The 239,077-nt window shown below is 42.1% G+C and overlaps 10 protein-coding genes across 12 annotated transcripts in view; 5 read left to right on the top strand and 5 right to left on the bottom strand.

Moving 5' to 3' along the window:
• The window catches only part of LOC139336939 (cGMP-inhibited 3',5'-cyclic phosphodiesterase 3A-like), a 44,086-nt gene extending 36,831 nt beyond the window's left edge, over positions 1-7,255 (bottom strand). The window contains exon 1 of the mRNA XM_070971258.1: positions 6,594-7,255. Within this exon, the coding sequence (XP_070827359.1) occupies positions 6,594-6,665 (72 nt within the window). The 5' untranslated portion in view covers positions 6,666-7,255. The remainder of the gene's footprint in view (positions 1-6,593) is intronic.
• A 32,712-nt stretch (positions 7,256-39,967) lies between these two features.
• On the top strand, positions 39,968-128,281 carry aipl1 (aryl hydrocarbon receptor interacting protein-like 1). Its single transcript, XM_070970610.1, has 7 exons — positions 39,968-39,983; positions 123,346-123,534; positions 124,891-125,070; positions 126,275-126,463; positions 126,624-126,800; positions 126,879-127,020; positions 127,439-128,281. The coding sequence occupies exons 2-7, from the start codon at positions 123,430-123,432 to the stop codon at positions 127,636-127,638; spliced, it is 993 nt and encodes a 330-aa protein (XP_070826711.1). The 5' UTR covers positions 39,968-39,983; positions 123,346-123,429; the 3' UTR covers positions 127,639-128,281.
• On the top strand, positions 48,172-58,925 carry abhd15a (abhydrolase domain containing 15a). Its single transcript, XM_070969608.1, has 3 exons — positions 48,172-49,093; positions 55,869-56,221; positions 57,037-58,925. Exons 1-3 carry the CDS (start codon positions 48,560-48,562, stop codon positions 57,692-57,694), a joined length of 1,545 nt encoding a protein of 514 aa, XP_070825709.1. The 5' UTR covers positions 48,172-48,559; the 3' UTR covers positions 57,695-58,925.
• A 1,706-nt stretch (positions 128,282-129,987) lies between the features above and the next one.
• LOC139336279 (trafficking regulator of GLUT4 1) lies at positions 129,988-144,349 on the top strand. The gene is made up of 3 exons (XM_070970325.1): positions 129,988-131,008; positions 141,792-141,918; positions 142,422-144,349. The coding sequence occupies exons 1-3, from the start codon at positions 130,601-130,603 to the stop codon at positions 142,430-142,432; spliced, it is 546 nt and encodes a 181-aa protein (XP_070826426.1). The 5' UTR covers positions 129,988-130,600; the 3' UTR covers positions 142,433-144,349.
• gosr1 (golgi SNAP receptor complex member 1) lies at positions 143,977-167,428 on the bottom strand. Its single transcript, XM_070970324.1, has 9 exons — positions 167,360-167,428; positions 166,801-166,912; positions 165,522-165,609; positions 164,998-165,105; positions 164,735-164,826; positions 160,933-161,007; positions 152,223-152,252; positions 149,269-149,351; positions 143,977-148,588 (listed from the first exon to the last, which is right to left on the bottom strand). Exons 1-9 carry the CDS (start codon positions 167,391-167,393, stop codon positions 148,464-148,466), a joined length of 747 nt encoding a protein of 248 aa, XP_070826425.1. The 5' UTR covers positions 167,394-167,428; the 3' UTR covers positions 143,977-148,463.
• Positions 167,429-168,282: 854 nt separating this feature from the next.
• cpda (carboxypeptidase D, a) lies at positions 168,283-187,236 on the bottom strand. 2 transcript variants are annotated; one of them, XM_070970082.1, is made up of 21 exons: positions 186,420-187,236; positions 184,709-184,956; positions 180,060-180,202; positions 179,757-179,926; positions 178,926-179,335; positions 178,627-178,818; positions 177,390-177,557; positions 176,980-177,089; positions 176,742-176,844; positions 176,285-176,427; positions 176,015-176,184; positions 175,620-175,922; positions 175,299-175,494; positions 174,976-175,111; positions 174,626-174,772; positions 174,191-174,289; positions 174,028-174,092; positions 173,648-173,779; positions 173,277-173,462; positions 171,289-171,391; positions 168,283-171,121 (listed from the first exon to the last, which is right to left on the bottom strand). In XM_070970082.1, exons 1-21 carry the CDS (start codon positions 187,067-187,069, stop codon positions 170,895-170,897), a joined length of 4,101 nt encoding a protein of 1,366 aa, XP_070826183.1. In that variant the 5' UTR covers positions 187,070-187,236; the 3' UTR covers positions 168,283-170,894. The 2 variants fall into 2 exon arrangements, with proteins under 2 accessions (XP_070826183.1, XP_070826184.1); XM_070970083.1 differs by having other exon boundaries at positions 174,028-174,089; positions 186,420-187,179.
• Positions 187,237-188,383: 1,147 nt separating this feature from the next.
• On the bottom strand, positions 188,384-190,687 carry cryba1a (crystallin, beta A1a). Its single transcript, XM_070970660.1, has 5 exons — positions 190,634-190,687; positions 190,353-190,471; positions 189,948-190,089; positions 189,317-189,459; positions 188,384-188,980 (listed from the first exon to the last, which is right to left on the bottom strand). Exons 1-5 carry the CDS (start codon positions 190,670-190,672, stop codon positions 188,833-188,835), a joined length of 591 nt encoding a protein of 196 aa, XP_070826761.1. The 5' UTR covers positions 190,673-190,687; the 3' UTR covers positions 188,384-188,832.
• A 5,107-nt stretch (positions 190,688-195,794) lies between these two features.
• On the top strand, positions 195,795-197,525 carry crybb1l3 (crystallin, beta B1, like 3). The gene is made up of 5 exons (XM_070970654.1): positions 195,795-195,860; positions 195,976-196,094; positions 196,189-196,321; positions 197,018-197,160; positions 197,357-197,525. Exons 1-5 carry the CDS (start codon positions 195,795-195,797, stop codon positions 197,523-197,525), a joined length of 630 nt encoding a protein of 209 aa, XP_070826755.1.
• A 1,548-nt stretch (positions 197,526-199,073) lies between these two features.
• unc119a1 (unc-119 lipid binding chaperone a1) lies at positions 199,074-217,099 on the top strand. 2 transcript variants are annotated; one of them, XM_070971075.1, is made up of 5 exons: positions 199,074-199,725; positions 214,270-214,383; positions 214,653-214,746; positions 215,752-215,924; positions 216,057-217,099. In XM_070971075.1, the coding sequence occupies exons 1-5, from the start codon at positions 199,602-199,604 to the stop codon at positions 216,167-216,169; spliced, it is 618 nt and encodes a 205-aa protein (XP_070827176.1). In that variant the 5' UTR covers positions 199,074-199,601; the 3' UTR covers positions 216,170-217,099. The 2 variants fall into 2 exon arrangements, with proteins under 2 accessions (XP_070827176.1, XP_070827175.1); XM_070971074.1 differs by having other exon boundaries at positions 199,458-199,725; positions 214,656-214,746.
• Positions 217,100-220,281: 3,182 nt separating this feature from the next.
• Positions 220,282-227,247, bottom strand: foxn1 (forkhead box N1). The gene is made up of 9 exons (XM_070970695.1): positions 227,128-227,247; positions 225,455-225,640; positions 224,096-224,191; positions 223,706-223,827; positions 223,400-223,496; positions 222,035-222,242; positions 221,420-221,860; positions 220,444-220,577; positions 220,282-220,332 (listed from the first exon to the last, which is right to left on the bottom strand). Exons 1-9 carry the CDS (start codon positions 227,245-227,247, stop codon positions 220,282-220,284), a joined length of 1,455 nt encoding a protein of 484 aa, XP_070826796.1.
• Between the last annotated feature and the right edge of the window lie 11,830 nt (positions 227,248-239,077).

The raw sequence follows: 239,077 nt of genomic DNA on the forward strand, positions 1-239,077 counted from the left end.
AATGGTGCCACCTGCAGCTCAGATATATTCTGGGCTAAACAGTGACAGGATTTACAGCCTTACAAATCATGCACAGGTGTGGTTGGTTATTATTAGGGCTGTCAGTTTAACGCGTTAATTAGATTAATTAATTACGCTGCAAATTAACGCGCTATAAAAATTAACGCAATTAATCATGAGTGGCAAGTCAATGCGCAAGCATTTTAAATTTGGCCCTTTGAGTGACCCGTAGGCTGCATCCTACCTGCGCCACTAGTCAAAAGCAGGGTGACAACAGACGTGGATGCGACACCGGAGAGCGTAAAAAAGAATTTTCCTATCACCGTAGCCGCTCCAGCCTGAATTATCATTTAAACGCTAAACATGTAGTTGCTGCTAGTGCCGCTAGTGCTACCGTGAGCTCACTCCGCCAACCCACACTTGCTGAGTTAGGAAAACGAATGAGCAAAGCCACGACAGAAAAACTGACAAACTCAATCGCAAAGTGGGTTGCTGCTGATTGCAGGCCAATTTCAATCGTGGAAGACGAGGGCCTAAAAGAGGCGTTTCAGATAGCGTCATCTGACTCTAATTTCCAGCTACCATCGAGAACTACAGTGGTGAAAGGAATTCACCAGCTGTAATGTGAATGTCAGTGAATTGTAATGTCCTAGAATTCAAATTCTTTATTTGGGGACCTTTAGCAGATATGAGATTAAAATGCGATTAATTAGATTAATTAATTACAAATCCTGTAATTAATTAGATTAATTTTTTTAATCGCCTGACAGCACTAGTTATTATCCATTTATACAGCGCAGCTTATGCTAGATACTGCTGTTAGTGTATCAGAGTGAAAGGGAAATGGAAAAATATTAGACCACACATCAAGTAAGCAAATTCTAATGAGACATAATACAACCTTTTAGATCTGCTCATGGTTGGTTTCTAGGGGGCATCTCTGCAGACAGCAAAAAATCAACCACTTGTTATGCAGGTGCCTACAATGCTTCCACAAGCGGTGCGGTACTGACTCTGATGCATATACCATATATGATAATTAGACGATGAAGATATTGGGCTCTGCCGGCACGGCGCAGGCTGCGCACCCCGCGCAGTGGTATTTTTGTGCAGTGCAGGCAGGCGCACGGCGCACTTGGTATTTTGGTAGACCGAGGCGTACAGAGGTGCGCCAGGACGGGCATTGCGGCACAGTAGGGGGTGGTGTCGGCATAATCAGCCGGCGGATTTGGATTTTCGTTCATTTCGGTTTGCGCCACCTTTTTAAAGGTGAGGCGAGGAGCTGGTGTGATTGGTGAAGATTTGACTCCGCTGTGTCAAACCCACTCCACGCCTTCTCCCTCTTTCCGAGTTGCGCTGCTGTGTGGGACTGAGATGAGAAGAGGGAGTAGATGCGCCAGCGGCACAGTGCACGAAAATACCAAAGTCTGCGCCGCCACGCACCATCGGTGAAGCGGACCTGACTTTGCGCCGCGCCTGCGCTGCGCTGGCAGCAGAATTGAAAATAGAGCCCGTTATGTGACACATTATAGCCTTCAAGGTCAGCCCTTATTTTTAAATAACCAAAGGTTTCAGAAGTACAAGAAAGCTAATTTGTCTCACCATGCTAAGCCTAAGCTTGTACTTACAGTGTAGTGCAACTTAGCATTGCTTCTCATGACACTTCTGTAACAACCTATTGTGCAATAGAGAGGGAGAGAAAACTGCAAGATGAAACATAAAAAAACAAAACAATGCTTTTTTTAGACAGTCTATTTATGGCTGTCGTTATCTTGTATAGACCGAATGCTTTTCAATTGCATGTGACTCAAAAACCACTTCCAGAGGCCTTTCCCCCCAAAATCCCCTGTCCCAATGAGACCATGGCTAAAACACAAACAACTGGGCTGAGTGCAGAAAGTTCATCAATCCCCTAATATTAAGACTTAAGACTGCTTCATGTTGACAGTGTAGAAACCTCTCATTACTTTAATATGAGCTAATTTGCTCTACAAAGCAGTACAACACCAAAACAATAAATCCCATTCACCTTGAAAAAAAAAAAAGAAAGAAAAATGACAGAAATAAAGTCACGGAGCCGAGCCGATGCTATTTTCCAGCTTCCAGTTCAGCAGAGTGCCTGTCTTGCCTCTGGCTTGGCAGGCTGCACCAGCCTGCTTCATAAATACTGCACAACCAACGCTTGATGAAAACCCCCACTTCTCTCAGGTACAACTGCACTCTGGAGAGCTTCATTATCTAGCGTATGGATAAACTGTACCTACAAACTGTGTGTGTTTGTGTCACAGAGAAACTTTAAGAGAGAAAGAAGGAGCGGGTAAGAGAAAGAAAAGTCAAATAACTGGTCTGACTCATTTGTTAAATGTCTTTAAAAGTCTCTTCTATAACACTTCAAGTGAAAGGACACATGGCAGCTTCCAAAAGGGGGCATGGCTGACGAGACGTGTGTTCATACAGAGGTTCATTTCAGTTTGACAACATGCAGTAGTGGTAAGAGGCATCTGGAAAGGTATTATCGAATTATTAAATATTGAATGATTGTGGTAGCGTGTCTCACTTTCTCAGCCTCGGGGTCATGATCCCATATGGGGCGGTTTGATGTGCAGACTGGGGCTGTGTCTAAAATCACTCCCATGTTCACGTGTTCATCTTAGTATTAATCACTCAGTGGCTTACTCTAAAGTAAGCGTTGCACTTTTGACTCATGAATCATCATTTTGCAGCATACTCACTAAGGGGTATAGGATTGCACAGCTTTAATTTGCACACCAAGTAAAGGCCTCGAATGTCATTACGGCAAATACTATACATTCTGTAAACTACTGAGGTAGCACCTTATATTAAGGTACACATATCCACCATTAACTAGCTGCTCATTAGTATGCATGTTAGTAGCATATTGGATCTTTATTAGTCATTATAAAGCACTATTAATGCCTTATTCTGCATGACCATATTCTACAATACTTCGGCCACATCTGGTTGGATGGCAGGTGTTCATTAAAATATTTTTAAACAGGGATACCACAAACACAGTTTAACCAGGTGTATCGTACTGCAGGCTACAATAACAACAGTCCAATCTCATGAACTCGATTCGTCAAATGGTTGGACACTGGACTCCATTATTTTTGGACACCTGCACACCTTGTTCTGTATTATACTGATCACAGACTTCAGTAAACTCTTTATATTTACAACTCCAAGTAAAACAAATCAAAAGTCTAGAGAATGGTATTAGTCTGGTGGTAACCCAAAGTGCGATCTGTTTGTTTGTGTGTCTCTTGCTCTCCCTGTGCCCTTCATTTTTTTTTTAAGTTTCAAAGTTCAATTTGTCACGAGCCCTGTTCCAGACATGGTGGGTTGAACGGGTAATGGAGCTGGTCTAATAGTACAGATAGTCCACTAACTCACCGTTCCCTGGATACCAATTAGCAATGAACAACCAAGCATCAAGAGTTGGACAGCTGATGTGGGATCAGCTCCAGTTTCCAAATGAAAGACTGAAAAATGGGCGATGGGACAATATGTGTAATTCTAGATCAGGGCAGTCTGAAAGGTGTGTTTGATGTGTTGTGGTAGGGCCATTGTTAACTCACCCTCACACACTATGTGCAGACCAGCACAGTCTTAAACTGCACTGTTTTAGACTTCTTTCATAAAGGCTGAAGAAAACCAAAAAATAATAATACAAAAATTTAGATGGAACAAATCTGATCTGATGAAATTTCCTTTTTAAATATCCAGGACAATAACAAGGCTTTAAAGGTGCTTTCACACATGGCACCCACTTCTAACAATGAGCAGAGTCACCCATCATCCCACTGTGAGGTGTACATACCCCTCAGCATTTATTCTTTCAATCACAGTTGCACCACAAATCAGAAGGAAGGAACTGATGAGCCAGTTAATTACTGCTGCTAAGCTTTTTTCTCTGTCACATTTTCAGTCCCTCTCAAACCTCAAAATCTACAAATGAGATCTGGGCAAAGTTGCAAACACGGGAAAAAGACCAGCGTAATCAGCGAGGATTACGCTGCTTCTTTCACTAAGCCATACATGGGTGAGTACGACACGAGCTCACCCACTCAGGATGATCACTGTGAATCCCCACGGTAGCGCATGTGTGGATCGCCATCTCCATCTCCCACGCTGGTCGTTTATTCCCCTCAAATCCCTTGATGTTTATCTCATGCCTGGTACACACTGGAGGATTTTCAAATCTTAACTGATTTTAAAAAAAGTGGGAGACCTCAGACAGTAATGACAGATTAGGGTGGGCGATATGTCCTGAAATAATATCAGGATATATCAGAATACTTCTGTGATAACGATATTCTTGACGACATGAGAAAATATGTACAAAGATTTGGTGATGATGCACTGAGTCGATGTGGCTTGTCTGCTCGTCTCAGACTCACAGTTGAGCTCTCTGTTCCTGCTTGAAGTGGTGAAACGAGTTTGTTGTACTGCCCCAAAAACAATTTCAGAGTGGCGATATGAAAAAGATAAACATGAGGCGGACTGTCGTGTGTTGTGGTGCGTCGTGCACGAGACATTTAACAAACACTCACTGTTGCCAAAGTTCCACAGTGCTCTCCTCCTCTTTTACTGTCAAAAAGGCAAAAGTCCCATTTGTGCTGTTGGCAGCCATGTTTCTGTTCTACACCAACATCCAGTTGGTGATGCTTCCCAAGCAGCTCGCTCTCATTGGCTGTTCCTTTCAAACTATAGGATTTACTTTTTAAGATTTTTATTTTAACAGTGCATTTACAGTCTTGTGTTTCCCTCCACACATTTGTGCTATCAAATAGATTGATAATGGTAAAATGTCTTTGCTCATGCCAGTGGTTCTAAATATCATTCAAAGCACAAAATGAAGATTTGATGCGGATATGAGTCTAATCCTGCAGCGTGTGCCATGTCTCAAAAGTGCTTTAAAGTGGATCTCACTTTTTTAGTGAAACACTCAACTTTCTGTAAGGTTAAGCTTAAGATTGTAGATTGAGCAAAGAACCTCAGTTCATACAGGAGGAGATGTGGAATAGGCTGCTTTTTGTTTTGTAAATCAAAGTAATATTGTGGGGAAAAAAGTCAATATACAAAAGGTTTTATGAAGGACTTCCAAAGGATAAACTCTGAACAAATAATATATACAATTCAGTTTTAAAAAGGCATTATATGCAAAACTATAAAATTATTGTTATTATTCTTATTCTTAATCTTATTCTTATTCTTATTATTGTATACTAGTCCACAACCAGGCGTCAGTCACAGTCAAAAGCATCTGATGAGATCTTGCTGTCACCTCCACATCTCTGCACCTGCACATTCAAACCAGAGCATGAAGCACATGTTGACATGCTGAATCATAGAAAATGATCCCAAACAGCGTCACACTCACGCGCCAAAAATAAGTGTTTTTCAATCACAAATAAACCAACACAAATTAAGGAAGTGTGTTCAGAAGCTGAAATCGGCGCTATTTTGGGACGTGAGCAGCTCGAGTTGGATGAACAAACGGGGACATGCTTCAAGCTCCAAGTTTGCTCATTGAACCAGTATTCAGGGCAGCGCGCGTCCACCTCATTCATGGATTTTTGGTCACATCGAGCTAATTACCCTGGAACACGCTGTTAACATCTCCCTGTATCACTACATCTCCATCAAGCCATTCTCTGGCCTCAGAGTAAAAAAAAAAAAAAAAAAAACAACTTAAATCAAATTAAATACAAAGTTCAGGCGGCTCCAGGATCAATAACTTAAACAACACCAATGCTTAAATTTCCCTTTAATCAACGCATCAGAATAAGCACAGAGTGGTAAAGCCCACACTCTAACTAACTATTCACGGTGCTCTCTGCTGTTATTTCCACTGACACTCCTGCAGTAATCGCGCAGGCAACACAAGAGGAGGTTCTTGTGAGGACACCGTTGTATCAAATTTGGCTCCATCGTGTGTAAAGTCTGGGAACACGTGCACCGCACAACTGGCCAGCACCCACGATAAACAGAGGCTCTCAAAATACTTGGACGTGACCTCACACCTATGCACACACACACACACACACACACACACACACACACACACACACACACACACACGCACGCACGCACGCACGCACGCAGGCACACAGTAACTCGGCACGCTAAGTGCACCATCCATTTGCTTATCAGCAGGACGAACAGCGCGCACAGCACAATGATGATGACCAAATTAACAGCAGTGTCAGAGAGACGGTAAACAGCAGTGTTTGCCGTGTAGGAGATGAGGCGATTGAAAACACCAAATGAGGCGTAAATCACACACATACTGTACGACTGATAGCTCCCATGAAGTGTAGATGAAGGTCTACGGAGCAAACAAATCATTCGTATTGTAATAATAAAGCGTCTTAATAACAATCTATGCTGTCGCGGTTTGTTGGCATGAAGCGGACGCGCGTAAAGCTGTCACACATGCCATCAGCGACAGAGAGGAGATACCACAAAGCGTTAGGCCATAGATCCAGTAGTTCAAAGGTCATGAGCGAAGCAATAGCCAAATAGTCAAAATGCTCTAGTTCAGCCGTCCAAAGTTGATCAGGACTTACCTGGTCCCGCGGAATGCAGGGCAGCGAAGTCCTGCGGTGGGACTTGCTGTTGCTCTGACTGTGAGCCATCATTTCCGAGGCCGCTATGGAGCTGGACCTCCGTCTCCTTTTGAAGACAGGGATGTCCTCCTCCTTCGCCCCGGTCACAGAGCCACAGCACCCCGTCCCGCTGGTCCCTGAGGCCGGCAGGAGCCGGTCAGCATACCTCGCAAGCAAAACCCCCAGCAGCCCCAGCAGGTAGGCCAGGTAGGGTCTCCAGCTGGCCCGGACTCTGCTCAGAGAGACGAGGGAGACGGCCCTGATGACGCTAATGAAGACGAGGATGGACACTCCCAGACGCAGCCGGACGACCAGCAAAGCCCCGCTGCCCAGGCAGCCGAGGACTACCAGGGTTGCGGGGAGGGACAGCAGCTGCTCCTCGGCGCCGCGCAGGAGGGACTGCGCCGCGACTTCGCCCAAGTGGCACACCGCTAACAAAAAAATCGCGGTACGGATGAGCACCCCGCAGCGAATAAGATACAGCCCGACCAAGAAGAAGGCACATACGAGTGTAAACACGGGGGAGACGCAGTAACACGCAGTGAAAATCAGCTCCACAGCGCAGCCCGCCGCGAAATGAAGACGAGAGCCGGAGCCGCTGCTATTTCCGCTGCTGCTGCTGCTGCAGCCTGCATCCCAGTCGACCAATCTGAGCAGCAGAGCGAGAATAACGGAGACGGAGGCGACGTAGACCGCAGACGACACTCCTCGGCAAGTCCATGTCACGGCGAGTCTCAGCCACGACTGGCTCCCTGCGTCCTGGTACAGCGGGGTGACACATGTCTTCACGTAGCCGTTGCGCTCCAACGCCGCCCGGGGATATTTTTCATGAGCCCTTCTTGATGAACCTCTGTCGCTGTCTGCCTCCAAGGCCATCGCTCTCAGTCTGCTGCGCTGACCGCCCGGGATGATAATAATAGATTAGGCTTCTCTGTGATCGTCTCAGCCTACATGGTCCACCTGTAATCCCCTCGATCATGCATGTTCTCTGTGCGCAGCTGACACCAAAATATTGCTCAGTGACGCCAGCCTCCAAATGAAAGTTCACTAAGTGTGCGAATGTGAGGTTCACAACTTTTCTTTTACTTTTGTGATTCAGACCTTCCCCATCACATTTGGTCTACTGTTGAGTTGTCCTCTGGTAGTCATCCAGTGAACCAAAAACGCGACCCCCGGCGTTTCACACATCCAGGCCACTACGTCCACTCCTCCACATAGTCTCTCTCTCTCCCCTCCCACTACACACTGTCCCTTTTTTCTGTGCCGCTCCGGTGATTCCTCCGTCACGTTTTCAGCTCTCTCCCCGTGTTTCTGCTCACTCTGCTGGCTCCAGTGTGCCCTGGATGTGACTCAGTTCGCAGTGGATGGATGCCATGTTTACATGAAGATTTCCTGGCTTGTTCTAAAAGATGGAGCAGCCCATTATGTGAATTAACTATAGTAATCCAGCAATGCATTTTATATGACAGGGGACCTGAAAAGGATATCATACTGGTATCACAGTGTCATTTATCAGTCTAGGGTCGCTGAAAACTCACATGTCAAAGATGCTACATAGAAACCTGCCAGAGAAAGCTTCTCTCTTCTTGCACCCAGTGTTTTTTTTTTTTTTTCATGGATGTGCTCCAAAAAAACAGACGCACCATAAAATGAAAAAGCACAATCCCACAAACAACACAGAGCAGAATTTAGCTCTCACAATAATCATCTTGCTACCCATGATTTTTTTTTTTCTGGATTAAAATCCTAAACCACATCATCCTCTGCCTCCTGTGTGGCAGACTATCCGAGCTAAGTTAGAAGCCTTCACCTGTTTGCCCTACATTTTATGAGAGGATTTAAAGGGATCCACTGCCATCACACAAAGCTACTTCAAGTCTGTCATCTCTTTCTGTTGCATCATTAATTCAAACTGGTTCTGTGAGAGCAAATGTGTGAAGTTTTACATGCTAAAAGCCTTCAGATGCTTCACTGTCTCTCTATCCATGTCAGACAGGTCACATTGTTTGGTTTCTTCAGGCCTTGTACCTGTGACCACTATCCCTCCGGCATCCTTCGGTCTCAGTGAATATATTAATCCTACACTTAAAGTCCATGTGTCTGTGAAGAGAATGCTTGAAAACCACTGCATCTATCTAACCATCTGTTTGTTTGTTTTTTGTCCCATAAGAACAGCTGGGAGCCTCTCTCTCCTCTCTGTCTCTCTCATCTCTCTAGTTTCTCCTCCATGTCCCTCTCTTTTCACTCAGACTTCTCTCTGCTGGACCATCAGCCCCTCCTTCTCTCCCCCAGCTGTGGGTGCCTCATTCCAGATGTTTTGGATCTGGATCTTTCTCTCATCTCCCTGTCCCTTGTGTGCATGTTGTCCTTGTCCCTCTTTCTCTCCCATATGTGGGTTTCCTTTCTCCCACCTGTGTGAATACTATAGCTCTGCCTCTTGTGTGTTCATGTTGTCTGTCCTCTTTGTGGGTCTCCACGCACTCAGGTGCGTTTGATGACTCCTGAAGTCACTTGATGTCCTCGTGGGTCCACATTCTTCATATATGTTTAAAATCTATCTGGAATTTTCTCATCCTGATGGTCTTTACTGTCATTTTATGCTGTTGCACATCTGTCTGTCCCAGTCAAAGAGTTTTTGTGTTTTCCTAATCCCACTCAAGGGTCTAAGGATACAGATTGTCATAAATTTGTGATTTGGGATATTTGGCTACATAAATTAAACTGACTTTACCTGTTGAATGCTGTATTATGTCTAAAATGCTCACAAAGGAGTTAAAACATCAGTTTAATAACTCAGGTACTGTTTGTTTTATATGTATGCCTCAGAAATTTATGAGGTCTCTACTTTCCTCCACATTAGTAGTTGGAGTTATGATCTAACATAGGAACAGAGTTTTATTACAGCGATGTTACACAACATGGGTCAGTACAATCAGTTAAATGCAATCAGAGCATAAATCTCATGTTTTAGTCATCTCATCACAGTGGACATTTGCCAGAACGAGCTGCTCGTTCCTATTCAAGCTCCGTAGGAACTTGGTTTGGACGTAAGAGGGGTTGAGAGAGGTAAAGTGAATGCAAGTGACAGAATAGTTAAGTTTTAGCTTTCTTTTACTTTTGACAGTGTTGGCAGCCCTGTCTTTGCTGTACATCAGCACAAACATATTGTAATCACATTTTGGCAAAGATAGTCATTATAATAGCATTCTCTGACCTTTGCCCCCAGAGATACTGTCCAGACACTCTTTTCTAGTTGTGCTGAGGAAGTGTTGTAACAGTGTCATCTATCACTGTGAAGTGCTTGAAGAGAGCTGTGTGTTTAATTTTTGGCTTTCATCAGGGCATCTGTTTGTGGCTGCTTACACAGCCACACTTACACATCCTGCTCGTATATGTCATCATATGTAAACGTCCCGCTCTGTGTTCTGATCTGTCAGAATGGACGACAGGACTTTTCACAAAATGTTCCTGTTAGCGGATATCATGTCTGCAGTATAGAACAGGGAATACTGTCTGCTGTAGCTGCGGATTTAAAGACACATATCACTACAAGCTTCACAGAAACAGAAATAAAATGCTTGTATGAGTGCAGGAGGTTTGATTTTGACCAAAGTTGTCTTGATTTTTCAAATATTAATTGATACATTCTTATGAATAAATATTAATCTAAACCAAAGACTGATCATCAGCCTGATGTGAAGTTCCTCTTTAACAGCACCTGAAAAAGATCCACCCTCTGCATTATAATGCAGCAATAATAAGAGAAAGTGTCGTGTTTTCCTCATGTGCAGGATGTGGGACGTGACTCCCAGCGGCAAGTGATGGAGTACCAAAACCAGTTCAGCTATGATCCAAACAGAAACCATTTTCACCTTATTAACCCAGACATAATATGCTTTGTTCCCAAACAAGACCCCCCAAAAATAGAACTCTAGGCATTTTCTGGACACATGGCTCCCATTTGTTGTAACACAGTGAACACTCATGAGCATGAATAGTACTATAAAACAGCCAGAATTTTCTAAACACCCCGAATTTCCAAAGTATGTGCTGACTCATGATGATAACAGTTTTTTAATTTTCTTATGGTTGACTAATTAGCTTTGTCATGCTTAACTTAGAGCTCTGGGCTCTGAAGATTTGGCCACGCATAGGCTCCAGAATGCAGCGTTACACATTTTAAGAAGCTAAAAATACCCTCCGCACCACACGGAAGGACACCGAGAGCCAATTCAGATCAAGAGCAGCTTGATTTCTCTTCTGTTCTGACATTTACGTCGGCCTTATGTTTAAATAGCTTTAAATTCTGTGGAATAGAAAACAATTGTTAGGCGCAAAACAGTTCAAGCGATCGTGTAACTGAAGAATTTATGACCGTCTCTCACGCACACCCATTCAAACATTCACCAGCACAATTCTTTGCTGTTTATTTTGTGGCTTTGAAAATATAAAGCAAAACCGAGCATGTCACTGCTTTTGGTTTATCTCCAAGTTATATACACACAGGCAGAGTTAACAGCCGTGTCCCACTGCCTGCGCTCCTGAATAAACTTCTGCTTTTCAGGCATTATAGCATGTGTTGTCGTAACCTTTTTGGATAATGGCTCATAAAGCTCTTCGTCATTTCCTGACATACTGTGACAGAGAGACGTCATTGGCCAGTTGCTTGGCTGCCAGAGACAACACGCTGCCTGTGCTTGTGCCTGCTGCCCCTGCATGTGTAAATGTGTGTATATATGCTGCATGCGTTTGAGTGTGTGTACATGTGTGAATGCGAGGAGAGAGAAGGGACTGTGTCACTGGGGGCTGTGCAGCAGTGAGATGACTGTTCTCTCTCACTTCTTCCCTCTGCCTCTCCATGTTTTGCTAAACACCAGAAATGTTATTTGAAGGTGCTGACCCTTTCCTGCTGCGGGGGGGGGGGACTCTCTATGTGAGCCTGCGGCACTCCACACTTTTGGGTGCAGTGGCACCCTCCAACTGTGACTGAGGAGAGCCTGTTTTCCAAGGACACACGACTCGCTCTAAACAAAGCACACCAAATTAGTGATCCCCCGCGGAAGCCGCAGAAAAGGCTGAGTCTGATCATTTCAAAGGTTCAGAGAGAAGCAGCTCTTACACATGGCTTGTAATACCTTGGAGGGGAAAACACAGTGCAGTTAAAATGATTTTCTATGTTTGTTTTGTATGGAAGTGGGAGAAATACATATATGTGCACTATATACAGCGTATCTCTGTAAATGCTGCTTTAAAATCTTAAAGAAGTGCATCTTCCTGATGCTTATGCAAACACGCAAAAAAGGGAAGCTGAAAAGTCCCGTAAAAGGATGCATCCCTTAAACATACATCGCCAATAAGGTGAGCTACGTGGTGTGTTTGGGAACATAATTCACGTGAAGGCAATTTTTTTTTCTCTGCACTCTCAAGAGGAATTATTTATTGCTTCCATTCTTCATCTTTAACCAAGGAATATCAAAAAGAAAATGGAAGGTACTTGTTTAGTTGCTATTAACATGATAGGGATATAAAAGTCGTGTTTTCAGCGCAGAGTGACTAACTGATCCATCCAGGCAAGACGTGCAGTAATATATCACGTCATCTTCCTTTTGGCTTGACACCAAAATGTGTTGTGATGCTGGTCACTTGCTTGTAGCACCATCTGCCATCTCTGAGCAGCTGAAAATGCACGGGATGCAAAAGTGACAGCATGAAGAAAGTCCGGAGTGCCAGAACTCCGTTGAAACTCCTTTTTTTATTACTTAAACACAGATTTCTTTTCAGTGGATGTATTTACTTTGAAGCAGGGACACTGAATCTTCACTAAATCTTTCACCACAACAAAAAAAACTTGTGAAGTCTAGTGGGAGGCTTGATAATAAAGCCTGACCAAAACCTTATCTGAACTGAGAACTTTCAAAGATCTTCATAACGGCTTTGATTAATGTTACATGAAACTAGTGTTTTATGCATTAGTATGAAACATTGACTGAATTGCAAATGATAGAGGAAGCTATGGAACGCCTCAGAGTTAGTCAATCAATATTCCCTGATCTGTTACAGAAAAGCAAAAGGCATACAAGAAGAGTACATGGCATCACGGATTCTGCGAACAGCCAGCAACATGAACAGGATGCCTGGTGGAAATTTCATTTTCATTATTCAACTATTAGGGCATCGCATGCACTGGTACATTAAGGAGAAAGCCATAGGGAATGCATGGACAGCTGTTTCGTATGTTTAAGATGAAGCTTTGTTACTGTCATGTCCTCCATACACTGTAATCTAAGACATCAGCTAAATTTAGCTGAGACATGCAATTTTTGCTTGTCTCTTGAATGAAATATCATGCAAAATGATCACTACCAAACTATGGAACTTCATTTTGTGGAGCTGATTTGCTGAACAGGAAAACATCAAAATCACACTGATATGCATACATGCAATTCCCTGACCCTGACCCCACACATACAAACACCTTGTTGAGTCTAGCTCTGTCTCTCTGTAATTGTTACCATGTGATGGATTAGGAGTTGTTTATGAGTGTATGTACCATATCCTGTTTGTTACTCTCCACCAGGGATAAATCTTCAACTAGTGGCCTGTTCACACCAGTAATGACTTGGAACATGTAGCTCAAATATCCTTGTCTTTATAGGCGTGTGTGTGTGTGTGTGTGTGTGTGTGTGTGTGTGTGTGTTTGTGTGGTAGCAGAGGAGCGAAATTTATATCGTGGTTGTGAAATGTGCATTTTAATGTTCTTGTGTCTTATTTACAAGTCGTATCTACAGTTTACAAGAAGGAAAAACTTGCAAAAAATCTATGACTCCAGCAGAAAAGCCACAATATATTTTGCTCAACCATTTTCTTTCGAACTGAAACAGACACCCAGCCTGATAGAAACTCCTGCTGCTGCTTGATGTCATCAGACCACAGCAGGAAACACAACCAAACCAGTCATTCCCTGTTGGTCAAACTAGAAAGAGTCCCTTTACTGGGCAGCAGGATGGCATTGCGTCAGCAGCTTGATAAGCTGTCTTGGCTAACCCTTCAGGAATCCACGGATAAAAACCTGCTTATCAGGGCGGTGATAGCAGCCTCAGTGTGTGTGTGTGTGTGTGTGTGTGTGTGTGTGTGTGTGTGTGTGTGTGTGTGTGTGTGTGTGTGTGTGTGTGTGTGTGTGTGTGTGTGTGTGTGTGTGTGTGTGTGTGTGTGTGTGTGTGTGTGTGTGTGTGTACACGTGTCTCACTTCAACTCAGATCGAAAGACATTTAGAGCAGTTCCATGCCTGCAACTCTACACATACTGTGTGTTTGCTTATATGTAGGTATGTATTATATATGCGGTGTATGAAAAGGAGATGTGGTTGAATTTGAGTATTCACCTGCTCCTTTATTGTAGCATGACACTGTGCGACCTCACTGTTTGAAGAGACGGAGAAAAGGACAGATGTGTTATCAGGAGTTGTGGTCATGCTTCACCGCTGGTCTCAGTCCAATTTATTTGCACACAGTCCCTCTATATTTGTGTGTCTCCCTTTCACATCTGCCACCTCAGGCTGACCCCCTCTCTCTCCCTCTCTGTGTTTGTCCAGCTATCTACAAACCACTATTAGCCGCTGGGATAACACGCACTCACACACACCCAAAGAAGGGCCACTCATCCCATGGTGCTTCACAAATTCCACTTAAACAGAGCAAACATAAGGTCTAACCTGGTGTGACTGTATTAGTTTTTTGAGATGAACAGACGTGATTTGTGGCTGTCTATAGAAAAGCTAATGAATTATGTATGAAGGCCAGTTGACTTATATGTGACCTGCAGGATCAGACTGCTGATACTGTACGAGGCCTTGGCACAACAGAAGCTGGTGCCATCCAGACGTGCTGATGTTTAAAGCAAATTTACAACAAACAAAAAGTGTGTTTTTGGAAATCTGCAGCAGATGTTCCACTTTTATTTGGTAACCTGGTGTCCTGGCTGCTGAACAGCAAGCAGTGAGACATGATGGTGTTTCAAAGAAAACCATATGGGGACTGTTTAAGACCAACTTCACTTTCAAAAATGCAGTCAAAGTGTTGAATTACAATTCATATTAATTTGACGCAGGAACTACTTTGCGCTGTCTTAAACATTACACATTTTTGGCTACTAGTAGCAGCAGAAATCAGCTGTGAGCACCAGTTTATAGGTCAGTTTTTATTTGGAGCCATGTGATGAACTCAAATGATCACACTCATTGTGGCTTATATTTAGTCTCTACCAGCTCCTGAGCTGTTAAATGCTTGCTATGTTCACCAGCTAGTTGCTAACTTTGTCTGTCTGCTATTTGGTGCTGTGGAGGTAGTGTACAGTGGACTTAAAGAGGTGTTTTTCACTTAAAAACTGCTGCCTTGACTGCCATAACTAATAATGTAGAAGCGTTATACAAAATTCATGTTTTGGGTTGCCTTGGAATTATGTTGGCTTGTTACACCAGAAGCTTGTCATCATGAAAGGACAGAGCTTCTGGTGGAAACATCTGTAAGGGTTTAGTGTGCGCATGTACTGTGCATTCGTGTGTGTGCACACATGCAGACAGCTGTTTATGAGTTCACCTCACAGTAAGCAGAATGATAAAAGAGAAACTGACTGTATCCTATTCTTCCATCTGATTGGACAGAGCAGTGCAGCGTCAGAGCGCGCTTGTTAGAAACTCTTCTGGATTCTTTTCAAGCTACAAAACGCACACACGTTCATGTCCACATTTAAACAAACATATGGCCGCACATGCACACACACACACACACACACACAGCCCATCTCTTAGTTTTTTCTACACAAAGGCGATTCCAGGTTGAGTGACTGACACACAGCTCATTATGTCAACGAGCCCCCCAAATGGACGTCACAATCCAGCAAAGAGAGGAAGCAGCCGCACACAGCAAAGCAAACATGAACAATATTCTGTAGCCACTCTCCCATTACAGTCTGTAAATATATTACAAATTTTGCATTTGCGTGGAACATGTGTCTATGTGGCCTTACAAAAAATCTCAAATTTGCTTAATTTGGGCTCTAAGAGAGGAGGAAGGAGGTCGGGGATGGACCTGCAAGTGCATCAAAACTGCCATTCACAGGCCATGTGTGTGTCCAAGGGCCTCTTGTCATCCTCCAGACAAGTATCCCATCCCATTTGCTTTTCATCCTCATGCTAATAGTTTTTCATACCTGTTTACTATTCAGAATGATGTTTTGTTTGTCCCACTGCCGCACATGTCGTGTATGTGGGCAGCCGACTGAATGATTGCCAGTACTTAACGAGTGATGCGGTTTCATCCGGAGCATCACATTATGATAATTGTAAAGCTTCTCTTTTCTTCCTGACGTTCAATTAGATAAATAGAAACATGCAACAGTGCCTTAAAAAGACAAAACAAAACACACACATTAAGAAAATGAGTCAGCTAAAAATTGTGGGTCCTGATTGTGTTTTCACTGAATACGTCAAACCAAACCCTGCGCTTCTTTTTTGCTGATTACATTTGAGACAGTGTAAGACTTGGCAGAATTTCAGCTCATGCTGCATGAAAGCCTAAAGAGAAACCTTTGACCATCAGTACAGAGTAGACTGACAGAGATGGAGGAAGGAAGAAGGTGCAAGAGAGTCAATGAAGGAGAGGGAGCCTGTGGGTCCAGTGAAGTTAATGTAACTGTGCCAAACTTGATTAACATCAAACCAGCTCAGTTTCCCTGACCACCTCCTTTACATACAACCCACCCACTCACACACATATACACACAAGCACGCACTGGATAAACATGACTACGACCACTTTTGGTTGTCACTGATCAGCTTTTGTAATATCCAGTACTCAGCGGGCGCTTTCATTAGCATCACATCAGTTCCTATTCCCCACAGCAGAACTGGGGCAAGTGGATGGTAATATATTCTAACTATCAATGGGTGATTTGTCCAGTTATGGAAAGGAACATATTAGCCATCTATTTTTTCCCTTATATTTCCCCTTAAAACTCGATTTTCAAGGAAGGAATGCCTTCAACAGTCTTCCCAAATCCCTCTTTAAAATGTCCTCTGACAATAATCCTCATAACGTGATGACATCATAGTATGCAATCACAGTTTGGAAGCATTTCTGACAAAGACAAAATGCTAAGCTGAAGATGTATTCAGGCATACATAGACAGACACTTGTTCATGTTTGTGCACAGCTGCACATGCTTGAACTGTATCATTAGGGCACACTACTACAAGACCAAAAGCGCTTAGATACGGAGAGAGAGAAAACACACACATTGTATGTGCTGGTGTGTGTGAGTGTGTGTGAATTCATGCAACATTCATTCTTACTGAGAAGGCCCAGACCTCACATCCCTGCTGATCTTACTGTAAGTGACAGAACCAGTCCATTTAGCGCAATCCTGCCTTCTTCATCTTAACATCGTACCCTCCCCTCTTGCTGTCCCAGGTTGAACTCTGGTCAGCGCAGATCAGCAGTCCAAGCCTTCTCATTGGTCTTTATGATGCTGGCCCTCCTCTATCCTCATCTGTCTCATCTCACTGACTCTGATCCTGCGTTACCCTCTGTTTCTCGCCCACCCACGCTCCCCCCCTTCCCTTTGCGGCACCATGGCACTTAGAGCATGTTACTGCACATTGCTCTTACTTTACTGACACTGCTAACACACACATGCACACACACGAACACGCTCATTCATATGCTTGTCACTTCACAAGCATAAGATAGAAAAATCCTGAAATACAAAGGTATTATTACTAATTCCCATAACCCACCCCACCGTAAGCTTTTATTGCAACTGCTAACATGAAATGAGGGTCCCAGAACTGAAATCCTGAGTGGCAGGCAAGATACAAAAAAAGCAATCCCGGCTGTACACCAGGGCTGCCTTGATCCCTCTGTAAATACAGAGGTTGAAGCCTCTGAGTGAAATCTATTTGCCACTGCATCAACTAGTGTTTTCTATGGATTGCATCAGTTCTGGTACTTATGGGTCACAGTGCAACCTCCACAGAGAAAAGTGTCACCGCTGTACGCTAGATCTGAAGATCAGGCAAAGTAGGAATTCGATTTTCTGTACAGTTGTTGCTTTGCAAATGACTCCAAACACAGTTGGATACATGTTGGACAGTAGAGAGGTGATTAGTTAATTTGTGCCCCAATTAGATGTCGTAAGTGATGCAAGGACGTCAGGATCAGTGTGCAACTGCAAGAAGTTACATCATGAAGTCAGATTAGAGGGACTCTGGCTGCAGTGGAGCAGGACTTGGTGGGATGTTGCCTCACAATATAACATGAAAGAGAACACAGTATAATATATATATATACATAAAAGTGTTTTTCTTGTTGGGGCTTTTAATATTTCATCTCTCCTTTACTGTACTGGACCAAATACAATATTACATGCATTCAGTTCAGCTCTAAGGATTCCAGTCAACAACACAGGGGACGATTAAAGCTTAGCAGCCAGAAAGACTTGCCAAGCAGGTTCACTCCGGGATAAAATATTCCCGTCTGTCTCCTCTACAACCTTCCTCCAATCACCTCATCCATATCCATTGGCAGACAGTGCACTTACACTGAAATAGAAACCATTCCTGAGGGACACTGTAGTGGTTAAGCTTCTGCAGCACTTTCTACTCTGGACAGCTACCAAAAACACTGCTCACTGTGTGACTGGGCTATGGATGATTTAAATTGGTTGATTTCCAGACAAAAGCGTGAAATGCTGCCATAGTGGATCAGACTTCTAGCTGTTAGTTAATGATAGATGATGTCAACAGCAGTAAAAAAAAAAAAGAAGAAGAAGAAGAAGCCAACTCTTTGGAAGCAAGTAGGGCTTTGAAGGTCAATACTGGCCAAATCTGTGGAGTGAAAGTACTTCTAAGGAGTGACTGTTTGGCTGTTGCAGGAAACACTAGTCTGTTTGGGATTTATTCATCTCTTCTGCTCTACCGAGTTCATTCAACATGTCCTTATATCTAAACAACTGAAGAGGTTGATTGCAGATGACTCCCAGAACGACTTATATGGCGTTCTGAAAACAACATATGACTGCTGGAGAGTACCAGTGACAGGTGTAGCGGACCTTTGTTGTACTGGACCGTCATCGCCACATGGTTAACATTGTGACACAGTTACGGTTTCCTTAGGTTTAGGCCAAAAAAACGCACTACAGTTGTTGCAGTACTGCGAAGTAGTGACCATGAGAATGAGCTGCCCAAATTGCAGAGCTGCAGGTCTGTTTATCTTGTTCAGAAAGTGACAAAGAGGGATTGGTTTGGATGGGAGACAGAGAAAGAAAGTAAGTGGAGGTGAGACGTAAGGGAAATACTGGTCGATTTAGTCAACATACTCATGGGCTTATTGCCCAGCAAGAGAGCCACTATTGGTGCACTGTACCAGCATCACTGTGTCTCACAGCGAGCAAGTGTACCAGAATGCACATGTAATTGGCTTTATTTGTAAAACCATAAACCCAGCGGTGGCCATAAAGAGAGGTGAGGTGATGGGTTGTTACATCTTCTAATAAGATGTAATGGAAGCCAAGCGGAAGCACACACACACACAGCACAATAACAGACAAAAGTGGACTTGTCAATGAGTTGTCTTCGCCGTAGCCGCGTAAATAAAAACATCTGGACTCTCTGGATTCTCTCAGGACATTCAGAGGCAAAACAAAAACACAGAAAAGTCATATTTGGGACAGTTCTCTAACAGTATGTCAAAGCTGACTTAATAGATTTTTCCACTATGAGCCAGCAGAAGAAGCTGTAAACATTAATATGTCATCACTTTATTAAGGTGTGATCAAGTTTGTGTTAGTAAGCAATTTACTATTTGTACATTCAGCACAAACAGAGCAACATTACCATTAGTTTGGAGATTTGTCTGTGGACACCTGGTAAATATAGTCAGTCACTCTCCTTTAAGCTCTGTTTTGGTTTCCACCATTGTTTCGTGCTGGTTAGGTGGTGTGCAGTGGTGCAGTGTGCTCCAAACAAGGTTGATGAAAAAAGATAAACCAACAACAACAACAACAACAAAAACTGTGGGATTGTCATCATAAGCAACCTCTTTCACATTACACATTGTCTTTATCTGCTGTTCACGTGCATTTCTTGATTAGTGCAGCTTTTAATTATGTGAGACAAGGAGAACGTAAGAGAAGAGAACATCCACAGCGACAGAGCTAAAAGTTTACAAGCACGTCTTGTTTTTTCATTGTTCACTTCCTGATGGTTTGTATTATTCCATTTTGTGTCTGCAGTCTGTTCAACAATCTGCAGCTGAGCCAGGCCTTTTTAAAAGTCTGAGAATGATAAATGAGAATATTGCAACACCCCACGCACACACACGCACGCACACACGAGGACAGGAGATGGACAGAAGGTTACAGCAGTGGGCTCATGCCCAGAACATCGCTGGTTTGACTTAACAGCAACGAAACCAACAGACAGTAAATGAGCAACACTCCCCGCTGCCTCACAGCTACCATCACATTGGCACTGACTAACAGCGAAAGAATGAGGCTGCGCTGGGCAGCTTCCAGGTAACTGCATGCTTTTTAACCTGGATAAATAAAGATATTACAAAGCCACTGGTGATGCCATTACCTCATATGCTTCCCCCTGTTTCTCTTTAATGCCTGTCTCTCTCTTTCATTCCTTCTGCCACTTTTCTTAGCAAAGTAGTCCCTGAACAGCACCACCTCAAAGTTATGCAACAAAATGCACCACCTGGTGATCTTAAAAGGCAATATGCTAAATGCTTAATACACTCCTATTTATACTGGTTTGCTGGCATGTGTTTGTGTACGCATATATACCTCCACTAAACCGGGATTTGCCTAAAAAACATCTGGGAATCATAAATAGAAAGAGAATAAAGCACTAGACACAGCTGTCCAGGCCCCAACTACTCCACCCCCCGCTCCCTTCCTGCCTCTCCCCGCTTTCCAGACTGTCTGTTTCTTATCGTCCTAACACCTTCCCATAGGGGCTGCGGGCTTACAGCAACAGAGGGCGGGAGGGAGGGTGAGAAAGCAAGAAAGAAAGAAGATGGAAATGCAGATTAATGTACAGTGAAATCCCAGGGGATTATAACAATCACATCAGATAGTACAAAAATGTGCCCATGGAAAATTCACATCATTATTCTGTATATTGAAGTTGGTCTGGACTTAATGTAATTGTTTTTACCAGTGTGAGTGCAGCCAGATGGTCAGTGTGCATTTTGTTGCCAATACTTAAAATTCATTGTGTATTGGAAAACAATGTTTCTATGAAAAGGTCTGTAGGATTCACAGTGTATACGAAAAGTCACCCTTGGCCTAAATGGTTTCAAATTAATCTTTTTCTAAACAATGAGTAATGCAAGTACTGCATTTATATTTAATGCTGTCATGTGTTATACAATTTTTGGCTGTGTCATAGGAATGCATAGGAATGTACAACCAAAAAAATGCCCAAAAGTTGGGAAACATAAAACAGAAGGAAATCATTTGCAAGTGAACTGTGATTACTAACAACAGTTTTACAAAGTGTTCTTGAGCCCATGTAGTAATATCCTTCATATAATCATGTGTTCACAAAGTGGTGAACCTCACTCCATCCTTGCTTGGGAAAGACTGAGCCTTTCCAGGACGCCCCTTTCATGCCCAATCATGATGCTATCACCTGTTACCAATGAACCTGTTTACCTGTGGAATGATCCAAACAGGTGTTTTTGGAGCATTCCACATCTTTCCCAGTCTTTAGCTGCTCCTGTCCCAACTTGTTTGAAACGTGTTGCTGCATCAAATTCAGAATAAGCAGATATTTACAAAGCTGAGTGAAGGTAACAAGCTAAAACATTTCATATATTGTCTTTTCACTATTTTCAATTGAGTATATGTCAAAACTGTCCCAATTTTATTGGAATCAAGACTGTAAGAACAACGAAATGTCCACTCATTTGTGCAGCACATCAACAATGTGGGAACACAACTGGACAAGTTGACAGGCTCCTTTGATTCGCCACATCCCGGCCTCGCTCTCTTTCTGCACGTCCCCTCCTGAGAAGAACGACTGGTTCACAGTCTGTCATGACGTCATTCATTTCCCACAATCCCCAGAGGTATTTCTATACTAAGATTGTGAGTTTCTCTCATTGCTGTTTCCTGAGTCACACTGAGCTGAGCAGTATCTTGATCCCTTCCTATGAGACCTTGCCTTGACCACACTCTTCGAGCTGATAAGGTTGTTATGAAAAGATAATAATAATGATGAAGCATAATATTATCACAGCATTATTAATTTGGCTAAATTTGATATTTGATATGAGCACATTCAGGCCTCTCAATCCAGCAGTTTTACGTCACATCTGCCAGGTTGCTTTCTGTTGATTTGCTGGTGAAGTTTGTTGCTTGCAGACTGAGCCTGAAGAAATGAGTGCATCAGCAGACTTTAATGGGCGGTTTTTGCATGACTCAAATAACAGTCACAGCCAGCATCCGCAAGTTGGGCTTTGTGCTGGGTTTTTGATCAAATGCATTAAGTTTGGAGAACTTTTTAAAAAAAGATAAGTCTTTGGTGCTTGTTGGCCTAGTGTGGTTGGACAGACCAATTTTTTAAGAATGTCAGCATTAAAGTTGATTTGGTCCTGAAAGGTCATCTACCTCAGACAACCAGTGTTTAATCTTTCCTGTGGGGCTCAGTAAGGCCAGAAAAGTGTTAACGGGTGCTTGTGTATGTGTTTGCATGCATGTGTTGTGTCTGTACACATTGATATACAGTTCTGCATTTATGAGTGTCACTATCAGTACTCCAGGGAGTAACACATTACGAGTCTCTGCATAATATGTAAGATTTAAACATCATTACAAGTTGTCAGTGATTTGCATCTCTTCAAATGTGAAGGTCTCTGATCAATCAGAGCTCCTTCTCAAGGTGTGTGTGTGCTTGTGAATGGCAACACGTCCCCCTCTGTATCTCCTGTGTGGGATCGATATAGTTTTACCATCCTCAGTGCTGGAGCTATTGAATTACAGAGTAGAAAATATACACACAGTGTGTGTGCACGCAACCATCAATATTCATGAATGATGCATGTGCACACGTCCACGCCTGCAGATTTGCATTGCATGCAGACTTGCATATAAACCTGGGGCTCAGGGGTCATTAAGGGGGGCTGCCAAGAAAAAAAAGTCTTGCCTCACGACTAAAATGTTACATGAAATGATGTGTTGTCAGTTTATATTCGGAAATCTAACTGCATTTTCTCATGTTAGCAACTTACCAAAAATGTAATTCCTGTAAAACAATAGGTTTATTATAGACTGGACAAACAATAATCAGTTTTAGATGGTTGCTGCTCCAGAGGGTATTTTCACCACACAGCACACTCACCACCTACATGCTGTTTTATGGCACTGAATGTGTGTGAGTGTGTGTGAGAGAGTTCTTTGTTGAGGAAAGATGATTTGATTACCTGGATTTGTTCACGGGTCTTCCTGTGCATGAGCGTATGATTGTGTCTGTCTCACAAACATGCATATCTGTGCGTCTTCCATCAGCCTTTGTGTGCTCGTGCACAAAAACAGCACAACGTTTTGTATTGTGCCCAACAAATCATCAAGCAGCACTGAAGGCTTCCAAGGTGAATCTGGATAACATCTGTGCTTTAGTTTTTGTTTTGGTTTTTTTTTCTGTTAGCATGTCCGACAAGGTCAGACCTCTGGTTTGCTTTGTTGATTAAACTTACAATAAAGTTGACGACGCAGTCTTGAATATGCTCTTCAGCAGGAGGACTGACTGTTGAAATGCAAAATTCTGCATAGAAAATTAGAATAGCTAGTAATAATAATTAATAGTTATTTATGAATAAATGAATAAGAAATCAAATAATTATTACATCTATTTCAGTCCAGTGCTGCGATGGTGGACTCCACCACAAACAATGAAACTACAGTGAGGTAAGTACAGGATGTAAACACACTGAATGGTAGAACTTTAAGGACATAATTTAGATATGATCATTCATTAACTATTTAACAATGACTACAATTTTTCCACAACCTTAACTAAGTGGTTTTTAGCACCTTAACTATCACCATTCCTTAACCATACATTCCCATTATTTGGATGTTGTAGAAATAGTTAATAGAGAAACATTTTGTATATGTAAGATATGAATGTTCTGCCTATTGCAATTCTGCTTAACCCTACATGCATTCATAAGGAAAATGAACATATTTTGTATGGGATATGGTTTAGATTTTCATATGAGGCATTTTACCAAGAGCGAGCTTCTCTTTGCCAGTGTGGTGAAATTAAATTTTCAGGCAGCATCAGCGCATTTGCAGAGCAGACATGTTACACCCACAGTGTCTAATGTTTTGCAGGAATCACCATCTGTGGGTGTTTTTCAAGCCTCGTGTGTCTGTGCTCTGTATGTCCACGTAAGTGTGAATGAAAAAAGAAAATGTTTGGGCTCCTGCAAAGTGAGCCAAACATGGATTATCAAGCGGAAAGCGTGTGGGTTGTGTTATTGTATTGGAGTATCACTGTATGCTCACTCCGTCTGTCTACTCATTGGAAAGCTCCCTCATGCAGGCAACTCTCATCCCATGCCAGCATTGATGTCATAAGTGGCCCCATTTCTCTGCCTCCTATTGGTCCATCCAGTGTGACACTGCTCTCCTGTTTGACGTACAGTTAACAAACTCACGTCACTGTAGTAAGTAGTCTGATCTCTCCCGCCCTCTCTCTCACACACACACCTTTCAGCTTTCTTTTTTTTTACCCTTTTCAGTCATTTGCTTCTGCCCTGCTCCTCTTAACTCGTACTGCAGTAAAAGGAAACACCCAGTGAGCCATTTGCTGATTGGCTCAGACAAAACCAGCCAGTGATGCGTGTAGCCGTCAGAAACAGGACTCGACCTCAATATGGCCGGACCTCATGTGTTTGTGCGTGTGCCTATATTGAGTATTTGTTCATATCGCAGTTCTCATCATGAAGGAGGGCCCTCCATGAGCACGGCTCCTGATGAGTGGATACGTCATACCTCTGTGTGTGTACATCTGTGTGTGTGTGCGTGTGCATGATACGTTCTCTGCTATTTCTCATTCTACATCCACCTGATCCACATCTGATTTGATATTTGGTTTACTGAAAAGGTTAAGTGGATATTTATATTCTTCTGTGGTTCATTCCTTGTAGTGTTTTTACTGTTTGATGGTCCAGAGGATACTGTTAAATAACCTGTTCTGAGGGACTTCCTTATGTAATTTTACTAAAAGCCCTGACAAGCATGGATGGAGAGTATCTGTACACTGGATCAGTTTAATAACAGAAAGGCCCTCGAGGAAAAATAAGGGCCTTTCTGTGTGGAGTTTGCATGTTCTCCCCGTGTTCACCTGGGGTGTCCTTCATAAAAACACCCCCACTAAAAACATGCAAGAAGATCACCACCTGACCGATGGTGACAAACGAGAACTGGGTCCCCGGGTGCTGGTCAACTGACAGCCCACCGCTCCTGGTCTGCCGCGGAGGAAGGACTGACCATGGATGGGTCAAAAAGCGGGAAAGAATTTCACAAATGCATGCCGTGTGCAGTTTCACCCTCAACTCTGCATGTTGTGTGTAAAAGAAATTGTGACGAATAAAGGAATTCTTCTTCTTCTTCTTCTTCTTCTTCTTCTTCTTCTTCTTTAGTGGTAGCGGCTAGTTGTTTGAGTTTGACTTCAGGAGCTTCAGTTCAGTTTACCCTTGTGCCTCAAGAATGGCCAATCGTCCAGCTGACAACAAGCTAACAGCAGGCCTGCAGGCAAACACGTATCGATCACTTCGCCCAGACTGTTTGTGACAGTGCGAGCTCTGTTTTCAATAAACACCGGGCCCCTTGATAAAAGGGGAGTCACGCTTGAATGCCACAGGACATCTTAACATTACTGCCAATCAAATGTATTGCTTTGTTGTTGCTCACAGTGAATGTATCTGTATGTTTTAATCAGTGCGGCTAAATGGTGTCAATGCTTCAGAAAGGATTTATTTTGAGAGTTGCATCCGATGTTTGTACCAAGGTTCTGAATTCAATGGGTTTCATATTACCCTGTGATTCACATTCATATCATATGGTCTGACTCAGTGTCCTATTTTTTTCAAATGGTGATGAGGAAGACGACATTATTTTGCTTCAGTGGAGTTTCACATGGCTTACCGCTGATATTGAGCGGGTGTGTTTGCGTGTGTGGATGTTTCAGATCGCACGAGAGGTGCTTTGCATGTGTGTCTATTTTAGCATTCATGCATATGTGAGTAAATGTTTGCATGGCACAAGATGAGGACATGCATGAGGGAGCAGAACTAGCCTGCAAACCTTAGCCTACATGCAAATCAGGGACAACAACTTTCTTTATCTTTTTTTGTGTGTGTTTTCATTTGTTTTTTTACAGATCAGGCCATCTCATAATGTCTTCGGTTTCAGATTAATTACTCACATGGGGAAGATGCTGTAATTATTTATCAGAACGCTGTGTTCCCCTGTGGCACCACTGTTTGTATATAAGTTATCTGCATGTAACTCCAATGTTATTAGTATGTAAATATTATTTCAGCAGACTCGGACTGGCAGTCCTGCTGCTTCACTCCTTTTGAACTCACTGAACTCAGAACAAGTGGGGAGTCACAGTTTGGTCACTGATGTCAGTATTTTATATGTCCTCCACCTTTAATGGTCTTTGGTGTTGGTCAAAGGTGAAAGGCTGTTTTTCTCTGAAGCTGCACTAATCACATTATATGTCACAAAGATAGAAGTCATATCAATTATGGGTACAACTGCACAAAGGTAGTGCTGGATGCTCCCAGTGGACTCTCGCAGGATTTTAAAGTGCTTCATCACTGGCCACATGATGGCACTACTGCTACTGATATAAATATATCTGTGAGCCATAAATAGCTTTAGCACCCTAGAGTGCATACTTTTTTTTATTCTTTGAAATGCCCATATCAAATCTTTGATTAAAACACTTAAACACTTTTAAAAACCACAGCACATATGAAAAGCTGATGAAATGTGAGCATAGTTTTTAGCTGAAAGCATGTTTAAGTCATAGAGAGAGAGCAGAGAGGAGAGCACAGTGTGCGACAGTAATGTCATGCAGAGGTAAACATTCTCATGTCTGTTTGTTCTTTGTTACTTTAATTTGTTTGTTTTTGAGTGAACGTAGCGGCCTGAGCCACAGTGACAGTAATGAGCTGCCCCAAGGCTACTGTTGGAGAGCAAAAGGATGACGCTTCCCCCTGATGGAAAGCTGAAAGAAGAAGCAAATATTTTCAGTCTAATATAAACAATACGACCAGTGTATCAGTCATTGGTGCTATTAGTGTATTCCTTTATTCCTATTTAAATGAACTGTTTGTACCCACAGTGCAAGATAATTACTCTTCATAGACAAATAGATCCAAATTGTCAAACTATGTCACTTTATAAGACTCATATGTTTTGTTGAAGCTCGAAGCTTTGAGCTGCTATGACAATATTTGACCACTAGATGGTACTACAAGACAAAACACACTCAAAGGTGTCAGAGAGCCATCCCAACAAAACATAAATATGTGTTTACATTTTTTTTTGTGGCTCCAAAATATGTCATACAAATTATACCGAAGTCCTCCAGAGCTGAAATAGGACCTACAGTGTTTTCTACAGGGAATCCATAAGACTTTAAAGCTCCTGAGTTTCCTTCATGGAATCAGGTGTAAAACAGAGCATCTGCAAGAGCTTCTCTGTACGTGTGAACTCTTCATAATGACGCTCAACAAAAACAGGCCTGCGACCCAATTTTGTGGCTCCAGCCAACAGTTTCAAAGCAGACCTTTAGAGCGCCCTATCAGCAGCCCTATACAACCCCTCTCCTGCTTTCATTTTGGATTTCAAAAGCGAATCTGCGCTGACGACAAAAATAGACCAGATACAAAATAGTCCTCTGAACAGTTCAAGGAGTGTTCGTGGTTCTTCAGCTTAAAAAAAATAACATGTATGAAACAGCATCTCTGTGATCACCACGAAAACAATTATTTCATAAACTGTAGCCACACTCCTTTAACATTTCTTAAACTCAAAGCCCTTGAAGAGATCTCTCTGATCTGTGAGGACTTTCTGTGGTATTTAACTTCACTCTGGTTTGTACGGTTTGTCATATGCTGCTTGTCTAAATTGCGTTGACATTATCACAACTGTTACAATTAAGGAAAATAAAGTGAATATTTGCTGGCTTGAATGCACAAGGAGAAAATTGTATTTTTGATCATCCTCGTTTAGCAGCAAAGGCCTTAATCAAACCATTGTTATGGTTTGATTACAGGCAATCCTTCCATTTCACACAATTAACTTCCTCCCTCTGTGTGTGTGTGTGTGTGTGTGTGTGTGTGTGTGTGTGTGTGTGTGTGTGTGTGTGTGTGTGCGTGGGTGTGTGTGTGTATACACAGTGTCCAGATCAATGTGTGCCCTCATTGCTCTGACTCTTGTTATTGCAGCGAGTAGTTTGATGTGTTACTCTAATACACACATATATATTCAATAATCCCTGTGACACACACACATTAGTTTTTCAACACTTTTGGGGACATTACACAGACTTCCATTAATTTCCTGGAGTCTTCATCTAAAATGTGCTGATTTACATTATGGGGACCTGCATTCTGTCTCCACAATGCGACTGTGCAAACAGACTTATGTCCCCACAGTAACACATGTCCACACACACACACACCCAAGCACAACACAGTTGCACGGCACACACCTCGATAAATGGCTTAGATAGCCATCATAATTACACAGCAATCTTCATCCACCTTTTATTCGTCACAGCTGAGGCAGGTGGCAGAGACACCGTGTGTCTAATTGTTTGTTTGGCTGCAGATGGGATCGGCCCTCCTCCCTCGAGTCCCTCAGTGCTCCCACCTGCTCTCACTGCCGCCCAGGGTCACTAATGAAGTTATACCAGCCCTCATTCAGGCTTTTAAAAGCTCCAGCAGCCACCCTGATGGCAGGCCAAAGTGCTCCCCATTGCTTTCCCTTTGCCCTCTCTTGCCTCAGTAAACAGCCTGTCATTTCACATCAGCCAGCAGACTCGCTGCTACTGCGCCTCAACTGTGTCGACTGCTCGTGGACTGAAATCTCTCTTTCTGTATTTAGTTTTTTCATACTTCTGTCACTGGTTCTGTCCCTCTCGCCCCGTTTTAACAGTTCTATTCTCTTCTACTGTGTTGGTTTGTTTCTGGGCAGGGTCTGCTTGATTTCCCCACCTTTGTCAGTGTGAACTGGTTTGTGTTAATTGTAAAGTTGCTTTTGCTCTTTTTGGCTCTGTGTGTTGCATTAGAAGTCAGCAGTGTTGCTTCAGCATTTGTCGGTTCTGTGTTTATGAGCAACAGTGTGGGTATGGGAAAAGAAATTTGGGTTTTTATTCGTCAGCCCAATTCTGTTGTTTCATATCACATCTTTTGTTTTCATTCGGGTGTTTTCTGTGCTCTCTCTCAGGAGACAGTTCTGATGGACTTGAATTAAAGCTGTCATACACACTACTGTCCTAGGATGTTGTTCATGCACTGCAGGCACCTCAAACTTGAATATATTTGATATGGAAATGAGTTTCGAAAGAAGCAGTTGGCTGAAAGAAACATGATAAAACACTAATTTATACTGCGGTAGCTTCCATCTGCTGGATATTTATTCTTTGAAAAGAACAAGAATATCTGTTCTTCAACGCACACACATGCGTGATAGACATATGTGTACATGTTTGGCACTCTCAATCAAGGTTTTTAACTGTGTTTCTTCAGCATCTGCATGATTCATTTGTCACCTTATAAAGATTAAACCGGCAATAGATGAGTGTTTTACTCTAACGCATCATTATGAAGTAAATGTTGATTGCACAGTGTAATGGTGAACATAATGACACCATCAGCATTCAGATTGGTTCCCTATAAGCCTCGCTGTCGCTGTGCAATTCTGTCTGCCACTGGGTGCAATCTCCCAGGAAAATGAAGGCTGGCACTGTTTCAATCTGCTTTCATGTCTCCATTATAGACTCAATGAATGAATGAACTTAAACCTTTTCTTCTAATCTTTTCTTCTGCTGCCCCTCCACCCCAACAACCCTGCTGTTGTTACTTGTTTGTGCGAAGCAATACTCAAACTATGTTACTATTTCATAGAAAATTTGAATTTCACTTCACCTCTTCACTCGCTTCTTTCTTCTCTTTCATTTCAAAAGTGGTGTCGGTCATTTCTTGACAGCAATTTGGAAACAAACGTTTAATATGGGTAGGTGCTCGGCTTTGAGGCAAATGGACAGTGGTGTCAACAATAACACCACCCTGAAAGGCTTGAGGTGCTGAAAAGCTGTTTGTTTCCACTTTAATTACTGAGTTCAAGAAAAAGTAATTTGACTCTTTTATCCCTGAAGGTTCCAGGTATTTCTCTACTGCATGCAGATTCAGCCATATGAACACCTCCACACACCAAAGCACACCTTTTATTACATAATAAGCACACAGTGCACAGCTCTGACATATTCAATCCACTGAGGAAACAGTCAGCATGCTATTACTGCGCATATCACTTCTTTACAGTAATAAAACTGTTCTATACTTTCATAAATCATTGGTTACAGGAAATTTCAAAATTTCTTTCTATTATTCCAAAAAATAACACTTATTAAATTCAGGATCCATGTTGCTCCTCTCACTCGCTTAACACAATGGAGTATAAGGAGGAGAGTATGTTTTCGCCATTCTACATCACTGACAGCAGTCCTCAGAGAGCCTGTTAATGATGTCAGTTTAGTGAAACCATTAGTTTTTACAATGTATGGTGCACACTCTACCTATCTACCCTCCTAATTATCATTATTCCTTATCATGCTGGCCAGAGATGCTGCAGGAGAGAGGATGTCCGGGCCATTGCCCATGGCGAATAGAGCTCTTAGCGAACTATAGCCCTTTTCCAGTACATTACCTTGACCTCTGTACATGGTTTGATTAAGCATCAGACCGGAGAGGAAGGTTTGCCTTTGTGACAGAACCTTTAATGAAGGAGATGGAAACAAACAGGGAACGGAACAATAAGCCTGGATCATTGTGCAGTCACCGTTAGGACAGTCAGACCTGTTCTAATCATTGTACAAAGATCAAACTCACCCCGTGTTGTATTTTATCCTTGATTACATCTTTTTCCGCCCCACTGAGTGAGTAACAGAGCATAGCAGTAAAGATGTTATGCTGCTGCATGTACGCAGGTTTCCAAGATAACCTGATTCAAAACCATTTTTACAGGAACTGAATCTTACATTTTCTTTGAGAGATGAAGATGTATTAGTTTATATAGATTTAACATGCACTCTATGGTGTGTGTGAGATTTTCCATAAAGTCTTGATGTGTATGTTTTTTGCTGCTGTCATGCCAAGAGCCACTGTGTCCACAGAGGAGCTTTGGGTTGTTGCTGAAAGAGTAAGTGTGTGTATGAATGTGTGTTTAGACTCTGCACTGTGCTTTTACTCAATCAAGGCAAAGACACATAGGCTGCACAGGCACACTATACGAGCAGTACGCACTGGCCAAACTGGAGCTTGTGGTATGCAGCATGCAAACAAAACCTGCAGTGAGCCGAGAATACACAGATGTCGTACCAATTCAGAAAAATCTGACCAGTCTACCTCGATTACTGTGTCCCACAATGCAAAGCGCTGGAACTGTTTTTTTTTTCGTTTGCTATTTCATTGCATCGAAATCAACTGTGTAGACTTTATATTGGCTGTTTTACAAAAGTTGATGAGAAAAATCAAAGACACCCTCTACCATTTTCGGAGTTGAGAAGCTCCATAAGCACCTGCAGGGGTAGCCAGCCAGCCAGCCAGCCAGCCAGCCAGCCAGCCAGCCAGCCAGTCACACTCACAGACTCCTCTGAGAGATCCTGCAGCCAGCACAGCAGACTTTCGTATCAATGGCAGATGGCTGCAAGATATTACTTTACATTTTTTTAGTTAATTTATTGAAATTATGCAGCTACTTCCAGGAGGGAAATGTTTGCAATATGACCAAAGCAGTATCGACATTAAGACTCCAAAATACCACCAATCAACAAGTTTTATGAGAAGCCAACCAGTTTGTAGCAGGATAGCAAGGATGACGTTATGCTTCCAAAGCAGCAGAAACACTGGCAGGACTAACGTTAGCTGCAACATTTGCAGTGAAGTAATGTGACAACGCAGTTAGCAATGACTAACAGTTAGTTAGTTACACATTCTGAGGAGAAGTTGCTCATTCATTTTCATATGCTGCTCAATAGGACCTCTAATGGCAATAGTAGTGTGTGTGTCCCTTCAGGTGCATTACATCTGAAAGACGTTTTTTGGCAGCCACCAGAAACACTTAGTTTCTCTGTCTTTTGGCGCTGGAATACAAGAGTCTTGAATGTTTTTGGCAAAGCTCAGACTCTTCCTTTTAAACCTTTTACAGCTTGAGTGGATTTCTGTATATACATTAAGTACTTGTCCATTACACAGACATTCAACATTAAGGTCATACATTGTTATTACTCACATGTCGGTGACCTTTAGATGTGACATTTTGGCTCTGCAGAAAAAGCTCATTTGTCGAAACTCATTAGCTCAGTTTATACCACTCAAATGTGTGTGCACATACAATATATTAATGAACAGCTGTTTCTGTATTGTATCTATTTGTTGGGAACATAAGTCCATGAATATGAGTTTTTAGCAGGTGTCACTGTGGTGGTGATATGTATGAGGTTTCTGGTGTCCATGTCTTTTAATTTAGATGAATGTTCTCTCTGTCTGTCATAAGCTCAGCGTTCCTCCTCTACACTCTCTCACACGCACACACTGCAGCTGACTTCATTTTCTATTTTGGGAAAGTTAATCTCGTCAGGCAGCACTCACTCTCTCAGAGATATTAAAAAGTGCATCAGTTTGATGCAGAACTCCTTTAATGACATTCATTAAGGACTGTAGAGGTATTTCAAAAGAAAACCGTGAAGAAAAAGAGAGAGCTTCTAAATTAAAGCGAGGCAGTAACCAGGTTTGTGTCCAAATGTAGCACAAATTTTAATTGAATTTGAAGAAAATCTTATGGACAAAGCAGATAATGCATGATTCCATCCATTACATTTATACCAAGATTGGAACAGACATTTTCTGGTTGGGTGCCACTAAACAACTGCAGATGAAAAGAGCACAATGAGGTAATGAAGTTAAGTCAAACCTCAAAAAACAGCGTAGGAAATAAGACTTTTTTCATGTATTATTTTCATGTATCATTCCACTGAATGATACGGCTCAGTACAACTTGACTCTACCTGCTCTTTTTTGGTTTTCCATTATCTAAAGTTGTGAATCGTACCCGGTGCTTTTCTTGGTTTCACCTCAGTCGAGGTTCTGAGCGAGCTCAACTGATACATGGGCATCCATCGGCTTGGATGACTTTAAATTGTGACCACAATTTTTTCATCTTTAATGGCAGCCTGCAAAACCACACTGCAGTAAGCCCAGAAGTTTCTCTGTTTGGTTGCCAGTGAACAGATCTCAAAAGGAAAGGTCAAGCCATTTCACCTGATATCACTATGATGATCAGTTAAGAATCCGGCCTGCATTGAGGACGAATCAGCTGCAGTGAAAACCAAATAAAAAAATACCCTGCAGTGAAAACACGGCATTAATGCATTGACTTTATAAGTCCGCTTGTTGCAATGTTCCACAAAAGTTGCAAAGGCTCATTTTAAAGTGAATTGTCATTGATTATTTTAAGAATAATAATAATAATCATCATCCCAGGGAGTTCCTCTGTTAGACCTCGTTCTCCTGTCTTTCTATATTATATATTTCAAATGGTTCCTTGAATTGAAAGCTAATCTCACTCTGCGTGTGGGTGGTAATGTGTTTACTTTTCTCCAAAACGATAAGAAAATGACAAGAAATGCTGAGCTCCCACTAACATGGACCAGGACCCTCAGTTCGACTGCCTTATCTTTGCCTCAAGCTTATGTTGTTTTAATGCTGAACACTGACTAAACTGTTTTTCTGACAGTCAATCAAAGCAAGAGTGTGAATTGGCCGCTTGCTACATGACTGCTTTTTAGCTCAAAAATATTGACCACATGATTCCATCATGTTCCTTTGACTCGCTTTCCTTTAACCAAACAAGATCAGACTCTTATTTATGCTACTGCTGTCTCCTGGAGTTGAGTGGAGGTTGAAGTCCAAAAAAGGCTGCATTGTAATTCTCTGTCTCTCCGTTTCCTCCTTCAGATCAGAGGAGTTAACCTTGTAAATGTGTGCAAAGCAAGACACTGACCTGGATATGTATCCTCAACACACTTTTCTTCTTGTCAGTCTGAGCATCTCTGTCGCACACAATATCTGACCCCATTTTGACAAAACCATGATTTTTCCATTTCAGCATTTCCCAAATTACATCAAAGCAGGCGGTGGGCTAATGCTGTAAACACCCACTTTGCATGACTGGTATTTGTTTGGCTAAATGCAGTGGAGGAAGCAGCAACATACACTTTGAGTTACTGATTTTTCAAGATTGTATAAGGAACCACAAGCACAAAACATCACCTCATATCATGCACACGTGGAAGGATTATCTTCTCATGTATTTGGGTATGAATGTGCATGTGGTCTGTTTATATATGAGGCCTCCAGTGCATGGTGTTCATATCTCTACTTCTCAGAAACCCCACAGCATTTATCCCTCTGGAGTCAAATAAACCATCTCATTATCACAACAAGCACTTAATTCCCGCTCTGACCCTCACTGACTTGTGTGATCTGTGTGTGTTTATGCACAGCTTGCATCAGTCTAATGTTTTAATAGGTGTTAAGTGAGAGAAACAGGACATTCACGACCTGTGTGCGTGTGTGTATAAAAGAGAGGGAGAGACAGAATTTGCATTGCAGAGATCCAGAGAAATATTGTTTACAAAGGCTCGATGCCAATGAGAGCAGCATCAACCCTCATGACCGTTTTTGTGCTCGTCTGTTTCTGTCCACAACCACACAGTGATTTTCAGACCTTTGAGTGTATGTTAATGCATGTGGGAACAAAAAGACCTTCATGACAGAAATGCAGGAAAATGAAGGCTGGTTGGCTCAGTGGGAATATTTATTAAATGGGTTCGATAAAAAAAAAAGAAATTTGAAAGTCCACTATTGCAAATACAGGAATACAGTTCAAATCTGCAAAATGTATTAAATAACATGTGGATGTACAAGGTGAAGAATATGGAGTATGCAGTGATGAAAAGTACAGTAACAAAGTATATTTACTCAAGATAGATATGTAAAGTCCCTGAGCTCAAGAAGCCTCCACCCGAAAACGCTCTGCTGTCATGTTAGTAGGTCATGAATGAAAGTGTCATGTCCTTTATGTTGAGCAGTTTGTGTAACATCCTTCTCTCAACAACCAACTCTAGGGGCTCCAAAGCAGCACAGAGTCAGCCTTCTTTATCAGTTTATTAGTGTCACTGGCTCTGATGCTGCTGCCCCAACACACAGCTGCAAAGAAAACTGTACTTGTAACAAAAGACTGTTAATCTGAAACATCTTGCTGCACACATTAAAGGAGGAAAAGCTGCTTATTAATGCATCAGTAACAATAATCCAATGATATGATATGACACTCTAAAGATGGTAATAAGTAAAAGACCTAAATGCTGTTTCCACTGCTGAGAATATGATGATCAGCCGCAAATAGGAAAAAAAAAAATTATTCCCATGCCAGTTATGAAGTAACCCTAACCCTAACCCTAACCCTAACCCTAACCCTAACCCTAACCCTGACCCATGGCCAAAGGGTTAGAGGTTTCATTTTATCTTGAAAACATCATGGGGACAGTCAGTAACCTTATGATGAGCTGTTACTTCACTATGTTCTCACACTCTAAAAGGGCATAACACCATTTATCCATCAGGATGATTACGTAACATCTCAAAGGATTGTTTTTGTTTCGTATAAATGAGCCCTGTGCAGTGAGACCTGTCACTGCAGATAAACTGAGACCACCAAGTGAACATAAAAGTCCTTTTAGAAGTTTCCTGCAACACAGAAAAGCATTTTTTTTTTTCTTCTTCAAGACTCTGCTGTGAATCAGGTTAACGCTGGAGGTTTTTCTGTTTGCTCCTCCAATGGCAACAAAGTGGCTGTGGGCTTTTATTGTTACTTTTCTTTATCACATCATTGTTGGGATGGGATGGGGCGGCGAGGCTCTATTGTTGTCTGAGACTCTGTTAAAGGCCATTCTCTATGTGCATTTATCCCTTCATCTTAGGACTTCCTTCCTGCCATTCACTGTCGATGGCATTGGTGCTATTTCAAGAGCACATCACAAACTGTCATCATTGTGTAAGTGATTGAAAGTGGAAAACTGAAACAAGTGTTTAGTGTTAGGGAGGGGTTTAAACTCTTCTGGGGCCTCCACTCATTTTCCTGACATGGCGGGTGTGTGAAGATGTTATAAAACATAAGGATACAAGAGTAAATTAATGGAAAATGAGGATCATGTAGGATACAGTAGTCTAACAATGGGAAATAAATAACATCTATCTATCTTTAACATCTCTTTGTTCACAGCTTGATGTAATGGATAAATGCTGGATTATGTAAAATCCCATGTCAAGTTGCTGGAGAGCTGCACATGCTCTTATCGTGTCCTTTATTCACCTTCAGCCAAAATGCTGCGATCTGGGCGCCGTGTTTGCGCAGGTAGCTTTCTACGACCAAATCTTAAAGTGACTTTAAATCAGTTGCACAGCTTTCATGGCGGGGTGACAGTTACAGGGAGTAACCATGGTCCAGTTACAGTTTAAGGAGGTCAAGGATTTCTATAGAAGGTTTGAGGGCCATTAGCAGGAAGTAAAAGTCTGAACTAGTCAGGACTATAAAATGTATGCAAGTAGGGAAAGCAAGTGAAATGAAACTCCGAATGCACACAAGAAAACGTGTTCAAAGAGTATTTTCTTGTTCCATCTCTGATTCCTTTCTTGGTGTCAAGAGGGAGTAAAAACAGAGAGCAACCGTTCTACCTTCAGCAAGAGAAATAATGATCTCTGTAAATCTGCGTGTCAGAGAGTGTCATTTTCACTTGTGGATTCCTCTGAAACATAAAAGAGGCTCGGAGATTCCTAGAGTATCCAAGCAGTGTGCACAAACACGTAATACCCTGATCATTAGGGAAGAGACAAGAGCAAATAAGCCCCAGTGTGACGTAAAATGCTTAACATAGTGTCATATAAAGCTTGATTTCAAAGAGATGGTCTATAAATGTCCCTTATATAAATGTGGTGGATTTTATGTGGTAAAGTATAAAGCTGCACGACTCCAGCTGCTTGTGACATTTGAGCTACTCTTCATCTGACTGAGATAATAAGTCTGTGACTTCAATTAATGACAATGTGCACAAGACTCCCCATCAGAGGAAGATTGACCACCAACCCCAGTGACTGACAGATCCTTAAAGAGAGTGATGTGACGTGTGTGTGTGTGTGTGTGTGTGTGTGTGTGTGTGTGTGTGTGTGTGTGTGTGTGTGTGTGAGTGAGTGAGTGAGTGAGTGAGTGAGTGAGTGAGTGAGTGAGTGAGTGAGTGAGTGAGTGAGTGAGTGAGTGAGTGAGTGAGAGAGAGAGCAATAGAGAAAGTAAGAGGCTGTGGAACTGAGCAATATGCAAGATACTGTATAAGGAACAACAAGTACAAAACTTCATATCATGCGCACGTGGAAGGATTATCTTCTCAGTATATTTGGTTATGAATGTGCATGTGGTCTGTTTATATATGAGGCCTCCAGTGCATGGTGTTCATATCTCTACTTCTCAGAAACCCTACAGTATTTATCCCTCTAGAGTAAAATAAACCATCTCATTATCACAACAAGCACTTAATTCCCGCTCTGACCCACATTGACTTGTGTGATGTGTGTGTGTTTATGCAAAGCTTACATCAACCTTATGTTTTAATGGGTGCTAAGTGATAGAAACTGTGTGTGTGTGTGTGTGTGTGTGTGTGTGTGTGTGTGTGTGTGTGTGTGTGTGTAGGGTGGGTGTGAGACTATGTAACTGAGGGGTATGCACTCTACTGTAAACCTGTGCTGTACCATGGATAGATAGAATGATTACAAGAATGGCAAATTAATTAGATAATTATTAGAATACACTAACTTACAAAAGCTTTAACATTGCCTCCATCTTTACATGTTTTTGGCGCATTTTATGTCTGACAATAGAGACATGGCAGAATGTAGGGAGGAGAAAGATGGGAAAAAAAGTAAAAAATGTCCTTTTTTTCAGGAGCACCTCACCCATCAACATAGTTGACAGGTTGACCTTTAGTAATCATTGTGAACTCAAAATTTGCCTCCAGCAGAAACAAAACCTCGTGACAGGCAAACCATTCAGTTGAGAAGCAGCTGATGAAGGCTAAAACAATATGAGGAAAGTCAATCTCTGTAACTCAATAAAGGGTTGTCATGTCAGTGATAGAAATTGTTGTCATGGAAAATAAAACAAAAATCAGCTTTTGTTTGTTTTTCAGACCCTACAGGCGCATGGACAGTTGGAATCAATCAGTAAATCTCAGTGGAGACTCAGTGTGGAAGTCACTAAAGTAAATTATGTCCTGCAGTGTTTTATGGTACTCAGGCTTTAAGAAATGGCCCAACGCCCTGATGCTGCTGATTTGTGCTGCTCTGAGAGCAATAGTTTCTGGTTATGGAATGATTTTTAATATCAGCTTCACTTGAAACTCAAATCCTTCTTTTCCCAGCATAGTATCCACAAATCCTCCGTTTCTGTGATTTATATTGTCTGCAGAATATATCAGCAGATTCAGGCGACCTTTAACCCAGTCACCGATCCTGCATGGCCTCACTCATTGTCAGGCTTCTTCAGCCAGCACACTGTGGCTGAGGGCTCATGTTCTGTTTACTGTACATTCAGTGCTGGCACAAAGAGCACACACACACACACACACACACACACATACACACACACACCATATACAAATACATGTAAACAGCACACTGCACCCTCATAGGGATGCTGCTCAGCTATGTCACTCAACGAGAGTGACCATCCGTGAAAAGATCAACAAAGGGTCTTGGTTTTACCACAGTGCCTCAGCTGAAATTGGATGAGATCCAGCGTAAACATATGGGATTGGCTTTCATCTTGTTAACTGCAGAATGCTGCAGTAACAAAACCTATGGGAGATTTAATGAGCGTTGTGCTCCCTATGTTTATTATTGCAGGCGTCATCTGTAGCCATCCATAACCAAGTTAAAGATCAGCTTTGATCAACCGTGTCACTCTCTTTAGTCCTGAAGTGGTAAATTATTATTAAGGCAATCTGTGAAACACCTGACAGGTGTACTTCAATTGTTCACTGTAGGATGTCTCTCTGGTGTCAGGAACTTGTATGTTGAGTTGAGCATGTCAGATCCATATGACCCCTGAACAATCGCCATTCCCAGAGGATCACATGGGCTTGATTAAAGTAACCTTCAATGGAAAGTACATCATGAAGACACCAGACAGAAAGGGAAATAAAACATCTCTGAACATTAATTTAAAAAAAAAAAAAACATCTATAATTACTAAGAATTTCATTAGACAGCTTCTCACTTATGTTGGCCCATTAACTGACATGTTAGTCTTTCCTTTTTAACCTCACTGGCTGATTAAAACAGTGTTATCATTGCACTCATGCCCTGCGTCCAAGCCCCTCCTCCCTGCAGCATCTGTGCAGCTGCCGTGACAACCAGTAACGTTAGCCTTAGCATCAGAAACAAGCTAACTGTCCAGCCGCTACATCACAGTTGCTAACATACCGCATGCTGCGGAGTTTTACTGTAACAATCACCATATTAGCTTTATAGTTATTTGTTGTCTTAGCCGTATATGCTGTTGTTGGCAACGGCGGTATGGCCAGTTTCTCCTTTACGGGTGGCTGTTGCTCCGCCATAGCTTTCACTAGCCTGTGACGCCGCTCACAGAGCTGTTTGACTGAGCAGCAGCCCGGAGCATGAGCAGAGGGAGGGGGCGGTTCGCATGAGTAGTGATTGACAGATGTCAGACACTCCCTCAGACACTCCTCTGGCTCTGATTGGTTGTTTTGTGTCGGGCGTGGTGGAGTCTTGCAAATCGCAGTAGGAGCAGTAGGTGGGACCGATGGAGCCGATTTTCTTTTTCACATATTACATGTTTCATGTACTGCTGTCTGGGCATAGCGAGAGTTTTAGCAAATATGACAAAAATCACTTTTATACACGTTACCTACTGCAGCTTTAAAGAGGCTACAATATAAAAAAAATAACATTAAAAGCTCTGTAAAGCCACTGTATACTACCTGCTCAGCAGCAGACAGCGGGACAGACACGGTTAATGACTAGCTAGTGAACATATTGGAACATTTAGCAGCTAAAGAGCCACATGTTTCCCTCAGGAGTTGGTGGAGACCAAAAACAGAGCTGAGATGAGAGTGAATGTTAGACTTGCATTTGCCAGTTTTCTCACACATCCTCTTGGAACAGCAACTCTTGGCTGTGATTCAACTGACTCATCTTCTATGGAAATCTGTGCTTAGTTGCACTGTGGGTGACTGAGGCAACTGCAGCTAAAGAGGCTCTCCTCACAAGAAGGAACCTCAGAGACTGACGAAGAACTGAGGAAGCACCAAAAACTTGATCCATCAAAATCGATTACACTAGCAGCAGTATTATAGTTATAATACAGTACTACTCTGCAATTTGCTCTCAGTTGAAAAGCACTGTCATGATGGCATCTCCAATTTAATATGCAGTTCTGAGCAAAATAATGTGGAAAGTCAATCAATACAAAGCCTGAATTAATCCCATGCTTATTGCATTTTATTCAATGAAGATTTGATGCGTTTATTTGACAGGTAATTCAAATATCTGTTGACATAAGCAGTCACAATCATCTGGCTGGCTGCCTGCCTCGCCACATCATACCCACCCCGACATGGGATTTTAAATCATCTGCTTGACTGACAGCTCTTGTGCAGGTGATCAAACAGTCTTTTCTGCACTTAGTATGCTGTACCGAATGCACCCGAGGTCACAGCGAAAACACAACATCCTCGCCGGCGCGTTTCTAAACCTGCAGTAGAAACACTGAGCAGGGAAAAGAAATATCCTCTGCAGTTCAGTCCAGTGGGTGACGGCATGCCGGGCATACTTATCAGTGTGGTTCGTTACCTTAATTTCCTGAAAGTCACATGTGCAAATGCAGATACTAAACAGATTGTTGAACTAAAACTTAAATAAAGCAATGGATTATGTGGCTTTTACAGTACAGCTGAATAGAAGTCTTTTTTTCTTTTTTTTTTACTGCTCTCGTTATCGGAAGAACTAACGAGTCTCTGAAATTCTCTCCCCTCCAAATATTGACATAACACATGCTTGCAGTTTAGAATCATCTAATCAATTTAGGAGGCTGGCGAAAAAGTTTGGCCATGTTTTCTTTTTTCAATAAAAACACAAGTGACTTCCTCTATGGGTCCAGTGGTGTGAAATGATACTGTACATCCTCATCAGCCTACTCCCACTCCCCGATGTATCTGTCAAAACACCCAATTCTGCTGCCAAGTTGGAACCCACCATATTTTGACTTGTTCTCTTCTTACTAAAAGCTGAGCCAAAGACCCTGCATACTTTATGAGATCCGCAACATGTTGCAACTTGTGTTTTGACTATAATCTCAACCAGGCAATTAAGATAATATCAAAAAACTGGAAAGGCTTTAAAATAGAAACTGAAGATAACTTTTGACCTGATGCTGAAAGACGATTTTCAAATGTTTCATGAATGTTGTCAGCATTTCTTCTCTCTTGTTAACATGAAATATTTAAAGTTTGAGGGAGAAAAGGCATTCTTAATCGTTAAGGTTTAACTCATCATTACAGCTCTCTGACTGAGGGCTTACACTATGGGACATAATGTGCAACAATGGGAAATTATGTGTACTATCATTGACATAATCAAAAACATTTTGAATTAACCACATACACTTACCTGTATTTAAGACTGATATTGGACATATGTAGTAATACCTATGACCCTCACTGTCAACCTGTTTACATTCCTGCCACTGTATTGATCATTTTTATATTGTATATTTGCACTCTTCATACTTTCATAATTTCCCATAAGAGCAAACAACCCAGCAGTGTCATCACATTTTGATTCAAACATTGCCAAACTGTAACTGGTGCACAGTAATTCTGTCCGCTTCAAACAATGAGAAGAACACATGATGACCTTTAATTGGGATTGATTCCTAAAAGACAGCAGCATCAATTTGTGTAACTACATTCATCGCTGATAATGTCAGTGCACACTCACATGTGGCCTGACTTGCCTTCCTGATGGTTTACTTGAGAGGAGGAGACCACAGAAAAGCAAGAGAAAAGACTGACATCTAACACTTGCTAATCTCCATCTAATCTATTTTCCAAGAGGTAACTCACTCGTCTCTACAGAGAGGAAGGTCAAGAGGTCAACAAAACGGTCGGGGCACATCTGCATATTCTGCATCATTTTTCATCCTTTTCATTTGTGCCACCTCAGCCTTCTGTGATATCTCTTTCTGTACATGTATATCACTTTATGACATCTCTCATAATCTCTCCGCCACAGAATTTCTCTGTTACTCACTCAACAGTTTTTCTCGTCTTTTGTTTAATTTCTGAGAATAAGTGTCAGATTAGATTCTTGTTGAGCTTCAAAATGAGAACAGGGCTCAAGGGTTTTGGCACGGTGCATTTGTTGGGTATTTGCTTCTGCTGATCAAGCACTGCCAATATTGCAGATAGGGCTGCATGTCAAGTTATGCCATTGCAGACTGTTTACGATAAACTGGGCCAAACCTCATTTGTAAATGATCAAAACGTAAAGTTCAAAGTTCAAAGCTGGCTTTAGGTCTGACGTGCTGTTCAATCTTTACCCTGGTGGCTCAGCAATCTGCATCCCTACATACAATCAGCTTCTCAGGTTCAAAGATAAAAGTTTCACACATGGGTTTTATGTGTCAGCTTGATTTCAGTGTCACAGGAACTTAAAATGGGGCAGGAAGCCCGCTGCTGAGGATGTGGTCATGTATTGACATATGCAAAAGCGCTGTAATGCAACATTGTGGCTGGATGGACTGCTTGTGACTTCAGAAAACATCTACAGCTAACTTGTAGTTTTTCTTTGTGGCACTTGTTGAGGACAGTGTTTATGCTCTCAATTCAAGTGCAATTTACTGATGTTATCAAAGCAAAAGAGTAAAAAAGGAGACATTTGTTTGGATTTTTTTCTGTGCGTGCAGCATTTCTCAGTGTTCACCCAGAGAAGGAGTGCACACATCTGTTTGATCATGGAGTCAGTCAACAGTAGACCTACGTCATAGCCAGGGTTCAAGGGAAGGACATGTACTGCAACACCACATAAGTAGATCTTGATGTTAAAAAAGTTAAAGCCAACCTAAACATGAGTCATATGCATATGGTTGTGGCTACAGATGTTGGGTGAGAGGTGACCTGCTGTCATATTTGCTCATAGGTGGGTAGGAGGAGTAATTATTATGACTGCATTTACCCCTAAAACAATCAAACATAAGCTACGGCAGAAGCAAATTCTTATTTGAGCCAAAATGTTGCTCCACTTCCCCTGAATTACAGTAATCTGTCTGAAGCTGTGGCACAGCCTGTGTTTGTTTTGATGTTAAAGGTTGAGGCTGTGCCATGGTGACAGGGCACGAGGAGCCGAGCCTGAGGAGGAGGGCAGGGAGAGAAGTGAGGTCAAGGGCACACTAACAGAACAGCAGAGCTGTCTTCATGAGACAGACGTCAGGCTTCAGAATGTCAATATTAAATCAACTGGCAAATGACCACAGCTGGTTTGCATCCCCACCGAGGAGGCAGAAGAAATAAGATTTCAAATGTGGAGGAGGGATATTTGGTTGGGCCCACAAATTAGATCTAAACACATAAACCATGAGTCATGAGGCTATCTGCATTGGATTCAGTGTCATCTTATCTCCGGCTTGTTCCTGTTCGCTTTGAGTAACTTGAGCAAAGTCTTCTGTCTCAGTGTGTCACTGTTAATTGTAATAATGGATGCATTAAAATGTTGCTGATGTTTTCCAGTTGAGCTCAGTGAGTTAGAGGTTATCATGTTAGAGATTGAATTCCTGCTGTAGCCAGCCGTGCTGAAAAACAAATCCACTCGTAGCACTTTGGGAGACTTCAGGCCATACAAATGTGGGAATTGTGCTTTAATGGAAGTACTTCAAGTTTCATTTGTACAAGGATGAGGACCCTCTTTTCCTTGGACTAATACAATCTCAGAGAAACTTCCAACAGAACTAGTCTGCTGTCTTCAACAAGTCTTTTTCTAAGATCAGGCTCTGGAGAAGGGATCATCGTGCATTAGCTGTAGAGTTTCCCTTCAGCTATAGTGTGACAACAGTTTAGCCTCTGCGGGCTCGGGCTGATGTTACGGGGCTTCTGGTGTCGCTGGCAGATATCTAGATAACAGATGATGGATATCCAAGACTTCCTCTTCTGTGCACAGGTCATTATTTTGTCATTGTTGATTAGCAAGTTTATTCTCAAACTCGACAAGAACTTGATACTTCAGCTAATCTTCTATAAATAGATAACCGCATATGAATGCAGATCCATGAAAACAGAGGTAATTAAAAGCTAAATCGTTGTAAGTCATAGATGATGGGTTCTAAGATTGCATTTCAGCCAATGCACTCCACCTCTTTTGCTCTCCACACAGACCGTTTACCTGCATGCAACCAAAGCCCACTCAAACGTGGTCATGATCGATACTGCTCTGAGAAACCAGAAACCAGAACCGATACCAAAATTCTGTCCCTTACCCACAGATTCTGTATTTATATGCAGATATCTTTTTATGGAGATTACTGGTAGGTGGACTTTGTTTCCTTTGGATAGAGCTAGGCCAGCTGTTTTCCTTGTTTCGAGCCTTTATGCTAAGTTACGCTAACTGTTTGCTGGCTGCAGCTTCACATTTATCATATAGACATGAGTGCTACCATCTCATCTAACTCTTGGCAAGAAAGTGAACAAGCATATTTTCCAAAATGTCTACTTGGATCTTCCTGTGAGAGTAAAATACTTGCTCTTCGTATTGATGCTGCTCTGCCACAGCGATCATGTGTAAATTTCAGCAGCTTGGAGATTTCATTCATTAACTATTTTGTGAGAGAAAGTGCAACCACGGCTTCGTCTTCACTTGGGCCCAGTACTTTTCCTATTCCGTCAGCACTCCTGGGGAAAGACTCCAGATTCTGCACATCAAAGCCCAGTGTTTCATTGTGGATTAGGTGTGTCTGTTTGTTTGTGTCTGTGCGTGTGTGTGTGTATCCAAGTTTGTGCATTTGTCATCTGCGGTCACTGACTGGGAAAGTTACTGGGTGAGGCTCTTCTGTCTATCTTGCACTGAGGGGATAGTCTTGCATAAATATGAACACAAAACGAGTTCAAAGAATCATCATCACCTCTGGCATATTATACACGTGTCATCTGTTTGTTTTCACCCACATTTGATCCCACATCTTATATGGCAAACATAAAGTTAACATCTTAAGAAATACTGAGGACTTGTGTTTCCACAAAACCTCCCCCTATAGATTTCACTTGAGAGTTGTTAGCTTTACTATGAATTAAACTTCCTTGTTGTCTCCACCATCTGTTTCTCCTGCCAGCTAATTCTTTGTGTGCCTTTTTCAGCTGTCAACAAACCTAAAGATGAAGATCAGGGTCTTCAAACACAGGACAGCAGTGGTTGTTTGTTTTGAGACAACCTTGATGGCATTTTCCAGAGTGCTTTCACATCAGCAGGTGGTCCCCAGACATACCATCCAACCAGCCTGCACCACCTGGTCACTCCAAACCTTTTCTAATCTCGTTGGTCCAGTTTATCTGGTCCCAAAGTTCAAGATGATTTGTTGACCTTTTTCCTCCTCATCTCCTCTCATTAAAGCAAAGTGTGTTTTTTTTTTATTCTACGTTTCTTTATCTCCTGTGACCTTTTTGAAATCGACTGTGTTTCAACGCAGACTGTATCTGCATGATTCCAACAGTTTTCTGGCATCAGTGCCTCCTTTTAATATTCCTCAGGAGAATGCAGACATTGAAAAAAAAAAGGCCATAAAATAAATTAAAAATCTCTAAGCGATTACATCTATTTTCATCCCATTTCAAATTAGATCAGTAAGACGGGGTATTATACTGCCATAGATGTGGGCGAGAAACATGTTGTACTTAAAGTGAAAATAAGTACAAAATAATAAAGGAAGTGCTTGAGAGAAATGTAGTGCAACCTCTCATTCCCATTAACATGTTAAAGAATGAGATATACAAGCATCAGGGACCATATTCTGCTCTAACACTCAGTGATCTCCTATTTGAAAAACTGCAAATCTAGTGTTTATTGATATAATAGGCTCCCTGTCAGCCTCTTTCAACCCCTGATAGACAGCATGCACATCAGAGAAGAGGCCTTAATCAAAACATGATTATTTGTGATGTGTTTTAATTCAACGTGTTCCTCGTGATTTTCCAAAATAAAATTTAGAGTCCAAAAAATATAACCCTAAATCAGGTTTGCGTGATTTTTCCAAACATTTCAAACAGGCTGTGCTGCCCTCAGTGACTTTAATTAATTTATCTCCAGCTTTGGCTAAAATTTGATCATGTCAAGGTCAATATGGGAGTCAATAAAAAACAAGATTGAGCTCCACCTGGAGCTGAGACGAACTTCAGCGTCTGAAAACATCCATCATGCAAAAATAACAGGAATTATCATCAAACTTCTTCAACCTGAGACCATCATTGCTTATCTTTCCCTCCCTTTGGCTTATGATGTGTCAGCCAGGCTGGTAACATATTTTTCCATACTTGCAGAACACTGAATCAATGTGACGCAAATAACATTTCTAGGCATTAAGTGTACAGACGTCTAATTAAAGTTAATGAGCACACGGTTTTAGAGACCACCACAGAGCTTCTAAGATTACGTAGGGAGAGAGTTTCTTTCCATTGGGCTGCAACAACAGAGATGGTTATCACGTGCAAAAGGGAAGTGTCTTATGACCAGTGTCTGGAACTGCACTCTGAGTAAATTAAGACAGCACAGCTTCCCCCACCTGGCTCACTGTGGTCCAGCTGGAAGCTGTTGTGCTCTGGCATTCATAGTGTCTCTGAGGTGATACCGAGATCCTTCCATCCACTCGTTTGTCTTTATTCTCTGCACGTTGGCTCGGCATCTCTCATTTTGCCATTTGTTTTCATTTTCCATTGGCTAATCCACAGGAATGGTGTGGCATTGAAAATTGGAACAAATACACAGTGATCTACTGTCTTGTCGCTTTCGCTTGGGTTTGTTTTCTCTCACTTGCACACGCCACTGGTCCATGCACTGCCATCAATTTATGTACAGCAGGCCCCGGTGCTTTGTTGTGCTGCCATTGGTTAAATGAGTGTCCAAAACAACATGCTCTTCAGAAACAGATGGCTACAGCTTTCCATTAAGCCTATCAGCTTTTCGTAGTAGCTGAACTGAAGTGTGTTTGTTACCGATTAATACTTGAATATTCCACGAATATATGAAAAATTTGCAATAATGACTATGGCTTCAAGTAGTTGTGGTGCCTCATGTGAAATTTACAATAATGTGATTAAAGCAGTGGAAACGTGTTCTTTTAGCCTGTTGCTCCATTGCGCTGTCCTTTACACGGAGGCTTTGTAGATGATAAGATGTATTTTTTATTGTTTGAGATTCATAGACAGTATAACCAAAGGGGATGAGGAAAATAGCAGCAAGGAGGTTATCACATTACATAAATGTGATAAGCTTGAGTCAAACTGTCTGCAGCGCTCACTGTGCATCACAATCTGCAACCAAAAGAGCACTGGCCTACTTTCAGCCCTTCCTTCAACTTACGCTTACAAAACTGAGCAAAACCTGAAGGTGTTTCCTTACATAACAAAAACCTGCTTAACAGGTTACATAGCTTTACATTTGAAGCCTCATAGGTTATCGTATGCGGGTCTCATGCTTTATTCGTTTTAGTCATCTGATTACACAGTGTGCACAAGCTGCCCAATCAGAACAAATTCAGTCAAACCTGCTGATGACCATGCCCACTGCACTTCTAGTTACAGGTCCGTGTGTGGCGAGAGAGAAAGAGATGGGGGCTTTGGCAGGAATGCATGAAGATGGTCCACGTGTAGCGTCAAAAACGCTCGAGATGTGCCTCCTTGTTCTGGGTGCACTGGAAGTGATTTAAGCAGAAAACTAATAACACCACAGATTACCACGAGCACAGACTACCTGCTCACTGTGGGGGGTTGGACATGATGGGGGCGTTTCCAGCATTAACAGCGGGTCACTCACACTTATTTCCTGCGCTCCCGGCTCTTGGGTAGAGGCACTGGTTGAGCGCAGTCCTGCGCAGGGTCGCTTCCTGAAAGCCTGAAACACGGAGTGGATCTCCTCGTTTATAGCATGTGCCTACAGAAATGGAAACGTGAAGTCGGGTTTGGAATGAGCTGGAACGGTAGAATCGCTGCGTAACTGAGACAGTACGCCTTCACCGACGAGGAACTGGTGCGCCTTGGCACCGGAGAGGAGCACCAAACTTCACTGACGAGCTGAGCATCAGTTAGGACAAGGGGTTTGGCACAGTCACTGGGCATGTGAACTGTGGACGATTTTCGATGATGTAAATTTGTAATTATCAACTCAAGATCCAGAAAACGGGTGGAAAGCGTCGGTCTTGTCCTCGTTATCCTCTCTCCAACCGTGCCAATGCTGGAATGGCTTGTGGCTCTCTGCATTGTGATCCTGGTGGTCTTAATATGGCCAGGCTCCAAGAGCCAGCCGGATGCTTTGCTTCAAGGACTGGGGATTTCACAGCAGGCAACGAAGGATAAGACCGGGAGATTCGTCTCCGACCGAGGCGGGAGCGACGGTGTCCAGGCGGCCTGTGCGGGTGCCGGGACCGGTGAGAGAGCACGCACCGTGGCACTGATCTGCAAACCGTCCGCACTGGCTAACTATCTCCTGAAACACTGCAGGACTTTCAGCAATTACTCGCCGTGTGTCGGCTGGACGTGGCGAGCCAGCGGCTTCTTGCAGAGCGTGTACGAGGCGTGCTGGCCGTGCGACAGCCCGGTCCAGTTTGTGCGGGACAACCTGCAGCTGAGCGATGATGGGCTGGTGGCCTTGGACTGGGCAGTGCCACCCTACCAGAAACGACGCAGGACGTCCAGCCACTCCACCAGTCCGGTTCTGCTCATCATCCCAAACTCTTTTGGGAAGATCACCAGAAATGTGTTAAAGGTAATCTGTGCGTTCTTCCTCAATTGATCTTATAGAGATGATAGTACTTGAATAGCTATAAATTAGATATATTCATGATGAAACTGAGCAGCAAATCATATGATGCAGCCTGATGATAATAAAATACAAAAGAAAATTACATAAAAAAAACAAACTTTAAACTTTCTACAGTCTCAAGACACTAACAACATCACAATGCTGTTTCTGAATATTGTCATACTCACTTTCAAAGAAACCCATTTGTATCGATTTCACTGACAATGATCATTGTATCATGAAAAATACAGCTGCTCTGTCTCCAGTGTCACAGCATGAGTCAACATGATGCAAATTACAGCAGCTACATGAGAGTGTGTTGTGTACTCTCTATTGTCTAAACTAACAGCAGCAGAGGGTAGAAGCCAGACACATGCAAGACACATATTTAATGCATGCACAGACAAATCCTGTACTGCAAGTATTTCACCTAAAAGAGAAGTTAAACATTCAATCGTTTGATGCCATGTGCAAATAAATAATGGCCATTTGGCAAAAGCAATGTGTGAGCTCAAGTCATGGCAAGCTCAGTTAAAAAAAAAAAAAAGAGCAGATGCAGAGGCAGCACCAGTCTTTCAACTACTCTTTCAATACACTGACTGAGGTAATTGAGTGAGGGATTACAAAGCATCGCTTGACTTGAGGGGCCTGGGGAAGTGCAGCGCTGCTCCACATGAATGCCTGTTGGCTCTCGCACCACTCTGGGCACCTGGCATCGTGCTCACTCGTTTCATTTCATACTATGAGCTCTGTGTGCAAATCCATCACAGGCTTACTGTCAGGCCCATGTCAGAAATAGCAGCTCCACAAGAAATCCAACAAAACCAAATGGGTTTGACACTAAGCTAGAGTGAATAAGTTGTTACGAGGATATATTAAAAAAAACAACAACAAAGGAGAGAGGATGCAAGAAGAGGGGAGAAGAAACAATGGCGAGACGAAAATAGAGGGAAAACAAGGTGTTAAAACATTATAAATGTGTGCCGACTTTGAGCTTCACCATGGGAAAAAGAAAAATGCTGGAGAGATGAAATGTAATTGTCACAATGAGACCGATCCGCGCCTCATGCATCATCAGAGTAGAGAGTATTTGTGATGCTGTCAGCCGGTTACGCTTGGGAGGGTTGGAAGCTGAGGCACCACAAGGGATGTACACCAATTAAGATGGCTCCTGTCACTGCTGAGATTCACCGTGTATAGCCCAGTGTGTGTGTGTGTGTGTGTGTGTGTGTGTGTGTGTGTGAAAGAAAGATAAAAAGAGCACATTTGCGTGGCCATACACACACATACACGTGGGTGTGTATTTGTGACACATTGTGGGGGATGTAGTCTCGTTTGGAAGTGTACACAGCACATTTCAGGAGCTCATGAAATTATGAATGAGCCATCTCCTCTTAAATTATGCACATCTTCACCCTCAATTTGTCCTTTGCTCCTTTGTTTTATCCAGTCTGGCATGATTCATAGGCATTTACATAATGGTTGATACAGTAGCTAATCAGCTGTCATATACTGTACAGTCTTTCCAAGTATACAAAATATACTTCATTCATTCATTCATTCATTCATTCATTCATTCATTCATTCATTCAGTCAGTCAGTCAGTCAGTCAATCAGTTAGCTGGTGAGTTAATTAAATCACTGTGCATTGAATTATGTTACATATTGTTATGTGACACGTGGCAGGATTAAGTGCCAGATTATTTCTTTGCCCGCCATCTCCTGGAAAATCATGTAAAATCATGTCAGTTATGCTAAGCTAAGCTAACCGGCTGCTGCAGTAGCATCATATGTGAGTGAGATGGTGAGAGCAGTTTCTTCTCATGACTTTTGTGAATAAAGTGAAGAAGCACACATCCCAAAGTGTCAAACTGTGCCTTTAAACTATTGTTGCGTTTATCTAAACTCTCAAGTCCAAGCAAGTCTACATTGACAGCTGCCTCTCCAGAAACAAATTATATCTCCAATCTCAACCAATATTTTATGACCAACATCAGGAAGAGGTCACGCAAAGAGGCCAGTTTAATATCGTGGAGGTGTGTAAAGACATGTAGGAATGAGCCCAATATTCAGTGGCCTGTGATCGCTGTTTAGAGAAACGTGTTGAAAGGCCATAAATGTTGCTGGAAGCAGACTTCCAGCTGTTGCAGCCGTCTTGCCTCACATGATTTACACGCGTCACACTTTCCTGACAGAGCAGATAGATTTGCAAGCAGTTTTACCATAATTTTGTGACCTAGTTGCAGTCACAAGTGTTTTATTCAGCATGTTTCTGGCACTCATTTCTCACATCAAGCACTATTCCACATTCCTTATGGATGTGAGGTATGATATAATCTGGTCATTGTGTGTAATTTACCTTTCAGCACTTAAGTGATTGTTTTTCAGACCGTTCATTTCACTTTCTGATTACGGAGAGAGCCGCTTTGGAATTTTCCAAAGTCCTTGGGGGATAGGATAATAGCTTAGCTACGTGGAAAAGATTTACCATTAACAGTGACGATTAGACCAGTGAGAGAGGTAATAGTAGCACTCATGCTCCATCAGTCCTCGACCCGGAAATTTCTCAATCACAGAAACATTACCAGCACTACAAAGCACCATACAGACACATTACAGGGCATAAACACACCGATTTATAACTACTAAGGAGACTGTTGCTCAAAATCTTCCATTCATTTCCCAGTTTTCACAGAGAAGCAATTACAATCAGTGGACACAGAAGCAAACGAGGCATCAGATCTGCGTTTTCCATCCTCACATTTTACAGTTAAGTGCGACGCAGCAGTGTGCAGACTGTAGTATTGACTCTTGGTTTCAAAATGGAACAATGTTTATGTGTGTAAAGAGCCGATCTTCAGTTTACTGGAACACTTAAAAATGGATAGAAGTGCGAGGAATGGACAGAAGGGGATAGAGAGGAAATTTTCCCCAAAATGCTAATTTGTCCACTGACTTTTCCCTTTATCAGTGCTTTGCATAACCTGAAATATGCAAACTGCACATCAGGATTTGGCAACACTTCTGTCTATGGCTCATGTGCCACACTTTTGCCAACCAGTGCAGTGTACAAGATATTAATTCACCGTATAGACAGAAAACCCCAGTGTTGTTTCAACTTCCAACTTAGACCAATACAGCAAACCTCTATGACAAAATCCATTTTTATGGAGGCTCGCTTGAACAACAGTCAGCACTCCAGTTCTTGGTATTTTTACTGTGGCGTTGTCTTCAATAATTGATAGCTACTCTCCCCTTTGAATGTATGCCTGTGATGCTTATCACTTTGAAACTGAGACAGGAAAAAAAACTGCCTTGCAACTGCAGAATATACTTTAAAGTCAATCATTTTTTTCTTCACAGCACAATATCATGACTTTTTAACTTAGCGGTCTTCTCCAGCGGTGCTGCCACGCAGGATTGAAGAAGAAAAAAAATGATTCTGCTGAAATGCAAGAGATTAAAGAACAGCCTCTTTTTTGGGCAAGCTATATTTAGGTTGCATACAATTAGTTTGAAAGTTGCCAAGCAATTAACTATAAAGATTGCTGTCGTGGCATTTATTATAGAACAAATAGACTTTTAATGTAGATTTTCATTATATATTTGAACTGCCAAAAATTTGTCTTGCATGATTCATCAGCAGGGCAATGAAATTATTAGAAGAGATCCTCATGTAGTGCTGTAGGGGCCTGTCTGGTAGTACATAGCGTCATGTTACAGGATGCATTTGAACATTGAATTTTTCGACAAAATTGTCACAAAAAAAACAAATCGTTGGCTGCGCTCCTACATATATTTAACCCACAAGAGCAAATCTATTCCTGGGACACGTATCACAGGCCTGTTGGAGAGTATTTAGGCAATCTATCAGCCTGAATAGAGGGCAGAGCTTTGTAGCAACATGCTTTGTTGCCTCTAAAAGGCCTTTAATCAAATAACATCCTTAATTTAACTTGATTTGTGGCTGCATGCCCCGACGAAGCTGCTGAAGTTTGTTTCACACGAGAGGTGGTCTCACAGAAGGAGATGACATTATTCAATATGCTTTGGAGGGAATATTGTTGGACGCCATTTACGCTCCTCGCGCAGAGGGCGAGGAGTGTAAATGCTGCTTCTCGCATGTGTCTATTAGAGCCTGCATGTTGTCTAGTGTCTGGAGTCCTGGCTGAAGGAATTTGTCACTGAGCTGACAGTTTATCAGCTCCGACAGGAAACTGCTGGAGTAGCTGCTGTTAGTTTTTTACTGTTTCTGAAACGAAGCTGGGATGTTTAAAAAAAACAGATTCACACTGCCAATATAACATGTGAAGAAAAGTATTGCCTGAAAGTTAAAATATTATATTAACTATAAAAAAGGTGAAGTGACTATATTTCTTTGTAATCGATATAAAAACTAATGAATCACAGTGGACTCCTCTTGACCAGGTAACGCTGTTAACAGAACGTTTCCCATCCTGAAGGTCAGTTTAGTATCTGTCTCTGCTCAGCTGTTCCTCATCACTCCTTGTGCCTGTTATAGTGGGTGATTCACACAGTGCATCACCACTTTGTCTTGATGTTATTTTACACCACGTCACTGTATTGATACCTGAGCAGCCGAGCATAAGCAAGACGAAATCATTTCAAACTCAGTTCGCCTAATTTAATCTCAGCCGCAGCATTCATCACTCAGCCCCGGCTCGCGTCTGTCTGCAGTTTAAATTGTGAAATATCTAATAGTGTATCCTAATATCTATGGGAGTTAAACTGAACTCAAGTGATTCATATTCATTTGAAATTGCTCTCTTCCCCCTACTCTCACGAACTCTTGAATCACAAAGGTTGAAAACGGAATCTGTGGAATGAGTCAGGGAGGAGGCTAATGAATGAGTGAACGAACGATGCTGCGGTGTGTTAGCTCTGCTCTGACTGCCTCGTCATGTATCTGGCCGAGTAAATCCTCCTTTCATAGAGACAACCGGAAAGTGTCTGAAGTGCTTCTGCAGTCTCTCTCAGCTTGTAAATATTTAATGCAGCGGTTCTGCAGCTCTTGCTCACTGGCGTCTCAGATTTAAAGCAGAACGTAACTCTTTTTAAAACGGACTGTTTATTTGCACAGGCTACCAAAAGCTCCACCAGCGGTTCTGACCGCAAACCTTCAGCCACTGCGCTGAGATGAAGCAGAGTGACACTGCAAATACAGAGGGAAGACGAACCCCTCCTTGTGTTTCCACACACTGTAATGGATTCGGATAATTTATTCTAAAGGTAATATGCAGAGCCTTGACTGGAACAATCTGTCATTTTCATTCCTTCTCTGCATGGGGAGCTTTTCAGTGTAATTTGTATAATTATCATTTCTGCTCTGCTCCAGATCAAAACTTTCCAGAGTTATTTTTCCCATTTTATGTAGTTATAAGCTCGGGCTTAGGCTTCCTAAGGTCCAATGATGGATAATGAGTATTTTTGTTTTACTGTTCAACCTCTTGGATATGACAGAAATAAATGCCATATGAGAATCTGTGTTAATTATATTACCAACACTCACCCGGATTTAGGGAATGAGCTGATGTTTACAATAAACTAATCTGCAGGCAGGGATACAAGAAGTTATATATTTACTCTGATTTCTGTCCTTAACACCAGCAGGCACAAGGACAGTAAACAGTTTACTGTAAACATGCAGAGGGGAAAAAAGAAAAATACCAGCAGCCATTCGATTTGGAGAGCCTGATCCTTGAGAGCCTTCAAAGCAATGACCAACATTTGTGCCTGAAAGGTGAAAAAGCTTTTGGCCGAGAAGAAGAGCATTTTACAGATTTGACTTTCGACTTTGATTTAAAATATTTACACATTTCTGTTAAAGAGACATGAAAGTCATTACTTCTCTTTCAGTTGTATCACATTTTCCTACATTCGTTCAGTGTCAGTGACCAGAGCCCAAATATCTCACATTGTCACACGCGTCTCAAAATGAGCATAATAATAAAAATAGCTCACTATTGAAGAAACAATGAGGGGTGATATTTCTCTCCACGGTGCAGCTGACTGAAAGGGAAGACTTCCTGCCAGAGACATGAGATCACAGGTTTCCATAGTCAAACCCTCTCTGCTCTCATGTGCCAGCTTTGCTTCCAGAAAAGTTCAGGGAGAGCTGCGTGTTGCAGGTTGAGGCAGAGCTAAACAGCTTCCTGTGGCTTTCATGGACATCACCGCAGCTAATGAGATGTGCATAATGTTGGTCTTCACCACGGCCTCAGCGGTGTCCAAGAACTGCCTCAAATGCACAGACATTCTCCACTTGAAGGCGACTGTCGCTGGAGATGAACTTCTCATGTATCAGTAGCTTACCTGGTTATGGCCCCATCAGGTGTTTCTGCATGTTCTTTTTCAATGCAGTGATGACAGTTGAACCGATTCTGTAGTACTGCAGTGTACACTTAAGTGTGGTTAAGCAGTACAATAAAAGGGAGCAACACTTAATCTTGTAGCTTTCACTGCATTCTCACTTCCCCCAGCAACTGGCTATTTCTTTTTCCATCCAATAAAAAAGCAGCACTATACATTTTCAGGTGTTACAAAGGCAAAAACATGTAATGGAACAAAATGAAAACTCATTTCTGAAAGGAGGCATTGTGAGACCAGGTCACATGTGGCCTATTCAGAGGGGGAAAAAAGAGGATTTCTTTATGTAGGCGTAGCATATGTAAAATACTTTGTAACACCTTTCGACGATTTTTTTTCTCTTTCTCTACAGTTGTGTGAAACGGCGCTGTCCCATGGCTACCTTCCGGCTGTTTTCAACCGCCGCAGCCATAACCGCACCCCGCTCACCACCCTGAAGCTGCAGCAGTTCGGTGACCCTGCAGATCTGCGCGAGGCTGTGCGCTACATTCGCTACCGACAACCTGCAGGAAGACTGTTTGCAGTGAGCGAGAGCACCGGGTCGGGCCTTCTCCTGTCATACCTGGGGGAGTGTGGATCATCGAGCTATGTGACAGCGGCCGTCTGCCTGTCACCCGTGTTCCGCTGTCAGAGCTGGTTTGAGAATGGGCTGAGCTGGCCCCTGCAGTGGGCGTTCGTGCTCTACCAGAAGATATGTCTCAGCAGGTATGGAGGAAGGGGTTTTTTTTCCATAGTTTTGGGCAAACAAATCAACAGTCTAGCCAGATTTTGTGCCTCTTGTGCTGTTTGAATTATTTTAGTAACTCTGCTGCATTTCCAGATATTAGCAGTTAAGGTGAATATTTAGCAAAAGGAACAACGGCCAGAACTACAACAACACAGTGAGATAGTGGAATTTTCCTTTAATGACAACTGGTATCCTGTGAAATAATAATAATACAGTACATTTCATGGTACATATATGCTGTACATACAAATCTTGGCCTTTTGGAACATGGTGTATTAGCTTAAGTGAACACATTATGAGTTTTGGAAGACATAAAGAGATTAACGGCTAAAAACACAACTTCATAAAGCTGCTGCATATGAAGATCTTTACATACTACCCTGAAACATGGAAAATTATTTATTTTCAGTCAGCAAAAACAGAAACGGTCGAAAGGGCAATGTAAGAACAACACATGCAAGTACACTAACCATTTACTGGAGAGGCACAGACAATTCAATCATGTCACTGTAGCAACAGATGGCCTGCTCAGTGTCAAGTCATTGATTCTGAGAGACATCGTGACCCTGGTAAAGTTTCCCAAATCAATGCCAAGAAGCAAATACGAAACCTATGCAGCTCTTCAAAATTGATTCACTGGTTTTCTCTTGCCTCTGTTTATTTGTGTGTGTGTGTGTGTGTGTGTGTGTGTGTGTGTGTGTGTGTGTGTGTGTGTGTGTGTGTGTGTGTGTGTGTGTGTGTGTGTGTGTGTGTGTGTGTGTGTGTGTGTGTGTACTCGGACTATTATGCATAGGTACAAGACTGTCCTGGGTGCAACCATAGAAACAGACACCGTGTTTTCTAGCTGTTCCTTGCGTGGCCTGGAGGAGGCGTTGTTCTGTCAGACTGTGGGCTCTGCACCAGCAGCATCAACAGGGCCCGGCAGCAGCAGCAGCAGCGCTGCAGGTGCATGGGATGCTTACTGGGAACGCAACGAACCCTTAAGAGATGTGGACGAAGTGGCTATTCCTGTTCTGAGCGTGTGCGCTCAGGATGACCCTGTCCGCGGTGACACCCAGTCCACAGTACCTTTGGAACTCTTTGAGACAAACCCACATTTTTTTCTCCTCCTGACCGACCGTGGAGGTCACTGCGGTTTCTCCACCCGGTCCGAGGAGAGTGCCACTGGTGCGTTTGGTGCAGTCAGTTCTGTGGCTGCACCAAACAGCGGACTGGAGAGCCGTGGGACCAACTGGAGCCACAAAGCTCTGCTGGAATTCTTCAGGGCGACCACAGACTTCTTTGCTGCAGAGGAGAGAGCGAAGCAGCTCGCTGCAAGGAGGAGGGGGCTGGGGGCAGGCGCAGGCGGGAGGGTTTTCCGCCACCGCAGCGTCAGTACATGTAAACGAATGCCAGCATGTTCCCATAATATCCATGCCATTTACAACTGGCAGAGGTCCTATACACGATGAGGGAGCTTAATGGAAGTTAATGGACCCACTGATGCCTTCTGATAGTGTTTAGATTTGGGATGTGAAGGACTGGGATGTGTTTTCTGCCGAGTGACACTCAGCTACAAAGTGTTAAGACAGACAGAACTAGAAAAGTGCAGAGACTGTGAAGAACTGAGGTCATAGAGCACTTTTAAGTGTTGTTCTCACACACTTGATGGGAGCAATAAAACACAGGAATAGAAAAAAGATCATGACAGGCCACAAGCTCGCACTCAGTTGTTATGTTTAACTGCTCAACAGTTGACACTAAACTCTCCAGATGAGTGACTTTATGCTGTATTTTTCAACAGAAGACACAAATTTCTTCTCTGCCAGCTGTTAAACACTGAAGGATTCTGTCACAGTTTTATGAACACTCACATACGTCTGCCTTCACATTTTACACATTTGCTACATTTTCAACCACAACTGCATTGTTATTTGGGATATCTGAAACCTTGACATTTAACTGTTGTATCTTACAGTTATTCTTTTTATCAATGCAAGGACATTTATTTGGGAGCGAAAGTCTTGAAAGTCTTGTGCCTAGAGTAGAAAATCCTGTAAAAAATTCTAATTAATTGGAGCTAAATGTCAAATGAATTTAACGAACTCATCCGGTGTTTTTGTGCGCATTAAAGAGAGTTTACTGTAATGTATTGAATTCTGTATTGGGAAGCTATCTGTGATGCCCAGAACAGAGGAACTCCTGTGTGATTGCCACCCAGATAGCTTTCAGAGGAAAGTCTGCGTGAGAAGGTTATATTTTAATGAGCTGGGTGGCCGAAAGCACTTTGTGAGTTTTCCTCTCTCATCATTTAAATCCTGGCTGCTCAGGATCTGAAGGTGGTGAAGATGTGAGAGTGGCAGGTTTTCGTACTGACGTGGAGCCTTTGAGACTCAGCAGCTCGATGTTGTTTGAAACATTTCTCGAGCTCCCGGAAATGTGTTCGTCATTCGTGTGCATTATGATACGAAATTGTACAAATTAAAATGATACAAAGTAATAAATATAGTGTTGAGAGCGTTCGGAAGAGGAAAAACTTCAAAGGGCAGCTCAAATGTTTAATAAGCAGAAAAAGGCCTGAAGCTCAGATTTTTGTCTTTTGTTGTTCTATAAAAATGCTATACACCTGTTTAATGTGTTTTGTTATGTGATGAATTAAACAATTGAAATGATAATAAATTAAACACAATGGAAAAACTTGGGAAAAGCATTTTTTGAGGCAATATTGTTGTGATCTGTGGTCTTGTCAAACCCCTGCAGAGTCGATGCTCACAGACACTCCCTATTATAGCTCAGACCCCACAGCCATTCCATGCTCTGTGTGTGTGTGTGTGTGTGTGTGTGTGTGTGTGTGTGTGTGTGTGTGTGTGTGTGTGTGTGTGTGTGTGTGTGTGAGACGTTCTCTGCAGTGTTCATCTGCCCACTGAGTCTTATCCACTCAGACAGCTGGGACACAGCAGTGTACACACAGACGCACACAAAATGTGAACTGCGTGCCGGCAGAGACGCTGTCAACACACATCCTCGCCAGCACACGCACAAACAGAGAGGCTCACACAGTAATGCTCACACAAACACACACAGACATGCAAAGGAGCTGTCACATACATGCAGGATATTGTTATGCACACTCATTACCTACAGGAAGATTCACAGTCTCGTACAAAACAAAAACTGCCTGTGACACACACACACAGGCACTATCCAATGTAAATGACAGGGTTATTAATGCAAATAATCATAAAAGTAACCTGAAGTGGCGCCAAGGCAGAATGTGGCTCATTATAAACTCAACAGAAATACAGAAATTATTTTTAAAATGTGATTGGGGACATATTTTCAAAAGTTTTCATTTCCCTTTCCCTCATTCTGTAAAAGCTGTACTGACAGACAGACTTTGGTGCCATTCTCAAATACTGATAACAAAATAATGACCCTGTTTGTAACAGCCAATCACTGCGAAGGGAAGAGCAGCTGAGTCTTGTTTTGTTCCCAGTCCAAATTTTCAGTGTTGGCACGAATGCAACATATCTTTGGTCTTAAATCCATTTAATTTTCAGGTTTTGTCTCATAGAAATGTCAGACTTAGAATCAGAGGACTGTTACTTCATGCGTAGTATCCTGAGGCTTGAATTTGACCCATTTTAATGGCGCATAAACTAAAAAAGACTGACTGACACATTTTAAAACATTGTAGAAAAGCACGTACGCCTCTACACATTTATGACAGTCGCCTAATATACTGTAAGTAGACTGCAAGCATGCATCAGAGCAAAAGATGAAGGAAAGATAGATTAAAGATGGAGGGATTTCTGTCTTATTGATATGTAAGTGATCATGCACAAGCCACAGCAGTATTTTCATGTGTTTTAAAAGGACTTTATAATCAAATGTTAACGTCTGATAGGATTAAATATATACTGTGCTGTTGGCAAGTAAAGCCTGTTCTTGTCATAGCAGATAGATCATGCACACTAACACGTCGATCCGATACACAGTAAATACCAAATGCACACAGGTAGTGCATTTTGTACAAAAACGTATTTATGATTCAAAGAAATTAAGCAGGAAGGAAGCAGGAAAATGTATTTTTGACTAGATGTTGGTTCTCTCCAATTTTGAAATGACCAAAACTGACAGTTAACCTCCAGGAGCTTTAAGAAAGGTAAGTCTGTGCCATTATTATCTGAAATCACCCCATGTGAAAAAAAGCATGCGTGACAGCAGGGGTACCATGCAAAACAGGGCTTTATACAAGCCATCCTGTTTTATTGTTGACATTAAGCATCATAATGTGGGCCTGTAAGCAAAAGTAGACCCGTTTCCTCACAATAAACGTTGGCTTTCATTGGCCTCCAGCAAATTAGGCCATTAAGACTGAATTGCCCTTTCCGATTTTGCTTATTCAAGTTAGACCCAATAACCTGCATCAATGATCAGGGACTGATTTAATTAAAATGACTGATATTTAATTAACAAAGAACCTGACATTTACATCACTTTGATTGTACCACATCACAGGTTTTCTGAATAGGCACACATGATGCTTGCAATAAGTTGAAGTGGGACAGCTAGAAGAAAGTATGTTTGTGTCATCTTATTAAAAACATAAACTGAATGTCCAAGATGGCGCCGCACGAGTGGCAGCTTGTTACAGCAGTTTTTCTTTTGTATTTGTGTGTTTTGTGTCTTTCTCTTGTTACTGAACTTCCCCAATGTGGGTTCAACAGTCTTATCTTATCTCATTAAGACCCAATGTTTACAGCAAACAAATGGGCAGTGAGAGACTGGCAAATACAAACAGTTATATAGCAAATATACAACAGAAAAATTCTTTGCGTTCAGTTTTGAGTTCGACTAATAAGATTTAAGTTGACATATTAAATTAACTTTACAATAGAAAATATTTGTTTTGGTTTTTTTTCTGTTGCTGTTAAAAGAAGGAATAACACATTCTTAATCTTATGCGTAAATGAAAAGCTGCATTCAAAAGTAATAAAAGGCACCATTTCTTAATTCAACACATTCTGTAACCTTGTTAGTCTTGTATGACCTTTAGCTTTTCGTGGCTAATGTTAGCTTACGTTAGACACTGCTGTGTAACTGACATTACAGAGTCAGTTTGTTGACTTTATGCTTGTGTTACTGTTACACATGACATGTTCACATTTAGTATTTACCATTATGCCACAGTTGCTACTTAGTTGCACTGCTTGGCAAACGTTTCATAGGTTCATTTAAAATGAAGAGTTCAACCTTTTGGGAAATATGTCCATTTGTTATGAGCTTTAGAAATGCTGGTAGGCAAATTTTATTAGCTTTGGAAGGGGTAACTGTTTCCCCACGTTTCCTGGCTGCAGCTTACTATCTAGCATACATATATTGGAGAGGTATCCACAGGTAACTCTCTGCAAAAAAAAACAAAGAAATGCACTGTATTTCCTAAAATATATTATTCCAATTTTCTGTTAAACACTCTTTCTCTGAAGACTGACGTCTCCACTGATTGTTTTTATACAGTCTATAATGGGAACTGACTCACTGTCCCCAAAATCAACGTGAAATCAGTTTCGTTTCAAAACACTGAGATCATGAGAACGTCCCCTGTGCATAAGAAGAGCCACCTCTCCGAAATAGTTAATGGACTCTTAATGTTAACATGGTTCATTCACTGCTAAGGAAGATCTTCTGGCTAGTATGGTCAAAGCTTTTACTGGTCTGGTTCACAGAAAATAGCAGGGATGCCTGAGATTTTGTGCAGTCACTTGAGAGATATTTGTAGCAAAAGCATTACGTTATCAGAGTCTCTTGAGCCAAGACGGCTAAATATGATCAGAGAGGACCTAGCAACCAGCAGGCTAACAAAAATACAAAACAGATGTTTAGGTTCGGGTCACTGACACTCTAATTGCACTCAGTTTAGACGGTAATCAGTGAGTGAGGAATCAGTGTGTTTTGGTGCTTTTTTGTTGGCTCTGCTTCTCTGTAAGTATCCAAAAAAATCATACTGTACACGGACTGTGATTATAGTAGAGGACGTCGTGTCTCCCTGGTGTTAACATGTGTGGAAAACTTCAATAAAACAGCAGAGATAGTGTTGTGGAGAGATAAAACAGAGGAAAAACATTAAGTCTTTCCCCCATTTTGTTACTGAAAGTGTTATATGACTCTCAGCTTTCTGTTTATCGTATCTCTGGTTCTGATGTTATCCTGCCAAGAGGTAATACAGGAAAGCAGTTTGATCTCCTGTGGTGTATACATTATACTTGCTGCTAAATCTTGGCAGTTGAGTTCAGCACAGAAACTTACCGATGACCTTTGACCTTCAGGAGCGAGCTACCCTCGACTATTTACACATGAAAAAACTGGACCAACTTGATCACAAATAGTGCTGCATTTTATAAGCTACTCACTGTCTTTTCTTATTCAGGCCATATTTACTCTTTGACTCCTCAACAAGTCATTTGAGTGATCAATCTTTTATGAAACGTGAGTATGTAAAATATTTATAATGCACCTGGAGTACTTCTAATACAGTATTTACCACAACACAGTTCAGCGGTGTTATCAAGCCAACATGTCCCATCATGTTTCACTGAATTAGGCTTCACATGCAGACCCAGAGCTCACAAGCTGTTCAGAAATCCATTTATAATACAAGTAAAAGTGCAGGTAATTTCCATTTAATGTAATATCACATGTATATAATGTCTTCCTGTTGGGATTCATAATTGCCTTGTGGTCAGCCATTAATTTTGGATGGGCAAGGGATCTATGAACTCATTCATATTTTCCATTTTGCTCTCTTGTAAAATTTTGAAATGCAGCTATGCAAAAACACAGCCCTCACCATTAAATACATCCCACAGAAATTTTTTTTGATCAGGGGCACCATCTTGTGGATGTTGTGGGGAAAAAGGATGGATGTCAGGGGTCGTAATTGCAGGAGAGTGGGTGTTCAATTGACAATTAAATGGCAATCCTTCTAAAAAGAAAATCTATGGCGAGCAAAATTATTTTTCGGTGTCATCAATTTAATACATTTTACAGTTATTTTAGTTGAGGGTATGTACAATAGAAGAAGAATAAGGTTATGGCATGATAGGGTCCAAGAGAAACTATTACATTTATTAGGATAATAGGAACAGAATTAAAAAAAAAAAAAAAAAAAGAGTATAAATGATTAGTATATGTAGCCAATTTTACGATAGCAAATTTTCATAAAAGAAAGAGTTTGGATGCAAGACATTTTGCATCCGAAGTAATAAAGTGGTCTTGGTAGTAAAAGGTAAAGCAAACTAAGAGAAGCAAACAGTCTGTGGGCAATAACAGGAAGTAAAACCACGGCAGTGTTCTGTTCACATCATTATTTATTGCAGCTTTACAGCCACAACTCTTTAAATATTGTAGGTCTGTCTGCTTCCGTGACCTGGTTTTACAATGATGCCTTTATCAAGATCACTCGACCTACTTGCCCATCCAAATTATCCAACCATGTCATCTGACGTCGCCATGGAGACCTCCTCCTATCCTGCCGCAGCAGCCAGCAGATGGTAGCATCAACTCGGTTTCTGCCTGGAATGTTCCACACGCCGACTCCTCCAGAGGTTGACTCTGACAGACACAATGACGCAGCTATCTCTGCTTTTGGCTTGGAAACTGTCTGTATATTTAGCACCCTGTTTAAAATTAGAGCTCAGCACATGGGGAATAAATTAAGCTGGCAGTTTAAATACATATCTGCTGAGTCACACAAATTGGACTCAGCGCACATATGTCCATAAATATTGGGCGGATGCAAAGGAGGAGTTCAACTTTCTGAGAAGCTGAACATAAAAGCTTTTGACCAAGTTTTTAATTTGTGGCATATACATTATTGGTCCTCATTTACACTTCTGAGGAATCAGTGGATCATCATCCGTGGAAATTCCACATTCATGAAGTGTGTTACAAAGGTTGCTTTATATCGCATGACTCTACATTGAAAAGATGTTGACAAACTGAGCATTCATGGTTTAGTTTAGATTAGTTATTAGCTTGCAGTGACACAAACTGGTTGTAGACAGACACACCTTATCAGGGACCGACTGGGACAAGAAATCGGCCCTGGCATATTGGACCAGACCGGCCCACCACATTTGATAACGCGCACCATTTCGGTCTTTTCAGTCTCTTGAATGTGTATGCCAACTGTGCAACTCTTTAAAACCACGTACCTCAAGCCATGCAATGAGTTATGGAATCAATGAGAGTGGACACATTAAATACTTCCAAAAAGTGTAATTTATTAACACTACAAAAAAGTACACTCCACCACTCCATCACAGTAATGGATCTTTAAGCAGAATTCATCCTATTGGGTGTACCTATGTGTTTCAGGGACGAAGAAAAAAGAAAGAATAGAGATGAGAAATGATGGATCAGATGCTAACTCTTCCAAGAGTAGTACTCAATAAATTGTGAAGTGACCCAATCCAAAAGGATGAATGTAGCTGAACTCCTGAATGAACTTTGAACTCATGCATGTATGTTTGAGAGAGGAGAGAGAGAGAGAGAGAGAGAGAGAGAGAGAGAGAGAGAGAGAGAGAGAGAGAGAGAGAGAGATTTAATTATTGGTCAATCTTCAAGATAAAAATAGCAGCTATTATAAACTAACTAGAATACAAACTAACCTGGCCATAGAACATTAGCCAGAAATATGTTATTATTTATTTATTATTATCAGATTTACCAAGGGGTTGGGTTGCTTTCCTCATGACAAGTGTTCTGAAAGCAGTCCAGCTTACCGCAGGTTTTACTGCATGTCCCTGTTCAATGTCGCCAACAGCACCACTGTCATCGGCCACGGGAGCTGATGAAGGCCCTGCCGTGGCAAACGTAGCAGACGTAGCACCTCCTTTTCGTTTTCTCTCCATTCTCGCTCCTAACACAGATCCTAACACATTACGTTACCGACGTGAAAGATATGATTGGGCGAGATGAGCCCCGTCTCGTGTCAGAGAAGAAAATAACCTATCGGCCGCAGAACTGTGTGTGTCGAGGGGCGGTCGGTGTTTACAAACAAACTCTTTTTTCGCCGAATGCATTACGCCGCAGGGCCAAAGCGAAAGGGTGTTTAACGACGTGATTGGGCCAACCGAGGGGGTGAGACAGGGGTGAGACACTGTGTTTAAGGACACCTTATTCACCTTATCAATACATATCATACCCATATAGTCATCATCACCCCTGACAAATGTTTTTAAAACTATAACATAACAACAACAACCTGATGATAATAATAATGATGATAACTTTCCCGGGTCGGTCCCGGGTAAGTTCCGGGTCGGTCCCGGCAATGTCCCGGGAAATTTCCGGGTCGGTCCCGGGTAAGTTCCGGGTCGGTCCCGGTAAAGTCCCGGGAAATTTCCGGGTCGGTCCCGGATAAGTTCCGGGTTAAATTCCCGGGTCCGACCCGGGACCAGACCCGGATCCGACCCAGACACGCACACACTAATATTAATAATAACGACAATCCGGGCCGGGATCCCCGGGGCACACACACACACACACGCGCACACACACACACACACACACACACACACACACAAATAATATTACTACTAATAATAATAAGAAGAAGAAGAACCCGGGAAGGGATCCGACCCGGGACACACACACACCAATATTATTATTATTATTATTATTATTATTATTATTATTATTATTATTATTATTATTATTATTATTATTAATAATAACAATAATAATAACAACAACAACAACAACAACAACCTGAGAAAGAAAGGAGTAAAGGAGTCGCAGGTTTTACTGCATGTCGCACGGGAGCTGGTGAAGGCCCTGACGTGGCAAACAGCAGAAATTTTGCGCATCTGGCAGCGTTGGCTTCTTCTTGTCTCGCAGTTTCTCTGCACCTCCTTTTCGTTTTCTCTCCATTTTCGAAGATCCTAACAGATTGCGTTACAGACGTAAAAGAGGGGAAGTGTTTCATGATATGATTGGGCGAGATGAGTCCCGTCAAATGTCCGTGAAGAAAATAACCTATAGGCCAGACCAGCGTGTCGGTGGTTATGAACAAACTCTTGCTATGACTATCTTTTTTTTATTTATTTATTTATTTTATTTTTATTTTATTTTTTTTTGTGGCGAATGCATTATGCCGGCTAGACCAAAGCGAAAGCGGTTGGTGTTTAACGATGTGAATGGGCCAGCCCAATGTCAATCGGGCCGCTGATCGACTGTCTGGTATTATGGGATAGTCAGACCAATATTTTAAATAAAAAAGTGGCCGACTATCGGCCCAAATAGCACGTCGGCCCACCGGAAAAATGTCCGCTATGCCAGATGGTCAGTCCGTCCCTGCACCTTATTTACCCACTGCTGATACACAAGTCCATTGTAATTCTTTCCACTCTACAGAGGGACAAGGAACAATCTTTCCACAGCAAAAATAAGACAAAAAAAAAAAAAGGACAGCAGCACCGATGTATCTAAATCTACATGAGAGTGCAATCAGATGAACTAGTTGATAAACTCTTCAGTATTTTTTTAGTATTTCTTCTATTTTCATTTTCAGAACTGAGGTGCTGGTGAATGACCACTGGAAGAGAAGCCATTCTTTTCTTTGAATGCTGGCTTGGTATTAGAACATGTGTTGGCCATGTGTTAAGCATCAGCTCACATGAACTGTGTACTTTGGTGTCCACTGGTATGTTAGTGTACCATGTTGTTGAACTCTGATCCTCTGCGTGGGTGCTGCTCGCTTGGATTGTGGCCTGTCTGTTAGTGGCATTACACCCTGCTTAACCTGCTTTCTTTAATGCTGTAACTTATAAAATCACACTTAATATCCCTAAAATAGCATCTTGTGTTTCATGATGATTGTGCAGTAAATGATTACACAGCTATCCTCACTAAATATTATCTAAAAGACCACAAAAACTCTTTGACATGAAATACTTATTTTTGCATCTGCTTTTGAGCCACAATCAATAGATAATTGATCATCGCTGACAATGAGCCACATGTGGCATGCCAGCGCATGCAGGACTGACATTCTGCAGTATCTGAAAATGCAAACGCAAGGTTAGGTGAATAAGAACCAGCTCCATGAAACAAAAACAAAAAACATGTTGAGTTACCATGATTTGGCAATTGTGGGAGATATAATATGAGAAAGGGAGCCACAGAACAAGTAATGTAACCAACTCTGCAACTATACTTAATCAAAGAATTGTGCTGCACTAGCATTGTTAAATTATATTTAAACAATGATAAATACATGTAGTTTTATGATAAGTGCATTCAAAAATGCTCTTTCTGCTCTATGTGTGCCAGGCTTCAGCAGGGACAGGATGGTAAACTGGGAAACAGATGAAGCAAATTAAATGTCCTGTGCTCATCAACTGGTTATTTCCAACCTCATCAGAAAGTATGAGGAAATCACCAGTGTTGAGATAAGACAAAGCAAATGCCCCAGTTATTTTGGTAACCTTGGGAATTTGAACCAAGACTAAACTGGATACAGCATGGCATGGTTTCATACTGAATGTTTTTGAAAAGGTAATATCATCTGCATTCTTGTTGCTGGCTTCTCTTGACTTGTGGCACAGTGTGTGTCAGCACACTGGACTGAAAAGCTCAGGTTTCCAAATTTGAGCCTAAAAGGAGGAAGTGCAGTAATAATGTATAATAGAACCATGTACTGGAGACCAGCTGAAAATGCATAAGGTCTATATTTTCCAAGCTTTTGAACCTGTGCAGCATATTTGTATTTTGTGATGTCCATAGACTTAACTGGTCATGTGATTCAGTGTGTGTTGTGTCGTGTATTTCTTAAGTGGAGCAGGCAAGAAATCAAAGCAACTTAAGATACTGTATCCTATTTTGTTTGCTTACAGAAATGGTGTCTGCACTACAAGGGGCAACAGAAACTCAGATGATTCCTGATATGTATAATAACATATTAAAATGAACTACTTCATATTAATTTCTTCCTTTTTTGAATGAGCTGCAAAGGTTGCAGATCTCCTGCAATGTAGTGCAGTAAGTTACACATCTGTTGACTCATTGGGAAACAAAGGTAACTGATCCCTTACAAAATACTGTGAGTTTGACCCTTTGTTATACCCTTACCCTTTGTTAATGATTTGTTATGGCCACCATTCACTCACAGATATTTTGCAAGACTGGTTGGATGCTTCAACTCAATGTGTTGTTTCAAATTCATTGGTGATGTGGGTGATGTTTTTACAGACCCAGTGGGCACAATGTGCATAAAAAATTTCGATTTTTTCCATTGGAATCTGTACTGATTTTTTCAAAAAACCCCTTGAAATACAGTTGCATCTGAATCGCCAGTTGCACTAATCTTACTGATATGCCTTGGTTATTTGTTTGTTTGTTTGTTTGTTTTTCACAGGATGGTGAGGTCATGACCCACCCTGCTATGCCTCTGATTGGCTAGTACTCATATCCTTTGCTGGTTGAGTTGGTCATTAGTTGCAAACAGATTTCTTGAGTTTACTACTGACCAAAAATATGAGCACATTCAATGAATGCACTTTTTGCATGTTTGTGCAAAACAATGGAAACCAATCCTAACCCAGATATCGCCATCTACTGTATATTGCAAAAGAAAATTCAGAGGGTTTGGTAAAGAATCTCACAGTATAATTATGTAAATACCCTGATTCTCACATGGTTTGCTTGTTCTACTTTTTTTTTTACTATTTGAGTCATGAAGCCAGAGAAAACTGACATACTTTCGATGATACGCAGCAGGTAATTCACTACCTAGGTACCAACAGCAATAGGCCATATAAGATTTGTAACATCTTGCCTTTCTGAATAACAAACATTCTTGTTGGGTTTAAGAACCAAACCATACACATCACCCCATTACTGGATATAAGCATTACACTACACTCTCAGATATTATTATGCAGTTGTCAGTATACATTCAGCAATCTTGTTCCCCTTTTTTTCTTCAACAATACTAGTAAAACAGTCCCATATAGAGAAGCATAGAGTATCCCAGCTTCAAATTAAGCTTAACAGATGCCTGGGACAGCTGTCCAGGGCGCAACTGTGTAAAGACTGTTGCTGAGATATATGCAGTAGAACGGGCAGACCAATCGTCAGAAAAACTGAGTGTGGCCAGTGTAGTGCATGCTCTTTGAGACCACTCAGCTCTGTCCCCAGTGCCTCATGGCTGGTATGGCATGCAGGGGGTCAGGCCATTGGCATACTTTCCAGATGAGTTCCTGGGTTACACGACAGTGCTGGCTCTTCCTGGTTCAGCACTATAATGATCCCTCCACTTGTGAAAGGTCGGACCTATGTTAGGTCCCCTCCAGATGTGTAGTCAGTCTCCTGGTAGTTGCTTCATCCAGACTGCTTCGCCTACTGTAAGTTCAGATAGGTCCCTTACTGATTTCTCATAGATCACTTTGGAGACTTCTGGCACAGCTGGTCTAGTATCATGGTCACCACACATGGCTCCATAAATCCATAAGCCTCTAGGATAGGGGTAGCACAGTCTTCAGATACCTCAACATCAGGCACTGGGTCAGACCACTGTCTATGCCCTCTGTTGGCGTGTTGCAACACTGCAGGATCATTGCTCTCATAGAGAGCCTTTTTGCATAAGTCCTTGGCTATTTTCACAGCAGCTTCAGGATGAGTCCATGGAAGCAGGCACCATGGATTGGGGCTTTTTGAAGGCCAAGTCGCAGCTTACCCAGCCTACATTGGTCCATAAGGGCCAGTATCTTGGTGTCATAGTCATGGTCTGCCTTCTCATCTCTTTTGCCACAGCCCCCTATGACAATGTTGTCAACTATTAGATTAACTCCACTGAGCCCAAAAAGCAGCTCATGCCACTTCCTATGGTACACGTATGGGACCACAGACACACCATAGGGAAGCTTCAACAAACTACTGAGCTCATCAAGGTTGCACTGAAGGAAGGCATCCTGGCCATCCAAGAGTAAAGGCCCTCACCTTTGGGAGCTTGTAGAGTACATCCCAAACGGTGGGCATGGTGTAGATCGACTCACAGCTTGGTTGAGGTGCTTTGGATCAATGCATATCCAAAGCTTGTCAGGTTTCTTTACAATCGTCATTTTGCTAATCCAACTTGTTGGCCATTTAATTGGACCAACATGGCCCCCTGCTTCGTATTTGCAACATATGACATAGCAACTTGAACACTGCAAGGTGCATACTGGACTTGCTGAATCGCTGGAATCGATTCCACTGGAGCAGAGAAAACATCTTGTTCCTGAAGAAGAAAAATTCCTTTATAAATCCCCCAAATGTATCTTTACATTCTGATTAGAACCAATTTAAACACACAAGCAGGTAGACCGAGAAACCTATACATGCATGTGGAAAGATGTCCGAGTGCTGCAGAGCCTTGAGCAGTTACAGTTAGCCGCTGCTACTGCCCTAAAATATTTGTCGCCATACCGGGAGTCGAGACCAAGTCACCTGGGTGAAAACCAGGAATCCTAATCGCTAGACCACATGGGACAGGTACAAACCACGTTGTCCTTAGTCTGGGGTCCAGCTTGAACATTGTCGATAGCACTAAGTTTGCATTTGGTGCTACTTGGCATGAGATTGTCTCTGGATGACATTGCATGTGGTTAATGACTCGATTTGGCTTTGCTGCTTCTTGTTGTTCAGTTGAAGACTGACAAATCACTTTTTCCTTTTCCTCTCAAAGCTACAATACATTTGTTTGATTAAACTTCATTTTCAGCACTACTATCAACCTGACCTGGAACTGAATTGTCCACGGAAAGAACTTGTGCCCTTGTTCCCTATTTGATGCACACTATCACAAAATGGTTTGCTCTTAGCACACCTTGCCATAAACTGGACATTGCTCTTTTCCCTGTCCATGTGAAGTATTGGACGTTCTACATGTTGAAAGGCTATCTGTAGCCGTATCATATCACATCATATTTTCATGTCCTTCAGCTCTGCAGCACAGCATGCCTCCTCTGCAGCTGTCAGTGTTAAATCTTTCTCCGTCATCAAACGTCTGGGTGTGCTCTCATTTGCAATGCTAAGTACAACTTTCTAGATGAGTTGATCAGTACCCCATATTCACATGTAGCAACTTTCTCCCTCAGCCAAGTAACAAAACAGTCAATGAACTCACCATCCTCCTGGCTGCAACAGCCAAAAATGTAAATCACATTCTTAGAGCGTTTGAAGTATCCCTCCAACGCATACAGAATTCTCTTTACTTCCATCTGCTCTGCCTCTGGTTAATTCCAGATTGTGCCTGTATACATGCCTGTATTTAGTGCCCATTATACTCCACAGAGTAGCTGCTCAGACTTCCACCGATTTATCATAAAGTGCTGTTGCCAAACTGTAATCTTCAAATTGTGCTCTGAAAATGTCCCAATTAGCACTCCAATCTTCGCTGAGCTTCACTGGAGTGGGAGGGGAAATGTTCACCACTGCCATGATTTAGCGCATGCTAGCTAGCTTTACCTGGTAAAGTGGTAAGCTAACATTCACATTACCTTTGACAAAAGGGATGAGCGTCACAGTCATTCACTCACATCTGGCAAATTCATGACAAAAATGCAGGTGACGGCATCATCCTTCCCTCTCCTGATGCCATGTGTCAATATTAAGAAACAATAGGAGTCATGATTGCTGGCGTGTTCTTTATCAAGGTCAAAAACAACTGCCATCAGGGGCACAACCCATTTAGTCATATATGGCAGATAATGCAGTACTACCTAGATTCCAACAAATGGCAGTAACGCACCATGCCATCTAAGACCCGTAATACCAACATGCTGAAAACTGTTTTTCAGCAAGCCTGACTCACGCTCAACAATTTTCCTGTCATTTACACCACAAGTGACGTACAAGTATTTCTGACTAAGACTGAAAGTATTTGTGGCTAGCCTGCAGCAAATTCCTTAACTGTCACATTACATGGGATACACAGGGTGTGGACATTCTCTGCTGAGGAGTAGTTTAGCTTCGTATACCCACCAGCCAATGTGTGCTAGTTTCATTCTTGTAGGCCTGAAAGAAACAAGAGAAGGGACAATAGGACACAAGACAGGTAAATGAGCATGATAAAGAGGGGGGCAACGGCTGTCATTTTGTTTGTCAGTGTGTACTGCTGTGAGTGTACATCTCAGTCTGCACATGTGGCATGTGTGTGCATGTTCTTTTCTCTGTACGATGAGATTGCTGGTAGGTAACCACCTCTCCTTCAGGCTAAATTGGAGCCAGCTAACACTGGAAGAGCTAATGCAACATGACAGTTAGCCTGGCCTGCCCAACTGTCTCTGCACACAGTCCAAACAACCCTGGCAACTAAAACCAAAGCATTTCTCAAGACAAGAGCATAGGACAAGAGTCACCTGCAAGCTGGGTCAGTCCTGGTTTATTTTGTCTCAGTTTCAGGGAAATAAAACACAGTGGCTTTTGTGAGATATTTTGGTACTGAAATGACTGTCATGTGCAATCACTGATACTGTAGCAAATTCTTCATGACCAGAATGACCCAGTTACAGATCACCCCCAGCCCAATTAGAGTGACTTTTAAATGCAATTTATGCAGTTTTATTGTGTAAGTAAAAAACATGGCTCATGATAGCACAAAACACCTCAGCAGGAATAAGATTGGGATTGCAGTTTCCCAGGCCTCAGCTGCAGTTGGACCAGAGTTTAAAGGGCTCAGTTGTAAGATCTATGTCAAACTTCTCTCTTGTTTCCTCTCATTTGTATTCTCACTCTCATTCCTTCTGCCTGTAATGCTATCTTGTTATTGCCTTTTCTTGCTCCTTTTGCAACCCATGGAGTCTTGTGCAAGGCAGTGTGCTGCATGACAGAGCAGCAACATATGAGGGCCAGAGAGCAGCAGGTGGCCTATCGGGGCACAGCAGGGCTCATCTTTTCTCTCATCTGCAGTACACCAGTCCTGTACAGCGTGACCTTACAGTACCTTAATAGTCAGACTCAGTCTCGTTTTCTTTCTGTCTCTCTTTTGTGTGGCATTTTGTGTCTCTATCATCTTGTGTCTCCCAGATTCAGAGAGACAGAAAAACATGTACGTCTGACAGTGCAGCAGGGAGGGCAGGGCCTTTGTCCCAGGCAGTTTGTTCTTGTTTTGCTGGGTTTTACAGTTACAGGCTTACATAAGCAAACAGCCCATGAGCAGCTGCTTTAAAAATTGACTCCAGGATGCAGTCTCTTCCACTCACAAACACACGTACATGTTGGCATGAAGATACTGCATCTTTGTCAGTATGCTCATACATGCATAAAACCATCTCTTCCTTAGATATGTTTGAAGCTAACACTGTCATATTAGTGTGTGATAGCAAGACGTTACCCGCGGATGTTTCCTTGCCCTTGGTGCCTGTCTGGGCTATACGGCTCTGACGAGGGCCGCAGATGGTGAATGAAGAGGAGGTGGGGAGGAGAAACAGAGATGGGTGCTGAGGAAAGAGAAAGAGGGAGTGGGAGAGAAAGGGAGAGGGGGATGTAGAAGACGAGGGAAATGAAAGTGGAAAGAGTGAGGAGGCGAGGCAGGGAGGAACAAGGAGGGACTGAGATGAAAAGGGAGTGGAGAGAAGCACAGGCAAGGAAGACAGCGTAGGGAATAAGAGGATGGAAAGAGGGTAAATAAGACCAAGAGGGTGGATACGAGAGGTGAGAGGAGCGTGTGTGTGTGTGTGTGTTTTATCCGCGTTCATGTGTGCATGCACGTGCAGAGAAAGCCTCCCTGGAAAAATACCAGCCTTCTTTCTCACTTCCTTCACTGATGTGTCTCAGCACAGTCCGCTTGGCTGTCCTGCTGCACACCAATCCACCACCGTCACCTTCTTAGTGGTATCCTGCCCTTCTCCTCTGCCCCTACTCTTTTATTCCTGTCATTATTCTTCTCTCACCGGGTTCCTCTTTTTTTTATGTCGCACGACAGCCATTGAGGTGCAAGAAAGTAGCATGGCCTCAAGATGTCACTGTTTTTAATTTGTGCTCATGTGAATTCTGGATTTGAATGTCATCTGTTAGCCGGGAATTGAGCAGTCTGTATCTGACACTTGCAGAATGTGAAATTTGATAACTTTTGAGAGCTTTCAATATATTAATTTTGATGTCTGTCTGCAAAGACAAAGCAGTGACACTCACAGACACTGACTCAAGAGTGCTTGAGCTGGAAAGACAAGAGAGAGCTTGAATTGAATTGTTGTACTGTAGGTTTAAAAATGACTCAACTTTGACCTATAGAAGGCATCAAAATAAAAAACAAGTTCATGAATTTCCCTAATCAGACCTCATATTGCTTATAATGTCCATATAACCTTTTCAACTTTAACTTAGGTGTTAAAAATATCTCAATTCAAACTTTGGATTTGAGAAGTACAAGCCAATCTTTTCTGTTGGAAAGAAAGAAGCCATGGACTGATATTTAGATTTATAATAAAACAAGAATAAAAGAGATGGTTCTGTAGTCTGATTGGTACCTCATGTTCAAGCTAGTGAATAACTGGCTATTTATAGAAGCAGGAAGCGAGCTGCTGATGAGTCACTGCTACTTCCTAAAGAACCAACTGCAGGCCCAGTGCAACTCGCAGTCTTCTAATTACTGTACTCACATACTGTACCCAAGCAGACAACTGAGGGACAACATAAATACACAAAAAATTAATCATGCAGAGAAGTAGAGCTACGATAATGCTTTCATACATCAAGTTATGGAGAACACTCAAGCCAATTTTTCCACTAAGATGAGTCATGATTAGTGCGGGGAGCTTTGAGTGTTATGTTGCCTGGACGTCATAATGTCTCAAGTTGTTGATTATTGAATGTTGCACACCTTTCAGGCCACAATATGCCAGTATCGATTGGAAGGGTAGCAGTATGCTTCATTATGTTTATTATCTACCAACTTATCTGTATGTTGCATCATGACAATAGCAGAAATAAGACGTCGCTGACAGACAGTAAAAATATGGAAAGTGAAAAGCCATCATTAACTGCAACAGGCTCTAAAAGTTATCTTAATATCAACTAAGTCCACAGGCAGCCAATAATAGTATCCATAGGCTAACAGGCTAACCAGCACAGTCTACTGTCTGACTGGTACATGTACAACTCTGGCGAGACTTGGAGCCTTCAGACGTTTCCTTCAGTATTTGATGATAAAGTTTGTCAGGCCCACGGAGAAAACATATATCAGTCAATCATGGCCGCACGTACTTAAAGCAAGCCAAAATTTGTAATAAAATACTATTTGAAACTGCAATGCTACCATTCATATGGATGGCACTTTGGTCACATCTAAAAGCTGAGTTGGTGGGAGACTGCGGGAGCTTTTTCTACATCAGACTTTAGTGCGGGCAATGGCTATTTCCTGGATGCAATACATGGCAGTGTAGACCTGTTGTGCATCAAACTCACAAAAGCATCTGCCGAAAGGAATTGTTCATTCATCTGCTCAGAATGATCGAAGCTGCAGGAAAGACATTTCTCAGCACAGAGGCCACTCGTCACTCAGCAGCCGAGGGTAAACTGACTCACACGATTCAGAGGCACTTGTGTGGAAGAAGTTTTAGTGAAACAAACACTTAAATAGGACACCTGTGGTGGCTTAATCAGCTTACTGTAATGCGAAGTCAGACAGGTTAATGTGGCAGGAAACCAGGATGGGGTTCACCTCACTAAACCTCTCATACTGTAATACTGTCTGATTGTTCGCTTTAAGAAAATCAAAGAACATTGCAGAGACAATGCACTGTGCAAGCTGCTGCTTCTATTATATGTGTGTGTTGTGTTTATGTTGCCCAAACACACACACACACACACACACACACACAGAATGATCTCCCTTCTTTATTGAAGGCACAACAAGGTTATGTTGTGTGTGGAAACACCAGTTTGACACCAGTCAACCAACACCTTGAACACCCTCAAAAAACAGCCACAAGCATCACATTCATCAATATGTATATTTATCATTGTAGGGAAAGTTACTTCAAAATGTGTCAAAGTAGTAATTACATATCACTCAGTGAAAAAATTACATCACTTCTTTTATTAATTGTTCAAAAAACAGCAAAAATAATTAATTACAGTACTATTACTATTTATTTTCATTTCCCAGGCCAGCAGTCAAAAGTGCCTTTAAACAATCACATCCACACCTCTTATATTATATAACACGTGTAGATATAAGCTAATTTAAGTTATTTAAATGGTGTGACTACAAGGCTAGCAGTCAGGGAAGCCCTCCTACAAAATGCATGGGTGCTCCTGAGTCTGAATATTCATCTAACTGTGTAAACGCAGTATAACTGCTACCAAATGCAACCCACAGCAGTCTGTCCTCTGAACACACAGAGAAGAAATTGATCAGTCCTCCCTCAAACTCCAAATGATCAAAATAATTAAGCATTACTGGGATAAGCAACTGTGATGTAACAACCAAATTTCCAATCTCCACAAACGGCCAGTACACATTCATAAAAAAGGCAATCCCATTACTGCCACACATTGCCCAGCACTGATTATTAGCTTGAAGTCAAAGGAGAAACACATAAAAATTTCTGCCAAAGCATCAAGTTCTAACGCTGTGTCTATCTGGAATACCATTCAAAGTCAAACATTTTCCATGACCACCCCTGTACACATTATGCCATCTGTCCAAGTAAAAACTCCTGCTCAGCCACCAGCTATTCCCCGTGTGTCATTCCTTCTGTCTGGCTGCATGTCTGGGCACGTCACAGAAAGGCCTGACCCACCCAGGTCTGGATCTGACTGCTTACTGCCTACATGACTGCTTTCCTGAAGGGCGTGAAGGGTTAGAGAGGGGTTTGGGCTAATGGAGGGACTTGGTGGGAAGAGGAGACGGACAGCAGGAGGGGTGGGGGGGGAGGGATCTCGGGAGGAGGGGGAAATGTGGGTCAACACAGTCAAAGCCCTGTCACATGTTCCAGTCAGCTGGAATCTCGCCTCTAGTCCAAACTAGAATGTTATGTAAGAGGTTATTGATCCGTGAGAGTGCATGTCGGAAAACGGAGTGCCAGTTGGGTCTGAGGCATCTCGCTGGCTGGTCTACCGCAATGCTGTCACATGGTGTCACAGCATGGAAAGCAGACATGCTCGAGTATTGCTGGAGGTGCTGACGGACTGTTGCAAACTGATCCAATGAGTATCAGATTTTGAGTTCAGATGAAACAAAGGATTTGGATGATGTTAATATTTAACCTGCTGGTGTGAAAAAGCAAGCCCTGACACTCTGGTACCGAGAAAAAGAAAGTGCCTGAGAGTGGCCTGTCAGCTCTAATAGCTACCGCTTGTCACTAACACGTCTTCTCTCAAACTCTCCCTATTGGAGTGATGTCATCACTTTCAGCGGCCACGGTTCTGCCTGCCTGTCTCCATCTATTAGCTTCAACAGTACTTGCAGTGTTTTTTTGTTTTTTTCTTTTTAGGAAGAGAGAGGTGCCTTTCAGACACTATCATCATTAGTAGTTCCAAGCATCAGACAACTAAGGGTGTTTGGAAAGAATGGAGGTGGGATCAGACTGTCTGAGGATAATGTGTTCCTTTTCCACAAGCAAGGCTAATCATATCAGTAAGTAGGCCTTGGCCCTGCATGTGGCAACCAAGATAAACCTTATAGAAATGCTGTTCTCCAGGAATTTTGGTGCGCCTGAGCATAGCTGTGGCCTCCTCGTCCTCAAAGGGATCAGAGCTCCCTGTCTGCTGCGGGGAATAGTGGGTAATGAGTAGGAGAGTGATATAACAGAGACACACAGACCAAAGTAACCCTTTACAGCTAAAAAAAAATCTGCTACACCTGCAGTTCAAAGGTTAGCATCAGCCATGACTATGCATAAAAACAACCTCTCTCTGCAGTTAATCCTGGCAACAGTTATATGAATGAGCGCACAACAATCTTATGAAACAGCTGGATGTGGATCACGTTGGTCAATGAGGAAACAGCTGATTCCCTTTTCTCTTGAGCTGTAAAGAAAGAAGGTGATTTCTTAAAGGGTTCAGGGTTCAACTGAAAACATTTCCTGGAACAAACAAACTCAATGTGGAGAAGTGACGGAGGCCAAGGGCATTGGTTACAGTTTACTGACTGCAGAAGAGGACAAGGAGGACAGCAAGGAGGACATGAGGTAGACGACACTTTGGACCAATGTCTAATCTACCGGGAGCAGAATTATTCTTTTATCTGCAATTGTTGTGATTGTTATGCAGACGGCCTGTACGTTCACCTTACAGCATGAATAGAAAAGAAATAGTGGTATGTAAATATTCATTTTAACATTCATAAACCCCTTCAGCATTCCTTTAGTGCTTATCAAACTGGCACGCCTGTACAACTCAACTGAGACTCAGACTTGTTTGTGATTATGAACAGAATGCATGGGTTCAAGTACTGTCCACAAAGTTAGAAATCATGACTTGCCTTCGCTGAGCGGCACTTGGATTCCAGCATCTTTTTCAATTTGAGTAGTCAGCATGAATAAGAAATATTACAGGGTCTGAAACACCTGCATCTACAGATCATTTTGTTTAGAGAAGGATCGTTATCAGGATACCAGGATTGTGTCATAGACAGCCTGGTTGACAAAAACACTAACAGCAGTTTCTTTATTTGCCCAAATGTTTTATTTTAGGAACTTCCATACCAATCATTATACAGCTATCCTGACTCTGTCCAAAGGTGTTCATTTTTGTGCTTTGGAGGTGCTGGTGGGACAAAGCCAGGCTAGCTGTTTCCTTATTTCCAGTCTTTAAGCTAAGCTAAGCTAAGCTAACTGTCTCCTGGCTCCAGCTTCATATTAGACAAGCAGATAATGGCAATGACATGGCATTATGATTATGTCTTTGAGACGTCCCTTCTCCTTTTGCAGTGGTAGCTGTGGTGCTGAAGATGGCTGCAGTTGCTGAATTACTGCTAGCTACAGTATATATATATAGCCCCTGTTTTGTCACTGAGGTGTGCTGTGCTATGCTGACTGTTGCAGGCCTGACCAGAACAATACTCAGGAGTGCGCTCCTCCTGTGGCCTAATGGAAGTTTCCACTCCTGCTCAGAGACCTGACTTCTTCACAATACTGCTCAGTGTTACAGTACAGAGAGGAAGAAGGAACAGTGCCCGAGCAGATTATAATGTGGGTCATTCAATCTATAACAGAGCTGAAAGGGCCAACTCATTATCAACTGCAAATCTGTGTACCAGCGTGAGGATGACTCGGCCAGTTGTATTTGAGGAAACAGATTATAGGAAGGGGAGGAGGGAATGGATTCTTATTGTGAGAAATGAAAACCATCTTTAGAGTGATGTTCTCCAGAGAGTGACTTAAAATACAAATCAGGTCAAAACTAAACTTTCATGACATAGAGTCCATTCATATATCATTACTAAAAGTGTATCAGACTGAAGTTGGCTGAAGACTCAGCCTGTCAGCTCAAGCCTCATCCGCTGTTCCCAACATACAGTAAAAAAAAAAGATTGACTGATGGCACTATTGCACCATTACTGATGGGTGTAGTGTCACATAATGGTAATTTACACAGTACATCTAGCAACGGTGAATCATTGCATTGTTGGTTTTGAGCAAACAGTCGTGGGATCTAAACAATCCTGGATGGGTTATTTGAATGAGGGTGTCTGATGATGAAAGACCCAAAATACCCAGTGAGCCAGCCAATGATAATGTGTCCCAGTGTGCCATGAGGTGGAACATTATTCTTTCTGTTGTGCTTTTAATGTTCCTATTTCTTGCATCTGTCTTTTTCTGTGGGTTTATTTTTATTTCATGCTTTGTGAAGCATGTTTTTTTGCATGATTTTGTACGAAATGTGTTATACAGCCTCAATAGTTTCATTGTTACCTATCTACATAAACTGCATGCTAAGAACGCTACATTTTTTGTTCCAGCGCATAGTTTTGTTGTTTTTTTTGTTTTTTTTTTGGCACAATATAGTGCATATATTTTACTGTTAGAATTCAGAGCTGCAAATGAAATGATGACAGGTAAATATAGTGCTGTAGGTAAAGATAAAGCGATTTTTCATTCTATATTAATGGTTGTCTTACAGTGACCTCTGACTCAAAGTGCAGTTCAGTGTTGTTGGAGGTACAGTTGATGACCCTGGAAAGACATTTTTAAGAGTTTCTTGCAGAACACCCTTGTCTTACACAACATGGCTTGCATCAGCTATGAGGGAGCTGTGGATGATATTTAGTTTTAAACCTGTATGTAGTAGCCTCTACTTGCCAATTAAATTGAGGACTTATTAAGAGATACAATGACCTCGCAGTCGACAACTCCCTCACCCAAAATTACACAATTTGCATAATTTTTATCTCCACTTTTCAGACAAGATGTTAGTTTACCCATCTTCAAAGGGTTTACTGCTCAGTTCACTGCCCAGAGTTCATTTGTTGACAAAGTTAGATATAATGTTACTTAAAGAAATTGAGCTTAATGCACTTAGGTGTTACCTAATCTTGCGCTGGGTAATTCTACCACAAACATTCATATATCCCGATGGTCAAGCCTCAGTCAGACAGTGTCTCCTGAGTGAAAAAGATGGGTGTAGCTCTCTCATGGACTCTGCACGGCCTTTACCAACAACCCTGCAGAACAACCTGGGCCACATACTTTCGTGATCTGTGCAAGAGGGAGGGAGTGAACACTTGGCCTGATTTTGAAAGTGCATTTTTCAGCTTCCTTCAGAGGCCCGCAACGCTGGCCCTTTAAATCGCTGCAAAGTGTCATCTCACACGCACCCAACTTTGCTGAGTCATTGGGTTCAGGCTGCTTTTGTAACCTCCACCCAGCAGGGCTTCTCATTGGCTTCGGTCTCCCCACAGCACTCCACGTGGTTGGCTGCCAGCACTACTAATCAGTTTCTTTTCGCCAGAGGTATTTCTTAAAGTGACAGAGGTGCCCCCCTCACTCCCCTGTGACTGATGTCTAACTGACAGTCTGAGAGGACCGGACCTAAGAAGCTCATTGTAGTTTAGCTGTGGGGATTTTGGAAGGAGAGAAGTTGTGTGGGAGACAACTGTAAAGGAAAAGACAGGATGGGTGGTGGGGCAGATGGACACTTGTGGTGGTAAAATCAGAGACTGAGGAAGAGTCAGCATTCTGGACTCTAGACAGTGACAGAAGAATGGGTGTATGTGAGACCTCAGGCCAAGAAGGAGGTCATAGGATGTCAGCAATTCTGAGTTGTTTTACTGAGTCAGGATATAAACCTGAAAAAGGAAAATAACAGCGTGTTCAAAGGTGCACCTGATAGTCCAGCTCTGAGGACAATAATTCATAGAAAAGGCTTGACACTTTTATTCAAAGAACAACAACAAAGTCTCATTTTCAGTACATTTAAGTAGCTGTAAAAAGATTTGCTTCAGGTATTTGCTGCTTTAACACTGACACTTCTAGATGCTGGTTTTTAGCCACACTAGCAGTGTAGTTTTAATCTGTCAGACACTGTCAGTCTTATAATATGCTACTACTGGATGGATAGCAATGCATTTTGCTACATATACCCATGGTGCACCAGAGGATGAATTTACTGATTTTGGTGATCCTCTGCCTTTTTATCTAGCTATCATCAGGTCAAAATGTCTTTTTGTACAACACTTGATCAATTAGCTGCAAAACTACAGAGATTCCCATCAGCCTCAACTGTACTCAGCTGTGTGTTTAGTCCTAATTAGCAAATGCTAACACAAAAGTAAGATGAAAATATGGCAAACATACCTGCTTACCATCCGCCTTTGAGCTTTGCCATTGTATTCATGTTAGCATTTAGCTCAAAGCAACACTGGACCTGGGTACAGCCTCACAGAGCGGCTAGCATGGCCGTAAAATATGCCTAACGACTCTTACCTGCTCAAAGAATTTCAACATTGTTCATATTATTTAGACAGCAATAATTGTGTAACAATCCACCAAATTCAAGAATTAAGATCAATAAATAAATCAGTCAAATAAAATCAAATATTTCTATGTTGTAGTTTCCTGCTGCATCTCAGTTTACTTCACTAGCAAAATGTTAATGGGAAGTCACACAACCAAAGTTCTTGTCTAAAACCTCTTGATGATTGGGCTGCTCTTTTCATGGACAGTAATACCTTGATCCTGACTGACCATGATGGTTGTGGTAATATCCTCTGCAGCCTGTCAATATTGAACCCTCTGACTTAGGGCTTCAGGCTCTCAATTTCATCTGTGAGAATGGGTCTCGCTCACTCGAAGCATAAAGTCCCCCACCTGTTGTAGTGTGTGACTATGCAATGTGTTTTTTTCTGTTCGGCTTAGAAAAGCCATTACCTGGTTTGAATAGTTTCCAGATTGCTCCTTGCCTGGCAGAGGTACCAATTGCTTCTTGGAATCTATTTTAGAGAGGGATTTATGTACTGAACGAGCAACTGAGGGAGGTGGAGAAATGAAGGAAGAGGAGAGACTGGACATAGTGAAGAGACAGAAAAGCGTGTACTGAAGTGAGACATATGGATGGAAAATATGTGGCTCTAACTAACAGGTTGTACTGTTGCTCTTAAATCTCAGCATTGTTCTCATGTTTGTGCTGTGTGGCTACAAGAGGCACAGGAAGTAGCAGTATAATGTTTCCTCTGATGTGCTTAAACACGTCACAAAGCATAAAGGCTCGCTTACTCAGTGATGCAAGTATTTTCTAAAGGAAGGACAGCAACACGTGAAGCGTTTCTTCTTTGTTGTCAGGGATGCTGATTCACTCAGGCTATATTTGTAAAACAACAGTGAAGGTATGCTACCTCAGCCTCTTCAGAAGTGACAATAGCCATTCAATTAAGTTTACTGTACATGCAACAGAGGTTCTCAGGAAGTACCAACAGTGTTGATTATTTCTACTGATGCACGCATTATTTAACCCAATCACAGATGTCAGGATGATGATACAAATAAGTTACAGAATGTTTAGGGGCACTAATGTTTCCTGGAATTACAAATGTTCCCCTAATAATAAAAAATCTTATATTATGAGTAAAAGGTTTTGCAATTGCTGTTTGATAATATAAGCGGGTGACGAAGTTGAGCCACAACTTGTTCACACAGGCAAAATGCGTCATGTAACAATACAATTCTGAAGAGGCCTTTAGTCACACGGAGATAGAGTAAGCACACTGAGTACTGTAAGTGTGTGATGTGATTATTAGTATTGGATCATTACTAAACTGTTATTCTACCTTTAATCGTCGAAACCTAAACCAGTCACAGTATACATAGTGACTAACTGTCGAAGTAAAAGGAAGAGCAGCTACAGAACGTGTTGCAGATGTGATGTGACTCAAAGGCTGTTGATTAGCAATTCAGATTTTTAAGCAAAGCAATCTAGTCTTCAATTAAGTTTTGACTGATGTTGCAAAAGTACATGTTGTGCACTGTCCTTCTGATTCCTTAATTAACAAAGTCTCCCACAGGCAGCTGAAATGGAAAAAAGTAAAAGTAAAACTTCACATCTTCCCATTGCAAAGAGCTTTCAGATGTTGAAAAGGACTTTTTACAGACATTTGTCATCAACTAAACAATTCCATAGTGCATCCAAGACACCATCATGCACTCAAAGCAACACAGAGCATCTGTATAGACACAGGTTTCAGTGGATTCAGGTTGCAACTTCATCAAAACGTCCACTTCTATGAAGGAACAAACCAGCTTTCAATATAATGCAATCCAATACAACAAAATGCAAGCTTGGGTCTCAAATATTACCATGGAGTTATGAAGAATCCACTGTGACATGGCGTCTAAGAAAGAATAGAAAAAACATGATATGTACTGCAGAACTTTGCGTTTACATGATTACATTATACAGAAGTTTCAGTTCGTGATGGCCTTAAAGCACCAGCCTGTTTGGCAAGTGGTAATTTAAAAAGTAAATTAAAAACGAATTCTCAAACCATTTACTTACATTTACCATTGAGAAAACAATGCCATCATAACTGAGGTTTAAAGATGTCTCATTTAACCTGAGTGTCCTCTATCCTTAACCTTCGTGTATTTCAGAAACCTTTACAGAAGTAGTTCTGTCCCTGTGCAGGTGAACACAAAGAGAAGATAAACGGCTTGTATTTTCTTTCTGCTAAAAAATAACTACTGCCAACCGATACATTTCTCCCACCACATGTAGAAAAAGACACAATTTAACAGGAGTCGGGCTCTGAAACACAAAGGATACTGCCAAACAATTCAGACATTCAGACAAGATTTCTCCTTTTCTTCCATACATGAAAATATGAAGATTGTTACCTTAAAAGTTTCACAAGCCATATAGAAATTATTACAATTATGATACATTTCAATCATACATACATACACTGTTAAATGTTCTCACAGCATTTATAATAAAAGCATTAATGAGTGAATCTGATAGTGTAAAAAATTAAATACCCCAAAATCAAACTATTCCCTCATTTTCAGATGATAACACATTCACCACTCTAAAGTGGGATCAGCTCTGATATACATATATAAACACTCATGACAGCACACCACCTGTGATATGGCTAGTATTTGGACATGAGGGTCATCCACGGCAAACTAGCTTGCGGTTCCCTCGATGTGTGTTTACTCCCAGGAACAGTTTTATTAGTTCTGTAGCAAAGATGTGTGTGTGAGAAGGTACCATCTCTGAGATATGAACTGAATGGTCTCCCCTGCCCTGATGGGCTTGAGTCAACAGAGACAAAGAAAAAAAAGGGGGGGGGGGATTAATTGCAGCCACCTCAGAGAGAGTTAAAACCATGAGAGAACACTAAGGGGAAGACGGACTGGTTTCTTGAACGATGTAGCCTGTGGCTCATTCCTGCCCAGCTTTGTGAATGCATCAACATAAATTGAGGCGAGGAATAAAAGCTGTGTCACTGTGCTGAGGCGGCATTGTGTTACAGCCTGTTTAAAATACGGTACAACAAAAGGGTTGACAGGTTGTTGCCTTTGATCTTTGTAACTTCTCTGTTCTGTCCCTCAGCCAAAACAGGCTGATATGGTGCCATGTAACCTGCCTTCGTTTGATGGACATGCACATGGTCACACGACTAAACACGCATGCAGTGTCTGTGTGATCATGCTGTATGATCAGGCAAGTAGAACCATCCAATGATGTTCGCTCTCAAAATCCATGCTAACATGCTAACAGTGTGCATGTGCAACACGCACTCACATTTCCACTACATTAAAAAGTCATGAGAAAATTCAGCCATGATTTGGTTCGTCTCATGCATGCACTGCAGTCGTTTGAGAATATTTCAGGTAGCTTCAATTATGCAGCACTGGGCACTGCTTGTCGGTATCAAAGACTCCATACTCTCCACTGTATTTCAGGAATAAACCTGCAGTCTTCATGTCACATTTAATCCTCAAACTCTGTTGCTACCTTTGTTGAAAAACAGCACGCTTAATCTTCCCAACAAAGATCGTATCATGTAATTTACATCATGTCCATTTTAATTTCACCTTGCGCCCTCAATAGAGTTACCTCCACACCTGACACATATATGTTTCATGTTTTTTTTCCTCTGGTTCAAAGGGATAACATAGTATACCCCATTCTCTTTTCCAAATGTGGAATTGTAGTGACTTCAGCGAGCAAGCCACCAATTGAGGTTTCTGTCCACAAGAAGTGCAATCACTTATTTGGTAGTAGAACCCGATTCTCACTCCACTCCAAACCACAGGAATGCTGCGTTTGCTTAAAAAAGATGCAACACTGAAAAGCAGTTTAAAATGCGAAGGAGTTTGGGTTGTTTAAGCTTCAGTGTTGCACGTTTTGGGTTCAAAATGGAGACTTCTTTGGAGACCACAGATCGGGAATATATATACTGAAGAGGAGGTTGACACAGCGTCCAGCCTTCTGCGTCACTTTGATGTAGGTGATCATTAAAGACCATAAAAAGCACTCTACCTCAGCTTTAAAATTAATTTATTTGAGGAGGAAAGCACTTTTTCAATACCTCATTTATTCAAGAGGTATTAGTGCCACAATAACTGTCAAGAGTAAAGACCAGTAAGTTCAAGTGATAGTCCTGGTGCCTTTTGGGAATTAATAAAGTACCATACTGTAAAATAAGACCCTACATCTAGTGGCATTTTTTATCACATAATGGAAAGCATTTGCATTTACCTCCAGATGAATACAGTAGTACAAGTGCACAGCGACTCGGTGATGCACCCCTAAATATTTTTTAACTTATAGTAACAATAAAATGGTTTATTTATAGTGCTTTCCAGAGTTATTAAAAATAAAAGCAGGATGTATATGTCATTAAAGCAGATGCATGGTGTATAAATTGGGATTTAAAAGCTGAGACTGTGTTTGCTAACATGATGCTAATGGAAGGCTGTTTGGAGGAGCCATGAATCAGAAAAAATGAATCACTCTTTGTTTTCTAACCTGGACTTGAGAACAATTAAAAGACCCAAACTGGCAAAACTGAGGGCCCTCTGATGCCAATACAGGGTTAGAAGTTATATACTGCAGTGCCAGAGGCACAGCCTCATATCTGAACTTGACACATAACAGTTAGAGGGTTATTAAACAAACCAGGCTTGAATAGAAGGAAGTTTTTCTTTATCCGAATTCAGTTTCAGCCTAAAGATGGATAGTGTCGTATACGTACGTGTGTGTATTGCAAATTTAATCTGCAATACACACACACACACACACACACACACACACACACACACACACACACACACACACACACACACAAAAGATAAGATAAGATAAGATAAGATAAGATAAGATAAGATAAGATAAGATAAGATATACCTTTATTAGTCCCACAGTGGGGAAATTTCAGGTAAATATCAAACCAAACAATATAAACAATATAAACAAGGAATAATGAAATATGAACAAACAATACTGATATTGCACATTGATATGAATATGACATACATATACATACATACATAAACACATCTATATATATTCATACACACACACACACACACACACACACATGTATAGATATATATAGAGAAAATGTGTCAAATTGACTTAAGTAGAATTTGACTTTGACATTTGGTGTGACACACAAGCTTATGCCATGAAACTGGCTGATGATCTGTCATAAACAACAGTCACACTCAGTCGGGACCTTTCATTACCTCAACCATCTATAAATATTCAATTTCATTATATTCAATTTCATCTGTAGCGAGGTGGTGTAGAAAAGTTCCTCACGCTTTACACTTAATACCTCCCTACACGTAATAGGTCAGAGGATAAAACGCCTCCCATGGGCGGATGTAGTCCCATTGGGTACTACTTCTAGTGCCCGCCTTATTTCTCACAGACATCTGCACTGTCACTGGGCGATACGCCTGATCGTCATCGTGCGTATATAATGTGGGCGTCAGCAGGGATTTTTCCGGTTCGCGTCTGATTGGCTGGTTGTGGGTGCTGACGTCACGGCCCTGCCAGCTGATCGGAGTGAGAAGCCGGTTTGAAGAGAGGAGTTGGACCGGAGAGAGACCGGGGAGGGAGCCCCGAGGAGCAGCGAGCGGCACGGGGTGGGACCGGCCAACCGGATACTCAGATTGGACCGTTTTTACATTTCTTTTTTAGAGGTTTAAACGGTAACACCGGAGTGCACGAGACACGCAGATCGGCGGTGTGGTCAGGGTGAACTTACGGGCTTCGCGTCTCGTCGAAACCTCTGGAGCTGTCAGAAAAAAAAAAATTGATTGAGAGTTAAGGTGTGGCTGAGGGTTTCTGTGAGGCTTCTGCACTGAAAAAATGTTAGAAAACCGACTGTTTCCAGCCGAGAGGGGCCAGTCAGAGCTCAGACTCTTCTATCTACCAAAGGCTTTCAAGATTCTGTTCAGTCATTTTCATCAAGGAACATATTACATAACAAATGTATTGCCATCTTGATGTGCGCACCTTTTGGCTTAAATCCCCGCAGTAGCCTAGATTAATTGGACTATTACGCAGTTAAGAAGTAAATCGAGTATTTTCTTCACAGCTTGGCAGGTCGTTTTGGTGTCATAAGTCTGTGAAATGTAACGGACGTGGCAACTTTACAGTAGACAGCCCCGCTTGAATGCCACAGGCAAACTGGGCGTGGGGGAAACAGTCCGAATAGCGCCTAATAATCCTCAAACCTCATCCAGGCACGGCACAAATTGCGCATATTTGAAAGAGTGTAAGCGCAGTGACGAGCGCCTCGGCGGAGCCAGTGAATTTACCTGAAGCCAAAGTAAGTGCGACTGTCAAATACATTTTGCAAACTTTTTAGCGGAGGTGACATTTAAAGGCCACGGGAGAGGGCGTGCTGCGGTGCTATCCCAAAGGCGTTTAATCATTTTACTAAGATGGAGTGTCAGTCCAAACTGGAGAAAGGGAGTGATTTGGCGTTGGAGTTGGTTTGTCGGTCGGCTGAGGCCTGTATAAATCTCTGTATTGGTCTATGATACAGTGCGAGGATATCACTACAGTGGGATGGTGCGGGTGTGTCTTCACCAAAGCAGACGTTTGGGGCGTTGAATGAATGTAAATCCAGTCGGGAAGGAGCGGAAAAGAAGAGTTGGATCTGTATTACAGTAGTGTGCTCGACTTGTCAAAGAATATGGAGGAGTCATTGCTCACTCTTGCGACGCATTTAACGCACAGCAACTCACTCATAATTGGGTGCATAGGCTGACTGACCCTGTATGGTCTAATTAAGATAAGCTTTAAGTCGAGAGGAAAGCAGATAGAGTGAATTCCTCAAGGCCCCACCCTTTGTAGCGCAACATGGATGTGGAGAGTTGCCCCCACCTCCTCCTCCTCCTCCTCCTCTTTCTCTCTCTCTCTCTCTCTCTCTCTCTCTCTCTCTCTCTCTCTCTCTCCCTCCGCGTCATTCATTTCCCCTTTCAAGCTTGTCTTATGCTGTTTTTCCCCCTCAGTATCTCCAGGTGCCTTCAGTAGGTGTTGTCTTTTAACCAACTTTCGTTCATGGCATCAGGACCTACTTCCAGGAGTATAGGTGTTAATTGCTGGAGGTAAGTTGTTTGAGTCAACCTGTGGAATGCTTACAGCTGTGTCGTAACAGTACAGAGCTAAAGGTTATTTGTCTACTTCACCAATGACAATCAAGTAGTGTATCCATGTGACATATTGTAGTTTTTATACTTCAAAGCTTTTTTTGATGTGTCTGTCTTGTTTTTCCATTGCTTGTTTTTTTTTGTTTTTTGTTTTTTTTTTTACTGGGACCCTTGTAATTGCGCTGTGCTCATCAACCTGTTGCAAGTTCGGACAGTCAATGTACTCCACCTCCCATTTTCTATGAATTCTAGTGGCAGGGATTATGTAATTTTATAGGCAGCATGCAGGGCCCTTTTGCTTATGCAATCTCAGTTTAAAGATTTCAACATTAAGGAAATGGGTTGAAATATGACAACTTGTCAGAGTTCAAGTTCCAAAGCTCAAATTCTTCAGTACAAAACCGTATCGAGTCGGGTTATAATTCAATAAGGACTGGCTCCTGAGCTGAAACTCCCCGTCTTTGCGTTCTGTTCAGCAACCCCTGGCTTTTTCCACCTGCATCCCATCTATGTCAGCCAAATGGCAGCTCAGACTTTGTCGTCTCTGATCTTTGCAAGGCATAAAACCTCTTGATGGATAACTTGACCTTGTGCAAATCACGGCCATTTCTGTGGCCCACTGGCTTGCCTTTATTCTCCCAGATTGTCTGTTCGGAGGGATTCATAAGAGCTTCCCATTGCTGCTTATTTTCCGAGGGCCTGCCCAATTCTGACAAGCTTTTCTGGTTAAATTGCAAAAGTAATAATGTCGTTTTTTCCTCTCTGTTCCTCCTCCGATTCTACATGATGTCACGAACAAATGCACTTCTCAGGCTGAAGATGCTCTGAATATGCTTGTTAGCTGCAAAGGGCTCACTTCGGCTTCCCCTGCTGCCTTCCCTTTTCCTCAAGAGTACCCAGCCCGCTGTAATTATCCCCTCTTTTGGTATGACTAGTGAATTATACATGATGCTGCAGACCAGTCAGAGTCCGGGCCACTGGACACACCTGGATTATCAGGATGCCACCATTTGAATGCCCAGGCCCTGGGCTGTTATTAAGAGAATTAACCCTGCTGATAATAATGTCCCACCCACCACCCATGCAGGAAGTACAGTGCCGGGTCTGGCTTCACATATGGGAGTGTGATAATGTATTTACAAGGCCTCGGTGACTTCGGTTAGAATGACACACTGTGAGTGTTGCAAGACTGGTATGCAGAAAGGATTTGAAGTCATTATTATTGTTAGAAGAGTCATTGTGAACTTAACTGTGTGATTAGAAGTGCACATCAATGTCACGTTTTTGAAGTGAAAAGGGAGCTGAATGTGCAGCCTCTGTCGCTGCATTCCTGTGACTCAAGAGTAATTGCTGTTGATTTGTGAAGAACTGAATTACTTTAGAAACCCCCAGTTGAATTACTCCTCAGATAACATCCTTATTCACCACTTCAAACGTTCTGCTGTTACGTACCGTACAGCGTAGTGTATCTGAGAAGTTACACCCTTATGGGCTCTTTTCCGCCCTCTTTCTGTCCTTCTCCTCTTTGCCATCTTGTTTGAGTGTTTGCTTTGTCTGGGCTCTGATTGTTTAGCCACACTGCATTGACTTATGTACATAGCGTATGTGTGTGTTAGCGGCCGTTATCTCTGCGTGGCTAGATGTGATTAATAAAGGCGTCCGGCACTGACGTCCACTGTGCCACTCCCCAGACACAGACACACACAGAAAGGGCATGTAAGAGGGGAGAAAGACTGGAATCTGATGTTTGTTTCAGCAATTTTGTGTCCCTGTGTCCTATAATATAGAGTCAAATGTGAAGTCATCATCAAAGTCGTAATTTAGAGTGCATGTGCATTTATCTTTGTGTGCGTGTGTGTGTGTGCTTGAGTATTGGCCATATTTCATGCAAATGTGTGTATATTTGTGGGTCAGCAAATTGGGAAGGGTTTAGCCCAACTAACAGGCCTTCTACTTAACTTTCCAAAATAACCACAGAAAGATCTGGAACCATTTTGCCCCGTCAGAGTTATTGACATTGATCAGAACCAAAGAATATAAAAATGTGTCATTTGATGACTCACTCCTCTGCTGGTGATGAATGACCAACCCATCAAGTGACTTGGTGTGACCGAGCGGGACTGAACATTGACTGTTATTGATGGCCAATCAAAGAGGGGAGGATCTGCGGCGGGAATGCGGTAGCTGCAGTGAGGTTGCACATTTTTATGGCCACACCCAGACAGCCTCAGAGAGCTAACTTTAACTAGCTTTCGGCTAAATTTTAACACGCTTTCGGATGAATACCGCATTGTTCGATGGATACTTAAATTATCCTTCTAACATCCTTATACAGTCATAAGAGGTTAACAAGGATAGAAATTTGAGGTGGGTGGGAAGGGTGTGTTTGTGCGCCTGGTTAAGTCGGCCAAAGCTCCTTGGCAGGTGTTGTCACGCTGTACACTCACTAGGTGTGTGTATGGTATCGTCCGATGGAGAGACAGATGAACCCTCTGTCTGCGTTTCCATGTGCACACACGCACACGACAGGGTTGTGTGGGTGTGTGCAGCATGGCGGAGTCTGAAATATAGTAGTTGGTGATGCATTAGCATTAACAGTATTCCACCGGCGTCCCTGACTTTACTGTATCTTCCTCATATGGAGAGACATTGCCGCCACTCCTCAGCAGGGCTGTGTGTGGTTTACCAGACCAGCCACATCCTCATATGCACAACACATGTTGCGTTATGTGTGCCTGCCCACTGGAAAAATTCTCTCTGGCAACAAAAATGTGAAACTAACAACAAATGAATAATTTTTCCTGCTAAATACAGCCGTAACGAGTTAACCTGTCTAAGGCTTGGCCTCAAATTTGTGCCTTTACCTAGGGCATATAGTTTTCCACACAGAGCCAGACTGAGCAGAAAGTATTCGAGCCATGAGATGAATTCCTGGGATATTTGTCCCTGATGTGTGTCTGTAGGTTATCTAGTTAAAGAACAGAGTCTATTGTGCCTTGTAGAAGTTGCGCACACATGCACAGATAGAGCCAGAGCAAGTAGCCTGAGGGAACAGATAAACAGAGTAAGAAACTACAGCAGCCTGTGTGCAAGGAAAGAGAGCTAAATGAAACCTCACTTAAGGCTGGGGTTGGACCTCTTAGTCCTGAGTTTTGATTTGTGAGACTGCAGGCACAGGCTGAGCTAAGCTAAAGCTGTGTTAAGATTATTTTAGGCTGAAGCAATGCCGTAGCACGCTCAGCTTTGGCCTGGTCTCCGCAGGGCCAGCGGTGGGCCTCTCGGCAGACCGGCTGGAATGTGGACCATATGTAGCAGGCATCCCAGGAATGTAACTCGGCCTTGCTGAACTGACCAACCTAAAGACACAGGGAGAGCAGAGGAGGATGAGGAGGAGAGATAGGGATAAAGTGAAGGTAGAGCAAGCAGGATGATATTAAAAGAGAAAGTAGATCACAGAGGGGGGAAAGGGAGACGGTGGAAAAGGAAAGCTCAGAAGGCAGAAGCCTGAGAGATGACCGTAGGAAAGGTAGGAGGGCGGAGGATGAGAGACAAGTGAAAGAAAAGGAAAATGGACAGACTTACTTGTTGTACTTCCTGTGACGTCTTTCGACATGCAGCGCACTGAAGAAGAGTGAGCTCCAGTTGATTGCAAGAAAATTAATATTTAACAGTTCTGATCATTGTTGGTTTAAATTATTGAATCAAGCTAAAAGGTGAAATATTTCCAGGTTTCAGCTTCTTTAATTAAGGGGTTTTCTGCTATTCTGTTTTATGTCATTTTCAATTTAATATCTTTGAGTTTAAACATTTAAAGATGTCACCTTGAGTGTCATAGAACTTATGATGGGTATTTCTGACTTTTTTCAGCATTTCATAGACTAAGAAGTCTGTAGAACCGAAAAGATTATTGATATATTTATAAATCAACATAAAAAAAAAACAGCTGATGGAGTTATTTTGTGACAACCTTATATTTGAAGCAGCAGGTGGGTGACGTCTCATCTAGAGTGACTAAAGAGAGAAACACATGAGGATAAGAACATGTGAAGTAACTGGTGTGTTTCTTGGTTTAATTTTTTTGTTAAATTTTAATTTTAGCCTCTTTGCATGCATTGCTCTTTATGACTTTATGACATATAGAGAGCCTTAAAATGTTAAGACAAATTTGTTTATTAAATGCCTTTAAGTGCCAGGACATGATAAAGACCATTTCCACTCAATCTGGCTGGTTTTACTTGAGCAAGCGCTTCCGTAATTAGCTCAATCTAGTCGTGTGGTAACCAACTCCACTATCACAGGCTTTTTTTTCAATATCTGAGGCTGCTGGATACTGAGGTCATGTCATATCTAATGTATTCAGTAAACACCTGTGAAAGGTAATAGAGGAGGATATTTAATAGGGCATGACTTGTGTGGATGAAATGTGGATCTGTATCATCACATGTGTCAGGCCACAACGTTCTTCCAGCTCAGTAACTCAGGGTGAATGTCTCTGTCTCGTCTCTGTTAGCTTAGCACACTGTGCTCTCAGGCCATCTGGGTACAGCTGGGGCCAGAACGGCAGGAAACACACTCACTCACAGATACACACACTTACACAAACATTTTTTTTTTAGTCTAACATACCCCGGCCATGCCCCCTACACACACACACATACACACCCTGTTCAGTGGAGTGTGATGGCAGTTGACCTCCACTCGCCTGGGTTTTTCATTGACCGACCAAACTGTCATCAGCTTATCATTTCATCTTCTGCCAGTGTCACAGGCGAGAGCTTCTTAATCTCTTTCAATCTAATTAGAAATGTAGCTCGTAAAACCAGGAACCAATAAACCAAATTATGATGTGTACGCTGCGCGGAGACCCACCCACATCAGCATGGGTGCCGATCTGCAGCTGACAGTTGGGTTTGGACTGCCTGAAGTAAATGTTTGTCTCCACCCAAATGAAGGAGTAGGAGAGACCGAGGTCAAAGGTCAAATTAATTTAGCATGATTGGCTGAGTAAATCAAAAGGTGACGTCTGGTGCAGAGACATTACTCCACAAAGGCAGATTTTTATTGATAGATGCAGAAAGGGCTTAAAATAGAGTCACCTTCTTTTCCTTAAACCCAGGTGAGTGTTTGGCTTTGGTCTGTCACTGCTCTTTGACCCTCCCCCCTATTGAGTCACCCTAAATTTTGAGTGCGTCTTAAAAAGAGAGCAGTGGGGGGTAGCAGAACAGAAAATATTAATGCCTGCTAGGGTTGGGCATCAAGAACCGGTTTCAATTTAGAATTTACCCAAAGGCTTTTAGGCGTGTGTGCTAACATGACTTGTTAAAAAAACTTCGATACACAGACAGCAGCAGCGGTGGAAGACGTATTCAGATAACTTGGTTCATCCAACTAGTAGAAAAAATATAAAAGAAAAGTAAAAACATTCAGTCAGGTCACTTTAGCGTTGATTCCTTCTACTGTGTTTTTGTTCAGCAGTTGTGTAGCATAGATGGTTCAAGTGCAGTGGTGTAAAATTTTCATTTGGAGACAGAAAATTCAACTTGACACTATGGCATGTAGTGTGCTGGTGGTTTGCATCTTAAAATGTTGATCTTTTGTGAAGAAGATGACATTAGTCTGTAAGGAGATGGTCCATAGCATGTTTCAGCCCTCTGTGTCTTTTTATCCTTCTCTGAAGAGAGGATGGGGTGAAGGCATGATACCGAGGAGATTCTCTGGATTCGCACCACGCATGGGCAGCTGCCACTTCTTATTCATCTGCCCTACAGGCATTTCCTGTCTTTCAGCACCCTAACTAAACTGCTAGTTAGAGGAGAAGGGTGACAAAAGATATATATGCACATATATATGCACAAGGAGAGCAAGAGAGGGAGGATGGATTCGTGAGGAATACAGGGGCATTTAGCCAGAGTAAGGGATGGACACAAACAGATACATAGAGCGAAACAATGTACTCTTTGACACGCTTCTTCCCAGTGGTAGGAAGGGAGATGACAGCCGGAGGAAGCACACAAATCTTTTCTTTATGTTGGGCCCCTTTACCCAGTGTTCACACCCCTACTTCCACCCCTCTGTTTCTGTATCTCACTGTCTCAGGAGGTTTCTCTCTCCCTCCTGTTCAGTTATATTTTCCAAAGGATTATTTGATCTATGTGTGTGTTTGTGCATGTGTGTAGAAAATTTGACGCTTGCTGTGTCCTTCACAGGGAGCTTGCATCAGACACACACACACACACACACACACACACACACATTCGTCCGCAGTCTCAGAGTCATGCTGCGTCATTGTCTCATCTGTGCATGGTGGGAACACCAGGACCAGGTTGTGTGCTTCGCACGTCATGACGTCACTGAGGCAGATACCACCTCCCTCTCTTCCTCACACACAAACACACACTCTCCATACTGTTCCCATGCATTCCTGGCTCCAGATGCTCAGTATAAAATCCTGTTAGACGCTCTGCAGGACTTTACTGGAAGGACCATTTCCTCTTCCTCTTTCCCACCTGCTGGCTTCCTGCCCATTGACATCACCTCTTCCTTAAGCGAATACCATTCTACACATGAAGGAAACCAGTGCATTAACAAGCTGTGCTGTCTGGATCAAAGGGGGCTGCAAAATTTCACACATGTGTGTGGATAATGACTATGGCATAATTGCTGTCAGGTTGTGTTTGAATGTATTTTTGGAGCAAAAATGCCTTGTTGAGATACAATGGTGTGTATGTGTGCGTGTGTGGCTGAGTCATTTGTTTATGCCATTTTTCATGGGCTCCACCCTCACTGCTGTCTTCCTCTGCATCCTTCTCCTTCACCCCCAGCCCTCCAGCTTCGGCCCCCAAATTAAAAGAAAACCTCTCATTACTGAAGTTTGGGACATTACTGGATGTTTCCTACAAGGAGAACAGCTGTACTAGACAAAACCTCTTATGAGGAACACATTAGCCTTTTACAGGGCTTTGGTTCGCATTTAAGGAACGCCTTGTGCACGTTCCTTTTTTTTCTACCACTGGAAGTTGTTCTCCCTCTTCCAACTGTAACTGGCTTCATTTTGAATCATTGATATCCAAATAAACAGCAGCCCAGGGCACAAGTAGAGATTATGCCCTATAGATGCATGGGGCTCGTGGGCGTGCGTGTGCACAAACACATGCACACACTCCTTCGTTTTCTGTCGGCAGTGTCACATTTCATAATTCACATGGCGCGAGTGTGTGCGTTGCGAGAGAATGAGCTGCTCTATAAAACAGGGTGTGGACTCTCCCCGTGCATGCATACATTTTCTCGCTCACATACTATTTCATGCATACACATTATTCCTCTCTCTCACACACACGCACATACGCACACACACGACGATCAGTTCCAGTAACTTCCAGCTTGTCCCCCGTATCTCGGTCATTTTGAGAAGCAAGCAGTGCGAATGATGAACGCGCTCTGACAGAGTGCTAGTGTTAGCAAGCCTCTCCGCTGGAATTACTCCTCAGCAATGTTTGCTTGTGTGTGTGTGTGTGTGTGTGTGTGTGTGTGTGTGTGTGTGTGTGTGTGTGTGTGTGTGTGTGTGTGTGTGTGTGTGTCCCTTGAAATTCATTCTCTTTCTTCTCACTAATCCCATTCAGGGCTGTAGGAGGAAAGCACTGGCAAATATATTGATCTACTCGTGACTTGAAAGCAATTTGTCATGGCCTTGGGTAAAATATTATGGGGGTTGGGTGTGCACGTATGATCTAGTGCAGACCAGCTGAAATTGAGACAATGATAGTGTCTGTGTATACTGATGAGCACACTGGAGGCTGGAAAAGTTGAAGAACCATAACTTAAACGTTTAACATGGCCATTAATAGAAATTCAAAAATCTCAGGGCAGGATTAAAGGAAGTATTGATCCTTGATTACGTCTGTGAGAGTGAATGCAAATGACACAGTTGATTGAAGAAAGTGCTATAAAGTTTCCAGTGTGTTCAGATTGATATTTATCTGCAAATGAGCTGCTTCAGAACATACACACACACACACACACACACACACACACACACACACACACACACACACACACACACACACACACACACTGCTGCCATGTCTTAATACAACAAATTGCTATGAGCTGAATATTATTTGTGGGAGAACCTAATGCCAGATGAATTAATTTGATGTATCAGTAGTTTTTCTGTTATAACGGAGGTCAGTTTGACATGGGACAAACTTGGGTATGTGTGATTGTTATGCAGTCTTTGAACTTCTCACAGTTGGGTGTGCCTTAAGGTTGCTGTAATAACGCTCACATTAGCTGTTCTGCCAGGGCTGCGGCTTTCAAGGGAAAATATTTTAGATTACAGCGATACCAAAAGGGACAAGGGCTGGGTGACGCTGCTTGTGAAATGGATATTGTTGATGCCCGATAAGAAGCTTGCCAGAATCTGTTGCAAAGCTGCTCTCATCCTCATGACACAGCAAGCACATATGTAAGATTATCCTGCCCGTATAGAAAACAACATGGCATCCTCATCTGGTATTAGCCCTACATTTACATACAGCAGTAATCCAGTTTAAGTATTTGTGTGGTGGTTTAGAGTATCCACGTTAGCTTTTTGTCTCATGCTGCAGGAGAAGCATTTAGCTTATATTAGCACCTATTCCCATGACACTGAAACTGTAAAAATGTCATAACACAGACTGGATGCATTTTTTGCAATTGATTTTGGATGAGAAAAGGCATTCTTGGAATGATTCACGGGGCTCCCCATTCTTTTGTGTTGGCCGAGTCATTCCCTACGCGGCCCTTTAAGATATGTTGTTGTTGGCAAGCGTCATAGATTTAATCCATCCTCTATCCTCTGTGTGTGTTTTTTAATCATACTTCAGCAATTAGATATCAGTCCAGTTTGCTGAGAAACAGCATTTCAGTACAAACCAAGCCCACAGCGACCCCCAAACAACTTCTGTTGCACTGGAAACAAATGAGGGTGTATCCTGTCCCCCAGAGAGAGCCTCTCTATGTGAAGTCAAATCGCTTTCTGTGGATACTCTGCTGCTTTGCAAAGTGTCACTGGGTTGTAAATTTAAGTCTCACAGTGACTTTGCTTTTTTTTTTTTGTTAAAGTGTTACTTTCAAACCTCATTTCACTTTAGCTTTTGCCCTCGTCCTAACCGACCAACCAAGGTAACCACCACCTCATCCCCACCACCACTAAACACACCTTTTGGCCTGTTTTTGTTTGTGTTTGCTTTTGGAGCTTAAGAGATAGTTAGTCCATCTGTGTCTTAAGCAGTCACTGTGCTGCCTCAGGAAAAGCTGAAAACACCAGAAATACACACATATTTGGGATGTTTCTCTGCATGTGTAACCTAAGAATAATGGATTAATTTGGGGACTGTAGACAGTTCTCCATGACTTAGGTTATCACTTGCACACAGCTTGGATCTGTGCTTGAATCACTCATGCACACATGCACTGTGCATCTTGTGTGTTTCCGTGCTTGTACGAACACACTCCGAGAAGCCATTTTCAGCCTGTTGCTTAGGCTGGCTGTAATTGTCCTGGGAATCGTCAGCTCTGTGTAATAAATCACTCCTCTGGTACACTGTGTTCTCCACTCTGGGATGGCCTGGGTGTGTGTGTAGTGTGCATGCTTAACATATCGTGAGCAGAGAAAGGAAAACAACAGAAGAAAAGCTGAGGAATAATATGGGGTGAAAATGACATTAAGAGGGAAAAATCTGCAGTTTTCTGTCACAACAGGCTTTAATTTGCCTGAGGCGCAACTTCATGTTTTATGCTACAGTATGTGAAAAACCAACCAATGGATGTAATTGGTGTTTATAATGAGGATGTAAATTAATTTCATATAGTCCCTTTTTGTTTTGCACCTATTGGTGCTCATTCTTGCATTTAATTGAATTTCCCCTTCAGCTTTCTGTGTTCAGATAGTATAGAAAACAGCTTTTACTGTTTGATCCCCACTTTAATGCACGAGCATGTGATGTTGATGTTGCAGAGGAAGCTGCAACAGCAACACCCCCACCCCCCATCGTTTGTTTTGTGTGTGGATCGCAGCTGAAAATGGACTCTCATCATCTTGTGCTCCTGAGTGTCACATTTTTAATGGTACAACTTTGCTCATATTCTTTAGTGTGCAGCAGATATTTTAGCTCACATGGGTTTGTGGGCAATTTGATTCTAAATGCAAAGTGCTTCTTTGATTGCACGTTTTCAGCTGAAGTTGCCAGATTGTGCTATTTGGCCAGCTTATTGTGTGGTGGGGGTGTTACATAATTGTTTTAATGTAGTAGTGCTGATCTCTGACCTTGTTAGTGTTGGCCGTTTTATCTGTTCACCTCTCACTCCATTTCTCCATAAAAATGTAATATTCTTCCACGTTGAAATACAGTCTGTCAAACACCAGGAGGAACTTTGCTCCTCACTGGTAACAAAGGCCAGCGGAGCTATCAGGTGCCTCTTTACAAATTTACTCACAAAGGAGAAGCCTTTGACCTGGATCTCATCTCCAATATTACACACACACACACACACACACACACACACACACACACACACACACACACACACACACACACACACACACACACACACAATGGATCCCACTGGATTGAGTACAAGATCGAAGCCCACAAGCCCATTCAGAATTCTTGTCTCAGTGGAAGAGAACCATTCGGTCACATTGAGAGGGTGTGTGTGTGTGTGTGTGTGTGTGTGTGTGTGTGTGTGTGTGTGTGTGTGTGTGTGTGTGTGTGTGTTTGTGTTTGTGTGTGTGTGTGTGTGTGTGTGTGTGTGTGTGTGTCTCTGCAGTCCAGAGCTTTCCACTGTTGCTCAGAGCAGCATGGGGTTCGTTGAGTTTCCAGGGGTTGCTGGGTTCACAGTGCTGCTGAGAGCTAGTTTGCCCAAAGTCCTGTCCTTGAACTGTGAAAGAATATGCTGCTAGGGAAAGGCTTTTCAGACTGACTGACTGCAATAGTTGAAGTCAGGCCAGCTGAATGGAAGCCAGGCAAGACAAATCCTGGGCTACTCGTAAGTATTACACAGTGGCCAGCTGAGAGCAAATGTTTAAGTGCTACATCACATGAAGGGTTTTCTTGTCACTTATAATTTCTAGCATTTGACTTGGCCATGGTTAAGGTTTCAAAACCATTTCATAGTAAAGGAGATGATGGACCCAACTGGCCCCGTGTAGTTTCTCTTAAGGGCCTCATCTTTCAACCAGAATTTCTGAAATTGACATGAACTGGGATGGAAATTTGTGGGGTTTTCTCAAGATAAAATGACAAAATCCTGGACATGTTGGTGAAGCAGTCACGCACCCGAGGGAGTGGAAGTGTCTAAACTGCAAGGAAAATTCCTTCATTCAGCCCTGTATGGCTGCTGTAAACTGAACTGCCCCATAGGACAAAAGCTGTTTTCTATCAGGAGTTCCAGGCTGTAACCAGAGGCCAAGCTATCTCGCTAGCAAAGACTTCTGTATTCAATTATAGCAAAAGCAGAGAGAATGCTAAAACAGTAGGCTGGCATGTCTGATGCAGGCCCGCTCTGTGCCAATACGCACACGCAGCTTGTTTGTTTATGCGTGCGCGCACATTTAAACGCGCTGTAAACCGCAGTATTCACAAATAAGGACAAAAGAATGTTATAAAGTTTTCCTCTCTGGTATCTTTCTCTCTACCTCCTCACCTCTCTCCCACAACAAGTTCCCTTTAAAACCAGCCCAGAAAGAAGGAGTGCGTGTGCTCGTGTGCCAAGCGGCAACCACCATGGCCAAAAGCTGAAGCCAATGTGGAAGCGCCTTAAGATGGAGCACAAGTAATGGTTGCTAGATGCTGGCTCCAGAAAATCTCCAACTGCATAGAATTCCATAGAAACGCTCCCAAATTTTCTCCCATGAATTGTTTTGTCAGAGAAAGTTATGGCCTCAACAACTTATTTAACTTGCTAATTTGTGCTGTGGTTCTGATCTTGAGAACGACTGTTTCATTAAGGAGATAATAGGACTCTAATAGTATGTTTAGGGGTTTGTTTACTTCAGATGTTCCATCCTTTTAGCCTCAGTTAGCATCACAGATGGCAGCAAGCAGCAAATTGAAAGCTTCAAAATGTCACTTTAAGGTTGGCTTCACTCCTGTCATCTACATGCTTTTCTGCAGGTTATGTACTGTTTCAGGGCATGTTGGGTACAGGGTGCTCATTGGCTGACCTACAGCAGTTCTTCACTGGCAAGCTTTATGTCCTCATGTACCAGCTAAAGCTGCCAGCTGAAGAACTGTTGTGGTCGACCCTTTCCTGCACCGAAGACCCGTCCGTCCCCCGGAGTGACATGAGGATAATGACCAGATCGCATCCAGCGTCTAACCATCATGCATAATAACAAGCACAGTCCATCACTGTGTGAAAACCCTGTTACTTATACGGCACGTTCATGTGTTGAGATTCATACCATGACACCTGCTGTATCATGTAACACAAGCATTGCATCATGGCACTTCAGACTCTGTCATTTTGGGTACGTTTTCATGATAGCCATGCAGTTTAGCGTTTGTTTTTAATGACATGTTATTATAATGTTGTTGTACAGTGTCTGCACAATTGTAAGTTTCACCTGGTTTGCATCATCCCAAAATCCCATTTTAGTCAAGCATCAGCAGTCACATTGAAGTCTCTTTTCTCATTTCAGGCTTGAAATCTGAATCCTTGTTAAAATTTACAGGAAAAACTAACATCTGAAATGAATTGTATTTATTCAGAAATTTCCAGTGTAATTTAACCTCTGAAATTGTTTAAAAGCTTCTCATTAATGTTGGACAGGTGCTAGTAGTCATGCTCTTTTATAACATTTGTATTTGTGTGTTTAATGAATAGTGTGAAATACCCCAAACTAAGGACACTTAAATAAGAAATAAATAAACAGGCAAGCAGCTGAAGTCTGCTGTCATTTCTGCTTTTATTCCTCTGTGTCATAAAAGACACAGACCATTTCTCCTCTGTAACAACCCTGAGTGTCAGGAGGGTGCACATATAAAGAGACAGACAGACATCTTGCCTGTGACCCTCAGCTGTTGTAAATCGAACTTAAAAAGATAGGGCAATGCCCAGAGCAGGATATGAGAGTGAACGTGTCCCTTTAAAAGCTGCCAGCGAACAGAGGGAAGGAATGTTCTGAGGCCTTAACAAAACCAGATGCCCCGGCTTACTCTCCCCTGCACACATGCTCTCTGTTGCCGTCTCTCACTCCTCCAGCTCTTACTTAACACTGCAGATGGAAGCAAGAACTGGGCAGCCTCCTTCCTCAGCCTGTCTGAAGTACATCGTCTTCTTTTTCGACTGCCTTTAACATAGTCTGGCTCCTAGCTCCCTGTCTGTGTCCCAATCTCCTTATCTTCTTGTCTCGTCCTCTTTACAGCTCTGTCCTTCATGCTTGGCAGACCTTTTCCTCATCCCCCTCCACCCCCACAATCCTCCATCACTCCAGTGACACACACAGTCGGAAAACACCAACACGGGATTATTCCACTCTCTCTCTTACATCCTCTTCAGGTAGCACTGCCAGTACCTGCATTAATGCGCCACACCAGCGCATATAAGGGTCACGTTTTGACCTTGTGTGTTGTGTAGGTTAGTTTCAGGTCAGCGGCTGGCTCCCAGGGAATCGGCTTTTGAGTACATTAAGAGATTGTGGAAGGAGGGATGCATGACAAGCACCTGCAGTAAGATAAATTCACCTGGCCCAAAACGATAGAACCATTTTGCTTTCTGGTAGTGTATATTTGAATTCATGTGTGTGCACCTCCCTTCCTCCCTTTTTCCCATCCAGATGTGCCACACCCGTGCCACTAGACCTGGGTGGCCTGTACCTGTGCCTGTGCCAGCTGCTGTGCCAGCTGTGCAGGGTGAGGAGGCAGAACAGCATCACAGAAAGAGATGAACAGACAGCTGCTGCAAACAGACAGATGGAGGAGCATCATCAAAGGAGGACTGAGTCAACCAACACGCCATCAATCATAATATATTCATTATTAGCTCACAGTTATTTTACAGCAGAGAACTTAAGTAGAAAGCATTTAAATCTGGAATAAAGGCTGTCTAATCTGTGCAACGCTGCAGTCGTACACTGGTAGAAAAATGAGCTTTAGCTATATCCATTTTCAACTCACGAAAGCCTAACTTTTGATCAATAAAACAAGTAGTTGCAATCCACTAATGCAATATTACTATCCTGGACTTTATCACAAAGACTGTCAACATTAAATTGGTGCAACAGCGGAAGTGCTTTGTTCTTGACATTTATCAATCATCTTGCATTTAACTCAACAGCTAACTACAGCACATTGGTGTTCCAGGCTCCAGGCTTATGGACTTAGCAAACACACTTCCTTTTTGGACACATACATTACACTGCCAGAGGGAACATAAACAATAATCTTCTTAAGGTGTGAGCTGCTCTGCGAGCAGTAATGGCAAGCCCTTGCTCCAGTAATTTACTGTATGTGAAGATGAGATAGTACTAGTACTGTACTGTAATGTGATATTGTAGTGTGGTTATCTGCTCAGTTTGGCATGCAGCATACACTAAAATTATCATGTTGTTTGTCTTATTCTCATTTCTGTTTAAACCTACAGACACTAACACTGTGTTCTCAGTTCACTTTAAGAGCAGAAAATAGCCTCTTTACAGTTGACCTAGAATATAGGAAAGCACATTTGAGGCTGATAGCATGAAGAAATATAAACATTACTTTCGCTAAGCAAACTTTTCACTATTGCAGTCTTTTAATCAACATCAGGCAGGCATCTGCAGAGGGTTAGTTAGCTCACGAACACCTCAGCAAGCTGTAATCTTTCTTCGCTGTTGAGGAGCTGCTTGAACTCAGTGAGAGATAAGAAAGCCCAAGAGAGGCTGAGGGAAAAGTAGATACTATTATTTTTTTTTCACATCTTTAAATGCCAGGCAGAACAGAGGATCTTGTATTTAAGTCCCTAGTTTTTGTTGATCACTGCTTGGTTTTAATTCTGCTTGGTGCCACTGCATAAACGGCCTGTAAATTGACTGCATTTTATAGCACTTTTTGAGTCTTACAGACCACTCAAACAAAAGCCAGCATTCACTCATTTGCACACACATTCATACACTCGTGGCAGAAGCTAATATGCATGGTGCCGCCTGCTCATCAGGAGCGATAACTAACTCACAGAGAAATGACACAGGCTATCAAGAGAAATTCAGTATCTTGCCCATGGATACTTTGATGTGTAGACTGTATACCGTTTTAGAGACTTTAAAAGCATGTCAACCCACACCTGCAGTCTCTCCTTGAAACTCTCTCTCCAGCAGCTTCATGCTCCTTTTGCATGTGGTGCTGCGGCCAATCCTCACTTTCGCAAACCTCAGATTCCACCTCCCCAGTAGTGTGACAGCAATCCATGACTGTGTAGAGGCTTTTTGACTCTGTGTTCTTTCATTTTTCAACTGCAGCCATTATCCTTTTCGAACTGAAGCCTGGGTAGCGTATGTTATTTCCCTGCTGTCTGGTATAGTTCTGGCTTGGGTGACTGCTCGATGGGAACAGCAGATAGTGGACTCTACCAGTTTTTTGCTTTTTCTGAGGAGATGAAGAGTGTTTTTGACCATCCTATTGCTAGACCATCTACAGCTAGGCAGCTTTTTGTTCTCTCTCATGGGAATCATACAGCTGCCGAATATGCTCTAGAGTTTCACACCCTGGCTATGGAGAGCCAGTGGAGAAGTGAAGCCATGATTGCATAGTTTCACCAATGCCTGGCTATCCAAATTGACAACAGGATTCAAGACTTGGCACCAGCACCACTGCCCATACCCCAACCCCAAGAGGTCCCTTTCCTGAATCACCACCTCTGAGTGAATGCAACAGGGAAGATGCCTCTATTGTTAAGAGAAAGGGACACTTTCACTCTTGATGTCCTTGCAGTTGGGAAACTCCAGCAGTCACCAGAATCCCTTCCTTTCCATGTCAACACACCTGTCTGCAGCTTGGAAGGGGAGTTCTCATTGGCTGGAAGCGCTGCTGAGCTCTCAAGCAGAAGGTAACTTTGAGGACTTATTTCTTGTCAACCAGCTGTCTATTGCCCTAACCAAGTGTTCCACAAAGTTGAGAACTCAGGCTGTAGATGGCAAAACCATTGGCTCGGGTGTAGTCCAGTTTCAAGCTATCCCCTTACTGTTAAACATGCAAGACAATTGTCAAGAATACATTGCCCTTTATATTCTTGAGTCTTTGAGAAGCAGACAACTTCCGTTCTGCCACCACATGGGCTGTCAGACTGTGCCATCAACCTCGTGCCTGGAGCCCTGCCACCAAGACATAAATTTTGTTCTCCGTCTCTAGCCTAGTCCGCAGCCATGGAGGTTTACATCGAAGAGGGTCTCCAGTTTCATCCACCCTTTCACCTGCAGAAGCTGAGTTTTTCTTTGTGGAGTAAAAAGACAGAACTGTGTTCTGTCTTTTCATTGATTGATGATTGATCATTCATCATCATTGATTTTCATGGCCTGGTAATAAGGTCAAAGTGAAAGTGAAGAAACCAAAGTGTTCACTCAGCTGGTTTTGCAATATGCATATTGCTTGATTAGGATGAGATGGGGAGATGAATGGAATATGGCCTTCAACACCCTGTGTGGCCATTATGAATATCTGGTTGTGCCTTTTGGATTGGCAAATTCTCCATCTGTCTTTCAAGGCTTTGATAATGATAATTTATGCTTTACAGTTTTGTGTTTGTCTACCTGGATGACATCTTTTCAAGGAATCTTTAGGAACATGTGCATGTTTCTAGAACCACGAAGTCTGGTTCCCTTTGGAAGCACTTAGAAGTACCATGACCTAGATGAATGAGAATCTTCACAGATCAGGTCCAGATGATGTACCACAGGTTGAGGCAGAATCATCTTGCAATAATGCTTAAGAAATGTGGCTTCCACACCACCAATGTGTCTTTCCTGGGTTGTATCATCTCCTCTTCAGGTATTCTTTCAGGGTTTGCCAGTTTCTATCGCAAATTCATGCAAAATTTCAGTTTTGTTGCAGCACTCATCACAGTTTTGACTCCAGGTTCTCTCAGGCATTTACAATGGACTCCATGGGTCCACAAAGCATTTGAGCATCTGAAAACTAAATTATCCTCAACACCAAACCCTACAGCCACTTCCTACCCCATCTCAACCATGGTCTCATCTATCCATGGATTTAATTTCAGCCTGCCACAATCCCAGTCATGGTTGACTCAAACTACCCACATGATTTAAAGAAGTGGCTCACACGGGCTTAGTTTCCTTTGAAGAACTCTTCCACCAGCATATCACCTCCTCAGTGTCATTTTTGTTTTCAGCACCCCTCTTACTGCTTTCAACAAGAGATCTTCACCTTAGAGTACAGTCATGGAAGCTTGAGCCCCTACTTCACTGGTCCTTCCAGGATTGCCAAATGTATCGGTCCTGTAACCTACAGGCTTGTGCTGCCAAGGGCAATGTGGGTTTGTCCAAGTTTCTATGCTGAAAGCATACAGGGTTCAGCAGCTCCTGGACAATTGCAGATTTAGATGTGGGCTCCAATACTTGACTGATCGGAGGGAGAATGTACCAGAGGAGCGTCCCTGGGCACAAACTCAAGACATCCTGGATCCAAGCCTCATCAAAGACTTTCACAGAGACCCTGATTAGCCGACTGGGGCATCTCAGCCAGACTAGGGGGTGGCAGCGGGGAGTGGAGCTAACCAGCTGCACAAAGGACTGAGAAGTTCTCGCAACACCTGAACCTGATCTTGTTAAATCTTGTATTTAAAGTTCTAGTTTTTGTCGGTCAGTGCCTGTTTTTGATTCTGCATGGTGACACTGCATCACTCTATTCCTTAAGTACACAGAGCCTTTTATTTTTTAGAGCCCTGCCTGTGTTTATTTTGCTCCCAAGAAGTTTACTTAATTTGTATGTCTGACTCCGACCTTTTCAAGTAAAGACCTTGTGGTTTTGACCGCAGTCCTCTGTCTCCTGCATATGGGTCCAACTTCTTTTGAGTGAAAAAAAAAAAAGACAATTTTAGGAATAAGAGACTAACTGAAGGACCATTAATCTCTAGTTCTGGTAGTTTTATGGTTTCATCTCTTCAAAACGTCCTCAGTTTTTCGTTAGATAATCTAATGGAAAAACTGATCTAATTTAGATTGCTGTTTATTTTAAATCGTTAACATTATCTCTACTGTATACTAGATTTTTTTAGTCTGTATTTTTTTCTGTTTTATTTCCAACCTGATTTATTTATTTATTTATTTATTTTGACTTATCAATTCATCAGTCTAACAAAACTGCCAGGAACCCAGGATAACAACAAAAGTGACACAGGCAGTCATGAAGATAAACAAATCCTGAGTGATAATCACTCAAAATATTATTACAATTAAATGTTGTAAATATATATATATATATATTGCTTCACTGTTTCTACACACAAATATGGCAGAAAGATTAGACTATAATACAGCCCACTGACATGTAAAGTGATGTTCATTGAAAGTCTTTGTATGCTGTTGTAAATCACTGAAAACATTAGTGATTCTCTGTTGTAAAAGTTTCTTTTAAAATAAAATATATTGTGGTCTATAGACATACAAAAGATACTATGTGAAAGCCCCACATCAGCTCTGGTCCCAGACAGATTTCTCTATGAGGATAGGGTTGCAAGTGCCCTTTGGCATATGTAATACCGCTCACATCTTTGTCCAGCATGTATAGACATCAGACTGTTGACTTTGACCGCTAGCCGTAGTAGATTAACTTCATCTGTTAAAGTTCCTCTGACCCTCATAGAGACGGTCACAAAAAAACTCTATAGTTTTTCATGGAGATAAATTCTGCTCTTTATCTGCAGTTGAAGTATCCTCCCGTGGTCCATCTGTTTAAGATGTGTAGGAATGAATCAATTTGGTTTTTTGATATTTTTTGTGTTTTAGACTGAAGAATTTTCTGGTGTAGTGTCTGCTGTCCAGCCCTTGTTCACCTCTTAAGTCAAAGCAGGAAGAAGCTCCAAGGCCAGGTCATTTACAAACCTCTCCTAAATTCTTCCCTGTGGGTAAAATCATGTGAAAGCTGCTTAGGCAGATTATCCCTGCCTCGACGGCAGCTGGCAGTGAGATCCTTGGGAGTGCACCTGACTCAATACTGGTGGTGACGCAACCGCAGCCTGTGGCGCTGCGTGCTCCAACAATCCTCCACGACCTTTAGCCCCAGAGGCAAAAGTGCATCTTGTGGTTTAAAGCAAGCAAGAACTAAAGCAGGAGATCATCCACACATATGCCGTGCAATACACACATCACACTAATGCCTTAATCAATACATGATCTGACTACACAAAATTCAGAAATGTTTCATCTGTGATAGATGAGGCATAATAATCAGTTCATTGCCTTGTTCAGGAGTGTGTTTTAACCCATTTAGATTGTGTAATTATGCGGTGAATTATTCAATGACAATGAGGGGTGTCTAATTTTACTAAACACATAATTTGAATATTTTGAGTTTCTTGTATTATTAGAGGATCAGTGTGTAAGATTTAGGGTGATCTATTTGCAAAATATGGCAGAAATTGAATGTAATACTCATAGCAACGTTTCCATGCATGTATAATCCTCAAAAACTAAGAATAGTTGTGTTTTCATTACCTTAGAATGAGCATCTTATATCTACAGAGGGAGCAGGTCCTCCAAGTCCACCATGTTCTACCGCCATGTTTCTACAGTAGCCCAGAACAGACAAACCAAACTCTGTTTTTGTTGCGCCTTTTGCAGCTACCATCATTTCTCCAGCACAATTGGAAATGGAGGGATGAGGTGAGGAGTATTCAGTTAATTGCAATCAGCAACCTCACCGCTAGATGCCACTGAATTGCACAAACTGGACCGTTAAATTACAAAATTGGAGCGGAAACTGACTATCATGCTATCTTAGGTTTACTGAAGAATAGACACTACTTAGACACCATAAACTCAAAAAGGATTTTCTTTTCTCTACATTCACTCAGATCGTTGTTAAGCGTGACAGACAAAATCAAATGAGACTATATGACTATATAAATGTGGAATTTAATTGTCTCCAGCTGACTGTCACCTTCTCTCACTTTTGATAGTGACAGGTATGAGATTATTATGTTATGGTGAATCAAATATACTACATACTTGTCCTTCATGTAGTCTGTTATGAAATATGAAAAGTCTAAATTTATCTGTGGCAGCTGCTTAAGGACATTTCAAATCTGTGGATGTGAATTTTGTCCATGCGTGTTCTGATTTGTCAGAAACTGGCAAATTAGATTTTGCTAAATTAGATTTAATCATAAGTAGAAGAATGGTCTCCCTCCAGTATTTTAATGAGGTCCCAGGTGCGCTGTCACCTCATGAAAACACAATGCTCTAATAAAATCCATGTCCTATCACTGTCAGCCGCTGAGGCAAGTTTTATTAAAAATGAAGGGACTCCAGTTTCAGTGCTTAACTCAGGAGCGTTTGCAATGCAGCAAAGTATCAGTGGCAGGGCAATGGTCTACTGAAGTGAGAAATACTTTCTTCTTTTCAGCTGATGCAGAGGTAAACTATGCTGCTTGAAGCTGTTGGAATACTCTTCATTCTTGAAAAACTACAATTTCAGGGGCCATTACACAACCCACGAAGCTAAATATACCAAACGCGCCGTCTAGACGACAGCTGTAGTCTTTGGTTTGAAAACTAAAAAATGTATGTTTTCTGCTGTGAATGACGTGAATTAAACACAGAGCAATGCAAAGAGGGATCACTGTCTCATTCCTGAAGGGCAAGCTGAGCAAGCGACACAAGAGATTTAACTGGGTGCCCGCTAAAATGCTTACATTTATGGAAACTGTCCTCACCCTACATGCAGGGTATCTTTTTTTTTTTTTCGTCTGACTTTGCATTTTGTCAATTTAACAAAGTTGCCAGGAACCCAAAATGCAAGAAAAGTGACTCATAAAACTTATTAACTTTATTATTGTTATTAAATGGGTTTTATGCATTCTCTTCATTTTATTTTCTTCCTTAATCTATCTTATTTTTACTATTATTATCAAGTGCATCTCATTTTAATTAAATACAATTTTTTTATTCCTGTTTTTCTATTCATTCTTTGTCTTTTCTTATGTGAAGTACTTGCGTGGCTGCACAACACTTGCACAGTTGCACACATAAAACAAACTTTGATTTAAGATGAAAACAAAGAACAACCAAAGAATCGCAGTCTGAAAGTAATTAGAAATTCACTTTAAAATGTTCTTTTTATGCATAATTTGTTATGGTCTACAGACATACATGAGATACTGTGTAAAGCCCCACATCAGCACTCTACATGTCATATAAATAAAGCTGTATCATCATAAATAAAGCATGTGTCGTGTGTTCACTGATGAATAGACAGACTCCAGAGGGTTTTCTCTGGTTTTTGTACAACAAAGCAAAAAAAAACAAATACTTTTGAAATAAACACGTTGATTTAATAGGAGTAATCATTTGCCTGATGTAGTAAAATTTGTGAAATGCACAAAAAATATCAGCAACTGGCTCATAAGAATTGAAGCGTAATTGTAGACATGTCAGCAGCTGAAATGTGGTGAGGTCTGGCTTTTCTCATGCTGTGTTTCCTTAGGGCTGTACAGCCTTATTTTAAATTTATCACCACGGTCCTCTGTTTTGTCTCGTGCAGCTGTGTTATGGAGGCTGCCCAACTTTGAGACGTGAACAATAAATAAGGCAATTTATTGAAACAGTCAATACTGAGCTTTTCCTCATATTTAACTGTGTAATGGACATGACCATACATCACGAGGGCCGACAGGATAATAAGCACATGACAGGCTCTCATATCTGCATAAATTGCTTGGCCTGCGTATAAACCTAAGGCAAAATAAATTTGCTTGATTTTTTTCATGAATCTTTTGAAAGCGGTAACCCAAGTGAAAATCCAATCAGAGAGGAGTCCAGAAAAGAAGAATAAATTGAGCAGAGGTTGGATTTATACCGAAAATCTGATTTTCAACCTTAATAGTTCTCTAATGCCGGATCAAAGATGAAAATGTTATTAAATGCTTCACAAAAAGGTTTAAAATTTGAGTTGAAAAACCAATGTACAGCCATGATTGAGAGATTATACCGAGTAGCCTACACCCACTTACCACTGTGCTGAAGCCAGAACGCATCCTGTCTCAAAGGGGCCCCTACCCATGATGTGTTTTACACATTGCAGCGGATACTTGGCCAGCACAGAGCTCCCAAAATAGATGGTAGTTCCAGATAGGTGGGCTGTGAGGTGAAAGAGAGAGAAAGTGGGAAAGGCAGTGAGAGTGGGACGCAGGGTAGTGTAACAAAAGGAAAAAGAACTGCTATTGTGTGTTTGTAATCTGCTGCCTGCACTCCTAATTCACTGTCTGTGTGTGTGTGTGTGTGTGTGTGTGTGTGTGTGTGTGTGTGTGTGTGTGTGTGTGCGTGTGTGTGTGTGTGTGTGTGTGGTGACGCCAGCAAAGGTGATCTTGTCAGTCTGGTGCTCTTCAGTGAAGGCCTGTTATGTAATACTTTGGAAAATATGACCAGTAGTGGCCAGACAATCTTCTGAAATGGCTGTAATAGGCAGACACACGCTCAGACTGAAACATTCAGCATCACACTGTTTTACAAACACAACCACTGGGATGTGTTCCCCTTGAGCCCACATAATGAAGGAGGACACAGAGGCCCATACATGTCTATGCACTGGAGTGGGCTGGAGAGAGTGGAGGCTTACCCAACAGAGTTATAAATAACTGGACGGCCTGCACCTTAAGACGGTTTTGTCTGGGTGGAGGGCGCTCAGAGTTCAATGTAACCTGACAACTTAATCCCTTGTAAGAGAGAGAGGCAGAGGGACTGACTGGTGAACGTGGGGCCGTCTAGGATTTCCAAGCTACTGTTGCTTATTAGCACTTGGAGAGGAACAAACATAGGCTCTTTTTTGGATACAGTTCAGCTTGTATTACACGCGTGCATACTGTGGGCACATTCACGTATAAACAGACACACATTGTTCTGCTATACTTTTCCACTCACGCTCACATCAGTGGGGGACTGTAGCATGAGTATATGTTTAGCACTAGTAGTTGAAAACACATTATGAGATTAAATAGTTTTGACATTTTGGAAAATACGCTATCGCTTTCTTTGCCGAGAGTTAAGTGGAAAGATTCATGCAACCATGGAGTCTGGTGGTTGCCTGGCAACCCCATGGTTATGACTCCAGGAAGTCAAGGCGTCCAGCCAAAAAATAGTGCAGCACATAATGCCCTGTAAAACTACAACTTGGCATTTTTACACATTGGCTTTCATAGATATTATTGTAGAAAAAGAAACAAAGATATAATGTGCTCAGTAGCGAGCTGAAGAGCTGCGAGTTGGCAGAGTCACGCAAGCTGTTTCCCAGTGTTTCCAGCATGTATGCTGAAAGCAGCAGTGTTGTCTTTGTGCTTCTATCTCAGATGTAATAGATTTCACAGATCAATGTTGTTGCAACTTGTGATGATGGCTGTGGACCTCAGGAGGACCAGGGGTGATTTCAACACTATTCCCACCATAGGAGAAGAGGTGGAGGTCGTGGAACCTGAGAGTTCACTCTGACTACCGTCTGGACTGGGAGTGTAACGCTGAGGCTGTCTGCAGGAAGGCAGAGAGCAGACTCTATTTCTTGAGGAAGCTTAGATCCTTTAATGTGTGCACCAAGATGTTGCAGATCTTTTACCAGTCTGCTGTTGCAAGTGCAATTTTCTTTGCAGCCATCTGTTGGGGCAGCAGCATCAGAGCCAGTGACAGTAAGAAACTGAATAAACTGATCAATTCTGATTTATTCTGTTAGATTTTTTTCTTGCTATGCACATGTGCATATATTTCTAAAATAGTGTTTTTCTTATCTACCTCAAGTCATCGTTGTGTAAGTTATGTGTGTTTGTTATATCTGAATTGCTGCTGCAACACTGCAGTGAAGTACTGAAGTACTCTACCTATCTATGATGAAACATACTATAAGAGAGACATTAAAAGATCATTTATAAATCTGAAAAAGCATATTTACAGTATTTAAGTTTTGTTTTTCTTGTAGTGAGTAGTGAGTAGGCCACCTCCAAGATCTCTCTATTTTTTTTTTTTTTTCTTTCTTTCAAGTTAAAAAAGTTGAAGCTGAACCCATCCTCTAGTGTCATCCTTTGGACGGATGCCAATGACCAGAGGCAGCTTTTGGGTGTTTTAAGAAAGGAGGTTCAAGAACTTAGCTGTAACGGTTTTTCGTGGTCTTTTCTTACGTTACAGATAGATAGATAGATAGATAGATAGATAGATAGATAGATAGATAGATAGATAGATAGATAGATAGATAGATAGATAGATAGATAGATAGATAGATAGATAGATAGATAGATGTGCATACATGCAAGTGTATTGTGCGTCTGCTCACCATGTGAGTGCAGGCTGACCTTTGATGAGGATGGAAAAAAATCTGTGATTTCTCTGTGTGTGCTCATGTGCATATGTGTGTGTGTGTGTGTGTGTGTGTGTGTGTGTGTGTGTGTGTGTGTGTGTGTGTGTGTGTGTGTGTGTGTGTGTGTGTGTGTGTGTGTGTGTGTGTATCCGGGAGTGTCCCTCTCTGTGTGCATCTCACGCATACTTGAGGAAATTGTCAATAGTTGCTCATGAAGACCAGGACCAGCTCAGCCCCGTCCTGCCCTCTGAGAGCACATGGTCCATATTACAGGCCGTCTGATGCTGCCATCTCCCACAAGGGCGTGCTCACCATCAGGTTCTCCAGTCAGACGTCTCCCTATTTCAGTGGTCGTCCTTGGTTAGGAAATGACATTGCGTTTGAAATAGGGCTTCTGAGTGGATAATCTCTCCCGGGAGTGTTAGCAGAGACTTCCAAGTTCAGTGGGTTTGTGTTCAGTCATGCAGAGTGTAACAGTGGACTGTGATATTGTAAAGCTGGGATCGATGCATTATTCACATAACTTGGTTTAGCTCCAAAGCTCCGAAGCAAGGCAGCCCAGTCTCCTCTTAAAGATATATAGTGTGCCTCACAGTGGTGAGTTACAATCGAGCTAAAATGTGCAGGAGTCAATCTGCAGGTTGCTTCAGAATGTACAAGCTAATGATTTCTCATGTTCTCATTTTTATTATGTTACGCTAACATGCAGTGTCTCTGTAATAGCAACGATGGCTTAGAGATTTAGACCAGCCCAAGAAGATAATTGTAATATTCCTCACTTCTGTGATTCACTTGTTTTTAGGGAATAGGAGTCTACAGTTTGTTTGGTAAAATGCTCAGAGTTCAGCCAAGTTGCTGGTGTGCAGCAGGGGTTGAAATTAGCTTTAACTGAAATGAAAAGCATAATTTCATCAATAAAACAACTATTGTACAATTCCAACAATGATAAATAAAGAAATCTTTACACTCCAAACTGGGCCTTTCATAAGCTTAATAGCACACTTTTCTATTGTGGAGTTCATCTTTCTGTGGCTTTAAACATTCGCTTCTAAACAGGTAGACGATTTGTCTTAAGGACTGGGCCAGGTTAAGTGTATTGAGGTCAGACAGGATGGCCACTGAACAGCACCCGTTTAATCCCTTGACCTGGTCCAACCAACAGATTAGACCAGCTTGTTGGAGGAAATACTCAGGTCGATCCTGTCGCTCTCTGTTGGCTGCACTTCAATCACATTCAATATCTCACTTCCCCCTCTCATATCCCCACTGGCCCGGCAGAAAAGGTCAATACGGCACCGTCACATAGCTTCATCTTAGTGGAGGACTACTTTAAACAATGAGTAATGGCGGAGGCACAGGCGGGATTTTGTAATCGGATGACTTCATGGCATTTAGTGCTGGACCAAAACCAGAAAAGGACAGACAATACTGCAGGAGACGAGCGATTCCATTCATCAGGCTGGCTAACAGCAGACCACGTCTGCAGCAGGCTGAATAACAAAAGCAACTCACATCATTTAACTATTTTAATTGAATTTCAAATGCGACGTGCTTGTGACACAGCTGCTATTTGGGTAGACTGCATATTGACTGTGAAATCAGTTTCTTAAAGCACCTTAAATCATTTCTCATCAAGATTGCTACCATCAGTTTGTACCTTTGCCAAGAGGAGGGTGCATGTTTATTGTAGCTAAAAGAGCTGAACAGAAGAACTTTATTACTGTGTTTTGTACAAAACTAATGGTTTGGGGGGTTGTATTTATCACTGATTGACAATAGGCAATAAAAGCTATGTTTTGTGCCTTCTATGGAAAACTACAGTACATCTGCTGTGTGTCTGGTGCTGTTTGCCACAAAGAATTCAGTTGGTAAATGAAAAAGTAAGTTGTATTAACTTTAATGTGTCTGCTGTTGCATGCTACTACATGGAAAACAGTCAGAGAAATAGGGGTGTGTTGACATGCTACTGTGACAACAATGCCATAAGGCTGGAATTCAGAGTTTAGGGTAAATTAAACTCAGTGCAGTGTGAGCAGATTCTCTTGTTTGTTTTGCATGAGCGCAGATCATCTCATGAGAATGCCCCGTGGTTAATGTTAATCTCTCTATGAGTACGCTTCTTTTGCATCTTGTTTGTAATGCAGGTGATAGAGGGCTTTTGTTCAAAGTGAACAGTACGATTAGGTCTGTGCAGGCCTGTTGGGTCTATTAGGTCAATCAGCTCCATTAGCTCACAGCATGGGCACGGAGGATTTGCCTTGTCTTTGTCAGCGTCTCATCAAAACTATACTGTCAAATGCTACTGACACCACTGACGACTTTCAGACGTTGCCGCTCTGGATATGCACGCCTGGCCGTGAAATCAGGACATGAAGGAGGCTAAAAGACGACGCTTTATTTAGGAGTATATTAAGGTGGAATGTGATGAAGTTTTTTCTAATAGGGTTGCTGTTGAGAAGTGCCACAGATTATTACTTCTGATCTCTCAGATGTGTTCATTGTATTGGATGTTTATTGAACCTCACTTACACACAGAACTTCAGTCTTAAAGGGGCACTGATTTTACACATTATAGTCAATTAACAAGTCACATGAAGTTCTGCTCAGGCTGTGAAAACAGGTAGAAATCTTCGGTTGAAAACTGGGGACATGGAGATGAAATTACATGAGGGGAAGTATTTTTGAGACTTGATGTGTATAATGGACTAAAAGCAAGCCTTTGCTGCATTGATCCGCACTGATTTTAAGATTGCACCCAAACAAACCAGCATCACCTCAAGTGTGATCTGTTTAACTGCAGCAGAATATTTGCCCTTTACAACAACAAGGATCAGGACCTCGTCCATTCCTGAACGCTGTGATCGAAAGCAAGTATTTTGATAATTATTGCGTTATGCTGCTATAGGATTAGACTGTCGGGGGACCTCCAAAGATACACCGAGCTCCTCCGTCCTTCTGTCCCTCTCCATCCGCACGCTCTCATGTTCTACCACGGCGTGTTACTAACTTAGCTCCTTCCCCGGAGTCTCTGTGCTTTGTCGTCTTGCAGGTTCCCATGGACAGTGGCTGAATCTGGATTGTGGATTTCAGCTGCGTCTCCTGCCTTGGCCCTGCCTGACATCCACTGCAACTGCTACTGCTGTTATTACATCCACTGTCACTGTTACTGTGACTGCATGTCTGTCTCTCTGTCTCTGTCTCTCTCTCTCTCTCTCTTGCTCTTCCTCTCTAACCCAACCGGTCGAGGCAGATGGCCGCCCACCCAGAGTCTGGTTCTGCTCGAGGTTTCTGCCTGTTAAAAGGAAGTTTTTCCTCACCACTGTCGCCAAGTGCTTGCTCATGGGGGAATTGTTGGTTTCTTTGTAGATAAAAGAGCTTGGTCTGTACCAGCTCTATATGGAAAGTGTCCTGAGACAACTTCTGTTGTGATTTGGCGCTATACAAATAAATAAAATTGAATTGAATTGAATTAACGTATTTATTCAGTCATTCAGTGTATGAGATCACTATCATTTATCTATTAGCCCCCAGTCCTACCCCAGAATATTCCCCTACAGCCAGCTGGCAACCCTGGGTAACCCAGCTCATGTGACTGTGTGAACTGTGAAGGTGGCTATGTGTGTGTGTGTGTGTGTGTGTGTGTGTGTGTGTGTGTGTGTGTGTGTGTGTGTGTGTGTGTGTGTGTGTGTGTGTGTGTGTGTGTGTGTGTGTGTGTGTGTTCACCTGAAGTTATATACCCTCCTATTGTGGCACATCACAGACCCACATCCAACATTTCCTGTGCCACAGGTGACACCTTTGCATTAGTGTGTGCATAAGAAACAGGGAGCCGGTGTGCACTGTTTGAGTGTGTTCATGTGTCGTGTGCATTTGCCCTTTGTCCTGGCTGCTATGTGTTCTGGTATGTAGCTAAAGGTCGGGGCCAGGCACAGAGCAGGACGGCAGGGGCCCGGTCAGGGGGAAGCTGTGACTGGGAAGAGCCACAGATCCAAAGGCCAGCAGCTCTGACGAGAGCAGGGATTAGGACAGAGCCGTGAATATAAGAACAAAACAGCACTGATCCTCCTGCACAGGCTCAAAGTTTACAGCCTATAGATTGTAAGAGGAAATAATCAGTTCGTGAGCTACGTCTTTCTACTTTCCCTCCGCAGAGACTGCATAAAGTAAAAGCTGTGGGTAATTTCAGAGCAGCAATTGATGCGCACATCTCGGGAATCTGAGCTAATGTGTAATTCCAGAAACTTCTCGCCTGTCATTACCCACTGCATGACTTCACAGGATTCCAGTGCAGGCTGTTCCTGAGAATTTTGCAAGTCAGGACAGCTATGGCAGACGCACACACACACACACACACACACACATACACACACACACACACACACATACGTAATGAGTTATCCAGCAGTCCTCCTGTTGGCCAGAAGAGGTACTGCAGGGCCAAAGTCCTCTGTCTCTGTGGTTTAGAGAGCAGTGACCCTCACCCACTAATAGATCTGTGTTTAAAATCTATTTCGTTATGTTTGTTCCTGTCTTAATCCAGCCATAGAACAAAATCATTGTTGTCTTGAACTTTCTAAGACATATTTGGGAGGCTGCCATTTCTTATGTAATCCTTTCAGATCTGTGGCCTACAAAGAAATGTAAGCCTAGAAATATGTGGAAATGGAACATTGCAGGAGTTGGATAGAATATCATGAACACCTGCATGATTTGGTGACAAGTACTAAAGATATAATGATGTAGATACATATAAATGAGAACCAGAAGACTCTCATTTAAGCAGAACTTTGCAGATACATTGTTAGGAGCTTAGACGAGCAGCGATTGTTGAAATTCCACAGACATCTGTGATCTATGAATGAAAGTAGTGTGATTTCCTCCATTTTGGTGATAAATAAGCTATATGCACAGTTTGAAAGGTTGAATAAAAGATCCAAATATGAAATCCCATGAGCCTGAAGGATATGACTGGCTTGATTGAACTGCTGCCATCTCGCTTATCCTTTCCAAATCTTTGGAGGAAATACGAGGGATGGGCTGGAAATCTTAAGAATTTCACTTCCTAATCTGGTGGAGTAGAAGAGTAAAATGAGTGACTTTTATTGTTCTCATTCATCTTTTTTTCTTTATTGTCAGCCATCCCCCTGTGAGTGTGGTGAAGCCTGGACATTTACTCTGCTCAAGGAGCACATTACTGATTAATAAACTCATTCACTGACTCAGTTGATCTGGACAGATTTGAATGTGCTACTCACTTGTGTATCAATGCACTGCCTCATACGACTGCAGAAGCAATGCAACATCAAAAAGCTAGAGGATGGAAATAGAAGAAATTGCTTAATAACTCACTTTTTTTTGCTAGTATACATTTGTGCACCACATACTTGCACATTGCCTTTGTACAGATAAAAGAACAATTGCAATAAACAAAATGTCGATGTGCGATGAATTCGTGTTTCACTGACTTTAAATGAAGAACTGCGTCATGTTGTACAGCTGTTATTCAGTTCATCCTCTGTTTCTTTGCCTTTTCAGGCAAGCTGTCTTTAACATGATTATGACTAATGGCATAACACTGAATGATATTCAGTGTTACAACCGTGGCATATATCAACCTGAAAATATTGTTGGATGACTTCCAGTAACATAAAAAAAACATGTTTGAGTGTGTATGCAGGCACGAATGATGGATGTGTTGTACTTTCTTTACTGTTGTGTAAAACACAAACAGCACAGAGCAGTAAGGGTAGTACAGTGAAGTATTGACGACTAATAATGAATTTGTTCATGAAAACAACAGACGCTGGTTTGAAAGCATTGCTGTACCTACTCTGCACTTGAAGATCACATACTGTGACCTGCAGGGAGCAGCTGAAAACTACTATGGAGAAGATGGACTGATCATTTGATTCATACTGAGATGAGAAGAAAAGATGATTTTAGCGTCTTAGTATACATTTTACATAAAAGCGTACAACAGCCTTTTCCTATTCTATGCTAAAATAAAAAAAACTTTTGACAGTCCAGCGTGTAGTGTGGGTCCATTCAGGAAATACTCACACTGATGTCTAACTGCAGGAGAAAACTGTCAGTCATCTTCTGTACAGTCAGACTGACAAATGATCAAAAAAGTTCAAACTGATTCAATAAAAGACTCTTCAAGTGAGATATGTCAGAATTAGAGTCAGGAGCATTGGAAAGCATCTGTGGGCTCTTTCTCATGTTATATACATAGTCAAAACAGATGAAACCTATTGTGTGCAGGAGCAGGGTGGGGCTGAGAGTGTGCAACATATCTGTGAATTTATAAGGTGGATTAGAAATACCAGTTGTGTGTCTACGAATGTGTGTGCGTGTGTGTGAGAGAGCACTTCCTGGGAGTGGCCAGAGAGGCTGTGATTCACCATGTAGCCCTCCACCCTGTCACTTCTCCTCAGCCTGAGACACAAACACTCACATACATACTCAAACACAGAGATGGATAGAGAGGGACATGTTACTCTGGTTTTAATCTTTGTATATGAGTGTCAGTGGTGTAGGAAGTGTTGCTTATAGAGACGAATCCGCAGAAAATTATAACCTTACTCTGCAGTTCCTGTCAGCTCTGTGGAGCGTTTCTGTATCTTTCAGCTCTTTGTTTTGGTGTTACAGCCCACAGCGTAACTGTTCTGGATCACTGTCATCAACCTTGTGGAGACAAAGTTAGCGAAAAGCTGGTGAACATAGTCGAGCATTCAGTCGCTGAAGAGCCAAACATTTCTCTGAGGGGTTGGTGGAGGCCAAAAAAAAGAGCAAAGCCGGTCACAGAGACATCTCCAAATGAATGCTAACACTGTGCTCTGAGTCTCTCAATCAAAACAGCAAAAGATGGAGTTTGATGCCTGCGTGAAGAAGCGTGGGATCGCGGGAGTTGTTGCCTTCCTGGCTAAACAACCACCACTGCCAGTAAAAAAGTTTATTCACATTATGTTTAGTCATGTTGCCAACTTCCTTCCTTCTGTCTTTGAATTATCATCTGCGGTTTCCCAAATGTATAGCAACTAGACGGGGTAAAGAGGATATAACGCCATCAAAAGGCAACCACATGAAACGCAGTATTGTACTGTTGTAGCTGGCCGTGGTCATGCTAATTGTAACTATGCTACGCACTGTAAAACACTGTTGGGTAGTTAGCAATGCATCATGATTTATTATTCTCATTGTCGGTCTTAAAATTTCATTCAGCAACACTTGCGTGAGTGTGTGTGTGCGTGTGTGTGTGTGGTGACCCCCACACTGCTCTTATTGAACGTTCCTCTTCCCTTTAGATCTGCTGGGTCAGCTCCACGTGTCAATCTGACAGCAGGGAGGAAGAAGGATTTTCTCCCTCCCTTGTTCTCTCCCTCACCCTCCCTGAGCACCATTCCCGCAGCAGGAACAAAAAAAGGGTTTACACATTCATAAACATTATGCTCTGTGCGTATATATTGTGCGTCATGGAAGGAGCCCTCCCCCGTGCGTTATGTATATGAATGAATGGCTTTTACACAGGCAACGGCTCCTCCCCAGGAAATCCATGACTGTACTTTCCAGAAATAGAGTATGACCTGCTTATAGCGGAACTAATGCATCAGCGATGGGTTTCCAGCAGGGCTAAATATGATGGAGACTGGGATGTACCTCCTGCTGACAGGACTGCATGTAGCCGAACCTGTTCTCAAAGACATGTGCATGTGGTTCAGCAAACTGGCACATTCGATTTCCCACGCTACAATGTACATGCAGCATATCCAGAGATGCGCGCACACATACACACACAAACGCACGCAGACAGACACACATCGGCTGAGCACTAGAGAAAGGTGTAGGCGGTGTGACGCAAGCATTATGAGTCACGCTGACACAAAGCCTGAGTTACAACACATTCAATTGTCAAAGTAGTACCTCTCCAACAGGTTGGATGGATCCCCCCACCCCACCCCCCCACCCCCCCACCCCCCCACCCCCCACCCCGCTGTTGGGAAAAAATGACCAGAGGTGAGGATGCTGATGCAACTTTAAATCAAACCAGGACCATGATTCAGCACCTCCTCAGACAGGAGCGCAAGAATGACGATTAACCACACTTTTTTTTTTTTTTTTCATTTTAACTCACAGATATGATAATGATGTAAAAGGCTGTAACTATAGCAACACAAACCAGTCATCCGAGAGAAGCACTGCACCACACGCGCAGGCTCTCCACAGAGAACCCGTTTTTTAAATTATTCAAGCACACTGTAATTAATATTATAATGATATTGCTCATGAAGGCACCACCTCACCCTGCTAACGCCTCTGCTGGGTCATTATTTGTAAGTGTTTGCGATAAATTATGAACATCTGTGTCCAGTTTCACCTATAACTGTCTCACAGGGCGCCACAGGTCCGCGTTAGCAGCTATTTCAAATCAGGCCCAATAGGATCAACATCAGAAAGACCAACTCCTGCTGCACTGCCGACCTCGTCCACAAGAGAGCGTGCAATCTGTTCACTGCCTGTGCTTGGACAGCAGCCATGAACATACCAAACTGTTGCCCAATCCCGTTTGTCACATCAGTGGAAAAAAAGGCAAACTTGATAGTATGTTGCCACACTTTCCAAGGATACAGAGGACGTATTTTAGTAGAGATAAGACAGCAGCCTGGCCTGATAAGTCATGATGAAATACTAACTCCTCCATACACAGAGGAAACACAAAGCTGCACAGTTATACAATTGTGAGCGTTGCCAAGATGCAGTTATGGGGTTTTCTATTTGTGCAATTAGTACAGAATAAGGCATTAACACTGGGTAATGTTTGAGAATAATTGCCCTCTCAAACTGCTTACAGACAGACTTTGTTAGCAAACACTACAGGAGCCTTGGATTACACACACACACACACACACACACACACACACACACACACACACACACACACACACACACACACACACACACACACACACACACACAGCCCAGATGGGAGACAGATGTTTAATAGACAAGGTCAAAGAGTCCACATAGTAATTGTCTGCTCCACCATTTCTCAGTATTCTCGGCATTGTTCAGATCACCACATCCACATAAATCCAGGAAATTTCCTGTGGAATGGAAACCATGTCCTACTCTCACAGACCTGTGTGTGTTTGTCCTCTTGCTCTCTCTCACACACACACACACACACACACACACACACACACACACACACACACACACACACACACTTTTGTTCTCGTCTCATGATACATACAACAGGGTTGGATTCATCACCCACACAACATCAACACATACGCCTAAGAAAACTCTTTCTCTCCTCCTTTCTGGGCGTTTCTGGGATCTGACAGTATTCAGAGAAAGTGCGGATGATGGCTGAGAGATGATGAAAGATAAGAAGAGGTGGAGAAATTTCTAATCTCATTATCCCTACCTAACCTAATCCACCAGGAGCAACACTTCCAAGTCATCCCCACCCTTTCATACACGTTGTACTCCACACATCATACACAGACACTCACACAAAAGATACATGCATGCACTGTAACATAAGGTGAGTCGTACCAATAAAGAAGAAAGATGGCAGACATGCAGGATACGTTGCTGCTGGGCTCAGAGGGAATCAAGAAAACCATCCTACACGGAGGGACCGGAGACATCCCAAAACTCACCACTGGGGCAAAGGTACCGTAGGCGATAGATCTAGAACATAGCTGATAGACACAGACGTAGCCAACTTAGCTCTCATCCATTAAAGAGCAAGTATTGTGTGCTGTTTCACTTTGCAGCCCATGTACTGTCCAGTGAAGACATCAAATTGAATCACATTTTAGATAAACTGCAGCTACGTATTGTCCTTCATTTCTGGACAAATTAAGGGGGATGGTTGTATCCCATGAAACTAGTTTTAATGTTCTAAATCTAATTAGAGGTACTGATAGAGTTATCATACTGTGCACAGCATCATATGACCATGCAGAGGCAGAGCAGTGCAACAGTATTTTTAGACTGTGGTATGATGGTTGCAAAGCATCAAATAACAAACATGTCTTTGGCTATTGTTTGGACTTATCACATGATATGCTTTTGTTTTGTAATAAACTATGTTATATAGCATCACTTCAACTGTCTCCAATATGCACAAAACTAACAGGAGCAATAAGTAACAGGCATGTTAACAAGAGAGTTATTGGCTTGTTGAAAAGCACGACCGTGATATATTCTGTGAACGTTTGAACAGATTTGTGCTAATGAGCACGGCCTCATTACTCAAGAGTCATGGATTTCATTTTCCTGACTGATTACGTCAATTTTAAGCCACCGCAACTGAGTTTGATGCGGAAAAGTGTTGCTGCAATTCCCACTGGTAGCCAGTAGAGGTTGATTGAGGACATATATCATTCAATGCCGCTTTAATGAGAGCAGTGTTTTCAGAGCTTAATCAATACACTTTGAACCATCTGCATCAGGTTTGGTGCAATTAATCTAACCTAAAAAGTGCTGTTGTGTAATGTGATTATTTTTTAAGAAGGAAAGCCTCAACTTCTTTGAGGGATTAGCTTTTTTGCTCCTGAAGGTTCCCTAATAGTGTTTGACTTCATCCCAGGCTCAAATAGATGGCTTGTACTGGTACTGTATATGAGGCCATTGTTATCATGAAATATGGGGGAAGCTCGTGAAAGAGCAGTTGTTGCACCACAGTGTGCACACAGTGCTGCTGAATGGTTTTGCTTTCCTTGGACGTTATACAACAATGCAACCTTGGCACGTCTGTCCTTCCTCTTGTCTGTCTGGCCCTTTGAATAACTGAGATGTGTGAAGCTCGTGACATAATATTTTAGTTGAGACTGTGTGTCCCCTATTTCCACAAAATATGTTATCTTTGTCCGTCAGAGAGTTTTAACTTTCCCTCATGCAGTTTGATTTTATTGTATTTGCGATCAGCCGAATTTCAGGAAAGAATCAATGAATGAGTCACTGTCCATTTTTAAACCTGGCACAAGTCTAATGAGTAATTTCCCCCACTTCTTTTCACTGCAGGTGACTTTCCACTTCCGCACCCAGTTGTGTGATGATGATCGCACAGTGATAGATGACAGCAAAGCGGTGGGGACGCCCATGGAAATAGTGATTGGCAACATGTTTAAACTGGACATCTGGGAGACCCTGCTGAACTCCATGAGGATCGGTGAGGTGGCCGAGTTCTGGTGTGACACCATTGTGAGTGCAAAAATATATACATTCATATGCATCTGTCCAGTTGAAGAAAATTAACAGAGGAGCAGCCAGATGATAATAGAAAATGCGTTACTGTTGACAGAGAACAGAGTGGAGTGCTCACAGCTCTTTCAGGGCTGGATCGAGGTGGAAACACTCACATGATAATGATAATTTATGTGGTTTAAAACAAACATTCGTGAATTAAAACTCTGACTGTCTGGTTCTCTGTGAATTCTCTATAGAGGTCTGTATACACAAGGTTTATGCCGCTGGCCCAGGTGTTATGAAGCAAGCTTACTTCCTCTGAATATTTGTACCTTATGTAATCTATAATTTGTTATGTCTGGTCTGTGTGTGTGTGTGTGTGTGTGTGTGTGTGTGTGTGTGTGTGTGTGTGTGTGTGTGTGTGTCAGAGACAGATGGGTTGAGGCATACTGTCATTAATCTGCAGCAGCCTCACTTTTTCCTAATCGGCTCTGATTCCTGCTGAATCAGCACCACTGACTGCCCTCCATTCTGATTAGATTTGATGGGGCTTAGAGCGTTTATTCACTCGTCTGAACAACATGGCTGCACCACACACTCCGCTGCATATGTCGTGCAGTATCTCTCACATCCAGTGGAGGGCGAAGTCGGCATGTTAAACTGGGAGGAAATAGGCTGGAAATAATGTGAAACAAAGCATTAAGGTTTAAATCACAATTAATCTTTGATTAGTTTAATGTAAAATGAAACAGATTGCATCATGCGCTGATTAAGAGATACAAAACATAATGACAAAAAGCTTAATACTTTATTCCTCTCTGTTGGAATGCTTGGAATGATCATTTTAACATGTAAATTACTTTATTAATACCTCTGTTGCTTTTCTTGAGCTTTATTCCATTTCAACATCTTTAAAGAAGTTTGTTAAGGGACATTTTGATTTGTTGCGCTTTGTGATATTGGACTAAATGAATAAAATTGATGTTATTTCTAGAAAACTGTGGATTTTAAGGTTGATTTGTGATCCTTAATTAGCCTCTCCATAAGCTTAAAAGCCAAAAACAGACTGCAGTGATGTCATATATGGACATATCCAGGAGATGCTTCATAAACAGTGAACAATGGAGCTCCTTTGAAGAACTTCAAAGCCTGCAGTTACATGACAGTGAGGCATCAGACTGATTCTAAACTTTGACTCTACTGATCCTCTCCTCTCCAGCACACTGGCGTTTATCCACTTGTGGCCAAGGGTATGAGGCGCATTGCAGAGGGCAAAGACCCAGTCGACTGGCACATCCACACATGTGGTATGGCCAACATGTTCGCCTACCACACCCTTGGCTACGATGACCTGGACGAGCTGATGAAGGAACCAAAACCTCTCTACTTTGTCCTGGAGCTGATCAGGGTGAGACAGAATAGAGATGGCTACATAGATATGTGCAAAGAAGCAGGACATTAGTGGGGTTGAGCATAGCAGCACAGTTCAATGCTACAATGATTTAAAATACTCTAAGTTGTGGGAAAACTGAAAAACAAACTCCTGCATGTATGTGTATGATTGACAGGTGCAGCAGCCCAGTGAGTACAACAGGGAGACGTGGGCTATGAGTGATGAGGAGAGGCTGAAGGCTGTGCCTGTGCTGCACGGCCAGGGGAACAAGCTCTACAAACAAGGACAGTACCAACTGGCCACACAAAAGTACAAAGAGGCCATCATCTGCATCAAGAATGTTCAGACGAAGGTGACCACGTCAAAGAAATGGCCCAAAACAGAATTTTATCTGCTTCTATGACACAGACTGAACTGCTTTCCCCCTCAGGAGAAAGCCTGGGAAGTCCCGTGGCTGAAGCTGGAGAAGATGGCCAACACCTTAACACTCAACTACTGCCAGTGTCTCCTGCGCATGGAGGAGTACTACGAGGTCATTGAACACACCAGCGACATCATCAACCAGCACCCAGGTGTGGCACCGACACGCTGATAGGACGATGGAGTGAGGGGTTACGTAGACATTTTTAAAGCAGTAAAAGTTTTCTAAAATAATCACTTTTCAGCCTGTTGATATATGAGCGTGAAAGACTGTCATGCTGTGTAAGCAATACAGCCGCACTGCTTTCAGCCTTTAACAAGCAGGGTGTGTTTTCACTGAGTGTGTGTGTGCAGTTTTTAATGGTAGCTGTAAATGTATGTTTCATATGTCTATAAAAGTCTAAAAGGTCTGGTGCCTGTTCTCCAGTATGCACAGTCTGTACTTGTATGTGTTCATAGACGCACATCTAAACTGAGCTAAAAAAAAGACACATTTCTGTCTTTATTGAATGCTATAGAGATGTCCAGGTCTGCTGTCAAACATGTCTTTGTCTGCATCATGTCCTGCAGGTGCAGTAAAAGCTTTCTTCCTGCGAGCCAAGGCCCACGTGGAAGTGTGGAACGAGGCGGAGGCCCGGCAGGACTTCAGCAGGGTGCTGGACCTGGACCCTGGCATGAAGAAGGCTGTCAAGAAGGAGCTGGCTGTGCTTAACATGCGCATGGAAGAGAAGAACCAGGAGGACAAGAACAAGTACAAGGGCATGTTCTGAGCGGGACAGTGCAGCAGAGCTCAGGGAATCAGGGAAATGATGGGCTTTTACCTTTAACCACTTGCTGTCTCTCTCAGGAGTGTGAAAGTCCAATAAAATGACGCCAGTTTATTAGATGAGGGAAGCGAGAACTGAGACGATCTACAAGTTAAATAAGGACTTTTCACACGAATAAAATGTGATGCATTATTGATTTGTTTGAATAAGCTGTCTGACATTTATTCTAAATATGTATCCATGTTAAGCAAGGCCTATAGATGTACCTAAAGGTTAAGATTATTGATTTCAATAACAATAATAATTACAGTTTGTTTTAAGGTACACAACGCAAATTCACACATTGGCAAGAGTTGGATAAGAAGGTCGATGTCACACTGCACAGCTGGAACTAGCAGCTGTTAATTTGTCACTTGTAAATTCTAGTAGCATAAAATAAAATTACAACCAGATCACTTCTCTAAGTCCTGTAAGCACATTGATCTTCCACAAGGTGGAGCTCTGACCACAATCATCCTCCTGCTTCCTCTTCCAGAAACTAACCTGAGCCCTGAGTAGCTCGGTCTCATTTTCCTGAAGAGTCAGGGGGCTCGTAAAAATAAATGATCTGGGCTGTTTGCTTCTTTCCTTTGTGCGTCCTGAAAAAGCTTATTGCAGAGTGTTTGTTATAAAGTAGGGAGGGGCAAAGCTTTGATAGTGACAGCAGAAAGAGATGCAAGGAAGCAGAGGCTCTTTAATGCGGGGACTGATACGTGCACTGAAAAACGCATTTGAATGCACTTATGTTTGTGCAAAGAGATAAAATATTCGATCAATAGCATTATGACATCACTGTGGAGGCTCAGTTTCATTCAGGGAATCCCCCGCTCATCACTAGCTGCACTATCCCCCCACATCACTACCACAGGTCACAGCGTGGTGTAGCAGTAACTCTGGGAAATGAGGCTGACGCTAATGCACCAGTCTAATGATGAGGAAAATCAATAGCAGCAGATCAAAGGGAAAAAAAAAAAAAAAAGGATGGTCGTGATTAAACATTAAAGCCATAGCATCCAGCCTACAACCATCGTGACTAATGCAGTTTTACGGTCTGAGGCAAGTAAACAAAGAGACTAAAAACTGAGGTTTAATACAGGACTCATTACAGACTGCGTGCGATTTATCTCTTTCCAGATCCAGTAAAACACTTTTATTAATCTTCACACCTGAATCTCCACAGTGCTGCTTAGAAAATGGGCTCAGAAAGAGTTGATTTATGATGTCGGGCACAGGAGCTCATTGCCCCGGACCAAAACACGACGAGGCTACAGTAAATTCTGCATAGCAGCACGACCCGCTGCTGGCTTTCCTCCAGAAACCGCTGGTGCTGATGTTGAGAAGAGGAGAAGAAAGGGAGGAGGAGGGGGAGGAGGAGTAGGAATAGGAGGAAGGGGCTCCGCACCTGACTGCCCTGCTCCGACATGAGATCTGTCAATTTTGCCAGAGGAAGCCAATTTCATACCGGAAGTACGATTATGGCGTATTCAAAATAAAGACTTCTAAATGTCAGATCTTGGAAGGAAGGCAATAAATGAAGGTGTGTGTGTGTGTGTGTGTGTGTGTGTGTGTGTGTGTGTGTGTGTGTGTGTGTGTGTGTGTGTGTGTGTGTGTGTGTTCGTCTTCACCCTTTCTTTTCACTTTTCACTTTCCTTTCTTTTATGTTTATTTATGTACAAGTACCTCGTGAAGAATAAGCTTTAAAACAGATTACTTTCTGTTTCACCTTCATATAAAACGCATTCATTTGGCAAATGCTTTTATTCAGAGAAAGATACATGTCTTCCCTGTTCAAATAGCTGACTGGGAGGTATGTGGGGTTCACTGTCTTGATTGAGGGCACTTGGGGACAGAAGGAGGTGGATTTTGAACCATGACTCCGTCATTACCAGCCAAACTCGTTCCTCCGTCTGAGCCATATGTCCCGAAGCTATACAGGCAACATGAATAGCGATTAACTATGCCTGATTTCATTTCATAGTGTTTTGTCATTTTGCATATGTTGCTTTGAAAATAAGCCAAAAAAAAAAAAAAAAAAAAGTACAACTGGAGCATGCTGGTGTGCACATGTACAAATGCTACTGATAACAATAATAACAATAGAAAATAAATGTAAAATAGAATAAACACAGTGGAATTCATTTTAATGAATTTTCAAAACTATGTCAAATAGAATATATTAAATGGGTTTATTATTGCCACGTACTCGGTGCTGAAAAGCCCCTTGTTGGCAAAGAAAGCTTTTATTTTGTGTTTTTTTGCCGGAAGTCCCCTGTTTTAATAAAGAGAACTTGACACTGGTCCCAAGTTGAATACAGTCGCTGTGGTGCTGCGGCGCGGAGGCACTCAGGAGGAGAAAGTGGCTCGTTTGGTGTGCAGCTCTGACAGAGACGTCTCACCTGCGTCCCGCTTTCTTTTCAGAGGGAAAAAAGAGGCGTTTGGGTTACTTTTCAATGAACAGACAGACTTAAGGCAAAGTGGTGGCAGTGGATCAAGGAGGTCCTCTGACTGAATCGGTCCTCTTCGGATGCAGCAGAGGGGAGGGGAGGTTGTCTGATCCGAGCCCCCTTCGGAAATGAGTCAAACGGCGGATGTGAAGGAAGGTGACGGAAAGTGATTCAAGGGGAGGAGGGATGATATCTCCGGGAGTTTTTATTATTTTCTTTAAGGGAGTTTGATCTGCTCCAGCCGAGCTCCTCTGAAGCACATCACCTTTCAGATCATCTGATTTTTACTCTGCCGCCACACCTCTGCTGGTGATCCCCCTCCTCCATCAGTCAAACTTGATCCCACCTTCAAAGATTAGTTGTGAAAACTTGCATTCAGCTGTATTATGGGATGCCGATGCCTCCTGGCTTTTGATCAATTGTAACTCTTTTTCTAGATATAGTACTTTACTAATCTGATTTGGTAGAAGTGAGACTGGGACATGGCCATCAACACGGACACCGACTTCCTGAAGTCCAACTTGGGTGAGGGTGGAGTAGGCCCTCCGCCCGCGGACTCCCAGGAGACGGAGAAACTGCTGGCGCTGACCACCGAGCCCGGGGGGAATGGGATGAAGATGTCCACTTCCTTCACGGTCAACATGGACAGCGACAAGGGCCTGGAGGCGGACCAGAACGGCCACAGCGTGGCTGTGAGATCGGGCTCCGCCGGGCAGCTGGCCGCCGCCGCCCCCCTGTCCCCGTCTAAGGTCAGCCTGAGCCGCTCCTCCACCGGGAACGCTACCGTCCAGGAGACCCCGAAACCCAAGGATTACCTCATCCTCGTCATCTTGTCCTGCTTCTGCCCCGTCTGGCCCGTCAGCATCGTGGCACTGGTGTACTCCATCATGGTGAGTGTCACTTTACTAAATGAGCCCAAAACTTTTAAAGAAGGAGCTAAACTAGTCTACTGTGGAGCAAAAAGTGGAGCAGGAGAGATGGGTGGGTGGATGAGGAAAGATTCATCAGTGGATGCCCCATGTCTAAATCTGACATTCAGAAAGATGTAGCCATCAGCTGATGGAGGAAAACTTTGTATTTTGTATTCATGCTGTTGGTCAAACTTCATGAACTTAGGAAACAAGGACATTCATGTAATATCTCTGTCAAGCACTGTCAAAGAATGAAAAATATGTTTAATATTAACATAATGTGGTTCAGAAATGTCAAGTTTGTATAACTAATGTGACAGCTAAGGCGAGATGACTTCTAATATTCTATAATTCTACAGTTATCTATTATGCTTTTATTGCCTTCTGCACTTCATGTTTAATTATTGGCAGCCACTATTGTCTAAATGTGATTTTGATATTAGAAGAAAGAGAGAGTGACACTGCTAAGAGCAATATTAGTGAGAGGACGGTCAAGTATGTCCATGGACTGATCGATCATTGTTAATTCCCAAAAAAAATCTTCTTTTGAAATGTCAAAAAATAATGACAAATGGCTGTCAAAGGTAACAGAGTCCACTGTGGTTAAGATTACTTCCTGCTGATGGTCAAAAATTCAAGTGTATTCAATTAACCGTAATCTAAAACAGATCAAAGTAACCATGAATTATGAATATCACACACACACACACACACACACACATACACACACACACCGAGTGCTCAGTGCACCATCAGCTCTCCCAGTGCTCAGGCCTGCTGCTCAGCTGCTGGTTGCTCTGGTTTAGAGGTGCTGACACTCGATTAATCCTCTCACTGACGGTTTCAGGATGCGAGAAATGCTGATACAAGATGCAGCTGAGACACTGAAGCCACACCAGGCAGCCACAGATGCTTGACAAGCTGCTGCTCGCAGCTCAGTAAATGTTTTCTGTGGACGCAGTCCTCAGTCAGTCTACACCGACACTTTCCCTTAAGGGGTCCCTTTTCTATCACTGAGGAAACAGACGACACTGACCGTCATTATATTCAGAAACACAACAAAACAGCTGTTCGATTAACCCAAATAGTGAACTCAATATCTGCAGGAAGTTTGTGTAAAACAAGCAATTTGGATAAATTTTCAGCAGATTATTTCCTGTGAACGTCGCATCAGAGATGAGTTTTCCTTATTTTTAGTAACTTTTTATGCAATTCTCTGTATTATGCAATTTTTTTATTTTTAACAATGAATAGGCTTCATTTTTTACAAATTCAGTGTTGTCCTCCTGTTGATGTTTGGCCATTGCTGTTTCAGCTCTTTGGGTTGTTTTAACTGCGCTCTTTTCTAATGCAGGACGGGGCTTTTTAGCAGAGTGAGGGCTCTGTGGATAAGGCTTGTGTTCAGGTCTCCACCGTGACCTTATCCTTATTGTCACTGTCTGCAGTGGCGATAGGTCTGCAGTGAAGTTGGAGTTGTTATTGAAGGCTTGTAGGAAGAGCTTGTTTCAATCAGCCAGTGCAAAATTTAGAGATAATAAAGTGAGAAACTGAGGGGTTTATGTTTCATTAGATGTGTAATGGATGTGGATATGTTGACGATTTTGTAATAAAATGTTGTGCAGCGTTGATGAAGTCGGCTATACCTCTTTGATTGTGGCACTCGCTTCACTTTGGCAGACGCATACAGTACTTATGCCAGTGATGTTGCAGCAAAGCTGAAAACACATTAATAAAAAGTGGCATTCCAGCCTCTACACTTAGCATAAAAGCTCCATATTTTGTCTTCAAATTACCTTTTTGCAAGTAGATCCAGTAAAACATCCCACGAGGAGAAACTCCTACAAAAGCTGCTGAAGGCATGTGATTTATTTGTCCCAGCCTCTTTCCAGCTGTCAGATCTCCACACTCCTCCATCAAGCTGGACTCAGACGTGGAAAAACTGAGCTTGGAAATTCACAAAGTCAATATGTGAGATAACAATATGTCACGTTTTATGAGATAAGAACTGCAAATGCATGTAGCTCAATGTTAACTTCAGGCCTGGCGATCAATAAGGTATTTGTATTATGTAACATTATGTAGTGCACCATGTGTGTGAAAAATATCTCGTTACACAGACGCACATGAGCATAACGTGACACAGCAGGATTGTCTCCAGTCCTGCACCTTGTAATTTGTAATTGTCTTAATCGTAAGCATAAAGCTCTTTAGCAGGCTGACACTGCTGGTGGCAAAAATCGAATGTCTAGCACGTGGTTTGTCTTTTAAAGTTTGGTTACTTCATCCATTTCAGCATGTGGATTCAAGACATATTAAGTCTGCAATGAGACAAGTGGACCATTAACACATTTAAGGCTTGTAAACACGACGCAGTGAAGGTTTGAGTATGTCCGAAGAAACTGGCAAATTAGTGTCTGTAAGCAAGACTTTCCTTTCCAAACTCGTCATATTTATAATTGAGTCACTCAAGGAAATGAATTTAGTTTCACTTAAAACATTGAAGGAGAAATCACACTGCACAAAGCCAGGCTGGTTTGTAGTCAGAGACAAACTAATCGAGCCACTTCAGGGTGTGCCGACGTCAGTGTGAGGGGCTGGAGAGAGACAGCGTTACGTCTCTAGGGAGTTTCTTAAATACTGACTGTTGTCATCATGAGACATGTAGTTAAAGGTCCAGTGTGCAGGATTTAGGGGGACCTATTAAGCAGAAATGGAATAAAATGACCAATAAAAAGCAGCAAGCAGCACATTCAGGTGAAAAAACCTTTTTTGTGTTTGGCAATAAAACAGGCTGAATCCAAACAAAAGTGTCTTGTTGCGTGCAAACAGAGGCAGAGAAGGGACTCTACTGTAACTGAGCAGTGCAGATAAATATGGCTTTTGGCTGACCTTTGCATTAAGTACCTGGTAGTATTCTACCAGGAGTCTTTTAGCAGCACCAGTGCTAACTCTGTGTCTGAGTTTAACTCCAGGTGGCTGATGGCAGCTGTGTTGCTCGTGGTACAGCCATTTGTGTGTTTTTTTTAGTGCACTTTACTTCTGACACTGTACAGCAGCCAACACTCAGATCTACAGAGAAACAAGGCAAAGGCAATGCAGCAAAGCCATTAGTTCTGTAATATCACTCCTGTGGGCGCTACACACCAAAGGGAATATCAGGCAGTATCCACGAGACGGCCTGTACTTCCCCGAGCCATCATCATGAACCCACTGACATTCACAAGTCAGCCGCTTGCTAATGGCACGGAGAGTGTGTGTATGTGTGTGTGTGAGTGTGAGAGTGAGTGGGAGAGGCTTTGACAGAGGGCAGGACAAAGAAAAGTGAAGGAGGGAGAAACCGGAGCTGGCCACTAACTCAATAGAAGGCGAGAGAAGTCAATTTAGTTTCTCTGCAGAGGGCAGATTGCAGCAGTTAGCCAACTCTGTGGCAGCGATCAACATCCTCTCTCTTTCCTGGGTGTAAGGAAAGGGGATACGGGCCAAGCAAAGGAGATCAAAACATCATTCGCTACAAGGGCAGATGGGCGTGAGAGAGACAGCAAATGGCTATAAAGTAGTTCCTATCACTGGATTAGAAAGGAATTGAAAAAGATACCACAGTGATGTCAGATAAGTGCAAGTGAGTCAGAGCAGGAAAACAGAGGTTTACAACGGTCGCTTTGAGCAAACGAATCAAAAGTAATGTGGTTGATACCACACGATATGCAGCCCGAGACTCAGACACTACTAAGTGCTAATATTCTCCTCGCCCATGTGAAATGGACACCTCTGGAGAGCTGAACAGAAAGAAAAGAAACTACTCAATTGATGTTGAAATGGTCTTCTTGAGGGGAGCTCAGAGGAAACATCCCAAACTCATGATGAGTTTGGAAATTGCATGAGCATATTAGCAAGCAATATTATTTATGTTGAAAACTGCCTAAATGGCTGTCTAATATGAAGAAGGGGCACTTGTAGATCCCTTGTAGTACTATACAGCCTTTTTAAGCTTCCTTTCCAAGTTATCAACTAAGCAGAGGACACAGTGGAACAGCTCAAAGACCAGATATTTCCCTCAGGAGTTGGTAGAGACCAAATGAGTTAAGACATGAACACTGAACCCAGATTGCAGAGGGAAAAATCAGTTTATGCAGCTTTGACCTCGACCAAACTGGTTTAATAGCCTACCTCCACCTTCAAAACGGCCTGCACAAGTCACACCGTCACATGATCCCTTTTACTGTGGTGCTTACAGACCCGAGACATCAGACAACAACACAGGTCTGTGTGTCTTAATCCTGTAAACGACCAAAATGAGCTATAATTAAGTACAATCTGTTGAGGTCTCACTTAGCCTTGTAGACAGTTAGCATCTTTCTGTCCTGGCAGATGGTGCATTGCTAACAACCGAACCGCCGAACGTTACATCCATCATCATCCTCCACCACTTCCAGCGGCAGGACCACCTAAAAGCCAACTTTCAGCTGGCTGCCGCCACAGATCTCTGACTGATGCTCTGGAGGGGACGGCTTGTGGCTGGCAAACGCGGAAGATGTGCAGTCAATTATGGGGATTGGAGAGGCAGAGGTTTTTACTGCCCAGATCAACCTATCCCAGTAATGGGAAGGTCCAAACTGCAGGAGCGTTATTGCACGCTCAGCACATTTGCCTGTGAAATATGGACTCGCAGTGCTGCACTGGATGGATGACTGTGTATGTGTGTGTGCGTAGGTAAATGACTTCTTATTAGCAGTCTAATACTGCAGACATACTGGGAGAGCACTTCATACTGTTGCCAATAGTATGAAGCCTATCAGAGAGAAAACCAGAGACAGCTCATATTATGTTAGAAAACATGTATGTATTATTTGCTATGTTAAAGCTGTGTAAGGGCTGATCTTATCATTCCAGAGTGGACAAAGCAGAACACATGGGAAGCTAACGCTGTCATGTGGGTGGACTGATGACATTAGAGCACCACCCACAGGAATGGGGGAGGGGTGCTGTCAGCTATAGACTGTAGGGGCTTTTTTGATGCACCAGAAGCCTCCAAAGTCAGAAAGCTTCAAATCCTACAAGAAAGAGCTTCATAATAAATGTTGAGTGAAAATGTAATAGTATCCCAACAAAATGTGTATTTATTGCCAGATATTGCCTCAGTTTGTTGACTAACAACTAAACTAAATTTATCTAGTATTAGTATTAGACTAAATACCTGTAAATGTATGTTTACTTGTTTATACCTATTTGGTGCTAATTAGCGAATGTTTGCAGGCTAACGTGCTAAACCAAGAGGAGGGTCATGTTAAAAATTCAACCTGCTTAAAATCAGCATGTTAGCATTAAATTCAAAGCACTGCTGTGCTGAAGTGCAGCCTCAAAGGGTCGCTAGCATGGCTGTGTACTCGTCTTGTTAAAATAATAGACCACCAAACTCTCGGTTAATCCAGCAATGGGCAAAGAGGTGGAGTGTGGGTGGAGCTGAAGCAAGCCTGGTTGCGCAAACTTAGGGGTTAGCTGTCACTCAAAGCAGCCCTGTCTGTAATTATGCATAACTTTAAACCTTAATATAATTTAAATCATAAGTTATATACAAATTCACCATTGTACTTTTGTCATGAACGGGGAAATGAGCTAAAACGAGCAAAACCCGTCTTTGTACCAGGCTGTAAACAGGTTTATCTCTTGCTGTAAGTATGGGTATTTTAATATGGAGGTCTATGGGAATTGACTCACTTTTGGAGCAAGCTTCAAGTGGTCATTAGAGGAACTGCAGTTTTTGCAGTTTTTTCTTCATAATTTGTTTTGTCCAAATTTAGTTTTACATCACACTGAGGCAGGAGGAACTATAATTTCATTCAGTGTTGTAATTGGACTCTCATTGTGTGCTCATCACTTTAAATCCTCTGATGGATCGGAACAAACCTTCTCCTGATTGGTCATTAGCGTTTCCTTTTCCTATATCAATCTGATACCTATTTAGTTACAGATGTGTTTCCCCCATTCTGTACATACATACTGTATGTGATAATGTAATTTTCCTGTGACAAACACATTACTAATAGCTGCATGCTCTGTTAATCTTGATAACAGTGTACTGTGCTATGAACTAAATTGTGAAATTCACTCATTACTGACCCGCTAAATGGAATAAGGCATACACCATTATGGCTTTGTGTTTTTGTGGCGCTACGTTAGGCTATTTGAGCTGTGTTTCCAGTTCACAAGCCAACCTAGATATAAATACAATTAAAATTTATGAGCTGCAGCAGCAGCTAGAATGCATTTTATAGCTCCAAGAATGAGAGCTTTGCCATCACGGGTCTGACAGATTTGATCAGCTGACCACACTGAGTGGTTTGAAATTTTTAATGGAGATTCTGGTATAACAAAACTGAATCTAAAAGCCCTGTTAGCGGCCCCTAGAGGCTATGATGGTCCTTACACACAACGAGACCAAAGTGGTGTAAACTGGCAGACCAGCAGACTTATTCTCTCTCATGTGCTTAAAAATGACGATTACTAAATTATAAATTGTCCTCAACCTCGAATTTAGAAAAATGTTTTAAAATTAAGGCTCATAAGTTCTACCAGACTGGAGAATACATTTTTAAGAGGGCCGCATAAATTCAAAAGCATGAAAGCTGAACAATGTATAGGAAACAATGTGTGTAAATGCAGATAAATACATTAAATTTGATCAAACCCACCAGCTCCTGGCTGTGCACTGTCCCTCTCCACCAGGCTGCTGCTGGCCCTCCATTATTAATGACAAGAGAGAAAGGGAGCACTTACTGACTTACTAGCCTCCACCTTCCTCTGATGAACACATGCACTACAGAGAGAGAGAGTAGTGTGTGTGTGTGTGTGTGTATGTGTGTGTGTGTGTGTGTGTGTGTGTGTGTGTGTGTGTGTGTGTGTGTGTGTGTGTGTGTGTGTGTCACTGGTGTGTACACTGGCAGCAAAATGAAGACTGGACAAGTCACTTTGAGGGTAGAATTTCCCATTCAGAAAACAAATATGACCAGGCCTACTCTCTCTGTGAATCAATATAGACATACATCATCTCTCTCTCAAAGGTTGCCTCCCACTAACCACACACACACACACACACACACACACACACACACACACACACACACACACACACACACACACACACACACACACACACACACACACACAATCTCTTGCAGGCCCCGTGGCTAACATTAAAAAAGGGCTGGGTGTATTAAACAAGGATGCTAACATAGAAGCATGTCATTATTTCTTTCTATTCTTTTTGTCTTTGACAGATGGGTTTTTCATATATATGACATATTTTTAAAACCTAGCCTTCTTTTCATTAATGTTTTCTCACTAAGCAGGCTGAATAGGCTGTGTTTTCTGAAAGAGGCCGCCATTGATTTGAGGTGCTGATGCTGCTGTTCTCTGTGATGTGAGTCCGGATCAATACGGGCTCCACTGAGACTGTGTTTGGACCATAGCTTCACATTGCAGGCCTGGAAGTCAAAAGCTGATGTGTGTGTGTGAGTGAGAAAAAAAGATGTCTTATTTTGCTGTGAGGAGCCCAGATTGACACGTGCATTGATTTCGCTGTTCAGGGTTAAGTCACAAAGAAAGTTGACTTGAAAGGTTGAAATTTTAAACAGGCCTTTCCTTCAGTTACATTGTTTTCTTCCCTTTGTTTTTGAAAAGACTACTTGCCATAACACAGGACAAATCCTCTTACATGTGCTTCTTAGAGATTAGGTTGTACACATGATATACAATGATATTTACCATTTTCACAGCCAGATTGCAACATCGGTGCGCTTATTGCTCATTAGTGTGCTGGTTCAGGGGAACACCCCAGGGTTGCACTGCCCCCACCCACCTGCACAGCGCACAGTGGGATCTGACTACACCAGAGACAGCCTGGAGACAGAGAGGCTCATGGGAGTGAGAGGATGAAGTCACTAGTAGGAGATCAGGGAGGATGGAGGGAGAGCTCTCTCTCACTCCCTGCAGTGTAATCTTATCTCATCCTGAGGCAACCCCAACTCTGCACCCTGAGTGTCAACTGAGTGAGTGAAGTAACTCGCCCCCCCTCCACGTCACTTTCTTTCTAATTACATATAATTACACCTCTCCCTCTGTGTGGTCTTTGCTATGATTCTTCTCACAATGGTTAAAGTAAAGAGACACTCATTGAGGAGTAAGAGGTAAATCATTAGACAACAATGTCTTTGCTGATCTGGCTTTAATAGGACATATTTTGTCCTTAATATATTCATTTCAGGACGGTGATTTTTCCATTTAACACCACTCTATCTTTGTCTAGAAACACGCCCTATAAAAATGTAGCTTTGTGATTCAAAATAGATGAGAGGAGCGAGAGGTCACACAGCTTCTGGTTTATAAAGACACATTCAGCACCACGGACAGCTCCTAAAACTTTCATCAGGCATAAGAGCAAGCACATCGTCTTACTTATTGCATGGGGGGTTTGAATTTAGGACACAAGTTTATCTCCTCAGCTTCTCTCTTGGCTGTAGCCCTCAGTTTAGTCTGACCTCTGAACAGTCTCAGGTTATTGGTGCATGGAAAAAGTAGTAAAAACCACCCCACCGGGATGCTGGTCCAGGGTGACACACCAGTTGGTGTAGCGCACAGAGCCCGAGGAGGATTGACGTGCAGTGAGTGTATACGGCTGCTGCATAAGCTGATATCACTGCTTTGTTCAGGAAAGCATTGCTGAACAGGTTTGGTGCATTAACCCTGATAGACGCGAGCCCTGCTGGCATAAAAGGATGGTCAGATGTCCTGTAGCGCTCAAATATTCATTATAAAGGGGGCTCAGTCAGTGCCATGCAAGCGCAATCGACACCATCACACCACCACCAGACTGCAATGTTTTCCCTCAGCGTGATGGATGAATGGAGGTACACAGCTGGAGCGAGACAGCAGGAAGTGGAATTCATCAGACGAGGCCCTGTTTTTGCTGCTCTCCAGTGTTGTTGTTCCTTACCTCAGCACAACCTGTAATTCTTATCGAGTGCGGAAAGAAACACAGCTCTGTTCGGTCATTTGCTGTCACACCACGTTTGTGTTAAGCTCAGAACCGGTCACGCATTCTTATTTTGATATGTGTTTCTGAGCACTAATGCTGAACTCAGTTAGTCAAACAGAGGCTTCCTGGTGGCCTATTTTAATCTCAAACCGGATACCAAGGAGCATGCTTATTCTCTTTTTGCCCATTATATCACATATATGATTCACTTAGTCGGTCTATTTGAAGACAAAGACAGGACTTTGTCTATATGTTTCCAAAATAGGGTTAGGGTATATATGAATGAATGATATTGTTTCATGTATTAAAACAGTTCAGTTATTTTGTGAAACAGCTGACAAAATCAATTAACGACAAAATCAATGACGAGATGACAAGAACCAGGCCTTGTGTGTGTGTGTGTGTGTGTGTGTGTGTGTGCCACGTACAGTAGTGTGTGTTTAACAGTGTCACAGACTAGCAGCCGAAATTAAGCACAAACCATGGGTAACTAGACGATAGCGACGTCGAATGAGATTTGTGGTTTTGGGACTCACGTGTGAAAGCATTGCACAAGGACTGAGGATCCATCCGTCATGCCTCGCACACTCACTCATAAATCACACTGTCTCCATATCTGCAGCAAACATAAAGCAATATACATAAAACGTTAAATTGATCTACAACCCATTCACACAGCTGCGCTGACCGACTCCATCCAGCTGGCTCTGCCAGTCACATCCCTCCGTCGGTCTCGATCTGCCTGTCTGAAGTAGACAATCTCACCCTCCACAACTGGGAATAAATTATTGTTGTCATTTAATTTACGGGACTCTACGGGACCCAGCAGAGACGTCAACGTTACTGTACCGCATGTGTGTCGCTTCCCCTTTAAAATAACTTGTCTGTCGTTTTACGGAAAACCACCTGATAAATATTTTAAAGTGTAACTCTCAGAGAGCTGCTGGAGGGAGTCGAGCCTCTGTGCCGAGGAGGGAACTTCCTCTGGGTTCTGAACAGGGAACCCAAACTGTGCATCCCTTTAGCTTGTGGTGCTGCTTTTATGTTGCTGATGCTGATAGATTCAACGTGATTACTGCTGAGTCATGGAAATATAGATGTTTTCTTTGTTACTGGTGGCTTGTTTTGATAAATTGAAGCTCACTGGTGACTTATTGAAAGCCACTGTGGATGTGTGAAATATGAACACAGACAGACTGTTTACAGACAGTTTAACCAGATATAAATTGTGCAACTGGATCGGTGTAGTGGGTTTATGACCTAAGAACATGTGGGGGGGGGGATGTCTGTGTTTCATTTTGGCTACAAGAGGGTGCATGAGAGGAGTTTGCCTTTTCATGGAAATATAATGTAAATATTTAATATATGCATTAAATAAAGTCACATCTTTGTGATCTGTCATCCATTCAACTAAAATGCAGTTACCTTCCTTATTTATCTCTGTTGAAAAAGTACGAATAACCTATTTTGTTTTTACTTTTGAGGAATGACTCGTGTGACTCCTGGATTATGTAACTATTCACACTGGATGTTATCACCCTGTACTCGTGGTAGTGCATTTACTTCCATTCTTTGATGCTTTGATTGTCAACTACAACTGAAAAATATGGCCCTACTGTGCTGTGGTTTGGTTTACAATTATTATGTATTATGTAGTCTTGTATATCTTTGCTTAACCTTATCAGTCAAATATTTCTCTTCGTAATACTCTGTTCTTCTGTGTGTCCCCAGTCCAGAAACAGTCTCCAGGTGGGCGATATTGATGGGGCCAGGAGGCTGGGACGACTGGCTCGTCTGCTCAGTATCGTCTCCATCATCCTGGGCGTTGTCATCATCGTAGTCTACGTCTCAGTTTCAGGTACAGAAAGTCCAAAGGAAGGACAAATTTCAAAATACAATACAATTATGGGATTATGGTGAAGCCTCCAGTGGGCGGTGCAAAGGGAGGAACATTTGAAAATGGTGTGTGTGTGTGTGTGTGTGTGTGTGTGTGTGTGTGTGTGTGTGTGTGTGTGTGTGTGTGTGTGTGTGTGTGTGTGTGTGCATGTGTCCACTCACAGACACACACAGAGTTTAGTGTTCCAACAACAAAGAATACCTACTGCATTACGATTACAGGGTGATATATGACACTACCACACAAGCATGAGATGTGTGTTTTTCTGTGTCCAAACTCAGCACATTTCCAAGCCGTGTGTGTGTGTGCATACTGATTTAGCACTGCAGCGAGGGTAGGGGGCTGACTGTGCAGCACAGCTACTCACAGCCTTCGACACTTGAGCTACACTAGTCAAAATAATGAAGCTGTCTTTGGGTTGGGCCGGACTTCCTCTGACGATGCTGCACTTCTTTCTTTTACAGTAAGCAAGTGACACGGAGGACCGGAGGGAAGACAGCGAGCCGTGAAAGCCAAACCACGGATGCAACAAGGGGAAAAAAACACCCATTCCAAAAAAATAAATAGATTAATACAGTTCCTATCTTCATGCCTACGGTAATTACATCATGAACACCCTCAGAATGCAAAAAAAATGTAAAAAGAAAAAAAAAAAGTGGGTACTGCAGCAAGTAAACCGATGAAAAAAATCCTTCAGAGATGCATGCATTAGAATCCAGTAACATTTGCTTGACAAAAATAACGAAAAACCTGATGTAGAATTGTTCAGGCTAAAACGGAGGAAAAAGAAAATGCAAATTTGTGTGTGGTCGGGGGGACTCCTAAATGATTCCTTGTGGAATAATGGACTCTTAATGAAGAGACTGATCTACGTACGAGGACAATAGACCTTTTCTGTGTCTGGGTTGAGGCTCCTTTGAAAAAAGCGATTCTGGGTTTGGACTTCAAATGTTGGACAGCTGCATATAATCACATATTCCTTACTGAACCTCTTGCATTTGAAGCATATACAGCTACAAATATATTTGAAATATGGATATATGGATATATATAGATGTACATTTTCTAAAAATGTTTGTATGCCAAGTGGTGCTGGGTTTGTTAAGACTGTCACAATGGCTGCTCTGTCGGCATTTGGATTATCAGTGGAAATTCAAGGGTTTGTGAAAAAGGGGGCAGGGAACACATTTTTAATTTTTGTTATTTATTTTTTGGACCCAAAAAAAATGTGAGACCAACTGCATGCTTGAATGTAGATAACCGAACTTCTGCCTTCGTTTTGACTGTTATTAGTTGTCTCTTTTCTTGTTAAGGAGTCAGAGAGGTGAACAGGTTTGCACATGGAAGAGTGATTTGTGTACTTATGTGAGTCCAGCCACTGTAGAATGTGTGAGGACTGTGATTTAACCATCCAATACCACCCTTTAAATCTCCTTGCCTGCTCCGGCGGACACTGAAAGGCTTGCCAAACCTCACACCATCTTTCAGTTCCTTCTTTTCCTTCACCTCCTCTAAGTCTTTACCACCAAACCTGATTCAGTGGCTGCTGTCCCTCAGATTTGTCTCTGCTCCCTCATCTTGTCCCCTTAAACTCCATTTTCCAGTCTTACATTGTTATACATGAACTGTTAAATGCCACTGTTTCACTGAATGTTTTTTTCACTCCTTGTACTGATATGAAATGTATTTATATGGGAAAATATATATGCAATGTGTACGCATGCTTTGGGCCAAACAGGCTTACACACACACTTTTTTTTTTTTTTTTTTTTTTGGATAAATGAACAGGCCTACGAGTTGACTGAGTAACAACAAATGGCATTCAATAATAATAATAATCTTTATTTCTTTCAAATCCAAGCACGACAGACTGTATTTGTCTTCATGAGAAAGTCACTGCATTAAATCTCCTGTGACCACACAGGACTGTTGTATTGACACATTACAGGCTTATGCTACAAGCACAGGTAACATCACTATAAGACCATGTAGCATTTTTTAAATCCACAGCTTTTTGGGGGGCATTTATGTATTTTTCTTTCATTTTGTGCAATTTTAATCAGGAATAATTGGACAAAGTCCTTTTCAAGAGATAAAAAGTGATGCCATTTGTTGAGTTCCAGTGGTTGTTTACTTAAGGGCTCATACGAGTGAAACAAGAGAAACACCAGCTAATTACAACTGATGAATGATTAAATTTATCAGGCTATGCAGCGAATGTGACTCTTCAAAGTCCTAAACTGGACATCATCGATGTAACCACTGCAGTCATGTCAAGCATCAACACTATATAGCACAATGTTTTGTGCAAAATGGGTTTTTAATCGACTCCATTCCAATCCATTGTTGTACATAACATCTGGAAGCAGCAAAATCCAAAGAATTCCCATGTTTACCACCAAACTGATGAAAAGAAGATATCATATCACAATGTTGCCAAAATGGCAACATATGTGTAATCTCTGCAGAAAACAAATGTTCCATCTCTGAAAGTGGTGTTTAAGAGCCAACTGTCTTATCTATAAGCTCTGCTTTGTCACTAAAACAGTTCAAACCTTCATCTCACTCCTATTTACTACTGTTTCTTTTCCAGTATACTGTATGTGCCAGTTTTCATATCTGTGGTGTACATTTTGCATGTCTGGAATAAATGTTACCATGCATGGTCCAACGTTTGCCTTTTGACAGTACTGTTTGTGAGGAGTTTATGTGCTGACAGCCAGAAACAGGCAGAAATGAGAGTTTACAGCCATGCAGCAGCTCTGAGGCTGCACTAAGACAAATACAAATGTTAGCATGCTAAAATGCTCACAATGACAATGCTAACATGGTGATGTAGAGCAGATATGTTTGCACTGTTAACCACCTTAGGTTAGCATGTTAGCATGCTAAGATTTGCAATTTAGCACTACATATAAAGTGCAGCTGAGGCTGATGGAGAGCGTATGTCATCCTACACTGAAATATAACCTTTTTACCTGATGACAGAGCAAGATGAGAAGTCAGGGGCTCATCATGGTTACCTGAGCTAGATTTTATAGCAATCCAATCAAGAGTCATCAGGATATTTCATCAAAAAACAAACATGTCAACCTTAAGGTGGCACTAGAGGTAAAGTCCGGGTAACAGGTTCAAAATGTTAATGGCCCAAAAAAAGATGCAGAAACATCAAAGTCACCTTACCTTCACTTACATGCAGGGATTGGACACAGTAAGAGCTCCACCTGGACGATGTAACAGAATATAAGACCATAGTGGACTTTGTATATATAGCATTTATGTGTAAGGTTTTTAATTGAGACTGAATCAGAGATTGATTTTACTCCATGTTAAGGCTGAACTCTGCAGTGCTGTTGTATTGGATTACACTGTACTGAACAGCTGTTGCTGTTATTATATCTAAACCCTGCACATACAGCAGGTCCTGATACACAAACACCATTTATCACAGCTGCTACAACTTTGGGTTATCGATGGCCCTATTAAAAAAGGAAAATGAAGAATTCATGACAAATTTTAAGAGTCAGCTTCCCTCCACCTATAAACTCTGCATAGTAGAGGTCTGATGCAGCCTTTACAACACCACAACCACTGCATCCTTTCTCCTCTGCTGGGCTCTTTCTATGTCTCCGATACAAAAAGTCTGTTCTGTAATTGGCCAAAAAAAGCGGCTGTTTGGCTAAAAGCCAAAATGATGTCTATCTGAAACTTCTCAACTCATCAGTAAGTGATGGAGGCCATTATGTCATTAGAAGAGTGAAGCATCCCTGCCACTCATGTTTACAAAACGCTCCTCACAGAGGACCAGACTTGCATCTTACATTTCAGCTGTTGTGAAGAAACAGACTTCCTGCTTGTCAGAAGTCACTGTAGCATGACCTTTCCAAGTGAGAGGATCTGGTGCTTAGTTCTGCTCGGGTGGCTTTCATTTGAGTGGCTGAAATATTCAGGAGTTCAATGCCTCAGCACCTCTGCAGTCTACTGGACAACATGTACAAATGTCTGACCCAAATTAAGACGTGAGCACAGGGTTTTCCCCTAAAGGAGGTGAGATATTCAGGGAAAGATGGAAAAGCTTGTCCAGCTGCAGTTAAACAGAGAAAAGGAAATTTCTTTAAAAAAAAAAAAAAAAAAAAGCCCAGTCAACGTGGGGACATTTTACAAAAACTGCAGGCTGCTAGGTTTTCTATACTTTTAGTCTCTTTGTGAGGAAGGCATCAAACACAGGGAATGAGAACAAGAAACCAAATTTATCCTCTTCAGTCCATTGAAGTGAGCCTATTTTATTTGGATTCCAGTCGAGTCTCAGCCTGAAGCTGTGAGACAAAAACACATTGATGTTTCTCACACGGCTGCCTTGCTTTCACATTTCTAAACCCCCACCAACAAAGTAAGGCTTTAAACTAAGCAGTCAAACCCAGTCTGCCACCGTTCCCAGCTCCCACCTTCAAATGTCACTTTGTGTTCCAGGTGGACTGAAATCAAATAGAGTCTCGTGGACTCTGCCAGGTACACTATAAACTATAAATCCTTCAACGGACCATCATCAAAGCAGCGTTTCCACTTCTCTTCTATACAAACCCAGAAGTAGACTGAAGGCAACAGAACAGGCTGGTTTGGCGTTGAAGACATTTCACCTCTTCATCCAAGACGCTTATTTCACATGAATCGGATAACTCTGTCGTGACTGCTGTCATTGATACGTGGCCAAAGAAAGGGAAACTGAAAACACAAAGAAGTGCAGCTGCCTTTTACCTTATGCAGCCCTGATTAAAAAAAAAAAAAAAGGGAGCTGTGTAAAACAAAAAACAGAACGTAATCATTTGCAAACAAACATGTTAACCGACAAAAGTGTCCCTGAGCCCATGTAGTAATCTTTTTGCTTGTGACTGACTGAGCCTTTCCAGGACGCCCCTTTCATACCCAATCATGATACTATCACCTGTTACAGATGAAGCTGTTCACCTGTGGAATGATCCAAACAGGTGTTTTTGGAGCATTCCACATCTTTCCCAGTCTTTAGTTGCTCCTGTCCCAACGTGTTTGAAACGTGTGGCCGATATCAAATTCAGAATAAGCAGATATTTACAAAAATCAATGAAGTTAATGAAGTAAAATTTTTAGTATACGTATACTTTAGGAGTGTATCTCCAAAAGGATTTAACAAATTACCTCATTATGTTTTATTTGTTTTACACAGCTTTGTTTGAATCCAGGTTGTACTTGCACATACAGTATCCTGTAACCTATAATTGAAAATATTAATGCGACATTAGCTGCTCTTATGAGATTTCAAACGGCCACATTTGATAGCTGACTTCATATTGTGTACTTCACTTGTCTAACTTAAAGATGACAGATAACAGTTATTGGAAATGCACATATCAATGTAAACAGGACTGAAACTAATAGTTGTTTTCATTATCAATTCATCTGCTTATTATTTTGTTGATTAGTTGTTTTCTCTATAAAATGTTAAAAAAAAAAAAAAAAAAAAACTAAGGAGAATTTTCCAGAGCCCTACGTGACAAAGCCAAAACTGTCAAAAGTCAAACATACTCAGTTTACTGGACCTTACAACAAGTAAAGGCAGCACATGTCCTCGAGAAGCTGTTAGGAATTTTTGTTTGAAAAACTACTTAAATAATGAATCATTAACTTGGTCGCCATCCAGCTTCCTGTGGATTTGTAACACTGACTGATTCACCTCTAAATCTGCATTCAGTGAGTGGAAAGGGTGAGGTGCTGACCGGGAACGACCATGATTCAAATCCAGCCAGGGGCCTTCGTTTCACGTCATTCCCCATTTCTCGCTCTCATTTCCTGTCAACCCTCTAATAAAAAAATTAAAAAAGAACAGCTACAGTACTTTTTGAGATATGAAAATGTAGACTAATACCATTTTTTATGAGCCCTGCCGAGTCATCCAGGAGGTTAAACTTGCTCAGAAATGAGAAAGCCCAAAACACTTTTCAACAGAGTTCAAGTCATATATTTTGAAAAATAAAAGGTTTTCAAGGTTCAGTATCTAGTAGTGTAACATACCTTTTTGCACATACTGATATGAATAATTTATTAATTCACATTTTACAGCCCACAATGAACTATTCATCCCACCCCATCAATTAAAAAGGACCATTCAACTTAAAATCCTTCCACCTGTGAAACAAAGAAGATGCATCACACAATCGCACAGTCTCTTCACACAATTCTCAGTTTCTCTCCACCAGAGTTATCGATATAATTGTTTAAAATCTTGTCTTATTTGTACTTCTGGTCTCTCATTCCCACGTTGGCAAAAGAGCACCCAGCCACCAGCCCTCCATCTGTCCCACTCCTGAATGCGAGTTCAGTAGTTCACGTTGGCTGAATTTGTTCCCATCCAAGAAGTGGACCAATTGAATGTCCTGCTCGGGAGCCTCACTGAGCTCAGTCTCTTAGGGTTCCCACGCTACAAAAGAGCAGATCAATCCTGCTCCCTTTTAAAGATTTCACCGGGCCGGCGTTCAGTGAAAGGCATAGAGCAGGAGCAGAATGGTGCAGATGCCAATCACTGTGCCGAGGATGAGCGAGTCCCGTCTCTTCCGCAGGTTGATTCGCTGGATGAGATTGTTGATGGTTGGGAAACGGTCTAAGAAAGTCAAAAGTTAAGGAAGATCACAAATATTTCAACTCCTCTCTTGTCCTACATCTTGGAATCAAGGAAACATACTTCACAAAACAAGTATCTGAATTCCTGAATTTTTGACCGGATTGGAAATAAATACAGCTCTATTTATATTTGCCTTTTGAGGATCTAAATCCACAACAACAGAAGAGCTTTTACAAGTGATTGGTGCGTAGAGAAGCACTGGGAAGAGATTCCCATGAAGCCCATAATTATATCAGAACTGTAAAGTGACTAAAAACATCCTACAGTGGATAGCAGGCATGGCTAAAACATTTGACTGTAGAGGTCATGCGCAAACCTAGAAACGTGTGAAAAATCTAAGATCTCAGGCCCACTCACAAACACAAAGACAATTCCTGACAGTCAAGACAGCTGTAGTTGGTTAATAGCTTGGGTTGAGACTTTAATGTCAACATTATAGAGAAGCAGAGTGCTAACATAAACCAACAATGTGGCATGGTGAAACAGTGACGGAATAACTTTTCATCATAGAAAAGCAATATGTGAGCATTGATTTTTGAGGGAGCAGCAGTGATTTCATACCAGCAGCCCTTCAGCTGCCAATCTACTGTGAACTGTCCTTATTTGGTTCCTCACACACACACACACACAACCATGCACATACACAGCATAGAGGATACTGGCCAGTGTGTTGACCCTGCTCTGTATAGATTTCAGCATGCCCCTTTGGGAGGTCATGTTCTCCTTGGTCGCCATGGCAATACTAAAAAGATTGAGAGAGAAATGAGTTCAGAAGTGGCAATTTAATGCAAGCGGCTGCAGCCTTTCGTACCGCGAAGTGCCTCTGCCCGCAAATGACTCTACGCGTTTAGACATCCATTCCACCAGGGGACGCTTTGGAGATGGGATTAAGAAAACCTTACCGTCTAAAGTCTTTTGTGCAGGAAAGCGTGTGTGTGATCCTAGAAAAGACAGTCTCTAAACATAAAAACTACATGATGTGTTATGTAGGCAAAAACAGATGATGGAGAGAGAACAGCTGATTGAAAATCAACTTTGTTATGTATTTAATTATTGTTAATAGTTGTGACTGCCAGTCAAATAAAACAGTAGGAGACTGTGAAAGACAGTTTCTTGATTTCCTCCAGTGCAGTGATTAAAACCCGTATTGAAAGAGTTTCTGGGATGAATCATTAAGTCACCCCATCACGGTACTCTTCAGCTTTACGGTATATGTGCGAGTCTCCTAGGCTTGAAGAAGGAAGGTGTAGAATTGCTGTGATATTGTACCTCTCTCGCTATCAAACCTGGGCCTCAGCAACTTTCAGTGCAGAGAAAGTGCAGCTGGCAGGAAAAGTTTCAGCCTCTGTGTTTACCGTCTGTGGCATCTGTTACACACAATAATCAATAGAAGCTACTGAGCCCACTTCTGAGCCCTTCACAGTGGGAGCATTTGAATTAAAGAAATCCACTCCACGAAGTAAAAACAATGACTTAAGCACAGTGTGAATGTGCTTAAAAAAAAAAAAAAAAAAAAAAAAAAAAGCACTGTGTCAGGATGGCAACCAGTGAGCTCTGGCCACAGGGGACAAACTCCACCCATCCCAAAGTGACAGATCCCACAGGAGGCCGGTCGAAACAAGGTAAATGAAATCACGGTTGTTTACGCTTTTGGCTGGTAATGTTGATGAGCAGCAGGCCTAGAGAGAGAGTGTGTGTGTGTGTGCGTGTGTGTGTGCGTGCGTGCGTGCGTGCGTGCGTGCGTGCGTGTGTGTGTGTGTGTGTGTGTGTGTGTGTGGTGGGTGGGGTGAGTGGGCGAGGTCATGGCAACTCCTGACAGTCCGCAGTCTTGGCCTGAAGCAATGTTTTGGGGATCATATTCTCCTCAGTCAGGAAGAAGCACTTTGCTGACTCCAGCAACCTCGACAAACCTTTATCTCAATGTTAACCAGCTCATGAGAATCTGAGCTGGAGGATACAGATTCCGCTTCACACTCATATCACCCAAAATCACAAATTATAGATCAGTGGCACAAATGGAAAATGAACTTTAATGGGAAAAAAAAAAACAGAAAGAGATGATTGGGGGTTTTTGGAGTTTTTCTGTATGAAAGCAAAACTGGTTTGCTTCACAATATGAAACACAGAAAAATGGAAGTTAGGGTCTGGGTTGTCTCAGAGGTGACCACAGGAAGAGGCCACACCATAAATATTTACAGTAACTTGAAAAGATGACTGGTTGCTTTTCATTTTAAGATTAACCAACAAAGCAAAAACAGAGTAGAAATTCAAAGGAATATATGGTTTATACCATTTTATTTACCACTTAGCTATGACCTGAGATGTGCCAAAATCTGTACTTAAAGTGTAAATGACACACCTTGAAAAGCAGCTAGTTAACATACAGCATAATAAAAACTGACGTGTCAACCAACACCGAACTCTGCTTCACATAAGACAGTGAAGAAAGACAATGGTAAAGGTTGGTTAAAAAATAAGAAAAGGCCTGTGGAAATCAAGCTAAGGATGAAAAATGAGCAATTAAAAGAAAGAAAACAAGGAAGACAAAGAGATCAGAGAAAAAGTCCTGCAATCAGACTGCTGTTAAAGCCGACCTGAAGATAAGCACAGTTCATAAGATGCAAGGCCTGGAACTGGAAAAGGGCATGGGCAGCAGAGGACCAAGGGAGGAAGATGAGAGAAAAGGAGAGTGGAAGGAGGGAGGGCGCTTGGGCTAAAGAGAGAGAAAGGAGCAGGGAGTAGTGAGAGGTGGAGCACATCTATAAATCAATGAAGAGGGAGGAGGAAGTTACAGTATCGCTCGTTCTCTTGCACTGATGTGCATCAGCTGTAAGTCCTAAGGAGTACTACGATAAGAAGCATCCATTGATTGAGCAAAAAGAAACTGGTTTCATGCACTGCCAATGTGAGGCTGACCTTAAAGGCTGGGTGTTGTAGAAGTTATTGGATGCTTTCAGCAAAGCATTCATTTTAGATGAATTCAGTACCTATAGTTAGAAGTTTTACCCTGACTGCAACGATAAATCATTTTCAATGGTAATTTCAAGTTGCCAAGCTTTCCCTTAACAACAGCTACTGAGCCTCAAGGCTAGTATTGTGTAGTACAGTAGAAGTACAGTAGTATTTAGAGACTTTTGCCATTCCAAACTGACACAAAACACAAACATGATTTCTTGAAAATTCATTTGAAATATGTCTAACCACTAGCCACAAAGTAACACTACATTATGATTAAATTGTCCAGGAGCCACCTGTGTTTCTGTGTAAAGAACATTAAGCTCATTGTTAAGTTAAGTAAATCTTTCAAATGTAGAGTGGGACAAAAACTTCAAAAAAATGTATACTTATACTATACGTTTACTACTTATACTGTAGTTCTAAAATGGTTTTCAGGAGACAACTTCATTTTTTTGTTTCATTTTGAGGCCTCAGCTCAAGGGGACCTTTTAGATTAGACATATCCAGGAAATGCTGAGGTCCATTTTTGAACACAGACTGAGGGTTTTGAGTCGGGTTCAGCATGTAGATACCACGATGGAGGAGGCAGGGTGGTAACTGTCACGTATGCTAATATACGTCTTCTCATATGTGCGAGACAGAAAGCAGATCTTACCTTATTGTGTCATCCATCAGTCGGTCTGAACTATAAACAAAGAGAGGGAGGTGGGGGCAGGGAGGAAAAGATAAAGAGAGGTGAGTTATTGACATGAGGCAGTGTGGTAAAAAACAAATGACATGGGGGGCTGTTGTCAGTATCAGTTACAGATCGATAGTGATCAATACAGAATTCTAATTTGGTCACACTGTGCTGGACAAAGAACTGAATTGAATTTCATGTAGTTTGGGACTGGATTTTCCATATCAAGACTGATGAAACCATCCAGCCTGGCATCACATCATTTCAATCTTCCCACGAACATCAGTGTGGTCACCTCACTGTGGGGCTGCATTTGTTTTCATGCGGTTTACGTCCTTTCTTATGATAATTGGCACAAACAATGCAAAGTCATATATGTGTTGGGTAAGTAAATGAGGAATATATGACATCCGTTACAACCTCTCACACAGATAATATTTACTCTCCTAATCTGAAGGAAATTTAGGAATAAAACAAGACCATAATAGCAAGACGATTTAATAATTTGTGTAGTGCATCGTCTCCTGATGGACGATTCCCGCAATGACAGCGTGTCTGGACTAAGTAGACCCAGTGAGGATTCCACCTTGGGGATCCTGGAGCTTAATCCTCTGCAGCCACATTAAAGAGGGAGTGTCAAATGCTTGCTTTTGTCCCACAGAGAATACTGGTCAGACAACATACACACACATACGCCTCTTTTGTTGTAACACCAGTTTTGTGTCTCAGGTTGCTCATAAACAACAATGATCTCAGCAGTTTATTCCCTAATTGGAATCAGTTTGGATAATGTTCCAGAGAACTAAAGGAAACCAAACAAGCAAAACAGCAGGGATTGTGTTTCATAGCTCAACATCTATTCAACAAGTCATTGCTGTTGTTCAATATGTGGTTTCTGTCAGGCTCCAGGCATGCTCGTGTGTCCAAACAAAGTCACAGGAAGAGAAACATGGACGGTCTCTACCAGGTTCTTACCCAAACTCTATCAACACCAAATCACAACCGTCTCAAACATTTACCTAAATCTTCTCTTTATACCTGAAGTAGTTCTAATCCCATGCCTGAATCTAACTCATCTGAATCACAATGCTTGTGCTCATAAGAACAATCCAGAATTTCATGTCCGCTTCTGATGATGTATACAAACATCGTACTCCCCACGGATTATTTTACCACAACATGACGCAGCTAAAACTATCCTATTAATGGAACCAATATTACACGTTGGTGATTGGCCATAGAGCATTATATGGTATCAGAGATGCACAAAACCTTTTTCACAGCATATTTTGACATTTTCCCACTGTGACGTTATTGTCAGGCCCTAGCTCATGGTCTTAAATTGACGCTAATCCCATACACCTGCTCTAAGTGTGTACAGATTCATATATCCTGAACAACTTCTTTATACTTTGGCCTTGAGAGGGTGTCATGTTGCTTTTAATCCCATAATTGTACAAAAAAGTATCTTTTTTTTTTCATTCATTTTATTGTGTGGTAAACTAAGACGGACGAGTGTGGAGGTATCCTTTGGTTGACCTCTACCTGCCCTGCAGTTTTGTCTTGTTTTTTTTTTCTTTTAAATTGAGGGGAAAACAAACCATGAGGCTCTGCATGTGCACGAGCACTGTTGGCAAGTGTGTCTGCTGAGCAAAGTTTTATTTTCCTTTCATCTAACAGATGCTGAGTAGATTCAATTAATTGAAAATGCTGGATTTGAGGAAGACTTAATGTCGAAACAAAAAGCCTGTTGATTATTACAAAGCTCAAAAGGCCAGCAGCTAAAAACAAGCTTTGGCTCAGGCAGACCAAAAATGATGCATTACAACTACAACACTAAGTAATACCATCAAGAGGCTGTCACTAAATTTGATTGTGGGACCTTGTCCAAGTCACTTATGTGGGCAAATATTGACAAACTGATCCCTTAGAGGACAGACAATTTTCTGGGTTATATACTGATGGAATTACTTTGAGATTGGTCCTGCAATCACAGTCTTTACCTCATCTCTACCTCACGACTCCAATTTCTATGCATGTTCACTTATGTGAATGCCCCGTACATATTCATTGAATTGGTCTACATTTAACTACATTTACCTTAACTTAATTTTAGTTCCTGAAGGGTTACAGGAAAGGTAGGAGGGATGAATGATTACATATGTTGATGTGCAAGAGCTCTACATATATCACAAAATTGCTGCCCTTGAGACAGGACTCTGCAAGGGACACCACACAGTCACGATGTGGGCTGGACTGCCTTCTGTTCTTGGATTATAGCTCCACACACAAGCACCAAACTGTGCTTTGGCAGTAGTTTGTAAAATCAAATCTGTTGTCTCTGTCACACTGAAACAGAATCAACTGGCACAAAATTCAGAATGGTGGCTGGCAGGCAGGGATTGTGGGAGCAGGGCGGGTGCAGCAATGGATACTGCAAGTACCAGTAGTCGATGCAAAGCACAGTGGGAGTCGGACCGTGCAGTCTTAGAGACCAGCAACACCCTTTATTTTTCAGTCTTAAATATTTAAAAAACCCACAAACTCATGATGCTGACTTCATGAGGCAAAGATATTGTGGAGACAAATGACTGACAGAATGACTGATCATTTAACTGTCTGTCCACAGTGTTCAACTTATAAATCTTAAGCTGAACAGCAAAAGGAGAGCTGCGGTGAGCTGAGGTGAGCCTTGGTTCAACGAGTTTTTATATGCAGAAATGAGATGGGACAAAAGATTTATGCTTTGTTCCCTCCATCATCAAGCTGTAGTCGTGAGGTTGACTGTGCAATCATGTTCATGTGTATGTAATTTCAGGTTTGAGTGGGTTCCTTCCGTTTCCTCTGGTCAATGGTGTTTTGCTGCAGTCATTAAATCACTCATTAGCTCTAAGCTAATTGCCTTTCCCTGTGTGATGAATCAACCCACCACGGCCGCATGCTTCCATGCTCCCACTTGCCATTCACACATAAGCAAAGAAATGGAAAGACTGCTTAATACTCACACGTGAAAATCAGCAGGTCAGAATCCACTGCTACATACATAACACACCTTACATAAGGTTCACAATGATCTTGACAGTAACTCTGCTATTCAGCAACCTCTGATGCAAATTAATATATATAAAACCCTGAATAAAAAAAGATTACCCTGTCCTTAGAGAAAACAAGGCAAATGGTGGCAAAACATAGGAATTTGGTAAATGCTGGGAATCTGCAATAACTAAGGACTAACAGGTTGATTCGACCAAGCAATTCACCCGCACCACATTCCAGCTGTGACGTGGCCGCCAGAGATGATCATGGCCATTCTAGACAATGATGGTGATTCCACCAGATGTGCTGCAGAGCGTTTCAGAAGCCTCACAGGAACGCCTCAGCATTCGGCTCCACTTAAAATACGCACCTCGTCTATTTTTGACAGAAGCTGCACCAAGCTGCACAGACAACAGAAGTCAGACACAGGAACAACATAACATTTTCTTAAAATAGCCCGTGGAGACACCTGATTGAAAAAAACAAAAAGAAAACACTTAACTACGTAGCTCGTTTACCCATGGTAGAAGCACAAACATGGAGGAAAAATGACCAAATCAACACAATCTGAGCAAGTCAACAAAACTGGGCAGGCAATATGCTCTACTTCTGAAAACCTGGTGGGTACGAAGACATAAGAACGGTGGTTCAAAACTGAGTCGCAGTTGTTTATAAGGAGCTACCAGCTATTTCCCCTCTTTGCTGTTGTCAGATCAGCTGGTTGGGCCGGGCCCGACACCTTGTGAATGGACAGCAGAGAAAAAGCTGAGGTGACACAGAGCATTTTGCTGCTCTGAGACGAACACTGTTGAAATGGGAGGCCCTTGTGCAAATACACACACCAAGCACCCAGAGCACAACCGGCACTTCAAACCCAATGGAATCAATTAGATAAGGTGTCTTCTTTCATTACAAAGCGGCAACAAATGGTACACAATCTTAATCCTGATACTGTCTTTACAGGAAAATGCATTTGTGATCATAATGGGCTGATAAATATGAGCTAGTTCATGAATACGGTTGATGCACTTGACAAAACCGTGTGTCCTTTAGGTGCTTGGGTCCATTTTCTAGCAGCTCATCCTAGAAAATCAACCTCAGCACAGCACAGAAACAAGCTGACCCAAAATGCCTCAGACACTTTCATATTCCTGTTGGGTAAACATCTGACTGAACCTCTAAACTTCCTGAACTGAATCTGAACTCAGCTGCGTGGATCCCTCTGGTGAGCCAGAGAGAACAGGGCAGGACTTTACCCAGAATCCTCAGAGCTCTCCTCTGCTGATTACATGAGCATATCGGGGAACTGGCAGCTCAGATCAAACTTCTTAACGTGGGCAACAGGCCAGGCTAAAAGCTGGGGTCTCAAACTTGGGGACAAGGGACAGAGAAAGAAAAAAAAAAAAAGAGTAAGAATGAGGAATAGGTTGCAGCATGTGGGGACTGTGGCCAGTAAATAATTTGTTTACAATCCTGGGGAAAAACTGCACCCACAAACAGCTATACTTTTTGACTTTTGTTAATTGTGTCTTTTTCATCTGCAGCATTACTTCGCTCTGCACCATACTTCAGTAATGCGGTTTCAAATAACACTTTTTTCTTACACTATAGGACATTTTGTTACAAAGGAGGTCTTGCAGAAAGTTAGGCAGATTGGAGAAGTGGGGAGAGTTATATTGGCCATCAAGGTCCTGGAAGTAAAAGTCCAAATTACTTTCCCCATAAATATCTTCTGTTACTGGCCATTTGAGCTTTTCAATCATTTCGATGGGCAATAAACTGTTCTGGTTTAATCATAGCTCCTGGACTGAAAAAGTTCAAAAAAGGTACAAGAAGACTGTATACGTAACAACTTTAAGTCAAAAACGAAGCCTGAGAAACGCAGCGATGAAGACTGAATTTCTGCCGATCACTCTGGTCTTTGTAGCACTCACTTGGAAAAAAAAAAAAGTATTTTCAATTGATTGTACTTTGTGTTTGAAATTTATGTTGGATTAGTTCAGCAACTATGGTGTCCTTTGTGGCTGCAATTAAGAAGCATTCAAAACATGCTTGACTCAGGCATCCTTTCCACCGGTAACTGCTGATGTGGATCATGAGTACTAGTGTTCATGTCCCGACTTGATCAATCTGCCACAGTTCACACCAACAGCACTGCTGTGTCAAAAGAAATATCCTGTGTTGGACAGGAAGTCCTTATCAGAGTGACCACTAACATTAGAGCTGTTCCTCCATGAACTTTTAATGGACCTGCCCCTCCCTCCATCTAGTTTATTCATGAACACTGATCTTTATGGCAGAGATGGAAAAACCAATACAGAAGGATGGAAATGGAGAAAGGGATGAGTGGACAGTTAAAGACATAGCAACAGTACTTACAGTAGCTGTAATAACTAAACTGCATCAAGTTAAAGGTAAAGGTGCTTGAAGACGGACAGAGGCTGCCATCTGGCAAAATCATTGGCTCCCAGCAAGCTCCCATCCGACCAGCTGGACCGCTGCCAGCTGCTGCTGCTGCTTGCCCAGTCTTATCTCATCACGTAATGTGCAGGCAGGTCTGACTGACATGGAACTACAAAAGGTTGATCACTACCAACAAAGACTGGAGAGGAGACCATCTTAAAAATGAATCTAGGCATGTCTGTCTCATTAGGTTCTGCTGAGAATAAATGCAGGCTGGCAAGCACTCGGCCCACAGCAGTCATTTGCAGATTTATTGGAGGGGACTCTTTTTTTTTTTCATTGGAAAGTGATTAGTCTTAGCTGATTTGTTTGGCAATGTTGGTGCCATCACTCGCCAATACATTATAGATTCAAACAGACACACACACACGCACGCACGCACGCACGCACACACACACTGCAATGCCTCCTATGCTGTTTGTGCCCATTTATACTGATCATACATTACATTATCTACTCTGAAACGGTTGTAAAGACAGAACATTTTCATCCTCATGTATGCTCACTGGCCTAAGGTAAAAAGCCAAAGGCACCGAACAGAGTTTTATCACAAGCTGAGCAGCAAAAAGACAACTGCACAGACAGCTAAAAAACATCTAAAACACCTTTCTAGATCCAAACAGATCACGTAAGCCAACATATGGGACACCTCATTATTCATAAAACTGTCTTCTGAAAAGAGAGCATCTCAGGCTGTGTCAGGAAGAGCATTTTAACTAGAATCTCTCCTCTCTCATAGCATCCGTGCTATGCCCTCACTGAGACCATCGCTCTCGCCACTAACACATTTTAGTCCTCTTCTCTTAGGGCCCACTTTCCTGTTTTATGGCTCTAATAGGATCAATCAAGCGTAACTTGACACTCATCTCCAATCTCCTCTTTCTCCTTCCATCTTTGTCAATGGTCCGGGGAAGCCGTCTAATATAGGCTGTGGTTTAACAGGGTAATTTCATTATCAATATCCTGATCAATTGTGCTGGATTGGCATAAGAGCTTGATTGCTGGAAATGCAAGTGGTTGCAGCAAGCCAGAGGAGGTTCAGACCAATGTGCCACGAGCCAATCCTGCTCTCATTTCACATTTCTAAGATTATTTTATCATCAGTATTCAGTTTGGCTATTTGGAGATGGGGGGGGGGGACTCCCGAGTAGTGATACAACAAGTGTTCTCTTTTTATCAAATTTACTGTAAAATGTGTTCACAGTGTAGAACACACTGGATTTTATGTGATGCAACATGAGGCCTGGGACCACTTGAAAGACAGCAGAAATACTTAAGTTTATAATATATTGACGAGGCATGGGATCAGATCATCCCTCGGTATGACAGTATATGAGCAAACAGAGCACCTTTCCAATGTGTCTGTTAAAAGGCACTTGCACTAAACTGCTTATAACTTGAAAAAGGCTGACTGGCAGTAACAGCTGTAGGCTACACTTGGGGCGTTTGAGGTCTCACGGTTCAGGGGACATCCCACTGCTTTAAAGAGATTTGTCAGCAATCCTTCAAGGAACACTGAGTTGAAACTAATGTAACCACCAAATCCCCCAATATGAGTCCCATGTAAATACATTTTGGATCAACTCCAGCAGAAGTTATATCCACCCATCAGCAATGGACAACTGCACAAAGCACAGATTTCTGTACGGGAAGAGTTTTATCACCATATGCTACAGATCCAACGTTATGTTACTGCCACAGAGCATGGCAGCTGTTCTAGAAACAGGGCCAACAGCAGACTAAAGTAGTACTTCACAGGGTTTTCTATCAGTCATACTTCAAATAAAGCTATATTGTCTGTACATGCAACCAAACAAACATACACAAATGTGTGTACATAGCCACACACATGCACATACTGTATATGTACATGGCCTATTAGGAAACTGGATTTACTGTGAAATGATGTACCCCATGTCATGCTTCCACCCACTCCATCTCAGGAGTTTTAGGAAATCTGCTGAGTCAGATGAATTGCAATTTGAACAATTCTGTGTATGTTGGTACTGAAAGAGTCATCCAAGGTAAAAGACCAGGGAAGTTGCACAAGTTATTTTATGAGCATTGTATTTCAAATGTGTTCATGTTGTTGAGTTCAGTCACTCTACAAACTCCTTTTCATTTCCTAAATTAAGAGATAAACCATTGGCTGTGCCCTGTCAGAGTAGGTAAAGCGTGTTTTCAAATGAATTCAGAGGCCTTGATGGAGAATAATTGAGGCATTATTCCTTTGAGAGGTTGAAACAGGAAATAAACATTTAGCCAAAGTGAGACTCAATCAGACTGCTTTGTTTTTATCGACTATGTCCAAATTATCAGATGGGATCCTCGAGCCTGGGCAATGTTAAAAGCTCTTCCGTGGTTTATTTTTTGTGGTTTGTTTGAGCGTGAGTGTGTGCCCTGCTGACATCCAATTTTACTTTCCACACAGGATGCTTCTCACACCTCTCACACCCAAGTGCACGCACAGAGATTTCACAAACTTTTCGACCTCATGCTGTTCTGCAGTGCTTGAGAGTCAGCCAAATGATAGTAGGACACTAATGAGGTTGCTGGCAGATTACGATATGACCTACTGTGTCAGTATGAAAAGTCTGCCTAACTTTAAGCTTTAAGTTGCAGTTATGCAAAAGTTGGCACATTTGTTTTATGAGTTTGCTTACTCTGCATCATTGAGCAAGAGAACAAAGTGTAATTTCTCCCCGACAACTAAATCTAAACGTGTCACTGCCGATATTTTCTTCAACAGGTCATTAAATAAAGCACAAAAGGTTACGTCTACATTTATCTCTATCCTGAATTATACGAAAACTCTAGATTAATGAAAGTAATATCTCAAAAAAAGAGGCTTCCCATTTGCTGGGGAGTAAAAGCATGATGAAATAAAGTGCCAAGGGGTGCCAGAGCTTAACAAGCAAACATCAGTGACCAGTGTTATTCCAAATGGCTGTGCTGCACTCTCAACATGAGTTATCCCAGCTTTGATTTATGGAAAGCTGAGGCTGCCACTTCGCCAAGAAAGGCTGTGCAGCTCTGGAAAAATGGTAGCAGTTTTACTTTGAACTCTTTGGATTGATATCCTAAAACTAATAAATATCCTTAAAAAACTGCAGAGTGGATTAAAAAGTTGGATTCTTGATTACTTCAAATTCTTCATGTATGGCAAAGAAAGGTGATCAGGACTTACTTTCTCAGGTGCTCATGCTCTTTTAGAAACAGCTCCGTTCTTCTGTTGTTGACCCCAGAGCCACTCTTGTATGTCCTGCAGATGCGATGATGAAAACAACACTGTCACTTTGCAGGCACAAATTAAAGTTACGTAACAATATTTTGCATAAGGTGACACAATATTAAGAACCAGAGAAAGAGTTCTCAGCCTTCAGGCTGTGACAAGGTTATGACATCTACGCCTGGAGGGGCGCCAGTAAACTGTTTTTAGTGGTGACATCTGTTTTATTAATAAAAGTCACCACCACGTCTATTCATATCAGTGGGTGTCTGACTCAGCTGGTCGGATAAAAAACTATGTGAATGTGTATCCATTTAGAGAAGTTTTTCATCACCTTTTCTTTTCCTCATCCACACATCCGTCAGTCTTCATACAACTGTTTGCCAAATTTTATCAAATAGCAGTCGGCGCCAATACCACCGCGTTTCCTGTACCTGCTTTACAGTAAAAGCCTTCTTGCGGTTCACCAATGGAAAGCTTTTAATGTGAAGCATGCAGCAGCAGCAGGAAATATTCAGTTTACATTAGCCGTAACTTAACACAGCACCAGGAAGGTTGCAGTGGAGCAGATCAGGAAACGGGCCGTTATTGGTTGGTTGAGAGTAGGGAGCAGGGTGGAGTGGAACAAACCACCTTGTGTTACGCAGGTTATGTTACAAAGCAAACCTTTTAAAAATGTGCTTCATCTCTAGTCACCTGCATGGCCACATATGTCAAGTCAGTTTCCTACAACAACTTGGAGGGACAGCGGTGGTCATCTTGTTCCCGAGCAGAGCCAGACATAGGAATCCAGACCTGTTCTCCCTGCTGTGAAGCCAGCAATAGAAAAGCCTAAAATCACAGCTCAGCATACCTTAACACAACTAAAAATGCCATACCGGACAGCGGTAAAGGGCCAAAGGAGCTGCTCGACCTGACCTCCCCCTGTACTACACAGATAATGGTTCAGAGTGGCTGGGTGGGAGCCTAGAAAGGGTAATAAACTATTGATTTTGTTCACTATGGTTTAAAATTCTTATACTACTCTATGCATTATCTATGGAAGAAACCACTGATTCCATCCACATATTGATAGCACCACAGTGTCGGGTTACTAAAGGAGCAGAAATGGTTTGCTCCATCACTGAGCTATCTGGCAGCAAAGCAGTCAAAGTTAATGGGTGGGTTGTCATACCACTCACAGAGCGAACACATCACATCTATTCTCTTTTGCTTAATGCAACTCGAGCTATCAGCATCCCTGAACAGCTGACTCGCAAGGCTCTCCTGGGTTTCTGGTCATTTAAAACAGCCCTACCCTCCTGTGGCGACAACAAGATAAAGAGTATGCGCGCACACATACCACGAACAACCTACCCCACCCAGCCAAGAACAGATGTGCCTACTTCATCCCCAGTGCACCATTCGAAGCCGTTGAATGGGAATACTTTATTCAGTGCACACACAGCACACTCCACAGTGGCTGCCTCGAGCCCAAGTTGGCCGCCCCACCAGCAGAGCCGATGCCTTTGTGGGGCTAGAATTGCCTGTACTGACAGCCAGCTTCATCACTCCAGCAAGGCTTTTTAAAAGGGCACCGGTGTAAATCACAGGCTAGCTGTCATTTTGGCTGCTGACATTTAGAATCAAAGCAGGAGCAGAGGCAGCGCTCAGTCTGAGCTCAGCTCTGCTCCATTCTACTGTTATGAATGGTGCAGCCGTGTGTGTGTGTGTGTGTGTGTGTGTGTGTGTGTGTGTGTGTGTGTGTGTGTGTGTGTGTGTGTGTGTGTGTGTGTGTGTGTGTGTGTGTCTCTCTCTGTGTGAGCACACTGAAAGATATTGACAGTGTTTGATAAAATGTCTCATTGGTCATTTAGGTGCTTGCATAAATCTGACAGTGTGCACTACGTCTTTTTATCAGTATGATTTTTTTGTGTGTGCAGTGCAAACAGCACGGACACTACACGGAAAAATGATCAGCGAGCAGCATCCTGGTCAGGCTAACTCCATGTCCAAGATCTCTACTGCCCTCTACCTGACAAAGGGGAAAAGAGGCTCAGCTACAACACAAACTTCCATCAATGGAACACCAACATGATGAAAGCTTAAAAATTTCAGAGCACACGGAACTTAACATTTTGCTTCCCGAGCACATCTTCATTTTCAATCTATTAAAATAACAAGTTGACCATTAGCACGTCATTATGATTCAAGGTCTAAACTAGGCTGCTCGAGCAAAGAATGAACCAATTTCACACTTTGTTTGATAAAATGATAAAGTCAAAATATTTGGCCTCTGCTTCTGTGATTTGGGGGAAATATCTCTGTTTTTCCTCACAACAATTCCTTAATATTGTGGACAACACTACTGAGTAAACTTGAATAAAACACTGATCATTGACTTTCTGTGTGCCCCTCTGAGAACATCAGAAGAAAGTGTGTAAGCGAGACAAAGTCAGTTTCACCTCACAGTTTTGTTATTTCTCATGAGCTGAATTACAGCAAAGACAGTTCAACAGATCAAGATGTGAAAAATAATAAGCTAGCCCTCAAGCTTCCAGGCAGGATACTGCTGCTTTTATATAATCTCAGGTCTGAGCTTATCACTTTCCCATGCCCCACCAGCAAAGGTTAGGGGCATACTGCTCTTCGAAAGAAATTCCCTCATGTAAAGTACAACTCGACACCTCATTGCACTGTGGCCAACAGCAGCCGCTGTAATTCCTCTACCTGTAAGCTTAGACAGTTCCCTTATTAGCAGCCCCTTGGCACATTAGTCATCGTTAGGCAGAACACTGGATCAACAACACTGGCTCATTTCTATGCATTGGATTCATCAGCACTGAGCCTATTAGTAGGGTCAGTGTCACTCCTTAGCAACGAGATTTAATGAGACGATCGAGTGAACTGTTGCGTGCGGTGCTGACCTCACGGGATGTTACTAAGTGAGTAGATATACAGTTGAAATTTGACTGTTTACATGCAGCTGCTACTACAAATTGTCATTAGATAATGATGGCTTGGTGGTGCATTGATACAAGTGGTTCTCAAAAAAGGTTAACTTCATTCATTTACAGATGAACTTTAATGTTGCATTTTGAGAGCTTAATGAGTTTGGACATAAAGTGACTGTGAGGCCTTGGAACATGTATAACTGTGTGAGGCATCCACAGACTATGTGTATACTTGTTGGATGGAGAGGGATCAATAGGAATCCTGCAGTGCTCACCGCTGTCTTACAGATCAATAAGCCATTTAAAAAGAGAAAAAAAAAGACAGGCCATAGTCTGGGGGATCCTCCGCCTCATTTCAATACTCTCACAACTGAGCCAATCTGAAGAGAGGACACACTTTCTCAATACAAGGCCAAAGAGGCCATGAATCTCCTTAGGTTTTAATAGGCAACATTTTTCAAGAGCGTGCCAAGTGGAAGTCAAGGTTCAACTAGCCCTCCAAGGAATACGGTCTACAACAAAGAAGCAATGTGAATAATGCTCAGCCGTTTTTATGCCTGCATAGCCACTAGGATCAAACACCAGCAATTCATCACATGACAGTATTATTTGTTTTGTATGCAGTACCATGTACAGTCTCATGTGAGCAAGACAATGCAAGATTATGCGCTGGCTCTGACCAACCTTTATCATTACTTCTGAGCATTGGAATGGCCTTACAGTGTGGAAATACACGACAGAGACCAAATTCCCATGACTGGCAACACATGCAGGCATACTCGATGCATGGCCAAATGAATGGTGGGGTGGTGTGACTGGGTACTCACTCAATGTCTTTTCTGACAGACCCAAGCAGGTCTTCCCTTTCCCGGATGGCCAAGAAGTTGCCTTTGGTTTTGTGGAATTCATGTGTGTAATCCTGCGTGGAAGACAAACAAAAGAGAAAATGAAGAAGGGCTGGAGGAAGAACAAGCAGTAAACACCAAGAGGACAGACTGGAAACACTCGGACATTTGTGCTTAATAAAGTTCATTTACCAAATGATTTTACCACACTGCTATTCTGAAGAGTGTAGAATAAGAGGGCAAACCTGTAGGATGTCTCTGTGTCTCTGGAGGGTGTGCATGAGTGCAGCATTGAGAGAAGCCGTGCCCGGAGTGTTGGTGTACTCCGCCATCTTGTCATTCACTGCAGTCAGCTGACAGAGGGATAGAAAATGAATGGATGGACAAGACACAGCAAAAGAAACACAGCAGGGAAACCAGGATATCAGCAGATGAGTTTGAGACCCCGCCACTGTTTGCAACTTATATCTCTTGTATTTGTGTCATTAACTTCAGAAACCACACTGTACAGTTCAACTGTACTCTTCTGTTATGACCTCTTGCTGTTTGCGGAGGCTGACGTTGGACCACCGCAGGAGAAATTTAAGAAGTATTGTAAATCTTAAATATTTGAGTTGACCTGAATCAAATATGAAGAAGCATCCTAGAGTGCAATGCAAAGCCTGTGGAGAAGTGGAGCCTGCAGACAAGCAGACAGGACCAGCATAAATCCAGTGCTGTTCTTTTTGCTGGCCTTTCATGGGCCACCGGCCCATGAGAATTTACTTACTTTGGCCAGCAGCTGTTCAATCTCCACTGACATGGTGTCAAACATCCTGTCCTGGGTGGAGTTGTTCAGCAGAGGGGTGGTGTCTGACCTTGACGAGGAAAAACAAAGAATGGAGAACAATTAGACGACTACTTTGTTTGATGCTGTAAAAGAAAATCTTTAACAGGTTTGGCGTGTCTAAATATTACAGTAAATGCTAGTACTGATCTGGGTTAAATGATCCACTGACAAAGCTGAATGTAAAACTTGATATTAAAGGATTGTTGCTTGTACACATGGGTTCAAACAGTGTCAACTGCATGAAAACATTTTCAGCAGGAGTCAAGTAAAAATAAATGTTGAATTAGAAATGATTTACAATGAACTCTGATGAGTACTGTTCATTTAAGATGCTTATCAGCACCGTCCACATGGACACCAAAGCAAGCACGACCTGAGATATATTCATCAGGCAACATACTCTGCCTCCATTCACAGATCCTGAGTGTGACATTTTTTACATTCAATTCTACAGCTAGTTGTTGCTGGTTGTTACTGTGTGGAGCATAATTAATTACAAGGTGCACTGGTAGTGTGATAATAATAAGATAACTATGGGGACTTTCCACTTCACTTCCTTCCTCTCTAGGATATTATAGCTTGTGAACAAGACTCTTGGAGTTGGTATGGATTCAACGTGTGGGCCAGAGACACTTCCTTCCTGCAGCCAGCACTTTCCTGTGCTTGCAAGCCTCCACCCACATACCAAAGTTTGCTCATTGGTGATCCTTGAGGTTGTTAAATAAACGTTGGCATCATTTCCATTGTGCAATTTTGACCAGGAAACGGTTTTTAACTAGTGGCCATTTTTTGTAATTCTCACTAAATTGAGGACATGTCTGACAATAGACTACTTGAATCAAAAAGCAAAACCCCATATTTGAAAAGTTGTAATTAGAAACATTTAGGGCATTTTGCTTGAAATTTTAATTAAATGATCACTTGATCAGTCATAATGGTAATCTGTTCATCGGCTAATTGATTGAGCAGCTAACTATTACAGCTCTAAAATTACTGTATTAACCAACACGTCAAGGGAACTCAACCCATCAATCCCAATCAGGTCACGTGCTCATGCCATGATTTGACCAGCAGCAGTCAGAGGCAGTTTGACTCCCTCAGTGAACTGTGTATTTGTCCACTCAAACTACATTTGCCTTACTTATAAATATCTCTGACCTGACCTGCAAGACTGTGAATCTACACCGTCTTGTAGATGCGACAGAAAACGTAGTCTTACGTGTCTCCTCGACGTCCATCCCTGGAGCTGCTGTAGCTGGTGCACAGTTTACTGAAGGAGACCAACTTCAGGTCGAGTTCATTCTCCAGCTGTCTCGCCTGCTTCCGCAGATCTGGAACACAGGCGCGCGCACACACAAAACATTTAAACGGCTCAATTTCGTTTAATGCCAAAAAATTAGCCACGTTATTACTATAGCGACGCTTATTAAATTGTAGCACGGGGTATGCTGAACGAGCTAACCGCGGGAAAAAACAGGTTTCTCCTAATTACCATCTAATGAGTGTAACCGCTGACACGACGGATTCTCAATGTGACGAGTTGATAAACGCGTTCAGAGACGCGACACAGCTTTAGCAGCTTGAGGAATAACGGAATAGTTGCATGGCGATATGTTTGGTAGCTAATAGCTGTAGACACGTATGTGTTAAAACCGTGTATGTTTGAGCAAAACACGCCGACAATGACACTGACAAATTAGCGGACACTATAAATAATGTAGTAGGTGTTGCTGCAAACACTGTTTGTTATAAAATCGAGTCAAATTTAACTCCCTTACCCTCCCAGTAGTTGCTGCTTCCTATGCCTGCCATCTTTGTTGTTCTGGGACGTCACCAACTTCCGGGATGTGTCACGTGTCCGTAGAAGACGTCGACTTACGAACCAAAAATAAAGCGACGTTTTATCGCCCTCAGCTGAGCCTCTCAGGCACAACACCACCCAGGATCTGCCTTACCTGCTCTAATTATAAAAACAGCGCCACCAAGCGGCCATTTGGGAATCCCACAATAGGTTCCGAGAAATTACAATTATGTTGTTTAAAATAAACATCCTATTGGAGAGAAAAAAACATTTAAAATCCAGATATTATGAATCTACACTGTCAATGTTTAATGTTTGATTTCTGCTCTTTGTACTATACATCTATCAAAACAAATGTTAAAGGTAGAGCAGTTTGTCAAAAGACTACAACTGAACCAATTGTTTCATATTTTCATGGTGATATTTCTTTGTGTGTGATCTAGCACACACACCATTGCACACTTGGTCCAATAAACATAATTTCTTCCATGAATGTTGACAAATAACAGGACGCTGAAATGTTTCAAGCTGACATAACCATTTGTAGAAAATATTGCAGTTTCTTTTTTATCCCTGTTACACACATTACCGACACATTCAATCACCTAGAAAGAAATACACACACATATACACAGTGTGCTAGTCCACTTTATGTCAACTGTTATTGCCTGAGCAGGTGAAATTGAAAATGCAAGAAAAAGGCAATAATGCAGACTGATATATATTTGGCATTTAACTTAGTATGTGCTACATCCCTGCAGCCTCTACTCACAAAAAAGAGGTAAAGGGCATTTCCTCAGATGATTAGGATTTACACATTAACACTGTTGTTCATTATGAGTGACGTCCATGCCATGGATTTAGGATGATGTTGTATTTCAAAGAAGAGCAGCAGCAGCGTACAATGCAACACAGATGTTTTATTTCATTGTGTTTTGAGTTTTTGTGCCTATTCATGGTGAATATGAATCGCACTTCCCACTCACAATCAGCAAACATTATTTACAGTTGATTCCAGTTTATATAAAATCTTCTCACCACCACTGCATGACCCTGACATACGCTCACCTTTCACAATTCATACACACGCACTCACAGGTAAAAGAAAGAAAAATAATATAAAAAATTGTCTCTACACAGATATTGGGTTTAACTTAACTGATGACAGCTGCATTTGTTTAAAAGGAGACGCAATGCATGGCTTCGAAAAGTAAAAAGAAATCAAGGCAAATTCGTTTGTGAGCAAGTGTGTATATGTATGTGATGAAGAGCATGCATAGCATTCACAATTTAAGACCTGATTTTAAGGATCCAGTGCAAGAATTTGAATTCAGTTATGAATGTTACGCATGGATTAAAGAAAACAATTGTTTCAGTTCCTGACAGTTCACCTGACTTGCTACAAGATGCTTAAATTCTGTCCCATGTTGGACATAACACACGATCGCCAACACATCTGGCTTTTTCCTTGCATGTCTGCACACTAACCTGCTCTGCTGGTTTGTCTTCATAACCCGCTTCAATTTTTCATCTACAGACTAATGAGCTTCTGTACAGGTATACTATGCAGGAATTTTTAGTTACTGCTTATAAACAGTTTTCGGCACTGTGTCCACCATTTGTGTAGCTTCCTTTCAGATGTGTGCTGCTAACCTGGTACAGAGTGGCTACCTTACTATAAGGTCCCAACCTCACCTAGCGGGTCATCAGTGATGATAGGAGTTTCTTTCAGGGAAAATCCTGCATAGTGTACTTTTAACATGAGAGAAATGGCAAATTACATCATCATTCACACCAGACTACATTTCTGTTTAAAGCCACTAAAGCAATCTGTCAGCAGCCTCTTTCTCAGTGGCCCTGACAACTGTCTGAGGACTATGAGCATCTCTTACATTTCATATCAAACCTCAAATTAAGTAAAATTTACACCACAATGGTAGATATGTACTGAGTAGCTTTATGCTTTTGTATGACAAAAGTCTCAACTCAAAGGTCTGACCACAGCTCACAGCCGAATGGATTGTGATCTATACGCAGTTTGGAAAAAACTTGTTTGCACTGGACCTTTTCATTATGTACAATGGGTGGCTCTGCCATTGATTCGTAGACCGTGATCATTAAAGGACGGACAAATCAGGTATAACTTTTGCACTCCAAAGTACTGTTTGATGGGGGAATAAACACTAATATATTCATATGAAACCAGATTTGATATTGCTTATGGTGAGAAATTATACACATGGTGAGAATGCACAAAAACAGGCTCAATGTGACATGCATGAAAGCCAGCATCAACTTTCCATGTACAGACAGTTTCAAATCGCCCGACAACAAACCTATAGCTGAAAAGAAAAAGAAAAAAAAGGGGGAAAAACAAATACATTCTTTTTATGATTACATCTTTAGAGATCCATAGCTTTCTCCCTGGCCAATGATATGGGACAATCCTTGCTTCCCATTTAGCACAAGTGACCTCCATGCATCATAGAGCACCCTGCACTTACTGGGAAGGGTTTCGTTCAAGCATTTCACTGGTAACAGATTACTCCCTGATGCTTTTAAAGCTTCTCAGAAGCTCACCCCATTATGATTTTTGCCAACACACTGACTCACAGGGAAAAAAAAAAAAAAAGAAAACTACTGAACCCAGGCCGGCCAGCCTCGAGTCATCTGTGCAGAAACAGTGCAACACCGGCATTCAGCAGTCCATTAATCAGAATTTCTCTTTTCCTACCACCTGAGTATAGGATGGATCAAATTTCAGCATGGACCAAGTATCTATTTACTATGTTGCTGTTTTCTATCACATACTACACCCCGAGCAGACTGTAAACTTTACAAGAAGCCAAGGCACAGTATTGGATTCAGTCTCCCAAAGGCTCGGACACTTCAATGAGGCAATGCTGTCTGGGATAAAAGAAAAATCTCTAATTTCCTAACTCAAAAGCAGTATTGAGAGAAAAGGCGTGATATCCGTGGGGAGATTGTGTGAGATTGAGCACTTTCATCCAGAGTTCATTACACATCCACTAAACAGTTCATTTGGACTGTATCGGCTGGAACCCCTCAGCCAGGCAGGACAGGTAGTGGTCTAAAAGAGCACTCTTGCATGGCTCGGAAATGAAGGGCTGTGGGACTTGAAACCAGGACGGATGGGGGCCACGGTGGACCAAATCTTTATTTCTTTCTCTCCGTCTTTTTTTAATTTCCCATCTTTTTCTCCTGATCCAGTCAGGTTGAGATGGAGCAAAAGAAAAGCCAGCCGTCGAGTCCAGACACCAGCAGGGACGCTCTATGTATTAATTTAGTAGCACTAATAACGGAGTGACTGGGAGGGAGCCCTCAGAGCTTGTTGGTGTAACAGAGGAAAGTGTCTTTACCACTCATATCTCGGTCATGAGGAAAGCGACAGGCTGCCTAGATTTGAACCTGTTCATTGTTGGCCAGGGGTTAAATAAAGGGGGAGATCAAAACAAAATATTGAGCAAGTTGCCAAATTAGTGCAACGCCTCTCAGATTTTGTTGGCATATAGTGTTTCCTCATCGCTTTCACTCTCGTCCTGGAACTCGTGGGCAAGCAGCGACTTCTTGGAGCCCATAGACGTGAGCCGGATCTCATCTTCGTAATCGTCTCGGTGCTGCCGCAAACGATGGAAGCCGTCTTTTTGACGATTGGATTTGGCTGCGCACACACACCAGATGATGCACGCAGTCACCACCAATGCTGTCATGGAGGCCGCTGTGAGGAAGAAGAGAGTTAGTGCGACATACTGCAGCTACAAAGTAGGGTATCTGTCAAGACCTTTAGCAACATTAAGTCAAAACATCAACATGAAACAACAGTTAGGTCAGATAATGCATGTAGTGAACACTGCTTACAAAAGGCATTTTCATGGACATGCTTACCTGCACTGGCCACCACAAACTCTCTGGGCAGGCCAAAGATACTATTGTCCATGTCAAACTCAATGATGATGGAATTAGCAGCTTCATAGGAAGATACCACCACCTGAAACACAGCACAGATTCTTCAATAAGCCTCTGAGCCTTGTTTAAACACTCAGATTTCATTGCCGTATAACAGCAAAATTCATTAAAAATTAAAAGCTGTGGCAATGTTAATCAAGGTTCTTACACACAATGCCTGCTGACTTAAAAAGGTCATTACTGTGTATTGGTGAAATTCAAACAATGGTTTTGTGTTTTCACACCTGTTTTTGTTTACTTCTTTACTAACTTAGATTGAAAATGCAACAATAAAAAGAAAACATCAAGCTTTACCACATCTTCACATCCATTGTGGCTGTTCTTCCAAAAAGAGCTCAAACGCATTTGGCAGTCTGCTCAACGTCTCTACAGAAGTAGGTTGCTAATCATTTAATTAGCTAGCCTCATTTGCAGGTGTGACTGCTTAGTTCAATCTGCTGCAGGTTGTCTTGTATGACTAAAATAGGATTTGACCACTGGCTCACAAAAATCTAAAATTACTCATCTCTCTATGGAGAGTTAAATTACAAGAACCTCAGAATTCACTTTTTGTGAAGTTGTCTCTCATTTCATCAGTCTCATTATTTAAGTGCAGTTTAAACACCTGACTCAAAGCTCTGGAAATAAGGATTTCAGTCCATGTGGTTTCAGATCTGACCCAGTAATGTGGTCTGAACACACATCCAAAGAGTCGCTGCTTAACAGTAAGTGCACCTCTTGATCCTAATTTCTTCATTTTTCATTATCAGTGTGGTCTGCTGGCTGTTTTCTGGCATTTAAGCTGGCATCCAAATGCACTAAAACTAATGTCACTTTACTTTCCAGAGGAATAAAATGTGTCCTTATGGCCTGAGGCGGAGCATTCGGTGTCCTAAGAAATATGGGGAGACTATTAAAGAGAGAGTTTACATGTTGGCCCCCTGTTATGATTTGGACTTTGTTTGTGAGCAGAGTGAAGGAGACCCCCAGAAACCCCTGGATGACAGGTATATAAGGAACGCAGCTGTTCTTCCAGATCTCAAACTGCCCCACAGCGACGGAGCCCTCACTACTGTGGAGAGGACCTCCAGCAGCGCATCAACTAGTCAGCCAGGACCACTGATGATCCACGGCTTCACTGTACCAGAGTACCAGCAGACATATCGTTCAGTGGTGGATCCCCTGCTCTTCAGTCCATGCGGGAAGCTCACAGCCTACAGTCTGGAGCTGGGCCGTCGCATTAAGGAAGATCTGTTTAAAGAGCTGGCCTACCCCACCCTTCAAATTTCAGAGCAGCCAAGTGGAAAAGTGGAGGTGATGGAAAGATTCTGTGTGCTTCGCCCTACACCTTTCATAGACATGGACAGTAATGGAAAACCACAGTGATATTCTCCCACAGACTTTCTATGAGTGTGTTATTTTTTATGTCCTTGATACTTCATTGAAGCCATTTTTGTTTTCCTTGAAATGCACAAATTTACACTCCCAATGTTTATTGAAAAACTGTCAAATGTTTGACACTTTGCAATGAAGCTCCTCTTTATAAACAGTTTCAGAAAATCAAATCATACAAGACCAGCCAAGCCAAGATCTGTGAACGCTGCATTTTAATTGGTTCATATCTGCCTTAACTGAGTCCAACATGATCCAAAGTATGTAAGCTTTAAGTAAGCTAAAATAATGTAGTGTACTGTATGTGTGTATGATCACACCTGCTCAACAGAGCACGCGGTTGCAACTGGGGCTTGTCTGATTTCTGCTCTCTAACACTTCCATAAAAATCTATATTCAAAACATGACAATGTAAGCCTCTTATTTCACTCAATATTATCAGCAGTAAATGCTTTAAATTATCAAAAATATCTCTTCCTGACACCTGGTACATTCCTAATCCCCATAATAAATGCTATGTAGATATATAAATGTACCTCTTGACGTTGTTGTTGGTAGCCATCAGCGACAGCTTCAATGTTGTGGTTGCCGGGTGCCAGCAGTGCATGGAAGTAGCCGCCCTCCGCAGTAAAGACTCTTACTCCCCCATTCAGCACGATGATCGCCCCAACAATCGGCTTTCCACTCTTGTCCCTCACCACGCCACGCACCCCTTTATGGACCTAGATGGGGTAGACATGGAGGGAAAATTAAACCTGTTTGATGATGGGAAAAATGCCTTAATTGTCTTAAATAGCTGAGATTGGTGCCAAAGGTGTGCTAGTCCTAGAACTGTTCAAAATCTATACGCAGCAATGTTCAAGTCTTTTAAAACATCTTCATTTGCTGATAAAATCAGGCATCATACCTCCACCAACATGCTCAGAAGTGCCTTCTTGTTCTCAGTCCAGAGCGTGGCCAGCTGCTCGGCAGGAGGGAACAAACAGCAGCCAGTATACACTGTGATTTCTGGACAGTGGCCAAAGTCCATACTGAAGTCCTAAAAGGACACGTAGACACACGATGACGCATGAGACGGCACTGGGGCAGAGACCCATTTTTGGCTTTGTTTTACTTTTCATTTGATCTGATGGATTATCTCCAAACTAAGATCACAAAACTGAGCCACAAAATTAAGTGTTCTTCTTTATCATGTCTTGATAAAATCCAAATACTACACAGTGCCAGCCTGGAGGCCATTTTAACTGCAGTAACTCCCATCACAGACACTGCTGTGGAGAGACTTACCTTCATACTCCCCATGTGACTTTGTCTCTCTGCTGCCCTCATAACTCCATCTGGGATGTTGCCTACTGAGTAACAAACAAGTTCCATTAGCTGTTAACTACCATCATCAAATTAATGATATTTCAGCGTAATAAGAATTAGTCATAGTACTTAAATTACATACTCTGCCCATTATTTGAACATCCAGTGTCCCCGAGGTGCATCTTGGGATGGTTGTTGGCATAAACGCTTGCCAGATACTTCAATGTGCCCTCATTTTCAACTGGGGAAAAAAAAGATTAAATAAAACCACACAGACAAATTTAGTTCTATCAAAAATGTTTAACAACCATCAGTGCTGAGATGGTGCATCATTTGTTCTACTCTACATGATGTCTTTTTATAACTACAAATGAAAAGCTTTCGGCTGTGAGGAAAAGAACATCAGTGGTGTGACTGTGTTTTTTCTGCCATTAATGGGGGCAATCTTAAATGGTGTAATCCTCAAAGTGATTCCACTTCACTTGGATGAAATGATTCTAAAATCTTAATGGGTACATGTGTACTTTATATTCTAAAAGTACTGAAACAAAATCAAGTTTTTGCATAGTGGCATTACCAGACTGGACAGGCTTGTCATAAGGGTACGTAGCTACGAGGGAGCCTCCATCGAGGGCGACAGACAGAGTGTAGCCCTTGTCTAGAATCAAGTCCATCATCGCTCTGGTCTCTGGTTGGGACTCCACCACACGCTGAGATGCATTGCCTTTAAAAACAATAAAAAGATGACAGACAGGAAATGGAGTTGTTAAAGCACGCTTAGCTTTTTATGGCATGTGTATGTACAAGAAATTTCTCTGTTACATTCACAACAAATCTTTGACAATTGCAGAGTGAATGAGCAGAATGGATCTTCTTTTGTCTGTTTCTCAATTCAATTGCACACACGCAGAAATCCATACAACTCACCAAAGAAATCTGTGTCCAGATCCTTGCCATGAGCATTGGTCGAGCCCTGGGTGGAGGTGCACTGTCTCTCCACAGCCTGCTCTCGTCCGTCCGGGTTGATGGAGGGCACAATGACGATGCGGGTCTCATTGATCAGCTAGAGGTGGGACATGAGAGAAGGAATAATTAACAGGCACGGCTGAAGCATATACTGTATTTACTGGGAATGGTTCTTTCCTCTCAAGAAAAAATTACAGTACAGACTGAATTCAATCCCAGATATGAAGTTAATACACAGTCCAGGTTATCAAACACTATATTTCCTGAGGGGCCTCAAAACTCACACTGGTGATGGCTGGGTTCTTGCCATAGTTGATACACAGGAAGGCAGCAAACTCCAGCAGCAGCTCTGTGCCCACTGGGGCATTGCCATGGATCCCTGCTACAAAGCGGATCTTGGGCTCAGACGGCTCAGCTTCCCCTGGTTTGTTGGAGATTTCCAGAGCCCAAATGGTTCGAAACTCTACACTTTGGCCCAAACTGGACACATGAGAGAAGAATTCAGTATATAGGTCAGTATTTTAAAAAAATAGCAACCAAATTATGGAACACAGAGCAGATCTGGACAGCACCGACTAACTTAAGCAGATTTAAAGTCCCCCCACCTGTGTAAAGAAGTAATCTCTGGAAAGTTAAGTGTGAGGCCTCTCACGAAGCCAGACAGCTCTTTGTAGCCTCGGTAGCGGAAGCTGTTCTCTGTGGCTGTGCTCCTGACTAGCTGCTCCAAACCCTGGCCTAGAGAGAGGTTCTTGATTAAACGCTGGAACTCCTTCTCAGATGGGTTCTGGGTGGGTTGAGGACCAACAAGAGGCTGGCCATTAGGGTCTGAGTGTACACGTGTCAGTCTGAAGTCCACCAACTCCACTCTGTCCTTTGAGACGGTGGCGTAGGTCCTCACAGATTTATATCTGGAGAACAGATAGAGATAATTTATGTTAACAACACAGAAATATACAGAACGTCATGGTAAATGTTCTTGCTTGTGAAATCCAAACCTCACCCATGAGCAGAGGCAGTGATGGAGTAAGTCCCAGGAACCAGCAGTCTCCAGTAGTCTCCAGTATGAGCCGTGGTGACATTATGGTCTATCTCCTCCACACTAATGGTGGCATTGGGAATACCTGTACCATCCCTGCTGTCAGAGACGGTGCCCTTTACCCCACTGTGGACCTACAGAGACACATGACCACATAAATATGAGTCGATTCAAAGTAAAGTAAAGTAAAGTAAAGTGAGGAGAAAGTTCAATGTTAAGATTGGTGTTTATTGCCTGGTGAATGAACTGAAGCAGGGCTCGACGGTTTTGCTCCCAGTATTTTGGCAGATCTTTGGCCATGGGGTACTTCACACAGCCCAGCTCAATGGTCACCTCAAAACAGTTGGTGTTTAAGTAGTTCCAGTCCTGCATGCCACCTGGAGAAAAAAGTGCTCCTTTAAACTCCAAACACGGGTTAATTAAATGTCCTGATTGACTGCACACGGGCACAGAGCGTCAGAATTTGGCAAATATACTAAATTTCCACAACTTAATTGGAATAATGTATCAACTATACTAAGTTTAAAATCACCAAAGACATGTGGGCAAATATATTCTCTAAATAAATAAACTTCCCTAATTGAATGAATTAACTACAAATCTCAAACATAAAAGGGTGCTTTGGCTGATTTCCTGTGGGAAAAATATGAATATGGTGAGTAACAAAGGAGGATGAGAGATGGAGACATACCAGGAACATTGTACCACCTGGCACCGTTGGTGATGCCATCCTCAAAATATTCATCAGGGTACAGGTCCTCACAAGGGTGTCCATTGTGCATCAGCGGGTTCTCCTGCACACACACAGAACACACAAGTACGAACTCAACAATGAGCACTGTTGTAGTCAAGTTTCAATTATATCCTGAAACCACAAGCAGACATTATTCCAGCATGAAACAGATCCAACAGCAACAGTGTCCAGTTACCTGTGAGTAGGCTCGAGACACCTGCTGAAAGACTTTATCATCAGGTGACTGACTGTACTGAGTTTTCCCATTTTTGTCATCATCATAGGGGTAGTTCACCACCAAGGAACCTAATTCACACAACACAAAGATAAGACAGAACGAACCAGTAAAAAAAAAACAAAAAAAAAAAAACATCTGAATTTGCGGTTAAAATAAAATTCAACATGCAGAACTGGTTAATACTTGATCATCTGCACTGTGGATCTGCAGTAGTAATCTTTCAGAGTCATTAAAGTGGTTTTAAAATCAAATTATATGTTACTGTCTGTAAGAGATTAAAAAAAAAAACATGTAAAAACATGCATAATGTTTAAAATTGTAAACAAGATTATTATCTTTGACAGTAAAAGCTCAAAATAAGACCGTGCCTCCATGCAGGTTGGCTGACAGGATGAAGGGGGTGCTCTTCAGCCAGCTCATCACAGCTATGGTCTCGGGCTGTCTGGGGTCTGTGATGGTGGCAAACTGGTCTGGGAAGTTTCGGTTGAGGTCAAAATTGTTGCTGTTGTTGCGCCCTTTGTAGCCCTTTACATCACCTGTAAGGAAAGATGTAGTGGTGAGTCATCTAGATGTCTCTGTAACCACAGCATGTGGCTCCACCTTCTTACACTTCCTATTACGCATCAGCAGAGGCTTCTGGCTAAATGACACTGCTACATGAAAGAGGCAATGGTTGTGAAACTTTCCCAAGCTTTAAAGAAGTTCACAGAAACAAGATGGTGCAACTAATGCGGTTTCAAACAGCAGACGAGGTGAACCCTGCAGTATGTAAGGAGATAACACTTAAGGATGTTTAATTTCACAAATGAAAATGAACAGCTTATGAACAAACAAGAACACCAACTCAAGAAAAATGCTAATTGCCCACCTCCTAAACCTATAAGTATTTCATGACTGCAGGGCATGTTGTCTATTTCTATGTGATCACCCAAGATTTCCCCTTAAAGGAATGTGATCTGGTCATTTTGCAAACCCTGTGTCTGCTGTAGAGTTCATGGCTTTGGCAGCATACAGTACACTCAAGAAATGCTACTCGTGTGATCAAATTACTGTTCAGGTCTTATAATGTTACATCTCTGCTCATGTATCCAAAGCACTACATCTAACTCTAGAGTGACGTATATACTAAAATATGTGCCACAATGTTACAAGTCTTAATTTCACACTGTGCAGGTAGTGTTACTTTATTGTTGCCTGTGCAAGACCTTCTTAAGCACCTTTCACACAAGCAATCTATCCCTGCAATGTTCAGGGACATTTCCTGCATGCGGTCATGTGTGAATGGGAGCAGGGATTGATATTTCAAGCAGGGGAGGAGCTTCAGTCTACAACCAGAGAGCTAACAAGCTAAAAGTCATACACCAAACACCTGAGCAGCTAACTTACTAACTGATGTATTTTGAAACGCATTTGGTGACATAAAAATACTGCGTGTATGTGTCATTCACATTAACATCTAGATGAATTGGAATTGATTTGATTTGGGATCAAAAAAGGCTTCTGTGTATGTGTGTGTGTGTGTGTGTGTGTGTGTGTGTGTGTGTGTGTGTGTGTGTGTGTGTGTGTGTGTGTGTGTGTGTGTGTGTGTGTCTTTCTTTCTCTTACCTTCGCTGGCTAACTCATAGCCATCAGGGTTCATAGAAGGCATGATGTGAATGCGGGTACTGTTGACTAACTTGGTGACTTCCGGGTCAGTACCATAGTTACGGCACAGGTACTCGATGAGGTTGAGCAGTAACTCTCGGCCCACCACTTCATTCCCGTGCATGTTTGCTACATACTTAAACTCTGGCTCACCTGACATGGACACAAAAAAGGACATCCGGGTGAAAATTCCAAATAATAGATACAAACAGAAGGAAGTATTCGATTAAAACTACTTTAAGTAAACCTTTAAGACATACCGTGCTCATGGACTGTGGGGTTGTCTGAGATGACCATCACATAGAGCTCGCGCTCTTCCACAGAACGGCCAACTGAGTAAAGATGGGCGATGGAGGGGAACTCGCTGTTGTACTTGCGTAAGAAGAGCTCCATGTCCGCATAGTTGTGGTGACGAAATTCCTGGGGCTGGATGGGCTGGTGTTCAGGAGGAAGCAAAGGAGAGATGTTTTTGTTTTCCTCAGAGGGAACCACCCTCGTCTCACTGGAGTTAGAAGAATTGGTAGTGGTGGGAAGTCTTGTGGATGGCATCAAGTATGCTGTCACAGTGGTGGTATGTGCAGCCTCACTGACCACAGGTGCCACAGTAAAGTTAAGCTCTGTGGCTTTGCCCTCCAGGACCTGGACACCCTGGACTGTCATTGATGTGTACCTGTCAACAGGGAAAAAAAAACATGCTTGTGGACTTCAACTCCACTTTAAATATCACAAGGAAGCACTAAAACTAGATATCACCGATGTTGTAACAAAAAAAATCATCAGTCCTCTAAGTGTCTCTCTAGCAGGAAGTCTTTCACCAAACACATTTTTCTTCACTGCGGCACCAAAGAGTTGCTCTGTAACTCTCAAGAGGAAGTAATGATGATATGCATTTTTTTAGCGCAGCACAGGAAATATGGCTGAAAAGTGGAGACTGAGCTTCACTGTTTGACCATCTGAAGAGCCAGGTTACAATTTTGGCTTTGTTCACTGTGATCTGGCAACAACAATCAGCAGGCAATGAGCAGTGACGAACACACTGCTAGTTAGGCTATTATTGGTCGATGCTAAGGAAGTTCAATGGTATTACTCACCCCAGGGCCACAGCTGTGATGTTGTATGTTCCAGGGAGTAGGAGGCGGTAGAAGTCCCCATATTTTCCCGTGGTAAGGTTGTGCTTAATGCCTGCCACCACAATACTGGCATTGGTGAGAGCAGCTCCACTGATGGCATCTTTTACATAGCCACGGACACCCATATGGACCTGAAAGACAGCAGTATTGCAGAAATCAAGGACATCTTGATTGTGGCATTATCCTTTTAAATAAAGAAAAACAAGAGGTGCATTATAATGTATGGCGATGTATCATTACTGCTTTTTTAGTTAGAAGTTATACCTTTTCCATGTAGGCTAGTAGAGATTCCCTGTTCAGATCCCACTCCTTATGGAGCTCAGAAGCAGGAGGATATTTGCAGCAGCTCAGCTCCATGGTGATTTCCAGACAGTTTCCATTGAGGTAGTTGTAGTCCTGCATCCCTCCTACATAACAAATCAGCAATGCAGTAAATGCTAGATGCTAAAGATGGCATAACACATTCAAGTACAGGTCATATAAAAGAGAGGGATTGTGTCTAAATCCATGAATTTAACAGATGTGTACAGCATGTAATTATAAAGTAAGTGATCCCCCACTCATGCCGGCCAATTGATCATCAGTGAAAGAAGGTCTGTCTGGAAAGGCTTGAGCCTGACTTTTTCTCTTCAACACCACAGTTTACAGATAGTGTTTAATGTGGCAATAGACAATGACACAATCAATCACACAAGCTCCCAAAGTAAGCAAATAGAAAGACACACAGGGGGACAGGCTGTTCGGCTGGCTCTCTCACTGAGGCGACAGCAGGCAGTCAGAGGCTCCCTGGCTGGAGGGTTGCCATGACTGCCTGCTGGGTGGCCACAGGAACACAATAAAACAGCCACCAGTTGCCACTTTAATGGTCAAAGTGAAAGGGTCACACACCAAACACTGACAAATAACTTCAGCAGAGCAACCAGTTTCCCACCAGTCTCAATGAGGAGGACAATCACACCACACCAGATAAATGCTGCTCTTAGCACGAAAGCTTTCGCCATCTGTGATCAAAGACACATGAAACACATTCTTTGACTTCCCAAGACTTTACAACACTCCACCACCACAGGTCACTGTGGGTGTGATAACTCTACTGCTTGGACTCACCATTTGGTTAAACTTCAGACATTCATACATTTTTACAACATTTTTAATCAATGTGATCTGTGTGCCTGATGTTGAGACCCTCTTGAAAGTCATATTACTGACTAGAGGAAGTGCAGTAAAGAACATGCATCCCTTAAACGGGGTACACACTTTGGCTCTGGAAACAGGAGGACAAAAATATACACCACGAACACAAGCTCTTCTGAGTCATCCCCGGTCAAAGAACAGCTGTTCAACCGTCTGAAACTTTGTGAGGGAGGGAGGCTGGCTGCCAGTTCGCTCACTGGAAGCTGAACAGGGCAACTTCAGAAGACGTGATAAACCCTTAACAGCTCATTGAACAAGTTACAGTTGTGTTTATCAGCTGTCTGACCGAAGAGAAAGGCTTAATTTTAAATAAATACAGGAGGGGCATCTGCATTAAATGCCCCTGAATAATACATTAGTAACTGTGGAGTACAAACACTTGCACAGAACAATAGGGGCCGTGCCCTCTGTGCTCATTTTGAATAAGGGTGGTGTGCAGAGATGTGTCAGGGTCGTTCTTTGGAGGGTTTACCCTCTGTGGGGGCAGTAGAGACAGCAGGGTGCCATGTCAACCAAACCAAACCCAGCCTTTAAATCTCACCTGCTAATGATTAGCAAATAATGCTAAACAATGTGTGAAAATCCAGACTTGGCCGCAACAACATGACAAGCAAACATAGGATCCTTTGTCTAGGTCACAAGACGTCAGACGTCATCCTGTGGTGAGCTACTTCAAGTATTTTAAAATGAATCATTCAAACACCTGCTATATACTCATATGGCATGACAAAAACACACAGACCATTGCAGCCCTAACCTTAAATATCCTGCCAATGTACCGGATCCAGTGACACACCCTGAAAGCAGGAAACCACTGGCGGGACAATGGAGCTAAAGTCAGAGCTAGCAGCTGAATATGCTGTGTAGGGATGCTTATGATGCAGGACATCTTTAAGAGTTAGTGATACAATCCCAAATAAGTGTATTCTATTTTTAGTCAAGCATTTATACTGATTATCCAGGAGGAAAAACTATTTTAGAGAGTGTTTCTGTCATATGACTGTCAGCAGTTTACAGTGATGCAGCATAAAAGTTTGGTTATCAGAGGCCTGAAGGTTCACAGGCACTTCAAGGGCCTCACATTATCACAGCAACAGGGCTGTATTTCCATACAGTAAAATGATATTCTGGACCTTGTTCTCTTGCAAGTGTAAAGGCAGTGACCTATATCTTACAACACACACTGGATTGCAATTACCCAAGCCTACAGCTTTGAACGAACAACCCATAAACATTTTTAACACTTAGGAGTCTGAATTGACGAAAAGTTGCACAACAAAATGGACAAAATGCAAAGAAAAAGTGAAAAATAAAACCAACAATACGCACTGTTGCCACTGTTATGTGCTGAGGGTTACATGAACCAAAATACAGTTCAAAAGTAACAGACGTTCTCCGAGGCCAGGCTGACTGTCAAATGATTATGAGTCCAGACGACATGCTATGCTGAATCATTATTTCAAGCCCTGACTGCCACACAAAAAAAAATCTCCTGTTCCTGGCACATAGCCTGGGCCGCTCATTATATCACACCACATCCTGGCCGTTTCCGTCATCTGCCATTAGCCCAGTTTGAGCAGTGACATTTTGACCACTGAGACATGACAGACAGATACAAGCATTGTTCATTTGATTGTTTCACACTTTTTGCTGTCTTTCTTCATCTTGAGATATGGACATTAATGCTGCTAAAAGCTTTAATAAATGGCTCCTACTATAGCGTGAACCCTCTCTGCCTGAACACAGTTTCAGTTGAGAAACTGCAACAACAAAACAGGTAATCTTCAGCTAGATCAGTCATTCATTTGTCAACTTGCCTCTAGTTTCTGATGACAATCAAAGTCAAGATTTACACAGAGCGTGTGCTAATGGCTTTGGTAATGATTTACAGCTCCAGTTGCCTCTGGTGTAGACGGCTAGTGTGACATATATCATAGTATCGTGTTAAGGTGACCTGAAACAGGAGCAAATACTATTTTTTTGAAGGAATCCTGGAATTATGTGTCACTTTTACTACACACATTACAAAACCTGAGGGGATGATGCAGGTAAATTAAATTTGAGCATGTCTTAAAGAAACTACTACTACACATTTGATCCAAACAATCAATTATGCATACGTGATACAATCATCATCATGGTGTGACATCATTAACGCCCCAAACTCACAATTACATTCATACTGTAAGCTTACAACAAGGGACCCATAAGATGGCTTAATATTGTCCTGATGGATGAATCAGGTTTTGAAGTTAAGCTGAATGACCTAATTTCAAATTCGGAGCAAAAGAAAAAGTACCTGCACATGGAGTAGGTGGCTCCACTGAAAATACCAAGTAATAAACACACTGCACATCTAACACATTTGGAAAAAAAGAGGGTAAGAAATAATATGAGAGGAAACAAGGTGCCAGTTCTGGAGAGTTACAGTTACGCTAATCCAATGGAAATCAACAACTGGGAGAGACACTACCCAACCTAAAATTTACGAAAACAAAGCAGAACTCAACATGAAAAGCAGCACAGAAACCAGAAACTGCAGACACATCACCACCTTCAAGCCCTCGGACAAACCAACAAAAGTATGCCGATCAAGTTTCTGCCTAGGTGATGCAGAGCAGAGCTGTTGGTGAATAAAGTGGAGCGCATGGGGAGAAATGAACCAGCATTTACTTTAGCTGGTCAAGACACATACATGCATATGTGTATAAGATAAGAGATGAGTCAGAGGATTTAACCCAACAGACAACAGTACGCTCAGTGTGAGCGGTGATGTACACCTGTTGGCTGCTCTGACACTGACACTGATTACAAGCTCTGGCAAACAAACACAATAAGTGGTGCAGTCTGAGCTTGAGAGGTTCCAGTTTTTCAGCATTTTAACAAGCTGTAAACTCAAAACCAGGTCACGCTATTTAGTTTTTGATCAACACCAATTACAAATGCTGTATGAGGAGTCAGTCAGTTCTATTATACAAAACCTTGAAACCATCTATAACAAACCGCAAAATGCAACTATATGAAGTGTAACAGTGCTCAGTAACAATGAACTTTGTATTTCTAGGCAGCGTTTTAACTGAGCTTATTAGATGAGAGAATAAAGACCAGAATCTGCCACTGAGCAGCTCGGAAAATACAGCTTTTTCTTACTTCTGATCTACAGTGAGAGAAAACGTTTCCATGCAGAGAGCCTGAGCTGTGCTGCACCAAGTGTAAAGGAAATTGGAAAAAAAATTGTTCATGGGTCTCCTTTAACAGACTAGACCTTGTACATAGCGCTTGTGCAAACCCGCACATGCTGCACACAGTCCAACAATAAGAAGTCACATTCTTGGGTTTCAGATGAGGAGATATCAAGCAGCCGCACAGGTGAGACTGTCACTACAAATATTCTCAACAGGACTTCTATTGAGCCAAGGTCCACAACAAATACTAAGCTTAAAGGACATGAGAGAACAATGGCTGAACAAACCATCCTCTTAAACAACAACGGGTCTTCATTCAACGACAAAACGCACAAATTCCTCTTTGCCATCTCCATGGCAACACACAGCCTAGGTGTCTCATTTCAGAGTCGTGAAGTCCACGTGACTCATGGAGGATGTGACCCACAGAGATGAACTCAGTCTTAGAAGTGACTCCTCCACCTCACAGCTACAATAATTAGTTCTCGGTCACCAAACTAGGCATTAAAAACAGCATAAAGAGGACCATCTTACCCGGCACATCATACCACTGCGCCCCATTGACGATGCCGTCTTCAAAAGTTTCTTCCAGGTCATCGGAACAATTTGGCTGACCGGTCTTCATCACAGGGTGGTTGTGAGAATACACCTGGGCCAAGTAGCGAAACAGACTGTCATCCGCCGACTGGCTGTACTTGCCCTGCCGCTGGTGGGAGGCTGAGTCATCAAAAGGATAGCTGGCAACAACAGTGCCGCCATGCAGATTCCCTGACAGCACGAATCTGGAGAGACAACGGCACATTTTAGAAACAGCCTGAAAGGATAAGTTCAAGCCTCTCTTGTGAATACTGTCCGTGAAGCAATGAGGGACTTTGGCATAAAATGTATTATAAATCTGAGAGATGTCCACTTGATTTGAGTCTGCTCTTGTGAGCCTCTTGTTAACTTCAGAATGCCATTTTGCTGAAAACGAGGGCTGTGGGTTCTGTCCCTCTTGTCTTATATTGGACTCACTATAGGGATCTGCTATGGGTCAGTATGTACAGCAAACAATCACAGCTGCAGCAATTAATCGATTGGTTGTCAGCGATTAAATTCATTCCCCAAATATTTGATAATCATGTTTTGGGTTTTTTTTGTTTTTTTAAAGTCAAAATTTTCTCATTCCAGCTTCTTAAATGTGAATATTTTCTGATTTTTCTCTCTTCTATGACGGTAAACTGAACAGCTTTGAGCATCATCTTGGGCTTTGGGAAACACTGAGTTTTTTCACCATTTTCTGGCATTTCACAGACCAAAACAACTAACTGACTAATTGAATCAACATTGAAAATGATGGTCAGTTGCAGCCTGACAAACATCTCTTTCACAGTGCATAAGGGCATGTGAGTCTTCTCTGCAGGTGAAGCTGCGATCTTGTCCTATATATAGTCTTGAGGAAAGGATTCCTCTGTCGGGGTACAAGGAAGCAAACGCTGCAATGGAAAGAGAAGCTGCTTGGAGGGAAATTCCCTTTATGTATGGCAGCCATCAAACTAGCAGAGCCACTTCAACTGGATGGATATTTGTGCGCATGCAAGCAGGTTTGAAGTCGAGTACCCAGGTGAACCTGGCTTCACACCCAGGACAGTAGCTCTTGCTGACTTTATTACGAGTCACCCGAGGCTCATATAAAGAGGGAAAGTACGCAAGAACTGTGTCACTCACTGATAGAAATATTTACTAAATTAGGTCTGCAGCTAATGACTATTTTCCTTATCAATTACTCCAGCAATTTTTTTTATGTTTTTAATGCCATTTATGGCTTTATTGGATAGCTGACAGCATGGAGGCACATGTTAAATAAGGGAAGAGAGAGGAGGTTACACCTTTTAGCCACACACACATTTTTCTGTTTATTTTATTTTATGATATTAACATAATAGACTAATATTAACAAGTGGTTTCAGCTCTATGGTGTCCCAGTAGTTCAGTTTGTGACTTTATTTTGTCTGACACACTCTGAGGTTTTAACAAAGGAGACAGAGATTTGAGTTGTTCATTGACAGAGATGTTTGTCCCTCTCCAAGTCCTCCACTGTGTGGTACACATAGAGTAAAAAGCGTTTGAGATGAGTGGAGCTAACTGAAGCCAGTCCAGCCTGAGCTCAGGGCAACACGACCTCGAACAGCTGGACACTGGGTCCGTGTGCGGAGGCTCTGAGGGGACCGTGTGTTTGTGTGTTTCATAGAAGAGAGAGACTCACTGTTTCTCTTGGATCCATCTGATCACAGCCATGACCTCGGGGACACTCTCTGCTTTGACGCTCGTGCCATCAAACTGGTCAGGAAAGCTTCTGTTGAGGTCCATGTTTTTGGCATTGTTTCGACCCCCGCTGGTTCCACGGCAGTCCCCCTCTCTGGACTTCTCAAAGCCGTCAGGGTTCATGCTGGGCATGATGTAAATATCCGTGTTGTTCACCAGCTCAGAAATACGCGATTCTTCTCCATATTTAGTCAACAGGTACTCCACAAGGTACACCAACACCTGCCTGGACACGGTTTCGTCGCCATGCATGTTCCCAACGTATTTAAATTTGGGTTTCCCCGGTGCGTCTACGTCGGGGTCCCTGGTGATCCGCATCACCCAGAGCTCCCTGCTCTTCACAGACTGCCCTATGCTCGACAGGTTAGCTATGTGGGGGTATTTCTGGGCTAAGGACTGTAAACGCCTGGTTAAGCCAACATAATTGTAATATTTGTCGTAAGTTTCTACCGTTTCCTCCGGCGAGGGGCTGGCGCTTCGTGTCCGGTGCAGCCTGGCGTCACCAAGGGGGACAACAAGAAAGAGAAGAAAGGCGAAAAGTGGCACCCGTAGTTTCGACGTCGTCGAGGGATGCTCCCAAATGTTTACCATGTTGATGTATCTTCGACTCCTAAACCATTCGGACTTTCAAATTAAACTACAAGCACCAGGGTCGAAAATTGTATGAGTGTTTGTCTCCCCAGCCACAGACGTATTTTTGCTGTCAGAGACAGTCTAGCCTGCTTGTTTCCATCTACTTCCGCTGATCTCAGAGGGGCGGGGCCCCACGATGACGAAACATTTTAAGGTGGACTTGTCATATTTTCTGTTTTCCTGTGTTTCCACACTTTAACACATTAACAGCCCCTAAAATATACCACGGTAATCCACTGAATGTCTTTATTCCCCAGCAGTACAACCTGAGTGTGTTTTGTCTACTTAAGTTGCACAATTATCCTTTCCATCATTTAGATAGTGAACCCTTCATTACAGCAGCTATTGGTGAACATTTTTACTATAGTCAAGTTCAAGAGTCGTCGCTTAAAACAACTTTTTTTTTCTTTCTTTTTTTTTTCTTTTTTGTGAAACTTGAGAAGCATTTTATTTCAGCCTTTTGTTTAAGAAGACATTCTGGGTTTATGTCATAAATCCCATGTGAAACAAGACCAATGACTTCAAGCAACCCTATTTAATTTTTGTTTTGACTGCATTTTTTAAAATACTTAAATGTTATTTTCCCTATTGTGCATCTGCTCAATTTGATATCTTTTACTTTACTTTGTTAGGATGTTTATGTTGCTAATGTGCTCTGTTTTAACTGGCTAACCTGACCTTTTACAATGCCAAATTGTTTGTCCATCCATCCATCCATCCGAAAGCATATGTGCAAAGTAACATGCTGTGAGCTATATCAGGAAAATACTGCTGATTAGATAAAATTGTATGCCACTGTAGGTGTCAGATTGGTTGTATGTATGTTTTATGATTCAAAACTCCTAAAAAAATAAAATTAAATAAAAAATCTGTTGCACTAACAGCACAATAGAAAGTTTTTTTCACTCAAGCTTATGCTGACACTTCAATATTCATGGCCACCCACTCATACCACAAACAAGTGTGGAGTTTTTTTTCTCTATGCTTTAAAGACTTGATACCCAGTGTGTTTTTTGCTATTAATGACTCCACAGATGCACCAAAATGGCCTTTACTGGGCAATAAAAAACCCAAAAGCAATCACTATCTCTTGCTGGAGATCTGAGTTTTGGTTCAAGGTTATAGAGTTAATTTTGTGTGTGACGGTTTATGTAAACCTTTGATGTGAATACAGCATCTGTTGACCATAAATGGTCACAATCAAATGGAGAAGCCTTTGTGTAAACATGAAAAGAAATTACAACCGAGCACAATGGAGTTTAGCAGCAAACTCTTGTATTTCTGTTTATTCTATGTTGCCCATTCTTTCTTTATTGATCACTGGTAGCACCATGTTTACCCACAAGCATGAGGAGCAATGACTCTGAGTAACATCACCACCCTGCCACCATGAGGCCTTGAAGTTCCTCCTCTTCTCTCCTCAGTGGGGCGTCAGTCAGGGGCTTCTCTTCAGCGGCTGTTTTTTCTTTCCTTGATTCTTTCTCTTGATCACATTTCTCTTTATTTTCATTTGGCAACGGAACAAAACAAAAGTGCAGTAAACATCTTGTTTGTGAAGCACCAGGAAGTGTCAGCCTTAGCTCACTAAGGTCTGGCAGAGCTGGCTAAAGCTTGGAATGACTGGGTGAAGGGAGGCGGAGCAGGAGGAGGAGGAGGAGGAGGAGGAGGAGGTGGAGCTGGAGGAGGTAAAGAGTGAGAGGCTGGGAAAGGAGGCTGCCGTCTCATTGCTGGATTCGACGCAGCGACTGCACCTGGAAGGACTGAGCATGGGAGCCCCACTCTCTGTAATGTTTGTACTCGCCGCCGTGACGGTCGCACTCCATGATGTACTGGTAACCACGGTAACCTGGAAATTGGTAGCACACCCAGCTGGGGGAGGAGAGAGGGAGGGGTAGAAGAGGAAAGGGGAGGGTTGATTAAACATAAACATGTGGTTTACACAGTCAGTGAAATGAAGCCTTCATCATATGAAAAGCATTTGGGTTACAAATTTGACATTTGACTACAAAATCGTCTTGTTAAGACATTGATAATCACAAATAAAGTGCATAATTTGCACCTGAGGAATGGGAATAGACTAGATTGTTAGTGTTAGCAGTATGAAATACAGTTTTTGCTCTTGTAACAACAAAACAAAGACTGATTTCCTACTGATGTCTCTGTTACATTGTGCCACATGGGGGTTAAATGTAGCCGGAGACTTACGAGCCACTCTGCACTTGCATAGATCCGATCTCGTTGTTGCCCCAGCCCATGGCCTGCAGAGAGGGGTAGTCATCGTTTATCTCCCACTGGCGTCCCATGAAGTTCTCCCTCTCAAAGAGCACCATCTTAGACTCCTTGTGGTTCTGCGTGCACATGATGCACAGAAAGACAAGTTTAATCACAGTTAATACACATAAAAGACTTTCCTTTGTTCACTAACAATTGCATTCAGCCCCAAAACTATGTTGAAGACTGACTCTGGACATAGTATTTATACCAAGTGAGGATTAAATATTTGTTCAGTAGGTGCTGTCTTTAATCATTCTACACAAGGTGAGGCTAATTTGTTTGTCTACTTGTTTGTCCTTTATATGCATAATAGTCAGAAATACTGACAAATCATCAAAGGAAGTAGAATTTTTGCCAAATTCATCTTATTCTGCAGGAGGTCAAAATCTCTAATACATAAGATCACACTGCACAATAGACTGCTTTAATCTGCAAGCAGCAGATGGCACAAGTTACTCTGTAGGCTTGATTCAGGAGAAACTAGGGTTGTGATCCCAAGTGAGTCAATCTGATGAGTCAAATTTAATGCTTTTTCACTCTGGAGAGGGAAAGAGAAGCTCACAGCAGAGCAGATGGGGCGGAAGGACATCATCCTCTCGATGTGGTAGGCATTGCTGCCGCTCCACGACTCCCAGTGAGGATACTCTCCTCTCTCCAACACAAACTGCTGTCCACAGAAGCTGGAGTGCTCATATCCTGCCCAGCTGTCGACAGCAAGCAGACAGACATACAGACACGTGGACATAACATGCAGGACCATTGGGAACAGAAGTTATCATCAGATATTAGACCTGCTAAACGTGGCTAAGTGATGAATTTATATGCAGATTTATTCATAGTAACTTCAGGCGACTGGGTTCTATTTACGCAAAATCAGCACATCTTTTTAAATTTCTACCTGCTGCTGAACTTTAAGAACATGTTGACGGGTAGATCTGTTTACTGCAGAGCTCTAAGTTTGACTTACGCGCCACACTCCACCTTCAGGGAGCGGATGTTGTCGACGCCACACTCCATGATGTTCTGGCAGGCTGAGGTAAACTCGAGGCGCTTCCCCTGGAAGTTCTCCTGGTCATAAACTGTGATCTGGAGAGGACACAAATGCATACATGTAGTATGCACATGCCGCACGCACACACTGTTGTGTGTACAGACACACACATCATTGACGTCATCAGGCCAGGCATGAAATTTAAAAAAAAAGTAATCTGCTTATGTTAATCATGCATGGAGAGACATCACACTCACCTTCCATGGTCCCAGTGGGTTGGGATTATTCAGAGCCATGCTACTGTGTATCTCAATGCTTTACCTTCAGAGCAGAGAGCAGGGAGAATTATATTTATGTGAATATTCAAAGGCTAATTCAGGAAAACATTACACAGTTCAAACACAACTCGTCACCTCTTCCACAGCAGCTTTGAGCTAATCTTTAGAATCAGTTGCCACGTCTATTTGCATGTTTTTGAAATAGATATACTGATATCACAGCATTAGAAAGAATCTTAATCTGTATAAAATAACTCATCATCTACTGCATGTCATCTGTTTTGGTATGAAACCTGTCTTGAAGCTACAATACTGTATGCTCGCACTTGACTGAGCCAGCTGTTGACGTAGGCACGATGCTGCCCACGGTCAGTAAGTCTATGCATCTGCATGTTTGAACTCAGTCCATACATTTACGCAGCTCAGCAGAAAAGACAAAAGACACAAAAATGTAAAGTCTATAGGTTGAATGGATTGAGATGGAGGGCTTACCTGACCTGCCCCAAAGAATAGCAGTGCAGTGTGTACAGGGGTCTCCACAAAACGATGTCCTGACCCCAGAGTAAACGGACCTATTTATACATGCTGGTGCTGAAAAGCAGCTGGGCCTGTGGTTCGGGGCAGGAGTCAGCACATTGCTGTTGCAGTCATTGTTCAGCACTGAGCTGCTGGGCTTTAGTTCGCCACAGTGGGACTGGATGGAGGGCACCGTGCCCAGTGCAGATAAGCACAAGTTCCAAATGGTCCATGACCAGTGGGCTGGACCAAGCCCTGGCATGGCCTGGTCCAGGAAACAGATCATCACAGATGTGGACAGTCTTGCCAGTGACTGTGGTGCAAAGGGAAAACACATCTAGTGGCGAAGCACAAAAATAGAAATGGCCGGCTACATCAGAACATTTAGCTTCTGTAACTCTGTTGGTGCTGGTGTTTAAATTGTGAAGACACTAAAATGACAAAGGTGTCCCCCAAACACGCTGGATTTGTATTTTGTTAATGTACTTACTGAGGTCTCTTCCACACTGCACTGTGCTCTGTCTCCGATCTGCAAGTCATGTCCACCTCAACTGACCCCACATCTCTGGTCCTTTCACCTTTTCACTCACTCCTATATACACACATGTTCAGTCATGCATACACACAGTCATGGACAGAGACAGGCACGCAAAGGCCTGTCCATGCAGTCTGACATACCATCAGAGCACACAAAGGAACTGACACACTTACACATTCACACAAAGCCATTTAGATGGTGACAACTACAGACATTCAAAAGGTGAAGCTGAAATATACAACTTAAATGTAACTATCATTTCATTCAGTGACTTTTTTTCTGTGTGGTGGTTAACTGGCTTACACACACCGAAGCCTAAAAATGGTGCAAAATACAACTCAGATTCAAAAGAAGGACGCTGTGTAAAACAGAAATAAAACAAAATGTGATAATTTGCTAATCGTTTATGACATGTACTCAACTGAAAACAGTGCAAAGTTGTTTAAATATCTGCTTATTCTGAATTTGATGCAGCAACACGTTTCAAACAAGTTGGGACGGGAGCAGCTAAAGACTGGGAAAGATGTGGAATGCTCCAAAAACACCTGTTTGGAACATTTCACAGGTAAACAGGTTGATTGGTTACAGGTGATAGCATCATGATTGGATATGAAAGGGCCAAGGATGCTACTACATGGGCTCAGGAACACTTTGTAAAACAGTATGCATGTTTTACTGTCCTTGTATGCAGCGGTGGAATGTAACTAAGCACATTTACTTAAATATAGATTCAAGGTACTTTAGTTGAGTATTTCCATTTTGTGCTACATCTCAGAGGGAAATACTGTGCTTTCTACTGCACTACATTTATCAGACAGCTTTAGTTACATTTCAGATCAATACTTTAAGTATCAAACATACATAGTTAAGAAAATATGAATCATTATTGAGAAACTACCCAACATTCAGATGCTGCTTGTCGTAAATGAGCTAATAAAATAACACTTTGGAGCCATTCTGCATAATGAGTACTTTTCCTTTTGTAAGTAAAATATCTTACCACTTTTTCCACCTCTTGTTTGTACGTCTTGTATGGCATCAGTTTGACACTTCATGTTAAAGGGTGGCAAGGTGGTGCAGCAGGTAGTGCGCGTGCCTCACAGCAAGAAGGCAGCAAGAAGGTCGCCGGGTGGTTCCCCGGGTCGGGCCTTTCTGTGTGAAGTTTGCATGTTCTTCCCGTGCATGCGTGGGTTGTCTCTGGGTACTCCGGCTTCCTCCCACAGACCAAAAACATGCTCATTAGGTTAATTGGTGACTCTAAAATTGTCCTTAGGTGTGAGTGTGAGCGTGAATGGGTGTTTGTTGCCCTGCAACCGGTTCAGGGTGTACCCCGCCTCTCGCCCGTCGACAGCTGGGATAGGCTCCAGCCCCCCCACAACCCCAGAAAGGGATAGTCGGGTATAGACAATGGATGGATGGATGGACTTCATGTTAAAGCATCCTTTCCTGTGTTTAGCTTCAAGCTGATTTTTAAATTATCTTCTAAGCTCAACAAAGAGCAAGTATGAGAGCATCATGGCTGCAGAGGCAAACATCTCTATTGGCTGCAAGCAAGTAGTATAAAAATAAAGAAAAATGTTGTTAATTCTGTAAATGTTGTATGACTTGCAAAGATGAAGATAAAACTTTTCAACATAAAGGCCCCTGACATTGCATATATATATATATTATACCGTACATGGTTCTGTGTTCTAGACTAAATCCGTGCAATGAGAGCAGTTTCTTGAATAAATGTTCTGCATTTTCTCAGTGGTGAAATAATTAGAATCCGAGTGAAATTGATGTTGTCTCTCTGTTCTTCCTCCAGTGTCTATTGTATGAAAGCATAAAACAGCTCAGATGTCAGATGTGTTTAGGTATTGTCTTTGTATGATCAAAAACAGAAGATGACATTTCCTGTGGCTTCTTTCTATGCTCTGATAATCCATTTTCAAGTGCGTGCTGTGAATATTTGCCCACAGGCTTTTCACCACTGTCTACCAGCTGCCTTAAAATCACTGCAATTGGCATTATATGGAAATCACAATGCTCTGATAGCTTTGCAGTCATTTAAAGCTCATAGTGTGAGAGAGCCATGGGAAAATACGCACAGACCCTACATGTAACATGAGAGCAGCCAGGCAAAATGTGAATCTGTCATGTTGCTTTTAGAAACATTTTACATCTTTTCACAAGTAATAAAAAGATAACATTCTGTTATTGTGCATGCATGCCACTGTGCACGTGCGCACGACATGAGTGTGTAGGTGGGGTCGTGTGAGATGTGCATGTATGGATGTAGCCTGTCCAGCACTATAATAAGCAAAAGAGTGTCCAACACTGGCCTGCCGAAACAATAGAGAGATGGATGCGCTCCTGCAGTCAGCACATTACACACACGGGGCTCAAAGGCTTGGACCGGCTGCACCAAGGATCAAAAGAAAGAGAGAGAAAATACGGAGTGTGAAAGACAAACCAGATCACAGAGAAACTGGAGACAATGACAGAAGGGAGGGATAATTAAATGGAAACAGAATTTAGAGAGAAAGTGAGAGACAGAGTGTGAGAGCAGCGGCTGTAAAAGTAACCCTGTGTGTGTGTGTGTGTGTGTGTGTGTGTGTGTGTGTGTGTGTGTGTGTGTGTGTGTGTGTGTAGAAACTTTCTGCTGATGGCAGTGACTGTGCCCGGTCCCCCACAATGGTGCTGGACAACAAAACAGGCAGCCGAGTCAGCACGACTTGTCCGCTGATAAGCAGGGTGACCTTTGACCCCGCACCACGCTCCAAACAGCTCACAGCCAATGAGAAGTCAGAATCCTACCTCTTTAGAGTCGGCTGGTTGTGAATGTATATATATATCCCCGCTCACAAGGCCTGCGTCCATCACTTTCTCCAAAGGTCGGTCCGTTTCAACCTGCAATTGTAACTGTAAGTTTCCACTCTAAGGTCTTCTAACTCTTTAAGAAATGCTAGAATCATTGGATATTAAGGGGAATATTGTGGTTTTCCTGTCTACTCTCACTTTGGACTGAGAGAACCAAGCAAGGACTGACTCCTCTCTTAAATTTGGACTGAGTAGATGGAATATTGACATAAAACGCAGCAGGGTATGAGTTCGTTTTAACGGCTCATCCTGAGGTAAAATGGATAAATAAGATGACTGGTGAGATGAGACTGGACCTAATCGTTTACCCTTAAAAATGGATCATGGCAGGTTTGGTCACATTAGTTCTTCCTGGCTGGTAAATGAGAATTCTTGTTCTCATGCAAATGACAAAAATTCAGGGGATGAACTTGAAAATTCACAGGAGGAATTTCACCTCAAGGGCAGAATTAGATGGAAGTGTGGGGAGGGTTTCAAAATCAAATCAGGTGAAAAAAGGCAAGAAAAGAATTCAGCCTTGAGGTTTATGTTTGGTCCATTATGAAAGAAACGAACGACAGAAGAAAGAAATGCGCTGGACTCTTTTCACAATATGTTTTAACCGCAAAGAACTACTTCACACTCCTTGAAAATCTTGTTTTTCTGACATCCACTGGTTGAATTTCTCACTTCGCTGCAGTGATGTAGGAGTGCACTCCAGGGTGTATGCAGGTTTGATTATGGAGCCCATTTATTACCACACCCATCAGCTATTCTGTGGTCAGAGACAGACTTGAAACTTTCAGGCAGAGAGCAGTGAAACGCTGCTTTTCCACCGGGTGTAAGTTAACTTTAAATCCTCCATCGGGACGCTCACTCACACTGATCTTGAGGGTGTAAATTTAGTGTGATTTCACAGTATTCTCATCACAAAATAAAGGTACATCTAGAAAAGTGTTTGATCTGATTTTAGTTGTCAGTAAAGATGTGAACATCTTCAAACTGACTTTCAAGAGATTTAAATATCAAAGGGTGCTGAGGGCCTTTGGACAGCTGTGAGAGTGACACAGTCCTGAACGTTAGATGAATCAGTGAATGTGAATGTTGGTTTGGGTGGTCATTTTCACACACCGCTCTCAGTGTAATGGAGTACATGCTGTATTCCAACAGTCAATAAACAGCAACTACCCCGCAGTTACATCTGAAAATGGCTGACTGACTGTTTGTTCTCCTGCAGATCTGATCATGTCTCATTCAGGTGCTCAGGGCAGTATCGGCAGCCACTCTGCCATAGGGCTGCGCAATCACAAGGTGCCTCGACTGTTTGTTTTTTAACTCAAATAATCCTAAAAACTACAAAAAACAAATATGCGTTGCAAATATTTGACATCCGGAATAAATGTGTTCGGCTTGTTTTACTTCTCAGATATACCTCTATGAATATGAGAACTTCCAAGGCCGTAGGATGGACCTGTTTGGAGAGTGCCGTAACATAAGCGAGAAGGGTTTTGAAAGGATCGGCTCCATCAGGGTGGAGTGTGGACCGTAAGTCACTGCACCTGCCACCAGAAGATGTGTTGTAACACTGAATATCTTTTCCCTGACTGATGCTACGTCATATATCTGTCTGTCTATCTAGCTGGGTGGGTTATGAGCAGCAGAACATGACCGGTGAGATGTTCATGTTGGAGAAGGGAGAGTACCCCCGCTGGGACACCTGGTCCAACAGCTACAGGTGTGACTGCTTCATGTCGGTCAGGCCCGTCAGAATGGTGAGTCGGGATCAGCCAGCAGGGAGTTGTGTGACACATTTTCTGTTTATTGTGGCTGCAAGTGCTGATTTTTATTCCCTTTGGCACATCTCCTATTGGCACGAGCGAAAGTGCTTTTTACATGTGTATTTATTATTTATTCCACTGCCAGCATTGTGGATTAAAGGTATTATTAGCTGACAGGCCACAATGTTTTGATTTAAGGATGTTCAGACCACAAAAAATCCAGACAACTGCAAGTACTTAGCGTTTTACCTCAGAGGTTTCGTCTTCAGTGACGCCATTTCTATTCAAACTCCTGCTTAGTATTACATAACAATAACTGTATTCATGTAAGCGTAGAAATCCTGGCTGGACTTTTCTTGTTTGAAGTCTGTTTACTGGTTAAAATCTGGGACAGACAGCGAACCAGAAGCTGCACCAACAACAGTATCTGTGTGAAAAGTGACTTGAAAGTCGATGCTCATTTACATTTGTGAACATTTGCACAGCTCTTTTAAGTTAGAAACAGATAATATTTTACAACTTTTTTGTTGTAAATGCCTATTTTTATTTATGATTCTTGACTTCGGCAGCCCTTCATTTTAGCTCCTCTTATTATGCCTACTGTTAAGCAGGCAAATTCCTTGTTTTGTTTTGTTTTTTGTTTGTTTGTTTAATAAACCCGATTCTGATTTTGATCTCTGTGTCTTACAGGACCCCCAGGACCACAAGATTTGCCTGTACGAATGTCCAAACTTCGAGGGTCGTAAGATGGAGGTGTGTGATGAGGATATTCCAAGCCTGTGGTCTTATGGCTTCCAGGACCGTGTTGCCAGCATTCAGGTCACCGGTGGAACGTAAGTCATTTGTAGTCATCTTTTATGTAGCTGGTGGCCTAAAGGTCACAGAAATTGACTTAAGATGGGAAACAAGAACTACTTTAAAGTGTCATTTCATTAAGAAGGAAGTGTAGAGTGTAAGTGAGAGAGGACGCAGCTGATGGTCGACATAAGTAGAGGCTTTAAATTCACCAGTTTCTCTTCTTCCTCACAGTTGGGTTGGCTACCAGTACCCTGGCTACCGTGGCTACCAGTACGTGTTTGAAATGGGCCCTTACAAGCACTGGAATGACTGGGGAGCCCACCACCCCCAGATCCAGTCCATCCGCAGGGTGAGAGACATGCAGACGCACCGCAGGGGCTGCTTCGAGATGACCGCATAGAGAGGAGTCCAGCAGACTGTGGGCTAACAGGAGGGAATAGCAAAGGGTCAGGCTTGCAAAGCTGCTAACCATCCCTTGGAAATTCTTCAACAGCCACACATTTTGATGGCTTTTGAATATTGTTACTGCTTTTACTGGTAGGATCTGGGTGTGTGTGGCATCGTGACTGACTCTGATGAGAAGTTCTGACTGTCACAGACCTCCAGAGCAACTGTAACACCTGTAAAAATGGTAGCAATGCTCTCTGTCTACAGACCTCATCGAAAAACAATATGATTTATCATATTTACAAAAGCAGGATTATAGGGGATTAGCAGATTAAAAGTGATAGTTTGTGTTTATTAGTTTGTTTCAATGCTATTATTCCCCTTTTATTTTATTTTTATTTACTTGCCTATGTGTTTATAGTTGAAATGATGCCAATAAGCCTGTTCACCCTCTCCTGGGATCCACAGATTTTAGAGAGTAAAGGGATAAACGATCACACCACTCCTCACAAAGTACTACCATGGACAGCTCTCAGCTCTGCACATGCCCTGCAGTAAGTTTGCCAAGCAGAGGGAGGCACTATCTCCTCATCACAACACAAAGGGCTCGCTTCAGTGACTGAACCAGGACACTGGCCAGTCTATTATTAAATGAGAGAAAGGTGGCTGTGCAGGGTTGTGTTTTGCAGATGTGAATATCTTTTGGCTGGTTCTGTTTCAGCTCACTGATGGGGCTGTCCAGAAGATTTGCATTTTACACTTTCTCAGGGATGCTGGCATCTGGAAAGCAACTTTCCAATGAAAAAAATGAAATAAAGACATTATAAAGCTGAGAGGTAGTTTCATCTCCTTTCTTTCCAGGCTTTTGTGTATTTTGTTTTAGGGTCGTAATGGTCTTAAACTCCAGTGCTATAACTGGACATTATGTATAGTCTCAACACTTTTTATTTACAATGGATCATAGGAGTTTGTGTAATGTGTATGAATTGAAAGAAAATTATTCACCAGACTGTTAATTTCCCATCAACTCTCTGCAGCATTTGAGCTTCTTCTGCATAATAAACCCACTGCCCAGCACCAAGCAACAGACAAACACAGTTAGAGACTCATTTGCGAACATACGGGAGCATTTAGCAGCTGAAGAGCAAGATATTTCCTGCAGGAATTGGTAGAGACCAAAAATGAGCTAAAAGCAGACTGACTACATTCACCAAGGAGGCCATAAACATAGCTCTGAATTAATGCCAGTGTTGCATAACATAACATGCACAATAACATGTAAATGTTCTGTTTACAAGTTGTTCTGCTGCCCACAAGTGGCAAAAAAAAAAAAAAAAATTAATATTAAAACTGCTATATAAAAAAAATACCAGATGATGCCTTGCCTTTGGGGGTGTACAGTACAAAGCTGCGAAGCCCAACCTCCAGAAGATATGCTCATTTCAGATTTATGTTTTGCAAAGCTAAAATGCACAGTGTGAAACTATAACCTATATTTCTAAAGCAGAGAAACAGTCGCTCAGCAGCGACATAAACAGCTTTGTGATGAATCAGCGCCCCTGTCTTTTCACACCGCGGTAACAGCTTACCTAAACAACATGTCATTTCAAGAGGGTATGTCTCACACCTGTGGACCTCTGCTCCACCGGGGGACGGAGCTCATCCCCGAGGTGAGAGAGGAGTACTGAGTAATCGGTTACTGGCCCTGAGTAAAGCCCGGCCATGCACGCTCCGGCGTGTGAGCTGATGAGGAAGCGCGCAGACTGTCAGCCACGCGCCACTGGTCGGTTTAAAGCCACAGGATTTGGATTAAATAAGCTTGCGAGAGAGCCGATGAGCCTTGAGCGCGGGAGGGAGGGACCTAAGGGGCTGATTTTTATCTTTTACCGGATCGAGAAGGGGGGGAGGCACGGAGAATGAGTTATTCTGGTAGCAGCAGCACAGAGCCTGTTTGCTGTACGGTGTATTAGCAGCGCGCAACTAAAGGCTGCGACGCAAGTAAATCGGCTCCTGCGGCGACGACGCCGAGAGCATCAGAAAGCCTCAGTTCCCGTCAGGTCGCACATCGAACAGCCCTCTTCTGTTGGACATGAAAGTGCAGCAAGGCTGCAACTCATCAGACATGGGAATCCCGGTTACAACTGAAGAAGAATTGCGTAGAAATACCGTAATAACACCCGAGGACGTGCTCGGGCTCCAGAAGATCACCAAGAGTAAGTAACCTGCTCCTGTAATTGGCACGATGAGAAGAGTAGTTAAAGCCGTGCAGGTCCAGGAGATTAGTGAGACCCATCTGCTGTTGCTTCCTTGTTCATAGTGTCTTTCTGTGTATAACATATCCCCTGTCTGGATTGATTGGTTTTATTGGCTGTCTCTGGGAACCACACGCTGATACCATGGACAGCGACACAGTCTGACAGGACTCAGACTCTCCATAGCTTTAAACAACTAGTTGAAGCAGTGTGTGTCAGTCAGTGAGCAGGTTTAATGTCTTACCCAAGGACAGTCATTATTATTTAATGCTGCATGGAGGCAAGCAACATGTCGAGATTCCCTGCGTTACTAATAATACCAGTGCGTGTGTGCTTGTAGGTGTTTGCATGTTTGTAGGTGTTGTAGGTGTCCCGGTGTGTAGGCACTGAAAGAGAGAGAAGGTGACTGTATGTACTTCCTGGTGTGCTTCTCAAATCCTGCTGAAGAAAAGCTGGCTCTTACCACATCCTCACCTCGAGACACCTGTGGCTGTGAGATAACAGGTGGCCGGAGATGTGAGCCGCTGATTATAGCTCGTCACAGACAGCAGTCAGCAGGAACAGATACGAGACAAGAACACTGTCAGCCTGCCGTTTAACATATGATGGAAACCATGACCTGATGTGGAAACAGGACGAGGCAGGCTGTTAAAGACTACAGAGACTGGAAGTCAAACAGTAGACCTGGTTTTTAAGCCTCTGCGTTAGGTTTTTGCTGTTGTGACTGAGGGTGTGACTGGGACTGAGTGGATGAAATGGAATGAAACAAGCATGGATCTGAGTGTAGCTTGTGGAGGTGGCATGGAGTCAAAACTCACTGTGGAGTCACTGCAGCCACCTGAGGCCTACAGAACAGGTAGTTCAAGGAGAGAAATGTGATTATCAGAGTCAAGACGCAAGAGTCATTAATAAAAAATAGGGGGGTGGGGTTGGGTCTTAGGGCCATGTCAGCAAAAGTGAGCAAACTCTATGACCAGTGACTGTAGGAGGGGATTGAAAGCTCTGAAAAAAGTCAAAGTCTAATGATATTCTGAATTTTACACCTTACTCCTTACCAAACCAAATGTCTAAATGTCTAAATAGATGATTGATTTGTCTTTTAATGAACTGACAATACAAAACACAAGAAGCAATCAAAGTTATCATTATAATGCTATGAAAGGTTAATTGGCATTCATTGTCATTAATTCCTGTTTCTAGCGGTGATTGACAGCAAAGCCCAACGTCAAAACTGAACCCCCAAAACCTTATCGCCAACTCTCTGCTCTCATCCCCTCTCAGACCATCACATCTGTTTTCATTTGGAAAAGCAATACGAGGACTCTGTCAGTGCAATTATACCTCAATCACTCATGATGGTGCAGTAATCTCCCCTCTCCATTGACATCTAAATAATCTGGATTATGTCAGGAGGACTGTCATGCATTCTGCAATGACGTAATGCACCACAGGTAATTAATGACCCCGGAGCTGAACTGTGAGGGAGTTTGTTTACATTGTGGATATCAGATTAGAAACGTCGCCATTCTTTTCCTGGCTTTGAACAGCTGCAAACTGTCACAGAAAGATGTAAAATGAGATGCTTTGGTAAGAAATTTCTGTTGAATTGAAATATAGCTGGGTTATATTTGCGATTCTACAAATAAACTGATCTGTTGGATCTCCTGCCTTGTTTCCTGTTAAGTGATGAGAGCAAAATTTCTCCCAAATATCTCCCCAAGGCCCAGTCATTTTAAACGACACACCATACAAAAGACCCGAGATAAACATGGTGCGCCGTGCAATCCAGGCAATCATTTCCTGCTGCAAGAGAGAGAAGGATGCAGTTGGAAAAGGGAAGCCGAAAATGCCTCACCCTACAGTGTAAATGACTTCTCCAGTTGTGTTTTGGGGAGGTAAATGCCACCATTTTGGGGCAGCCCGGCTCCAGTCTGTCACGGTGGTTCAGTGCTGATAAGCGAGGCACAGCGCCTCATTGTAACACAGGCGGAGAGGAGAAGAAATGTAATCCAGACAGTAGAGAAGCACTGCTGTGATATGAAAAATGGTGATTTATGATAAACAGAAATACTGCTGTTACCAAATAAATGTTTGGTTTCTAATTTGCATTTTGTAACCTTCTATAAACAAGAATTGCAATAATTACTGATGAACAAGCAATGTGTGAAATGGAATTATCTTTGAGATTAATCAGCATACAGGAAGAAACTTAAATTAAATTCTTATATGATAATTGTATTATCATACTCAGTGTATTTCCAGAATGTTTTTGTTTTTTGTTGATATTGTTATTTACTGCTCTGTGCCAGCTTTCCTCTCATCCACCATGTCTAATCGTGTTTCCATGTAAGTGCACTGGAGTCAGAAAGACAGTGAGGATTTTCCTGTTGATAAAAAGTGAAAATCCTGCCTCTTATAGAAAATGCTCTTCAGTCTCTCAATTTAAATGCAAAACGTGAATTTAAAACAGCACATTCCTCAGATGAATTATAACAACCTCAGAGCTCCACATCCCTGGACTAACTGACTGTTAGCGGGGACCAAAAAACAACACAGGGGGCAGCATAGATGGAGACGTGTTGGTCAGGGAAACGGTAAGACAATGATGTACGATCCAGGAGGTCCAGTTGGAGTAACAGATGATTGTCATAGTTATCACTGCTGCAGCTGCATAAAGAGCAGCAAGTGGTCCACCAGGAGTGTGCACCTGCATGTATTTGATTGGTCAACACAATACAACAGAAGTTGAGCCTCGTTCAGTAAGTTTGCCTTTAGGCCTTTCAGCCAGAAAGTATTTAGGAAGTCACGTGTCGTAGTGTAAGGAGCAACAAAGACCAAGTAGGGAGCAGGTTGTGGTGGATGAATGGGTCAAACACAGGACTTCCAACCAGGAGACCAGGGTTCGTGTCCCCTGAGAAAGTCAATGCTGACCTTTCATTTTTAGACTTTACTTTCTTTCATTTTTTGAAATATTTTCAGTTTTCAGTCACAGTTTGGTTAAGTTTAGGTAAGTCTTGTAAGTACAAAATTCCCTCTTTGTGTTTCCACTGACCCTATTTTCACCGAGATTTCCACCAGGTGTGTATCCATTTGCGCCGCCCTCCACACATCTCCAATCTCCACCAGTCACGTTTCAGAGGCGGAGCGGTTTGCCTGCCAAGCTTTGTTGACTTCCTCAGATCATGTTTACTTGGTCATTGTCCCTTCATGTTTTCTTTCTTGTCTGTTTTAATTGCTTTTACTGCTGATGTACGGGGGGTTTATCTTGAAAATAATTTACTGGATTCTCTACACCCTTCCTGTGTCTGACTTCCTGTCTGGCTTGATCTGCTCTGTGCAAATTGACATGTGGTCCATCAGTAATAGACTCTGCGCATATTCCCCGCAGAGCGTAGGTACTCTTCGGGGACGCTTCTCATTGAGCAGAGTGGTGGCCATCAAGTCCATCATATGTGTCACAGACAGAGCATAGACGTTACGCCTGGTGGAAATCAGTTGTTGTGTTGAGAAGATAATTACTTGCCATGTCAAACAGACACTGACAAAGTCACATATTAGCTTCACATAAACTTTGGTTTTGGCACAGAACAAGGACTGAATTTTGACTCCCATTGCTTCCATTGTAAATCCTTCAGAGAGAGGTCGCTTAATGTCCACAATGAACAGGAGGAATGATTACGACAAGCTAAACCTCGTTCGCTGTCCTCATGGTCACCTGACTATTGTTTTAAGACGCACTAGAAAAATGTGAGCGTGCAGGACTAGAGCTAGCTAGAGAAGATGACAGCTGTCATCCAACTACGTCTAAAGGCAAAAGTGTTCTTAACGTTCTAGCTGGCCACACAAAGGTTGAGAGAAAGGCCTGCTGTCATGGGATAACGGTGCTCACTTTGCTCATCAGAGGCATTCATGGTGTTGCACTCAGGTGCTCACAGTTAGGGAAGTGTGCAAAGTGAACAAAGAGAGCTTGAGGGAGAAGTTTGAATCCTGCCACTTCTCTTATGAAGTGAATGTGTGTGTTGGGTCGTCTGAGACTCAGAGGCTGCTCAACAACAAGACGGGGACACTGTTTAAAAGCATACTGATGCCTGTAAGTGTCCAACAATATCAAATGAACCGTCATAACAATCATTTCTGTTTTGTTTTATACCTGATCTTAAGCTGCTGACTCTTAATATGTTATTCTTTAATAATAATACTGTGAATCTCTTCATAGGCTGTGAGTCACAGTCAGTGATATCATTTATGAAACTTAAACATTCTTATAAAAATTCCTAGAAAAGTGTGTGGATTTCAAAGCCTTACGCAACTGCAATACCAACAGTCTTTACAAGGAGATCCAGACAATTAAAAGAAAGATGCTTTCAAAAAGTAAAAAACTTTTTCTTTTTTTTTTTTCCATTCCAGATGCTCTATTGGTATTTCTGACTCAAAGGATCTACATCGGTGTGTAATTTCGCCTCATCCAGATGATTTACTCAGGACAGCCTGGTTCCTTTTACACTAATGGGTGATCAATTATTTGGCCTTAATAAGTCTGGCACATGGAGCAGTGCTTTCTCTACGTCGGGCGGGATTTCTGCTCTGTGATGTCTGCCAGCACAATGGATACAGCTTTAATTAAAATTGATTGGTGCTGCCGGTTCTTAATCCCCCGTGCACAGCTGTCACAAGGTTGCTCTTTCAGAGTGATTTAACACGCAGAGAGACAGCTTGTTGAATCCACATCAGTAATCAACACAATCTAATGCTTCGGTTTGGTCTTACGCTCAGATTCAGGATCGCGTTAACTAAATATTACATGTTTTAACAGGCTGAAGGTGCATTATGTAAGAGCATACTGTGGTCTAGCATCAGTGTATCAGAGTCTGATAGGGTCATTGATTAACACCAATAAAACAGTGACTACTAGCTGGTGCTGATAATTAAACAAATATTCTGGCTATTCAGCTGCCTCTGTTCTTTCTTTTTGATGCTAACTCATATTAGCTCAGACCAGCATGCAAAGAAGCTCAGAAGACCCTCTTAGTACCAATAAGACGTGAATAATCCTAAAGACCTTGTCACTGCTGGGGAACAGATGTCAGACACTCGGCTTGTAATCTTTGCTTGTAAACGTCTCTCTGTAGAAATCAGACACGCAGGACAAAATACAGAGCGGCAGCATAAATTTGTCCACAGTCAGATGCTCCCTCTGTGCTACTGCATGCCAGTTCAAGGATGATATAACTCTTACATGGCGCAAGTGGATTTTCAATGGCCTGCGCATGATAACAGCCAACAGGCTTTCCATAAGTACATAACTGTGATCCAAGCTGAACGTGGTTATAATGTCTTAACCAGATTTTCCCAAACCTTTAGGCTTGCTTAAATTAAAACAATGCATGCTACTGACCCACTGTCACTGGTCTTGTATGTCTGTGACTTATGACTAGATCAACTAATGCCCACTTGGAGTCAAGGATTAAGTGATTAGGACTGATTGGTGGGCAAGGGTTAAAGGTCAAGGTCAGTGTGACATCACAAAATACATTTTTGGCCATAACTCATGAATCAATGCACCAATTATGGCCCACAAATGTCTCACAGGTTAAAATGATGAAGTGATAACATTTTATATCCAAAAGGTCAAAGGTCAACTTCACTTCAACTCCGTAACTCAGGAACAGAAGGGGAGATTGTGACCATGTTTCACATTCACCATGGTGAAGCTCTCTATCAGTCCTCTAAATGAAGACAGCATGTTTCTCATTGGAAATTATTCCTCTAAAGTCTTCACTTCATATATTATTTGTATCTGGACAGACATGGATGGAAACTGCAACCTGACTGGTTGGCGGAGGCATAGAACCGTGAGGCGGTAATTCAAGTTTAAAGAATGATTAGAGGCCTGCAAATGGAGGCGATCTTTAAAAAAAACCTGACCTCCAGATTGTGAACCACTGCTCAGACATGGGGTCCAAAAACATGAAAAACATGAAAAACATGAAATGCACCAAACACTCCCACTCCTCACGTATGACTACGGTAGTTCAGATGAGACAGTGAATGTCCCACCTTCTCCTGATAGGATGAAGTTTCTGAAGGTCTTAACCAGATTAAACAGGGATGATCCTGAACAGCCAACCTCTTTTGCTATTTCTTGCTGTTTTGCTGTAGAGCTGGAAGCCCTTACTTATTGCTCAATTCCTAGAACCGGATCTATATAGATATATACTGTATTAACCCAGTGGGGAAAATTATATACTTAGTAGATTTACAGAACGGGACTTGTGGTGTCATGAATGAAATTTACAGACTTAATAAAATGAGACATCAATTTAAATACAATAAAATAAGTTGTTTTTTTTATTCCAACATACATGGATGTACTTTCTTTGGGCTCCTGGCTGTGCACAGAAATCAAAGCAGCTGAAATGCTATGGTTCCATTAGCCTGTGCAAATGGGAGCTGACTTGGACAAGTAATAATAGTCTGAATCACACATTCATATGTGTTTGCATGGTGACTTTTGCATGTAATCACTGTCAACATGCTGCATTTCATTGAAGATGCAACATTGATTGAATAATCTGTATTTATTTGATTCAGAGTAACTCCAATGGAAAATCTTTTCAGTTTCCAAGTAAGCTGTTCAGTTAAACGCCTCATCTGTGAAAATCATCAGAAATTCCCTGTTGTCTGAAGCTCTCATTTGAATGACGCCCTTTTATGTGCCTCTTACTCAGCACTTCCTGGGTACAAACTGTCACTGTCCGCAAGGCTTTTCTCTTTTTATATCATGCCCATAGAGAGGAGGGGGAGAGTGGAGGGAGCAAGACAGACAAATCATTAGTGTCCCTTCAGGTTCCTCTCACAGCCTGACCCTGAATGTGACCGTGAGTGGTCACTGTATGTGTGTGTGTGTGTGTGCGTGCACGCGCACACGTGTGCGCAAGATCATACTCTAAACAGAAACTTCTTAGTGAGCTATTCATACATCCATGCATGGTGCTCTGCACAGTATGTATTTCTAAGTTGTGACGATGTGTCTTTGCATCCAAAGCTGTTTTTTTAATTATCTATTACAGTTTTTATTTTACAAAGTTATTTTACAAACATGGTTTTGCAATTCAACATAATCTCATCCCTTGAAGGAAAATGTATCAAAGGCATTTGAGGATATATGCTTTTTGCTTTCTTGCAGAGAGGCACGGTTACACTAGATGAAAAGACTCTTGCTAGTATGCCAAACATGAAGCTACAGCCATCAACTGGTTAGCTTAGCTTACCATAAACACTGGAAACAGCTTACAGGGCTCCTCCTATTAGCACTTCTAAAGCTCGTTAATTATTAAATAACATGACATGGCATGCTAATTAGTGAGCTTTAGAGGTGCAGGTGAGCAGATTTTGCTACCCTTATTTGCTGTTCCCTCATTTGTCCAGTCTCCATGCTAAGCTAAGCTAACCCACCGGTGGCTGTAGCTTCAGATTTACCACATGGATATGACAGTGGTAGCAATCTTCTCATCTAACACTGTATGCCTTGTTTATTTAATAATTACCAAGCCATAGAAGCATATTTTGTAAGCTTCAGACAGAGCCGGGTTAGCTGTGAAGCTCCCTGGGTTAGAATGACATTGGACCCTGAAGCCATTAACACAAAGACAAAAAAAACAAACTTTTACTTCCTTCACCCTTTAAACAATAGTTTGCCATTTTGGAAAATATGTTTGTTTGTGAGCTTTAGAGGTGGTAGCAGGGGGACCTTCAGAAAGACCCAGGCTAGCTGTTTCCCCCTGTTTGCAGTCTTTATGCTAAGCTAAGCTAACCGTTTCCTAGCCATAGCTTCATATGGAAGGCACAGACATGACAGTGGTATGTAAAAAGTGAGTAAACTTGTCTCCCTAAATGTTGAACTATGTGTCTTTTTGATTTATGTATTTTTTGGGCTTTGTGGTTCAGTGTCACTCAGATAAAAATTTGCCCTCAAACCCTCTCACAGAAAAAAAGTTTATGTTTCTTTCCACTTGATGACGCAGGCCGGAAAAAGATAAGAAGCTCATCTGCATTCAGCTGCTCAGAATTCAACCTCTGCATGAACCTCAGCATTTGCCAGTTTGCCTACAGGTGCTGTTATCCGAGAGACATGAAACAGCCTGCCATACACAGGTGCACTGTATATCATGATGTGAACATCGTGGCGTAATGCTAATGTCACCAGCTGCCTTCAGCTATGGATTATTTCAACAGGAAGACAAGTAAACGTGTGTGCATTGTTGTTCCTCATGTTCTGGGATTAACTGACCACACACTGATCGGAGACCACAGAGTCAAATGGAAAAATGAGGCAGCATGTGTAGTCAATCCCTGTGGCTGAAAGTCTGTAACTCCAGGCTAATCTTGGGGATTAAGGAGCTATAAGTGGCAGCTCACTTGCTCTTTATGAATGCCACTTTGGTGTCAGACAGGCTCTGTGTATCTGAACACAGGAACACAGCATGACTCAAGACTCGGTGCTAATTTTACTCATTTTAGAGGGGCTGCTGCCAAACACATCTTTTCAGGACCCACTCGCTTTGTGCTCCAGTACAGTGAAAATTATTATGTTTAACAAGAATCTGCTGTTGGGCTTTGGGTCTGTGATTAATGTGAGTTAGCCCAGATGAGATCAATTGTTAGAAACCACACAGCAAAAATCCTTTGTGAGGCTCAAAGAAATTAGATACATGGGAATCACAATAAGATGTGAAAAGTAAATGCAAGATTGTCCTCCTCAAAACAAGTGCAAAAGACCAGTGTGTAATCTGTGCTGGGAGTTAATGCCATGTTTCCCTGCAGGGAGAATAAAGTCTATTGTAAATCTATCATGTCACTGTTGACACACACTCTCTTAATATTCTGCATCAAATCTGCAGCGTCTGATTCGTCCTGCGCTTCAGGGTTGTGAAATCAGTCAAAAAGGGGGCCCTCAGTCTATAGGAGGAGGCCTCAGGTATACGAGGAACATTTCATTTGCATGCCACTGATGCCTAACCTGAGATACTCTCCTTTGATTCACTGCTGCACCTTGTTGTTGCGGAACAGCCAGGTGGATGAGGGGAAGGAAAAAGACAGGCTAATCGAGCTGGCACACTATCAGAAGGAGCGTTGCTAGGTGACAGTGTTGAAGGAAGTGAAGTGGAGCACTTTGTGTGTGTGTGTGTGTGTGTGTGTGTGTGTGTGTGTGTGTGTGTGTGTGTGCGTGTGTGTGTCTGAGTGTGTGCAAAGAAGGAAGACAAAAAGACAGAAAGAACTGAAGTGTGAACTTTGTGCTTTGGCATATTGTACTGCAACACTTTACTCCTGGTTTCAAGACAAGGTGATTTAAGCAGTAGGGAGAGGAACTAACTTTTAAGTTCTATAGTTTAACAGTAATAATAGTAATAATGAAAGTAATTTTAATTGTTTGGTTGAACGACGATTTCTTTGTCTCATCTGCTCCTATTAAAATAACAATGTCTACAGTACATTTTCCTTTCTACAACGAGGCTACTTGTGTTGAACCCAGAGCAAAGTCTTAAAGGAATAGTTTGACATTTTGGGAAATCCGCTCATTCACTTTGTCACCAAACGTTACACAAAGCTATCAGCTGGCTAGCTTAGCTCAGCATAAAGACTGGAGACAGCTAGCCCAGGTCTGTCCAAAGGTAACAAAAACTGCCTACAGCACCTTTAAAGCTCGCTATTTCACACATTACATCTTTTTTGTTTAATCAGCACAAAAAGAGCTTTGTGCTAGACTATTTAATGGCAGAGCTAAGTTAAGCTAACTGAATGCTAGCTGTAGACCTATACTGAAAGGACAGACATGAGAGAGGTGTTAATCTTCTCATTTAACTTTTGGTGAAAAGCTGAATTATTCCCCAAATGTCAAACAACCACTTTAACCATTCCTCATGTTTGCAGACATGTTTCTTGATGTTCTGGTCCTGCCTCTGGAGAGCATTCTCCATTACTGCACCCACCCATTCCTAGCATGCAATCAAGTATTTGTTTTCATGTAAAAGGGGGAAGTATTTATGACCATTGGCAGGGACCTGCACTAATGCATACAGTGCACATTTGGATATTTAGGATAAATTACAGACGTCACTGAAGATTTTTCACACTCTCAGTAAAGTTTCCAGTGTAAGGTCGATTATTCCGAATATTTGCAACATATTTCCTGGAAAGATTTCCACATTGTTTTTAGAAAATGCATTCTGAGCATCTACATGGTTAGATACCATGTGTTTTGTGTCATTTGGCGTCATCCTTTATACCCATTTTTCTGTGTAATTACCAGAAACTAACAAGTAAAATATAATTTGGATACCAAGCCCTGAACACCACAGCGCAGTATGAATTATATAATTACTCTAACAGAGCATGTGTAAATGGGCAATGATCACTTGACAGGGTGGATGTGTCCCAGCTCTATGTTTTCACTATGTAATCTATGTACACTTTGACAAATGAGAATATTTTGCCCCAAAATAAGAAACTCATTATGTAAATATTCCCAAATGCAGCCCTAGACATCTGTAAGCACTGTGAAACAAAGCCCTGGCTCATCATAAAGACAGACTGGGACAAACTGCAGCCTGTAAAAGAGGCTGCATTCATCAGATGCAGCCGTCGAGACTGCGCTCTGTCTTCTCCTCTGTCTCCTCTGTCTCTTTTCTCCATGCTTCTCCCTGCCTCTCTCGCGCAAACTGAAAATGACTCTCATCGTTCAGTGTGTGTATTTTGCTCCTTTCCCTTCCCCACTGCTCACACCTCATTCTGTTGTCACTGAGCATCTGACAAGGGCAGGTTTTTATTATTACTCCTACAAATCTGTAAAAGACAGTCCAGTCAGCCGTCATCAGTCAAGCTGCCCCGTGCGCAGAGGCTATGAAATCTGTTCTGTGGTGTCGTCTAGAGCTGGTAACGAGCTCTTGGTTTCACAAGACTGTGACATGATTATGTGTGAACACTTGCACTGGACTGAGTGGAAGTGACTTCAGTGGCTGTGCTATCAGATGAAATGCTCCATCTGCCTTTTTCAGCAGGTTTGGCGAGTAGGCATCTCTGATTCACAAAACGCATCTATCGGTCATCTGCCCACAGAGAGCTGCTCAGTGACAGCTACACAAGACGCGTTCAGCATACTCTGCCAGCAGATTTTCAATCAAGTGCCATTTTTGTCAGCAATTATAAATTCAGTGGATGACACATAATTTACCCTTTAGAAATGCTCCTCTTGGCAGATGTCCTCACTGGACTTTGCACTGAGGATAAGGAAAGATTATCGCTCTCTCTGTTTTCTTTCATTAGTTACTTCTATTGATATAATGTGACTATAGGTTGGGGATTAACACTGGTGCCTCCAGAAGGTATTTAAACACGTAAATTAATTAGCTATGTTATGATGCATCTTTCGTTCATACAAGTCTTTAAGCTGAGAAATCAACCATTTTGAGCCTGACTAATTACTCACTCAAACTCATAAACTCCTCCAGAATGTATTGCTACCTTATTAATCCTGTGAATTAAGCCTGTATTAAAGACATTACAATACAGATATTAACACTGAAAGATTTCGCTTCACTTCAATAACCACAGGACATGTTGGAGTTTTCAGTACAGCGTGATAACAAGGCTCAGTTCACAGAATCAGCAAACACACTGACAAATATCAATAGAACTTATTACATAATTCTCCTCTGAAAAACATTTTGAGGCTGCGATTAGAACAGCTAGTCTGATTTAACCTTTCCTCTGGGACTCGGCTGCATCATATTTTATGTCAGTTGGCCTATAGTGAGCATGCACGTTACATCACTCATCGACTGTCATATTAAATAGGAGCACTAAATAGAAATTACTGGGTGTAAGTCCTGTTTAAGTGGTTGTATTTTTCATACGAGTAGCCCAAGTGGTGGGCAGTTCACTGTGAACTAAAGATAATTTGGCACAGTATTATATAACAGTATTTAGTCCAGTTTCATGATTGTTTAAAGCTTGTCTTCTACCCAACATGGTCTGAATTCATGTCAAACTAACGCTCTACAATTATTACCTCCAGGCCACATGGTACTCTATAAATAGTGAATGAATGTGTTTCCTTGCTGTTGCTTTAGAAGTCCCAGACTAACAGCAGGCTTATAGTGATATTCTCAGAGCACATAAGCTCCTCACATCAAATGAACCGGCACTAGAGGGCACTGCATCAAACAGCAGCTCTCCAGCCCTCTCACTGTAGCTTGGAAGGCAACATAAAGAGACTTTTTGAGCCAGAGCAGCTTTGACTGGAAACGTCTTGACCAGTCTTGTGAAGTTCACCATGGAAACACTCCACTTGCATCTGCATTAACATAATCACCAGAGTTGAGCCCTGTGCGTTCTGCAGATGCAGCAGCAGCAAGTGTACATATACTCAGACATGAAAATACATAAATCATGCAGAGGGATACATGAAATCTCTGCACACATGCATGCATACATACACTGCTTAAAGCTTAACTGTTCTGCAGTTTTTGCTGATTGGTCCATGAGTTCCTGACAGGTCTCTATGTAATCAGCCAACACATTGGTTAATTGTTAATAACTGGCATTATTGAATTAATCTAGATTTATTTGACATTTCGACACTGCTATTGGGGCTAAACCTGAAATAAAGCACACTGTTCAAGTTCTCTTAAAAATGCTGTTATGACTTGTCAAGTCATGCTTGTGGACAATGAAGCAGCCTGAGTCAGTCGCTTTAGCAGACCACATATATTTGGATTTAAAGGATTTAATGATTTAATGGCATTTGTCTGCACTGACCTAACAATAACCGTGACTGTAAGACACAAGAAGTTCTGTCATCTTTCATGTCAGAAATGAGCAAATCTCAGCTGTAATGAATTAGAAGTATACATCATACTGTATTTAACAGCAAGCTCTAAATAGTCCTGTTTCACAAGAGGGCCATTTTTAGACAAGGTGTCTGGTATAGCATACTGTGCATTATGAAAATGTCTATAAATATCTTCAAGCAGGTGGCTGAAGCCTGTGTGGGCCATCTGTCCTCGAACCCTCGGAAACAGCAGAGGATGCAGCAGTGTTAGTTTGTGTATGCACAGACACGTGAAGAAATACGTACATGCTTTCATGTGTGTTTTCATTACTTTGACCTCTATTGTTGCCCCCTTACTGTCTTTTTAAATGTGTTGCATGAGATCACCAGTACGAAAGACCCTTCAGTCCTTATGCAACAATATGCCAATAATAACTGCCCTTAACATAACCCTAATGAGATCGCAGGTGAGTGTGTGTGTGTGTGTGTGTGTGTGTGTGTGTGTGTGTGTGTGTGTGTGTGTGTGTGTGTGTGTGTACGTGCGCGCGCATGCGTGTCTGTGTGTGTGTGTGCGTGCGTGTGTGTTGGTCCATGTGATGGTAAAACACAATAAGCCTCTTAGGTCTAATCCTGCCCCAATGGGAGGGGAGTGTCTCACTGAAACACACACACACACACACACACACACACACACACACACACACACACACACACACACACACACACACACACACACACACACACACACACACACACACACACACACAGATACATGCCAGCATGGCCAAATCTGTCACCCTGCTCAGGGTACTGGGGTTTCTGTCTTTGTGGGCTTGTGTTCACTGAACTTGACAATCCTTCTGTTGAGTGCAAACAAAAACCTGTCGGAGAAAAGTAATCATGGCTGTGACTGGTGTGTGTGTGCGTGTGTGTGTTATGTGTTGTTATGTGTTTTGCTGTTAATTTTTTTTCTATCATCTGGTGTATATATAAGTCTCCTAATTTAAATGACTACACTGATTTGCTTTTGATGAACTTACATAAGACAAAACAGAAATTTCAGGAGATAACGTAACTACACCAGAGACATAAAACAAGTGGTAAAGAACATCAAATGAAAGAAGCTTTACACTGCACTGAATCAAAGATAGACTGCATGCTCACAGTGACACAATGCTAACATTTTACACATCATCTCACTTGTAGAGGTTCCATGTATACATTAGCCGAGCAACAAAAAAAAACAGCGTAGTGTTTTCAGCGTTCTGTCTCCATCCCCTTGAATGACTCTGACAGTCCACAAAGGGTGACCTGAACTACTCTCTGAGCTTGAATCAGTGCAGCTGAGGTACTCAGAGAGTGTGCACTTATTGTTGGTATCATACCTTTGGCACAGAGAAAGATCTGATGTGTAAAAATAGCATTCTTGGTCTGTGAGGATAGAGTGGTGAGAAAGCATGGAGCAGGCTTCATTGAATGCAAATAAGATCAGCCCAGACATGTTCAGAACAACAGATATTACAGTATCTTGGCAGAGAATTACTGAGGTGACAGTGCTTCTTTAATTGGCAGATTACTGCCTGACATGACAGGTTTGCTTCATTCAGTGATACGCTGAAAAGACAAGAAAGAGACTTTTTGTAGTTTAACTAATGGGTATTTTCTCACTCTGACAGATTATCTTTGTTCTCCGGAAGAAAACGTCCACATGATCGACTTCACCAGGTTTAAGATCCGTGACATGGAAACAGGGACGGTCCTGTTTGAGATCACCAAACCTCCAACACCAGGTCAGCCCCGAACCTCAGGAACTAGATAACAGCTAATGAGCCAGATCCACACCCTTCAGATATCACGTGAAAACAGAGTTAAGGTGGATGCTTTGTTCCATGTGAGTTCTGTCCATAGTCTCCTGCAAATGTCACTGAATGATATTTTTCTTGTCTCCACGACCCCGCAGAGGGTTAAGCGAGTTAAGACAATGCGCTATGAGGAAATTATTGAACTCAAAAAGCTTTTTTTTTGGTCACCAGTTTTCTTCTAAATGTCTCGTCTTTAGCAGGGGGCAAAAAGCAATGTGACCCCAACGCCGGCCGTTTCGTCCGATACCAGTTCACCCCAGCCTTCCTGCAGCTGCGGCAGGTTGGAGCCACGTAAGTTACCTTCAGTGTGTACCTGCTCCATCCAAATGACAAACGAAGGCTGTGAGTGAGAGAGAGAGAGAGAGAGAGAGAGAGAGAGAGAGAGAGAGAGAGAGAGAGAGAGACGCTTTGCAAAAGCTGAATGATGCAGCGATGTCTGGTCAACCCAGCTACACTGACAGGAGACACATGCCGGATGTAGGAGGTGTGTGGGCATCAGTGTGGGACGACAGGCTGACAATGATAAGTGTGAACATGCGGAGCTGCCCAGCCAGCCTGCTGACTCAGACACCAAATAGCTGTCAGTGCTTCTGAGTGGTGTTCATCATCCGACTCCTACTCTGTGACTGATTTCTATCCAACCCAACAACTGACTCATTTGGATGAATGAGCTCCACGTATATTTAATATAATGTGTGTTGTGAATCACATAATGGTCGAGGTTTAATTAGCAAAAGCGCCTGAGGGAAAATACGTGCTGCTTGTTCTGGAAGTCCAATTTAAAGGATAATTCAGTTAAGTCTTACAACGTTCACCCTGACCAAACCATAGACTGTATGAAACACGGGCGTAGTCGCTCATAGGTTGGAGCCATTGTGAAGCTCAGTGAGTGCTGTCACTCAAAGAGGCCATTCCTATCATTATGCAGCTGTCGTGAATGGAGGAATTAGCTATAGAGACCAAAACTGTTTTTTTTTTTCATTGCACCAGGCTGTAAACATGTTTACTTCGGCTGTGTAAAGTTGGGCATTTTAATGTGAGGGTCTATGGGGATTGACTCATCTTTGGTCATCTGAGGAACTGCAGTTTCGGCCACTTCAGCATTGGCTTCATTTTTCAGCCTGGATGTTGCTGCTTGCTTTGCAAATGATTGCGTTCTGTTTATATACAGTTTCCAGACTTGAAATTGGGGTGACATCGAAACCATTTGGCCAAAACTACATAAATGAGGAACCTGAAGTTACTGCCATCATTTACTTTCAGGTTGGTTAATTAATTTCCTCCTTGTCCCTGCAGAGTGGAGTTCACCGTAGGAGACACACCCATCAACAACTTCCGTATGATTGAGAGACACTACTTCCGCGATCAGCTGCTCAAGAGCTTTGATTTCGAGTTCGGCTTCTGCATGCCCAGCAGCAAGAACACATGCGAGCACATCTACGAGTTCCCGGCGCTCTCTGAGGAAATCAGTGAGTGTCACAATACTCCAACACACACGGATCCACAAGAGACAAATACACCCACACAAAGACGTTTTATTAGACCTAACAGGATTTAATGATGCAGAATCCTGAGTGTCGTGCGTCTCTTTTCTCTCTCAGTGCGTGAGATGATCCTGCACCCTTATGAGACGCAGTCTGACAGCTTCTACTTCGTGGACAACAAGCTGGTGATGCACAACAAGGCAGACTATTCCTACAGTGGAGGGCCATAGGAAGACCACCGTCCACCCTTCACTCCTCCCCATTCTAGACATTTCCCATGCTCCATCTACCACTTCAGGACCAGAAACAGATGAACTGATGGACAATTTGCTGGCATTAAACGCTCTTATCTCACTCCTGTTAACTCTGTGAATTTCCATTCAGGTATTCAGCTGCCAGACCAATAGATATATCTTTGCAGGAACATCTAATTCTGTCGGTTTTATCATCAGTTTGCATCAGTGTGTGTGAGTGAGTGTGTGGGCAGCGAACACATGCAGTGTCTGTACATACTGTTGATTTCAGTCTGTATATGTGGGTTGATCATCTGGAAAAACATTGATGAATTTACATTTTGTGTGTTTTTGATAGCTATTAATATAAAGAGGAGAAAGGAGACAGTGAGCGTCATTTGTCTTCGCTAAAATGGACGAGGCAGAGACACGCCATGAGACAAAGAAACAGAGAAATGAAGTTACCCTAAAAACAACAATCTAAAAACTAATGATTAATCCATTCAGATGTACATTTATATAGTTTGTATAGGAACCTCATTCAATTTTTACTCCTGAAGTTTCTTAAATTTATAGTGGCACACGTCTGAACGATTCCTCCTACGATCTTGGTCTCCTTCATCTGAATGACAAACAGAAACATGTACTTTGTCTATGTGAATGTGTCATTTGTTGTATGTTTTCATGTTCATAGTACTACTACTTCAGGAGTATTTTTTTAAATAAATAGCCATTTTGAAGTGTCAGAAATCCTACATTAGCCAAAAGTCAGATACCAATTTTGATATCCGGTACATTCTGTGTAGTACTGAACACTGTGTATACTTTAATTATGATAAATGTTTTAAGTATAAAATGAAAAAGTATGTAAAGTTTTGACAGCGGAAATTACATCACTGCAATAAATATGTTTTGTCTTTTTCGAAATCTTGACCTTTGTTGTGTTCTTTTATCATCCATACTGCCGGCGTTGTGTTTTCATTGATTGCATTTTCACATTTAAACAAAAGTTGCAGAGGAAATGTTTCAGATTTATTTCAAATTGACACCTTTTAATCAGTTTATGACAACACTGCTGTTGCTGCTGAGCCTCAGTAACCTACAGTGCTAAAATGATAACTGTCACGTAAAGTTTGCAGGTGGACTGTGATGTTATTTCCCTCACGTTTGTCTGGCTGCTTAATGTAGAAAACACTAAAATACCAACAGAAAGTTAAAAATCAGACTGTTACGTCAGAGGAGAAGCGGTAAAATGGACCAAGCTGCAGGTCACAAAGTGTCTTTGCTGCCATCTTGTGTGACAACAGTGTCACTGCACTGTTACCGATCAACCTCCACTGCACAGCACTGAGCTTTTCCTATGCTGAGCCCATAGCACAGTGGAGCCTATGATTGTAAAATATACAAAAAAAAATAATACGAATAATGTTTTATTATACTGAACTTCATTGAGAGATTTTTTTCGGCCACTTAGGTTCAGTGGAAACAAGTTGTGAACACAACATTACGCTGATATGTTGAAACAGTTGCTTATTTACACGTCTGGTTGTTATGGAGCAACATGATCATTCTTTTAGAGTCGTGTTTGTGTCCACCTGATAAATGTAGGTTTAATCCTCCCTCTCTTTTAGCTCTGTTTGTGGTCTCCACCAACTCCTGTGGGAAACATCTGGCACTATAGCTGCCACTATAGCTAGTCAGACATCGTCTGTGTGATGTTTGGTGCTGCCCTCTGCCACCAAAAACAACACAATTGGAGTGGTCAGAGTGGACCAAAACAGTGAAGTTGCAGGCAGACAAGACAGAACAATGAGTTGAAACTGGCTATAAAGTTCTATAAAGTTGTAAAGCTGCAGATTCAAACATTAAAAGGGTGATTTTAATCAGCTCACATACCTCATGCATGACAATCAGGGCATCTGTAAGTGTGTTTCAAGCTGCAGCCAGTTCATGATAAGGTGCTTTCTCAGAACACATTCTCTAACAATTTATGCGTGTTTATGTTTTTAATATAGAGGAACTATCCATACTTTAGCTATACCAGGTCAACCTGTTTCCCATCAAAGGCCGTTTCAATTGTTACAGCATCCGAGGGCCTAAGTAAATCATTGAACACATATATCATACTGACCTCTGCTGATGTCAGAGGGTAGTGATGATGATGATGATGATGATGATGATGATGATGATGATGATGATGATGATGATGATGATTCTACTCACAGCTGGTTCTGCAGGGTTGGGTCAGACAGTCTTGACTGAATCTTTCCAAGAGTCAGTCTGAAAAGGGCGGCTCACAGTAGGAGGTTTTCCCACACAGATAACTTTGCTACACGTCTCCTCAGACTGGGAAAATCCTCAGGATGTACATACAGTTCACACAACTCCAGCAGAGAGAGGTTGTTGTACCTGGTTTTGAGATTTCATGTTGTTGGTTGTAAGGCACATCAGCTGGTTCTACATTAAATGATGTAGCAAATATGTTCGGGTCCTTTTGTTTACTCTTCATGTCCTGAAACCTCCCACAGTGAGTGTTTCCACACTGTGAAACTTGTTCTGGCAAAGTAGGAAAATGTTTCCTCTTTCCAGTAGCACTTGCGACCGCTTTAATTTCACTTAAAGTGGTTTCACATTTGAAAGCAGAGAGCTGAGAAGCTTGAGGTTCAGCTCTGAGAGGTTCTTGGTAATGTCCACCATGAAGGCCAAAGCTCACAGACACCTGCTATCACTGAGTTTCCACGTCAGGCTTTCCTTCATCTCTACAGATTATTTCAGACAAACCTAGCAGCTCTGCAGCAGCAACAAGGCACTCCTTCACAAATTCTCCTTCTCAATGAGGTTTCAGCCTCTTAGCCATTAGCTCGCTCACCACAAACCTGTATAAGGTCAGAATGTGGTCTTGTGAAAGCTGCTTGGTGGTCATCCAAACTCCACTGAAGAGGGTTAACTTCATCCAGTCACGTTTGTCTTCACAGCCCATCCAGTTTAGCATGTTTTGTAGCTGTAAGGACTCTGGAAATTGAACCTTTTTCTCACTGCGAGCACGTCTCCACTAACTTAGGCCCCTGACTCGCCTTTCACTTCAACAAAATAATGACAATAATTTGTATATGTCTCTTCGAAAGTGCAATACTCCGCACCAACTTTAGTTTTCTTGACGGTCGCCATACGTATTGACGTGATAGCAACTGTTACGTGTGTTGCGTTCAGGGACCCCTTGGAAGGACGTGTTTGTCTACAAACTCTTTTATATTATTTTCTTTTATTATGGAAAAACGTAATTGCCTCGTGGGCCAGATTTAACGGTCTCGCAGTCCGCATACAGCCCTTATAGCTGTACTCCTGTTGAGTCAAAGAGCAGCTAATCCCAACTAGCACTGGGTTACAGGTGGATGCCAATGTACGACTGAACCGCCCGCTGGCAAGAGAATTACCCGCCTCACTCTGCCTCTGATTGGCTTCTCCTGATAGTCTTCACTATTTCTAACCAATCAGCACTCCTCATACCTTCACGTAACCAACCCAACCAAGGCATGAGACCCAGAGCTTTCTTACTGCAGGACAATAGTTCTAGCCACTGGACCAATAATCCCTTAGAAACAGATAACCAGAAACTGAATGCGAAAGTTGATTTACAAATGACAAAATAAAACAATGTAATTTCGTTTCAGAATTACAATTAAAAAATGCATGAAGACCACAATATTGTGAAATTAGTAAAACAATGTGACAATAGTGTAAGTAAATAAATAAAAACATGAATTCACAAATTAATTTAATAATCGAGTTTTCAATTAGGAATTTCATTACAATTTCTGTTTTTCAAGTGGTTCATTTGAGCATTTGTTAATTCGCCATTAGATAAAACAGGAGCAGTTGCAAATTTTAAAAAAAAGGGGAAAAACTAAGTATTGGAACAGACAAAAAAAGCCAAACTTGTTACAAACAGTGGATACAAACTAGTCCCTCCACAGAGTGGTAAACAGAGGATTTGATGGGTTAAGTAACCACCAAGTTAATACTGTGGCATGAGGCTGCCTGCAATAATATTTCATATTCAGGTTACATGAAAGGTCAAGGAGTATGAAAGAGCCCAAACAGTCAGGTCTTTACATTAAGGAGATGGATGTGGTACATGAGGTCAGATACCCAGCCAGACTCTCCACCCCTGAATAAACCACAGGATGCAGCCCATTTAAGCAGCCATGCTGCTCTAAGTTTCTTCCACAGTTTGTGTTTTCAACCTCATAATCTGCTTTTCGTCGGCTGACAGGAGGATGTATGACTTGCTGGCAGCTGGTCTGGATGTGGTGGTTCTGCAGGGCAGAAGTAGTGGACGGGGTCGTGGTGGCGTCTTGTGGATCAGAAACCAGGCTGTCCTCCCTTAACTCCTCCCATAAGCTACCTGAGAAAAAGGAGAAACATCAGATGTACTCAGGATGCATTTACCTCCTGTTGCCAGTTGATCCCTCTTCAAATACATCATGCAAGGTTTTTAGAGAATAAAGACAATAAAGTGATAAAATCAAAACATCGATCATTTATGTAAAAGGGCACGCTAATGTTAACTGGTCCAAACACCAAAATGACACACAGCCATCATTAACGTAATTAATTGTATCTCTGCTTTTGTTCCTTTGGCATGCTGAGCTCTGTGCTGGTCTGATAGCAACATAAAGGATTCATTTACAGGGTTTTTGTTAATTGTATCATATGCAGGCTTTGCACCCAAACAAAATGATGCCACATTTTGACAACCAGCATATAAAATGAGGTAACTACTTGAGCTGAAAAAAATAGCTATCACACAGCAAACAAGACTCTTAAGTAACTGTGATCAGCTGTCTTCTTCACACACATATATCATGTCTTCCTGTGTCCCTGCCAACATGAGCAATATGATGTACCAAACAGGAAATTTCACAGTTGGAAAATCAACTTGTTTGTGCTCTGTGGTGGAAAAACTATGTAACAGAAACTCTGTGTCAGTGCCATTGTAATGTTGTAAAGCTGGATTTCTGTAGCTAGTTACCAGCCAACGTATACACCAACAGCAATATCTCTGTGAGCTATGCTGAAAGCTGATATCAACTCATAATGTCAGCAGTGCCTGTATATGTCAATTTGGATGATGTTGAAGGAATGTTTTTGCACTGTGGAACACACCCTCATTTCTCATTACCATAGTGATCAAAACTCACACTTCTCCTGCTTGGTTGTTTTCATGTCTCTATCAGATTCCCGTACCTTGCAGCTGTAGGTCAGTCAGACTGGGGTTGAGTGTGTCAATGTCGTAACTGGGGTCTCCCTCCAGCAGAAAGTCCTGCATGTTCCTGGGGCCAACACTGTACTCAGCCTGCAGGGCAGCATTGTAAGCAGGTGGCATCTTACCAGCCATGGGTGAGTTCAGGCTCCCAGTGGCCGTTGGTTGTCCACAGGGTGAGTACAGAGCAAATGAGTTGCTGGGGTGAGCTGCAGTGGGGGGAAGGTAGCAGGGCTGCTGAGGCTGAAAATGGGCATACTGTGGAGGCCGAATGGTTAAACAGGGTGGTTGAACTTGGGCTGGGGGGCACGACGATGAGGTGGAGCTGTAGACAGGGGCCACTCTGGATAACAAAACTGGGTTTGGGTAAGGTGGCAAAGACCTGAGCTTGTCCGGTCTCTCTCCTAGTAGACGATCAAGGCATTCTGTAGAAAAAGTGTGCATCAAATAAAGTTTGAATCAAATAAGATGTGTTAAAATTACCACCCAGCATTGGTAGGTTTAAAGTGCAGGTCAGAAAAGCAAAAAAAAAAAAGTGATTAAAAGATCAAACAATGTCTTTTGTTATTGACATCTTTCGATCGGATCAGGGGACGCACCTGGCTTCGCCATGCTCCTGCGAATAGTGAGGGGGTCCTTGCGACGCCACTTGTGCACTTCATCCTGCATCTTCTCCACCTTGGCTGGATTGAGAGCCCACAGACAGCCTTTACGAGATGAGTTCCCATTTTTGTTCTCCACCTTCACAAAGCACTTGTTCAGGGAGAGGTTGTGACGAACAGAGTTCTTCCATCCGTCAGGAGCAGTCTGAAAACAGAAAGAGAAGTTGTGAATGTTTGTCATTTTTCCTTGAACACATAATCTGAGCGCAAAAATCCAGGTGGCCACTAGACTCAAAGAAACTCTACGTTTGACAGTATTCAGAAAGCATTTAGACATATGTATAAAAATCACAGCTTTTGCAAAATATGTGGACTTTCCTTGGTGTATATCACTAATCATCTGCCTCATTTATTCTCTGGCCCTGCAGCCTGTGTCTAATGTGGCAGGCAGCTGTTTGGAAAGCAGCCATCTGTAGAGTGCCTTCTTTAATATGAATGGCAGCAAGTCTTTGAGCTCTTTCCAAAGGTGAGTCTGAGCTTATTTGATTTGTAGATACATGGAACCTTTTGGAAAATGTACGTGATGACCCAAATCGAACCCTGCCGCTGGCTAATTTAATCAATATCAAAGCTCAGGGGCATGAATTTATAACGTGTTTTAATCTACCAAGTATCTTCTTAGCAACATTATATAATTACTGTAGGATATCTCTTTGGTCCCTGCAATATCCTCACAACTGCCTAGAAACACACATATAAACACACACTGCATAAATTAAACAGACATTCCCAAACACCTCCTCATTTTACTCCTCATGCCAGCCTCATGCCTCAACAGGTTATTACCCAGCTGGTTACGGCCACCTATGGCTGCAGGTGTAGCGCACTGTTTTATGCAGTGCGTCATTACCAAGAAATGTGACACACATGGCAAAAGATCAATAAATCAGTACAAAATGCTCAAACAGATCAATCAATTTGCGAATGATTTTCATGGGAAAAAAGCTCCGAGCTCACTGCTATCCACTTGCTGCTAAAAAGATTTATGTAAACCAGGAGCAGCCAAATACAAGCAGCAGCAATCAGAGGCTTTACATCTCCAGAAACAATCCAACAGCTAAAGTTAAGTTTAGAGATCAAGTCAGTTAGACGAGGTGAAACTACAGCAGAAAAGGGTTAAGTTTTGAACAAATTACACTATTGTAAGTAATATGAAAACACAAATTGAGATTCAAGCTTTGCTGGAGCTTGAACACTTTGCAGCAGAATATTTGTTCAGGCTGTAACTTGCGCCACAGATGATCCTGAGGTTTTTTTCAGTGGGTTAAATTCAACATGATATAGAAACATGAATAGTGATACCTTGAAATAGGGGAAGTGTTCAGTCATGAAGCTGTAGATCTCACTGACTGGCAGACTTCCTGTTTTACTGTTCTTCAGAGCCATGAAGATCAAGATGCTGCAGTCGTGAAGGAGGCATTTTCACATTAGCATTTTATTTAGAAGCTCGGTTTACGCGAACAAAGCACTTCAATTTAAGGTACCCCAACCATATTCCCTGGAATCGCTTCATTTTTTCAAGCAAAAACACATTGTTGCTTTAAATATGATTCAGTAACAAATGTAGACAAAAATATAAATGTTGGCAAAAACAAGATGAAATGTGACCTGTATGAGTAAATGGGCTTGGGGAAGAAGGAGTGTGTGGTGCTTCCCTGGTGTGATTCGGTGGAGACAGAATATTTTGGTCTGTTGGACTGGTCATTGTTGGAATAAAGTCTAGATGAGACCTGTAGAGGACACAAACACACAAAATCACAAGCTGAAAACCAGTAAAAGGCAGATATGTCACTAAAAGGCACCATTCGTGCCATTTTCTTGCATTTGCTTTTTGCTGACTCGTGTGTATTGATGCATAAAAGCTTGTGGAGCAAATTGGGCGGCATCATCTTGACTCAGATTATTGTGATTCCCTCAAATCTTAAGCCTAAATGTCTAACGCTCATGTTTTAATTAATCATCACCTACTACATCCAGTCTTCTACAACACTCACTCACCTGTTGTCGAGGGCTCAATGAGCTGTGGGATGAATAGCCTTGAGACAGGAAACAGGAAGGCTCTACTGGTGCAGCTGGTAGTTCTGAGTATGATCTCTGCAAGCATGAGAATAGAAAAATAAAACTGTTTAGAGAAACCATCTAGACTGCAGTCGCAAAAGTGTAGCTAAATTTTTGTATGTGATTTAAAACATTTTTAATCAAATTTGGGCCTAAAACTGACTTTGTGGCTGGATTTGACACCTTTAACCTGCAATAAAGTATTTTGATGTGAGCATTGATAAATCATCACCTTTCAAATTGAGATGGCAAAGATTTTAGCAAACAGTTGTTTATTTACACATCTAACATCTAAGTTCTTCAGCTGCTAAAACATGCAATAAACCATCTCACAGGTTTGCTTTTATATATAATGCAAATCATATTATATTATATTGGCTATCAGTGAGAGAGATTTTTTGGCCAACAAACAGAACAATGACATATAATCCACTTTTATGTATATAAGGCAGCAAACAACGGCTTATTTACATATCCAGCAGCGACAGAGCAGCATTAGATCATTCACTTGTAGTCATGTCCAACATTCACTCTGTTATAGTCTCTTTTTGGTCATCACCAAATCATGAATGAAAATATTTGGCTTTGTGTCTGTCTGCTGTTTGGTGTTGGGCAGGTAATGTACAGTGGGTTTATAAACGGGTGCACATAACTAGTCTTTGAGTACCAGGCAGCAACTGTCCTTGATCATCAACGCATGGTTCTTATCTACTGTTTCTCATCTAAACCGAAGTTACCAACTCTGACAGATGTCCAAAAAACAGCACCTGCTACAAAGACATGGCAAACCAAAACCATGAAAGCGACACTCACTATAAAGCTCCATAAAGCCAAAGCAAGCTGCAGATTTAGGTGATAGCTCTCTGTAGGTTCATTAGTATGAGTGGCCCCTTTGGTGATGTCACATTGCTTTCACATTATCATGTGATACACTGTTATTCTAAAAATATCAAATGCAGCCGCTCTAACATTTGCATTCAGATTAATTTGCCTGTGTTAGTCATGATTGAACACGAGTGAGAAACAAAGTGTGTTACATCTTTTACACATTTCTGGTACTGCGCACTGTTTATTCACTCCCTGTCTTTCTAGCACGCCTCACACACACTGCACTCTCACTACACTGAAATAGCAGGTGAGAATAAAATCAGTGTACTGTACCAGAAGCCGAGAAGCCTGAGAGCTGCCGTTGTACTGGTCCCAGGATGTTGGCGCCTCGCCACTTGAGCTGTCAGTGTCAGGGCTGCACACCTCCTGTGGACAGCTGAAGGAAGACGAGCACTGTTGGAGAGAATCTGCGGCCGTCACTGCTCCATTGCTGAACTGTCGACGGTACAAATGGAAGCGGTCAGAGTCAACGGAGCCTCGTCCCGGAGCTGATCCTGACCCTGGACTGAGGGATTCATCACAGCTCTGGCTCCTGTTCACAGTCCTCAAGCTGAAGGTGTTGTTCTCTTGCTGCGTGACGTAGCTGCTGTCTTTAGTCTGTGGTGTGATCATTGTCACAGTGGGTACAAATTATTCAAGATGTACATTACAGTCTACAATAACTGTTGGTAAACCAATCAGGGCAGGGCTCATTATGTGGAACCTCTCCCCATTCCTTTTCCTAGACCAAGATGCTGCCAAGATGCTTACAGGGAATCCCCTCGGGCCACTAAAACCTCCTCTCTCATAGTAAACAAACCATAGTCTTAGCCTTTCACACTCTTCAGTACTTCAAAGACCATGAACAATGAAAATCAAGATTTTAACTTTCTCAATATGTTCACGTGCTGTTTTTTTTATATACTACAAGACATCATGAGGAAAATAAGCAGTTAATGCCGTGGCTCAGCTTTTCTACCTTGGAATTGCAGCGGACCAATGACAGTCTCAATCACAGACTCAGACAGTCAGGGTTTCATACCTCACATGCCTAAGGAACCAGTCCCGTCAAATTGTGGGTTGGGGCTACAATGAAACAAGGAGTATCAAAGCAGAGGCTATGGAGCTTGCAAATTTGCATGTTTTTCTATTTTCAAACCCATGGCAGAGACGCTCTGAATTCGTCTGCAAAGCTGCAAAAAGAGAAATGCCGAGCCATCAAGTGTCACCAAACGAGACAGTGAAAACTCCACCAGAGCACTGTTTTGAAAATCTTACCCAAAAACAGACGAATGCTGCCGGAAAACCGACACTGGTCCTTCCATTTATCATGGGGTGAACAGTGAGCACACAGCAACATGTTGGTACGTTCATTTTTCTCGTGTTTTATTGACCTTGTCCAAATAAACGTGCAGTGTGCTTGATAATGTTAGCCAACATTCACCTGCCAAGTGACATGATGAGTCATGTCAAATGCTGACATGACTTTTTATACAGCTTGGGGGTGTTGATGAAGAAAGTTATGGGAAATGATATGAAAAACATTTCATCAGAATACTGAGCTGCTGAATTAGACAGTGGCTACATTCATAATGTTGTATAATAAAGCTTGACTGGGTTTCTTCTTCTTCACAATCATGTATATGGCTGGCTTGCTCCTATTACAACTTGCCACTGTGTAGCGTACACCAGCTAAGAAAAGAAAAGCAGCACCTTACTTTTGGACAGAGAAGGCTATCTGTGTGTTTACCATCTTAATGCTAAGCTAATGGACAAATATGAGATTGGTTGATCTTCTCGTCGAAAACTCAACAAGAAACTGAATAACTGTACTTCTCTAAAATGTTCCTGTAAGACTGCTAAATGCTACATGTACGCCAGGTGTTCACTAATTTGCCTTCAAAAAGATCTATAACATTTGTCCTTGTAAAGGCCATTTAATTCACACATCCATTCATTTTTTAAAACCAAGGTCTGTACATACTGGAGGGCAGACAGCAGCCAGACACGATGCAAACAACAGTCGGAGCTGATTTTCTATTTCCAGAGTTACACAGTATAGGCTGTTTTGGGTTGATAGAGAAAGGCCTGAGGTAGCTCAGTACCTGTGATTGTGCCATCTGCTGGTAGGAGGTCCCACAGGGCTCACAGGTGTGTCGGCTGGCCTGAGGGGTTGATGCTTGAGACTTGCTGCGGATGGGGTAAAATGACGGGGAGTTTGACATTCCGCACCAAAAGCTGCTCCTGTGAAGAGACATAAAAGCCCAGGTTGAATTTGAGATGGGAGAGAACATCCATCCATCCATCCTCAGTGGCATTTTTCTGGCCCAGTTTCGATGAAACTGAGACAGATGATGCATCTTATTACTGATTCACCCAAAGAGGGCTTGGCATAATTTGGGATGGATAATGTGTTTATGTGTCAATTAGCTTTGTCAATCCAAACTAAAGGGTCACACAGAGCCGTTAGATATTTTGGGAAATGCTTTCGTTCGCTGTCAGCAGCTGGTTAGCTTAGCTTAGCATAAAGACTGGAAATAAGAGGAACCCTACAGAAACCTTCTCCCTCTGTGTAAATGTAGAGGTGCTGATACCTTTGAACAATGCCAGGCTAGTTGTTTGTAGTCTTTATGCTAAGCTAAGATACATGAGAGTGGTATTGATCATTTCAGAAAGAAGAGCTTTTCCAACATGTCAAGCTATTCCTATAAATTGTGCATTCAAGTAAGAGAAGAAAATGCAAGTGGCTAAAAATGAAGCTTTTTGTAATCCTACTTTTGATTTACTGTATGTAGTTGTTGGCACATGACAGAAAGCAAATCCTGAGTACTTTGACAAAGCGCTTCTTGTCACTGATCCTTTGAGATCATATCTACAGAGTCTTTATTCTACTGTAAATCTGCAAGATACACTATACTGTGTCCTCTGACAGCATGAGTGCAGGCGTGGGAAGAGCTGAGTTCATTCTCAGTGCCAGTTTATTAAAACACTGAAGTTTGACGTAATTTGATGTGCATGGAGCAGGGTTTTATCCGGCTGAGTGTAAAAGAAGTGTTATCTGATTCCAGTGAAGGTGACAGACACGTGGCCCAGGTTCCAGTAAAGGTAACCTCAACCCTGACATAAACCAAGCTCATTAAAACTGCCAACAAACCATGGCTGTCAGGTCACGTAAAAGCCAAATAATGCTGAGGCAGAGAAAGTGGGATCCACCTCTTCTGCAGTGTGTTTATGTGCGTGCACGTGTGGGTTTGTGTGTGTGTGTATGAGAGTGAGAGAAGTAGCAATCGAAACTGTTTCTATTCAGATCAAACGAGGCTAAAGTGTCGAGGTGAAAGTTGAGAGATTGCCTTTTTACTGCTGTGGCAACAAATCCTCTCATCTGCTTGACAGACACGCTGCCACCAGCCAGAACGCATGCACTTATAGTAAGAGAAGTAGAAACTTCACCAGAGGTGTGTGTGTGTGTGTGCGCGCGTGCACATACGTTTGTGTGTGTCACGTTCTCATCATGACGACCATTAAAAGAAACTGAGCAGTAACCAAATCTTTTTAGCTGTTTTAGTCCCTAAGATGACCCGTGGATGCACAGGTTTAGATGTAGAACCAGTTTGTGTGTCTCTCATATATCAACAATGCAGTCAAGTCACAGGATTACCTGCTGGAATCCAGGTGTTTAACAATACTTTTAATCTGAAGGGTATTTCCAGACTCATCAAAGACTACTCCATCCATCCATCCATTCATTTTCTATGCCGCTTATCCTTTTCGGGATAATCTCGGCTGTCGATGGGCGGGAGGCGGGGTACACCCTGGACCGGTCGCCAGCCGATCGCAGGGCACAAACACACAACCATTCACACTCACACTCACACCTAGGGGCAATTTAGAGTCACCAATCAACCTAATGAGCATGTTTTTGGTCTGTGGGAGGAAGCCGGAGTGCCCAGAGAGAACCCACGCATGCAAGGGAAGAACATGCAAACTTCACACAGAAAGGCCTGACCCGGGAATCAAACCGGCGACCTTCTTGCTGTGAGGCACGCGCACTACCTGCTGCTCCACCGTGCAGCCCCAAAGACTACTCTGAATTACAAAATACTGCATGTGTTGTGCAACAAAAACTTATTTCCAAAGTTGTTCTTCCCTATTGTAAACCAAACAAAGATGGGAGCTGGAAATGACATCACTACATTTTCAATTTGTGTAATGCTTTCCAAAATAAAAACACATGAAGAGAAAGTGAATATGTCATTCCCAGCTACCTGGATACGGAAATACAGCTGCCATCAACTGTAAAACTGGTTAGAAACCTTATTCATTGTGCAGCAGACAAAATATTTTATGAGGATTACTTCCTTCTGTTTTTTTTTTCTTTTGTTGTTAGTTAAAAGCTGCAGCAGTGTGGCTGGTAATCTCAGCGTGAACGATCCTGCAGGGGGAAACATGTCTGGGGCTCCCCACCAGCCAGGTAGGGCGAAACATCTCATCTACACACCTGTAAAGTTCTGTGGTGAAATGTGCCAACAGACAGACGGACAAACATATATTCATGTTCTTGCAAAACATCTCATTGTTCATCTCTTGCGATAAGTGCACAGTCTACATTCACTGATCGTGTTTGAAGCTGTTCATTCGTTGTATCAAACTGAATATTTCAGCAAACCTTACATCAGCACTGTCAATAGTAACACAGGTTAAACGTTGACCATGTGAGGATGGTTAGGCAGGTCACATAAACCTGACACAGTTCGACTGTTTCACCATTTTTCTCATGTGTTCGGTTGCACCATAACGCATCAGTTTGGTGTCACGGCGGGTGTGATGCCAGTGCAAGATGGTCTCTAGTGTGCATTTGTAGTCTTACTGTATATGCTTTAGAGACTTTCTCTGAAAGTCAATTGTGCCATCACTACGCTATCAACTCATGCCCTTGTTCGTAAGTTGACGGGTAGGTAAGATGTGCCCATTTCACATTCCTTAGCCACTGTGAGACGTTACTGACAATTAAATCTTAGGAGTGGTTCCTTGTGTATCTTCAGCCAAAATGTTTGAGGAATTATTCGTCTCCGAAGTGAGTATGTGAGCAAGTGACGGGTATTTATACAGAACTTTTCCAGATAAGATGTCACAAAATGCTTCTTAATTTAACCAGCTCCTGTAGGACATACTGTTTGTGACACTGTTCATCAATGTGGAAACAATACAGCTTATCTGAATTATCTTTTGCCCTTTACAGAGACTAAGAGCATTATAGTTGTAGCGATGCTGACCAGAATGTACGATGCTCCGTACAGCGATTTCAGTCTGTAAAGTTCACCCATTGGACCACCACCCTCACTCTATTTGCACTCCCTGTGCCCTGATCTTGAAGGACCGGTTCAAAGTTTTTCAGCTCTGTCTGAAAACAGCAGTCAGGTGCCCATACAAACACTGAAACAGGTTTTGCTCGCTGTCCGTCAAGAAATCATTTTCTGTTCCTCTCAAAGGAAGAGATGGAGGACAAAATCCAAAAGGCAAACTTTAAGACCAAACTTTATTTAAAGCTAATATTGCGGCAGACTACATGCTATTTCTGCTGGTTTAGATGCTCACTGTGTCAGATTTGGTCATTATCGCATCATTAACTCTTGCCATGATTTGTTTACAGATTACGTTTGTTCCCGACCAATCATAGCTTGATATCTTTCCTGACCTGCATGATGTCATAAAGAAGCAGATGCCTGGGACTGACTTCTGGCAGTAAGAATATAAACAAACAATGGCATCTGGTCAATGTCACAAAACGCATTGTGGAAGGCAAGAACAGTTCTGACACAGCAGTTTTTCTGTCAACATGCCGTGAGGTGTCCCACATGCACCATCCGTCTACAATCTGCTACACAGGACAAAATGATCCGTTTTATTGCGTGATGCCCATTTTCATTCCCAACACGCCACATCTGTCAGTGTAGGCTATTATCAGACTGACATCAAATAGTCTGTACACAGCATAAGGCTTCAGCAGTCTGAGTTAGCCAAATAAGCTAGAAATGTTCCAAAGTTACAGTCTTTTCAGTGTAAAATTCCCTCTTTGGACAGTTTTGAGCTGCAGCAGAGGGACAGTAAGTAAAAGAAGGAATTTTTGAACTAAAAAGACAGGTTTCTATTTGCATATGGTGCAGATTTTAACCGAGGAAATCAGCAAAAGAAACTAAGAATTTATGCGTGTTTCCATCCAAAACTGCGACTATTATGAGTTGGTTCAAGATAAGCATAGGTGGCACTAATGCTCCAATCAGCCAATTGTACCGTTGTAGAGGAAGACGGAATAACAAGTTAAAAGAGCACCAGTCAAAGCACATATGATGGTAGAAAAATGTGGAAAACATGATGGAAACATGGAATTTACATTTAGTTGATGCATTAATTTAAGGAAGGTTACAGTCTCCTCATTGCTGCACACAGATCTGATGTTTTTGGCTGACACCGTTTTTCCTGCCTCCTGTGGAACAGAAGACTCAAGTGGACATTTAAGTCCCATGCTTCATGTGCATCACCATCGCATTTTGCTTTCATCGACACATTTTCCAGCATTTCCCCTTGTGTGCCCATACAAACAGGTGGACAGACACCCACCTATTAGCCGAACTCTAGCAGAAAATGACTTGATTTGTCAAACTCACACAGCTGAAGCCTGAACACTGTAGATTTTGTCCCTCATTACTGACATTAAAGCACTTCAGGAGGGGATCTTTTAACGGCAAGAATAAGGAGGAGCAATTACAACAAGCTGAAGCTGTTTCAGTGCAATGATGACTGCGAACCTATCATTAAACCTTCACATAGACTTCCCATCAGTAACGTGACAAATGTGTGAATGTGTTTAGTTCCTTACATGCTAATCTTCCAGTGCGATCGCTGCCAATAAGTCACATGGAAGCCTACATGTCATAGGCACAAAAGTGAAAGCGTTGTTGAGACTGCACCATAAGTTGTGCTGATAGTTTGCGATGCCATTTTGAAGACATTGCACATGTTGAAATTAGAAGTCATCACAACATTGTAGAAAAACTTATTAGTCCACTATACATTATTGTAATATGCAGGCATTTATTTCTATTTTATTCTGAATGTCATCTGCTATGAAATGCAAAGTCTAGCATGCTGATTCTCAGTAGCTTTGCTGTACTTGCAACCCTTTCACATTACAGTCTTTTGTTTCACCACCTAAAAGAGCTGTAGGCATTGAAGCCAATGGTGCTGCAGCCATTTGCAAATGTGAAGTGTATCTGTGTGCATTTACTTACAATTTTGAGACACTTTGCTTTTGTATCAGCATTTTTACTGTGCCACTACAGATCAGAAGGAAATCTTGTACTTTTGACCTGTAATATTATTGTACTATTTATGTGACAGGTACTCAGTTTAGATACAAAACCTGTGATCATCTTTTAGATTTTAATGGATTGTCATTGTCACTAGTTGTGTATAAAGTAATTAGAATTAGCCCCACCTTCAGCAGCAGCAATAAATTGCTGCTTACATGTTAATGTATCAGTAATAGTGATCAAATATTGTGAAAGTGTGAAGCTGATTATACTTTTTTATTTTTAGTGAAGTAACATTTTGAATGCAGGATCTTTACTTGAAGTTGAGTATTTTCACATTGTTGTGCTACTTTCATTTGTCTACATACTTCTTAAAGGACCACATTTGAAACATTCATTGCTCCTAAAATCTCAGTAAGTGTCTGGATCTGTGTTTTTAAATCAACATCTTCGGTAAGAAATGTTTGCCCAATTTCCTTCAAACCTGCAATAACTCAACTCATAAATCACATATTCTTGCATTATGTAGTGTAAATTGCAGTGGTAAATTAGAAAGTCAGTGACTGCTGGCACAAAATAAGTTATCAGCAACTCTTTAACATGCATGTTGGTCAAACCCTATGTAATTACTGTGCACATTAGGAAGAAGATAACTATCTGCTTTGGATAAAATTAAAAAATAACACCACCCTCCAAATGTCAAATGGGCTGCAACTGTTTGCTCACCCTGTGCAGCAATGCTTTCCTAATATGCAAATAATGTGGTTGCTTTTGATGTAGAAGAGCCAGTAGAAAGTGTGGGTTCGGTTAGGAAGAAAGCCAACTCAACAAGAAGACAGAAAGTTGTAGACAAAGCACCATAGATGTGTTTTGTTTATGGTTTCCAATCTTTACGGTTCATGTGAATTTTAAACAAGTTAGCGGTTTGATAGTCAAACCCCTTCTTAGTTCACAATGTCGTCATCATCCCACGTGTCTGGGGTCAGATGGGATTAAGAGCGCTGTCAGCTGCTGCACATTGTACAATTCTGAAGTACTTTATATGAATATTTCCATTCTGTGCTACTTCCAACTTCTACTCCACCACATTTTATTATATTATTTCATTACTACATTTTTATTACTATTGTGCTTTTTACTCCACTACATTTATTTGACAGTTTTAGTTACAAAATAAGATTTTATATATAAAATAACCATATGATCAGCTTATAAAATACATTTTCGTTAAAGATTAAAGCAGTAGCTGGTCCAATCGTCACATCTCAGATGTCTATGAGTTGTTAATGGGACTTGTACCCTCTGTACATATCCAGATGCTTTCATTTCAATTAAGTGTTCTAATCCCATAGAGATCGAATTATCGAATATTTTAGTGAAAGTTAAAGATTAGAAAAATGTCTAAAATATTAGTAGAAATTTCTCCTTAATAGCAGATATTATGTATGCCGTAAACAAGCGACAATTAAATCACCTTATTGCATTATTTTCTTCAGGCTATGATGCTAAAACTGTGTGAACTGTGAAATTAATTGATGATTATTAAAGCTATCACCTCTTTCAAAAGTAGTTTATCCCTCTCACGGATGTCACGATGATCACATTTATTCTGGAATTTAAATTTAAAATGTTTTGCAGTAATAGTAACTTCTGCACACTTACAGCATTCTGTGATGCCAACAGTGTCAAAAAAGGATTATATACTGACAGAGTTTTGTCTGTAGTGTCAACATGAGCTGCTCAAAGCTGACGGAGGGTAATAAGCATTCAACGCCTATAGCTGTGCCAACAGTATCAGGACAGTTACTACATAAACATGAGGTAAAGAAAAATGTGCGGTAGAGTAAATCAAAATGAGCTCCAGTGCTGCAGCAGTTTTTGCAAAATTGTCAAATTAACTTACCTAAGCTTTCCAATCAATAACTGTTCCCTCTCTTCTTTTTTAGGATTTGTAGCGTCAGTCGGACCTGCTCACTCAGACCTGTAGCATCTGAGTCTACTGGCCTTGTGTATCTGTGCACCTCCTTCACCCTGACAGTGAGCCACTTCGATTATATTAACTGTCTAAATATGTCTGGAAGTGGTTGATGGGCTGGTTTCAGATTTTGGCAGCTCCAAATATCATCCTCTTTTTTTGTGTTTATTCTGTGTGTGTGTGTGTGTGTGTGTGTGTGTGTGTGTGTGTGTGTGTGTGTGTGTGTGTGTGTGTGTGTGTGTGTGTGTGTGTGTGGTGTATGTTTGGCAGTCGTCCAGAAAGAAAGAAACAGAAAGAAATAAAACCTGCTACAACAGGTTCCAAAAGATCTACTGGTGCAGTCTTTGGCAGCTGGCAGCGCTCTCTTCCTCCTTCCATCAGTCTTTCTTTGCCTGACTGAATGGTTACTTGTCTGAATGGGACATAAGATACAGTACTGATCACAGCCAGTGGCAGAGAGCGGGCACCGTGCCCTGCTTTCTGAGCTCGCCTATGGCAAAGGCTGTCTTACTGTAAATGTGATCTACTTCAACTTAGCTGTTGCACATTCCAACAAACGTTTGCAAAGGTAAACACAGACAGGTTCATTTGTGCATTAAAGGGTGTAAGAAACAAAGTTACAGCTAAAGCAACTAAAAGGGCTGTAAACAGAAAGCAGTCAATCTGGAAATTTCAGTTTATGATGCACCCGCTAGGAGTTAATGCCATAGCTAAAGGAAATACCCACCAATCAGGCTGTTGTGGTCTGCAGGATGTCAAGTCAAACCAGTCTCATGACCAGCAGGCAGCTCCTACGTACATCTCAAAGATTTTCAAGCATTTCCCTTTTTCTTGAGAGAAATTTAAACTCCAGTTCCTCTCTGCAGCTTTTACAATGACAGTACAAGGCTCAAACAGTAAGAGAGGCAGAGAGACAAAGGAGAAAGAGAGAGAGGGAGAGGGAGCAGAGGTATGTCAATACAGGTAGATTCCTATCCTATCCTCCCAGTGAACCAGGAAAACAGTAATAGCCTTAGCTTGTAGCTATACCTTGAACAAACCCTGTCCTCAGCGAGAGGGTGAGGCAGAATGACAGAGAGACAGAGGATTAATTACAGATTGAATAAACTCTTGTGTTACAGTGCAAGGCCTCTGCAGTGCAGAGCTACTGCTGAAGGCTCTTTCTGCCAAACATGGAGTTCTTGAGGAGGGTGTAATGTGGGAACAGATTCCAGGGGCCACCTCACTGAAAGTCCCATTGTCTTCTGGGGAAAGAAATCGCCCCAGTGCTCGGGTGTACTCATCCGTAATATCATGTTGTGCAGAGCTAGAAAACGCTATTGATCCTTTCATAATTGTTTCCTCATATCTCACAAATCAGTCATCACTTTAAGCATTAGTCAACGTTTTCACAATCCTGAACTCAACCAAGGACAGATAAACCTGATAAACAATTTTAGATCGGTTCCTTCTGAGTCACTGTCCGCTCACAAGTGCGAGGCGCTCTGGTAAAAACAAATAAATTAATAATGACAAGTAACTGTTGTTGAATGATGTAGTAGTGCCGGTAGCATGTGCATACCTGTGCACGCACTTCTATTATCTACTATATTCAAAGCAGCATCTTGTCATCCAAGTGGAATTTAGACATGCTGAGTCTGTGTCTGACTCATCGACCTGGAAATACACACTGATTGGCCTGCTTTAAAAATGACAGATTGTAGACAGTTGTGTAAGGTGTACAGGCTGCTTTTAAGCATATTGTTTCTCTGGCCCCCATGTGCTTTGACTTTGACAACTGCAGTCTGTTGTGGACAGACATGCAACGTGCTACTGTCCAGCATGCATATGACATTTGCAATGTTAATGTAAAAAGTAACATTGTTTTTACCTGTTGCAGATTACCTGCTCATAGTTGAGCTTGGGGTGGGGGGGCAAGTATACTGAATAGATTTCCCTGACATTTTGTACACATATTAATGTCACCCCCTGGATGAATCAGAATAAGTTTGTTCAGCCCATGACTTTGTATCCAGCACCAAATGTTTAATTTTCCCAATACTTTGGTTTTTGACCAAATGGCTCCAAAACTGATAATAATCCCATCAGTCTCAACTGCACTTTGACTTTAATGGTAACAGCTAAATGTTAGTACAACCCTGTTGCCAAGAAAGTTGGGACACTGTGTTAAATGTAAATAGAGACAGAATGATGTGATGATTTGCAACAAAACACAGAAACCTCATATTTAACTGAATATAGCTCAAAGACATTATGTTGAAACTGAGACATTTGTGCCTTCACAAATGTGCAGGTTAGCCATGTCATGTGCGCTAATGCACCTCTATACTGTAACAGATGCTGGCTTTTGAACTGTGCGCTGATAACAAGGCGGATGGGTCCCTCTCTTGATCCTGGAGGACCAAAAAGAATTTCAAAGGTTGACTCGTCAGACCACAGGACAGTTTTCCACTTCTGCTCAGTCCATCTTAAATGAGCTCGGGACCAGAGAAATCTGAGATGTTTCTGGTTTATATACCTTTCCTCTTTGCATGGTAGAGTTACAGGTTACATCTGTGGCTGCAGCAAAGATCTGTGTTCACAGACGATGGTTTCTGTGAACCCTGAGCTCATGCAGTGCCGTCTGAGGGTCTGAAGTTCACAGCCAACCAATACTGGTTTTCAGCCTTGTCTCTTGTGTAAAGAGATTTCTTCAGAAAGTCTCAGCCTCTCTGAGATGCTCTTTTTATTCCCAGTCGTGTTACTGACTTGTTGCCTGTTAACTTAATTAATTCTGAGATGTTCCACCAGCTATTCTCTTTCAGCATTTCAAAACTTTTCCAGCCTTTTGTTGCCATTGTGCCAACTTTTTTTGAAACATGTTGCTGGCATCAAAATCGAAATGAGGATCTAATTAAAAAAAAATAAAATACAATACAATGAATTGAAATTTGCTATGTTGTGCTATTTTCAGTTAAATATGGGGTTTCTGTGTTTTGCAAATCAACACCCCACTAAACTAAGATGGTGAACATACTATATATAAGCATGTTAGCATCGTCATTGTGAGTTGACAGCCTCACAGAGCTGCTGGCATGACTGTCGACTCCTTAGTCGTCTTATAATTTCATCAAAAAGATCATCATGACTAACAGTATGTAAAACTGCTGTGCTGTGTTGAAGTGATATGTTGCTGGACAGCCTGTGAAGTGAAGTGAAGTGAAGTGAAGTGAAGTGAAGTGAAGTGAAGTGAAGTGAAGTGTTTATTTTAATCATTGTTAAGGACCTGAACATGACCATGACAAAGCTCTCCAGAATTGACCCACTGATGATGAGACCATCTTGACCTTTAGGCTGCAGCTCAACAAAACTCAAAGCTGACAGTAACTCACCTCTCCTCTGAAGGGTAATGCAGTGAGACTGGGTGCGGATAAATAATAGAAGTGTGTTGACTGATTCATTTGCCACACCTGTGCTTCTGCAGAAGCATGCACTTTTCTGATACTTTGTTCCCATCATCTGTTTAGAGTGTTGACTTTGTCATTTGTCTTTTGCTTGACAAATTCTACCAACAACCAGCACCTTAAGATGCCTTTGCCTGTAATTTAAGAGTACACCCAGTACAACATGTTTGCGACTGTGGTCCATTTTAGCTGTTTTATAAGTTTCACAACAATTCAGATGATTTTTTCTCATAAACAGTATTTGAAAATAAGAAGATGATTGTAAGATAAAGTGAATGAAAATCCGATTCCATATTTTATGTCATCTGAACAGAGATTTATGTCTTTTGAAAACTCGGAAGAAAACTCTCAAAGTCCCTGAGGCAGCGAGATTTATCACTGACTTCATCGCTTTCTGGCTCAGGGTGAGGTTATAGAAATTCAGCTATTACTTTTCCTGTCCCAGGGATATCTCATAATAAAATGTGCAGCTGTTTCTTCAAATGACTGTTCTCAATATGTTATATTCACCATTTCCCTTCATTGCTGATTCGGGCACCTTATTAAAAAACAGGTTCAAAAGTATGAGTCGAGGTGGTAAAGCTTTCCAGGGAGTCTGATCACTGCAGATGATTGATTCACGTCTCACAAAACAATGTTCTTGCACATGATCAGTAACCTGTGACTTACAAATGCTGACCATCCAGCTGCAGCATTATACATCCTGCTTGTCTTTTATCTATTTAAAAGCAGTGATGGAGGAAGTACTGAGATTTTTTACTCAAGCAGCCAGATCGGGTATTATTGACAGTGGGTGGATTTGATATTTGATGCCATCATTTTAATAAATAACAATTCCCTAAATCCCTGAATTCACTCTTGCAGAAATACATATGATGTACGATATAATACAGGTAATAAATCCTGCATTCAAAGTTTTGCTTGTGTTAAAGTACATAAGTAGTAGCATATTTGTAGCTGAAAAGTTTGATGTATGAATTTGTTATTTTATTTGGTATTTTTTGTGTCAATAACCTGAAACTGCAAAGTAGCCAAAGCTTTGAAATAACTGTAATGAAAGTGCAATATTTGCCTCTAAAGTGCAGCAGAGTAGAAGAAAATGGAAATACAGAAGGTAAAGTACTAATGCCTCAAAACTGTATTGAGTACAGTGTTGGAGTAAATTTATTTAGTTACTTCATTACGCTGTCTAAAAGTCACAAAACACACATTGGGACACGACTGAATTACATTATGAGACCAAAAGTAATCAGAATAAGACCGAACAGAAGATATGACATCTAGATGTGGTCTTACCTCTGATGACTGACATCCATCACACTTCCAT

This window comes from Chaetodon trifascialis, chromosome 9 (genome assembly GCF_039877785.1).
Source record: "Chaetodon trifascialis isolate fChaTrf1 chromosome 9, fChaTrf1.hap1, whole genome shotgun sequence".
NCBI classification, from domain to species: Eukaryota; Metazoa; Chordata; class Actinopteri; order Chaetodontiformes; family Chaetodontidae; genus Chaetodon; species Chaetodon trifascialis.

Coding starts and splice junctions, on each gene's coding strand:
- abhd15a (XM_070969608.1), top strand. CDS start 48,560: ATGCTGGAATGGCTTGTGGCTCTCTGCATTGTGATCCTGGTGGTCTTA. Junction 49,094..55,868: donor TCACCAGAAATGTGTTAAAG/GTAATCTGTGCG, acceptor CTTTCTCTACAG/TTGTGTGAAACGGCGCTGTC. Junction 56,222..57,036: donor CAGAAGATATGTCTCAGCAG/GTATGGAGGAAG, acceptor TATTATGCATAG/GTACAAGACTGTCCTGGGTG.
- aipl1 (XM_070970610.1), top strand. CDS start 123,430: ATGGCAGACATGCAGGATACGTTGCTGCTGGGCTCAGAGGGAATCAAG. Junction 123,535..124,890: donor AACTCACCACTGGGGCAAAG/GTACCGTAGGCG, acceptor TTTTCACTGCAG/GTGACTTTCCACTTCCGCAC. Junction 126,464..126,623: donor TTGTCCTGGAGCTGATCAGG/GTGAGACAGAAT, acceptor TATGATTGACAG/GTGCAGCAGCCCAGTGAGTA.
- LOC139336279 (XM_070970325.1), top strand. CDS start 130,601: ATGGCCATCAACACGGACACCGACTTCCTGAAGTCCAACTTGGGTGAG. Junction 131,009..141,791: donor CACTGGTGTACTCCATCATG/GTGAGTGTCACT, acceptor GTGTGTCCCCAG/TCCAGAAACAGTCTCCAGGT.
- gosr1 (XM_070970324.1), bottom strand. CDS start 167,393: ATGGCAGGCATAGGAAGCAGCAACTACTGGGAGG. Junction 161,008..164,734: donor TCTGTCAGAAAAGACATTGA/GTGAGTACCCAG, acceptor TCGCATCTGCAG/GACATACAAGAGTGGCTCTG. Junction 148,589..149,268: donor CAGGGTCAACACACTGGCCA/GTATCCTCTATG, acceptor TGACTTTCTTAG/ACCGTTTCCCAACCATCAAC.
- cpda (XM_070970082.1), bottom strand. CDS start 187,069: ATGGTAAACATTTGGGAGCATCCCTCGACGACGTCGAAACTACGGGTG. Junction 177,090..177,389: donor GTCAGCCAACCTGCATGGAG/GCACGGTCTTAT, acceptor TGTGTGAATTAG/GTTCCTTGGTGGTGAACTAC. Junction 171,122..171,288: donor GTTTGTGGTGGCCAGTGCAG/GTAAGCATGTCC, acceptor TCTTCCTCACAG/CGGCCTCCATGACAGCATTG.
- cryba1a (XM_070970660.1), bottom strand. CDS start 190,672: ATGGCTCTGAATAATCCCAACCCACTGGGACCATGGAAG. Junction 190,472..190,633: donor ACCCACTGGGACCATGGAAG/GTGAGTGTGATG, acceptor TGTCCTCTCCAG/ATCACAGTTTATGACCAGGA. Junction 190,090..190,352: donor CTGAAGGTGGAGTGTGGCGC/GTAAGTCAAACT, acceptor TGCTGTCGACAG/CTGGGCAGGATATGAGCACT.
- crybb1l3 (XM_070970654.1), top strand. CDS start 195,795: ATGTCTCATTCAGGTGCTCAGGGCAGTATCGGCAGCCACTCTGCCATA. Junction 196,095..196,188: donor ATCAGGGTGGAGTGTGGACC/GTAAGTCACTGC, acceptor CTGTCTATCTAG/CTGGGTGGGTTATGAGCAGC. Junction 196,322..197,017: donor CGGTCAGGCCCGTCAGAATG/GTGAGTCGGGAT, acceptor TGTGTCTTACAG/GACCCCCAGGACCACAAGAT.
- unc119a1 (XM_070971075.1), top strand. CDS start 199,602: ATGAAAGTGCAGCAAGGCTGCAACTCATCAGACATGGGAATCCCGGTT. Junction 214,384..214,652: donor CACCAAACCTCCAACACCAG/GTCAGCCCCGAA, acceptor TCTCGTCTTTAG/CAGGGGGCAAAAAGCAATGT. Junction 215,925..216,056: donor GGCGCTCTCTGAGGAAATCA/GTGAGTGTCACA, acceptor TTTCTCTCTCAG/TGCGTGAGATGATCCTGCAC.
- foxn1 (XM_070970695.1), bottom strand. CDS start 227,247: ATGTCAAACTCCCCGTCATTTTACCCCATCCGCAGCAAGTCTCAAGCA. Junction 223,828..224,095: donor CATTGAGCCCTCGACAACAG/GTGAGTGAGTGT, acceptor TGTCCTCTACAG/GTCTCATCTAGACTTTATTC. Junction 220,333..220,443: donor AGCAAGTCATACATCCTCCT/GTCAGCCGACGA, acceptor TCAGGGGTGGAG/AGTCTGGCTGGGTATCTGAC.